Source organism: Grus americana, chromosome 8 (genome assembly GCF_028858705.1).
Source record: "Grus americana isolate bGruAme1 chromosome 8, bGruAme1.mat, whole genome shotgun sequence".
In the NCBI taxonomy this organism is placed as follows: Eukaryota; Metazoa; Chordata; class Aves; order Gruiformes; family Gruidae; genus Grus; species Grus americana.
Window position 1 is genome coordinate 17,548,085 of NC_072859.1, and position 237,097 is coordinate 17,785,181.

Consider the following 237,097-nt stretch of genomic DNA (forward strand, 5'->3'; position numbering starts at 1 on the left):
TCAGAAAAAAACATTGATATTTCTTCTCCCAGAAGTGGTCTATATAAAGGCTGCACAGAATTGCTAGGAAAAGGAGGGAGAATCTGCCTCTCCCTCTCTGCTTCACCCCTTGGAGAGCTAGATACTGTGGAGAGGCAGACACAGAAGTGTCTCTTGCCCTGCAGTGTGGCAGAGCAGGGTTTGCATGTCTTCTTGACACTGGGTACAGGGCTTGGATAGCTTGAGCTTGCCCCTGAGAAGTATAGTGTGAGTGGCTCCCCTGCACTTGTGCTTGTGAGGTCTCCAAAACGTGAGGCGATGGAAGGAATGTTGCACGCAAATTGATCTGTAGTGCAATGGTTACCGTGTCCCGTGTTGCCACTTCCAAGGGCTCAAAAATCAGGTCAGCCTTCCCTCTGCTCTCCCTCAACGGACTGGCTTAGAAATCAAGATTGTAAGTAATAACTTATGGATATTCAATTCTAGTGTTGAAATATTGAGGGTTTACGTTTTCGTCCTTTTCTTTACAGTCTGGGCTAGAAGTTGACTTTAAGAGGGAAAAAAAAAGCTACAACAAGAACAAACAAACAAAAGGAAAGCTGAGGGCCTGATGAAATCATGCAGTTTCAAGAGCTGGGGCTTTAAGACAGTTTTGAATCTTGTGATAAAATCGTGAGAGATGGCAACACTGAAAATGGTTGCAAAGACACAAGATAGATGATGTGACGCTGACCACAACTTTGCAGTCAGTGCAGAACAGGAAAAATCATGCTCAGCACCATGTCAGCTAATTTGATTTCATTGCTCTGTTCAAATGTCCCTGTTGATATGTGCGCATATATTTCCAACCAAAAGACTGCTAATTTCAATGGAAAAAAATTGAGACTGTTAACATCTGAAATTATGTAAAGGATAGGAAACAGTCAAGTCATTCAAAGCTCAATTTTCACCTCATTTCCCCCTCCCTTCTGTAACTCTTGGTGATCATTTGCCTGTCCAAATGGATAGCCTACCACATTGTGCCTTCCTTCCCTAGCCCATCCCTGGTTATCTTGGTTTACCAAAGGTTGAGAAAGCAATGGGAGCTGTGAAGCTGATGGGAATGAGGAAAAGCAAGAGAGCAATTGTGGGTGGGCAAGTTTTTGAGTAAGGGAGGTTATTCTTGGAAGCCCAAGTTGTAAGGGATGCCAGTATCTCTGTGAAGGCATCGGCACTTTTCCTTGGTTCACTAAAACATCTGTCCAGTGGAGACATTTGACTGTCCCAGTGCTGCTACCTGTTGTGATGAAGAGTGAAAGCAGAGCACCTCGGGCATTAATCAGAATCTGTGGCAGACACAGTTGGGGTCTGGTACCTCATGGTCCCTGCCCACCTGTGCTTTCCTCTATGCGAGGCTCCCTGAACATTTGTGCCTTTAGACACTGGTCTCAGAGGCTGTGTTCCTGCCATTGCATCAGACTGCTATAGGCCTTCCAAGTGTGATTCATCTTGTGGTACCCACTGCCTTGGTCGGCTGCCGTTGCCAAAGATGAGCCTGTTAGAGCCAACCGAAGCCATCTGAGCTTGTCCTGGTGGAAGATTGCTTTGATTATGACTGACAGGAAAATCTTTTTGTGTCTTCAATTTTTAACGCGGCTTACACTAATGATTTTGTGAAGCTCAATGTTTTGGGTGGATTCAGTTTCTTGGAGAAACTCAGAGCCGTCTGAAACAACCATGATTTTATTTCAGATGAGGACAGATTTTAGTTTATTTTTTTCTGAAAAAGAGAGGCATGACATTCAAGCACCTCAGAAGCTGTTCTTTATTTCAATTATGCTGTAGTATAGTTATGGACAGTTGTGGCATGAAGTTGAGAGACTAGATTTGGGCATTAAATTGTGCAACAAGCAGTTTTTAGTTTTGTCGAACAGGTAAATCTCGGCACACTTGCTCCTTCTGGCACCTCCGTAATGTCGTATTTGCTGTATGGATGTGTGGGATATAATCAGAGCTTAAACATTTGGACTGTCAGCTTTGATGCTCATCTTGGGACATAGATACACTTTTTGGAGGAGCTGCAGATAAAACCAAAGGAAGTTGTAGACTGAGTTGTTTAGTGTCTCAATAGTCAGATCAGTGTGTACATACCTGGGCACCCAGAGATGGAGGTAGACAAAATTGGTGGCTGCTTTAACTAATTTGGCTGGGGCAGCAGGTGAGTAGGTAGTACTGGATGCACTGACCCTACTGTGCAATATAAAATGCCCTCCCATTAGAGATGAAAGGGCAGCCTTAATGTGCGGTACAGTGGTCTGGCTCTGGGCACAAGTCTGAAAGCTGAGATGATTCTGCCCCATGATAGAGGCTGTATTGTGAAGCGCACTAATGTCCATGCCCTTGTGTTTCTGCAGCCTCGGAACGATCTGTGTGTCCATCCCTAGATGAAGCACCCCCCTTCTCGGTGCCCTTCAAACCGTACATGTGGAACAGCCTGGGTGGCTCCGAGCTGAGGCACCTTGTGCAAAGCTACAGGCCCTGCCCGACGCTGGAGCGAACCTCAGCCCTGGGGCTCTTCTGTGAGCGAGGCTCCGAGCCTGCCCTCTATGGTGCAGAGTGTAGCTCCTCCCTCGGACTTTATGGTGACTTCGGCTCCCCGGGCCCGGGGCTCTTTGAGCGGCCGCCGGCAGCAGCACCCAGACTGTATGCTGAGACGCAGCCTGGGTTGCAGCAAGAGAAGGGGCCAGGTGGCATCAAAGTGGAGTCAGACCTCTTGTGCCGCCCATTGCTCATCAGCACTGGCTCTTACAAGTGTGTCAAGTGCAGCAAGGTAGGAATCCCTTTCTCCCACACTGGTTATGACTCTTCCCCAGCTCCTTCTCCCTGTCAAGCTTGACCCTGTGTGCTTTCTCCCCTCAGGTCTTCTCCACGCCACATGGCCTTGAGGTACATGTGCGCCGCTCACACAGTGGCACAAGGCCCTTTGCCTGTGACATGTGTGGCAAGACCTTCGGCCATGCAGTCAGCCTGGAGCAGCACAAGGCCGTGCACTCACAGGTGAGAGTGGGGCAGACTGCCAGGATGAAGGTCCAAGGGCCAGGGCCAGCTGCTTGCTTCGGCTGGTTCTGGGGAGGCCGTGAAGGCAATCACAGGGTAGTAGGTGGGCATCTGAACTGAGGAGAGGAGGAGGACATGGTAGGGCTGCAGTGGGCAGTTGTGGGTGGGGAATATAGTGGCAGGCAGAGGAAAGGGTGGGCAGCTAGTGAGCAAAGGAGCAAATCAACAAAATAAAGAACACAGGCTTTGTTTCCATTCCCCAGAACTTGTGGGCATCTGTATTAAGCAATGGGCACTTTTGGCACTCTAGAAGTAACAGATGATAAATAATAAATTTTCAGTCTCAGAGCTCGAAATTGTAATGAGGATGTGGACTCTTCTAACAGCTAAAGCAACTTACTGCACTTTCTTTTGACGCAGCTCTCCTCATTCTTTCTCTTCCCCTCCCCCAAAGAATTGTGTCTTCCCTTATTTGTAGTCATTGTGTCTGTACAGGGAACATCTGAACGACCAGCCAGGTATAGAGCACAAGCTTCACTCGTCTCGACACTCTGAGTCACACACCAAAAGAATATTGTAGTTAATTTTGGTAGGAGGACTTGTAACATTTTCCACCTGCCGATATTGTGCCATATTTCCCCTTCACCCACCCACTTGACCTGGCAAATCTCCCTTCTTCAGATTGGCTTTTGGAGGATAGAGTTACAGCAGTGTTTTTTTTCTGTTTTATTTACAATTTCATGAGTGTGCCACAGCAGAGCACACAATGAGGGGAAATATCTCATCTCCCATTAAATAATGCTGAAAAAAGCAGCATTGCATATTGTGTCCATGGAGGGGACAACATTTCAGGGAGAGTGCATTAAAAACCAAATAAACTATGGTGATTGCATGAAAATACAGCAGGAAGAGGAAGGTGTGATGGTAGTTAAGGGATGGAAAGAAGAAATGATTTGTGGTGGAAGAAGGTGGAGAGGAGGTGTGAGGGAGAGGAGAGAGGTGGCAAGGTCTTCATGCATTTTGTTTTATATGTTAAAGTAGTAAGCCAAAAAGCTGTTTTCGCCAGGTGCTCTAGGTAGCTCTCACTTGATATAATGGAACTACAAATAAGCAGTTAGTTGCTACCCTGCCAGCAGAAGTCAGCCTGCCACAGAGATTTCCCAGGAGACCCAAGCAGACCTCAGCACCCACTTTCCTGTGTACAGTGGAGAGGTGGCCTCTGAACAGTGCTGCAGCTGCTGGGCTTCCCAGTGGAGTGATCATGTCTTGGGGCCCTGTTGAAATGTGCAGGTGGACTCTGCCCAGTCGGTCAGGGCTGCTCCCACCTGGGCATTCCTGCCAGCAGGAAGAGCTGTTCAATTAAATTTTTGTGAGGAGCGGTGCACAGCACTGTGAGAGGGTGCATTATCTTTTCTTATGATGTGCAGTGTCTCCTCAGGCCAGTCCAGCCCTCTGGAGAAGTGAAAGTGCTTGCTAAGGCAGAAGGGGCAAGACTGATGTGCTGCCAGGCAGTTTGTTGCTGGTGGGATCACTGGTGTGGTGTAACGTGTGTGTGTTTGGGCTCCTCTCTCTGCAGGAACGCAGCTTTGATTGTAAGATTTGTGGCAAGAGTTTTAAGAGATCTTCTACTCTGTCCACCCACCTGCTCATCCACTCGGACACCCGGCCCTATCCGTGCCAGTACTGTGGGAAGCGATTCCACCAGAAATCTGATATGAAGAAACACACCTTCATTCACACAGGTCAGCCCTGCAGCTGCTGGTGCTCAGCCCCAGCTGTAGGGGCAGGTCTCTGCAGAGGTGTCTCCGCAGTAGTCCATTCCTCCCCTGCTGGGATGGTACATGCACCTTCTCTTGCTTCTCACTGCCCTGCTGCTGTTCACGCTATCTGAGCTGTACTCGTGCGAAGGAGGGTGATTTGAATGTGGTTTCATGAACAGCAGCTGCAAAATAACCCAAATCCTCGCAATCCAATCAGTGTTCCCTTAATAGAATCCACAAATGTTTATTCAAAGGGCTTTTGTGTAAGATGATTTGTAGAGTATTATATTCGTGTAGCCTCGATTTACAGCTGAGGTCCCTGGAAAATTACAGGTGAATTTGATTGCAGCATTTCTTTTTGCAGGATCTACCAATTTACAATAAGAACAACAGGAGTCTCCTCCTCTAGATCAAACACTAAACTGGAGGGCCTAGGGTCCAACTCTTAGTCTAAATATTTGCTCAGATATTGTCTGCACTTCCACTTGGACTTTCTGAGAAATGGCTGCAGTTTGATACAGAATGGAAGGAGAGGTGCAGAGATCTCAAGTTTCACTGTTAGTAATAAACATGGAAACTAATAAAATGCAGGTGAATCACCAAAGGAAATTGTTTTAAAAATATCATTCAGTGAGAAGGCAGGTTTATCAGGAGTCTGTAAAAGAAAATCTTGCCTTCCAGACCTGCACCATTCACTTAACTTAGAGGGAAATGAATGATGTGTGAGATACAGAAGCATTTGTAGACACAAAATAACAGCTGTACTGGCCAAACCCAAGGTTCAGATAACGAAAATCCTGTTTCCTGATAGTGACCCCTAGCAGATATCAAGGATGACGCCTAAAAATGGCAAATGTGTAGAAAGATGGTGTTACATGTAGCATTGTTTGGTTGTGACTTTTCTAGATAACAAGCTGTGAACAATAAATGTTACTTACAAAGATTTTCACCAGGTGTTTGCGGGATGAAAAAGAGCTGTTTAGGAAGTCACACAAAAAGTATTTCCATAGTAACTTTTTCAAATGAGGCATGATTAAATAGAATTTCAGCCAAACTCTGAATCAGGGGAAAACCATTATTTTGATGTGAGATCAGAAACTGGGCTTTTAAATTGCTAATACGAAACTAGGTCCTTAACTGAATCAGGGATCCCTTTCATATGCACCATACACTTGTGAACTGAGCCTCCAAGCAGGTTTTGTATTATTTTATGTTTCTAAGAATCTGATCTTCAAACATGCAAAGAGTTTCTTGCTCCAGCTGAAGTCAGTGGGCTTTGCAGGTGCAAAGCCACTCTGAAAATCAGGCTTGGTTTTGTGGTTGGGTTCCTTTTTATTTGTTATTTGATAATAAACACTATGAAAATGCACTGAGATCCTGCTCCCATGGAGGCCAGTGGAGTTTTGCCACTGACCCCTCTGTAGGAGAAGTTCTGGAGGATGGATTTATTCCCATTTACATTATTTGCCTGCAGGAGAACTTCAGGGCTAGCTCGGGGTGACTGCTAGCATTTCAGTGTGGGGAACGGTGAGAAGAGTAGATCTCTGGATGAACCCTGCCCTTCAGGGTTCCCTTAAGGGCCCTCATACCTCCCTTGGGGACAGACCTCAACTTGCTGGGTTTGGCTCCTTCTATAGCCCACCTGCTCCCATGCTGATGCTATAATAATCGATGTCAGGCATTCAGCACAACCTGAGGGTCTTTCCTGGAGTTCCTGATGTTTCTAGGACACAAAGCCAGTTTAAATCACACAGAGCCCACGCAACCAAATGTGTTCCCAAGTTATGGCGTCCCTGGAGCACTCTGTGCTTCAGGCTGCTCCCAGGACTATACTGGGCCAATGGAACTGCAGCCAAGTCCAGGCCTGTTCAGCTGCAGTGCGGGCTCAGCTGATGCTTCAGGGCTCCCAATTGCATGTTTTTATAAGAATTACTTCTTTGGAAATCACACAGGAATCACTTTGATTAGTTCTAAGGCCCAGTGTGCATTTCCTGTTTGCTCTGGTCCTGCATGAGCTGCACAATGCCTCTTTCACACCCTCTCTATTGCCTTCTGCTTGCAGGTGAGAAGCCTCACAAGTGCCAGGTGTGTGGAAAAGCCTTTAGTCAGAGCTCCAACCTCATCACCCACAGTCGGAAGCACACAGGCTTCAAGCCCTTTGGCTGTGATCTGTGTGGCAAAGGCTTCCAACGAAAGGTGGATTTACGGAGACATCGGGAGACGCAGCACGGCCTGAAATGAGTCCCAGCTGCAATATGGAAAGCACCTACAACACTATAAGAACAGACTCCCTTGGCTTCCCCGCTTGACCCAGGCCCTGTCCAGAGCACAGACCCTGGTATTACCTTTCTGACCAGGAGCTTGGAGAGAAAAGGACAGGGCCATGCATTGATAGCTCAACCCGAATAACTGTGAAAGCGGAAATTAAAGGCTGGGGTTTCTCTCTTTCTCTCCCCCTCTCTCGTTCTGAAATAACACTGGAAAATAAGCCTTTCAGATATGAAGCCGGATACTCCAAAGACAGATAAGCTACCAAATATCTGTAAGCTGGAAAATATTTCTCCCATGGCCAAGGTGAACCCCCTGAAGTTTTCAGTAGCTTGAATCACCTTGCAGGGACACATGGGTATAACAGTGTTTACATGGTAATGGCAGAGCCATCAGCATGTGGTGTGGGGAGCGCTTGCCTTGGTTAAGTGCCGATTGGCTTCACTCCTGGTTTCCTGTCAGGAAAACCTGGTGGATCAGGACTGAACTGTGCAGTTTGACATCTTGCCGGTTTTTAAGCAAAGGTACCAGCTTGGGCCTGATCCTGCTCTCACTTGTTCTGGTGCAAATCAAGAGCTGCATTAACAGTTATAGAGAGGCCCTTTTTATCCTCCCAGAGCCACCTGTGTGCAAGGCCTGGCTGTGTGCGTGTGTGTTTGAGGCATGGGGGTGGGGGGTTGCTTCTTGCTACAGCCACTAGGGAGAAGGAAGCTTGTGAAAGACAAGTGGAAAAGCCAAAGCACAGAGTTATGCCTTAGAACTAGAAACCCATCCAAGAAGTGATCCTGACTGAGGACGGCGGGAGCACCGGGGAGGTGCAGACTTTCTGTCCAGAACCATTACTAGCTTCCGCACTCTGGGCTTGTTCTAATAACTGGAAAATAGCTACTCAATAGCATCATTTGTATATTTGTTCTTGTTTTTTAATTTTTAAGGGAAACTCAGCTGAGGTGGGCAGGAATCATTATAAAAGTATAATTGACTGAATTTGCCTTAAATCACCCTGCATGTACCTCAGTTTAAAAAAATGCTGTTTTTACTTTGTTGACAGGTTTGTAAATGTCCTTATTTAGATTTTATGGAGTGTCTTATGTTTATTGGTACATATTTATTGGAACAATGTTTTAAGTTAATAAAGTATTGAGGATTGTCCAGAGTGATTTTTAATTAATATATAACTGCAGCGCATTTGTGAATGTCAGCCGTTACAACGATACCCCACGGTGATGGTCAGGGATGTGGCATTCAAGGAGGGAATACAGGCACAGCAGAATTTGCACCAGGGCTCTGGCGATGAAAGAACACCACTGCCATATTTATTTGTCCAACTCCCACTGATTTCAGTTAAACACTTCACGCTTTTGAAGACTGGGGTATACTGTGCGTAGGACTACCACCATAAAAGGGTTTAGAGAGAAGACAAGTTTTAAATGTCTGCTTTGGAAATGTAGAGTGCCAGAAGTCCCTGCTTAGCCCAGGAGGAACTTGAATGTTCTCCCACAAGATTAAATGTCTGTGCCCGGGAGTTTGCAGGGACACCTGTGCAGCAGGTGTGTCATTTATACTTAAGCCTGTTGGGACTCACAGAATTGCCTTTTGCCTGCCTTGTCAGCCGGGCTTGCTCCATCTGACAGTTGCAGCCCATACAAAGGAAGCAGGATGATGACGGAGGGGTTCTTTGTCCTTTTCCCAGCAAAGCACAGCATGGCAGCCTGGGTTTTTACATGCACACACAACCTTGTGTGCTCACATGGGTATATACTCTTGTTTCTAGCTTTATTTGTACTTTTAATCTGGATAAAACCAGTGAGCAGAGGCCCCCTCTGCCCCATTGGCCCTGCCCTCAGGGCACCCTGCCCACCCAAGGGCTGTGGCACTCCACCTGCCACAGTGTCACTCAGGTCCCTCTGTGCTTCTGCTTTCTGCCACCTCTGAGAACTTCAGCTGCAGCCCCTTCCTCCCAGGGCTGCCCTTGCAGGCTGTGGCTGAAGCTTATCTCCATAGGGCTAATCCAGCACATGCCACTTGAGCAGGGGCCAGCTCTTCCACACACTTGCCCACACCACAGTTTCACAGATGGGGCTTTTATTAAACAGAAACACAGCACACAATCACAGCAGTCAGGGTGAGAGGCTGTGGCATGGGCACACAGGAGCCACCAGGTGTTCTGAAGACCACATTAGGTCCATTATGCTGGGTTAATTAATGCAGAAGATCAGTGTAGGAGACTAAGTGGTAACGAGGAAGGCCTGGTGATGCCCTGGGCCCTTGCCCTGCCCAGACCAGAGGAGGCTTCAAGGAGCAGCTCAGCAGTGGTACAGGTAGGCTTAGGGCTGCCCCTGGGGTGATGCCTGATACTTATTTTACAGGGAAACTGTTGTTGTGGGTGGTGCAGGTGCTGGCCAGGGGTACTGGACATGGGGTGCAGCAGCCAGCTCCAGCCCCTCTGCCCTCAGGAGGGCCTCTTCCTGTCAGGTACAGCCTCCCTCCTGCAGGCAGGCCTTACTCCAGTAGGCCTTACTGAGGAGGCTCGGTCACTGACATTTACCTTTAAAACTACAGTAGCAGTGTGTCTGCTCCCCAGAGCGTCTCATTTTCAAAAAGGACAAGCAGTGTGGCTTGAGCCTAGCGCAGACCTGCTGGCTGGGGTTGGGTGGCTGGAGGAGGCAGCTGCTGCTGAGGTGGGAGGGCCCCACAACATGGATGCAGCCTGGGTGACAGGGCTGTTCTTCAAGGGAAGAAACTTGGTGGGTGTTTTTATTAGTTTATGTGTGTCTTACTTCAGAGTGTCTTGCAACTTACTGGTATACCTCAGGGCACTGGCACTGAGCTGTTGCTCGGGCCTGAACCCCTTTGAAATGATGATATGTAGCTGCATGGGAGGGCATCCCCGCCTCACCAGCCCCGCTTGCACCAAGCGCCAGCTCAGCTGCTGATTTGGGTGAAATGTAGCTATCTCTGGGAAAATGTCATGGCTTTAAGGTGAGGAATTTGAAATGAAGAGGAGGAAAAGAAGATGTTATCTGGGGAGAATCAGAACAGGCTACTGAGAGGCTGTGGTGCAAGTCTGAAGATTGGAAATATCTCAATGTTATTACTGCATGCCATTAAAAATGCATTATGCATATTACATGACTCATTATTCATGAAGCAGGTTCCATACCTTTTGTCTGCCAGAGTAACAGTAGAAAGGGTAAGGAGAGACACTGGAGCACACCTTTGTTTCTTTCTGTAAATTTTTAATGACACCTCTAGCTAACCAGTTGGTGAAGCTCAGTTCCTGCATAAAGTGGAAAGGCAGAGCTATCTACAGGCCGACTGAGCCCTTCAAAAGCTAATTTGAGCTTGTGTTCATCCACACCAACGATGATTAAATTACCTATCAAGTGTGCAGAGCTATCAGGATTCAGAGCATTGAAAACCAAGGTGAATTTATCTGATTGATTTAACAGACATGGGTGGAACAAGTGGGTTATAAAAAGTCTATTCCTTATAGATATTATGGAAGTACTTCTCCTGGCAAGTTCATGAACTTGTTAGTTTGCCTCCAAAAGTCATTTTGCCTGCCCAGAAAACAAATTTATTAGTGGGAATCAAAATGCCTTGTCGAAATCAGTTAGCAGGCTGAATTAATTCATGAGGCAGAAACAAAGCAACTTATTAGGTTCCATCCTTATGCTGAGCAGAGATGTTTAAAATTAAAATATGCAAACATCATCTGTGTTTTCTGTATAGTCAGTTTCCAAAAGCTGATAGTAACACTCAGATTGGATATTGCAACACAAGGGAGAGAGCAGCTCTTCTGGGTCTTGCTCCTTCCTCAAGCAAAACTTTTGTTGCAGTTGATGGGGAGAGAGGAAGAGGTTTCTAGAATAAGCCCAGGGTAAAAGATTGCGAGACTCGTGCAACTGTACTTGCAAACTGTGCTGCTGTTGCACATTGATAAAGGAGTGCTCCTCAAGTTGCTGCATTTTCTTGCCTTGAGAGAAAAAACAAACAGGTTGGTTGTGTCAAATTCATCTCCAGCATAACCCTAGTTCACATCAGGAATGGATTTTGCTTTTATTTATGATTTGGGTCTTTCTCTGAACTTAATAGTGAAATATAGCTCAGCGTACAGCCCTTTGAGGGAATTCTGATTTAGAAAAAGCACTGAAATACGCATGTAAGTCAATGAAGTGCTTCTCTAGCAGGGACCTTATGAGATGCCTGCACAGAGTTAAAATTCCAGAGATTTTCCCTGCTGAACCCTAGACCTCACTCCACTGCTCAGCCACATCCTCTCTGTCTGGCATTTTTTCACCTGCAGTGGAGGTGGCTTCTGAGAATGCTAAGGGTAATTGTAACTCTTCTTTATTGTTGGTTTGTTTGTTTGTTTTAAATTGTCTATAGAATAGTGGTAATTTCCAGTATTTTTCCCGCTGAGCAATAAAGCAATCTAAATAGATTTAGGGCATGTAAACGTCTGTAATGCATTATAAGGCATGTAACATGATGGAACCAGATTTGAAAAGATTTGTGCATCTAAAACTGCAGATGAATCTGAATATGTATGGGGTATGGGTATCTAGTTGTGTCTTTAACTGCCCAATTAGTCCGGAGGGCGGGGGGGAAGCCAACACACAAGTTTCAGGAAGCTTTCTGAGTCTTTATCACACCAGTTTGTAATATACACAACATATGGACTATAAATAGAGGGAGCACATAAATCTGGAAGAAAATGTTTCATACATTATAAAAATGCCGGCCACACCTTGTTAGAATAATGTTGCCTAACGGATTAACCCGGAGCATGTGGTAAATCTTTCAAGTAAGATGAAAGCAAAGCACTTTTGTGTGCTTGTTCCAACATGATGCTTCTCATCTGGATTTTTTTTTTTTTTTAGAAGAGATGACATGACAAAAGAATACTGAATAAGACAAACCTAGAAAGAAAATAATGTGACAGCTAATTAAATTATTTCCTTCTTTTAATACCATCCAGACAACTTTCTGACGTGTATGATCTCCCAGCCAGCTGGTTACTACTGTGCATAGGGCATATCCACCTCTGGCTTGCCCAGGCCCAGCTTGTCAAGGCACCGGCAGTTGTTGCTGCGGCAATGCCAGACTCCGCTGCTCAAGCGGCCCAGAAAGCACCTCAGTTGCTGGCTTGTCCTGCCAGCTCCCTCCTTCCTTGGTGGACGGGACAGAGGTGGCTGCTCAGCCAAGGGCACTAGCAGGAGCACAGCACAGCATGTGTTTAAAATGGCCGATATATTCTATTGATTTAGTTACTGTAATGTAGCCAGCTGGCATTAAAGGGAAATTGTAATCCTCTGAGGTGTCAGACAGTTCAGTATGATATACTACTTATGTTTTACAGTTTCTTCCTTCCCCCCCCCCCCCCAATGAATAATACATTCCCAAAACTCACTGATAAACTCAATGGGCGACTTCAAAGGGGAAAAAGAGGTATCAGTGCAAGAGACAGGAAGCTGACTCCCGGAGTTCAAAAGAGTACACTCATCTGACAAGAAAAGAGGCAAAATAGATGTTTTCAGTGCTTCGTATAGGAAAGTTTAAGTATTGCAGTGAAGAGCCACAAGAAATTAATTGCATTTCATTAAATGATTAGTGAGAAGAGATTAGATGTTTACTTGGTCTAAATTGCTTGCAGTGGCTGCTTCTAGCAATTAATTTACCCTGATTTAAGGCAAGAGATCTTACGTTATCTGCTAAACCTGCTAAATTCCCAGTTTCACAAACTGTCAGCTCTGCCTCCACTGTTGCCTTTTTCCTCTCTGAAACACGTCAACATGGATAGGTGGGCAGGAGGGTGAGACCAGCTCCCCAAAAGGGAATAGGTGAAAAATGGTCTTGATCCTCTTTACACAGCTGTTCCAGCTCTTTGAGCTGCTGCAGGAGTGACAGTTGCAGGTGTAGACATCCCTTATATTGCAAACCTGGCAGTTGGATAGCTTGGACCCGCTGGACCAGGATGCTCTTGCTTGCACTGAGTGATAGGCATGAGTCAGGGCACTGGTGCCTCGAGCTCTGAGAGCAAGGAGCTGGGTCTTCCTGTGTGCTTGTAACCAGGCTTTGCGCTGCAGGGGCCTGACCTTTGCCAAGCTCTGCTGTGTGCTGTATGTATCTGCTGTCACTTGGCTTTGGAATTATTTGTGTTTTCACTAGCTTAAATTAACATTAATGGTAATTGAGAAGAGTCTCCTTCCTGTGTGATGTTTCCACCACAGCTGACATGTTTTTCTTGTGAGCTCCACTGCTCTAGGAGCCGGGTAGCCTCGCTCCCTCCCTGCCTGTTTGTCACGCTGGGCCTGGCTCTGGTGCAGCTCACTGCTGTTGTTTCCTACAGGGATTTGGCAATCTCTGGACTGATTTCTGTGGCCAGTTGAGGTGGCAAGGCCGTTTGCCACCTCTCCCTTCATTCCAGGCGAGGGGGGCGATGTTCCAGCGGGCGTTTCCGTCCCGGTTTCCCCAGCCCAAGTTGCGTCACAGACCCTTGCAGGGATGGAAAAGAGCGGTTGCATTTATGGGAGGAAGGGGTTTTATGCAAGTGAGGTGAACTCTGTCCTCTCTTACTCTTCCCTAAATTCTAAATACCTCTGCCTGAAACCGTTCATGCTGCTCACAGTGGGACTCCATCCAGACATGGGGCCATGGAGGACCACGTGCCTGCTTAAGTGTGAAGTGCCTCAAACTGCTAGGCACCAAATAATTTCAGAGGGGGAGATTTTTGACTGTTACTTCTCCCTTTTATGACTGCTGTGGTTTGGTTTTAACTGTGACTCTTTCCACTTGCCATTTGGATGTCTGTTTTGTTCCTCTGCATGTTCAGTTGCTGAAATCTCACGTTTGAGCAATTTTTTTCTGTGGGCCTCTGCGTGATGGAGAAGACTGCCACAGCCTTTGTACTGATGGTCTGGCAATGTTAAGGACCTCATTCTCTTTGCTGGTATTTTAGATCTCAGTAGTGGCCAGAGACCCAAGGAGCTCTCTGCAAAATGCAGGCATAAGGAGACGTGGTTCTTAACCCAGAAAGTTGATCCTAAGGATCCTGTACAGTAAAGAGCAACACAAAAGGACAACTGCACTGACTGGGTTGTGTTGTCACTGCTCATCCAGATCAAGGGAAATGCTACAATTAAGCAGGGTCAGACATGTAGCATGTGTTACAGTGAGGGCGTCTGTTGATGCTGGTAGTGAGAGTCTCCTAGGTAAATGTTATTGCTCTCTGACCGATCCCTAGTTAGCTGTGTGGTGGGAATTCAGCTGGTAATCAGTGAAGCTCCCTGAGGGCATGAGTATTGGTCGGTGGTGAATCAAGTCTCCGATGGTGGTACCACTGCCTCTTGACCAGAGTGGCATGGCAATGCTGGAGGTCTGGTGGGCTTTGTTTTGCAATGGGGGTAAGAAAGGTAAAAATCTCCAGGAACAAAACCCCCCTTGTTTTCCTGCACTTTATTTTCCTGAATGCTGTAGAAGCCAACAAATACTGGGCCTCATTTCCTATCTGAAAAACTGTTTCTTATCTTTCTTCTAGCTAGGCTGCAGGTGCTGCTGTGCCTGTTCTCTGCTGCTGCTGTGGGATGATTCAGTGCCATGCGTTTTCCCTGACCCCCCACGGAGTGAGAGATGGGGGGTCATATCTATGTGAGAGCTGGTGGTGCATGCCCTTGCTAAGAGCTGGCTCTCACATGTGGGGTCCCAGGCAGGCCGTGCATGGCAGGGAGAGGCTTGTGGCCACCCTGCTCCTGGTCTGCCGTGCATCTGGCCTGTGTTTTGGGTGCTCTGTTTCCCATTATTTCAGTCCTTTTACTCCAAAGGGGTGCTCTTATGTTTATTGTGAATAAAGGGTGGTGACTGAAACCAGGTATATGGGTTAAAGGAGCTGAAGTACCCCTTTAGCATGGCCCCTAGTAGCCAGGGGACATGGCATAATCTCTGATCACATTGACACTGCCACTGCTCTGGCCATGCTTCTGGGAGGTTTCATGTTCTTCACAGCATAACAAAGTATTTTGTCAACTTAAACAAGTGTGAAATGGGCCTAACTCCTCATCTGGCAGTACAACAGCTTTTCAAAGACCCTTTTCGTTGCTAGCTTCATACAAAGCCATCTTTGTGTGACTGAGAATCTGACTTAACAGCTTTATATGATGCCCTGAAAACTGAAAATCACTTCTGTAGGACAAAAACAAAGTAAAATGCCCCTTCGTGTAAAGGCTGGTCAGGGTTGAGGAGCAGAGGGATGAGTAGGGAAGATGCTATCAGTATGAGAAAGCTGTGGGCCAGGGGAGATCATGTTTAACTCGACCCGTCCACAGCAACAGAGACCTACTAGGGATTCCTTGTGCATTTGCAGTCCTATAAACTTGAAAGAGAAATTTCAAATAGTGTAATTGCACATCTTGCTAACGGTGGTGCTCGGTTGTATGTTGTAACAGTGGTTGACAAAGAGGTGGAGGAAACTCCACCACAATACTTGAGAGAAAATGTGTGTGCAGCAAGTGCCTCGGGCACATCCAGGCTCTGGGCAGCTGTAGCCAGAAAGGTCAGGCTAAAGATTTGTGAGGTGGTGCTGGAGCGATTTGATTCCTCCACAGGAATGCCTCAAACACCTTGAAAGGGGAATATGACCCGAATATGACTTGGGAGATGGAATACTCAAATATATGCTGCGATCCTGAGGAAGGAAAACCTAGGCTGAACTCACTTGGACACACAGAGCTAAGAGCATGCTGGACCGTCAATAATTCACTGGGGAGGGGGGGTGTGGAAAGCATTGCTGATGGGGATGATGGCTCAGAAACCTCCAGGTATGAGGCATATTGACTGTAACATATCTAAAGAGTTTCCTTGGCAGAGGAAATTCTCAAAATGGCCTTTCTGGATTTACAGCTGTGTTAGGAGGCTCTACAGGCTACTGTGACGCTGTGGCCTGAGCTTAACTACCTTACCATGAGTACAGAACAGTGTCTTTCTAGGGGCTCCTCTAAAATAACCTTAGTTCCTGAACCCATGGTATGTTACTGTGAAGTGTCTTGGCCTCTGGTAGTGAACTTGTGGCACAAGGGACTATTTTCAAGGAAACACATAGCCAACGTTTCAATCTCTCTTCTAGTCCTGGTTTAACTGATCATCATGTCGAAACCAATCTGTAACTCCCCTTTTGGGGGGTGTGATGTTCCTGCAGCTCCCAAGTGTTATCAGAGTGATTTCAACGGAGGTTTAGTGTCTGCAGGAAACTAAACTGGAAAACTTTACTCAGGGATTCACAGTGAGCCTGCAGGTAAGCTGTCTGGAGGGATAGGTTGGCTGCTGTGGTGGTCTTTCATGACCAGGAAAGTTCTAACACCCCTGAACTTCCAGCGGGGTTGGGAGGCAGTCCATTAGAGGTAGGTGTACATGCAGATCAGTGTGTGGCTTGCACATTTTTGTTGTTCTGGGCAATATCTGTTGACTGTTCAGAGGGCACGAGGGCCCCAGGTGTCAGGTGTTGTTGTATATCTGATGAAGAGATTCACTTGTGGAAAAAGACTCAGCAAAATGTTACTCTTGTACTTCTCAAGTGCTGCCTGGGATGTGTTGCAGACTGAAAGAGGATTATTTTAAGAGAGGTGGTCAAAAAGCCTTGCTATAAATTTACAGTCTAACAGTCCCAAACAATAATTCTGTTCTGTACAAACTTCTGCCCTAAGTTTGGCCCTAAGTTGTCCAGAAAACAAATATTGCAGTAGGATTCTTCCTGTGAATATACTAAACACAAATCTAGGCTTTTTTTCTTCTATGGTTATTTGGTAAATATGGAAAAGAACCTCTTTTCACGCTCCTGTTCGTTCTGAGAGGGCCCTAAAATAATGCCTATTGACTCCCAGAATGAAACTATTGGACAAAAGGAATATCCATAGGTTACTGCATGGTGCTGAAGAGCTCTTGCTCTAGTTCCCATGTTGCTTTTGTTCCCTCCCCTGGTTCCCATAACGCAAGGTCTGCAACTGCCCAAGCCACTCCTGGCTGATGATTTTTAGCAGGAGAGAGTAGACACACATGGGGAATTCACACTTGGGGTAGGGAAGGACCTAAGAATTGAAAACTGGAGCAACTTAAACCACTGAAAATTACCTCTCTGTTGCTTTCAACCTTCTACCAAAAGCTGTTTCTCTGCTTAGATATGTGCTTTTTACTAGAACTCTTTCTAATAAGCTGGGGCAAGAGAAATGGCAGAGGAGTGGGCAGTTACCTTGTCTTCCCTTAGAACACTGTCAGAATTTCCAAAAGCTGCTGTCAGCTGGGAGCCAGGGGTGATGGGCTGACCCTGGCTGGAGGCCAGGTGCCCACCAAAGCTGCTCTATCACTGTCAATCCTCAGCTGGACAGGGGAGAGAAAATATAACTAAAGGCTCGTGGGTTGAGATAAGGACAGCTAGAGATCACTTACCCATTACTGTCACGGGCAAAACAGACTCAACTTGGGGAAATTAGTTTAATTTATTACCGATCAAATCAGAGTAGCATAATCAGAAATAAACCCAAATCTTAAAAACACCTCCCCCACACACCCCTCCCTTCTTCCTGGGCTTATCTCTACTGCTGATTTTCTCTACCTCCTCCCCCCCAGTGGCACAGGGGGATGGGGAATGGGGGTTGTGGTCAGTTCATCACACATTGTCTCTGCCGCTCCTTCCTCCTCAGGGAGAGGACTCCTCACACTCCTCCACTGCTCCAGCGTGGGGTCCCTCCCATGGGAGACAGTCCTCCACCAACTTCTCCAACATGAGTCCTTCCTATGGGCTGCAGTTCTTCACAAACTGCTCCAGCGTGGGTCCCTTCCACAGAGTGCAGTCCTTCAGGAACAGACTGCTCCAGCATGGGTCCCCCACAGGGTCACAAGTCCTGCCAGCAAACCTGCTCCAGCATGGGCTCCTCTCTCCACGAGGCCACAGGTCCTGCCAGGAGCCTGCTCCAGCACAAGCTTCCCACAGGGTCACAGCAACCTTCAGGCATCCACCTGCTCTGACGTGGGGTCCTCCACAGGCTGCAGGTGGATATCTGCTCCACCATGGACCTCCAAGGGCTGCAGAGGCACAGCTTGCCTCACAATGGGCTTCTCCATGGGCTGCAGGGCAAATCTCTGCTCTGGCTCCTGGAGCACCTCCTCCCCTTCCTTCTTCACTGGCCTTGGTGTCTGCAGAGCTGTTTCTCTCACATATCCTCACTCCTCTCTCTGGCTGCAGTTGCTGTTGTGTAGGTTTTTTTCCCCCCTTAACTATGTTATCCCAGAGGTGCTACCACCATTGCTGATGGGCTCAGCCTTGGCCAGCAGCGGGTCCATCTTGGAGCTGGCTAGCATTGGCCCTCCCAGATATAGGGGAAGCTTCTAGCAGCTTCTCACAGAAAGCTTACTGTGTGCCCCCTGCGCCCGCTACCAAAACCTTGCCACGCAAACCCAATACACCAGGGAAATGATGCCCAAGTCCTTGGAAAAAGCAGGTCCAACATTAGATGCCAAGTACTTTGGGAGGACCTGTCCTGAAGCAATAAGCTCAGTAATTTCTTCTTCACCTGACAGACCTTTTCAGGTCTTCTCAGGGCAGGAACGTATGGACTCATTAACGTACTCACCAGTGATCCTCAGCCCTTCAACCCAACATGTGGGTGAGTTGCAGATGCAGGAAGGCACGTGTGTGCACACAGTTTTACTGTGCGTTGTGGCACTTAGAGCTAGCTTTCTTCCTGTGGTTAAAACCTTCACGCATACTTCTTGGGATCTGAGTACAATGTGAACAACCTTGCAAAGTAAACACATCCACCTAGAATTTTTATTTTCCCAAATCACTCCTTTAGCTAATGTTTCAAAGGTATATACGCACCACATCTGGTGCAAACCAAATATTTTCAGTCTGTTGGATCTGAGTCAATATTTGCCCAAGGTATTACAAAGATGGTCATGACGTTCTGACTAAAGGGAAAAGTGCCCTCAGTGAGGATTGGTCTTGTACTTATGTGCGGGCAAAGGGACCCAGAGCTTTACAATAGGGTATCTGACACCGCTGGGAATGTGCTGCTGCTAGTGATAGTTTCAGATGGCCCCCTCGATAGCTGGCCCCTGTGTGGTTGTGCAGACAGGGCCTGACTCATCGCTGGTGCTGCTGGGGGATGAGCCCTGCTCACGGGGTGTTCCCCTGGGGCAGCCAGACATGATGGAGACATTTGCAGCAGAGGCTCCTTGCTGGAGCGAAGGCAGTGAATAAATCAGTGCAATCTGCTGTGCTGGTTGTGCTCCTGTTCCAGATTTTGCCACCAAGCTGTTTATTTTGTGTGACTTGTGGGTTCCTGGTGCCACTGCAGTCTCTGCGTAGGCTTCCTGCTGACAGACATGCTGCACTTGCAGTTGAGTTGTGGAAGTTGGCCTAATTCAGAGCTGAATCAATCCTGGAAATGATATTAAAATCTGACTTGCCTTTTGGTCAACTGAGACTCACTTGGGTAAACAAAGGTCAAATCTTTAGTTTCTTTTTTGGTATTTACATAGTTCTGTACATAGGCAGACTCATGTTGCCCCCAGAGCATTTAGGAGCTGACTCACATGTGACAGATTTGTCTTACTCTAACTGAAATCAAAGAGCAAGAACCTGACTGAAGGATGACCTACATCTAATCTGTCATATGTAGAGTAAAACGAGTGGTCGGTGCTCTAAACTGAACTGAACCTGTTTGTAGCTCCATAACCCAGCCAATAATACGTGGACTGCATCTGACAGCCATAGCAAGAATCTCACTGGTGCTGGCAAGGTGTTTCTGCTGGCTAAACTCAGCAACAATGGGTCTGCTAGGGGAAAACGGTTGTTTCCTGGTCACTGCTGACTATTGGAAATGACAGGTCAGTAGGCGTTACTCTTATCTCCAGTGCTTCCGCTGCAATTCTGTGTGGCTCAGCACATTTTGGGTTTGTGCTTATGGCAGCATCTGTTTTTCACTCTGCTCTTCCTCAAGGCTGGGAACTAACGTGACACTAAGGGCTACTCTTAAACCCCTCTGGAGAAAGAACTGACGCTCAGTAGCTGCACACCAGACTGCAGTCAGTCTGAAGTTCATTGCATTAAACTGGAAGTAGCATATCCAATGCTATCACAAAACAGTTAATCCTCAGAAAGCAGGGCCAAGGATGAACATATTCCCAGTCAGAAACCGACCTCAGCGGAGAGGGGAGGTTACTGTGTGACAGGAGCCTCCTGGCAGTGGGATTACACTCTGCCTAAATGCTCTGTGGCTTGGAGTGCGGGTTGGTCCAGTTAGCACAATGCATACGGCAGGGTTTGACAAGTCCTCTCCTCTTTTGTAGCTTGCATTAATTTCAAATGCCTTTCTTGGATCTCATTGTTGCATTTAAAAAGCAGAATTGTTCAGTGCTGGTTTTTTTCCTCTTGCGGGTGACTTAGCAGTCATTACATGCTAAGAGAAGTTACTCCTGGTGATTGCTGTATGTTATAGGAAACACTGCGTGTTTAAAAGTTGCCTAACAGTTGGTGTTATAGTCCCCATTCTCATTTGCCTATAACTGTCAGACTAACAAAGTAGGTTGAACTCTCTTATGTCAGTGCTTGAACTTTTATGTTGCTGTTTGCTTGGGTTACAGGCAGTCACTGTGGTTCAGCAATCTCTGAGAACAAGGTCTTGGGGAAATGTCACTCTGTCACTGTGCTCTTCTCTTTACGAAGCTGCAGTTCCCTCTCGTGGCACGTTGGGTGGGATATCTTCCCTTCTCCCCACGCTCTCATTTGAACTGCTGAAAGCAGAACTGCTTTGTCCTGAGGGGGCAAAAGCACCTGAAAGACTTCATCCCTCTCAAGCTGCTGTTTTGAGCTGGGCACTTTGTTTCTTTGCCTCAAGGTGTGTGACAAGGAAATGGCACCTATACCTGGGGAGACTAGAGAGTATGGACTTTCCTTAATGACCAGTTACCTCTATGTCATGCTTGTACCCGCATGCCTGCAAGTGGCATCTGGATGACACCACTGAGTTTGCTGCAGTCCCTTTCTAGAGCAAAGCAGTGACTCTCGGCTGTGTACCAGGGAATCGCTGTGCAGCTGGCTTCAGCTACAGACTTGACACTGGCACACAGACCAGAGGTCTCTTGACTCCTGCTATGTTGTTGTTGGGTAACAGTTTGGTACCTCTGCTGCTCTTTCATTGCTCCAGGACATTGGGATCAACGCTGTAGCAAATATCTTGGGTTTAGTATCAGGGTTCTACCTCTGACAACCTGCAAGACCTACTGCAAGCTGTGAACCCACAATTCATGCAGGTTTGGTGGAGACTTTCAAGGTCTCTGCAGCTAAATTCCCTTAAGATGGTTCCTTACATCCAGGAGCAGAGGTGAGAGCAGGCAGGCTACTTCCAGGATCCCCCTACTCCTCCCGTGGCCTCAGGACACCGACTGCCAGGGTGAGAAAGGTGGGACAAATTGCCTAATACAGGTGGAGGACTTCAGCATAAGGGAGCAAGGGCAGATTAAAACGAGGAGACTCTGAAATCTGGGACAAGGAACCTGGAATTGGAATTGAGCAGGGACAGGACATGTGCATGACTGAGGGAGCCGCAGCCTGGAAGCTGCAGTCATGCTTTGAAAGGAGCCTCATTGCCACTGAACAGCTTTTCTACTGATGGGCTTTGGGGTTTCCCCCAATCAAAACTCAACCAACACTTAATAAATGAATATGCTTATGGTCGCAAGGCAGGTGCCTTGTGGAAATGCCAGCACTTTCAGTGCTGCTTGTGCACATCCATCACTGTATGAGCTGTGACTGCAGGACCACAGGCTGCTCTTTATCCAGACGATACGCTCTGGGCTGACCTGCTTTAGGAGGACTCGAGGCTGGGTAACAAAGAAGGTGGGTTTCTGTATGATCGCTGTCTTGTTGGTTGCAAAGGTTGATGGGTATGTAAGTGGGAAAGGCAGGAAACTTTACAGGGTACCACTTCCTTCATGTGTGCAGTGGAAAGCTTAACTAGCAGCACCAAGCTGTGGAGGCTTTGTAGCGGCTGGTGTGATGCAGAGCCTGGTCTGACTCTGGGTTTGGAGGGGCTGTGTGGTTTGTTACAGTCAGGTTGAACTTCTGCTTTGTCACAGAGTGACTGTGTCACCACTGTGAGCAATGTGCGCTCTGTGTCCCCGGCTCTGAAAACTCAGAATATCCTAACACCCAAATACGTGACATTCGCTTTGTGAGCATTAAGTGAGGACAAGAAAACTTGTAATGAAATGTGGTGGTAGCCATTTCAGAAGACACAGTTTATCCCTGAGCATACTATAACGGAGGATGTGTATCTTTTGGTGGGAGAATCGTTCAGTTGAAGGATGGCTGTTTTAGGTGTTAGGGGTGAATTATTGCCCCAGTCTTGTTAGAGCGGGAAAGTTGTGATTAAGAAGTGGTGCAAACACCTACATAATACGGTGTTTCTGTGATGGTAGTAACACTGAAAATGTTGTGCCGTATTTACCCTGTACTGCAGAAGTAACAGAGCTGCACTAAATTAGCAAAACACACAGTTAGGAATCTGTAGAACTGTGTGTTTCAGAGAGAATGCTGCTTTCTAGAAGTAAGCATCTCTGAATGAATGCCTAAATCTAAAGAGAGAAGTGATTTCTGAGTGCCGTCATGAATTTCGCTGTTGTGAACAAAGCGTTACGCCTTGTCTTAATCTGTTTCATTCTTAGAGGCATACTTTGCATAAACTAACGCAGAAGTTGCACCAGTTACAAATAAAAGAAATCCTAGCGCACTAAATGACTCCTCTTTATGTAGGACCTCATTACAACCTTACACATTGATAGAAATATAATTCTGTTAGTCCGTTAGAAGTCTGAGGACATTTTCTTGTGCCTGCACTCTCAATTGCACCTACATGTGGTTTCAGGAAGCCTAATGTAACAGATTAAGTGCTTTCTTGCCTATGGCAATTTTACTGGAAATCCTGGTAATGAAGACCTCAGAATAAGCATTTGTGTCAAAAAACCCCATGTTTTCAGTGCTTCCACCCTGGAAAGGGATGAAGTAAGGGTCTGTGTTTCTCTTATATTATTGATTATTTATTGTAACTCTCACTGGAGGATAGCTATTCAGTCTCAAAATGTCAAACCTTAACCTTTGTGCAAACTTTCTGAAGTGCAGCAAGCTATGTGAAAATGGGCCACTGTGATTGAATAACGTTAACGTGGAAATAGTTAACTCCCACACAGCACTGTATTTCACCATCTGCAACGTGGCTTGCTCTGCAATGGTTTCACAGGTCTATGACGCTTGCGCTGATTTTGTGGTTCTCCTATTTATAATTACAACTGTACTTAAAGAAACATCTGTACAGAGATAAGTAGTACATAACATTGATGCAGATGCTAAAAACATAATTACGCTTTAGTGCTGAGCATTTAGTTGTCCAGGCTGACTTCATACCCTACTATCCATCATTGCTTTCAGAGGCAGATTCTCATCCTACCACAGGAGCTTGCTTGCTTTTCTCCCAGTTGGGTTCTCTCGCATCTGGTTGTATTAAAACACATTTTGTAACCATGTGATTCAGATCACTCTGTAACACTGACCTACCCTCCTTATCACCCTGCTGCTCCACGTGCTCTACGTTCTCTGCCAATTCCACTGTTAAAGATTTCTAGCATCACAGCTTCTTCCCCGCACCCCTTTCTCCTCCTCACTGTGAGCTGATCTGCTGCTCCCTCCTTATCTACCAAACCTCTGTTGTCATCCTCCTCTTCCCTAAACCTCTGCTGATGTTTTCTGTCCTCTTATGCTTGTGGTCCTAAAGTTTCTGTAGAGCAGCTGGTGCTGGCACTTCCTTATCCCTCTCTGAACAAGTGGTAGTCAGGGGCCCTAAGCTGGCAAGTCCAAGGTCTGCTCTGCCACACACTGCATATACGTTGCCTGTTGTGCTGATGCAATTCACTGAATGAAAAATGCCTCCACACTGATGGTCTGGTTTTAACGAGAAAATAATCACCACCACCCCCCAGTAGCCCCCCCAAAATGACCCACCTACTGAGAAGAATTTTTCACCAAGAACTAATTCTTACGGTCTTTGCTCCCAGTCAGCCCCATTTACTGCTGGATTCTGCTTCATCAGCATTCCGATTCATCAGCAAGCTGGTTTTCAATACACCTAATGTGTGACCCTCTTATTTTTTTTGTCCCTAATAGAAGGGCTTAATAAGTATGCCTGATAGAAGAAACTCAAGATTTGCAATATTACTAGTTTGTGAGAACAACTTCCACCCACGCCCAACCCCCGTGCATCTATTTCTTGCTTCGTGGTCCCAAAGTAAAACAGAACTACTGTCGTGCCTCTTGGCTTAGCCTCCCTTGGACTGTCTCTCATACTCTTTTATCTTTTGCTACTGGAAACATACTGCAGTTCATCCTGCTTTCAAATGTACTTCAGTTTTGCAAGACTAACATTAGTTGGTCTCAGTCCATCCACGGTGTCACAAGAAAGGACAACACCCTCCTGGTTTCTTTCTCATGTAGCCTAGAATAGTCCACTATAGTACCAGAGTGGCCACATCATCTTCTCCCCGAGAAGTCAGTTTAAAGCCCCTGGTCTAACCCAGTGCGTTTATTGCTGGGTGGCCGCAATGAGTGGCACTAAGCCAATGGATCTCAAACTCTCCATCCCCACAGCGCTCCTGTCCAACACTCTCCAAACATCTCCCATGTAGCTCTGTCCCACCCATCTGCTCCCCTTACATCTGTAGCCTCATCTTGTCTTCTTCACTGGGCAGGAAGGTTATAAACAGACAAGAAGGTAGACGAAGTGGCCCAGATTCCTCAAAGACCTCAGCATTCACAACTGCAGCCAGAGCAAACAGCCTGCTTTTAGTCTCTTTTAATTTTAAAGTGCCCGGCCTCAACATACTCAGCCATGTTCAAAATCGAGTCTGAAGGTTGCAGTGGGTATATCTACAGATGTGACCCAAATCTGGTAGTGAATACTTATGAAAATCTGACCCAATTCAGCTCTAACATTTCTGTTTGGTGTGGAGCCAAGGTTATAGTATCAGCAACATCAAAGCAATGCAACATATACAGAAAAATACACTCAATGAACTTTTATTTTTCTTTTAGCTCTGGGTAGGGTTAGGCAAAAGAGTAAGGGAGGTATTACAGCATGTATCACCAAGAAGAAAGCAAATATATTTTGAATTTCAAATGCATGTTCTACCTGAAAGGGATTTTCCTTTGCAAAATGGTGGTATGACAGCTATCAATTTTGGCGAAAGCTGTTTTATTCCCCAGGCTGTGAATGTGGGTACCAGGAGCTCAGAGTCTATTTCTGGATCTGCGTCTGACATCGTCCACGTGCCTGAATGAGTCACTCCGCTCCCCTTTCACTTTCCTTTTCTGTGAAAAGGGGTTACCTATCTTTGGAAAATGCTTTGAAATTGATTACGAAACCACTAATTGGTAACCCTCTTAAAAGAGGCCTCAAATGGTAAAGGGCTCACCTCAACACATGTAAATGTGCCCTAAGACGACCATTAGCTCAGTCAAAAAAAGTTAGTGAGTAAAAATAAGCACGATCCTGTGTAATCACTGATCAGTTTGATCCATCTTCAGTGGTGAATTTGTAATCTTGGTCAAAGTTCTGAAACCAGACAAGTTCTTACAACAATTAGTTAAAAGTAGGAATGCATCTCTTCTTTCAGCAAGAAAATCTTCCCTGAGGTTGCATTATGAAAGATAATGGCTTTAGATAGGTAACAGCCTATAGCGATACAGGGGCTATTATTTGGGGATTCCTATATAGCAAGAAATTCTGAACAAAGCTGTTACCGTTCCTCATCACATTAGTTTTAAAAATAAATACTGTACTTCTACTAAGGAAAAAATCATTTGAGTGTTTGCATAGTCTAACCTACAACAAACAATTTGGGAAGACAAGTGAACACGTAAATTTTTGCTAACAAAAAATTAATGGTGTAAAGTGTGTTAAAATGGCTGGATACCAACTGATCATAATGAAATTTAACCCATCTTAAAATGAAAAGTGACTTCAAACTTGATTTTTTTGTCCTTTTCTGTGTGTTTAAAAATGTTGAAGTGAAACACACTGATAATTTGGACACTTTTTCAAGTTGAGAAATTAATCAAAACCAACCTTTTCCTGCAGAGGTTTCATTTTCAACCAATTAGGCCTCTTCTGATTAAAGAAGTTGCATAAAAATTCTTAATCATCTCCGCACAGGAGCGCTGCTGTAGCTGTTGGGCGATTCATATCTGTTTTAGAGGCAAGTTTCATAATAATCTATAGATGCTGTTGTAAGAATCATTCTGAGTATCTTTGTCTGTCCAGCAACAGTCATGAGGCCCTGGGGCAGAGTCCTCCCAGCTTTGGAGAGGGCACCCATGTAAACTGACAACACACGTGAGCCCCTTTCAAGGAGCAAGGGGAGAGATGCCCAGTTCACCATCCTGTGCCCAACAGCAGGTACCCTGCAGCAGCTTGGTACATGGTTGGGAGGGTGAGAGGCACGAGGCAGCCCTTGCTGGGCAGTGCCGTCCCCTCCTCTTCCCCTTGTGGGGTGCAGGGAGCCAGCGTGAGGAGTGGGAAGCCCGAGGTCTCCTGCTGTGGAAAACTGCACTGTTGGGTGGGAGCTTTACGGGAGTGGACAGGGAGCTGACAGGGGGATGAGCACAGGCTGTTGCAATTAGTGAAGGGGTGAAGTGGAAAGGAATGGCCACGCACTGGGATGAGAAGAATAGGAAAGATTTGGAAGAAGAAGGAAGAGACAGGAACAGAGCAAAAAAAGGAAGCAGGGTGGGGTGACTATAACTCTGATGGCTGTGATACCCAGCTGTGAATTTTTAGTCAAAGGCTTTCAGTAGCACTAGGTATAGAAAAAACTTGAAGTGCGTATTATCTATGAAATACCGAATTCAGTATTTTAAAAATCCTGTGGCTCTTGGAAATTGTACTTTGCTAGCTCTCAGGCTGTAAGAGCTGATACTCTTGGGCTAACCTGCAGGGAACTTCCTTCCTCCATTTGTAAAGGAAATAGGGATGTGAAGATCTGTATCTATGCTGCTGTGCTTCCCCCCCACCCCCAACACACATGCTTCTTAGTACTGGTGACTTTATCAGCTTTGCCTCAGGCATCATTTCTCTTGTAGTCAAGGTTATCAGATAGAGATGAACTAGGGAAAAAAAAAATCCAGCTTTTGACTCAAACCCTTAAAAGATAAATGATGTAATCCAGAATCCAGCATTACTCTTACACAGACCTTTACAGAAGATGAGCAGTCAAGTACCAAAACTGGAGGTCAATGTTTTACCTTTGAATTACCAGATGTAAAAAACAATGTTTCTTTCAGTGAAACCTGCACAACAGCATTATCTTACAGTTGCATATTGACAGAGAGCCTTCAAGGCAGATAAATACGTGTTTGTAGCTATGTTTTTAAATTTTAACTTTCTTTTTTTTTAATGCTATGTCAAATTTTGAACCGTAGAAATAAGGTGACAGCATGCTGCAAAGTGTGAAGTGTGCTTGATAGTTTAATTAAGAAACCAGCTATTACGTATTTTTTCAGCATGGAAATTACCCCTTCTGCTGCTTCTACATGTCATTCTTTGCAGGAGAGTATCATGAGGCCTTTTAGATAAAACATTACTGCCAAGCCAAATTATAAATATTTGGCACCTTTGCACTCGAGCATTGTGGACCAAATCTCGTCCCGCGTCAGCCCCTGCAGTGGGAGGAGGGACGGCGTGCAGACAGGGACTGCAGCTCAAAGAGCTGTGGGTCCTGCTCTAGCCTGCCCATGAAGACCAGGACAAATCACTCCTGTGCTCAAATAGCCTCCAGTAACACAGGGACCTGCTACAGCAAACCAGGAGCTGTAGGCCCGCTTGCTCACTCCTGGAGCTTTGCTCAGCTCCTGTCCAGCTCTCCAGTGCGCTCTCATTGAGCAACACATGGGGGCTCTGATGCAGAGAGGCTCTGTGGCGTGCACAAACCACACATTCGCAGTGAAGAGGCCTTGCTTACCCTAGTGTGTAACTCAACTAGCACGGGAACACTCGTGCTGTTTTTTGGCAAACAAGGAGACTCACCGTGGTCCCACAGCAAGGCTCTAGTTCAGCTCAGAGATAAAACTAATCTTAACAAGAAAATATAAAGCATTGCTCAAATTAATCTCCTCTTTCCGAGAGCAGCCTCTACTTATACAGTAAGTGAGCATAAAACCTAAAAGCATCAAATGGCATTTGGATTCTTAAGTTGAAAATGTTTTAGATTCATTCTTTGGAACAATTTGTGTGATTTCTTCTGTTTTTCTTCAAACGTGATTCTGTTTTTCTTCAGCACTGCTTGCTGCTTGGGGTGTGTGGTTTGACACTCAGCTTGTCAGTTTAGTATTTTGAGATTGTGAGTTTTTTGAAGAGGGCACATCTGTGGTTATAGAAGAAAAACAAGAAGCATCAGATGTTCAGTGTACAAAAAAGCAGAGCTTGGGAGGATCTTAGAAATGAATAGTTAGCAGAGATGACATGTGTTTGACCCAGAGCTGCTGAAGGCTAATGTAGTATCTGTAAAATCGTTTATTTTCCAAGTTTTCAAATGCCCTCTGGAGAAATTATCTTAATAAGGAAGAAACTAACTACATTTCTAGTTGTGAAATTTTATAAGCTAAGGATCTTAAGTAGCAAAAATATCTACTTTGCTTTTTTAATTTTTTTATTTAGTGAGAGCCCACAGTTCAGAAAAAAAGAATGTATTCACAAAAAAGCTTTTCAGTGAATGGCTTCTCCTCAAAATATGAGAGATTGTGATTCCTAAACAAGGTATATAATTATCAAGAGAACAATTTGCTCTTGCTTGCATCAACGGGAGCTCTGTCATGAGAGCTTTAAGCAGTGAAACTACTGCCCTTTTGAGAACAGAAGGCAGCGTTAGGACTGCAACTTCACCCCCCCACATTACTCCTTGAGACTACTCGGATACTGCAGCAAAAGCCTAGGAATAGTTAAGGCTGCTGGACACTTAATTAGTCTTTGTGCAAGAAGGACTGAAGTCAGATTGCAGAGGGGTGTAAGCTTAGGCATGTTTCTGTGTAAAAGTGAACTGGATGTAAAAGTTGCTCAAAAAGCAACAGCCAAGGGGGTTTACAGCGATGTCTGCCTTTGTTAAAATGCAGTAATTGTTTTAGCTTAACCACCTGCATTGTTATCAAAAGACCTTAATATTTTCAAACTTAGTTTTTAATCTTTCTCTCCTGGTCTGATACAAATCCACCCTCTCTTTTCTGTTATGCAGATAAATATACTACAGCAATACAACTTTGCTTGCACTGTCTCAGTGAAGTATTTTTAATGTATCGCATGGTCATTCCTGCTTGGAGACCACATCTTCAATTTGAAACACCCAGGGGTTTTTGCCTAAGAAGTGCGGTATTCTGAAGTTACCTTCTAACACAGAATCACTAAGTGATGTTTTAACATGTCAACTGCCAAAGTAACATACCCATACTTTGAACTACAGCCAGCCTTGCTGAATCAGCACTAGCCACAGATTTGTAGCCATTTATTCTATTTGTTAAATTAACAAATCAGAAGTGTCTGCAAAAGGCTTTCGCCTGACTGTGGATAGCACTTGCAATACTGAGATGTTTACGGAAAATCCTGCTCAGTGGCAAATCCTGATTCGGAAACGTTATCATTTTTTTGCATAATAGGTGAGATAGACATGCCTAACATATGGTTGCTATAAAATACCTTAGATGAGTCAGATCTTAGCTGGCAGCTGTAAGCAGGGTTGTTCTGGCTTCTTAGATAATACTACCAATTATGATCTTTTTTGTTACTTAACTACTGTACTGTTAAATTATATTAACCTGATTTGTAGACACTCCTGTTTGAGTAGAACAAAAAGGCAAGATTTATGATGTAAATCCTGATCTGAGTGTTTGCAGCTTATTAAAGCTGTATCCAAAGTCCTTCAAACTCTCTGTGGTGATGACTAATTCTAACCAAACTGCAGGACTCTCCAGGAAGCTGCTGCTGTCCCACTATGTGTTCAATTCAGCTGCATAGCCCGTGAAATTTAACAGGCTAAAAAGTGCCAGAAATGGCATTGATTTGATGTGGTTTGCAATGATGCTGGATGTACCAGTCAGTAGCCCTACTGGCTTTGCTCTCTGATCTTTGTATGCAGCTCCTGCAGGTAATCACAGCATGCAAAAATGTACTAAAGACTTTGCCTTTAAAGTATGGGCTACCAAAGCATTTGAAGGGGGGAGTTTTCATGGTGGTGAGATACAACTGCCTTATGATCACCAATGTGTCAGCTCTAGCCTGTTCCTGGAGAAGGGACTCATCAGGGAGCTGTTGTCTTGGGGTAACTGCAGGATAGCACAGTAAAACCAACAGTCAGGTAGACATCTGAAGTGTTACAGGGGCCACACTTACTGCATTATTCTGATTGATAAGCCTTCCTAAGTCTAGGACTTAAGTCTGCACATTCAACTGTGGTGGCAAAGTCGGGGGAAGATAAACCTGGCTTACAGATCTCAGAAACTCTGGTCAGACAGTTGGTGGCCTTTGTTCATGCCCTTTCCAGCCCTGCCACTACTATTAATGCACCCCAAACGTGATGCTGTACTGAGGAGACTATTTTGAGGATGATACCCAAAAGGTATCTCACAATATTGCCCATTCTCCAGGGCAAGAACAGTTTAAAAAGGCTTGTGCTTTTCTCACCTTTCTTCTTGCCAATTATTATTCTTTTTGGGTAGTCTTGCCAATGTTTTCAGAACTCCAGTTGCCTTGCTACTTGCTCTATAGCTGCAAGCAACCAAGAGGGAATGACACACACTTATCACACATGTCCAGATCAGCCACTGAGGCAGTGTATGCTTTCACTTGCTTTTTGAAACCAGAGTGCTCAAACGAGAACTACTTGAAGACCTAGGTTTCTAGCTCTCTCCCCCTGACTCACCAAATCCTGTTTAGCACCACAAATGCCAGAGTTTACATTCTACAGCATCTTTCAGGCAGCCTGTCTCCCAAAGCACTAGTCTGCAGTCTATGCAGAGAAGTGGTTCTAAGATAAAGAGTCCCAAAAAGAAAGCTCACAAGAGGAAAGGTCTCTAGCAGTATTACTTTGTCTTTGCTAATAGCAGGCACACCCACTTCCTCTGACTCTAGAGGACCACTGGCTGTCAGGGGGTAGAGATACACAGTTGAGAAACAGAGGTCTTTTTAGGTGCCCAGCCCTGGCTTGTATACCATCTGCTGCTTATGGAAACTTAAGACTTGCCAAAGAGAGGCTGATTCTGGGTTTTCAATATTTAATGCTCATTGGAAATGACAGTTCAGCATTACCGGCTACTCTGGTGAGATCGAGCTAAACCCTGCTCACAGTACTGGGTGTTCATAAGCAATTGCAGAAGTAAACAGCAAGTATGGAATGCTTAGAGCCAAATTGTAGAACTAGAGTGTAACCTCCTGGACGTACTTTCAACACACTGGCATTTTTTTTTTCCTAAAGACTGCCACTCACTTTAATTCTTTTGGTTTTAACTCTTACAGGTTAAGAAAAAATTCTGTGTGAAGTTGTAGTCATCAAAATAAGCAAACAATAGGATCAGATTGCTTAGACCTTCCCACTTTGCAGGGGCAGGTCCCCATGCAGTTTTGTGCCACACTTTATTATTAAATAAATTACTCTGAGGAGAGCCAGTCTACTATGGCCAAAGTTCTCAGCTGACTTACCTGCTTTCTTTCTGCCACCAGGAAATAGAGGCAGAGGCATTAACACCACCCACTTCATACATTGCACTAAGGTATGATTTGGGGAACCTAAATTTAAGAGCATCGGTTCTCTCTGAAGTAAATGGAGACAGGCAGGTACCTAAGGTTGGATGCCTAAATTTAGAAGCTGTGAATACCGCTTTCCCCTCTCTCTTCCTTTTTCTTCTCTCTGATGTGTTAGTCCTTTTCTCTCCAGCAGTTAAAGGTCAGCTGAGCTGCTCATCCCCTCTTGCATTTTGTAGAGTCCACATTCTCTCAAAATAGGGAGAGAAGGGTAGGACATGCAGGTTCAACATCAAGATTCACAGGACCATTATTTCCCCCAAAAAACCACACCAGATCCCTCACTTTTAAACCACTCACTGAGACTGAAGAGTGAAAATACAGGTGAGTCTTCTGTGTATTCCATGGACACAGCCTTTGAGGCCTCGGATGTCTCTCATGTATCTACCATGCTCTTTATTGCTCCCTGTATCACTCTTTAAAGACAGGGTAGATGTATCTGTCCAGTCCTGGGTTTGGAGAGTAGCACAGCCATGTCAGTTATGCTGCTCTAGATTTACTAAGGCACTTTTTTGTTTTGATGGTCTTCAATGAAATAAATCAAGCTCTCTTCTGCTTATTCTAATGTAGAATTTTGCATTACCATATATAAGCATAACATGATTTGCAACCTTTACAAAGATGCAGGGTAATCTCTTTGAATACCTGATAATTTGCAGGTTATATTATGATTTGCCCACTATCCTGAAACAGCGACTATCAAGCCAACCACTCTGAATCCCCTTCTTCCCTCCAAAACCCAAGAAAAATCAGCAAGCTTGGTCAGTGGGCACAAAGAATCAAACAGCAGCAGTGAAGGGCTCTGCACCAGGAAGTTCAGTATTACAGAATGCAGTACTTACACTGACAGGATTTACAGGACTGTGAACTGAACTTTGGTGTGAAAATAGATTTTCCTCTATCCTCTTTGGCCAGCACAAAGACTGCTTTCAATAACTTTGAACAATTTGACTTTCTCTGTATATGTGCTTTTATTAACACTGTTCTCTTCCTGAGGTTACTTCACTACATCTATAGAAAACCCAGTAAGAAATCCAAATCTGCACTATGCGGGTATACGCCACACATTGCTCCTTTCATTCTGAGAAGCTGCAACAGCATGAAGCAGGCTTTGTGTTAAGCTTTAAACTAAAGTGTTCCTCTATTCTTTACTATATCCATTACATACGTCAGAAAAAAACCCAAAAACCCTATCATAGAAGTCTGGTTTCTCCCCCACCCCCCTGCTATTTGCCCTGCTACAGGTCCACTGCCAGACAGGCTTGGATGCTTTACACTGTCATGGCAACGGATTTCTCTGACTTTATGATCTAAGCAGCTGATGGCTTTACCAAGCTCGTGCATCTTTCATAGAGCTGTTCAGAAATAAAGGCTTATGTCCCATCTACCCGAAGTCCCAGATCCATAACATCCCTACGTGCCTGCAGCTCACAAGTAAGTCACTAAAATTTAGTCTGAGATAGAGCTCAAACCCACCACTGAGCCGAGTGGAGTCAACTGTTCACATTCATTTAACTAACACAGGAAGGAAAAACGGTAAGCACAGCAGCAAGGCCACAAGGAAACAATCTGCCTGCAAACACAACCAAAACGAGAAAGGGGGAAAAAAAAGAAAGTCAGTTGAGAAAGAGTAAAGTCTGTTAAAGGACAGATAGTTATGGCAGAAATTAGCTTTAAGCTCATAAATGAGGTCTAGATTTGAACACTCCTAAGCAGTTAAGCTGTTACAAAACATGTTCGTAAAAGCCTACATAGATGAACTTAATTTTTGGTGCTTGAGTTGTGTTTTTTCGTACAACCAGTTAAGGCTGACAGTACTAAAGATCCTTTTAAGATGAGTCTGTAGCCTTTCTCCTACTCAACAGTAATGGGTATATGTATACTTCCTCCATTTATTTACATGTGTTTTACGTCTAAGGGAGATGAAATCATGAAAGGTAAGTGAAGAATATCCTGTCAGGGTATTTCCAGCACATTATAGGCATCTGTCTTCTGGACTGGTGAAGAAGGTCATGGAAGGAGAAAGGTTATTCTGTTCTCTTAGGGCAAGGAAAAGAATGAGTGAGCTTACTACCCAGCAGCCAAGGAGGAGATGCAAAAATCCTGGCAGCTTACTTTTTTGAGCTGCTAAGGCAGACAGTAAAAGCAGCTCCAGTGAACCCTGATAAAGAGGTTTTTGGGGTTGTGACCTATTCACTCTTATTACAAGATCATACGTTTCCTACACAGTAAGTGCTGAAGACCAAGCCTAAAAATAACTAACAAAAAAAATCACACCACTAAACTGACAGGAAGTGTAAAAACTTTCCAAATGAGAACCACTGAACCTGATGAAACACAGTCATATTCCTGGTATGATGTACATTTGTAATGCCTTCTAGGTGTACTCTGTATAGCATCACTGTCATGCTGTAGTTGCAATCTTTGCACCCTAAGGTAAATATACAATGGCTTGTTCAGAATCTACAGTGAAGTACTAGCTAAAACCAGAAATACATTTAACTTCCAAAATCAGAAGCAGATAGATAGAAATTCAAGGTTGAAGTTTTGCTCAGAGTATCATACATATTACTCAAGTCTTCTATAAGCTTATCTGTTGGTGAGGTCCTGTCCCTTCTTTGCATATCTATCAAGTAAAAAGTTTTCCATCATGGTACAAACCCAGTGTACCTTCTATCCGGATTACATCATGCATTCTTACGAATTTGGCATCAGACACGCTCTGATCACGATGGGTATTTTTTTCTTATTGCATACTTAGAAAAATGCGTAGCTTTAATTCTGCATTAAAGGTTTTCCTCATTCTAAATTGTTGCTTTTACAAGTTATACTGAACATAACTTCCCATTACAAGGTAAGTTAGTAAAAGTCAAGCATCACCTAAATAAACTCTACTGCACAGTGAAGCTTCCAGGGAAAAGCTGCAAAGGCTCTTTATGTCGGGGCCAATCAACATATTTATACTGATTATCATGAAGGAACTACACAACAATAAAATAATTAAGTGTGGAGTTCCCTTTTGGTGTCCAATTACAGAAATAAAACAAAGGAGTAAACTTTGGTTTTTACATGGAGTTGCTATGTAGAAGCCCTCCTAAGTCTCGCTTCAGCCCTAACCAGCGCTGGCATTTGCTGCAGACTAAGCACTGTCAGTAACAACTTTCTTCTCAAGTCTCTCAAAGGAAAGTGTCCTATGAACTGGGAACTACGCAATAAACCATATTATGGAATCCTTAAGAATTACTAGTGGGTTAGTTTTAACTTGCATTTTATAATCAGTTAATGACAGAAGCGAGTCTAAACACCACGACTCTCTTAAATGAAATGACTACTGAAAGCCCAAAATTTTTAGTTATTAAAATATATTTTAAAGTCCAAATTAGCAACAATTAGAGACTGTTTAAAACTAACTTTTACACAAGTTCAAAGACCACCCCTTTTCTTAGAAGTAGCAAGATAAACAGGGTATAGATCAGACATCTTTACTGTACTGTCATTATCATTCTTAAAGATTGCTGCTTTGGGTCAACTAGAAAATGTCAGCAGCAGTGTTCTGTTAAAGCTAATATGCTTTTTTTTCCCCTCTCGTTCCCCAATTCCTGCAGACAAATTTTAGCTGAAAATTTCCAAAGGAAAAAAAAAACCAAACCAACCCAAAATCCTTTCTACTGCTTTCAAATAGGTTTCAGATGATCCACATTTTAACAAGCCTTCATGCATACCTTGAACAACTGCTGTTATAGTCAGCTTCTCCATGAGACTTCAAAATTCTTATTCAAAGGAAGAAAATAAAAAAGCAGAAATGCAGGAAGTACAGTTAATACTAAATTTCATTTTTCATTTTAAAAATGTTCCAACAATTGAAGGTGTTCTTTTGTTCTCTGTGCCACTATTTCAGATAGCGGGAGAAGTTAAGATGATCACCTTATTCTGTGGGGAACAAAAGGAGTGACATCAGTAATGTTAATACATTAATTAATTAAATACTATAATGCCACATTCATCCAATCAGTAGAATATGATCAGCATAAATAAGGTATTTGCTCTTAAATTTTTCAGCCTACCCAAAATGCAAAATATAATCTCAGTATTATACAAAAAAAATATAGCTTTTAGCTCAATTGATATCTAAATGACATTTTTTCATAAATAAATAATAATAATAATAAAACCCCACTGAGATTTAGCCATTGCAGCCACACAGATTTTTTTTTAAAATAAATCGTAGAACTTGAGTAAAAATTCCTCCTGAAACTGCAGTAAACCAACTCTATATAAACCAACTATACATTCTCAAAAGATTAAAGTGATAAATAAGCAGCTGGCATTTACTGTAAGTGACAAAATGATGACACTCATTTCCACACCATATATATTTCTTTAAAATGTACTTTACACATTTTCTACTCTGGCTGATACAATCTGTAGTTACTGTGCATACTACAAAATGCTGAAAATTAAAACCATTGTTAACTGGCTTAGTTTTGTGACATGCAAAATAGCTTAAAATTGACTAACCATTTGAGTAGGTAGTCCTTTCTAAATATTCTTGTTAAACTTTCCAGATCTTCATTTTTGAAATGCAGTTCTTCCAGCAACGTAGTCAGGAACTGTGTGTACATTGGGCTTGTCTGAGTATGCTTGAAAAGTGGAGTAATTTGTGACAATCTAGCAAAAAACCACCCAAAATATATTTGATATAGAAATGTGACTTTTTAGTGTCAGATGTAAAAAAAACAAAGCTTTTGAGTTTGAACAATTGTATTGAAAAAAGGCAGTTTATAACATTACACTTAATTCATTACAGTACATAAGATTGTATTATATACAATATGACCTGTACCAAAAAATGAATTTTTATGAAGATGTAGTGAAACTAAAAAAAGAAATCTAATTAGAAAAAAATGGACTAGTAGTTTGTATGCCTCTAATCAGTTGTATATTCATGTTATACAATGTAGACAAACAAAATTCAGAACAAAGTGCAAAATGTTATATAATTACACATAAAAAAGGAAAGATATCAGTCATTATTTTCTTCTTTACCAAAAAGCTCCAAATTGTAAAAGCTGTATAGTTCTTCGTATGAGTAAAATATAAAAGAGCTATGAAATTCTGTCTTAAAGTAACCAAGAAGAACATTTTAACTACAAATTATTAACAGGGCTCCTTGACAGAAGTTGTACGTAACTGGTAAGTTGCACACTGCCAAACTTCATAAAAGCATTCAAGAGGGTCACTTACTTGGACGATTCTCCCCCTGTTCTGTATGCCATAAACCACACAGTATGTCAAAATAGTAAATACATTTTGCTTTAAGCCGAGATTTCTCCAAACACATAGAAGGCTCCGACAGAGGCATTTTGGATTATTATTAATTTTACTTGACTCAGATGGGCACATGAGACACCAATTAAATTCTCAAACTGAGGAGCAATTTGATTTCTTCATTTTGACAGTCTGTACCTTAAGGCAGTTTAAATTACACTTCTTACACAGTGAACTGCTTTAAAAAATAGGCTTTAAGAAGGCCAAACAAAACTAGAACAAAGCTAATTTAATCCTGAGAAGTTTTTATATGGGATACTAAACTTCAGTTTTAAAGCTGATACTATAGCAAAGATTTGCTATAGTGAAACTATTTTCTGTTTCGGTAACAAAATTAACTGCTTAAAGCCTCAAAGTGCCTGCAGTTTTAGAGTGCTTCAGAAAAATAAGAGAATCAAAGAGGGAGAGAGGGAGGAAATTATATTTCTGAATTCAGCTCATGAAGTTTAGCTTTAAAATTCAAACAATACTGGGCCTTTCAAAATTTGCTATTTAGCAACAACATTTTACAGAAAATCTTCCATTTGGGCCTGATTTTCTGAACTGCTGAGTAGCTGGAGTTCATCCTGTTTCCACCAATTTTTAAAAGTTACAAGTGGAAGCTGAAAGTAGTTACTAACTAGGAGAATAAAGTATATACGTGAGAACAGACAATGGAAATAAATAGGGCATTAGTGCACATCCCCAAAGAGAATTTTATGTCATCTGAAATCATAGAAACTGCAAGGCATGCATTACTGTATATTGCATTTAGTTCCAGGATCAACAAGAACAGCAATGGGATCTTCAAAGGATCCAAACCCAAACATGCACAGTGCTGCTGCTAAAACACATTCCTTAGTTTGGAAGGAGCTATCACCATGCAGATCATCTACCTATATAATATCTGTATGGAGAGGAGGCGAAATGTTGAGCTGTTGGTTTTCATTTGTGCTTCAATTTTATCCAAATCTCTTTTATGCTAAAGTCCTTTCTTTTTATCATAATTCTATTGCAAAACATTGCAAAGGTAGTAAGAGCTGAATCTACTTCCTAAGCACAAATATTTTTAAAAAAATCTTTAATGAACAAAATTAAGTATTAAAGCTTATGCTGAACTTTAAGTAACTTCAACACCAAACGTTACTGACAAGATCACTTAGCAAGAACTCATTTCCCAGCAACAGTTACTTTGTCTCAAATACTGTATTTGGATAAATAGTGCCATTGACACCACATAGGAAAGAGTTATTGTAGGATGTTTGTGAAATGTTGTACTTTTAATAAGAAACTCAAGCCTACTGCTTCCTAAAACCTTCACAGCTCTGAGACCCTTTAAGTGAGTAACAGCTGAGATCAATCTCCCTGCCATCATTGGTATTAAGACCATCTCCACTTGAAGAAAGCTGCATATAAAAGAAGATGCTTTTAAATTAAGCAAAAATAGTGCTAGAACACAAAGGATCTGACAAGACATAGTAAATAGAGCCCCTCAATACAAAAATATTTTTTAAAAAATATTAATAAATAGACTTTTAATAAGTTAAATTATTTTCCATTTCTTTCTAAATATTTAAACTGTCAAACTTGGTGAGGAGGACTTTAAGAGATGCTCAAGGTAAGGACACGGTGTGGAAAGAAACAGACTTAAGCACAAACTCTGCTATATAAACCCTTCCACAAAAGAGAAATATTCACAGTTGGATTTGTGATTTTAGGACTGAGGCCACTAGGTTTTGTAATGTACTTCACGACATACTGGACTGAGTTGTTTGTTTGCTGGTGAGAAGTATAGCGGTTACTGTTTAAACTGGTAAAACAGAGTGCCTCTGCCCGGGCTTGACAATCTCGAGGTTGATTTTTGCATTAAGACGCTTTGTCAGCAGGGGAGCAGAGGAAGTGCTGATAGAAGATCAGAGTGACCATTTCAGAGTGTGAGTCTGGAGACAAGGATAGTGGGAGAAAGACCTGGAGATGCATTATTACGCCTTCAATTTGCCCTTCTCAAGATTAAGTAGGTTATATATGAAAAGAGACTGGGGCATAAACAGCCATGACTTCCTGAGTGCTGGTGCCCAGGTGGCTGTAACATCGCAAAACACTCTCTTGGCAATGTTGTAGATTTACATGCATTTTTAGCTGAATTTCTTCCTCCTGCCTTGGGCTTAAGAGGACGTTATTAAGGACATTATTTTTCAAAAAGAGCACAAAACTTGTGCAGTTTTAAGTAATATTCTGAAACTAAAATCTTTATAGTATGAAGCTCACATGCTGAGCAGTCTGTTTTTTTAATATATATTAATTTTTTTTGAACTGCAGTCTGTGATATAACATAGTTTCATGAATTACAAACACATCCTATCAGACCCCATTTAAGACACTCTGTTTAAAGCGTAGCTATGACAGCCCACACTAAGAAAGAAAAACGTATTGCTATTGTCAGAGAAACTGCCAGTCATTAAATACTGAGAAACAAAGTTAAAAAAAAAGACATTTTAGTTGTGAATAATTTTTTTTTCCTTACCTGAACTTTGTTTAAAAACTAATTAAGCTACTAATTATCTGATAAGCAGGAGACTAAATCAAAAAGTAATTTCAGAGAGGCATGTGTAAGTTTCTAGCAATTAGTTAAAAATTGCATCTAGATGGGACATGTTAAACATTTCTGAATATATGTACAAACACTTTAATCTTGGAAAACTGTGTCCTTTTGGCATTTAAATGATGCTTTAACTTGTCATTTGAAAAGCAGTTATTGTCAAGTACTTTTCTACTTTTAAGTGGCTGTTGAAACAGAGCAGAAGCTTTGGTCTGCAAAAGGAGCAAGCAGAAGTTGCTAGTTTGCACTGAGTGGTAAGTTCAATGCTCTAAGTAACACTGGTACCAATTTGAAGTACTGCACAACAGAGCATTAAGGGCTGTGCTGTCATCCTTGCAGGAAACGCTAACTGAATTAAACCATAATTGTATGCAAATAAGCCAGAACAGTATTTGACATCAAGTCACTGAAAGCTGCAACAACCCTCTATCTCTGAAGAAACTATCATGACCTATTCAATTTAATGATATACAGGATTTTGGTTCAAGGATCGTGGAATTGTCTCAAAACTCTGCAGCATCTTCAAAAGAGGTAAAATATAAACAGGAAATAGGAAGCTTGGGACCACAATAATAACTGGCTACTGCAGCAATGATATAAATTCTGGTTTTGTTACTTCTTTCACATGTTGCAACATTAATGTGGAACAAAGTTTTGTGAATAAAATAAAACAAAAATAAGAAAAGCTAAAGGATTAAGTGGTTTTAAAACAATCACATACAGAAGCACACAAACATAAACGTTACTGTCCAAAGTTATACACCCATGCTTCAAAGCTTGCCTTCAGCACACCCGTTAAAAGGAAACGTTCATGCTCAGTTCATGGAAAAGTAGTACAGTACATATCAGGCTTCATGAAACACTGTCGTTTCCTGCACACCCACTTACACCATATGGTAAACAGGTCTTTGTAAAGTTTAAAAAGTGTTAAAAATGTCAAACTATATCTGATTGATAAAATTTGTATTTGCTGGCTATTCCACATATGTTACATGTTGAAGAAAAAAAAAGTGAAATTCATGTGAAGACCAAGTTATTATTAACAAGCTATTAAATGACATCTGGCTACTGCAAAATGTTTACATAGTTTCAGTGCTTCAACTCAAGACCCAAGCTTTCTATGAATTAGTTGCCTTACAAAAACATTTGACAAGTATATTTAGGAGTTTAACCTCAATTAAAATATATTTAGAAGTCACTCACATTATATGGAGTAAATGTCATTAATCAATATGGTAGTGTGCACAACTTGTTTTTAGATCTACGCATACCTTAAGCAAGACAGCTAAATACATTCAGAAAAGATGATGGTTGAGTAATATTGTTACGTAGTTAAAAGCACTAATTGGCATTTTCTATCCAAAGGTGTGAATATCCTTCCTAAAAATCCCTAATTGTACAATACCATCCTCCCCTCAGATACTAGGCCTCAGGAAAACCTTCCTGAACTTTTTGTTTAAGATGAAATCTGTGATCCCCTTTGAAAAAAGTTAAATTTTCAAAGCCACTGCTGTGATATCAGCCTGCTCTCTGGTCTGACACAGATGCCTGAAAACTGGGGTAAGAACATAAGCACCTGAGAGTTGGGTTCCTTTCCATTCCCCAAAATTTGTCAATTAAAATTACACAAAAGCATTGAGAATTTGAGTGCACATAAATTTAATGCAAAGCACTTGTATACTCATGAAGAAAAGCGGTATGCTTGTTCTCAAAAGAACAATAAGCCCCTCCTAGAAAAATGGAAATATTGCCAGTCTTCCTAACTTTTTCTAATGGCAGAAGCTTAAAAAAATAAAAGCCACTGATTGTGGCAGAAGCCACGGATCTGAACACAATTATTTCAGTCCCTTACCTTGTTTGGCATGCTTGGAACTTGAACAAGAGCAGAATTATAAAACAGAATGACAGAACAGGCAAGCACCGCCTGTCTTTCCATAGAAAGCTTTGGAAAATCGGATATAAACATTCTTGCCAGTTATAGGCATTTGAGCCGTGAATAAGACTCTTATCATCACAACATAATTTTTTTTTTTTAGTTCTCTCCGTTTCTTTCTACCTTTTGTTTCAGGCACTTAAGACTTAATTTTTTTAAGATCATCATAACCAGGATGAGTGATAATAATTCTTCTATCAGAATGACAGTTGCAGTAATGATCACAAACGTTTCTTGAACACTCATTTCAGAACGTGGAAATGAAGCAAGAGCTGGCAGCAACTACAGGCCGCACTCTTGGTTTTCCTTCCCCAGCAAAAATAGAGTCACAGACTATGCATGTGTGCAACAGGGAGGGTGCTAACAAGCTTCTGATGGAAGTGCTGCCAACGGGGTCCCTACCTGCAAGGAAGTGCAATGCGTTTTTTGTTGTCTTCGGACAGTCACAAACTGGATTGTGGCTATCTAGTCCTCTCACCCCACAAGCATTTTATCTGAAGGTCTGGAAACATGCACTATGTACACTTAACAAAGAGTAAAAGTGCTTACAAGCCTCTAACATCAGTTTGGGTGATTTAACGTAGCTATTAAAGGCTCTGAGAGATTAATCAACCATTCCAGCAATGTGCCTTTAGCACTATGTGCTAAAGCCTATTTGCTCCATTGCTATGACATAAAGACATGTTGCATTGTTAACAAGGACTGATTTAGGACAAACAATGCTAAAAAACATGAGGAAACGTAACCATGCAGGAGACACTCTGTGGAGTGCCATAGATCATTACCTGTTAACCACTACAATAAAGCATTAAAGAGAACCCTGTCTGAACAGAGAAACCCTTTATACTAAAAGTCTTCCAGGGTATTGCCATTAGTCAGACACAAATTAAAAATATTTGAATGGAAACTCTACATTGAAGTGTGTTGCTGGGATTTGGCAAGGACTGGTTAGTGATCCAGTGCTTTTTGTGTGTGGGATCAAAAGGCTCTGAAAGCAGAGCAGCTTATCAAAGTCTAAGTCTATAGTTCAAAAGCAGGGAATATCGTCATCGTGTGGCTCACAGATGATGGAAATTAATTTGGAAGTCCGTCAAATTTCCATTCAAAACTCACACCTACAAGACTATTACAAGTCAATTCCAGATTTGGAAAAACAAAGTCCTGAATGTAGGCCAGCCCATCTTTATGAATAATTAATTGGTACTTAGAAGAATTAAGTTACAAGGCCATAAACCCACAAGATTTCCAGCTTTTTCCCCTGCACATATTTTTTGTAAACATTTGGGACAGTATTACCTAAATATCAACTGCTTTTGAGATTTACAAGGAGCATTAACATACTCTTCTTCCCAGCTCTGTACCTACCATTTTCAGTTGAAATCATGAGGGAAATAATCTCCGAATGCTTCTACAAGGTATAAAGGATCGGAACAGTACTGCATGGATCAAAATGAGCCATATGCAGCAATGTTAGCTGGCAAGTGGTAGGAGAGGGATTTTGTTTTTTTTCTTTTCAAACAGATCCTGTGGAAGACTGAGGAAAAGGTGCTCCACCAAGAAGCCCAGAACAAGCCCTTCTGCACTAGACAAGTGGACGGTCAAGCTGAGCATATTGTATCACTTCTTGGGCTACAGGTGGGTTATAGGACAGAACCAAAGAAGATGCCATTACCTACACAGGAGCACCTAAAGTTGTTTCAGTAATACAAGGTACTTTAATTTCATCAACAGCCCAAGACTCCTACTGTCTACAGTAAATTTCCTACTCCTTGCATTGCAAGTAGAAGAAATAGCACAAAACCTCATCCACAGATTTAAATAAACTTTTGAGCAGATTTGTGAAAACTGAATATCGGTACGATGCTGCAGGTGTTTCTCAGTAACAGTTCATCTCATTTAGTGTTAAAAATCCTCTCAAAATACACAAAGCCATGTTGAATGAACGAATGGGGACAACCATGCCATTATGATGTGTTCTACTGAGTCAACACCCAAGGACGAGGGTGTTTTGGTTTTGTGGTTTGTTTGTTTTTTATTTTAAATACTTCAAATATATTTGCACTACTCATGTTGCAGATTTGATGGGCTTAGGAATGCAATAAAAACGTTATTAATCAGAAATGCCATTCTTTAAATATAGCAATTTATAGAATACAGTCTTAGATTCCATTTTAATTATGTTCCTATGAAGGAAGTCTCCAACACAATTGATTAAACAAGAGTAATTGTTTTGTTTAAGACAAATGGCTAGACTGAGTCAATACAACAAGTGTTACAGATCAGTAATAAACTCATTGAAATAGATGTGCATTGCAGCCCGCAGACCATCTGCCCATACATGTAACTGGAGCATTGCCAATGTATCAATCACTTAATAATAGTGCTTCAGTTGATGGGGTGAACTGAAACACTTGCTGTGTTTATCTATTTCATGAACCCCTACTGAATGGCGCTCAGACATTTTGACAGAGTAAGTCAAAGCATCACTGTAATTCTCTATGTTCTTCACTATACATATATCAACTACTTGCTTAACCCAAGGCAGAGTCTCTCACCTACCAGTATATCACTGGATACAGCACACTTGTCTAGAAACAGCAAATTAGTAAAGTATCTTAAATCAAAGCATGGATTTCCACAGACCTTAAAGCATAATGCATCCATCAGGCAAAAGTTAGTATCGGGCAGAAAGCTGATCTGAAGCACAACATGACTGTAGCGCTAAGTTACAGATGCAACACCAGCGAGCTTAAAGAAGCCATAGCTTTTGGTATAATTAAGTGGTTACACAATCATACTGTTTTAACATATACTCAGAAATTAGAAAACATTACCATCTCAACTTATGTAATTTAGCCGTTATGCTCACAGTTTCAGTTAAAAAACCCACTTGTTTCTTATAACTTTAGTTTAAGCATGATTTAAAAAGCTCAACATTTAAAAAAAAAACCTTAAAAGCAAAAGACTGTCTCTAGAGTGAACATTTTCCATTAGAACACATTAATATTTGACAGACAATCTTGAATTGGAAGCATCTAACTTACAAACAAGATGCAGAAGTATTTAAATATATCTCTGGAATTAAGTCTTCTTTTGAATTAAATGATACTAGTGCCAAAAAAAAAGGTAATTATGATCAGTGTCATTTGCAACTCTGAAATTAAAGCAACCTCTAATTTGAGGCACTTTGTTAGCATACCCTATCAAAGAGGGAAGTCAGTATTCAGGGGCAGTTTTCTTTAGTCTCCCCAAATCTAGTCCTGTATTCTATTTTCTTAATGAAAGATAAAACACTCTAAAGCCCACAGTGTGGGATGATAACAACTGACAGGAATAAACAGGTGATTTTCTTACTGAGGAAAAAAAGCTACTTCTGGTCTAGTTTTAAATATAGCCTGAAGATCTTAATCTCATCATAAAGACAAGACTTTTGTAGCTAAAGTGCAACTTATGTTTTATTTATTATTTAACTTCTTTTCATTATTGTGTACTGACTTGTCCACAGAATCCAGCACAGACACTTTAATCCTCTGATGGCAACAGAAACTAAATTATTCATAGTTTAAAATTTTTGTCCACTATGTTTAAATCAATGCTACAAACACTGATTCAAAATCAACGACTGGAATTCCTACATAATCCAAGTATACAGCAAAACTTAAGGTTCATTCAAAAGTTAACTTTGTTAATTGTTTCCACTACCTATGCAGCTTCTACAACTCTGTTCAAGAAAAATGTTCTCTTTTATACGTTTATGTATATAGTTACACACAATATATATTTTTCGTCTTTTAAAGTTCACCTTCCACACACACACTTTTCATATAGTTGGTGTCCAGACATAAGTCAACTTCCATTCCCCTTTAATGGGGCCAAAATTTCACTTGTGGTGCAGTCAGATGGATACAACTAATAGTAAAAGGAAAGCATACCTACAGTAACAAGGGTTTATCTAACCATTTGACAAAAGTGTTTACTAACAACAGAAAGAGAGAGTGGATTTGCTTTGTTCTTTCCTTTCTCTCTCTCTCTTTCTTTCTACCTCTCTCTTTTTTTCAGTTCTTCGTATCCATGCCTAGGAGGGTGGTCAGGGAGTTGGTCAGGCCCTTGGGACCAGGCTGCACAGCAGAATTCCTTTGTGTCATATCACGCTCTCCTCGCATGGCCTTTGGAGGCCAAGTGAACATTTGCAAATTGCTTTGCTGGTCCTGCTCTAACATACCATATCAAAGTTCATTTTTTGTTTTTCCATTAAGCTGCACAAGGAAATTTTTTGAAAGGCACTCCAATGTTTTAATTGTATTATGCAAGGGAGATGTGTTGAGGCAACAGGCTTATAGCCACCTTACCAGGTACAGAAACTCTTTATTTTAAATGGATTTGATAAAATGCAAATGTTCTGGATCTTTGCATTTTTTTTAACCTAACGAACAAACTATTTGCATGAAGAGCAGGATATATTGTTTATGTGAATTTTTTTCCTCTCCCCTGAAAGTTAAGGATTGCTCCATCAGCTGCCAGCTGTTATTTATAACAGCCAGCTGTATAACTTCAAAGATCCTGCAATGAAAAGATTTTATAATAATGTTGCACTGATACAACAAGATACAGAGAAGGAAAACAGTCAAGTAAATTCAGACTGTCCTCAAAATATTAACTTCTGTAAGATAGATGACCTTTGACTTTTAATGAAGTAAGCCACTTTCTTATACATAACAAAATTCTATTTACATCATTAGGTCAGTAATTAACTGAACAGGCAAAATAAAAGTCTAATGCAAAGGAACACCCAAAATAAGTCTGAAAATACATAATGTGTTCAAGGAAACTATGGTGAGACATTTCATGAAATGGTATAACAGTTTAGTATAGCCATTTAGTGCTATTTGTGTCAGTTCTGTACTTTGTACACTTGATGACAATGTGACTTAGAATGTACACTGTATATACAAATAACTGAAAAAAATCAATTAAATATGCCTCAAAAATTAGATAAACATCTGAAACTCTCAGTTCACGTAACTTAGACTATTTTGCTACAACATAATTAATTATATAACACAATTCTTCTCAGAAAGTAACTAGAAAATGGCATTTCTCACTATTCCTGTATTTCAGTTCCCTGTGAGTGACCAGTAGCACATAAACATGATAGCAACAATTTCTGTTCAGCTAAGAGAAAATTTACCAGTCTATCGCTTTGTACAATTATTTTAACCTTTGCAAAGCAAGCAGCAACACTGTTTCTTCTCACACAGTATCACGCCTATAATGTTCCTTCTGAGCAAGTTTCCTGACTTACATATACACAGATAAAATAAAATCAGTTCCCTCAGCAACTGTCCAGGAAAGGAACTACACATTTCAGAACATTCAGCAGGTGGAAAATGATGTCATGTTCTCTGCAAGCATTTGCTAGCATTATGCTGATCCTGTAATACTAAGTTGCCTTCACTAAGTACTCGGGTATCACTGTTTTTAACCCAGGCTTAGCCTGTCTAATGAGAAAGAAGATGGCCAACACTCTGGAAATACTTTGATGTTACAATGCCAGTGACTCCTTTAAATCTATAGTAATAATATGGAATGGTTCTATTTGCCTCCTGTTATAGTGACATTTAGGAACTCTGTTTTCAAACATTTATTTTAAAATGACTACCAAGACTTCCATCAACACAAATATCATATAGGTCTGGCAAAAACCAATTACTTGGGCAATCATATACAAAATAGAGTGTTCAGATTTCTTTAACCATGGATTAGAAAAACTCTAGCCAGACAAGACGACTAAGGAAGCACCAAAACCAGCTCAACAACATCTATGGTTTCTTATCCAGAGTACTCTTCATACAAAGTTTAGCTGGATCAGAGACTGTGTTGTACCAGTTTTACTAACAGGTAAGACTGCAGGATGACTTTTTAAAAACCAAATGCAGTATGGTACCCACCTCTACATTACCACACTCCAAGGTATTACTACAACATTCACTCACAGACATGAAGCATCACAACTTCTACAATACTGTGTGCCATTTAGAACACTTACATCCATACAGGCATTTGTTCCAAAAGGTTTCAATTTAGCTTACTTATCTGCATAAAGCCAAGGCAAAAAAAAGTTCACAATATAAACCCAGAAGAAATCACTATGAGCTGTTTCCCTCTAACAAATCTAAGTTTCTTAGGTACACATTTCAAGGACAGGCCTTGTTTAAAGAGCTCTGTTTATTTGAAGTCTGTTTCCTGCTAACCAGCTGACAGATCAAAGGTACTTCTCAGTCCTACCATTTGTTCCTATTTTCCCTCTTTTTCAACTCAGTCAAAATTTTAAATTTAATAAAAATTTAAAATTTATTTTAAAATTGAACCTTTCATCCTTTCCAGTCTTCTATTCCTTACTTTTTATGTTCCACAAAGTCTTCCTGTGACACCTCTCAATACTGGAATCTATGCCATTGAAGTCTTTGGGTTACTTAGCCACATGAAATTAAGCACAGGTATGAGTCTCTGTAAGATAAAAAAATGCTAACATGTAAGCTTTTGAGAGCCTGAACCTTTTCAGTAATATAAGTAATATTGTATAATATACACTGTGCACATACAGTGGGACAATTTAATATGTAAAAGATGCCTTTATATACAAATCTGGTACATTTTATGAATTAAACATTGTTTCATGTACATCCATTTTTCCAATTGCTGGACCTTTTTGCTAGCACATACTGGTAATCCATTCCTATCAATTCATTATCTCAGTGATATGCAAAAAATATTTCAATAAAGATTAAATAAAATATACTGTTTTACAGTTAGAACAGCTACAAAGCAATATGCTTAGGTAAATAATTCGTCAATACTTGACTTTATAAAATGCACTCACCTGTACTCAGTTACTATGGAAACAATGATCATAAAATTGATCATAATTTAGTTCCACAACTTTCTAAGATTATAACTTGATTATCTACCTTTCAGTCCAATATACAGATCAAACACCTGGAATAATGCAGCTGAGTAAAGAGACATGCTACGAATAGACTTGCTTCCACTACGTCCAATTTTTTTTTCCTTCAGAAGTTAAACATAAGGACCTCAATATTTTTCTACTTGCCTTTCCCAGATCTGAAAACAAATGCCAGTGTAGTTTTGGACCTCTCAAAATGAGATTCTTAAAAATCCCCAAAAGTTAAGGACTCTTAAGCACCTTTTCCCAGACATGCCAGTTCACAGTAGGTTTAAAAAAACCCAAACCAACAAAATCCCCCCAAATCCTTGTTTAGTTGTTTTATTTCAAGATCTATTACTGACTTGATAATCTCCAGAAAATCACTTTTCTACTCTTAATCTCAATGTTACCATCTCTATAATAGAACAACACTATTAACACTGATTTGTGAAAGTACACTGACCTAAATGTATACCTAAAAAAAAGCAGAATATGCGACGAGGTTTGAAATAAATATGAAGAGCCACATGAATCTGAACTACTCTTTATGCTTTTAAAAAACTGAGTATCACTGGATATCTCATCTCAGCAATACTGAGGTTCACGATGAATAAGTTAGATCTTCTTAAAACGTAACGATGAATAGAGACAGATAGAGAGGGAGGAAGAGATAGAGCAATATATGCATTTCTGTGGAACAGAGGGTATAAGCGTGGTACATAGTTATTTTCTGTTTGTTTATACAACGTTCTGGTTAACTGATGGTTGCTGTCTTATCCCAAGTATTTATTTTAATTATTTACTTTGCGTCAAAAGAGCCACCTGCACTCTGATGCTAAATCTGCTAGCTTGTGTGTAAATTGTCTTGGATTGTCTGTAAATTCTGAGCTTTATGATAGCCCATCACCTAGAGATATACTTTATACATCATCTTCTTGTCAGTGACATGTATTTCCTTCCTTCCTTCATTCCCCTAAGAGGCTGTATTTTCTGTTTTCATAAATATGAGAGGAACACATTTCAGAAAACATTGTACATATTTTGCCTTCACTGTTAACATTCCCTATCAGGATCAGAACTTAACTGCCAGACTGGATCAGACCACTGGATGTCAAAATGTTTTTATATCTCAAGAAGTAACAAACTAAGGAGAAGTACAAACTTGCTTTGCACTTGATTCCTACAGTATCAGGAAATGAAAACAAGTCTCCAGTTCATCAGGGTACTGCCCGCTATCAATTATCATGTAAAAAATAATTTGCCTCCTTTCTGAATTAATGAATTGTAATCTTCTCCTCCTCCCTCCAAATTTTTCATGCCTCTGACTAATTTTTAGTTTATCCATGGTCACTGTAGAATATTATAGGAACACCAACATTCTCCAACATAACGTTATCCATATGAAAGCTAATAAAATGCATCTCTCTTTTTCCCCCTAACTGACATAGATCTTTGACACATAGGTCTTTAAGTAGGTCTGTGGACCACTGTTCTGATCCAAGTAACTCAGTTCAATTATTCAACTAATTTTGTTTTCCAAGACATTAATTCATTCATAAAGCAAGATTTTTAAGATCTTCATGAATTTTAATCACTTTCCGGATTCTTCCTCCTTAAAAACCATTATACACTTCATAGCAAAAATATTGTCTTCCATGTCAGGTCTGACACTTTCAACAGCAATATGACAAGGGAAACTAGAATCTCTGGAATGATGTATTGTCTTTCTAGACAGCCTGTCTTAACTGTCTAGCTGTCGCAGTTTAACCCCAGCTGGTAACTGAGCACCATGCAGCCGCTCGCTCACCCCTCCCTGCCCAAGGGGACGGGGAGGAGAACAGGAAAAAAACCTCATGGGTTGAGATCAAGACAGTTTAATAGGATAACAAAGGAAGAGAACAATAATAGCAATAATAACAATAAACCAATGATGCACAAATGCAATTGGCTCACCACATGCAGAGGGAGAAAAAAACAACCCCAATGCCCAGTCTGTTTCTGAGCAGCGATCCCACCTCCCGGCTCACTTCCCCAGTTATATCTGCAGCATAATGTTACATGGCAGGGAATATCCCTTTGGCCAGTCTGGGTCAGCTGTCCTGGCTGTGCTCTCCCAGCTTCTTGTGCACCTGGCAGGGCATGAGAAGCTGAAAAGTCTTTGACTTAGTGTAGGCACTACAACTACCTAGCAACAACTAAAAACATCAGTGTGTTATCAACATTATTCTCATGCTAAATCCAAAACACAGCACTATACCGGCTACTAGAAAGAAAATTAACTCTATCTCAGCCAAAACCAGGACACTAGCATTTAAGGTTTTACATTCCATAATCTGGATCAAGCACCATAAGGCCAGCAATGATTAAATCCTCAAAACATACTGCTCTTTCAGGGATTTTCTACAAATCAAAGTTTTTCCGTTAGAGTTGTTCCAGAAGAGTTAAAGAATACAATACTTTTACTTTGGGCACAATTTATTTCAGTGCTAAAGAAGAATAGGACACACTACTTAGCCTAGCAGAGGTAGCATTATGACTCTGCACAGAACAAAACAAATTAATCCAGAACCCACGCTAAAAATTCTGCTGGTACAAAATATCTGGGGGTCACATGCTGGGAACCTGCAGTGGCCTTTCCAATGATGCGTACTTCTACTTTTTTTTTTTTTTTTTGGGGGGGGGGTGGGTGGGTGGGTCAGAAACAACAAGCCAAATCAACACCGATTTTCATCTTATGATGAAGTTTCCTGTAATTCAAAAACACTGCCTATGTGTCATGTCCCCATTAATGTAGGCTGTTCTTTAGAAAGTTTACGAAGATAAAGTTAAAACTCTGAAAATAAAAGATGCAAGTGCATGTCAAAGTCATGTTTTTCTCTTAACAGATGGGTAATGTTTCATGATAAAAAAATGTTTGCATTGAATGTATTAAGATTAATTATTAATGAGGAAGGAAGTATATTTTCATAGGGTTACAGCTTCAGGATTCAGTTGCAAAATTAACAGTTCAGTTTGCTCAGTGGATGAAGTTAAAATACATTTAGCTTAAAACTAAGTTTAGGGCAGCTGTTAACTGTGTGGATTATGTCTTACTTGCAGCATTAGTGCAGAACTGTCTATATTACCGTGTAACTGTACAAGTTATTCTGCACTATGACATGACTTCCAATAAGCAAAGCTGTATGCAGCAATTATGGAAGGAGGAAAAACATGACAGTACAAAAGAAATCTTCTAAATATATACCTTTTCAAGAAACATAAATTGAAAACAGTCCTCTCTAATAAGGCTGGGTAATTTTTCCATCTGCTTGATCAGCACATGGTTGTGGCATAGAGTTCAACAGGACATGAACTCCGCTGACCGAGTTAGCTCCCCAAAGAGTCAACATGATAAAGCAGTCTCCAAAATCTAACATGCTATCTTTCAGAGGGTTGAAACAGAAGTTGCAACAAAAATCTCTTGTTTACTCACACAAAAGGCAAAAATGAAGTGGCAAAGTACTTTCCCTACTACGGTATTCTTAATACACCAGTACATTTGGAATATAAAGTTCCCAAGGGTGACTAAAGCAGAAGCTCCAAAATTATGTTCAACATAGAAGTATTTGTAAATTCTAAAAAAAAGATTAGTCAGAACACCACTACCATGAAGGACAATTTATAACTGGTGATGCACTTTGCACACCAGCTCTGCACAGCTAAGCATGACTGCAGTCTGAATGCCTACACACACAGCTAACTGGGAACAGGTAGATTTCCATCCCCTGGAGAGATCTCCGAGACACATGGCAGAAAGCCATGACCCTGCTCTTCCCTTGCACCGGGCAGCAAAACTGGCTGGTGCAGAGAAGACAGCTTTCTGAGCCAACCCATCCATGCAACAGATGTCCAGGAGACAGTGCGTGCTCAGGCTCCATTCCTGCCGGTGAGGTCAAGGACCAGAACTGTAAAGGAGAACTAATTATCCTGGGCTCACCTCAGAGGGTTTGTGCTGCGCACATCCAAATCTCCCATTCAGAAGGCTACCCATGAAAAATACTAGAATGGAAAAAGACTGCAGCTGTGTGTGCTGCAATGAAATTCACAGTGTTGCTTTCCTGCGTAACAGCACTACAGTGGGGGTTTTTTGTACAAGGAGAAACACCTTCTTCGTAACTGCTAAGGTTTCTTCTACAGTTTTCTCCCTTATCAATGATGAAGACATTTAATTAATTTTAAAGTTGGCACTGATCAATGTCCCAATTAACAACACTGCAAATCCCTCAAAACACTGTTCTATAAATGTTTCCTAAGTAATACTGGAACATGCTAGGAGGAAGTAAAGTAATACTCATCTCTTCCACAATATGCCAAATAAGCAGATTAGAGTTTGCTTAGAAAGTGCTGATAAATAAGAGCTGCTTAACAGAAAACCTATTTGAGCTCCCACTCACCAAATGACAACCTAAAATTATTAAGAGAGAAAAAGGGAAGAATATACTTTTTAATTTTTTAATGTGTTAAGACAAACTTGTCTTTTCTCGATTTCACACAATAACGTAACTCTACAGATAGAGACCAACAACAGAGACAATACTGTGATGACATTAAAACACTTTTTATAAAAGAAAGACTTTTTGGATTTTTGGTCCTGTGAACTCTGTTTCAAAATGGGAAATAATTATATTGCTGGCTTAACGATAAATGATTTTTCTCAGCTGAAACCTGGAACCAATTTTCTATCATCAGACTTGCTAAATAAAAGATCGTCCAGCTGACCTGTATGTGGTTTCTGTAGGAGAAAGAGTCACTCTGCAAGTCTGATTCATATCCAATATGTACGTGTATATTGCAAACATTCAGATATTTTCAGACAAGAACGCAGTAGCGATAGCACGAACATCTGAATTCCTCTTAAAATGATTTAGAAATGTCAGTGTAGAGCAATAGATGTGCTCTCGTGTGCAAAGAAATAAAAATACATACTTGAACCCAAGATTCTCCAGTTCCTGAACTGTTATCTCCAAGAGATTAAACCTCTAGAGTGCATCTCCACATGACACATTTATCTAAAGTGGCTGCACACATATAATGATGGCTTTTGTTTAGTGATCATGGTCGTTTTGAGTTTGTTTAAATACTGCAGCTGAATGCTTACAAACTAATCCCCAGAACATTTTGAAATGCTTCAAAGCTTTTAGCGGGGGAACCTCTTGCACATGCTTTGTAGATGAAGCTGACCACAGTTCACTGGAACCAGCCAGCTCAGATAAGTAAGATGAAAGCAGACATTTCCTGAAAATATCTTGAAAGCTTTCCATTAGACTGTACCAGGGGTATACACTAAAATGCTTGTGCCCATGCTTGTATAGCAACCAAGCTTCCCACTGCTTTCTCCATTCTTTCCTGAACTACTGTATTTGTATCTATTTATCTGCTTCATTTGATATCTTGCAAAGGTCTTTGGGGGAAAAAGATGCAACTTCTGTTTTCTAGTATATGGTACATTATAAAGCAGCAATTACTACAGCAAAAAATTCTGCTTAACATACTAAACATTGCAACAGGAAGACAGAAATATACCACTGCCAAAATTATTACACATGAGAAATAATAAGTAATAATAAGAAATTTAATCTACAGATCATTTTAAAGAGTCACCAACTTCATGATAGGCATGAATGTAATTATTTGAACATAATTCTCTGGCTGTCAAAGTGTACTCTAAGAAGGTCGATACAGCATTACTGAATGTGCTGGTCACAAAGACAGGAATGCCTCAGGCTAGATTTTCAATAAAGGCTGAGGCTGGCTGTTCATATTTTATACAATAATTTGATTGAATAAATCCAGGTGTTCACTAGGAACAGGAAATGCTCCACTGTTGCAATCTCTAACATTCTACTTCGAGAAAGACAGTCACACTGTCTAGTTTCAGGCACTTTATTTCAGATCAAAGAATTAGAAGTCCAGGTTTCTTTAATAGTCAGGAGACTCAAGGCACTTTTAATAGCTTCTGGAGGACCAGCAGACTATAAAGGGAGTCTAGGTCTAATTTAAGCACCAAAATTAGGTGTTATGATTGTCCCACATGTTGTATCCTACAAAGAGTTAATATGCACACTCCAATGAAGGGAGGATAGCATGTTAATGATAATATCATTAACATAATACAAAATATTAAGCAGTGATAACACTTGAATTCAATACAGCTGTAATAATAGTTATTCAGCCCAGTAGTGTATCACAAAAAAGGTCAGGGCACTCTGAAAGTGCACTGTGAAGTTAAGTACACTGTCTGAGTCCTCAGCACACGCTAGCCGTGTATGAGAAGGAAGTGGTGAGCCACAATATCGATGCACAAAATGGGGTGCAAGCAAAGTCCAATAGTTGCTACTTCAAATAAAACAACCCTGCCCGCTTCCAAACAAAACAAAAAATACTTCAGGTCTTAGTAATTTCTTTTGAGGTATACCCTAAAATCCCATGCTCACTCTGCTTTCTGTAGTCTCTGTTCTTATACCTCCTGCACCCCAGGGTACCTGTAATGTGGTCTTCCTGGAAAGAGGAAGTATTATCCTCTTTCAGGGAGTTGCTTATGCTACTTCACTGTTTAGTGTTAGGAGTAAAATGGCCACCCTATGTCTGGGACCAGGTGAAGACCTGTGAATGCATATTCTGAAAAGGTTCTCCTATTTCAGTGACAGAAGGTAGTAAAGAACCACTCTGACTCAGGCCCCATACAACTCTGCGATCTAAATGACATTACACGTGCTGCAACACGCATCGTCTCCCCGTATGGCTAAGGGGGAGCAGGAGAAGACTTACTAGAGTATAACTCTTTTTATGAGCAATATTAGTAAGGTATGTCAGATTCCCTGGCAGACTGCAGAAGGTGAGAAAGGGCCACCATCTGAGGACCTGTTTGCAAGGGGTTGCCCAAGTCCTCAGTAGCCTCTCCCCGCACACTTCTGGCTTCCACTAAATATTCAAGTTTGATTAGAATTCCAAAAAAAATTAAATGTTCTGTTTTAATCTTTCCAGAAATGATGCAACATTCATCATCATCTTAGAGCAATCTTAACACTCATTCTACCCCATCTACATTCTTGCACATCCTCTCCTAAGAGCGGGCTAAGAGAAGTTGTTAAAAATCTGAAGATCATGAGCCTGCAAGAACCTTACAATAAGCTAAAGTCAACAGGAGGTTTATTCATTATTTCACTAGAATAACATTAGAAATAAAATCTACTATATTTTAGGATCAAATATAATTCATTTGTTCAGGGGTGGACCCTTAGAAAGCAAAAGTAGAGAGACCTGGCTCTCTGCTTATACTGATTGCTACCAAGAGTGCCTGCTACTTGCATAACATTTTCAAGCAATTGTAGAACAATCATTAGGTATGTAAACATTTAGAGCTCATCATATGCGGGAAGACCAGCAACATATTTTAACTTCTGATGAAAAGAGTCACCATTTCCTTAAATGTACAGAAACTACGTGAAAAATTCATAAGATCTGTTTCACAAATTACCAATTCAACCATAAGAATATATAGTAAAAATGACAAAAGATTTGTTCTTATAGTTGATAAAAAATTTATGCCAAGGCATTCAAGTAAAGTTACTTTCTGTGTTCTGATTTAATGAATCATTTGAGCGGTATCTGGCTGGGTGACACAGATGTAAGGCTCGCTGAAGCCTACTCTAATGCCTGCTGGTATGGTCTTCCTTGGGACAGTAAAGCCAGAACAATGTGTCAGACTGAAGTAATATCAAAGAAAGTAAGTGCAGTACTGGGGATCTACAAGGCTGGCGCACAACACTTCTTGACCTGTGAACATCTGTAAGTACTTCTCTGTCCTACAGGCTCCAGTGACCCAGGAAGCCCAAAAGAAGCAGCAGCAGTGCGGTAATAAACAGTCTCTGGAAGAAGATTTTTGCAGTCTTGTAAATCAAGCTGAAAGACATACAAAGATTGCTTGACGGTTTAACCCTACTAAAAGGCAGGGCCTGACACTGTGTGAAACCACCAGTGATTTCTTAGAAGATGAACTAATGTTAAATGTTTAATATGAATTTGTGAGAGAACCGTCTGTTTACAGTTTACATCTTTAACTTCAGAAATGTACATGAATTTGGAAAATACAAATTAAGGAAGTTACTTGATGCACACAGCTGATGACTACAGCTTTTATAGATCATGCCTCTGTGTAGAAGTTTACTGAAAGACACTATAATAAAATCAGGCTTCCCGTTCGGAAAAACCTTGGAAAGAACTTAAGTCTACAGTAAGTAGAACAAAGCTAAGGAGGACTGTAAGCAATGGAGTATCACAATCTTAAGTAATAAAGCTAATCCTCATAAAAATACAATACTGGGTGCCAGTATTCTTTCTCAGAAATTTGGGAGCTGCTAAGAAAACCTTCCGCTCTCAAACAAATTTGCCAGAATATTCAAACATATTTAGAAGCACATCATATCTTTATGGAAATAATTTGACTTTAATCATGAAAGTGAAATCTTTTAAGAAATGAGAAGTAAGATGAGAAATGAAAAGTGTAACAGTTACGCCAAATCAAAATAATAGAATACACGTCATTTTCTCCTACAATCAGAGGGGAAGAATGGCTGTCAGCAGCAAATGGAAGAGTGGAGTATACTCCTTCACCCCACCAACCCTCTTTAAAAACTCCTAAAGCTTAACTTTTCTTTTTCTAACATAACATTAAGTTTGTCCATTGTTAACACGTTGTTGCAAGTGGGACAATCCTGTTTTGTCAGGAGAATTTAGTTCATTTGCATGAAAAAATATTTGTGTTGATTCTCCAGTTAATTTAAAGAAATCTTTCCTTCCTTTGATCCGAAAATTAAATCTTGTCTCAATAGGCTCATTAAGAGAGTTGTGTATGAGAATATTTGACATTAAAGGGTACTTACACAGATAACAAAACAATAGCTATCAGAGTCCATTCAGGCATTTTGTGAATAATATTTCTGTTTGTTAACCTGAAAAATAATAATAAAAAAAATCAGAACATTTCAGAGTGAAAGTAAACAGATTTTAACTGCTGAATTTTGATTTAAGTCTACCATTAAAAGCCTTAATACACTGTGTTACAATGCAGCAATTACAGCTATACCTGAGTAATTCACCAGCTTTCAGGCTCCTCTCTCATCTTATCCTGTAATGGAGGAATTGCAGAATTCCCAATATGTCTCTTTTTTCTATATGAAAGTGGGATGGGGAAGACTGAACAGAAGCTCATTCTTTGAATTAGCTCCTAAATAGTCCTGGCTGCTGTGAGGGTTTGGCTCTCCCTCATACCCACTGGGAAATTCTCAGGAACTGCACATGCATTTCAGAAAAGATGGACCTTCCTACACTTACTTTCCCCCCTGTTGGCTTCAGATCCAGATTTACTGTAAAAGCTAATATTGCGGAAACAGACTGGATTTTATAAGATACTGGAGACACTCCTCTGATGATTCTTGGGTTTAAAATGGAAACCTGGAATTCTAACTTATGCAATGGGAGCCAGTGCAGATATAACAGCAAGAAAACAAAGTGTGCATCAAGAACCACGTGGGTGCTCAACAAAAGTGCTGCTGCATTTTATATCTACTGACCCATTTGGCTAAACTTCGTAATAAGACAGATCTGCTTTAAGTTAAATGTTAATCTGACTTAAAACAATTCACTTGTGAATTGCTCTGGCTGAATTTAGGCATGACCCATGGTGTTCAAGACAAGCAATTTCATGGAAAAGTCACAGCTAAAAACAAAGCTGTGTCTATGTGGGTACCCAAAAAGGCTAGCAGAATTAATTTTATTCTGACAGATGGCGCCATCCAACAGAAATACTGGGGGGTGAGTGCCTCCCTATGTTTGCTGCTTCTTGCTCTTGGCTTCCTTTCTATGCAGCCTTATATAAATTCAGATCCAGAATGAAGCCACCCTGTCATTCACTTCTACAGGCAGTGGTGAAGACGGGAGGTTGCTGAAATACCTGGCAAATAATTAAAATCCAGGATTTTCTTTCCCAGTAAGATCTTATTTTAAAATTTTAATTTCTTTGGGCAAGTATATAGTTTCCCAAAAAAAGTGTTAAAGTGGAAAAATAAGAGTATTTGTACTTGCCATTGTTAAAATTCAAAATTTTGTTAACTAATTCCCAAAACTTACATTAAAAATGGTCGTTAAAAATGCAGTTATGAAGAAGATGTGGTATAGGATCATTTTGCATTTCTCTATTTCAGAAAGATATTAAAATAAATAAAATTATTTTTACTTAAGGATTGTAATGATCAAAGCAATTTTATCCTATTTTTCTCCTCAAATCTCCAAGTCTTCTGACCAAAATAAATTTTGAAGCAATAATTACTCAAATAATGTCTCAAGAGCCTCAGTTTTGTTAAACGATGAAAGGAAAAGCAATGTTTTGTACTACATGCACAGGAATTGCCACGTCAAACTAGAACTAATAGTTCCAGCAAATACAGATTATTTTTGTTATTAAAATATTCCTGTTTACCAATTACTATTTAAAATAGTTAATGGCGTTAGGTGGCAACAAAGCTTGTACCTGGTAAACTGTTACATTTTTCTAGTATAGAACAAGAGACAAAACAAAGGCTGAATGTCTTGACTTAATACTGATGACAGTGATAAACACTACCAAGAAATGCCTGATGGAATCATCTTGACAGGCAATTCATATGTAACATTCCAGTTAATCTGCTATGATGAGACACGATGGAAGAGACAGCTTCAAGCCACCTGGGAAAACTCTGTCAAATAGAGAAAGCAGCTTTATTTCAATGCTCTACAAGGAGTTATTATTGATTAGAGCACAGGAAGGTGTCATTCTTGTACACAAACTGAGAGATGCAGTTATTTGTGTCAATTAACTCTTATTCAATGTTAGTATTGATTGGCAAGGTCTGAACACTAGTCATTGCCATCAATATGCTATTTATGAAGGAGGTAGTCAAAAGACACAGATAACCAGCAGGATACGGCAATATGGATCTGCTGATGTACTACTGTCACTGGACTGGATGAACAGCCAGGCTTCCACAACGAGTAACCTTTCAGTACAACACCTGTCCTAAAGCACTTGTGCAGCTGAAAAAAAACAAAACATTTCAGGCAGATCAGACTAAAGCTAGCAACCTACAGGTGTGAAGCCTTAAATAATAAGGAGCAGTGGAAGGGCAGGCACTTTCAAAAACAAGCCGTGTGTCAACATCAAGGCCTCTGAAGAGCAAAGCTTTCAGAAAACAGGGAAGTGCAAGTCCTTTGTAAAAATGGTTCATTAGTTCTTTGTCTTGCCTCTAGCCAAAACCATTACTTCAAAACAATCCATGAAGAAGAGGTCACTAGATTTCTGTCATAAACATAAAATGTGGAAAAGTTAAAACTACAAAACTTTGTGTACATGATTTGAGTTTCACAGTGAAATTTTTTCTGTTAGAGTTTGGATAAATCCTTCCCTTCCCAAAGAAAGAAAATGATATGCAACTTTTCAAAACAGAATGTCTCTACTTTCTTGGCCTCTGTAAGCCAAGAAAGCTGGAATGATCCCACATAGCTGTGTGGGTCACTTAGTCACTAGTCTGTGGATGTTGTGGTTCACCCCAGCAAGATGCACTGCAGCTGGACTTGACTGCTTCCACCATCCAGTAGGCAGCAGGACCCATGCAGCAGTTTTAATACTCTATGAAGGAGCTCAAACTGAGCAGATGGTTCCAAGTGGCAGAAGCTGACAAGATAAAGGACTAAAGAGTAAGATGCATAAAAATTCCATCCCTAATAACCTCCCAATAGCTGACTAGTGCCCAGCCTGCAAAGAAAGTGAAGTCCGATATGGAAGTTGTAGGAATACAATTAGGAGTCCAAGGTTAAAGTAACCAGTAAATAAAAAACAGTAAATCCAAAAATGACAGAAAAAGATCACACACAGTTGGTTCTACTTTTTTCCTTTACCTGCCTTCCCATTTAATTACTGTCAGCTACAGATTTGCTAGCAGAACTCTATTAGCAAATGATGGCCTGATTTGTAAACAGTGCCTGCTGCAGCAGTAAATTTAAGCACATCCCTACATGCCCTGTGCAAGAACTTGGATTGGGATCTCACCAAACTTGAAGTTACAGGAACGAAACTCAACAATGCAGGAGCTCATCACCCTTTCCTCAGCAGTATTACATTTCCTGGGATTTCTAGGAAACAAGTTGATAACAGGAACACTGTCCAACAGGGAATGGCAGATGGACAGCAGGATTATTATGTGAAATAGTCATCTCCTAACAGGCCCCTAGCATCAGGTATTATAAACAAGATGCAAGAAAATGTAACTGGTTAATATAAAACAATCTTTCTAAGTATATTTTTCTTTATACTTATTTATAGTCTTGAGTATTCTTTCCTTTCTAGAGAGGCTTGTTTATCCTTACAATGAGAATATACTTGTCATTTATGAATCTATGAGCTCAATTTTTAACATGTTGCTATGATTTGGCTAATAGCTTGTAGCAAATAGTTACTGGTACTAAACATACATTTGGTGAAAAAAACATTCCTTTGAACACGTCCATGCTTGCCGTCTTTCAGTTTTACCCAGTATGTCCATGTTCTTACACTGGTTGAAAGAGAAAAAAGTGTGCCCCAAATGGAGAAGATGTTCTTTCTTTTGTTTTACAATTTGTCTTTGTTGCAAAGTGAAGCCATCAGCATCTTTGCAAATGAAGCAGCCCTTTTGTTCACACATCCAGATTCCCAGGTGTAGGCTTATGTAACTTCAGGCCAAGAATCTGATCTGTTAGTTTGGCTGTTTGCCTATTCTGTAAGGCAGCAAGCTGACTTCATGGGATTAAGACATAAAGTTGTGACTTTAGGGGACCTCAGCTATCTATGATTTTTCCAAAATTTGCACTAAGATGAGTAAAGTTTAACTAACCCAGATCAGTACAGACAAATACTGAAGCATAAATTGTTCTTCTTTAGGCTTCAACTAGACCAATTTAACCATGAAAGACAGCTCTTCCACCCTGAGAAAAAGCAACATATTTACATACTGTAGTATAATTTAGTTTGATGACAATCAACAAAAATGAGCTACTCTTATAACTTTAGGCTCTCTTCAAGAGAAGCCCATTTACTTGCAAAAAGGTCATTAACGTTCTGGTACTTTCACATTTCCATATAGAACCTTGTCTATAACAAAGTATTGCTGGTTGACTCGAAACCCAGAACCTAAAATTCCACTTAACAAGGGTAACAGGTAAAATCCTATTAGTGAGTGTATACACTAGAAAACATACACTCACGATACATATTTAAAAGCTAAAATATTGTCTTGGAAACAAGATCAGACAAAGCTGTAATAAAAGGTCTTGAATACATCTTTAGGAAACAACTGTATCATATTCATTGACAGAGTTCAATATCAATGATAAGCTCCATAAAAGGAATTAAAATACTTGCAACCATAAGATTCAGACAAAATTCTATTTTCAATATGAAATATTATGCTTAAAAAACCCAAACAATCATTTAGCCTTGATTTATATATAAATAGCTAATTTTCTCCTGATCTTTTAACACAGTGCCCTTACACACTCTGGAGAATTATTTGACATCTCAGTTTTCGTAACAAAAGCTTACAGGCACGGAGGGACTTTGTTTGGGTAGAGCTCTAACCATTCTAAAATGTCTCTTGAGATCCCTCTAGTGTGTTTCCCAGCAGTGGTGACTGAATAAAACGCTGCCCAAAGGAGGCTGAACTGCAAGTGTTCCTTTAAAAACCAATGGAGCTGAAAATCGTGGTTGCTTAGTTCACCACATGCTCTTTTACCCTTCTTCAGCTAAGCTCTACTACAGCCATGTGTTTTGTCTCGTACCCTCTTTGGCAAGTTCTTCAGCCTGAAATATTTCCAGTACAAAAAGCAGGAAAGAGCACTAGCATTTGTTAGTGCTCCCTCCATAGTCATTAAGCATTTTAATCACATTAACAAAGAAAGTAATGTTTAAATTTCTATACCCTGCAAACATAAATACAGTTTAAAATTTATCCCAGGTCCTCCTGCCAAAGCATTCAACCTAAAATCAGAGACACCACTCATATTAAGTAAATTTAAACCTATGTACAGAACTGGAGATTCAAACCTATGCCTTCATCTTAATATCATGAGCTAGCTTTTGTGTATCAACAGAGTCTTCCGTATCAGAAATGCAAGAAGGAGAAAGGGCCCAAAGGTTTTTATTGCTTCCCTATTTCCTGTATTTATTATTTTAATATCAGTGACAATAAAACTCCATTTGTTTTGATGCATTATATATATAAAAGGCACTTACAAATTCTTGTGTAGTGCCCACAGTTGTCTTCAATCATCCCCCGCTCAAAATGCTGAATTTCTGAGCAATTTATCTGGAATCTTCACAGTAGGAGAGGCCCAAGAACTTGCTACCATTACCTTCTACTTACTCCCTAACACAAAAAGACTTAAAATAAATTCATGAAGTGTTTTCTCTGAGATCAGAAATAGATCAGGGAAGACTTTTAAATTATAAAATGATAAATGATTGCTACATGAGCCAGGTATTGGGATCAAAGTCCAAATTAATTAGATTTGGTTCCACTCTGTAAATCCACAGATGTCTATATATGTAATGTTTTTAGAAACCCATTTTGGCTTCAAGGCTCCTTTGCTATAAACCACTTTTGAAACTTCATATTCAGGCCACATTGTCTTTGAATAGCAAAAATGTTTTAAAATAGAAGTTCTGCTTTGGAGAACCTCCAGGACTTCTTGCATAATCAATCATATAAAAGCCTATTTGAGAGACCAAATGTAGTTTTTCCAGTCCTATGAATCCATAAACTAAAGTGACTATTAAGCATTTAGACTGCAGAGCAACAAAACTGTTTTTAGTGTTAAGATACAAAGATTTTATTCAAATAGTAGGTATATACATATATATACACACACAGTATATACAGTATATTTATATACACATATATATATACACACACACAGTATATATATACACAGTCTATACATGCTGCTCCAATATAACCAAAAATATCTTCCCTGGTTTCAGTGTTGTTGTTAAAATAAAATGTTAATCACAATTTAAAGACTGCAATTACAGAATCAAGTTCAAACACTAATGATTCTTATAGATAAAAGAGATCATGCAGAGAGTCACCAGAAAGGAAAACAGTATCTTTCAAAGTAAGAAATCCTGCATATAGAGATCTGTGTTTTAGTGGTGTCCTTCCAGACATCAGATAAATCAGAAGGAATCAGGTAAAGATGGGTTTCTATTAATCAAAGCCTAGATTTCTTGTGGCAAATGCCACATGAATGAGTTTTGGAAAATTTACATGTAAACCTCACGCAGGCTGGGATGGGGGTGAAGTTTCAACAGTGACAGCATACACAGAGTTAGCAACTGTTGTTGCTCCTTTTCCTGACAATACTTCAAGATGCAGGACATGATCTAGGTCCAAGTTATGAGAGTTGTGTCCCAAAGAAAACCTAAAAACGTTCAGAGAAGTTACCACCATTCCTTTTTCCTTCCTTCTTTATCCCAGTGTTTCCAAATATTGTCTTTAGTGCTTCTGACTGAAGCAGAAGCTTCGTCTGTGGTGGTGATAATGTCCACTAGATCTACTTCCCCTTGAAATCAGGAACAAGACAGGTCAAACTGGACCTTTCTTCTGGCTCTAGACGTTAGTGGTAACAATTATTAATCACATTAAAACCATTTAGCCTGGCTGTAGGGAGCCAGAGCAAAAAAAAAAGCGACAGATCTCAGAAACTCACGCTTAATAGGAGGTGACGAGGTAGTAGAACCTTTAAAAGACTCACCACCATCCTCCAGAGACCACTGGCCTAGTTTTTAAAAATCTACAAATACTCCTGGTGACCCAGCCACTGTCAGGAGCAGGGAAAGGGTTGACTTGTTAGTCCACAGGGAATGTGACATTACCTACATGAACACATAGCTAGAAAAGGGCAAATCTGCAATGGGGCCCTCTCTGTGCCCAAATCACAAATCATTCAACAGCATGTTTAATTAATCAACCAAGAAGAATCTCTAAATGAAGACCAATACTCACCGGAAAGTTTTGACAAGATTTTTTAGCTCTGTGTAAACATCACCTGGAGTAATCTGAAGAGGGCCCAAAACTGCAGGTAATCTAGAAGGCAAAAGACACCGGTCAATATACATTTTCCTCTCTTTCTCATTTCTTCTCAAGTAGGACTTCCACCAAAGCTCATGAAGTTTTATCACAATGAAAATTGTCTCTCTTACTTGAGTGTGACAGGACTACTGTATCACCTCATAAAATTCAAGAGAGCCAACTAAAGAAGGGGAGAGTCAAGAATAAAACCTTTGAAAAAACTAAGAAGAAAAGAATCTATCTTTCTTATCCTCTATTCATGGAGTACCAGACTTTTAAGTTCAACAGAAATTTTGCTAGAAGCTGAAAATGACTGACAAACTTGTGGAAAAAATTGAAGGAGCAGAGAAATTGCTTTCCCATACAGTAGTAGTCCTTGGAATCTTTCTTGCAGCATGGTTTGACTCCATAGTTGTGGCCCACCCACACTTGTTGCAGGTAGAGAGAAACAGATTGGAGTTTTTTTTAGAGGAGTTTTGGTTGGTTTTTTTTAAAGTTTTTTAAAAAAAAAAGCTTCTGCAAAATCTAGTTTGTCTAGCTAACACAAATTACAACCATAGAAAAGCAAAATACTCCTAACAACAAACACCACCATCATGGCCTTCAAACATTCATTTATCTGCATTGCCTGGACAATGGGAGTAATTTCGAGGTCCTCTCAACTTTGACAATTTAGTAATTTTAACAGCTACAGCAGAGATGGCTTAATCTCTCTTCTGGGACTCCAAGGTCCTTTTATGTATGTGAAAAAGGTCTGGTGTTTGGAAAGTTTTAAGATTCAACTCTGAGGGCCTTTAATGGTTGCAGCTAGAGGCATACTGATACCAGCCATCCAATCATGGACTAGAAACTCTTTTAGTAAGACCTTTGCTTAAACTATTAAGAGATTTGAAAACACCGCTTCCTTCTGTGTGGGTTTGTTTACCAGTAACAGTATGCTTAATGTACAGGACAAATATTTGCACTCCTCCCCATCAACTTCAAGTTTTTCAGTTTAGACTTAAGCAGTTAGTACATACAGCTATTTAAATATTTCATATTTTATGTCCATCAGAATCTGCTTTTAAACAACTTACAAGAATCTAAATAGTTGAGATTATTTCCAGATAATTGAGGGAAAGGAGGATGATAAATAAAAACTCTGCTGTGGAACTAGGGTTTTTTAAGCACATATTCTCATTTTAAGCTCCACGTGTTATACCAACATTTAGATCCAAAACCCATAGAAATTTTCAGTGTAATGGCACAAGTGCCCTGATTTCTGCCAACTACTGAAGAGTGAGAACACACTGTCATGCCAGCCTGGAATGCTGTCAACTGCAAGTTCCAATGCTTGTAGGAAGGGACAGGTTTCTTCTAGAAAACACCTTAGTAGTGAGATTCCAACCTCAGCAGGCTGTGCAAACTAACATCTGCAACTGTACTGCAGATGACTGTCTCAGAAATAGTAAGTTTGTTAGGGCAATAATGGGTTTAAGTTATGAGTAAGGCCACTTAGAAAAAGCCAGAATGTCCTTGCACAGCATGTTTGTTACTTAAAATAATGATGAATGAGCACCAACTTCAGCTTGATATTTACCAAAGTAAAGGATACTTACACTTTCCTCAGTTTTTCAAGGACAATTCGCTTTCTAATCTGCATTTGTGCACTTGAATCAACAAGTGGGAAGGTGAGATCTTCCTGTTGATCATCCTGTATTAGACAAAAAACTTCAACAGCTATAACCTCGTATTTAATTAAAGTCAATGCATCAAAATAGTCACATCTTATCAATAAATGTTTAAACGTAAGAAAACTCTTATCTCTGAATAGAAAAAAAATCCCAAATTTCTTAATGGGCAGAAGCTTGCTTAATCTGACTCAATATACAGTGTGCAGCTAATGTACTTTTCCCCTTCCCCATGCAAGATACTTATCCACTTATGATGACAAAAACAAAGAGCTTGTAATAATTCTTTGAAAGCAGACTTTACACAGCCTCAACACTATTGCACTGGACACTTACTTTGTCTTTGCTTGGATGTTCCTCCACTTGTGCATGTGTCACTGCCTCTTCAGCCAAGATGCACTTTCCTTTATAGAACTCTTTTACTCGGAGTTCTAGGAACTCCGTTTCTTCTTTTAGTTTTTCGTAACTAGGCACAGGGTTAGCTATTCCACCTGGGCATGTGAAAGGTAAAGAATAGTTCAAACTGTTTTCAGACTCCCCTATAACAACAGTGTTAAAATCTTCAGCTGTATCTAAGTCATCCTCATCAAGTTCTTCATTCTCCTGGTTGGCAGATGATATGTTCTCTGATGAACACAAAGCAGCATAGTTTGGGCCATAGAGAAATTTTAAAGTCTCCTCAGTTCTCCATTCCATAAGTGTTTGCTTAAGCACTTCTAATAAACTACCTTTGGAATTAACTGGATCCCTCAGTTCAGGTTTTTTATGTTCTTTTGAGTTAGCTAGTGTTCTTTTAAGATGTTCTGCCCCTCTTTTGCTCACACCTAGAAAAACTATCTGTGAACCAGAGGTATTTTCATAGTTTTCTGAAGCACTTGATTTCCCTAGAGTAGTATTTTTTGAAGGCGTTGCAGTTATTTTAGTATGACCAGAGCAAGCATGCATTTCTTCCTGAGCATCTAATTTACAATTAGATAGTTGTCTAGTGGCTTCTACCACATCTGAGTCTTCAGTTTTAGGGCTGGAATAGACTTTTTGAGCGTGCTTCTTTTTGAGGATGCTATTTCTGTGCAATTGCTGTGCAGTATCAGCTGAACTTGACTGACTTCCTGATAGGACGGAAGAAACAAATTCTTGTTCAGTATCACTACTGCTGTCACTGGCGGTGTCATGAGAACTAGATTCACATGGATTTGAAGATATCCTAGGATTTTCAATGTCAGATGTTTTAATTACTTCATCACGTAGTTTCACCTCTTCTCCAGACTGTCCACTGTAACAGAAAACACAAGCCATTAATGAAATAAGAAATGGGTGTTACCTGTAATAGCTTTTCACTTTCATGTAAGAAATACAAATATTTTCCCCTTATAGCAGAAGCGTACTTTTTTGCTTCAAGAATCACAGCTGCTTTTCTAAAGGTCTTCTTGAACTCAAAGAATTGTAATGTTCTGCAATCAAGATGACAAGTATAGATACTATTTAGAGAAGTGAGTTCTCAGTTGCTTATTGGCAGTTAGAAAATAATAGTAAATTATTAAAGACAACAGAATAATGTCAGACTTAGCATGACGAATAGTGCAATTTTAAAATGAAGATAGGCATCTTAACATAATAATATCCTAAAATCAGAGAGACAGCAGAGCTGTTTTTAGCATATGTAAGTTTGCCACCTAATGGCCATACGTTGCAAAAGAAAACAAACAAAAAGTCACAATACACAGCAAGGTACAGAGAGATGACAGACTAGCGTGATTTCATTTTAGCTGATATAGATGTTTTAGAGTAAGAAGTACAGAAGCTTTCATCACATATAATTGGTACCATTTTCTTTATAAAGAATAGATGGTATAAAATATGCAAAGTACAAACAGTGTATTTGTTTCAGATTTCAACAGGCTCAATTAAGGCATACAGGCCAAGAGCAGCTGTACACTAAATCACACAGATCAAATATGCTGTTTTAGAATCACAAAGGAAAAAACCAAACAAGACAAATAATCCTTTGTGTAGGTTCTAATAAGGTCTTGTCTATAACACAGGAAATCAAAGATTCCCCTTTCACCTGATATGATCCTAATATTTCTAACTATAAACGCATTTAACAAAAAAAAAAAAAAAAAACATACCTCTGTCCCTCCTTCAGCAGCTCTATGTCTGGTGGTCTGCAACAAGAAGACACAGAATGAATATCATCCTGCTAGAGTAATGCTCTTGAAATACACATTAAGACATAAAATAGACAGTTGAGGTTGGAAGGGACGTCTGAGGATCTTCTAGTCCAACACTCTCTGTTCAAAGCAGGGTTAGTGAGAGCAGGTTTATACATACATGTTCATAGAGCATGACTCATGCCTGCAGCATGATGCTGTTAAGTTGAACAACATTTAACAGAATCAGCAAGTTACACTAATGTTACTCAGAAAGGACCTCTGGAGGTCTCTAGTCTGACCTCCTGCTTGTAGTGCAATTCTCACCAGCACTAGATTAGGTCAGCCACAAATTCATGAAGTTTAAATCTTGAAAACCTCCAAAGATGGAGATTTCAAACCACTGCTGAGTATCCTGTTTCATTCCACCATAACCTTGGTGCAATTTATCCCCCCCATGTCCAGCCTGAACATCCATGCGATAATTTTTGGCCATCACCCCTTGTTAAGTTTTCTGCCATCAACCAAGAAAAGTTTGGCTCTGTAATCTTTATAACTTTTTTCCAAGTAGTTGTAGACTGCTTTCAGATCACCCTTTGGTCTCCTCTTGAACAAAGTAAACATGCCAAGATCCTCATAGGTCACAGAGTTCCTATAGTAAAAACAATCCCAGGCCCCTCACAGAAAAATGCTCCAAATCAATGCAAAAAAAAAAAAAAAAAAAAAAAAAAAGGAAAAGAATATTCAAGATATCTTTACTTATTTAAAGTTTTACTTTGTTAAAAATTGGGCTATCAAGCTATAGTGCTTTAAGAAAGTGGAGTTCAAAGGTTTCCAGAAACTCTAAGAACCATTACTAAACAAATTCTGACAGGTTTCTTTCCAAAGCTCTACTTGCAGTTAATCTGCTTCAATGCAGTTATGAGGCAGCATCACAATGCTATTCATTTTATCCAACATTAAATGGTGAAATCCTCACCCACCTGTCCTATGAATGAAAGAAAACCTTTTAAGCATGCCTAAATGCAAGTCAATGCACTGTCTCTCACACAGTCTCTCACACAGTACACAAAAAACCCCACAGGTTTAAAAAGATGAAAGTTGCACCACTCATATGAATGAATTTAGTTTGGAAACTAAAGCTGATAACATACGATGATTTAAATTATTAACTCCATATAGCTCTTCTTCAGAGTTTTAAGTGGAGGTTGTAGTCTTTTCTGTCAAAAGAATTTCAGATATCCTAATGTGTAAACATTTATCAGTGTGTGCACGTGTATGCAGTTGTGCAAACAGATATACCCAGCCATGAACTATCTAGGGGTTCATTTGTTTGGTTTTTTGAAAATACCACTTCCCCACCACCACACTGCATAAATAATTAACTATGTCAGGCATATCAGAACTATGCCCTTTTCACATTAAGAATAAAGGGAGGTTTTAGAAATACTTTCCTTAAAGACAGCAAAACAACAGCACAAAAATACTGGTAAACTTACTTAAACATTTAATGAAGAAACTAATTTTACCTACTAGTATCCCTCAGATCAGATCAGGCTGCCCTAAACCTCTTCTCTCATTGATCAGATATTTCATATGACTGATCTGAACTGTGAAATCAAGCTCACACATGTAATTTCAGCTAGTTTCTTTTGTTGAAAATCAGGAGACTATGAAAAGCGTCTTGGAGAATGAAAGCAGAGTAAATTCAGCTGAACATCCTCTAGGCAAGTATTTATTGTCAAACAGTGACACCCATTGGCTCAATTCATTATTTGCAAGCCTGTGTTTCGTAAGCTAGGAACATGGACTGCATCTCACTGTTCCAAAATGTGTATTACAGTAACAAGAAATGTGCAATCTGAAATTAGAGCTTTAGACAGGATAAAGAACCTCTTCATGCTATAGTCTGCTTTCAGGTGCAAGCATTCACAGTCTAACCTTAAGACCAATGCCAAGTGCTGTGCTAAAATTAGAAAATCTCTTGTACAGGATAAGATTAATTCATCCTGTACATTATACGGTTTGTAAAAATCCAATCCTAATAAGTACATTTTAAAGGTAGTAGGAGTTGACTATTATTTATGAGTAGTCTGCTCTCTAAACTAACATGATCATATCTACTGAGTATGCATGAGTAGTATCGAGTCATGTCAATTACTGTGATCAATATGGCAACAACACTATTAAAATTAACACCATGCTAAGCTAGCATGTCAACATCAGTTACCTCTGCTTCAGCTGAATCATTCTGATGCACTGCAGCTAATTACTTAGCGTTGCAGCTTGGATAGAGAAAATAATATTCTCAAAAGGAACAATGAATGTATGAGATTATACTTACTTTTCTTCTTCTCGCATCCATACCGGACTTTTGGAAATTTGAGCTTCAAAATATTTAGATGCTCTGTAGCAAAAGTTGCTGCAAAAGCACTGGAAATGAGAGAGAATGCAAGAAAATAAGACTAAAGACAATTTTAGTACTCATAGAAATGTACAAAGGTAATTGGTTTTTATGCCTGTAAAATTTAAGTACCAATTCACATTTCTTTTTAAGCCTATGACCAGGTTTTTACCTCACCTGAGAAACCAAACCTGTCAAATAGGCCTATTCTATTCCCCACAAGCTGCTTTTTTTTCCCCCACTCTTCTGCTTTTTGCACTTTTATTACATACTGAGAAGCAAACCAGTGTTGGATTCTATATAACAATAATTTAAAAAAAAAAACCAAACCAAAACTGTTCAAAGAGCAATCCCTAACCCAACAAGATGGTTGTACAATTTAAAAGACGTGATAAAGTTCAGGTGTTCAATAATGAAAATTTTGGTTAGCAACAGAACTTGGATATTTTGCAATACTCAGAACAACACCTAAAATTCTGCAGCATCTTTGAAAAATGAACTTGCACAGTTGCATTAGGGAACAAGACAAAACATCCCACTTCTCAGAGTCTTGCCTGGTAGCTTGAGAAAGCAATTCCCAGAATTTTGTGTGTCCCAGAGTTGTAACCAGAGGAATGGAATGTATACTAGCAACACTGAAGAAATTTGTTCTGGAACTAAAAACATTTATCCTACAATTTAGCGTATAAGCACCTGCAGGTGATTTGTGAGCAGGCAAAGACGACTTTTACTCAACCACACACATGAATGTGCTTAAAGAAAGAAGCAGACTTTGTGAAAAGATATGTTTTATGTTGAACAGTCCTCAGAAAGAACCCTAAAGGCAGTCACGCTAAGGAATACATAAGATGTAACTTGTATTACACTACCATGAATGAAAAGGATGTGCACTTTGACCCTACTAAAGCTCATTGACTATACTCAAGCAAAATAAAGAACACTTCTTTGCAAATATCTTTAACAGATCAGCTGCACTATAATCAAACTGCTATCCAAGTAAAACTTTCCATGTTATGTTTAAATTTAGAAAAGAAAGTAAGTGGGTTTTTTATTCTTTCCCAATAAAGCATCTAGAAACTGAAATGCACAAACCCCTTCATATTCTAACAGTTCACGAAAATGATTTTCACAAGAACCAACCATATTGGCTCTGAATCAAGCCATTATACGAATTCTGTTACAAAAATGCATTTCTGACGTTGAGATAATATTACATACATTTTAGAAACAGACTCGTTACCATACCTTTCTTTCAGTGATATCATAAACTCTGTTTGTTTTTGTTGAAATTCTGTACTTCTGTTTTGGCACCTAAAACAATATGCTTTCATCAGCAAGACTGTTATTTCCATCATGACTTTACAGAAAACTTCATTCTTATTTCACATATTTTAGTATGTGTAGTATGTTCCATTTTAACTGAATTACATACTACAATCACGTTTTCTCTCAATTCTTTTGATATTGTACCTTCTCAGATGTAAGAATGGCAATTTATCTTTATCATTTACATCTTGCTATCTGTAGAAGACAACTTCCTCTCTACCAGAAAGCCAGCACTGAACATAAAGCAATGCAGCTGCCGTGGTAGAAACTTCATGTGAAGTGTCGGGCAGTTACAGACAGGTCCTCCTTTAATCCATATCTATTTATATGCATGTGAGACTGTACTGTCAGAGACTCTCCCACTATCCAGACAAACCCAGACAGGAACTTACATAAAATATAATACAGTTTCTGAGTTAATATCTGTGGGGACATATGAAGTCCAATACAGTAAAATTTTTTGTACTTGCACAGTTTTTTTTCAGGTAATCAGGTGTATCACAACTGGTATTACATCACAGGTTATCTAACTGAACTCGTGAGTTCTGCTTAAGCTCTGACATACCATACTTTGCGTGACTATGATTCTGACAGAGGTAACATACATTTTTAGAGCAGATGTATATGCATTCACATAGTGATATCCCTGCATTGTGTTATTTTTTCACTTCAATCCTTCTCATGGAGATATGTGGTTACACTGAAGAAGGAACAAGATTAGAGTTTCTGCATGCACCAAGGAAGGCCATGAAGCCATAACTCATTCATCTTTATTACTGTCAAAGTAGATGCTAACTGATTCTGTCATACAGTAATGGTTGTCAACTGATCAAATTTTACCTTTTACTTCAGAAGGATTATACTGAAATGAAATTATATGATGCCTGGCCCATTACTTGACAGTATTTTAATCTCCGGTTAATACTGGAAGTTTAAAATTAAAAAGAAAATGCAAGAGAATAAAAATTGTGAAGAGATTGTTATGATAACAGCATTAATAAAAAGCAACTTACATTTTCCAGTTTATTTTGACATAGAGGATAACCACATAGTTTGATGATAGATCGTTCGTCAACAATGTCTTTATAGTGAGATGGAGTAATAAATTTTCCCTAAAATGACCAGAAAATAGTTCAAGAACAGATACTGGAAAATATGTAATTTTTCATACTTAAAACATCTCATAAGCAAATAAATATTTTAAATTTTGTAAGAGCTATTTAGTAAGTCTAATAAACAACATTTAGAACATATGCTGTAGAAATGGTGAAAGGACAAATAGGGAAAGAAGAAAGACATGGGCACTTCTTTTTACATATACAAGAGTCTCATAATTTTGCCTCTATTTGCACCTATTTTCACAATTTTCCTCTATTTAATGTTTTGTACACCTGTTTACCAGCTTATTTACAACCTTAACAGGAGTAATCATCACGTTGTTCCAGCAAAACTGTGCTGCCAGATAAACTGCGGCGCATTATAGACTTCTGTCTGAATTCATAGATGATGTGACCTAAATTTTTATACTGCACCTATCAGTCCAGAACAACAGACATATAAACAAAGGCTGTGGTAACAAAGTAAGGATTCATAAATATATACAGTCCTGCAAAACCAGGGCATGTTTTTACTGCAGAATCCTTGAAAGTAAGCCAATCATCATCAGAGGTGATGAGAGAGGGAATAAATGATTTGTCTACTTCAAACTGCAGCAAATTGTTCCAAGAACTTTTTTTTTTTTTTTAAAAAGTTGAACACTAAGATACAAAAGAGTATAAAAACTTGCAACACCTACAGAATTCAGAAAGAACTCCTCAGTAATATTCTCTTCCAGGAGTTGTTCAACAATATGCAATGCTTTTTTCTCAAATTCAATCTTCTTTCTCATAGCAGCTTCCAGAGCTGCTTTCCTGTAACAGAACAGACACTGAATGACACAGAGGGCAGATTTTCCATAAACAATTCTCCAATTGTACCTTTATCTTTTTTTCTGAAATATAGTAGCTTACTTTTTCTCTGCATCACACCATGCTGGCCAAACACAGCAACAAGTAACTGGATAAGTAATTCTGTAATAACCACAAAGGAGTATCCAACCTTGGTTTGCTTTATTTCCACCCCAGTCAGAAAAAGTATTGACTCTTATTGCACTGCAATACTTCCATACAAGGTTACCAAACTCTTCTTGCAAGAGAGGGAAACCCAGAACTGGCTGGACAAAGAGCACGGGACAAACAATTTATGGAGTGTTGTCAGGAGAATGGGAGCTGGATGAGACATGAAGAGCCGGAAGAAAAAAAGGACTGGGACAAGACTGAGTGTGAGAGTACAAAATAAAGGAAGAAATAAATCCAACAAATGCCATTACAGTAGATATCCTGAGTGTTCTTGAGTCTTGCCACTATTCTATTGTCAGCAAACACACAGAGAGCAACCATCTAGATGTCTCTGATCTCCATTTGGCAGTGCTTTCCACAGAGGTTGTCAACGTACAGTCATTCTGCTGTCCTAACTGACAGAGGTCTATGCCATTCACCTGGAAGTCTAGCTCTACTACAGAGTCAAATGAAGGTAATTTTCCATGGCACAAAGTGCTTTTTCCTCTCAAGTTCTGTTTTTAAAGTGAATAAAGAAAAATGGCAGACATGCAAAGAAATGAAGATGGCAAAAAGCAAGCACTACAGAGTAAGGAAATACAACTGTGGAGGTTAGATTCATAAACTTTTAGCATATTATACAACGCATATTATGTAATGTGCAGGTTGTTAGAAGTTACACAGCATCACTCCAAACAAGCCTGCATAATGTTGATGCTGGCGATCTCCTGAAGTTAGTCACGGTACTCTGAGAAAGCAAAAAAACCACGTGGCAGGGAATGTGATTTCAAAGTGAGGCAAAACAATATGATCACCGTGTATTGTTAGTTAGAAATTATACCTCTGAGCAGCATCTTCATTCTTCAGAGCAGCTGAATGCTTATTTCCTAGAAATCAAATATACAAATGCAGAAATAGAGAAATTAGTGTACTTTCTTCCTTTAACAGTGGAAAATATTGGAACCTGAAAAATATGAAAACCTCAAAACTGTAAGCACAATCCAGAAAGCTTAGAAACTTGCTTTTGGTGGCAGAGAGTGACTTCAGTAAGCTAGTAACCATTCAAGCAACTAGTTATACCCTCTTTTGGTAAGTGTGAAGATAGATAGACCCAACTCTTTTCATACTCTCATTCAGCATGTTTTGTATAGTCAGAAAGCTAAAGGAAAAATAATTCTGACAATAATTTTGTGCCAACCTCACCCTGTTTCTGCAGTGGTTCTCCAGCCCAGCTTTACCCCAGCTATTGCCCCTGTACCCCACTGCTGGCAAACTGGCCCACCACTGTATTTTCTCCAGGTAGGACGGGACAACACGGCCCTCTCACCGGAGAGACGCTTTTACCGCCCACCTTGCCTCTCGGTCACCCCCCCAGACTGCCCCGGGGCTCTGCCCGCCCTGACCCAGCTACCGACACGGAGCAGACAGCTGCTCCTGTAAGGCAAGGGCAACAGGGAGGGAAAATAATGGACTGTTATGCTTAAAACATGAGGACGCGCCTTTCTGACCAGCTGCACGATCGCTGTCAAGCCGGCGCTACAGAAGCCAAGCGCGCAGCCCCCGCACAACCTGAGGGCACCGCCCAGGGGCGCCGGGCCCAGCCGCCGCTGACAGCCGCTGCTCGCCGGTCCCGACCACACAGCCGGCGCGGCCCGGCCCGGCCCGGCCGAGGCCCACTGGGCTCGCGGCAGCGTACCTGCACCGCCGACCGCGGCCGCCCCGCTGCTCCCCCAGTATAGCGAGTTGGGCGAGCCCGCTGTGCCGGCCTGAGGGCACAGGAAGAGCCCACAGCGCCAGGCGAGGGGAGCGGCACGCGGAGCCCGGAGCCTACCTGCGCGCCGCCGGCTGGGCTTCCCCTTCGCGCCGCCCTGCAGCTTCCCGGTCGCCATCATCATGGCTGGCTGGCTGCCCGCCCGTTCCCTCCCTCCCTCTGACCTCTCACCCGGGAGGCGGAGCCGCCGTCACGGCGTGGCCCGGGCCGGGAGCGGGGAGAGGCGGTGGCGGGGTGCTGACGAGCGGCGGGGTACGGCCGATCGGGGCTGAGGAGTTGCGGCGCGGAGCCCAGGTCCACCGGCGATCCGCTGAGGTGAGAGGGGGTGGGTGGCCTTGTGAGTTTTTAGTTCAGCCGTGTGTTAAAGGGTTATGTCGGCAGCCTCTGTGTACTGGCCTCAGTGTTGTACCCCGCCTGGGGAAGCGCTGAGGTATATGTGTATGTTTATTAGAGAAGAGGGGGTTTGGTGAGTAATAGTAGTGGAAAGTTTCACATGATTCAGATGCTGTCCACTTACCGCTGAAACGTCTGAAAAGATTTAATTAGAAACTGGATTAAGTATTAAGGCCCAAGACCGACTGTGAGCTCAGCTGGTAAATCCCTGGACTAGCACGGTGGGTGCTCTGGGCATGTCTCAGGGCTGTAAGTACATTGTAAAGTTACTGAGGGCTGAAAATGCAAGAATATTAGCGTTCAAAAGTATATTTAAATTGTTTTGAGAGGATTAGTAAAATCCAGTAAAATTAAGAGCTCAAGTAGTAAAACATATGATAATGACCAAATTAAAATGACAGGCTAGATACGTCGCAGTGACATAAAAATGTTAAAATAGGCCATTGAGAATAAAAGTGAGTTGTTTATTCCTCGAATAATAAAATTCACACAGAGATGCTTTTGAAGTTTTTGTGAGTTGCCTGGTTTTGGTTTTTTTGGTTTTTTTTAAGCATCCAGGTAGCTTAGTTACCTCAGTGGTGTGTGATGCAGCAGAGGTCAAATGTAAGAGGAAAGATTAAGGATGTTACATTGAGATGTCTGTATAAATATGGAACTTGGGTATTTTGATGAATAGTTAGCCAATTATCCAGTTGTAGAGGTAATTGACACTCATAGCGATCATACAACCAAGTTTAGGCACATGGAATTACTTAAAACTATAAAGATTGTGACTGCTGCTATGATATATCACATGGGTTAACCAAGCTTGATTTTATTTGTAAGTCATGGTCCTGACTGTGTAAAACTTTGTATGTACTTAACATTACTCAAATGTTTAACTTAAAACTTCCTTGCTAAAGACAATTAACTTGTAATATCTAGAGGTAAAATGCCACTGAACTAGCCCAACCTAGACACTAGAAGGAAATAAATGATACCGCTCATGTAATCTTGATCGAACTGTTGATATAAACGGGCATGGTGGTTGGATCAGCTGTGCACATCCCAGGCATCAGGTTAGAGTGTTCTAGTCAGGGCTGAGCAGGACCTCCTCTGGTGAGAATAGTCACAGAAAATGTGTATTGGGGGCATCTGTGCTTGGTACGCAGTGAGCCCAGACTTGCTCTGTATTAGCTGCACTTTTCAACGTATGTGCTCAAGTAGTAGCTGAGGCCTCCTGACTTCTTAAGATGACCATGATACTACTTGAAAATTGGCTTTCCTATACGTAGAATGCACGTTGTTTCCTGTCTGCAATACTGTCGCCTGCAAATATAGGGAGTAGAATAATATAGTATATGTTTCTTAAAAATGCATTTTTGCTAGTTTGGGTTTTTTTAATCATGTGGTCTTCATATTATCTAAGTTGTTCTCATTCCTCTATTGGTATTTTTTTCATAATGTGATTATTTTTCAGTCTTTGTTTTTACTTCATGTGTTTTAATACTGCACTTTTAAATTTATAATAGTTTTCAATGCCAGAAGAAAAAAGTCAAACTATAATGGCAGTTGATGAACTTCAAGCCATAATACAAAGATGCGTAAGTAGTTTTCTTTCCATAAAAGGGACGTGTAAGTAGTGTACATTTCTCTTCATGTATTATAATTAAAACCAAAATGACCCCAAAACACAAGACAGTTGTTAGCAGAACTTCTCATTGGGCAGCTAAGTTCAGCCTCCATGTTTCATTGACTTCTCTGTGGTGCTTATCCCAAGATGCTTGTTAACTTCTGCTTCTTGGAGAAAGAAGTGTTCTTGTCTTCAACAGTACCTGTCTGAAGGAACAGAACCCTAGCAGGTTGTTGTAGAAAATACATCTTCCAAGCAGCATGCTGCAATCTAGACTTAGATAGTGCTGCTGAAATACTGCTTTGTCTTCTGCAGTAGCTCTTGATAGCATTTTTAATATGTGAACTATTTTATATAGGACAGGATAAGTTACAGTGACACTACATTTAATTTTGAAATGAAAGCTTAGATTTTCTTATTTTTATTTGCCTTTTATAAGTGTGGAGTTAAACATGCATATTTTCTTTCCAGCAAATTCTGGAAGAAGCTGATTTCAGGGGAGAAGATTTTAATCTCTTTCAGGTAGCAGGTCAGAAATGTTTAGAAGATGGGTATGCAGCTCAGTTATTAGAAGTAATTCAAAATGAGAAAAATAAGGTAAGTTTGCATTATACATTAATTGTGCAGTAACATACCATTAAATAGATAAACCTGCTTATTAAAAAGGGAAATCTACTTTCACTGTGGAGCAAGGCTGTACATATGAATATGAATAGTTGATAAGTTGCTATGTGTTAAGTGCACATTCTTGTGTAACTTAAGGTAGCTCACAGAAATCTTAACAAAACCATTAATAACTGTTTTTCAGTGAGTTAAGCAAAGAGAACAGAGAGGACAAAAGCATAACTAAAAGAAAATGACAGTGTCCCCCTTTTGCAGGACAGGATTTCAGATGGTGTACTAGGTCTGGCCAGCATGGAGTTGATTTTCTTCATGGCAGCTTGTATGGTGCTGTGTTTTAGATTTGTGACCAAAACAGTGTTAATAATAGACCAGTGTTTCAGTGTATTGAGTTTGTGTGGGAAGGTTTTGGTAGTGGGGGTGTGTGTGTGTGTGTGCGCTACAGGAGTGGCTTCTGCAAGAAGCTGCTAGAAGCTTCTCCCATGTCTGATAGAGCCAATGCCAGCCGGCCGAAAGACGGACCCGCTGCTGACCAAGGCTGAGCCCAGCAGCGATGGTGGTAGTGCCTCTGGGATAACATAGTCAAGAAGGGAGAAAATACCCTTGTGCAACAGCAATTGCAGCCAGAGAGAGGAGTGAGAATATGTGAGAGAAACAGCTCTACAGACACCCAAGGCCAGTGAAGAAGAAGGAGGGGGAGGAGGTGCTCCAGGAGCCGGAGCGGAGATTCCCCTGCAGCTTGTGGAGAAGCCCATGGTGAGGCAGGCTGTGCCTCTGCAGCCCTTGGAGGTCCATGGTGGAGCAGATATCCACCTGCAGCCTGTGGAGGACCCCACGTCAGAGCAGGTGGATGCCTGAAGGTTGCTGTGACCCTGTGGGAAGCTTGTGCTGGAGCAGGCTCCTGGCAGGACCTGTGGCCTCGTGGAGAGAGGAGCCCATGCTAGTAGGTGCTTAGTTGCTGTCTGAGGTCAACCCACCACAGATGAATATAATAATATTGGCCAAAACTGTAAGAGCCAACTCAGCTGATGCTAATGTCTGTAGGCACTTTGGGGAGCTGGAAGAATATACTAAATTGTACACAGATAAATAGGAAGTTCAGAAAGAAAGTGAAGGATGGAATGTTTTGGCAATGTTAAATGGGGGTCACAGTCTGGTTTTGAATTTTGTGAGTTTGCAGTAACAACGGAAGATCTTGATCGCCTCAGGTTAACATAATTTGTCTAAGTGTTGTTTCTTTCAGTGAAACTCCTCTACTCAGTCTTGTTTTCAATGTATTGTCATATAAATTCTTAGAAATAGACATTGACATGTCAGAATTAATACATTGAAGAATACTATACAGAAATATGCAGCTGTGTTTATAGGTATGGGGAGAGAATACAATGTATGCCAAGTACTTTATGGTAATAGATGCTAAATTTTCAATGACATTATGGTGTTGTTTACAACCAGGACAATGATCTATTGTCTTTTTTGGCCTTCATATATACAATCTTTCTGGGTTTAGAAGATGTCCGGTTTTGGTTTATTCTCTGAAAATCTGTTTTTTAGGTTATCGTCAGGAATATGGGTTGGAACCTCATTTCTCCTCTTGTTAGATGTATTTTCATGTATAAACAGGAAGATGATAAGCGAGAACACTGCCTGAAGATACTAGATAAGTTGGCACAGGTATGTTTTTGAAATATATGGTTATAATGCAATAATTTTAGGGAAGGGAGAGGTCCTAATTTCCCCTCTGATTTCCAGAGAAATCAAGGCATGGGTTCTTCTGTCCATTTCCTATAACTTTTAAACTCATGGGCCAGTTTCATCTGAAATAGACACAGACTTAGTGTTTTCAGCGATAATGAACCTCTCATAAATCTTGTGAAATTAGTAGCTGGGCAAAACAAAGAGACATAGCATTACCCAGAAGAAAAAGGCAGATAGAACTCATAAAGTTTTTGATAGCCAGCTGCTGCAATCACAGCAGCCACAGCAATACTGCCTCTTGTCTACTGTAGATACAGTATGACAATGAGCACCTGATGATTCTGATGGAGCAGTAGGTGAAAAAAGTTTTAATCTGTAGAAAACTAGCTCCCTTTCATTCATGTATTTAAAAAACAACTTGCAAACTCTGTATAGCTTCAGTTAAATTCACACTGAAGTTTTTCTTTTTTCTCTATTCCTAAGGATTACTTTGCTAAGGTACCGTGAGGATTTTATAGACCATAGAAATCAAGTTTAGTGTCATTATTTATTTTTATCTGCTTTCAGCTTATATGAAAGTGTACACATGTATACACTCTAAAGACGACAATAATTGTAGGGAAGTACTTACTGTTTCATATTTGTTTTCTTAAAGATTACCTTGGTTGTTCAGATCTGCTTTCTTGACGTTCAGGAACTTCTGTATTGATGTTTGCTTGTGATGAATTTTTTTGCTTATGACCGTGGTGATTAAAAAATATGCATTGTTCCTCTCCTGCAGCTATGCAATCCGAAGGAACTTTTTTTGAGTTTACTTGAGCAGATTGAGCAGACCTCTGGAGAGCAAGTGTGTCAAACTGTTATGTTATTGCTTCAGCCTTTGCAGACAGGTAAGATGCACTTTATCATGTGATTTCTGAACTAAATTATTTTCTCATTTATTTATCAAGTTAGTTTAGCTTTTGCTGGAATAGTTTCAGAATATGTCTGTCCTGACAGGCTTTACAATCTATTATATTCGGCAAAATAACAAAAGGTATAATTTTAATGCTTATATTGGTCTGTTAGAAAAAGATTTTAGATGGGATTAATAGCATCAGTTGAAAAGGCAGTATTCTGCTATTTTTCATCACTTACAAGAATGTGGTCCTGTGACAATTGTATTTAGAGGTGTAAACCATTCATACTGTTGTTACAGAAATAGAGAATTACATGGATTTGTGAAATTCTTCATCATTTAACTTTTAAATCATACAATTCCATATTTTCATAGTATAAACCTTTTATTTCAGATTGAAGCAGGTTGAAATATTTGATTGGTGGGGGGAAAGCATTCTTCTGGCTTACATATAAAATCTAAAAATGTTGGCGTTTGGGCACCCACTAAGCAGGTGGAAGTAGTAGTTTCTGGTTTGATATATGAGATGAAATCAAGTGTCTCGTATCAAGTTTAAGTCTGATTGTAGCAGTCTCTGAGATGTGTTATTGAATTATGTTAGAATTTAACAAGAGAAGCATTCTGGTAATTGGAAGTATGTGGGTTTTTGGATAGCCAGTCTGCAGTCAGCCTGCACCAAGTGCAGTTTAAGCAGAGAGTCTCTTGTGCTGCTTCCTCAGTCTGGGAGCCCCTCTCTTGGTTCTGCCGTGGAGTATAGGACAGTTCTGAGCTGCTTCAGGTAGGGTCAGATCTCAGCAGAAAGGCTGGGCTCTTGCCTCTGGTTTTGCTAAGCACAGAAGGAGTCAGGCAATAACAATAAAGCAAGAATAAATCAGTTTTCCAGATCAGATAAATGAATATTATTTTACTTAGACGAGTTCTAGAAAGACAGATTTTTTTCAGTCCTCATCATGGTGCTACAGAGAAAGGAAGAATATGTTGAAATGCATGACTGCTTTAATATTTGTCATTCTCATATACATGGTCATCTTAACTACAGCATATTAAACTAGCTGATGATGTTTAGTCTTGCTGGATGTGCTCATGTTATTTCAGGTATCAGTCCATCTCCTTCCCTGAAACTAAAGGCTTTCTTATGTAGTCACATTGTTTTTCTTCACATTTTCCTCTACTAAGTAAGTGTAACTTAATGTCTCAAAATGTTCTTTCTCTCTTTTTTTCCTTTCCCCCAGTGCTTTTGAAACTTCAGAACAAGAAGGCCTACTCAGTGGGTTTATCTTTAGCCATGATAATGAATCAGCTTACTCCCTTACCTGTACCTTACACAAAACAACAAATACAAGAAGATAAACTTGGTCTCTGTCAATGTTGTAATGCAGTGGTGGACTTTGCTAAACCTTTTGTGAATGAAGTTGTTAACATGGAAAAGTCATCAGAATGCAATGACATGGAGCTGAAAGAAGAATTATTAAAATTGTGAGCGTTTTACATCAGTATAATATATTCCTATAACTTAACAAAATGAACAGTAGGCATTCATTACATAGGCAGTAAATAAATAATCTTATTTGTGTTCTATAATGCTGCCAACTTAATAACTAATGTGGTATTTTAAAAAAGAAAAAATCCTAAATATGCCTTATATATTTATGAACTGAGAGAAGAAAGGTAAAAATTATTTGGATTTTTTTTGGTTTTGTGGGGGTTTTTTTAGTACAGGGAAGTGGTAAAGAAATACTAGTCTATGTGCTGTGAAGCTGATTTGGTATTCCTCTGCTTCTCCTCAAATTTACAACAGTGAGGATAATCATGTTCTGGAGGTGAAGTCTAAGGGATGCTTCTACAGGAGACATTATTTTTTTTTTTTTTCCTTTTTTTTCCCTTTTCCCCCCACCGTCGTCTTTTCCCCCCACCGTCGTCTTTTCCCCCCACCGTCGTCTTTTCCCTTTTTCTCCCCCCCGCCTTTTTTCCCCCCCTTTTTTTTTCCCTTTTTTTTTTTTCTTCTCCTTGAAATATCAGGAATAGCAGCAGATAATATAAGTATAGACTTTATTCTTGGTCATCAATGACACCATTATAGTCTGCATTTGTGACCTTATTGGTGATTTAGTTTCATCCCTTTTTATTTCAGCTGTATGAAAAGCCTGAAATACCCATTATTGACAGCTCAGCTTGAACAGCTTGAAGGCGTTGAAGAACATCCCTTTCGGCATTTTGCAACTGAAATTGTAGTAAGTGCAGTCAAAATTAATTACAGTGTTTGCAAAACCAGTGGTCTAGCTCAGAATTACCTATAATTTGTTCTAGAGCTCATTTTGCTTCCTTCATTGGTTAGTGGGGTAACTTACTGGGCCTTGTAAGACAATGCAGGTAGGTGAAGGTCTAGAACAGTTTCAGGTCCCATCTCTGGAAATTACAAATCTTGCAGACACAGTTTTGCTCCTTGATAAACCAGTTTGGACTGGTCTCTGAATCAGCAGCTGCTACTTTGCTGTAACTACATGGTTTGTCTTTAGCAGGTAAACATTGTGTTGCATATGGATTAGTGAGCAGAAAACAAACTACTGAGTATCTTGTGATCTGAAAAACACAGGGGTCCTGTGGCATAATGTGATCATGAAGCTATCCTTATTCATAGCATTGTGGATAAGGGAGCCAAATGAGGGGTTTGCAGGGTGACTTAATTTTTCTTTTGCTAACTTTTGAGTGCTTGACTTTGCTATCTTAGTAACGTTCTTCCAGCAGTAGTTATTTTTCCTGCAGGGTCTTTTTTCTGTATGTGTATATATCATAAATACTCATAAAATATTTATATCAACCTATACATATGCTATGTAATAGAATTTACTGTAAATAGAGTTAAAGCTTAATCGGTGTACAGGTATTTTAAAGGCAACTATGTGCATCTATCATTCTTTTCTAGGACATTTTGTGGGATATAAGAGAATTGATACCATTAATGTTTTTGCATCGTAAAGGCAAAAGTCCACACTGGGAGAATCAGGAGTTTGCGGACATAGAGCAAAAAAATTCTGCAGATTCTTTAGCGTGTCTGTCATATCTGATGTTTGTTCAGCATTTTGGTATTGATTGCTTTCCAGTGGTATTTAGGTGAGAACTATTCTTCCTCACTTGTAATTAGTCTGTACTTTGAAGATTCTTTTTGAGCAGAAGAAAACTTTCTATTTGTGAATAGTTATGAAGGAAAACTGTGCATTTCACTAGTATTTGTTTTATTGCAACCTTTATGCATTTATATTTTACGTAGCTTCTATTATGTACATAAGTACATACTCCAGTTCTGCAGATTACTCTCTTATGGCTTAATTTTAGATGAGCTATCCTTTTAAAGAAACTGGTAGGATTAGTCACATGCTGAAAATTAGTATGTATTATATTTTCAATTGCATGTTTAGAGACCGTTTCCACATAAGAGTTATTAACAGCACTTTGACATACTATTTTGTGTCTATTTCAAAAATCTTTAGTTTCATAAAGATTTTTTTATCATTTTTTCAAAAAGGACTAATCCTGTCAAATATAGTAACTGTGCAAATGTATATGGCTTATGCATTTTAATGAAACCTAATTTTTCTCTTTTAGTCCATCATACCTTCTGCAGTGCAATATGATGCATATTGAAGTGCTACTGAAAAGGTAGGGTGCTTGGTTTTTGGAGTTCTAGATAGTGGGTGTGATCTTTTGTAGTAATTCATAGAATCAGATTTCAAATGTACCAGGTAAGTTCAGAGGACGTTTTTAAACCCGAGAGGTAAAATGGCAAGCTCCACAACAAGATAGCTTCTTTTAGTAAGAAGTATAAAAAGTTGTTGAAAATATTTATTGATTGTTTTAAGCTTGTATTGTGATAGCATTCTTAGAAACTTTATTCTGAAAATGCAAAATTAAGGTCTTTTAAACACATGCAGAATAATTAGAGTGTATATTTATTTGTACTTCTGTAACAATTAGTTTAATACTAGAGAAGACTATTGCGATAGTATTTATTTGAATGTATTCTGATATGATATGCAATCTGATTAAAGGTCAGGCTTTCTAAAGGAAAACCTTTTCTATAGACTTTTCTATATATTGTGATTGTTTCACCTTCCATAAGCAGCAGTGTTGACCAAATAGTTTCTAGAACTGTGATAGAAGGGCAGTTTCCCATTATAACTGCTTATCATTTCTTGGTAAAATTTAAACAAAGCTTCCTGGTCTCTGCAGTTTAGGATCTTCTGTGTTTTTCTTGGGCTTGCAGAACTACGAGAATGGAATCATCTGGGAAAAGTTTCATTTTCTTTGTTAATCAGTGTCTTGATACCTGCAAGATCTGAGGTGCTGCTTTTGAGCATTTATAAATATTGAGGGGAAAAAAAAAAAGTCATTTTTGACTCAGAGGAGTCTAATTTTCAACTTTCCATCAGCCAGTTTATTCTAAAAATCTTCAAGAAGAATAGTGAAGATACTATATTTAGAAAATAGAGCGAAAATTGTTGAGGGACAAGTTATTTTTGATCTCTGTTCTAGTATTTCTTCTGAAATATCAAGAATGTATTTTTAATTAACAAATTTGATAATGTTTCTTTTTTTTCTAGAACAGAAGAATCTATGTTATCTAAGGGACTTGTAAGTTTTCTTTTAATCAAATTTTCAATGTTATAATGTTTATTTTTTTCCAATTTAAGTAATGGTAAAACTTTAGTTTCCCTTTCTAAGAAAGGTACAAATTATAGTTCAGATAATAGCTTCAGGAATATTTCGAGGCTTAATTAGGTATTCTTCAGTCTTACCAACACTTATATTTATTGAATTTTACACACACATGCATAAACGTTAAAGTGCCATTATCACTTACATTCGTAGCTCCTAGGAACTTTGGATATGTGAATGAGCTTTTATAGTGAAGGCAGTTTTAGCCATGAAATGTTAAGCATATAGATTAATGTCATATATGTGCAAAATGTTGGCAGTTTGCTTTTGGTTTTTTTTTTTTCCCCACCTGCAGGATCTGTTTGAGAGCTGTTTATTGAGAATGGAAGATAATAGCCTTCTCCATCAGTATTTAGAATTCAGAGATTTTATTAACGTACCTCAGGTAATAAGAAGTAATGTACAGAAGTCTTTAAAGTTTGATTATAAATAATAGCTAGTTGTCGTCTAGGTGTTTGAGAGAGGACATACTACTGAACCTTTATACACTGTGTTGCTAAATTGAAACCTTCTGTGTCTCGCTATGCAGAATTGATTGTCTTTTCTACCTGCTACAGCATGAAGCTTCAGTGACAATAAAATATACTAGTGTATGTACAGGCCACTGAGGCAGGTGTGCACTGATCTTAGCTGAAGGATGATGCTTGCTCATTTTTGCATCTTCCTTGCAAATCTGCTGCTTGACTACATTCTTATTTGGACCCAACAGTACGAGAGTAGTATTCTTGTGTCAGCCCTGGGAGTTCAACCACTGAAACTAATGTGAATTTCTCTGATGAGAATCTTCTTATAGGCATGGTTTTGTGAGTTGTGGGGGTTTGATTTTGGTTTGGGTTGGGGTTTTTTGTTCGTTGGTTGGTTTTTTAATGTCTTGTGTAGATTTTAATCAGTGTAATGTAATAATTGTATGTAATTAGAAATTGTATTTTCTTTGTCCATCTGCAGGATTTGGTGAAAGTTATGACCCTTTGTCCCACAGAGCATCTGGTATGTAATGTGACCTACAGAAATCAGTTAAGGCCTGAAATTATTTAATTAGAATTAATCTGATAACATCTTTTTTTTTTTCCTTTAGAGAAAGAAGAGTTTAAATATTTTGCAGTTGTTCATAGACAAGTTTGATGCAGAGGGGAAATACACATTATTCAGGTATGCATCCAAAATACTGTAGATTGTGTAACATCAGCTTTATTGCAGCTTAATTGCATAGGTACAATGATTTCTGACAGTTCTTATCTGGTAAACCACATTAATTTTACTATGTTAATTTTTGGATAAATAATGAATTTCAGTTGCCTCACACAAAATCAGCTGTCTTATGTAAGCTAGTGTTTAAAGGTTACACAGTCATCTTATTTTTCTGTAGTAAAACCCCCGCTTAGCTGACATTATGGCCTTATTCACTGAGTTTTGAGCTAACTATATAGGCAGCTTTGAAGAGATAATATCTTTCTTTTTTTGTTTGTTTCAAGGTGTTTACTGCAGACAAGCAACCATGCTGGTGTGGAAGGATACATTATTAAAAATATAAAAGATCAAGTTCACTTATCGTTAACGGTGAGGCTATTAACACTAAAAAAAAAAAAGTTGCCATCTCAAAATTCTATCAGCATTGTGTTGAGAAAATGGGTACAGCTTAACCTTTGAGTGATGCATTTTTCTTTGAAAAGAAATTGGGAAATTAAATAATTAAAGATATTAATTTGGCTTTTTCCTGCATATGTATTTTTACATTATAATTTTACAAAGGTATGTTTTAATTGCACAATTTTATTGTATTTTTCTAAGAAGTTATTACCTTTTCTGTGCTTCAAAATACATGTTTCTTTCTTAAAGAGGAACTACTCAGTATTTTGTTTTATCCTCATAGTTCCTCATTTCTTGAATCTAATTCAAATGCTACAGTCCAGACAGAATTACTAATTTTTTTCTTGGTTTTTTTATGATAGCATTATATTACGAGTGCTTCATGAACGTTAAATTCATCAGAAAGGGTTGAGCTAGATCAAAGCCATTTAAATCTCATATTTTATTATAATTTATACCAGGAAGTTGGAAAAATTAATTAAAATAAATTAACTTTTTTATTCTTTTTTTTTAAGCTGCTTAGGGCCTTTTCCGAACCAAATTTGATTCTCAAGGATACTGTCTTTTGTCGAATAGGACAATATAGTAGATTCATGCATATTTTATGCTAGCATAATTATGTTAGAAAACCATGAATTACTATTTATTAGATCACAGTCTGTCCTGTATATTGAATCAGCAGGGGTGAAGAAGATGATAATATGAAAGCTGTTCCAAAAGGGGCTTGCACTAAAATTGAATAGGTAAAAGTTTATTCTGAAATTTCCTTACCAATTAATTTTTTGACTGTGCAGCTTCAGAATTCTCTTAATACATTTCTTCTGTGTAGAGTACCCTGGCTGTCAAAAAGAGAAATAATTTTAAAATTTCATCATATGAATTTGAATATCCTAGGTTTGTTGCAAAAAAAATCTGCTATAGACGTAACGATAACAATTTCCTACTGCTATCCATTTATTTCATCTTAGTTTTTGTGCCTAGCTGGTCTTAGTCTTTCCAGGTCCCTCATCTGATCTGATTTAAGAGACAGTTACCCTTCTCATCTCCTTATCTAGTCTCAGTTTTGCTTCCAATCCATTTCTGGCTTTTTCTCAGTTTCCTCTCTTTTGCCTTTTGTATGATATCTCTTCCCCCAACCTTCCCCACCTTTACCTGAGATAAGGACTTTGCCAACACAGGATCTTCGCAACAACTCCGTGCTCTCAGCTTTGTTGTACTGATGTGAAATAGCCTTTTGAAGAGGCTGCGGAACTTTGAGAGACGTGTGCTCACTTGCTGTTTGGGAATGATGTGAACACCCTTGAGTTGGCACCAGTGCAGGGAGGCTTAACCATCCTCACTGAGGAGGGAATTTTCAGGGGTCTTAGCTGCAAGGCTTCAAAAAAACTTCTGCTAAGCAAGTGAAAGAGGTGGGGTTTTGTTGTTTTGCCCTTCCTTGCTTCATAATTAGTTGTAATTTAGGGGAATTTTTGTGAAAATTGCAAGTGGTCTGTCTGTGATGCAGAGGGCATCAGAATAATTATGTTCTGCCACTTCAAAACCTAGTACTCTCCATCTTATGCTGAAATGATTCTCTCTTCTGTCCTCTCCCTCTTTAAAAAGAAAGTAACTGAATGTCCTTCCTCCATCAAAGAACCACAGAGGTGAAGGTGTACTTTACTTGCAAACATTGCTAGGAATTGTGGGTTTAGAAATATGCAGAGAAAACTTAAAAAACACCTGATCATCTTTAAAAAAAATAATTGTGACACTACTATTATGAAATGAATAGAGTCTCTGGTAAAGATAGCTAATTGTTCCATACCTCAGTATAAAAAAGGAGAGCGCCTAGTACAATTTGCTAAGTTTACGTAAACAAATATTAACTATATTGATGGTGGTATGGTGAAGAGGTGGAGAATCTATTTGATGAAACTGAAAAGAACAGCTTGGCTTGGAGAGACAAAGTAGGGAGGATTATGAAAAGACTAGTTTGTACACTTCAATCACATGTAGTAATTAGAAAAGATTTCTTCCAGTGTTTGATTTTTTTTCTTTTCTGTTTTCCCAAAATTGTCGTTAAATTATTTAAGATTTATTTAAGATATCGTTAAGATTTAAATTTTGCACTCAGCTAAACTTTTTGTATCGTTTTTTCAGAAGGCATGTGACATTTGGTTTACAGGACATCACCTGATCTCCCTTCTAGATTTAGTACTTTTGCTTCCAGAAGGTGCTGAGACAGATCTTCTGCAAAACTCAGATAGGTGAGTTGTAATCACAGTTAGAGGCTTTTCTCCTTTTTAAATAATTTAAAAATACTTCAAACTACCTTACTACAGTGGGAGGTATGCTGTCATATAATTAATGAGGTGACAGCATCCATGTATGTTAAATTATTGGAACTAGAAATGGAAATGATCACTTATTTCAACTATCCTTTCAATTAACTCTGTACAGAAGAATGTCACAATGCTATTACAGTGATTTTTAACAATAAGAAAGGAATTCCTCCTCCATTCCCTGAGGATATAAGGCCTCAGATGTTAAATTACAGAACTAATTGGTAGAGTGTTATTTCTTCAGGACTGTATGGTTTGTCAGCTTTTTGCAGAAGCAATTGGAGGAACAAAAGAAATGTGGTATGTTGTGTTATGTGACACAGGGGAATAACAATCATCAGGTACAACTTAGAGCACACAGCCTTTTTGAGGCTGTTCACAGATTGCTGCTCGGAATCCAGTATCTCATGAGTAGGAATAGAGAGTCACCTAAACAGCAAATACTTGGCATTAAGTAATATAAACATAACTGGAAATGTCTCTGAAAATCTCCTGTATAGGATGAGTCTCTTTCTGTATGATGAGTAAAGGTTGGGCTAGTAAGTCAGTAGGGTGATAGTGACCAGATGGACACATAACTACTTAAAAACCCAGATGAGTGATCTGTAATTGTACTGTTTATCTCGAAAAAGCAATAAATAGTTTCTGCTAAAAAGTATGGTAAAACAAAAGCAAAAAGCATATTTTTCAAAAGCACTCAAAAGTAAAAATTCAATACAGTAATAAAGAAAACTCTCAACTTTGGATCATCAGTGATACACATTACAAATTCTGTAATAAGGTCTTATCTCTTCAGAGAACTCTTTCCTTCACAATCAACAGCTGTCTCCAATCAGCTGACAGTTTTAATCTTACTTGCAAAGTATCAGCTGTTGTAGCGTGGACGTTACCGCTGGTGCTCCAGACTAAGCTGTATTACTCAACAGGTGAATGGTTGCATTTTCTATAAATGGATATTTTAGGATATCTGGCTAACGGACAATTTAAATTATTATTCCTGTAATATAAATCTGTGTTCTAAATAATAGTGTATTTTTAATTCACAGGATTATGGCATCACTAAATCTACTGAGATACTTGGTCATTAAGGATTGTGAAAGTGATAATCAAGTGAGTACTAACTGATTTGAAAATGATTGATTAGCTAAGGGCTGAGAGCTGGATTCATGTGAACACTGTTATCCTTGATTCAAAAACATGTTTTTTGCATTTTTCTTTGCAATGGTCAGTAATCCAGAAGTGATGTTTTTATTAACTGCATTAGGAGATATGTGATGTGTTATTTTATTCTGATAAAATTTGGTTGTATTTGTACTAAACAAGCTAATCCTTTTAGTCTGCCTGATAAACTGTGGTCTATGTCCATAATTTCAGAGTATGTCACCATAAAATAACATCTCTATCAAGTCTTCCCATGAGAAAAAATATTTGTTACTCTTGCTTATTTATTCGGCGGTATCCTTCAAGCTTCCAAGTGGATTTCCTTATAATACCAATACAAACCTTTGCAGTTCAAGATTCATTTTATTCATCTTTAGGCAAAATACTTTTTGTGCGATATACTAAAAGTTAATAGTATTATGATTTCCCAGAAAGTATTTAATAATCATATTTAAATAGTTTTAGTTGTGGAAAACAGTATTCTATATTTACAGGAACTGTGCAGCTGCATGATAGGTGCATGTTAAAAGCTTCTCTAGGTATTAGTGTCAGAAAAATTCTTGTCTGTAAGATTGATCTGCTGAAGTAACAAAAAGAATGGCCAGACCTATCCAGTTTTCTGCTATATTACTTTACTGGATACAATCTAGAATGTTTTATGCACAGAGGTAACTTGCCAGCCTAAACTGCCCACCACTGTAGTTTACCTGTGTTTCTATTATACATGTACCTCTTTACCTTCATTTCTCCAGTGTATGGATGTTTGTAGACGTTTCAGAAATACTCTACATATTTAAACTTTGCAGTATATTTAAAAAATTGAAACTGCCCTTATGTGTTTTAACCATATAATATTATGGTACCGCAGTATAAAGCAGGATTTTGCAGCTTTAGTTGTAATCCCCACCTCTTCTCTGTTTTGTTTAGCGCTCTTCTGTCTGAAGCAGTCAGCAACATTTGTTACTGGTAGATCAGTGCAAATTATTTGTTATTCAACTGCTGCATGGCTTTTCAATGTAGGATATTATAATGGATCTGCTGGTTTTGTGTACAGTCAGTCCTATCCACTTGCAGTTGATGGAAATGTGTTCTTGGATACTCTAGAGGAAACTTGTGTGAATTTCACAACTGGGTCAATATATGGATTCCATATGCTAGCAGCTGATTTAGAAGTGCTCTGACTTGGATTGTGTCGCTACAGCATTAAAGAGCCAATGGAATTATTTGTGTTTAGTTTTCCAGTTACATCCCACTACCAAATGTCTACTTCTTCCAGTAGTAAATGCAACTTCTGCTAACTCTTTCAAATCTTTGTTTCACCATTCCTCTAATTTTTGCAATTCAGGAGCTTTTTATCCACTATATCATGTAGCGAATGAGTATCACCTATCTCTTTAGTACTAAATGTTTTGATTTTTGCATTAAAATATTTGTTTAAATTAGTGACAGTTTAAAGAAAAATTGCTTTCCAGTTTTAAAGTACAGTGAAGCCTTTCCTGACTTGAATGAGCAATAAATATCATGGTCAGATGAATATTCTAACCAGCAGATATGTATCCTAAGGTGTTTTGTTACTCTTCTGTAGTTCCTTGACTTTCTTTATGATTTGGAGTATTGGATTTCAGCATGTCATTTTCTGTTTTCTAAAATACAGAAGAAATTCTGATTTACTTTTAGAGCACTTTGAGATCGAGGAGTACAGGTTTTATAAGTGCCTAATGATGTTATTAGTCTAAGTAGAATAGTAATAATATAGCTTGCACTGATTACCAAAACCGTAATGAAAATGAATAGTAAAAATAACTTTCCATTGGTGCATTTCTAATTTACTATTTATGAAATTAGTTAGTATTGATAGACTGTATCCATTTCTCGGAATTAAGGTGTGATTACTATTTAAGTGCTCATTATGGTCCACTCAGTTTCATGTAAATGCATAGCTTTGTAAGAAAAGTGATAATTCCTCTTTTATTATGATTAAAAATTGATACATAGTAGCACACAATTGCTGTAACAGCCCTGTCTAGTACCTGGCATAAAGAACGTGTCTACAGTTTGAAGCGAAAATAGCACCCTCTCTTCTGAAGTTTTCCCTGAAATTTAAGCCCTGCCAGTTCTTGCCTTCCTCCCCATCTCCCTCCATATAGTGCAGAGAGAAAATGCCTCCTTTCATGTCAGTTCAGATGTTTTGATTGCTGTGTAACAAACACTTTCATTAATCAAGCTTAAAAATCAGTATTTTTCTGGAAAATTATGTCTTCATTTTTAGCCCCATTCTGGTGGAAGTAATTACCAGTTTTCTTATTTGACCAGTTAACTTTGTGCCATTTAGCATTAAAATTTGGTGATTTTGTTCCACTGTAATCAACAATACTGGTTAACATTGAGAATTTTTATTTTTGTCGTCCTTACTCTGCCCTTTGAGGATACTGCCTGAAGAAAGGCATCTCATAAATGGCTCCTATATCTAAAGACACAAAGACTGCTCTGTATTTGTATCCTTCTACAGCAGTTTTTTTTAACTACAAGCTTACAAGGTGCAAGGCAGAGAAGTTTTCCTCTTGTGCTGTGTAACCTTGAACAGCCTTGCTTTTCAGCATCTTTTCCTTGTATCTCCTGCTTCCTGAGCACCATTGTTGTAAACTCCTTTCACCCATGCCAAATTGGGGAGAAGTTCACTGCCACTGTGGCTACTGTGCCTAAGGATGGGGTAGTAGTGTATCCAGTAACATTCCTATGATGCTTTTTAAACTGAATGCAATATAGACAAGATCCTTATATTTTGGGGAGCATGACATCTATCAGAGCTTTCACTTGGCATTGCGATACAGTGTTAATTCAGAAACATGAATTTAAACATTTGTGCCATTTTGCTGCTGAATTATCTCTGAGGAATCTATAACTGCTGTTCACTAGCCTGAGAAAGTGGCTAGTACCCCTCTCCAACATATCAAGATCCTTTTAGCTTTGCTTACAAGAACAAGTTGAAAAATGTGTGTTTCCATTGCTGTAGTTACCAGCCTACATACTAAGTTTGCTTCCCCTCCCTGCTTTTTTGGTTTTTTTGACTGCTTCATCCAATTTTCAACAAATAATGTAAGAGAGAGGGAGAAGAACTTCAATATCCATCATGCTGCTATTCGTGCTTACAAAGATGAGTCTACATTCTTTTTTTTTTTTTCTTTTTTCCTCTCAGCACAGAAGCGTAAGTTAGAAAGACTAGTCCAAAAACTTGTGCTCAAAAACTTAACATTGCAATGCTTCATTAAAACTAATTTGTAACCTTCTCTGTTCTGTTTGAATAGACTGGCGTATGGACAGCACTTGCCAAGATTGAGCAAAATTTCTTAAAACCACTGCATGTAGGACTCAATATGTCAAAAGCGCACTATGAAGCAGAAATAAAGAGTAAGAAAGAAAACAGAAGAGGTTAGTTGTTTTCTTTTTTTCTTAGCTTTGTTCGTATTTAGAAACTTTGGAAATTCTTTGGAAACAAAGAATTGGTGAGTGCTGTATAGATCATGTTTTATTTAACTGTTGAGACTATTCCAAATTTCAAATAATAATTCAGTAGTTGCTATATCTGATATTAATAGTTTTCATAATTGGTCAGAAAAATCTGAACTTGTTTATCTCTCATCACATTTGTAAACCTTATGGAAAACTGATAGAAATGTCACATGAAGACCTTCAAAGCTTGTTCTCCATTTATAGTTTTGATTTTAAGGTTGGACAGGAGCATCTTGGTCTCTCTGAATATATAGCCCTTAGGTTTCATACCAGGTGTGAGGCGGTTAACAAGAGAAGAAATAATTCATACAGCAAATAGGTGCTGTCTTAAAGCCTGAAGGATTACATTCTGGATTTTCTTTTTTTTTTTTTTTTAAATCTGACACACAGAATCAGATTCTGCTCTGGGTTAAGCAGACACATTCTACAGGGCATAAGAGTTGTAGCTGCTTTAGGCAATCTCTGTGTGTGTCAGATCCTCTGTTACTTTGTGGTCTCCAGTATAATTAAGACAGCCCAAGGAACTTGCTTCTGCTACCAAAAATGTCAGACCAGCTTTTTGCCCCTAGTCTTGCCCTCTTCTGTTGTTGTAAACTATATAAGGATGAGGCAGAGAAGGTTTGGTTTTTTTTTTTTTGTGAAGGCAACCTGTGGATATCTTTGTAAAGGGAATCCTTTAAAATTAATCAGGAAGCTTTTTCTTTAAGTCCATCTTACATGTCTCTAGCCTTTTTGTCAAAGCATGAAGAGACTCAAGTTTGGGAGAGAACATCTAACTGGTAACTGTAAATGGTTTAGCCTTTTTCCCCAACATATAATCTTTGTGAGTGTTATGTTGAATTTCAAATATGTGGTCTGAACGTAAGAGGTTTTCTCCTTAGTTTTCAGACTTGTCTTTGTAGTTTTGCCTGCTGCAAGTAATCTGTCTGAAACAGAGAAGCCTGCAGCCTTTTAATAAAATAAGTATTTCATGTCTGGATTCATTAAGTCAAGCTAAAGAACCTCCTACTATCTCTCTAGATGTGGGAATATTAAAAATATATCTAAAAATGACCAGATTTAAATTTTCTTTTTTCCTTTTATATAGCTAAAATACTGCTTATACAGTTGTTTTGCCTGTTTAGTAATGTAGTCATATGTGTTAAAGAAAGTGTCAAGATAGCATCTAGCTCAAACTATCTCCCTCTTAAGGTCCAGTGCCTTCTGTCCTGTGTTTAGTCAATCCCTAGGTCTGTGTCTTTTAACAATTACTGTCTAGAAATGCTAATATATTAAATATCCTTTTCATTCTAAGTTGTGTGAAGCAGCCTGATCTCTGGTTGGTTATTTTCTTCTACAGAGGCACACAGTTCTAACACAGTTTGTTCAGTAACTGTTAGTGGGGAAAAGATGCCTGCCATGACCACTGAAATGCAGCTTCAGGTGAGTTTGCATTTCCTTCAGAAAGTATTGAAGTTTTCTTTTCAATCTGGAGACAAATGTACATGTGCAGTGGGGGAAAAAAAATCTTCTACTGAAAATAACATTAATCTCTTTTGTCATTTCAGGTTTTACACTCGGCTCTCTTCACATTTGATTTAATAGAAAGTGTTCTAGCTCGAGTAGAAGAACTCATTGAAGTGAAAATAAAAGCTGTAATGGATGAAAATAGTTAGGTCAGCTGAAGTATTTGAATTCATATACTTCTTACAAGATCATTTTGACTATGAGACTTTAGTTGAAAAGGAGGCTACCAACCTTTAAGGAGCAATTTAGAGTGGCCTCTAAAAGAATTGCAAATGCTGCTTTCCATAAGTCTTGTTGCTGTTCTTTTTATTTTCTTCTTTTGTTGTTGTATGCGATTCACAGAGATGGCCTATTTACTAAAGTACTCCTCTTCAGAATTTGATGGGGTTTTTAGTTTCTAAACTAAAAACAAGGGGATTTCTTTGTTCTTATGCTGTGACAAGGAGCTAGGGTTGTACATTTATTTTTCTGTTAATTTTCAGAATTTGTTAGAAAATAGTTGCTGACTGGTGTTGTGAATCACAAAGATTTTTATAAAGTGACTGGAGAACCATTAATTAAAAGGCACTGTTTAAGCACAAGGTTTTTTTATTACCACTCTTTAATATTGACAAACAAGCTCCTATATTTACAAACAGGACTGTGAAGTATATATAGATAATAGTAGAAACACTGTGGCAAAGGAAACACTATGTTTAAAGAAAAACACATCAACTTTGAGCCAAATATGTTAAAACTTAGTAACACAACAGATAACATTTGTGTTTAAAAAACACACTGTATGAGATTTCATACATATATCTGTTTATGCATAGGAAACCTATATTTTGGACTTATCTTGATCATCCTTATCTTTAAGGATAAAGTTTTCCTTAAGATATATTAAATATTTTGGGAAATTATTGTAAACAGATGAGCTCATAAGTTCAGAATCAAGTTAAAAATAAGGATGGCTTTTCTATAGTGCACTTAAACCACTTCTTTGTTTTTCTTAGAATGCAGATTTGCTATAATGTATGCTATTTTTCAGTGTACAGTTTTTTAATATAAATTTTCATTCCAAATGCACAAGTTGTATATACAGTCTTTTGAAATGTAACTATGTTTAAGAACATTCTATATTTTGTTTAAAATGTAGCCACTCTATTTATGAATAAAAACCCCAAATACTAAATTAATTACAATGCAACTGGTGCTCGTGAAGCATCTTCCAAACTGGACTGTTTTCTATTATTTGTGCTTTTGTCATTGCCATTTTGTAACGAATATCATCTGCTCCTGGCTTGGAAGTTATCTTAGAGGAAAGAAAAATTTTATGAGTAGGACACAGTAACTCTTAGGTAATAGAATATTCAACGTCTTCTTTTTCAAATAGTACAAATGTAAAATTACTCAGCAGTGAAATTTGAATCACATTTTCTGAAGTAGATATTCAGGAATGAGGTACACAGAGGTGACTGGTGTATCCCTTTAGGTGCAAGACCGGTCCTAAAATAACCAGCATTGCATCTGATTATCTGGATAGTATTTCAACAGGAGTCAGGTATGGGAGCTCGGGATTAGTTGGATAGTATTGCTCCCTTAGCCCTGTCTGTTAGCCTGGGGCAAAAAAGTTTGGTTTTTAGGCCTTATAGCAGTTTGTGATTCTCTGGCAAGAGATGAGCTCATTAAACAGGCTTTGCAATGCATCAGTAAGAAAAAACGTCATGGCAACCAACAGAGTTTTGGTATATACTATCATCACTTCTTATGAGGCCTTCCTGTTGAGGTTCAGTGTAAATCTTCTGAACAAGTAGAAAAGCAAATTTAAGTTTATAGGATCAGCAGTAATCTTAAAAGCCTTTAGGTTAATGCTGTATTAAGAGACTGGGCCAGTCATCAGTACATTCCATAAAAAGTTTAAGTACAATGTTAAACATTGTAATAAGTATTTAACAACTTTTGCCATGTAATAAGAGAGATGTAGCTTACACATTTTAAAAAATGATGAATACTCTGAATAGGTTAATACTTATTATTTTGAGATGCCCACTTCAGGAAAGGATGAAATGTAAATTCATACTTGATTCCTAACATGTCATTCAACCTGCTTTTTTTACTTTTGGTACATGGGATGCTGCTAGTACTGTTACAGTTAGTATCTGAGTTAGAATTTTCATGGAAAAATGTTCTTTAAAGAGCATTGAAGTAAATAGGTTTAATTAATAATGTGTTGATGCATACAGGATACAGTGCAGATACACAATAGATAAATCACACTCATTAAGCTGTCGAAATAATATGCATCGTTATGTATGTGCATCATTAAAACTCCACAAGTAACTAGAGTTTTCAGCATTTTTACTTTAAGTTGAAGTCATTACACGTTTAGATTTCATGCTGGTTCTGTACTAGTAAATAAAGTGAAGATACCCTAACTTAACAGTAGTCAATAAGAGCTGAATTAGCTCTTAACTGTCTACTTTGTCTTCATAGATGCTATTAAGAGCTTTTAAAGTTACCTTTAACTTTTAGTTTAAAGACTCAGCTAAAGCATCAGAGTAACAGTCCTATCTCACTGTTTTACATGGGTTGTGGTCAATATTACCCAAAAAGTTCCATTAAGGAAAAATACGTATTTTATAGTTCTTGGCTTTTCCTGACTAACACACATCTGAAGAACTAATGTTTTCAAGTATATGCAACCAGACTTACCTTAGCTATAGTTAGCATTAACTTAACCGTTTCAGCAGTATTATGAACTGGTATTATACGTAAATTACTACCCAGGAATCTGCACAGCAAAATAAATTAAGGTTAAGGTTACTTTTAGAATGCACATTCCATTTGTTATGCCATAAAACTCAGAAAGCGTTCCCACATGATGTAAACAACTTCTTACTGTGCCTTCACGAGTACATGCTTTTATCTTTAAAGGCAACTGGAGAGTTCATGCTGTTGGTACAGCCATCTGTCCCATTTCTGTACCACTTGTTCGGGTGGGATCTGGAAGGGCTCATTTCTGTTTCTAGGGCTCCTTGACAATCAATCAGCTCTTAAGCATGTATACATTTACAGAGAACTAAACCCTCTTCTGCTATATTGTTGAAGACTGTCCGTTCTCAGCACCAGTAGAAAAATGTTGGGGTTTTTTTTTAATGGCTTTGAAAGAACACAGGAGACACTGTGCTAAAAATACTTCAGAATTTGAACTAAATCTTTGTAGTGTACTATCTAAATATAGCAATCTGTATGTCAGATGCAATTAAGATAATGGGATAATTCTGCTAAGAATTTCATGTGAAGACTTATTCATTCAAATAATTTAACCTAAAATTAATTCTCTTTCTATAAATAGTGTTATTCATATGCATTCATTCTTGTAAATAGAATCTGAAGATGTAAAATACTAGCATCAGTTGTCATTCAGAGCAGTCAGGGAAGAGCAAGAGATCAAAGCCTGGGCAAGCACAGAGCCTCTCCTTGAGACTTGGCTCTTACTTGTGCTGTAACAATGACGACAGTTAGCATTGCTGTCCTTTTCTGTTGTAGAGCTAAAACATGATAGGGACTTAACAACAAAGGATGAGGAATTTTCAGTAATCAAAAATTTAATCCAAAGTGCCCAGCTGCTCAATCGTATACTCCCCTCTGACCTCCCCTTGTGACTACCACCTGTTCTGCCTCTCAATCTGTTTGATGACTTGGACTCATTCACATTAAGACCCATGCTGCTTAGATACCTGATCTGAACTTGGCTGCCCATTCTTCTAATTAGCAAATTTAAATGTTATAGGCAGCATCCTTCCCTAAGAGTAGGCGCTCAAGTCACTGTTGAGTTTTGCTAAAATCTGATGCAGAAACTATGGTTTGATTTACACGTAGGGAAATAGATGCAACTTTGCTAATACTAGCAATGGGCTAAGCAAAGCATGAATGAATAAAGCGCAACAAAGAAACAATTATGTGTACTTACCTAAATCCACAAAAATCCATTTCTATCAGTAGTTTTGCTTCCAATTACAGCAGGTCTAAATTTAGTTTGTATCCTATTAATTTGATCAATGGGCAGAATCCTGGCCATTAGAACACCAGGCTGGTCTTTGCCCCAAGTTGTTTAAAAATTAACATATGGATTTACTGAGGATATTAGTGGAATGCTCACTTGAGCTGCGACGATAAAGATTGCTTTTCTCCCCCTTGCCCCATGATATACACAACCCTACATAAAGCGTTCATGGTGTTGAACAACAATCCTATAATGTTTTTATTAATAACAAAAAAAATAATCCTCTCCAATTGCAACAAAACTGCAGAATGGCAGAAAGAAACAGTAATACAGGAAGACGTGAAAATATCAGGGGACTGTTTTTTAACAAATCCAACAGGTGACTTGTAGTTTGAGAGAATATGACACGAGTTTCAACCCCAACAATGCAAAAGCTCAGTCAGTGATTTACATATGATAGCAGAACTCTAAGCTGTCAGGTAATATCAAAGCACATGCATCTGCAATATAATTGTGCCTTGTCAACATCAATTTGGTATGGCCTGCAATGACAAAACTATTATTTTAATAAAATTACTGCCTTGCCAAATGGAATATAGTTTCAACACATCACATTTGTTTGTGATCAGCACGTGCACAAAATCTGTTGTACATAAGCATAAAGTAGATTGAGAATTAGCATTGCCATCAGCTGAATAATGTGTTCTTGCTGAATGGTGGCAGAGCTTTCAAGACCTCTCATGAAAATTTATGGAATTTTCACAAAGGGGTAATAGATTTCCTACATTTCATCCCATACACTCTGCTACTCATCAGCATCTGGCAGTGTGCCTAGGATTTAACGAAACTGGTGCTAGTTTCAAGGAGGTAAAGATCAAAGACCCCATTAGAATAGTCACTTCTTTGATGTCAAGAGTGAAAATCAACTGCTGTTAGGACCACCATACCTACCAGAAAATAGTTTTGACTACAAGTATAGAGCACAATCTGATAACTGTTGCCAGCAGGTGTGTACTGAAACATGCAAGTTTTCAGGCTTCATTAGAAATCACAAATAAAGTTTTAACCAAACTGGTTTTAATGTCCAGTTTTATACTTCTGGTGTAAAATAACATTGATTATTTCAGTTGTTCTAGCTCTGTATAATAGACACTGTTCCAAGTAAACAGATTTGAAAGGCTGATAAAGAATCTGCACTTTACAATACAGCCTTTTCTCATGAAGGAAACTTGCCTGGTCTGTTTTGAAGATAACCATGAAAAGATACTGACAGAGCTTGAAAATTGCCTAATTTCCCAGTTCAAGAGAAAACTTTAAAAAGAATTATATTACATAGCCCTAAAGTGATTGAAAGGCATATTATTTGCTATGTTTTGAGGAATGTCCCCTTTTGTTACCTATGACACGTCAGATTGATTCACTTAGTATTTTTAATCTGCCATTAATAAACATATGCTTTAAATAATTTTCCAGTTCATTAGCAAATTAAAATTCATATTCTTGAAAATAATTCCTAAAATAACATTCCTGAATCTAGGACTGCTACTTCATTTCCTCCTAGCAATAAAATTTTTGTTTTTATGTGGAAATCATACCTTCTCTGAATCCTGAAGATGACATTCCATTCTTCTGGTCCATGAAGAGCAGCTGACAAAACCAAAAAACTGTTCCGATGAATGCTTATGAACTTCTGAATTCTTTTGAAAAACTGTTCTTCCCCTGTCATAAGCAAATCTTGAGTGTCTGCCAGTATAAATGCAATACCTATTGAAGAAATTGATATAAATGTATATGTCACAGCAGTAACATGATTAAGTTCTCACCACAAACCAGGAAGCAGAATTCTTAATTCGAACATTTAAAAGGTGATGGAACAAAACACATGAATGAATTTACACATCTTGACAGTGAAATGCAATCACAAGGTTTGGCCAGTGATGACTAGTTTTTTTTAGATAAAAGTACAAAAAACTCAGAGGTTATTTTCAACCATAACATCAAAAACCCCCGACTGTTCAATCCACTCAAAGTAGAGACATGTGAATGCCTTTGAAAGCACATGCTTGAGGAACAAGCAACTGCTATGATGAAATGAATTTAGGGCAAATGCAAAGACTGATTGAAGAGCTCAGTAAGTCCTGTTTCTAAATCAGATAAACACTCCTGTAACATCTTAAAGTAAGCTAAACTGTCGACCATGAAAAATGAAATTATAATGCCTTCAACTAAGTTATTCTGAAAGGGAAGGTTAAGAAGGCTGAAGTTCAGGAGGCCTAACAACCGAGGATACAAAAGACTAGACCAATGTGTGCCTTGTTAATCCTTATAGTTCACGGAAGTTTCAGCTTAAGGATCTACCCTACCTGTCTAAAGCATCTTCTGCTCTAAAAAGGAAGGCTAGATAATTCATGTTTGCAGTTTCAGTGACTTCCTAATCAAAGCTGCTCAAAGAATCCTTTCCCTAACTCCTCTGCTATCACTAGGTCTGCAAACTCAACTTGGAAGATGAAAGCCAAGGGTCTCTGTTTCACTCTTGTGTTTACAGCCATGAACACTGAAAAAAATCTTAATGGCTGTCTTACATGTTAGTGGCACTCAACGTGTTTGCTCAGTTATAACAAGAATTTACTAAACAGTTCAGCTGATGATCACCAAATCTAAAGTAGCTGTTCTACAATACATCCAAACCCAGTAAAAACCAATGGAAGTGGTACATCCTCAAAGTTCTCTGCTGCATTCTCTGATTTATAAGCAATCACAGCATAGCTCCTTCCACTGTTGCACAACCTTCCCACAAGGCAGCTTTTATTCAGTTTAGTGTAGCCTACAACAGGGCCTGATCTTGTACCTCCTTAGAGCTTGACTTTAAAAACATAAATTTCAAAGTACTGTACCAGAAAGAGAAAAAATCACGGATCCAGTTTCCACCGATTCTGAATATCGAACTCTGTGTTGTTGCCTCTGTAGAACTGTAGAAATTTCATGATTCTAAATAAATTTTAAAAAGTTATTTTAAAAATATGTTTTCAGCCAAGAAGTTAGATAGAAATATTCTTAAAGCATTGTCTGAACCATTTTAGATAGACCTTTAGCATCATTGTTTGAAAAAATGTTTTTATTCCAATTACAATAAAAAAGTAGTAAAATGTTAATTAAACTTTTTCAGTTAATGAAATTTTGAAATATTTACATTGGAAGTTACCAAATATTGAATGACAATTTTGTATGCATACATTCAGTTTGCCACAGGAAACTTTTGCATAATACATAAAGAAGCCCAGACATTTTACAGTCTGTTTTTGTAAGATGTGCTAAAGGAAGATTTGCAGAAGTGAAGAACATACAGTAGTGTGTTTCTATGACTCCAGTTAATTAGACTGCATTATTTTCACAGATGTCAGCATTTCATTTGGAAGATAGTTCAGAAAATCTGTATGGGACATGATATTCTTTAAAGCTTTTTGACAGAATGCAATCCTCTCAGGAAAACTAGACCATAGCACTATGCAATATATCATCTACAGAATGGAGTGGGTTTGGATATATGTTTCAGCCAGCAAAAAGCAATTCTGCAGTATGTTCCACAGAAGCTGCTCAAACACACACATTTTAAAGATTAAAATCACTGAATCCTTTTTAGCTAATAACACGTTCTTTAACCTACACATTTAAAACGTAGGCAGCTTGCCTATATAGGCAAGTGTCATGATCTAGTGGAAAAGTACAAAATAAAGTCAGGATAGAAAGTGAACCCTGAAGGAGACAGTAACCAGAAATGTTACGCTTTCAATTGGTCTGGAAAGGGAACACCCAATGACTGCTGCTTATGAGGTACAACTACAGTTTTGGAAAGCCACTGCTGACAGTGAATTATTTCATACACAAATATAAATAATATCTATAAGAAAAGGATAGCTGCACAGGGAAAAGAGAAAGCTCATAACCAAAACTGATACAAAGCAACGCCTTTGTAAAAGAAAAGCCATCTTAGATTTGTATTCAGCTATTTCCCAACCTTTGCTCACTGGGAGCCCTTACCAACAGCAGTAGTTTTGAGTAGAGCTGGGGTTTTTATTAATAGGAGTTATGCTGGTATAGCTGATGGATCCTTGCCCTCTGATACCTCTCACCATATAATGGATTAAGTTATTCTTGAAGCAGTTCCCAAACTGGAACAGCTTACAGGCTGTCATTTGCAGGCAAATAAGAACAGGCTTTAAACTGAGGTGATTCAGGAATCACTTCAACACTGTTCACCCATTTATACAGCAGAGATGGGGTGATAACCTTGTCAGCCAAGCTAGCATAAGATATCCTTGCTTGTGAATCAAAGCCCTCCTGCCTCTGAATTCTCTCCAGTTGGCATGAAATTGGTCTCAGCTGCAGGAACTCATTACCAGCTCCTTGACATACCCTTTCACTTTACTGAGGCACACAGTCCAGGCTTCTGATATTAACAAATATAAATATACATCAATATCTGTAAGACTTACTATTTTAAACCAAATTGCATACTTACTGAGTAATAAACTACCCCAATGTTGATACTGTATAGTAGAAAATAAAATGTTTAGGGAGAAATGCAGAATATTAAAAACATTTCTGATGGAATTATTCATAGTGCTAACTGAAAGCAGCACCAGTGCAGTGCAAAAATCATGAGTCAGGAGGACAATCCTAAAGCAGTATAACTCAGAATAGCAAGTGGCAAGAATACTAAATAGGTACAGAAGTAGCTAGGAGAAAAAACACACACACACACAAAAAGAACCAGTACTATAGTAGAAACAACTTCAGAATAATGCCACTGTTTTATCCTCAAAAAACCAATATTCATTGACATTGCATAAAATATTCCCACATATAGAATATAGAAAACGCTTCTTTCAGTGTTTCTTAGTGAGTCATATGCTGCTCTTGACAAGTGGTATTGTACCTGCAGAGCTGTACTCATAATAACTGTTGTTATCCATCTTGACTGTTCCTGCCCTCCACTTTCTGTCATTTTTTTCAAGGGTTTAATGGTTCTGCAGTGAAATCTCAGCTACCACCTTCTGAAAAGCCTGGAAAAAGAAATATAACAAATATTACCTACCAATTAAAGATGTGACATGTTTAAGGCATATGGATCCATTAAAGATCTGATTAAAAACCAGGGCACTACCCAATTCTCCAAAACGCTTGCAGAGGCCCACTACCACTGAACTAATTTAAGATGGCAATTAGATACCTAAATGGCTTTAAAAAGCTTCATCTGAGAGAGCTTCCTCTGTAAGGCATAACAAGGAAAGCAGCATGAGTAAATGGCTTCAGAAAAACATTCCTAAAAGCACTTTTAAAAAACTGCTAAGGAACATTTGCCCTATTTTCAAAAGGCACGTTTGTCACCATACACCATTTACACTGAGGTACTTTTGGGAAGACTGCCCTGGGCCTCCTGCCCAGCCTGGAGTAGCCCACCATGCTGCAGGCCTGCGCACCAGCTCTTTTCACGTACGTTTGCATTTCACTCTTCTGAAAATATTCCTGGATATCCAGCTTGGCAGGCGTTTCTATTTCAGTAAGGCTCGTGTGGTGCAGCTGGGGACACTGAAGGTCCCTGCCAAGAGCAGCCTGGAGGCCGGGCCGGGCCGGGCCTCACATCCCTGGGGCACCTGCCTGGGGCCCGGTAGCACTGCGTGCCGGGTCGGGGAAGCCGCTTTCCACGAAACCTTTGTGCCAGTCGGTTCCCAATGTACGTTTTAATCGGGCCTCGCCTCATTTTAAAAACCCGGTAAGGCGCTAAAAGGAAACTCCCGTGGCCCTGCGGGGCCGGCCGCAAGGTGGGGCAGCGGGAGCCCTTGGCGGAGGGCGGAAAGCAGAGACACCTTTCCCCCCCCCCCCCCCCCCGCGCTTACACGGCCTCGGGCAGATCGTGCCGTGCCACCTCACCTCGCTGCCGGTGCCGCGGTGTCTCTCAGACTGGCAGCTGGGCGCGGAGCCCTCTGGTATCAAGTGGTCTCCCAGAGCATGGAGCGGGTCCGTCCTCGGCAGGGCCTGTGGCCGGGCCTCTCCGGGGGCCCTGTCTCCTCCCGCGACCCTCAGGAGGAACCGCGGCTGCTCCTGACCGGGGATGTGTGGCGGCTGAGACCAACCTTGCCTCACAGGTCTGAGGAATTAAGAGATGACAAACAAAATCTCCTAACAGCCAAATGAAGAGTATATAACTTAGTGCTCAGAAAGTAACCCAGGCCTTGGTGGGAGGTGAGGAAGCACCAAAGCTGGTTGCTATTCCTCCGGCCCGCTTGGCTCCTCTCTGCCGCTCTGCAGCGTACAGGGACTGGCTTCTGCTGGGGCGCTGTTAAAAGCCCTGCCATCTTGTTAGTGTGCCCATAAACCTCTTCCAGAACCTTGGTGTTGGCCTGAGGAGACTGCTGCTGTACAAGTATAGTTTGTGTGACATTTTTAGATAATAAAAAACGACTGAAAGGATAAAAATGCGGAAGGACACCAGGCAGAATAAGTGGGTGTAATAAACAATGATAGTAATAAGTCTACTTTTGCACAGGAAAAAATCCTGAGGGAATGTTTAAAATGAACAGCTAATTCTGCAGCTGTTTCTGGGGCAGAATATTCCAAATTATTTTCTATGATACTCTAAATATAGAAGTTACACAGTACAAAAATGTGAAAGCAAGAAGCAGCACCACTTTCAGTAAAAGAGAAATAATTGAGAATGTTGGAGCTTTTTTCATCATATAAGAGGAAACAGTGCTTCTTTTATATGATAAAGAAGAGCTGGAGTGCAGGGTCATTAAAAATACTGAAAAAGAGCATTGATTTCCTGCTCTGCTCTTCACCCAGTATGTGAATGTAGACTCATGCCTATCTACTGAAACGGGTATTTTGACTGAAAATCTGAGATTGTAGTAAAAGTTTTTCCTTTTTAAACTCTTTTTAGAGCATTTTAAAAATAGAAGAAAGTGACCTCATTTATGTGTTAAAAATGATACATTTAAATAGCAAATTGTCTGGCTTGCTTAGAAAGAATTAGACATCTTAGTGATTTAAAAATGACTCTTCTTTTTGTTTCAGATAAAAAAGAAGTGGATTCATATCTGATTTCCTACTTCTGTTGGTCAAATGCACCCAAGTTACAGTTACCCCCTCACTGCAAGGGTGTGGAAATGTCATGCTACTTTTGATGGTAAGTCAAATATTTCTAATACTGATTTTTTCAGTTTCTGTGGAGTGTAAATGTGAAAGCAAATGAAAAGAAAATAACAGATGTATGACGTATCCTGACTGCTGTGTGCTGGAGATCTGAGGCAGGACCAACAAACTGTGAAGCTGTTTCCTGTAACACAGTGGAGCCATGTGCTCTGACTGCATACAAAAACCAGGGAGTTAAGAACATCAGGAATTACTTAAAAATACAATTATAAAATAATAAGGCAGTTTTATGATGAGGATTGATGATCCTGCTGACATGAAGTTTGAATTCATGCACACTATGAATGAATTTGTTTTTCAGTACTAGAGAAATCCCAGGGGTGAAGATACAACTAGTTTGTTGTAGTGGTTATACTTGATTTATAACACTATAGTATCTCTGAATTAATATTTTGGAATATGTCTAATATGTATATGCATTAATTGAATTAAAACAATTCAGATGGAGAAAAAGTAATAGAAGAGAATAGAATGAAATAAAAAACCAATTCAGTATAAATATCTTTAACAGGTGAGTAGATTTTTGTTTCCTTCAGTGTAATACTGTAAGAAATGTACGGTACATAAAAGGATAAATTATTATATAACAAAAATTACAGAGAAATTTAAACACTGGACTTAGGCTGCTGGGATACCAGCAAATGCCTTTTTCCCCTATAGCCATTTATCGTACATGAAATTGGACATCCCCACCTCAAAATAGCCACTCGAGAGGCGTCAAAGTACGATGATGGATAAGTGCGGGACAATGAGAAACCCCAAAACCTTAACAGAAACTGCTTACTGTCAGTATTTTGACTCCAGTTGTTATATTTTAACTTGTGTAAAATCTGTGCATCTTAATTTCAGTTGGCAAAAAGTTATACTGGAAACTTAACAGAATATATTTTTGCCTGTCATTACATTTGACAATAGTTCACGTTTAAAATAAAAATAAGACTCTTTCTGAGTTAGAAAGTTCTGAGGGGAATGGACCCCACTGCCTCCTGTGTGAGAGCCACCCCGGCCTAACACTCAAGTTCTGGTAGTAGGTTGTTTTGCAATGCCAGCTGAGTCTGAATCTCAATATATGACTTGGCTTTCTCTTTTTATGAGCCTGATGTCAGAAGGGTAATTAAATAGAGCTTGGACTTGAAAATAGTTTTTCTAGACTGCATATTCTTCAGGGCATTCTTCTCCCCAGTAGTTTCCCTTCCAAAAAGTGACTTTGAGGGATCCTATGCTACCTGATATTATGAGCTAAATTTATTTTACTTAAATAGTAAGCAGTTATCTCTGCTGTGGCAGTTGCTGACATTTTGCCTAGTCTTAGCTTTCAGCTTGAGCTCAAAAGCATTCCTTTTCCACATACCTACATGGTGCATTTCACATGCAGGTGAAGCTGCAAGAGAAAGAATAGGGCCGTGTCTGGCAGCACATCATATAACTCCTGGGAGCAGAGCAGAGAACCCCTTTTAGGCAGGAATAGAAGAATCTTGGGATTAGAGTTCCCATATGAAGAAGATAATGACTTAAGCCTTTGGATGAGTAACTAATTTATGACAAGGCAGCTTTCATCAAGTTAGCATTTCTCTGTGCTGTCCTGGGCCATATCCCTCATGTTCTAAATCAGCACCATTTTTTGCTTTTATAGAGCAGTTGCACAGATACTCATCTTCCTTCTCTATAGAGAAGGAATATATTTATATGAGAACTGTCTCGTTCTCTGATGACATAATCCAAGAAAAAGTATTTTTTCCTATTAGAGAAGAAAAGGGAGTGAAGGTCCACTAAACAGATAGAAGAGGAAAGTAACACATTTTTTCCAGTGTACAGATCACAAATAAAAATAGATTGCAACAGTGCACAAGTTCAATGAATTACAATGACTCAGCATTTAAGTTACACATAGGATTTATTATTTTCTGTCATACAGAAATCAACTAAGAATCTTGAATATGTAGCATGGGGAAGAAAGGTTGTGGGACTATGCAACCATACAGAGATTCTGGAAACAGAAGACCATGTTCACAAGGAGTCTTTTGGAAATATGGTTACTTAGGCCCCAGCTAGTTATCTAGGTTTGAAAAGCAAGCAGGTGGAAAACATGCAAGCATTCAGTTTGAGGGCTTAACACACCCCTTCACCCTCCCAAAGACTCAGTGTCAAAATATTCTAGGACCACAAAGCCATGAACTACAGGTAGTGACTCAAACATTTCTCCAAATGCATCCCATTATACATATATAGGATTAATCTTGATTATTAGAACATGATAATCCAGAAAATAAGGATTGACGTTTCCTTCTCTACCACAAAGATACAGGAGGACATTTTGTTACAGGTAGGAAGTTTGACTTACAGGTGGGTCTCATGTTCATGGACATGAAAATTACCTCGTTCTATGAAGGTAACAAGTTTTTACACTACACTGAATCTGGCATGTACATATGGTTTGTCCTGTTTATACTGATCTTAAGCACATTGATATAATCCTACTGAGAGGCAGGATGCCGTGCCACACTAAAAGAGGGTTATAAAAAAAAAGAAGTGAAGAACTAAAATTATTTAATTAAACACAAGTGTAAGAAAATCACACAAATGACTAAACAAGGATTGCATAAATGAGGCTGCTGTAGATTTAAGTCATTTGGGGAGATCAGTCTCAAAACTGGCTTATACAGTTAGAAAGTTACATGAGCCAAAATTTTTACTTGGGTTACCAATCTTTCTGTTCAGACACTTAAAAAATATCCCTATTTTTATAAACGTGGATCTGATACCACTCATGCTAATTTCAGTGGGAGCTGAGAAGAAGTCAGAGTCAGTTGCATGCAGAAATATAAAACCTGATAGACTAGCTGGGTAATTGGGGTCAGTCCCCAAATTTGTACATGTGAGCATCTGTTCAGGTTCACCAGAATATGCACTCACTCTAATCCAATTAATAGTCATCTTCCGTTAACGTACAAAACCTATTTTGACCATCAATGTCCTTGTTAAATATATCTGGCTACTGAGATACCATCAACCCCCCCCCCCAAATACTGAGGCTTCAGTTATTGAAGATCTGATCAGTATTCGTATTTTACAGTGCAATAGCAAAAGATCTTCTGTTGCATGTAATGCAAAAATTTTTATTTCTTAGGACTTTGATTTCTCTAATGGAACAGTCTTCTGAGCTGGGAACTTCAGCAATAAATCAAGGAGAGCAGGGAAGCAACTTAATGGAATTCCATTATTAATTATTTCATACTTTAACCACGTCCAGATGGTTCATCAAGATTAGAACCTCATTAAGTTGAGTACCATATAAAAACACAAGTATGCACAGCGCCTGCCCCCAGTGCCAGCTCCATTACCCTTTCTGAAAAGTGAGTGTTAACCTGAAAGCCAATCTGCAAATGTTTAAGTGGATTCGCTCCCATGTTTGCAGAACTATGCCCTAACTGACTAAACAGTATAGACTCGAAAGCAAAGTATAAAAGGAAGGTCAAATGCAAGAAATAAACAGATGTGTCTGCATGCATGCACTGTAGAGCTTCTGCAGTTATTAGTTACCAAAGGTGAAGAAAAAAAAAAACACAAAAAAAATCAAACCCAGTATTTTTCACCAATTGATATCCACTTTTTATATAAATCACTTTGTTACAGGTTGTTTCCTTAAATCTATGTAGTAGTTGTCAATAGGAAGCTTGGTTTTAAATTAGCCAAAGAATAGGTTGGAGCTGCAATTTGTCCAAAATTGAATGCATTAGAGCTTCATGTTCAAAAATAGTATATATAACCTATGTTCAAGAGGGAAAGCTTTAAACCAGTAGGGATTTTCTGCACGAGATGAAAGCTTCCAATTATATTACATTTCAAATCTAAAAGCCCATTTCCATGGAATCATCAGTTGTAACAAAGCTGCTACTTCTCATTCTATCTTTTGTCCTCAGTTCCTGTCTAGTCCTGGCAAGAATGTCATCTCTCAATGTACAAATGTTAAATCACCCTAGTCATGAAATATTAACAGAATGCATACAATTATGACTCCTAAATTGAAGTCTTTCTAGCTGCAATTTGTCACATATACAATTGTACAATGTTATTAGTAGAGTAAAACTAGAAAACTATGAAATAGATATATTGGAAAAATAGCATTTCTAGTACATGCATTTAATATAGGTAAGCCCTGAACCTGCTTCAGCTGAGGTCAACAGGAGTTTTTCCTTTGACGTTAGTGGAAGCAAAATAATGACTTCTTAAATGTCTTGGTTCTGAGCAAAAGATCAACAACATAATAGCATTTCTTAATTCCTTCATGCAAAAGTTTAGATTTTCTGGAGCAAAGTAGAATGAGCATGCTACTAATTCTTTTCCAGATGGCAATAATATATATTCAAAGTTTTAAAACAGTCTCCTACAATCTGTACCTAGAACAGGCACGTTAATTTTTTTTTTTTTTTTTTTTTTTTTTTTTACATATTCGCTGAAGGAAACTGAGATAGACAATACTAGGGGAACAGGTCCTATGGATAGTCTTTGTGTGAGAAACATGGGAAGTTGTCTTGCCCACTAGTTCCTCCAAAATAATAATAAAATTTGCAGACTCAAAAATTCAGTATAATTTTGAAATAATTTAAAGCCTTAAAAAGTCAAGTGTGGAATAAGATTATTAAACATGTAGAGTTCAGTCACATATCATCCAGAACTTAAATATATTGCAAGCAAGTTGTATTTCTTGTACTTCATTACTAATCTTTTCCAACAATACCCAAAGTAGTTTTAATACAATGAAAATATTTTTATCTCAAATAACTATTTCCTGTGAGCACCATGTTCCTGTCTGCTGACTTTACTACCATTTTACATGCTATGAACCTTGATATGGCCCTAGCAACCTGATCTAACTTTGAAGTTACCCCTGCTTTGAGCAGGAGGTTGGACTAGAGATCTTTGGAGGTCCCTTCAAGCCTGTGGGTTTTTGTAGTTCTATGATTTTTCTGCAATTTTTCTGTAATTCTATGATTCTACAGCAAGTTTTTCTAAGAGAAAAAATGATGACTATATGGAATGTCATTTCCACTACCCCTACTACAAAAGCAGACGTTTGTTTTATGCTCTTATCTGGTCATTTGTGATAGCAGCCCAGACTGCCTGCTGATCTCGTTGCATGCATACTTACCACTCCTGATACTCATTTAGGTCCCAGTCTCATTTCTTTTGCTATGCTATATAAATATGGTATAATCTCATACCTTTAAAAAATAAAATATACTATACTATTAACTGATGTTCTTTTCTAACTGTTGCCTTTCTCTTAATGGTTAAGCTCAGTTTCCTTCCTGCAATTCTGCCATACTGTACCAAACTGGCATCTGCCTGCCTTTCATTCTGAGGAAGCCGATATCTCATTTTGATCACAGTCCCTAAGAACATGTTCTTAACCAGCCTCAAAACTGCTATTTTTTACTCATCTGTCTTGTGGGACATCTTCAGTGAAGCCAACGTGCAGTTTTCTTTATATCCTGTCATCCTTATTTGACTCCTGTCACCATCTTTGCTTATTTCCTTTGCTTCCATACTTTTTTTTTTGAGCAGATCATTTGGAAGAACCTCCACTTTCCTCAGTTTTCTGTAGAGTTCTAAGTGTTTGGGCCTCCATTTCCTTCTGCAGTATGTCTGTTGGTCATTTATTCCACAAATACTATTTTAGCTAGTGTCTATATGTGAAAAACCGGCAGAGCTGCTTCTCCAGTCCAGACTAGACTAATTTTCCAAGCAAACCCAGTAATTATGCCTATTGACATCATCTTTTGGAGGTCTACCCTATTTTAAATTTAATATATCCATACACGTAAAACATTCTTCCTTATTTTTCACTTTCATAACATGTCATTCAAGGTAGGCAAAACCAGGGTCATTATCTTAAACTCTGATTTCCAAGTCCTCTCCTCTAAATTTCACTGACATTTCACTAAATTTCTTGTTACTGCCTGTAGGATACAGGTAGTATGCCTTTATCCATTCACATAACAATCTCACTTAGGCTGTCAGTATCACCTGTTGACTGCAACACTGTTCTCAGGCTTTGACAAAGCGATTTCACTGCTCTTACTCATTTAAAATACTAGTGCAAAGGTACATTCTTATTATTTTGACTATGATATCTCTTTCTTTACTTTCTTCACTGATGCCCTTTCACCGTTTCATCAGATGTACATACCTTGTCTTTACTTCAGAGGTCATTCAGGACCTCCTAATCACTATTCACTTGGAGCCCACGACACTAGCTTTGTTTGTATATGAAGTTTTCAAACAAACCTCCATCCATTCTCTCATGTTTTGGCGAAGAGGACAATGCAGTGGAAAAAATCACTGTCAGGAGGCACAAGCAGGACTCTGGAGAACTCAAGTGACCGATACTATTAAACAGATAGCTAGCTACCTATTCCTACTTAAAGCTTGAACATCCTCCTGAATAAGGAGGGGCTACTAAACAAGGTCAAACAGGAACAGAGTTTATTCCTGACCAGCCCTGCGTGCCATCTATAGATCCTTACAGCTCCCTCATTATCGAGCCTCCAAATCTCACCCTCTGATTTTCCCTTTTCAGAATGCATACAGAAGGAAAAAAATGACTATTTAAACTGATAGCATGCTGAAACCATTGCTAATCAGCTAGACAAATGTTGATGGATGCTCTCATTGTACTTTTCCATCCATGGTTTTTTTTTTTTTTGTCTTTTGTCTTAACTTGGATTATAACCACTCTGTGGGGAGTCCTTTTTTTTGTTCTGTGTTTGTACAATGTCTAGCCAGTGGGATGCTGGCCTGATTAAGCCTCACACGCACTCTGGTAATGTGAATTAAAAGTGATACTGCTTTCTATTCCTGCTACTTCGACAGAGACCATTTAGCTGTGGGAAGCTGAATTCTATGGCTGTATATGTACCAACTGAACAATACACCAAATCCTAATCACTGGTCTACTGCAAAACTATTAAAGGAATTGCAACAACATTACTGGGGACTTGAAGAGAGAAGCTAATTTAATTTTTATACAACTGGAAAATTAAATGCAAAGAAAAAAGAAGCAAATAATAAAACCCCCTGTACATGATTGTATTTCATATGACAAACATGGAACTTGAGTGCTACTTTTCAGTGTTAGTTTTTCAATACAGTAAGAAGTTAAAAATAAAGCAAAAAAATAGACAAAAGGGACCCTTCTTACACTTTCCGTCACTTGTCCTAATCTTTATCTTCTCCTTTCTATCATTTAGCTTTGCTTAACATGTGAATGCCCACTACCAGAATGTCATCAGTATTTTAAAATAAAGTTTAATCAACTTTAAACAACTTTTAGTCTTTTACACAGAAATTGAGAAGACACCATTCCTCAGACTTCTGTTAGAGCTTCTCCAGAGTTTCATCTTTTACTATGGCTAATACTATAGTTCTTTCATTTATCCAAAATATTATCCACTATTGATAACCTTGTAAACTTGAAGGTAAAAAATAAGTTTTCTTGATGATTTGCACTTCTAAAGGTTCTTCTAACACCCTCAATACGAAGACTGGGGTAAACATGGCATATTACATTTAAAATATTTTGAATTATAATATCCCAGAGTAATTATGCTGCTAAAAGAGCGGGGGTAAGATTTTTATTACGAGACTGAACATCTCCCTTCCATGAGTTTCAAGTCCTTCATTGACATAAAGAAAAAGGAATGCTTTTTTTTTTTTTTTTACTGCCTTGATGTTAAAGAATGAGAGAAAATTTTTCCTCCATATATTTTGGGGAAAATAAAACATCACTTTTACTTCTGTATCAGAATTTCAACAAAGTGCCTTTCTAGATACACTATTTTGCCTCAGAGTTCTTTATTATATCAAGTCCAAAGATAAGACAACTCATAACTTCTTTAGTCATATGCTGGGGCAACTTCGTATTTCCACAGAACTGAGAGTTTCTGACTAAAAACAAAGGAATTAAGTTTCTAAAGATAATTCAAGTGCACTGTTGGAATTGTGCAAAAGCTTGCAAAACTGATCATATTATCAGTGGTTACAGCTAGATTAAGTTGTGCACTTATCTTAAATAGTTTTAACAAAAAAATGTTAGTAGCCTTTTACTGCCATATGGCACTCACTTCTGAAGGCACTTTTGTTAATGACTAAGAGGAGGTAGAATACTTCCTGATTAGACTTTAAGCTGTGTGAAAGACAAGCCCAACTATTTCCGTAATGCGGGTATCTTAGAGGCCCTAACGTTTGCAGGGAAAAACCCCTGTATGTTTCAGGAGGAGTTCTGACTTGATAAGAATTATGAGTAGTTTCTCCCTTCCTCCCCCATCAAATCAGAAGAGACAATAAACAGTCCTATCCATACCCAAATTAATAGCCAAAAGCAGCAGAATGAGCAGTATGGAGAAGTATATCCTATTTCAGTCTTAGTCAGAAGAATGGTTATTATTGACATTTAGTTGCAATGTAAAAGCTACACCAGAGGTATAAATGAAGATGCAAGGATTCCATTACCCCTCCAAAAATGTAGCATCTATGAGAACAAAACCAAATTCCTGAGAATCTTCCTGTGCCTCAGACAGCATCAGAAGGGTGCAAATGTAATGAACTGAAGCCTAAAGGTAATTTTAGTAGACATCAGACTTCTGACGTAACACTGACCAGGAGTGCAGAGTGAGATACACTTTTGGAGACAGCAGACGTACTGTTTCTTAGAACAGACATACTGTTTTTAGAACAGGAGCAGCATTCTATGAACTCCTCTGAATTCATGCACTACGCCATTAAAAACAGTTACTTAAATATGTGCATTTCCAAGAAAGAAACAGTGCTCTTCCTATAGCACAGACCCTCTCAAGTCTTATATTTAAAGGAAAGACAATTTAAAAAATTTATTGGAAACTTCTAAACAAACCAAACCAAAGATACAAAAATCATACCTGGAAGAAACAGATGAAACAAGCCGCTCATATTATAAGGCCCAAGGCAGATTCATATTGAAATGTTTTCTTTGAACATAAGTATATGTTTCCGTTATTTAAAGCAGTGTTGGCACACATCACCTTTTGACACAACCATTCTGAATCTTTATTGTAAAATGAAGTCACCATATAGAGAGCGGAAAAAAAAGGAGGGAAATAGCTCTACGAATTGTGTAGTCATCTTTAAATTCTTGCTCAATGAGAATATTAAATGGCAGAAAGGAAGATAAAAGGGAGGGTGGAAACCAAGATTTTTCTTTCATGTCATCTAATTTTTCTAACAATTCTAGAAAATACATGCTCAAAGTTCATTTTTAGAAAAGACATACATTTAAGTCTTGAAAAATTATTGTACTTGTGATTAAATCTAGATTATAAATTAACATATTTACCTCATTATATCAGAAAGATTGCCTCAAGTATCAAGAATTGCTCGTTCTTGACTGATGCAGTATTTCATTATTGTATGGAAACAACTCATCAAAAATAGATTTGGGGAATGGGTTGGAGTTCAGTTGCAAACATTTGATCACCTTAATGATGGGTTTCCAGTTCAAGAATTGTCCATTCCCCTTGAGGGGACGAACAGTCTTCAGATGAAAAGCTTGCCACTGTAATGCTTGCTGAAGAATCATCAAGTGGAGACATTAGTTCAGTCCACCTACTGAATGTGTCAACTTGTGATGTACCCTGAGGATTCGAACCATCTCGTGCCAGAAACAGTGTCTGATTGATAAGACATTGTGCTAAGTTAAGGTCTTCAGGAACAGAGTTTTTGAAACCTATGTTTGAGTCCTGCTCAGATAACAATTGCCTGAGAAGAGTCCAGTCCTGTTCTGCAAACTGCTGATCTTCAAAATCCACATCTAGAACTGCTGTTTCTGAATCCATCCTCTGCTCAATTGCTTCTCCAACATCCATCTCATATATTGGAGAAAGGGTTTTTGAAGGCCGGTGCTCATACATGCAGGTTTGTCCCATTGTGTCATAATCATCTATGTCTCCTGAAATAATTCACAATACTGTACAATGTAAAAATTGCAGATGATCCTCCCCTCAGGGCTGTGTAGAGCAAAATTTAACTCATTCAAGAAGGACAATCCAACCAGGTTAAAAAAGGGGGGATGGAGGGTTATACAAAATTGACAAAATTTGAGGCATTTATTTCCTATATAAAAAACAAAGTATGATTTATAAATTAAGTTAAAGCAGCAATCACCACTGGTAATTAACAGTAACCTCCATAATTAAGTTTCTGATACAGAAAATGACAATGTAAATATACACTTAATGCACATGAAATTTCTCATTTACTACATAAATTAAATTTAGACCAGGACGTGCATGGAGGGAATTAATAGAGAATGATTACTGAATGGTGACTTAAGCTATGTCAGCTTAGAAGAGAATTAAAAACAAAATAGTATTTCCACAGGCTTTTTTCTACACTGCACATGCAAGGGCAGCTGCAGGCAAGGGCAAGCGAACTTAAAAAAAAAAAAAGTACAACTTTTAACGTCTTCTTGTTTTGTGGTCTGGCTGAACACAGATCATCATCATCATTTCATTACTCTTGAATACACAATAGCTGTAATCAACACTATTGTATATTTTTGATGGTATAAACAGACTGAATTATTGGTATAAAGAAGACAAAACACCAAACAACTAGACAAGTGTTCATCTAGCTACGTGAAACAAGTTAGAACGTCTCTGTATATAAGCATCAGTTCTAAGTATAATCTCTCTTTCAGGAAATAAGCTTTTACTGGTAAAATTTAGAATTTTAGACATCTCATAAGCTCTAAATCAGAGTTCAAACCTGCTCCCACTGATGTATATGGCAAATATTCAGTTATATTCAGTGGGAGAAGGATCCAAATTTGTGTATAATATATAAATAAATAAATTACAACAATAATGCATATAGCTGTTAAGGTAAACAGTTCAGTGCGCTGTAGTTAAGGTTATTACTGTAGTTATTGCACATCCCATTCAGACATACTATATGTTGTCGAGCAGACAAAACAAATACTAAGATTCCATCAAAAGCTGATGCTGTCAATGTTAGATTGGATTAAAAAAGTAACTGAAGTACAGACACTGCATCCAATCTTTCCTTTAGCATTACATAAAATCTTTTTTTCCTTTAGTCAAGTTTCTCATTGAACAGCAGGGTATTGGCAGATATTTCAAACAGACACGCATTCTCTACCCAAATGAAATACTTAAAAATACTTAAATTTAATGTAGTTTCAGCCAAAATTACTTCAGGATTCAATCCCGGACAAATTGCCAAAGCTTTCCCTATTAATTTGTTTTTGAATGACTGAATGTTTCTATTTCTGTACATTACCTGGAAGTATATCAGTATTAGCGTATTCAGTAGTTGCTGGTTGACTGTCTCTTGCTTGACCTTCCTGAGTCAGTATCTGATTCTTACTGGCTTCTACAGGTTTTGCAGAGGTGCTCTTTTGCACATCAGAATTAGTTTCTCTCTGATGAAGATTCAAATGACATGGTCTTTCTTGAGATTTTGCATCATTGTCTAAGTATTTATTGCACTGGTGAAATTCACTAGCCACCTCATTCTTCATGTTTACTTTTTGTTTTTCTCCTGGACACGGACTAGCTGCTGAATGTACTTTCTCTGGGCAATTTTGTTCAGTCATTGAAGCATCTTGACTCTCCGTCTGTAGGATTTCAGTGCCATGGAGATGTAGAAGAGAACTTTCACTTTTATCCGGTCTATTGTCTCTACACTTATGCTGCTTGCAATCCAGGATTCCATCTTTAATTTCCAGTGAGTATCTTGAATAAAAAGTCTTTCCATGGTGCTCTTGAGAAACACTGTCAAATACTTCTGAAGGAGTAAGAGAATCATTTGAATGCTGACATGAAGTATGAGTTTCCACTCTATCATCAGATCCCAATTCTTCACATTCGTCTACTGAAAGTAAAACAGATCGTTTGAAATTTTTAGTTTTAGAAAATTCTTGACTTGCAGTATCATTTTCTGTTGCATCTTCAAAAGCTAAATTATCGATCCCTTGGAATTGTTGAGTAGGAACATTTGATGGAGGAAAGTTTTCTGCAACATTCTCTGCTTCAGATCTATCATCTTCTGTTTCATCTGCAGAAGAAGAAACTTGGTCTGCTTCCTGAGTAAACTGTGCATTGCCAAAAGTAGAACTTTTGCTTTCTCTAGTATTGGTCCTTGCACTTTCTTGATGGGACCAAATTTCAGGTCTTTTTCTTGGTATTTCATCATCACTCGTTGAATTAACACGGAAGAGATCAGAACCCTCTTTTTTCATTTTCACTTCTATTCTTAGGCTGCTGTCATAAATTTTTAATTCCTCAGGTGTACTTGTGTCACTGCTGCTTCTTCCAAGAAAATCATGGCATAACATAGTGCTGCATTTAGAAATCCCTCTTTCATTGGATCCTTCATCATCCTGAGAGCCTCCAGCATCATAATCCTCTGATCTCGGTTTTATATCATCAGAGGATGTGGTTGCGCTGCCAGTATCTGATTCAGGACTCTCTTTTGGATCTAGTGCACCAGTACTCCAGTGGTCCACAAAGGGAATTTCTGCATTTTCATGGTTTTCTGGCATTTCTGTAGGATCTATAGGCTCTGTGTAACTAGGTGAACATTTTTCTGTTATTTGTTCTGTGGAACATTCGGAAAGATCATCTAAATCCGCTGTAACTGATTTGTATTCAGTCAAGGCTGATGTATCACACAGCTCATCAGCTGTAAGAAATCCCTCCGTGTGAATCTGAGGAGATGATGTTCCACCCTCTTTATTGGTTATCGTTCTGGAAAAGCTTGGTAGAGCATTTTCACCGTAGTTAAGACCTGTTTCAGCGTTCAATTTGTCACTTTGTTCAGTACAGACTTTTGTTGCTTTTGAATATTTCACCAGTTCTCCTGAAACAGTAGTCTTTTGATTGGTTTCCTTGGAAAAGTCTGAGCATCCATCACTGGAAGACTCTGCTTGACAGTGAATTTCAGCTTTATTATCATTTTTCTCTGTATCTTTAATCTGTTTAATTCCAGTCTGTTCTCCACAGACTTGTCTTGCTTCTGTTTCATTTTGCAGTGAAACATGCAGTTTAGAAACAGTTTCTTCTGCAATGACAGGAGAAGAAGATTCAGATTGTGTTTTGTATTCCCCATTTTCAGAAGGATCTGATAATTTTTGTTTATTGGGTTGACAGGATGCCAGCAGTTTATCTTTGCTGCCACCTTCCATCACAGATTTTGAAGATTCACTTTGCTTTACAGAATAGCATTCATTATTGTCATGAAGCTGACCTGCCACAGCGTCAGCTGTGGTTTTTTCAAGTTTCTGTCCTGAGCTTCTGTGCTCAGAGGTGTGACCATTCTTCTGGACAACAGGAGATTCACACCTTGAATGTTTTTGGGCAGAGGACTGAGATTTCAATACGGATTGCCCAGTTGTTTTTGGTTTTGGGTCTTTATTATTCATAATCTCAGTATGCTTTGATGGAACCTGAGTTTTAGGTGTTATTTTTGCAGTGGCTTTTGCTACAGATGTTTGCGACTGCTTAACACTCTTCTTCTTGGCTGAAGGATGTTTTTCTGGGAGTGCTGTCTGAACCAGATGTTGTAACACATTTTTTTCTTCGTTATGTTTTGGAGACATTCCTGATTTCAGTGAATTTGGTGATTCACCCTGAGGTCCTAGCAAACGGTAAAAAAAGGCTGTAAAGATAGTATATGTCAAAGTATATTCACCGAATTTATGTTAGCGTTTGTGTTGAGAAGCAAGTTACTCAACTTTTTGTGTAACTAAAGGATTTAAGGCTTGTTAAAGAATTACAGATTCAGATTTTAAACAAATAGTAGACAAAAATACCATCTTGCATTTACATGCCATCTTTAAAACTAAAGCACTTCAGACTCTACATAAAGAAATTACTTCAACCTATAAGTGAAGTAGCAGCTACCTAATAGTGCATAGAAACACTGCACAGCAGCTTTCCACAGGAAGTGATGAGTACTGTATTCAATTTATATTGTAGAGGAAATTAAAGTAGGCAGAAAATAATTACATTATTTATAATGTGATTAGAATACCAGAATTAATGTCCCTGCTTAGTCAGAAAATACTGCAAGATCTTTAACGACCACAAATTGACAGGACCTGTGTTTTCTATATCATAATGCATTTAAGATAATATAAGTTGAATGTTCTCCCCCCCGCTCCCCAGTAAGTGCCAAGTCCAAATGGGATTAACAAGAGCTCCATCCTTAACGCTTTGTATATTTTATAAAGCAGGGCTTCCTCTCTGTGGTCTACGATATCGTTTCCCATACTTGATATAAATAGCTGTCGAAATACAGTATTTCTTTGTGTGGTAGGTCATTATCAGTAGTGCTGCCCCTAATAGGGATCACCAAAAAAGGGAGGCATAAACTAACAGTTCATAAAAAAGTTTGTAGTGCAAATCTTTGATGCATGTTGTAAATGCTTGACCTACAGAATTTCTGTTCAACTCGGTCATGGTTCTAAGTGCAGAAGTGCAGGAGATCAGCAAATAAAAGACTCTGTAAAGCAGATTAAACAAGCAGAACAAAACACCAAATAGCAGTGAAGATCATCTTTTAAATATTTTGAAGTTGACAAACATTCATTTGCATTTTAGAGTTTGGGATTGTCACCAAAAGTGAAATATAGAAAATAAACAGAATTGTTCAGAAGATTTTGCCAAATGCTTGCGCTAAAAAAAAGGACAAAGCTTTGCATAACAATGGCAGACCATTTCATTGCTGTATGAAACTTTACCTTGGTTCTTGGGAGAATTCGTAGGTGTGTTTTGAGTCCTTTGCTGTGTTGCAGAGTTGCTACTCACATTCCCTTTTTTCTTTAAAACAGCTTGTACATTTTGTTCATTACACCCTTTTCCAGTTGATTTTTTAGTCAGGCTGCAAAGGAATTATTATATCCATTATTTCCAAGCTTAAAATCTAGCAATGTTTAATTATATTTAAACAAGCAATATACATGTTTTAATATGCACACACATATAAACATTGAAAGTGCAACCTAAAAGGTATACTTTTTGAAACTAAAACCTGTATGTGTGTATATATATTCTTTTCATATATATACACACACACATACATATAAATGACCCATTTCACAATTTCAGTTTCAGCTGTTTTCCTGCCCAGTTTAATCTAAGCTATCCCAGAAACGCTACGTTTACAACACCTTGTGTAGTCATTAGCTGTTCCAGTATGCAGAATTCTGAGTGACCTATAACAATTTTAAAAATGATTAGCATGAAACAATCCAACACAAAAGCCAAACCAATTTTATCTTTACGTTTCAAATAGCTAACTCATTGTTTTGCTAATTACATGCACTAGATAACCATTCTCTTTAGAAATAACATGTTGACTTAAAAGTAAGTTTAATAGTTCACCTGAAACTTTTTTCACAAACATATACACACACATATAGACATGTAAAGCAGCATATTAATTTGTAACATACCTGCTTGTTGTGGCATTAGCCTCAAGCTCAGTCTTTTTTTTTTTGTTGGTGACTCCATTTGATGTCTTCACACATGACTTTGTTTTCACTATTGTAAAGTAAATTCAAAGTTAATTATGGGGGAAATGCATTGCATATAAGTACTAAAAAAATCTAATATGTGAAGATCAGCTATTGAAAACAGCATAGATGCTAAACTTGTAAAACTTACCATTTTATATGGCTATCAGTTGATCATAAAGTCAATTAATAGAGGAGAAATTTAATATTCTTATCTCAAGTTAATATTCATTTACAGGGGAAGGTGGTGACCCATATCAATCTATAGCAGTTGTTTTTTTTTTTTAAACCTTCCCAGGCTGGTTTTCAGTGTATGACCAGCCCAGGACAAATCAGAAGGGGACTTTAAGAAAAAAAAAAAAATTACCAGTCTGTTTTTTTCCTTCATCTACCAATTTATCCTCTTTGAGTTCTTCTGTCTGTTCACTGGCAGTCTGGATATCTATGTTTGAGTTTGGTGACTTGCTGGAAGTTCCTGCCATAGTCACTAAGGAGGGAGATTCCTTCCCTGTGGTTTTTTTCAATAGTTTTGTTTTGATCTGCACGCTTGAGGTTACTGTCAGCACTTTAGGTCTGGCACCTGCAATTTTTCCTTCGTGGCTCTTTAGTCCTTTGCCACTTCCTGAATTTTTTTGTCCGCTTGCAGATGCTGTCTTTTCTGTATCTTGCTTGGTAAGCATGCTTTCAGCCTTCACATTTCCATTATTTTCAATTTTTGTCTTTATAACAGCTCTAGCCTTTGGTGAAGCAGCTTTTTCCCCAGGTTTTGAATCCTTTGTAATTTTGGAAACTATTTTTTTGCCATCTTTCCCTTTTACATCTTCATGCTTTGAAGCCTTATTAACAGTGTTTCTATTGGTGCTTGATGTATGTCCAGATGCTCCTAATCCATCAGATTTCATTTTATCCTGATTAGTGGAAGAATCTCCCCAGCAATCTTTCTGGCTGTGTTCTGTCCAGGAAGTATTCTTTATACCAACAGATTCAGTAATAGGTTTGTTTAGCTAGGAAAAAGAAGCATCAGGGGAAAAAAAACCCCAATTAAAAAACCCAAACAGAAGACATTTATAACACTAAACTATCCATAGTCTTTCATTTCTGAAATGCAGCTACTTTTTAAGTAGTACATGAATCTAAAGCAGCAAGATTCAGCATAGAAATATTTTTTAAAAAAATTATATTTTATCTTGGATTGCTGGCTTTCAAAGATATAAAAGTACACAAGAAATAACTAGAGGGCTTAGTAAATCTCATGTGAAATACTGCTGTATATAGAGGATATAGAAATACCTAAGTAGAGTTTCACTTTTATTTTGGACAAATTACTCTAATATTTACTAGTGTCTGCTGAAATAAGAATACTTTTTTTGACTTAGATGTGCATAGTTTCCAAAGAGGACTATGAATTACTGCAAACATAAACCACAAATTAATTTATAGTACATGTGATGTTTTTAACCATTACCAACAGTGTATCAACCAGGTAAGTAACAATATTCATTCTCTCTCTCAGGTAAAGATATATACTGAAGCATGGAGAATTAAGTGCATGAAATGGAATCTTTGTGATACCAGTGTCATTGCAATGTATCCAAGACCATCAAATCATATAAAACCCTACTTTTTTCTACTGAATAGTAATGCAGTTTTGAATGTGAGTTTCAATAGAAGCGTTGTCGAGGGCACTAAAAAATATTTTTTCAGGGCAGGGAGTGTAACAGACTCGGTGCCGCGGTGGCCTGTGATAATAGCAGAGCTTCATTAGCTCAGTAGCAAACCATTTGCTTTGGGAAACAGATCAGTTTCATTACGTAGCAACAGGGGAATGTGAGATTCTGAACACAAATTCCTGTCTTTTATTTGAGCTTATCTGTTTGAAAATGTAGCAGAGCATAGGCTGAGTCCTAAGATGTTTCCAGTAATGGACATTACTGATTCTGCAGGAGTAACAGTTCACCAAAACATTACAAATTTTTCAAAAGCAAGTTCCATTAAATAATATGACAAATTAATACTGAATTTAAAACACATGATGAAAATAGTTTTGTTTGCAATCTTCTGAGTATTTTTAATGTTTGGATATAAATGTTTACCTGAGAACTAGTGAATACAGGTTTTTTGCCAAGTCTTCGGTCATCACCCTTGTCAAATGCAGCTGTAAAAGGAACAAACAGTTTCTTTACTATTTAGCAGGAAAGAAGGGAGACAGAAAACAATCCAGCCTACTCAATTAACATCATCTGAAATCAGAAAGCAATTCTTTGAATCCTGTAATTATTCTAGGAAGGCTAATTTCAGTGACATGGCAAATGTTAAGTGGAAGTACATGGCTTTATGTTCAGAACAAAAAATGTGGTATCTGTAATGAGGTCACATGGCCATAAGCAAGTCATTTAACTCTTCTGTTTCCCCATTTCCATAGTAAGACACATTTTTGTTTATCCAAGCTTAGCTCACTTGGAGCTTGCAGTGCACTGAGACCTTTGAAAGTGTACACAATTTACAAAAAAAGACAAACCTTCAAATTTAAAGTACTAATGACTTTTAAGTGATGTACTGGAACTTACAGAATATTTATTTAAAGAAGAGATTAATTACATTGAAGTAAATTGTATAAGTTTTCAAAAGTGGTAAAGCCAAAATATCTAAATGTACACAGTAAGATCATAGTGCCTTTTTAGATAGCATGCAGCATAATGTCATGAGAGTTACCCCTGTGATTGTCATGTGGAATTTTCAGGCAGCAAATGCCTTTTTTTTTTTGACTGGTCTACTCTGGGAGGGAAGCATTTTTCAATAAAGCCTTTAAATCAGTTGCGCTCATAGAATACGAAAAGGATATTTATAGATACTGTACAGACCCAGAATCAATAAGATTTCATTTTTGTTTGTATTAACGTTTCAGCTGAAAAAAGATTTTGTAAAAAATGTATTAAAAAATTTAAGCATTCAGCGCCTCATGTTGCGACATACTATTTATACATACAAAAATGTATCCGTGTATAACACAAACAAAAAATCTGCTGAATTCTTATTGAAGATACAAAAAACAATTTTTATATAGGTCTGTAAAAATCACACAAAAGGTATGCTGAAAATGGCACCCCAGGGATCTAATCCTTTTTCTAGCAATGACTCTGCACATTAATACATACCAATATATTAAGACAAAATCCATATAAACTTGTGCCTAAGAAAACACAAGATATGAATGAATGAAAAAGCCCACAATATCATCTGTCGTCTTTTGGCATTTTTCCTCCCTTATTACACCCTTCTAATTCTATATAGGTTAAATTTCTAGAAGATAAACCAACGCCAGAAATCTTTAAGATGAAAGTTGATTTAAGTTATCCTAGACATATTTCACCTGAAGATTAAAATTTATCTACCAGTATTGTGTGATCGCTTTGCCTCTAATTAAAACCAGATAATTTATGCAAACATTTCAGCCTGTTTACTTACAAAATGTATGCTAGCTCTGAGTAATAATTTAATCTAAAAGAAAACAAAACAATTGCTGGAGTTTGGACAACTAAGGTACACCTCGGTCTTAAATATTTTTTGTATTGAAAGCACTAGTGCAAAGCAGCCTAAATAGTATTTACAATAAGGACAAGATCATCCTAAAAATAAACCACCCAAAACAAAAAAAATCACCCTTGTCTCTAAAGCCAGCTGCTCAGCTTTTGAAGGATTTCATAATCCAGAAAGAAATCATAAACCTGTTTTGTACAGTAGCAGTGAGATGTTATTTGACTATATCCCTAAATCATGCTTAGAAAGACTCACTGCATCTTTCTCTCAGCATGTAATTGTAGAATAAAATTTTGATCTATCTATAGGCATGAACAGTTTTATAACTATCATATCCTAGCTACTAATGTCTTTAACAAAAAGGACACCAAAATGTTTATTTCTCCTTTGAATCAAAAGTGATTTTAGAGAAGTCTTCAACACATTCTTTCCTTTTATAACACTATACTGTCAAAGCTAATATTCATCTATAACCTGAACTCCATCAGCAGTTCCGCACCCTCAGAAGACTTGTGTACTTCAAAACAAAGAAACGTTCAGAACAAAAACTCCTTTTTGTTGGAAGTGCTGCCTGTTAAAATTTTGAGCAAACACTATGCAGCTCCTTAGGGGCTCTCTGCAGTAGCACACACAATATCACAATACCAATCAACTGTGAAGTCAAGCTCTCTGCATTTACTCACAGTGCACGAGACAGACATTATGCAAGAGACAAGCAATATTTATACAATATGTAAAAAACCGATAAAGGATAGAAACTGGATTCACAGAATGGATAATCTGCTTTGTGCAAATTTAATTCATCCACAGTGCCTATCTCCTTAAAAATGAGACAGATAAGGTTTCTAATCCTACTGCAGTATTTTCAATAATTTAGAGTAGCTGTAAATAAGAACAAAATCAATCTACATGGTTTTGGTTCCTATTATATACAGTCTTAAAAAGAAAAGCAGGGGAGACTTTTCACAGAAAAGGACTTACTGATTTCCATGTTTGAAACTAGCTAAGCATGCTATTATGCTTCTATTCTAAAATACCACTTCAAAAAACCTACAGCATCACAAATTTTGCTGTAATTTGTATCTGGCTCTAGAATACCACCTACATTCTATCTACTAAACAGATTGCTAAAAAATTCTAATGCCATTTGATGCCAGACATACCTGCTTGTATTTTCTGTTGATGGTCTGGCCTCATCAGCTTCCAGCTTTCTGTGTGACGAACAGCATAAAAAGACTGAACCAGGAAGACCCAGAGCTTATCACGCAGAGCCTGGATCTTGCACGTAAAACCCTGTGTTCAAGTAACAAATCAGCAGCTGGCGAGGGGCATATTGTCATAGCAACCAGTCATTATTCCTTTCAGAATCTACTTACTCCCTAAGCTAGATCAATGATGTCATCACTTATATTTTATAATGGCCTGGTAGATGGAGATGCTGTTTTTGAAGGATTATTGCCCACCACAGTAATTTTTACAATACTTTAAAACCAAGTCACTCCAAGGCACACTACAGCACTAGAAAATACCATATTGCTCTTTTTCTCCTTCCCTTTTTTTTTTTTTTTAAATGAACCCTGTAATAGCTCTTTACTGTCAGCTGTGTCACAACAAGGTCAAATACTCTAGGGAAAAATAATGTATCTGATTAAATTTTCATTGCTTTTACCAAGAAGATCTACAATAGCACCAGATTGCTGTAATTCATTTTGCATTTATTTATCATTCTTTGCTTGTAGCATCATTCTGGGTTTTAATCAGTATGGCATTTTATTCATGAATTATCCCCAGCATTGCAGTCAACCACAGCTTAAATATCATTATTTAGATTGCGTGTAATAAGCCATGTACATTTGCACATGGAGACTGACACCTCCCCCCAATCCAAAAAACAAACACCAGATTAAGAGGCAGTCCTTGCTTCAGAGGACAGTCTTAAACAAAAACAAATGTAACTGTGACTTTTACAAAAAGTGGGAGGAAGATACATAGAGAGAGAAAAGAATAAGCTCTCTTCACCTGTAAGTTTAAGATCAGGCAACATTTTGGTAAGTTTTTCTTATCATAAATTTAAAGTGATAGTAAAGAACAACAGAGAAGTGGTGCCCATGGGACTTAAATTCTCAGTAACACACAATGACTTTTTTATTGCCGTAGATAGGGTTTCTCTTTAAAAGCAAAAAGTGTTAACTTCCAGTAAACAAATGCGAACATTTTCTGTGCTTCCAACAGGACCTTGGATTTATGCAGATGCTTTGCTGTGTGACCCCAATTGCAGGACTGAGCCACCTGAGCTCAAACCACATCGTCTGATTTGAACCATTACATGACACAATACCAGAATACTTTTTTCTACAAACAACACACATTGAAAAACCTACCATCTCCTTCACATTTGTGGAGTCCAACAACGTATCCACAGCTACAAGAAGAAAGCAGCTATTTTCATTATTAATACTTTTTTCAATTGCATTAAAAATTAGCTCTAGAAGGTCAGGTTTGCTGCTCATTGCCTGTGCCTGAGGAAACAATAAAAGGCAGCCATTTAAAATAGAAAAGTGTACTTCATATGCAAAAGCATTACTGAGCAGAGAGGATCTGCTGTCACACTGTGCAGGAGGTATTCCAAAGCTGAGCATCTTCCTTTGTATCCATTCCATAACCCCACCCCTCTCCAGGCCTCATCCTGAGGCCTCTCACTAACCCAAATTTTGGAAACAAACACACTGTGATGAATTTACAGCCAGATGCAACTCGAGATTCAAAGACAAAATGTTTTAACATCTCCATATTTATTTATTTTTAATCCTCTATACATACAAAAAAAAAACCAAACACCTTTCATGGGAGAAATGAACCAGCTAGATGACTAGATATGTTCTCACCAGGACCTGCAGCATCACCACATTCTTGCAATTTGCAACAAAAATCAGTAGAAGTTTGAGTATACTACGAATAGTCATATATTTCTTATAAGTACATGCTCTTGTTCTAGGGGTCCGAAAGCTTTTTTGAGATTATGTATATTCTTACCTCTTCCCAACACAGAAACTGTCCCACTGAATTCATTGGAACTTTTGCTTAATGGAGGCACAAAACCTGAACGCACTATCAACCCTGCGTATCAAAGTATTAATGTGCTTTAAAACAACACTAAAAAACCCTAACCCCGTCCCAAAAAACCCCTTAGCGCTGCTTAAATTTTTTTTTTTTTTCAATTTTCCATAGAATTGTACAACTTTACCTGCAACAAAATAGAGAAGCCTTCACTTTGTACTATGTGTAGGAAATTTGCCACAATAAATGTTACACATTCTTCTTGTAGCCTAGATGCCAAGGCCAGAGCTGCCTCTGTCCATTTCACTTGGGGAAGACTATTGATCAGCCGGTCACTCTCCATCAGAAGGAAAGCAGCATTCTTGTGGTTCTTAAAATAGAAACAGAAATTAGCCTGTTGCCAAGTAATCACCTAAAGAATTAATGCTCATAAAATAGCTTCTGTTCAGTTACTGAATGCTTACACAAGGATCCAATTGTATTCATTTCCATTCTTTAAATAAATTTGGATTTTGATAATTCTGAACATTATACCTACCTTTGAAACTAAAGCAGAAAAAGAAACATCTACTGCTTCTGTTTTGCCTGCTGAAGTTAGGCAGTAAAATTTTCAGTAGCTTTTACTGTATTTTTTTCAACTGTGTATCATTACAAACTGCAGTCCTCAACAAAATAAGGCAAATGTTAACTGGAGAAATTGAATAGAGATAAAGCTTTTAGGTCACTGAAAGATGTTATAAATTCTCAAAGAAAATGGGTAAGTGAAAGTTTTAGGTGAACATGGATGGCCTAGCATTTGGGATACATAAATACCCAGGTGTTTTCATAGTTATGAATCCTTTTGTTTTATTTAAAGGAGTCAGACATCAAATATTTGTCTTCCCACATGGAGTTTTAGCTGAACTTACCTTTTTTGTTTAACGTTTCTCTAAGAGACATAACTGTTCTGTTTATAGTTACATTTAAAACAAGAAAATAGATTTCCTGGTCTGTGCCTTTGGTTCTTTCATACTTGTCTAGGTATTTGCATTGCCTCATCAGCACAGTACCTGAGGGCAACTTCTACTGGCTAACACATCACTTAGAAAGAACTTGCAATTTATTGATACTCACATTAGGATGGATTGAAAGCTCTATTCAACATGACCTAGCAGGTCACTGATAAATTATGCAGTAAGATCAGTAACACTGCAGAAAGCAACAATTCAGATAAATATTTGACACAAAAAACTCTACTGTAAATTCAGATTATAATCCTGTTTGTCCCATGCAAAGTAGAAAGCAGGGAGAATTTTCTTCATGCATATTGTTAAAACAAAATCTGGCCAGCCATTGTTCAACTATATTTTTTTATTATTTTACTCATCTGTAACCAGTTTGCTTCTATGCATATAAGGTGAATGAAGGATTGAGTATATAGAAGCTTTTTGAATTGTCCAGAATTCAGCCCCTGCTCACAAGGCAGTAAGTGTTTACTCCCATTAGACACTTCCAGTGAAAAAGAAAATGCCTTCATTGACTTCTAATTAAATCAGCACTTTGTAGGACTGGCTCTAACTGAATTTTACTTCTCTTGTTATATTTTTTCCTAACCATTCTAAAGTGGAGTCTACTTCTCTAAAAAACCAGTGATTTTCTTGCATGTAGTTGAGACAGCAGGGATAAGTACCTGAATGGTGTTTTAAACTGCACTCCCATTTTAATGTTCCTGTGTTCATCATTGTGGCTTCCCAGAGATTTTCCAATCAGCAATCTCCTTTTCTTTGCACCTTTTCTTCCTCTAAAAGGAAGAAAACCTAACTAGGTTTTACATTTCCAAGACTGGTAAATGAAAGGATCAGTAGAGTCACACTTTAACTGGGTGTAACTGTTAAAAAGTTTTACAGCAGAGAACCGTAGCAAAGAGGATTGTAAAACACAGTAGCCCCTGCAAAATTATAGAGCTTTTCTTCTTTCTCCCTTGAGCAGCCTTAAGCATTTTTGCAGATTGTGAAAAACTCCACTGGGAATTCCACAAGTTTTTGGACTGGGTGTCTTAAGAACACAGAGTCAAATGATCACTCATCAGAACCGTTCTGTGGGCAGAAGAGGCTTACGCTTTATTTTTAATTTTGCAATTCTAAAAGCTCTCTAGGCTTCAGTCCATAAAATACCAGTGAATCTTGCAAAGATCCACCAACAAAAGTTTTAAATCAGTAAAATGGGAACCAAAACACACTTTAGTCCAGACTGCAATAATCTTCCAGATAAGCTGGGTCTGCAGCTGTACCACAGTACCATGACTGTTCTGCAAATGCTGGTAGCTTAAAGATGTATTTCAACACAAACTAACCACAGCATCTTGATATAATAGGCACAGAGGGGAAGGCAGGCCTGAAGTGGCTTAGGTTTACCTTTAAGCTGTCCTGATAATGTCGAACAGGGGTGCCTGGAGGGGAGCCTAGAACTGTGTCTACATTACACACCTGAGATAGTTTGGAGAGGGGTGGTGGTGTAACTATTAACACCTGTAGATCAGAATGAACTGATCTATAATCCTGAAAAGCTTACTTAAAATTTCTCAAATATTTATACAATAAATGACATACAAAGCTATGTATATATTCTAGGAACAACCAAGTATACTGATCTAATATAATGGCAGAACACCTCTTATTTTAAGAGCTATAGCTACTATCTTTATTCTGTTAGAAATTATGCATTCTGGTAGAAGGACTGATCGGGTTTTTTAACTGTGGATACTCTCAAGCTTCTCTGGGAACAGCCACATAGCTCTGAAATCTCTTGTTTTTCAGGCTTTCACTGGAATATGCAGCAACAGCCGCCACTCACAGCTGACCTGCTGGCCACAGCACTTGATGGGGTAAGTACTTCAAAGATGTCCCGAGAAAAAAAACAGTCCCAAGAAGCCTTCACAGCCCTTTCAGTGAGGGGCAGTTCTTGGCCAGAACCATTTAAGAGTACATCTCTTGAACTAGGAGTATGTTTGGCAGTGTGAGTAGCCATACCTGAGCTATTTAGATTGGATAATGGCAGTAACAGAGACATGAGGGACAAGGACTTCAGCATGGGATACATGAGACATCACATGCATAGCTGTCTGGTGTGTGCTAGAACCAAAATCACGCTGTGAATGTTACCTGAGCTAGCTAGATGAAACTTGGTATATGCCAGTCCTCATTACAGTCACATACATATACAGTCATGATTGGCAGCAGCTGTACAGATTTACCTTTGGCTCCTCTACCTACTTTTCATCTCTATCTTACAATTCTATGTATTTACAGGCTAATTACTGGACCAAATTCCTGTTAACAGGTCTAGTTCAAAGCAGCTACTTTTAAGTCAGCTCTGAGGGTAGTTTTATACAGAAACAATTAGAAAGTGTTTAAGTTTAAGCAGATCTAAATTGGAACAGTGTAAATATATCCCACAAAAAATGAATGCTGAGCTTTGAGGGGACCAATTCAGTACTGTTATCTGAGAAACAGAAGATGTGTATACTATACTGTTATTTTATTTTTGAAAAGTCAGCTTGCCTGTAGAAAAACTGGCTTGTGATCACCTGAAGTCTGAAAAAAAAAAAAATAGTAGTACATTTTTTCCAAATTAGAATATAGCTAAAAACGAAGAGGTCATCACAAACAATGTATGCCACCACCTAACAGAAACTGATAGAGCAGTTTGCTGTTCCTCGCTGTCTGAGTACATAATGCTGCACTATGATGTCACAGCTTTGTTTCATAAATTTATTTTGTATTATTTTGCTGGACTTGGATGTGATTATCACTAGGCTGTGCGCCATGAAGCGTAACAATGACATCTGCACATCAAAATCTGTTTTTAAATTGTTATTTTAATGGTAACTTTTACATAGCGTAAGTCTACTACAGATTTAAAATACTGTATTTATTATCTCTTAAATTGCATTGCACAGCTAAATAAACAAAAAAATTACATTGCTCTATTTTTATATAAAGCACACTATCTACTACTTACCAGAGAGTTAATCAACATAACAAGACAGTTGTTCTGAAGTTCAGTAGGTAAACTGGCAAAGCTTCTCTCTGACAAACATTTTGCAAAATGTTTTCCTACCCATCTGTTGAAAAACAAGACTGTCTTAGGTAAGGAAGATGAAAAACGTTCTATCTTCACTTGTTAGCATCAGTGATACTTCTAAAGTATTGTGAAGAAAAAAAAAAAGTTTAAAATCTGAACATGTTATATGCCAAAATAAACCAAATCTTGTGAAGTAAAATAATTTTAACAGAAAGCAGAGAAATGAAAAACATAAACCATAGTTTACTTTATTATACTTACTTCATGCAAGCAGCATATAGGTTTTCCACTCCCAATGAATGAGCAATAGCCATGCATTCTAGTACAGGTTGCTGTTTTCCGGGAACTGGCTAGATTTGTTAGCAAATTATCACAATTATTGTACATTCGGACTTACAGAAACTGCATAGATTTACAAAATCTTCAGTTCAAACAGAAGTGCTGTTAGCTACCATGGTATTTAAGTTTGTTTGCCTTTATGCAGCATAGGGAAGTCATCTGCTTCCACACATGTCAATAAAGTAGTATTCAGCCTAGTGAGCCTAATGCATGAAAATGCTTGACTCTAAGCAGATGTTTGTTTTTAAACAAATTTGAATTGAACAGAAATATTTTCCAATACATGCCCATGGAATCTGATATGCAAATATACAGTATTTCCATATTCCTATTAAGAACAATTACATATACAGTGGAATGTATTAAGTTATACTCCATGTATATATTGATCATGTGGAATACATTGATCAGTTGTGGTTTACAAGATTCTGTAAATAGGTGGATGATACTAGAAGCCTTACTCCCATCATTAATCCCAGTGATTTTAGCAGATTTACACATCATAATAGGGTCTGATGACTTAAGCTAACACCTTGACCACACAGTTGTTAAGTATCTTGTCACTATGATGTGCAAGTAATAGAATAAAAATTCTTCTTAGGCTTTACAGTTCACAAAGTAGCATAAGAACTGACATACCTTTTGGAAAAAATTGCAGTAATCTCTTTTCAAAATGTAGATAGCTACTTCTTTCAGCCCATCTAGCCCATACATATCTGCAATGCCCAACATGCGACTAAAGAGAGAGCAGTAGCAACAGGAATCAAAAATCATGTTCATATATGCATTTTGCTTACAAGACAATTTACATGCTAATTTCACCTCTTTGTTCAGTCAGAATTTGCTGCAGAAAGAGACTGATAACCAAATATGAAACTTGCCAGAGAATAATCTTCAAACAGGAACATGTATTGACCTAATAATAATCTCCCAACCACTGAGTCCAGTCTATATAAAAATAAGCTTCAGCCACTGGCTGAGAAACTGTTTAGAAGACTCTCAGTTTCTCTATTTTAAGGGTAGCAAGTGAGAGAGATATTTGTGGCAGCGGGGTTTTGGCATTTTGTACGTTTTTTCCAAGGATTACATAAAATGTCATTGATGACATCATATCTGAGAATTATGTCCCTTCCAAATACTAAAAAGCACAGTGAGTAAACTATGAATTATTTTATATAAACAATCCCATAGTTTTATTTTCTGTATCAATTCATTATCTAAACATTGACATTGGGGCATATTATAAACAATTCCATATTTTTATTTTAGGTAAACTTTGAACAACAATTCCTAACACTAAGAAATTGTAGTGTTTTAATATTTAGTGGCAGAGTTCAACAGCTAATATATAAATGGTTTCAGGGAGTAGTTCACACGTTTCAGCACTTACTTCACTAATTCAGGATTATGTATAAAACTGATTAAAAACTACCCCAGAAGAAAATACCAACATTTACATTGGTTGCTATACATCTAAGACTTACTACTTAGCCTTCACATCAAGTCAAATGATGATTTAAAAATAAAGTATTAGCTATTATATATTACCACACATTGTACATATTATTCTAAAAATTAAAAGGAAGGGTACAGGCAAATTGGGAATTATTTTGGTAAAACATCCTCCTGTTTTTCACTTTCCTTATAAAATATTCCAAAAATGTCTGGCCCACCTTTTCCAGTAGCTGCCAAATAAACAAGATTTCTTCAACAGCTTTTTTTTGGAATTTCCTCAAGTGTGTTTAGGTGTAATGATCATTATATTTGACATCTTTTCCTTAACTATACTACATGAAGAATTTTCCTTTTGACTTTCAACTGAGAAAATACAGAACAAGCACAAACTACAATTAAAAATAATAAAAGTTGACATATACCCAACATCAACTTTGTCTGGAAAGTCCAGAATACCTCCATATATAAAATGCAAGATGACACTCATTTCTACATGGGTTATGCTGCAAAAAAGAAAAAAAAATACAAATAAAGACATGTCCAGAATAAAACCCACAACATTTCTTAGCCAAAGAAAGTTGGTCAAAAGGCTGATATGTCATTCAGCCACTCTGTGATTGGAAGGTAAATGGTCTGATAAAATTAAAGGTATTTTCAAAATTACTGCAATATAAAAAGAACTAAATGGACTATATTTTGGGAGAATTTTGCTACTCAGTAGTCTTGCTGAAACTTTGAAATTAAGTCATAAGCAGACTAATACTAGTATCTAGATTATTCATCCTGATAATATGCAGAAAGGATTGTTTTCATAATCTTCAAGCTCTTATTACTAGTAATAAGTCAATTATTAAGAACTATATATTGAAAAATTGCTTTATAATAATTATTTTTAATTACTGATTTTAGGAATATATTTAAGCTTTCCCACAATAAAAATACATTTAATAGTTTCACTACAGTGCTAAGTAGGAATGTTGTATCTCAAAATATTTAGAACAAGTGTTTATGTCTAGATTCAGATTAAGAAATGTGGAATTTCTACACACAGTTGTGTTTGCATCCTTGCATCATCCCAGCACCGTAACAGGGAAAGGCACAGAATATCTGTTTTAAATGGCGGACACAACCTCCTGAACAGTATGTTATTGTATGTATGTACGTACACCTCAGTGTGCAATCTTCAGAACCCACAAGTACTGTGTATGTTAGTATAAATGGAATATAGTAATGCAGATTGAGCTAAGACCCTTTAAAACATTAGACGTTTAAGCAACAGACACTGATGACTAAAAACAAAAGGAAAAAAAAAGGTTGCAACACGCTAAGAAGCAAAATCAACACAGTTGTGTCTCTGTGTATTAGTACACATGATAGCCATAAAATCAGCAAGAAACAGTCTCCCCACAGTCTTGACAGCTGTTATCTTAGGCAGAATTTTCATTATTTCAGAATAAGCCATATGTACTTTATTTATAAGTTTTTAAAAAGACAGCATGGAAGTCTGTACCAAGCAGAAAACTGAACTAGAAAAGGTAAAATAAATGGACACGATTGTTAATAACAGAAATTATGAGACATTGGCATGAGGATATACCCATGTAAAGATTAAGTACTTCTCAGGAAAAAGCCTCTACTGAAAAATAGGGATGAAAATTTCTTAGACATATAGAAATCACTTACAGGGAGAGAAGTGTAAATACCAGAGTAACTGTTGACTATCAGCCTCTTAAACACACTATGTATAGCATAAATGCTAAGGAATGAAAAGTCTATTGTTTTATAAGGATTAGGAAGTTATAACCAAATCAACAGATAACCTTCCTGATTTTGCAGCAATATTATTACACTGACAGAAAACTAAAATTATGAAAATATGAGAAAGTATCACTTGGCCAAGCAATTTTATATTAACACAAAGCAATTATACTTTGCAACACTAAGGTACACAGTTCTTTCTGAAGGAAGCTGTGTCCGCCAACATCATGCCTGAACTAAAAAAGCTAATGTGTACAAGTATCAGTATTAGTTTGCTTTTAAAGAAAATTTAATGTATTTCAATTGATTTTTCTGATACTGAAAAGAACTAAACCTGGCAGTCCCCAGTTTATCTACAAAGGCTTAAGTATTTATTCATCCTACACTGACAGCTCCATTATTTTCAGCTCGTGCAGAAAGCCATTACAAATAAGCACACTAGTCAAAATTGGTTTAGTATATGATGCTGAAATATCATTATTAAACACTATTTAAGGAATGTAATTGTTTGTCTTTACATTGTAAATATACTCTTATTGTACAAATAGGTATGAAAATGAGTTATGCTGTTCAGACATCCATAATACTTTTCATGACATGTACAACATGAAATGAGAGAAAAGAATTGTAAAATACACTGTGAATACTAAAACATACTCTGCAAAAAAGGATTAGTACTCTTCTGCTGATGTAAAAGACTTCTTCCCTGAACCATCTGACAATATTAACAAATACACTACACACGCTGTTTCATACTGAAGTCAAAACAGTACTCAGGAAATGTATCAGGTTGAAGAAAAGTGTCAAGGCAGATTAATCTTCAGTGCTCTATACACAGCACAGTTGTTACATATTTGCAGTGATTTTAAATTGCCTACCTTTGCTCCCACATGACTTGCAAAGACAACACTTACCCTTGAAGAGTGATGTGCTCTTGGGAGCTTTCAGCCCAACTTCCACTCAGCATAGCAGCAAAGTAACTAGATCTGGCACATAAAATGGCCCTGAGAGAGAAAAAGTAAACATTATTCCACTAGATACAAATATTTATTACAAAACTCTTTGATAACATTGACTTAAATCTTTGCCCTTTATGCATTAAGGTGCCATCTGTATACTGCATGCCTTTTTTTCCAGTATGTTTGGAATTTCAAAATATGCTAAAGAAAAAAACCGAACACTATACTAAATTTCTCAGTTAAAGCTTGTTTCTAGTATGACTTTGACATTCACAGAGAGGAAATTATTACCACAAGCATTTTACTTTAACATAATACAAAACTGCAAATTTTATTTCTTCCATTTTATTTCATAGAGTCATAGAATCATAGAATGGTTTGGCTTGGAAGGGACCTTAAAGATCATCTAGTTCCAACCCCCCTGCCATGGGCAGGGACACCCTCCACTAGACCAGGTTTCTCAAAGCCTCATCCAACCTGGCTTGAACACTTCCAGGGAGGGGGCATCCACAGCTTCTCTGGGCAACCTGTTCCAGTACCTCACCACCCTCACAGTAAAGAATTTCTTCCTAATATCTAATCTAAATCTACCCTTTTTCAACTTAAGGTCATTATCCGTCATCCTATCACTCCATGCCATTGTAAACAGTCCCTCTCCAGCTTTCTTGTAGGCCCCTTTAGGTACTGGAAGGCTGCTCTAAGGTCTTCCCGGACCCTTAAGGTTCTTCAGGCTGAACAATCCCAACTCTCCCAGCCTGTCCTCATCGGAGAGGTGCTCCAGCCCTCTGATCATCCCTGTGGCCCTCCGCTCCAACAGCTCAATGTCTCTCCTGTACTGGGGCCCCCAGAGCTGGAGGCAGTACTCCAGGTGGGGTCTCACAAGAGCAGAGTAGAGGGGGAGAATCCCCTCCCTTGACCTGCTGGTCACACTTCTTTTGATGCAGCCCAGGACATGGTTGGCTTTCTGGGATGCAAGTGCACATTGCCAAGTTACGTTGAGCTTCTCATCAACCAACACCCCCAAGTCCTTCTCAGGGCTGCTCTCAATCTATTCCCCACCCAGCCTGTAGTCGTGCTTGGGATTGCACCGACCCACGTGCAGGACCTTGCACTTGGCCTTGTTGAACTTCATGCGGTTCACACGTGCCCACCTCTCCAGCCTGTCAAGGTCCCTCTGGATGGCATCCCTTCCCTTCAGCGTGTTGACTGCACCGCGCAGCTTGGTGTTGTCAGCAAACTTGCTGAGGGTGCACTTGATCTCACTGTCCATGTTGCCAAAGATGTTACAGTGCCAGTCCCAATACTGACCCCTGAGGAACGCCACTCGTCACTGGTCTCCACTTGGACATTGAGCCATCGGCTGCAACCCTGAGTGTGACCATCCAGCCAATTCCTTATCCACTGAGCGGTCCATCTGTCAAATCTATGTCTCTCCAATTTAGAGACAAAGAAGGTTTTGCAGGACAGTGTCAAATGCTTTGTACAAGTGCAGGTAGATGACATCACTCGCTCTTCCCTTATCCACCAACACTATGATAGAATGCCACCAAATTTGTCAGGCACAAGTTGCCCTTAGTGAAGCCGTGTTGGCTGTCACCAATCACCTCCTTACTTTCCATGTGCCTGAGCATAGTTTCTAGGAGGATCTGTGCTGTGATCTTGCCAGGCACTGAGATGAGACTGTAGTTCCCCAGGTCTTCCTTTTTTTACCTTTTTAAAAATGGGAATTATGTTTCCCCTTTTCCAGTCAGTGGGGACTTCACTAGACTGCCACAACTTCTCAAATATGATAGATAGTGGTTTACTAAGTTTGTCTGCCAGTTCCCTCAGGACCCGCAGATGTGTCTCATCAGATCCCATGCACTTGTGCACCTTCAGGTTCCTTAGTCTCAAACCTGATGATCTCCTACAGTGGGCAGTTCTTCATTCTCCCAGTCCCTGCCTTTGCCTTCTGTGACTTGGGTGGTGTGGCTAGAGCACTCGCTAGTGAAGATTGAGGCAAAAAAAGTCATTGAGTCCCTCAGCCTTCTCCATTAACAGTAAATAACCTTGTTTATACAGCCCCATTTTAGCCAAATAATTGTATCCTGAATCTCTTAAATTGTTTTTACGCTACAAAATGTGTAATTATTAAAATGAAGTATGAAACTTCTCTTACTCAAAGGATGCGCTGGTAGGTGGCCAGCCAACTAAAAGTCAAACTTGATACTAACATATATATGATACAACAATACGATGCGTGTTTCCAGCACTATTTAAGAAGAGCTATCAATTACTTCTGCTTAGACTTATTACTCTTGTATATTTGAAAGGCATAACTGGCCATAAAGGACCTAATTCGATTTACTACTGCTTCCAAAGACAATAAAGAAAGCCCAGACCAGTACTCTGTGTAGCTCAGTATCTCCACCAGTATCACAGTCTTCAAATGACAAGACCTTTGCAACAGGAACTTTTTAAGGTGGAAGTAGAAGGGCAAAGAGGAAGAGAAGACACTGGATGAAAACTGCTTTATGATTTCAGCCTTCCAGATTTACACCAGTTACACTGTTAGCCTTTATATATCTTTCTCATATATACTTTTTTTTTCCTGACACTTACAAAGCTTCCTGTTATTTATAGAATTCATTTATGTCATGTATTTCCTGTGGCAGAAGAAGCAAAGTGTTATATTAGGCATGAAAATCCTTTCTTTTACATTTATTTGTTGGCTCTTAAAATGTTTCAGAGCATTCATTTTGCGTAGGAAGTAAGAAGAATGCTATTTATGGTCTCTTTTCTAGTCATTACATATTCTGGAATTTCTCATCTCTCTTTCCTCCTCCTGCTTGAGAAGTCTCAGTACTTTAAATTAGGACCACCTTACACATTCCTCCTGTGATTCATCCAGCAATAATAATAATAATGATGAAACTTTTACAGAATGTTTCATACCTCAGTGAAATATGTCCACCTGTAAATGGGTATTACATCACATCTTTGAGTATGTGAAGTTCTGAATACCCACACGATCTTGTTTTTATAAGATGTAATAACACAATATCATGGAGATATGAAATACCGTATCTCCGATTTTGTCATCCTCTTCCAAATAAATTTTAGTAATGAACAGGGCTAGCTCAACTGCAAGAACATAGCTGAAATGGATATTTCAAGGACTCATTTTAAATAAGATGGCTACTCAGTAGAATATGTGCAAGTATGTATTACTTAAATAGACATTGATAAAACTTTAACTTACGAAATACATTGAGATACCAAATGAATTTGAATTAAGTTTTTCTGTGCTTTCCTACTGTCATGGTTTGTGTCACAAGTTTCTTACTGAACAAATTGACATGCTCCACTCAGAGCTCTGTAAGAATACAAACACAGCACTAGGAAGACATAACTTGGCAACTCTCAGAGCACTGCTGCTCACGTTGTGAAGTCTATTGGAAGTTCATAGGACTTCATGAGAAAGTAAGCAGTACTGAGATAAGTGGGTGGGAAAGGGTGGGGGCTTAAACTGTCTCCTGTTTGAGAACTTAAAAACCCTTAAAATAAATCATACTGGTGATTTCACCACAATTATATGCAAAGTTAGATTTCCCTTATTCCCTCCTGCTGTTCACATGATGCAGTACTAGAACAAGCAAGTCTTGTGCCTGTTTCAGAACATCCTTGTTTTCTGTATGAGTTACTGCCGTATTTTTTGATGCTGGTTAGACTAGATACATTGCTCCAGGCAGTAAGTGGCCTAAATTAAAGAAACTCTGCTGATGGAATATTTTCGTTGACTTTCTTCTTGCATTGAAGTATTTATTTCTCAAAGTTATGAACCTGAGAACATGTCATCTTATAGGGTAGACCAGAAGAAAAAACATGCCTAACTGTACTACATTCTGGAAATTTAGTATATATCCTAATTCTGCTATTTAAAAAAATAAAATAACACACACACACTATTATGACATATCTTCTATAAAGATATTTGTCATGTCAGTAATATAACACACGCCACCCCCCCCCAGTTTTGAGAAAATACTAAAAAGAGTGGAGGTTTTTTATAATCTCTGACAGTTATTTATATACTCAAAGAGAAAATACACGCTGTCTAATTTGCTTGTGCAAACAGACTCATGAAAGGTACAAGGAACAGTACTGACGCTTTAGTTTGCTTTCCCAAGCTACAGAAGTCAAATAAGCCAAAGTTCTTTACATGGCCTTGGACTGCAGATCTAATAAAGATTGCTGATAATCTTTATGTCTACCTGACTGAAGTAATGAAAGTAAAATCAGATCCTATATGCACAGATTCTGAAGAGCAGAAAAAAACCAACTTACTACTCCAGAAATTTTCTACTTGTATGGTAATTGTATTCAGCATTAATAGCCTAATAGTTTATTAATAGATTTTTCATTTTCTTCAGAGAGCGCAGATTACTTAAAAAAAGATTAGCAAAGAAAACCTACACAGTATTTATACACGAGTATGTACTCATTATATGAGTTTACAATGGCAATCTCAGAAATGCTAAAACCACAATTGTTTTCACAATAGTTGCCATTAATGAGATAAATAACTGTCATTAGTATCAAAGTATGGCCACTTCTCACATAAGACCTAAAAACTATAATGGCTCACAGCTAGGTAACAGCACCAGCAATAACTTACTATAGATATACAGTACCAGCAGCATTTTATACTAGAAGTATTTTGGTTGAAAAACTACAGTAAATACTGTAAATACCTGTGAGCTTGAAAATCTTTGCCTTCTATGCAAATATTAATATCTGGACAACAGCACTTCTTGTAGAGCATCATTAAGTCTTCTCCTAACACAGATGCAGTTTCTAGTTTGGAATTACCTGCAGACGGGGAGAAATAGCTCTTTTTCACGTTGTCTGGTGTAGACTAGACTATTGACAGCGCACAGACAACTTAAAATATTTGAAAAGAAGAATCTGACATAATGAAATTTTTAATATTCCATACGCAAGCTAGAATTTGCCTTGAAGGTTTTCCAGACCTTGCATTTTACTTCTTGATTTGACTTGAAATATTGGAAATTTGACCAATGCTTCCTATTTGATAGCTATAGAAGTGCTACAGTTACTCTTTCATAAGATTATGTAGCCAGTTCATTTTTTCTACAGAGATCTGGTACCTCTGCATGAAAGAAAAGTAGACTCTGAAGAAGTTCAGGGTCACGTAGTGCTACAGGCTTCTGCCTGAACAGATTTGTTGCTGGATCCTATCTTACCGATACAGCTGTAGCAGCCAATATCTTTGGTGTAGATGCAGTTATGCATTTCCTCATGTGACTTATTTCATTCACAGTTATAGTAGGGAAGATTCTAAAAGATTCCAAAAATCCTCATAAACCAGCAGTGGAACTAGTGTAATTTGCTAGAAAAGGAAAGGAATGGAGAGATTCTGCTCTGTGGAAGCCCCATATCATGAGGACTCAAGTTTGCTGTATTCCAGAGAAAAGACGGGACACAGTGCTGATGAACATGCCCAATGCCTGGCAAGTCCTGCCAGATTTATTATGCTACATGTTGGCTGGGAACTGCTCCTGCCAAACATCTGTAGCAATTTTTTTTCAGGTGTGAGAGAATGAGATAGACCATAGCAAAGAATATCCATGTAAGCTGTGGTAAAACAATAGCTTTAATCTTTGCCTGCATTTTTACCGCTATGTAAGTCTTTGGATAATTATTTAAAAGAAAAAAATAAACAAAACAAACAAAAGTATAACTCCAAACCTACCTGCAGTGGCTTTGCTGCTTTCTGCATCAATGACTACTTCTGGAACCTCCTCTTCAATACAAGATGAACAAGCAACTTCTTTCTGCACAGCACCACTTGGAGTATTCTGATCAACAGGTGTTCTTTTGCCAGCTCCAAGATAATTTACATTTGTTTGAGTGTTCTGAAGAGTAGCAATGTTGTTTTCTTTTATTAATTTGGGTTCCAATACTTTTTTCATCATAGCCAGCTCCTCAGCTTCTTTGAGATTTTTATCAGATGAATATACAAGCCTAGAAGATGACACTAAGTTTACCCCTGTAATTTTTTAATTGATCAAAACAAATATAAAATTACTTCTTTTTGTCTATCAAAGTTCATGACCAGAAAAAAAAGCTGGACTCTACAGTGCTTAATAAAAAAAGCCTTTTTAAACTGTGTTTCTGGAAAACTTTTCTGCAATGCTAGAAAAAGCATAAACAAGCATTACAAGCAAAATGTACTATCAGGTTAAAAGGAACAAAGGTTTCTCTTCCTCACTTTGCTTTTCTAATTAAAGAAACTTTTGGCTGCTCTTCCTAGCTCATGCGCGATAATCATCTAGTGGTAAAAGCAGAAGCAAGATGAATGACTTATGGATCTTAGTATGACCAAGAAAAGGCACTTGATTGTGCTTTAATATCATCAAATTTACAAACCCAAAAATATAAAAGCCTTCTAACATCAAGGTTACAAGTACAAAACCATAAGAATGATATAGGGATATAAATGAATGGAATTAGAGACAGAGAATTTAATTTCAAAGAACATGCTTGAAAGCATGAAAATTTGCAGTTAAGATTACCCAAGAGCTTTTACTTTGCCCATATAGTAATTCCAGCTTCCCACTTTCCCATCTGTTTCACCAGCTTATTTTTTGCTCAAGATCTGGAAAGGCTAATGAAGCCTGCCATCTGCGACTGCAAAGATCTCGTATTTATAGAAAGATACTGCACTCCAGCAACTTAATGGAGCCTTAAAAAGTCAATGTGAACAGATAACATGCTTTATCAGTGGTTTCATACCATAAAGATGAAGTTAGCAAAGTTTAACAGCTACAGTTACTTTAGATTTAGCAGACATGTACTTACAGATCTGCATTTAGTCACTCATTCCATGGCAAAGAGGCTTTATTGTTAGTACTGGGAACATAGTAATTTGAGTACACTATTTGAACAGTCCTCTAAAGTGGCAGAGAAAACATACGAAGAAATCATCTTCCTTCTTAAGCCCTATATTTAAAGTATTGAGTTAGGTAGAATTTTTGTGTCTGTGTAATACAGGTTCTCACAAGGAGAAAATGACAAAAAAGAGAATGTAGGAAATGGGAATTTTAATATTTTATTAGATTTTGAAAGCAAGGGCCAGGAAAACGTGTGACAGGAGTAATAAAATTTCACATGGAAAGAGTAAGATTCATATCATGTTAGGTGAAACTTGCACTGGAACTTTACTTACTCACCTTTCTGTTGCTGCGTAGCTATTGCATATTCAACATACAACAACAGTACAAATTGACTTTGAGGGAGAAAGAAAATTAGCGGCAATAGATAACACTGCTTTACCGTAAATTCATTATTTTAAGATTCTTGCTTACTTTCTGCCAGGAACTGAAAAACATAGCCACAGGGAATCTGATAAGCTAGGCAATGAAGCAACAATCTCCTAGGAATCCTCAGGGTATTTTCAGATAATTTACATAATAAACCTTAGGAATGCAATTTTATTATTACTAGGGCTTAAGTCAATAAAAATGGCACCCTTACCACAACTAGGAACTCCGAAAATAAAACAAGTGGCATGCTGTTAAACCAGAACTAAGTAACTGGTTTCTAGATCTGAAAAAGTTATTCTATTTGAGGTAAGTTTTTTCCTCAAAAAAGTCAAGGAACCTCGATAATTTCAGTTAATATTTAAAATCCAGCCACAGTCCTGGATTCATTACTTCCATAAACTCAGCAGAATTATCTTTATATTAGAGTCTGCTTAATACAGACTGTAAATTGACTACTTTGAAAGACTCATGGAGACATCCATTATTCTGCTTCACATACAGCATTAATGTTCTTAGCACATCTTTTAGAAATTTTCCTTTATCTCACTTAAATCCCATTATATGTTCTTTCCAGAATGGAAGATTCTGCAGTTTTTTTAAAACCTGTTATAGAAAACTTTGCTTGGCAACACCCTTTATTTTATAGCCTCATTTCGAAAGGCAAAGTGAAGTTTTCTATGCTGTCTTCTACAGAGTATCAAATGGTGCGTTCCTGCATAAATAAAAGCTAGGGAAATCTTTCGTCCACAGCAAAATGCATAGCTCAGACCTTGGAGCTCAGATGTTTCGGTGATAATGGAAAACCATCTCTTTAAAACACAGTTGCTGTAAGAAACCAGGATCCTTACTGCAGAATTATGATATGAATAGTTTTACTGTTCCAAACCTCTTGAGTAGGCATCAACATGATACTTCAGTAAGTTAAAGTGCAGATTACAACCCTATGAAGTCATAGATCTCTAAATCAGATAGAGGTATCATCAAGAGGTCTTACAGCTTGACCAATTTTGAACTGAGTTAAGTATTTACAAGCAAGTAGTTTTCATCATTATCTGAACAATCTAAGAAGCTATAAAAATGTTCCAGTTCTTCCAACATCCCTAATGATGATCAGGAAAGTACTAGATTGTATTATGACCAGCTTCCTAGAACATATAAAACAAAATAACTCCATTCTGCTTATAACAACACATAGCCTACGCAGACATCTCAAAATGCCCATTGAAGAAAAGCATGTACTTTGTAGGTAGTTTGCAAAGTACTAAGAAAATGCTAAGTAACCCAACCAAACTTAACTTTTGTGCATCTAAAGATTTTATTCACAGTTTTGTTTTTAAAAGTGTCCTGAAGGTTTATCTCCTCTCATTCCAAATCATTTAGGCTACTACATTCTTTGGGAAGTTTCCCAGCCTTAGAGCTCTCTAAGGCCCACCTATTCCTATCAATTGTAGATGCATAACTCCACAGTCATTAAAACCATACAGTCTCATTAAAACAATCATGCAATTCTGTTCTCAGAACAGCCACAAAGCCAATACTGACTAGAATCAGTAAGACATTTTTATGTCACTAAAAATATGATCACAAAAAATCCTAAGATAATATGTGGGTCAAAAAAGAATTTTGAGTTACGATCCACTTCTTTGATCCTAGGAGCCAAGAGGTACATTTCCTTACTGTGGGCTGCCTGCAAGACTGACAAAATCCCAAACAGAAATGTTGGATTCTACTAATGACCATGGAGACAACACAAGAAGGGAAGTGAGAAAGGGGGCAGGTTTTATTTTAATGAAATACCATATTAAAAATCATGAGGAACCCTCTTTTGTTGTTATTTCTGAGAACACTGAAAGTCACTGGAATTAACACCTTCATCACCGAACTTTACTGAAAGCTGTTAGGACAGCCTCTCCTATTATCCCCAAGTAGTTGTTAGCCAAATAAATAAATAAAATTTCTCAACCAATTAGGCACCCACTTTTCAAATGCTCCCTACAGCAGCTTCCACTTGCACTGAGTGAGAGTTGTTCTCTGAAAGCCCATCTGGAGAAGACATTTACCTGCCATCTTCTCCTTACCCACATTCTCCTTAAAGCTATACATACATGTACACATGTCATTGATGTCACTAGAGAAATGCTTTTGAGTTCTTAGATGCCCGCTGTTTAAACAGACAGGATCTTGTCCATGTTGTAATGGATGTTGTGTATATGCCCAGATTTGCAGAGCATTAGTAAAGAGCTTACAAACCAGGCCTGAACAAAAGCCATTAATGCCAGGGGAGAGGATTTTTTTTTTCCTATTTTGATGGTTTTTTTCTATCAGCTAGCAACACTGATTGATTGTTAATGCTAAAGTCTATCAGAATATCAGAAACTTCTCCATCATAAATAGTATGGATAGCACGGAGCTGTCAGCACAGAAGTCCAACACATGAAAAGGGGAAATTCTGCTGTTTGACAGTGCACCAGTTTATTTGTCCTGAAAAAAAGATACTATGGTAGCTTTAGAATAGAGAGACAAGTACAGATGCCCAAACCAGGATACTCACTTGGTAGTGTAGTGAATAACACAATTAATGAAAACAGACAAAACAAATGATGTTTTTCTTTTATTTGCAAGTTGTACAGATGCTGTGTGTTGTTTTCAATAGGAACTTGGTATCGCACATACCAGAATTTCACATAGTAACTAATTAGCACTGAAATATCTGCTGTACATGTGTAAAATACCATATTATACAGTTTTACTTAGAGCTATGCATTATCACAATTAAATGCCAAAATGAAAACAAGATCTATTAACTTTTGTTAATAAAAATAACACTGAGAATGTGTAACACTGAACTACTCCCTGCTCACTGTTTTAATGTATTGATGTCCTTAACAAACCCAACTGCAGCAGATATTCTCATACACTGCATTTAATCTTGGTGGACTTGCAAAAAATATTTCCACAATGCACTTACAGCAGTGAATCTTTGTTAGTGCAAGTTAGGCATGTCATACACACAACGTAAACCTACCTTAATCACTTAGAAGTCTTTCATTTCCCTTTAGATTAGCTAAGAGAACTGTCAGCTTGATTTTTGCAGCTAAGATGGTTATTTTAGCTTAATTGATTTCTTGAGACAAGTATTTCAGTAAATTTCTTCTCCTGAGATGCAATATCAACTGCTTCACTTCCTCACACAGATGCTAGTTAAATTTTCTGATTTCTTGTTAAAGCTAAGCATTTCAGCAGAAGAAGAATCTGGCCCTTAAGCAATCATGGTCCCAGTGAAAGGTTTCTACCCATTTCTCACATAATTTTATTTTATTGAGGCATAAATCCATGGTGTTAAGATACTATGTTTTCAAAAGGAAGATGTTAATATCACACATGTAGCAAATATACTGTGACTTAAAAGTTTAGTTTCTCAGCTTCCTCAGAGAAATTGAGATTAGATATAAACATGCATCAAAAAAAATCCAATTAGAAAAAAAGACAAACTCATTGTTTCTATATATGTGGAAAGAAGATAAGGTTGCATTTGTTTGGCATGTGTTTAAAGCCTGTTTTCATCAAAAGAAACAAGTCATCACAGTGAAGGCTTTCTTCCCCCAACAGGATATAGCACAAAATGTAAACTACAAGCTGCATGTAGTATCTAACTTATTTCCCTCCCTTGCTTAGCAAAGTGTAATTATTCTCAATGACTAGCTTAGCTCATATTTTTAACCACAACAAACTAACTTGGTGGTGTAGTAACAAACTCAGACCAGAGAATATGGTTGTGTGAACAAAAGCCATTAAGTTAGAACAGCTTAGATACTCAGAGGAGCAAATTCCTTAATCCTTTAACTTGGGAAATAAACACTTTTGTTCTTAATAATTTGTTTGCAACTTTCTCAGTTTTCACTGTTCACTGGCAATAAGCCTTTACAAAGCATTTTAACTTCCACAATTCAGGATTTATCATTTCACAAAGTTTAAGACAGTCACATTGAACTTCCTATGTTGCCCATATTTATGGATAGGACAGGGCCTGTTAATTCAGTTTGTTTTGGGAGGGATGATTTTTTTCAGCTGTATTGCTGATTCCCTCACATCTTAATGCAAGGGAAGGAATAGTTGTTGAGCCATAAAACGCACCCACAAGTGCCACAGAAAACCCTTTTTGCAGTTCGCTTGTTTTCAAGTTACACGAATCAGTCAGAGAAGATACTCCTTGCATGGTAGGGTACACCACCACATCAACAGGCATGAGCATTAAGAGGATAAAAGGGAAGGATCATATCAGAGTAAACTGGATAACCCACAAAATTTCAAGAACATGGCAGGCATGCTATTCTTCTGAAATAGAGTGGTCTGCAATCATAACCCACTAGAGGTGGAATACAGAAGCCTAGATATCAAGAGTATGATTGCTGAGGCATAAGCATAAAGGAATTCAGTGTACATGAACAGAAGGCACATTTGTTTCTGCCAAAATAGCCAGTATCTAATGGGGACTATGATAATCTAGCAATCAGTAAGAATAATCTTACTCACAAGTTGTTTCCCTTTTTCACTACTTTGTAATCTAATGTTATAGAGCTATAACTAGGAATTGTATTTAAAGAACAAATATTCACAAACAAGTTGTTTGTGCAACTGCTTTATGAAAATCTCACATGCAAGAGAAGGTCAAGCTGAAAATAGAGCTAAGCCATCATCTTCTGTAGTGTGAGGCTGATGTCACGTAATTTTAACAGGTACCCCACCTTCTGACTTGTTCTTTTTTTCCCCCTGCACACAGGGAAGATTCTGACAGACATGAGCAACAATGAGATTGCAAGAGGTGTGACTAAGTGACAGATGAAACTGGAACAATGCTATCGGGTATCTGTTGTATTAATAGCAGTTGTTACAGCCTAAAATTTATTCTACAAAGGAAAGGTGTGCATTGAGTCTACAGAAAGACGTTACTGTCATCATGCTGTCTAGTAGTTTTTACCTTCAAGAATGTTTTTGTCTGCACTTAAGCTAGATGTAGCATCCTTCTACTGCCTGATAGAGAACAATACAAACATAACACGGTCGAAGCCTTGGCTGGTCTACTTTGAATCAACTGCTGATGCTGCAAATTAACCCCCCGTGGCAGTAAACATAACAATGACAATTGTATTCCTTTGTATTTGATCTGTATTTATTGCTTTTTAACCAGATCTGTCATTAGGTCCTTCTGTGTCCTTCCCTACATCAGATCCCTTTAATACAAGTATTAGAGGACAATGAGAATAACAACTAGATTTTTATTTCTAAACCTATGTTTTTCCGACTGAAAGGGTAAAAGCAGTTTGCCTCTCAAAAGGCAAGATATTAATGATCTAATGATCTGTGACAGCCTATTGTCCTCCAGGGATGCTAAGTTGCTCGCTTCTCAAGGTGGACTGCAGAACCCTGCTTGAGCAGTCATCTCCTGCCATTGACATACTTGCAAATTGTTGACCCTTTTCTAGTTGTGTTATGAAGAGTGACAGAAGACTATTACATTAGCTTCACTGGACAAAAACATAGGGTGAATAGTTCCTACAATATGGATACTGCGCTTCCTGGAGTCCCGCAGTTTCTTGCTGGTGTCCTTGGACAGTGCAAGCATAGGGAGGGAAAGCAGTGCTCAGTTGCTGAGCTATTTCATGCAGAGGCTATGCAGAAAGATCAACGTGAAGTTCATCATGTCCTCCATCCTGCTCAAAAATGCTCAGAAGTTTGGCAAGAGGAGCTGCACAGCCTTCAGCTCACAAGTGACACGTAGCCTATGTGTCTCCTGATTGAGAGAGACAGAGGCCCAAAGGAAGTATGTCTCACTGAGATGCACGCCAGATATAGTTTGTGAGAAAAAAAAAAAAAAATCCCTAAATCCCCAAGGAGAGATCATTTTTACTTGGGAAACTAAAATAAAAGCTGAACACAAACAGGAAAAGGAATGAGATTTTGTTAGAGCTTTGATGAACTCTTCAATACTACACTAGTATTCCACTTCTACAGAGAAACAGTAGTTATAAGCAGAAAACTTAGAATTTCTGTAGAAGACTACAACTTCTCTCAGGAGCTCAACTGCAGCTACAGGTCTTTGTTACAACTCATCAGGGCAATTCATGTGCTCCAAGAACTAGGCTAGCTTTTGGGCAATGTCAAGCTGTAATTTAAGGCACTGTTTTGGATTTGCAAATATGTAATTCATTTACATCTTAACAGTAAGAAACCACTGAGATTCAACAGGCACTGATAACAGCAGAAATCATCAGTCTAACAATGAAATTAGGCTCCTTTCAACCAAAGCTGCTTCCTTTCCTTGGTCCAAAGCAGTTCACTATGGTCAAACATTTTCACAAGACACACTGGCTTAGAGGATTCAAAAGCTGAAGTATTAAACAGCACTGAAGACTAAGTTAAGAAAAACCAACCATCTTGCAAAATGCACTTCATGCATAGCTTAGAATATATGGGGAGGTTCATTTGAAGAATCTAAACTCACACTGAAAAAAGATTTATAATTAGATAAGCTGGTTTGACTGTAAAGGTGTTTTTCAGTACCATGCTTTTTAGAGAATATGCAGGACTCTACGGATCCTTACTTGCCTTCCAGCAAACAGACAACATTGAAAGCAAGTATCAATGAACTGTAGACATTGTAAGTGCTTACATTAGGGAAACAAAGGAACAATATAACAGTATATAAATAATTAAGATAATTATATCAAATAATTATTTTCCAATTTCCAAATTAAAATAATTTGAAATTTTAAAAATTTGCATTGTCATGCTTCTGCATGAAAGTCTTCTGTACCACAAATGTGAAGCAAATTAATGAAATTGCAGTAATAATGGAGTTAAGAAAAACAGGAGACAAACCCCATACTGTTTTGTTTCTTACCACTTGCTTTGCTAATGCACCTGCCAGACTTTGCAGTAATCTAACAAATGCCAGTTTATCAGCCTGTTCCACTACAATGATTCTGTGTTTTTGATACTACTCTCAGTTCAAAAAGTTTATTAAGTTTATTTCATACTTATTATAAATTTAGTACCCTGAATACATATTTTTAGTCATCTGCTGCCTTATTTACAAATTTAAGGAGAGAATGAGTGAAACCCATAGTGAAAGGTCAGGCTAGGTTGTATTGTAGGCACTAAACTTTAAAACGACACCACCTTCCCCCTTCTCTTGCCAATGATCTCAAGAGCCTGCAAGCGCATGCATTTTCTAGGCACATCCTGAATTCATCTGAAAAGCCAGAATGCCTACCACTCTGCTCCCGTGCATGCCCCAAAGCGCAGATCAGCTCTAACATCAACCCTGTTTTATAGAAGGTAGGTGGCACCACCACAGCTTCGCTAGAGAAAAGCAAGTGCTGCCCAGTCCTTTGAAAGAAGGATTAGAAGCGCTTTCAAGCAAGGAGGATTGCAGGGTCTGGCAGTGGTGCCAGCCAACACCCCTTGGTATACTCACTGAAGGTCTGGAGCAAAAGGAGCAAGATGTCAGATACATGCTAATAGTTGGCAATGGGAAACCACACTGGCCCTTGCACCAGTCCCAGCCCACACACTGCACCCACGGTGTGACACACCACACACCTTGCTCTGGGGGCCCAGTTCTGTGCTGTTTGGCCTAGCCCGTGGATCACTAGGACTTCAGCAATGACCACACAGTCTCTCACTTGATGAAATCCTCCTAGGTTTCCAAATCCATAACTTTTTTTTTTTAACATGACACTAAAATGGTTTTTCTTCGTTGTTTTTCATTAGGTAATCTTGCTAACAGGGGTATTTGTAGGCAGAGACAATTTTAAAGGACACATTCAAGACTTTTGCTGCTTTTTCTCTTGTTCTATTACAAAGCCTTTACATACCATAAAAAACATGCTATGGTGAAGATTTTACCCATGCGTTGTCAGCGGTAGGACGAAGGCAGAGGAAAATAAGTAAGTTAGAGGAAAGTCCTCTGCAAACGCTGCAGGAAGGCTATGAAGATGCTGCTTTGAATGGGAAAGCTTTAAAACAGGTGTTAATAGTGGCAAAAAGGAAGAGGAAGGACGCGGGGAGGGGCAGCGCCGAGGCCAGCCGATCAGCCCCAGGGCCGCGGCCAGTGCCCGCTGCTCCGGTGCCCCCGCCCGCCGCGGCCGCGCACTCACCGCAGGAAGCGCCGGAACTCCGCGGGCCCCACGCCGTCCAGCCGCAGCACCTCGCGGGGCGGCCGCCCCCCGCCCAGCCCGGCGAAGAGCCGCGGCGCCCGCGCCAGCAGCACCGCCCGGTGTGCCCGCAGCGCCGCGTCGCCCACGCGGATGGTCACGTCGGAGAGCGTCCCCTCCGCCAGCAGCCTGCGGGAGCGCACCGTTACCGCCGTCTCCCCGCCCGGCTCGACCCGCCGCCCCGCTGGAGCCACCCCCCCGGAGCCACCCCCCCGGCCTGGCCGCCGCTTACCTGCCGAGGTCCTGCCGAAGCTGCCCGGCTAGCATCTCCTTCAGCCGCTGCCGCTCCACCGCCGCCGGGCCGGGGCCCTTCGGCGCGCCGCCGCCGCAGCGCGCCATGTGCCAGCAGCCGCTCCGCGGCCGGTGCGGCGGCAGGGACACGGGGCGAGGATTAACAGACGGTCCCTTAGTGACACCGCCGAAGGGGCGGCCCGCCGTATTCACAAAAACAACCTGGACTGCGCTCGTCACCGCGGGTGGCGCTTTCCTTCCCGCCGGCAGCCGAGGGACCGGCTCACATCGAGACGCGAGAGCCCCCCGGTCCCGGCTGCGGCGCCTAACCCGCTCCCTCGCAGGGGGGCGTAGCCAACAGTGGCCTCCGCCAATGAGGGCTAGCGGCGCTCCGCCCGGCTCCGTCCTTCCCCGCAGGCCCCCTGTCGGGGGGTGGGAGGGGCCGGCGCTCCCCGCCTCCCTCCCCTGCGGCCGGGGCGGGGCCTCACTGCAGGGGGCGAGGCGGGGCCGGCAGGAGGGGCCTTCCGGCCCCGGCGAGCCCCGGCTGCCGCAGTGAGGACGCCCTCTGTCGGCCGTCGCCCCGGCCCTCGTAAAGGCCCGTCTGTCCCTGCGGCTCTTCGCCAACAGAAGAGTAACGGGATCGTAGGTAATCGCCGGTTGTTTTACAAGCAGAGCCTGGCTTTTTATTACTGCCCGTTACACGTCCACCTGCTGCACTTCCACAGAGAACAGGAGCACCAGCCCACAGGCCGGAGCTCCGGTGAGCAGCGCTTCGCAGCAGAGTTGGCACCCAGCAGGCCCCTGAGAGCAGCTGCTCCTCAGGGAAAACCCCAGCAACTGCCTTTCTTGCCGAGAAATTAAACTACTGTGTAGGCGATAAAAGTTGCTCTACAGCACCCTTCTGAGACAAGGAACAGCCTTTCCAACTTTAAGTAAAAGCAGCATATAACCATTTCAGGCAATAAATGCTGAAAATATTCAGGGGAAAAATACCCTTGAAAGGCAGGTACCAGCCACAGATGGAAAAAGTGAGATTGATACCATTATCACAATACCGAAGGGACTCTGCCTCAGATATTGCAAACTGCATGAAAGGAAGCCACCTGCCAGCCAGGAGCTAGTACTTGGGTGACAGCACCCCTCAGTCCCCTCTCTTGTGAGGGTTACAGCAAGGGCTGCGCCAAGTACCTGTGGAGGAGACTGTGGCTCAAGAGAACACATGTAGCAGTGTGGGACTTGTTCAGACTCCCCAGGAACTGTCAGCTCTCTTCTGCTTTGGTGTGGACAGTTGGTTTAGGCTCGGCTCCTGTGTCTCCTCTGATGGATCCCTGTTCATCCTTGCCTATTCCCAGGGCACTGCACTTCCTCTGCAGGTGGAGAGGGAGCCTTTGGAAACCCTGGAGGCAGGTAACTCACCCCTTCTGGGGACTCATGCTTCATGCTTCTTTTTTCTTTGTAGTTAGCATTCAGTTTTCTTCTCCCCTGACATCATATGCAAGTTAATTCTACCCTCTGTTTCCATAATCACTGTGTCTCTTCCTCCTGTAAACACAGGAACGTGGCAGCAGTTCTTGGAGACGAGAACAGTAGTTGCTAACATAGGAAGGATAATGCCAACAATGAGGCATTATTTCCAAGAAACTACAACAATCATAGCATGAGGAAGGCTGCACAGCGGACAGACATTTCAGCTATTCAAACCCAGTTCTTAGCTTCAGTAGGAAATCTGTCCATAGGAAATCAGATAAAGGGAGTAGTTTAAGTTGCATTTTATTAGACAGAGGTGGATTTGATACATGTTATATCTTAATTTTCCATTCTTCTTGTTCAAACATGTTGAGTGTACAGGTTTCCCATTTTTTAGTCAACAAAGAAAAACACATTGCACAAAGCAGCTGCATTCAACAATACAACAAGATCTGTATCATTATTTACTTGAAGACTAGAAATGTGCCCAGAAATTTTTCAATCATTCAGTATGCTAAAATATAGATAATAAAAAGAGTTACTGTTTAATGGTAAAATACATTAAAAAAATTTGGGCAAATCTAGAATGAAAACTCATGACTTCCTTCAGTATGGCACCACTCTTGTTTCATTATAAATTTGTAAAAGGCACCACACATTAAAACTGTAAAGCAAGGGAGAAAACAAAACCAAGCAACTTTCCATGATATTCTTTCTGTACAAATACATATACATCTTAAGGCAGGTGTTTTTATGTGCAAAATACAAGTATACAGGTAAAACCAATGTTGGTATTATATATTCTCATACTCACTTCTTTTAGCAGTAACATTGGTGTCCAAATGTACAGTACATTGAAAACACTTTTCTCTAACAGAGCTCAAAATAGAAGGCAGGCTGGAAATATGGCCCTGATAACAATTAGTTTTTAAATCTGAAGAGCTTTTATGTAGACCCCTTTAAACATGTACAAACAGTCATTCTCTTTTTCTTGTTGTCTCTTCCTTTAGAAAGGTCCATATCAACTTGTTCACTATGTCAGGTTGATCCTGCTGAAGCCAATGACTGGCTTCAGACAAAATAGTTAATCTGAAATGATTTTTAACGTAAATCCGTGTTGTTTCTGCCATCTCAACTTCCATAAATGCATCTCTTTCTCCCCATAACAGCAGGGTTGGCATGACGACTTCATGGTGCTGCAGAGGTAGGCAGCTTTAAAAATAAAACACACTTAGTTAGGTCTTTTTTTTTTTTTTACAAAAATCACCAAGACAAATTTCAGTCAACTTAGCTTTTGAAATCAACACAGTGAATCTCACTGCAAGCTTTCTAGGTTCCAAGATATCTTCTACAATGCCAAGAAAATACTCCCTTGACTCAAAGTCATTGTTTTTAAGGATGGTAAAATTGTTAGAAGATACATTTACTGTTACATGTCTGTAATCAGCAGTTGATTGCAACAGAGGTCTTATTTTTGGAACATGAATGATGCTTCAGCATGTTGCACAGCTCAGGAGCCCCATCATCTCTCTGGAACAACAATGTCAGAATTTTGTAGGTCAGTGGCTTTCCCTTGGTTGATGAATGCTATGACAAATTTCTCAATCTGCATTATTTACTGCAAATAGGTTTTAATGAAATATGATGCTCTGAATCACATTTAGACTATAGTTCAAGGCATCCAGCTACCTGAGTAGCCAAACTGCTTTATCAAAAAATGGCTGTGTAGGAAATGGCAAGCTGCCACTTCTGGACAATACAGAAAATACCAGCTACAGTGTTTCAGATCTACTCAAAATTGAGTATCATGTAATACAGCTAAAAATAAAAATATCTGTAGAAAAAGATATTCTATAGAACACCGATGTCCGAAATGCTGAACAGAAGTCAGGTACCTTCACTCATCTATGAAATTCATGCAACAATCAAAGTGCATCAGAGTTCCCTTTACAAAGCACTACAGTACGTTTTTGAAGGCCTTGGATTTACATACCTACAGCTGTATGCAGTGAAAGAAAATTGTTCCTTAAAAATTTGCCTTTCATGGAGTCATAATCTCTTTAAAACTGCAACATCACAACCCAGAGCTTTAGCAGACTAGAAAGCATTTAAAGATAAATATAAGACATTTTATCAATACTTTGAAGAAAAGCCCATAAAAAGTAAAATGTTAATAAAAATTATACCACAATGACCTATTTAACCTTTCAGTAAAAACTTCTTTTTCCATAATACAATTATTTGAAATGGTATATTTGATAAATATTTCCTCACATTAATGGTAGACATTAGGAAAGATACAAGTAGCTAGAAATGAAAGACTATTTCAACATAGACAATATTAACCCACCAGAATTTATTCCAGCTCATCTATTTCAGAGATGCTGAAAAATTTGTCTAATTTATGCTTGAATTGCTTAATCTTAGCCACATATTGTAACAGACTACCTGTGACAATTCAAAACAGATTCCATCTGATCACATACAAATTTTTATCATCTTAATGCTGAAACATGATTTTTTAAAACCAGTAATGTATAAAAAAGATTTTCTGAATAAACTTTTATGACAAACAAGTGCTAGGCTGAAACTTAGGAGTTAGTTAAGACTATGTAAAAAGGGAAGGACAAAGATGATGGCATGTGTTAGTTTAAGAGAAAGAAATGGAGGCTTTGAAGACATTCTTCCTTTCTCCTTATACAGGTCAAGAAATATTAATAAAAGGTCACTTGAAATAATTTAATTTCATTTTGATTGATGAATTAGGAAAATTCTTAAAATGGCTTTTGTAGCAGTGGATTTAAAATCTCTTTCTAAAACAAACTGACTACACCCACTGAACCATACCTTATTCATAGTATCAGTTTTAAAAACTGATAATCTGATTCAGTGCATTTAGACTAATCTCTTTACCTGTTAAATCCAGTATCCTGGATCTCTTCACTATTTATATGTGTGTTTTTTTATGTGTATTACTATTTTTCTTTTGTGTCTAAGCGCTTTGCAAGATTTGTAGCCTCACTTAGGAAAACTCTACTGGGCTTTTTACACACACTGCATAGATAAACAACCTGTCATTTTTCATTGCCTATGAGCTACACTATTTCTTTTCAGTTTGGAATATGGGACATTATATCATGCCTGAAGTTTCTAGAAATCTCCTTTAACAACGATTAACAGGCAGATTTCACATTTAGAAAGGGAAGTTCCACTCATGAGGTTTAAGTCTTTGAAAAACAGACTCAAACCTTCATAGAGCACTGTTCTACAGTTTTTCTGTAGTAGTACTGAAGAACTTAAGTGTTATCAGAGAAGTAATCAATTTCTAAGAAAAGACATATCAGAAGAAATTCAAGTTTCAACTGCTTACCTATTTCTCTTAACCAAGCATGATAGGAAAGGTTTATGATTTTTATTCCAAAAGTGTTTGTATCTAAAGTATAGTGAAGGGAATGCCTGCTGTGCTATTTATACAAGGATGTGTTGGTGATGGATGGAAGTAAGTGTTTTCAATCATCTCTTTGGATATAACCTTCCGGAAAAATTAAGCTCCAAAGAACGAAACTCCTGGTGGATAGTAATGAGTTGGAAACCTTTAACATGTAGCTCACTGGGAGTTATGGTGAATACAAGTCGTTAGCATCAAGTGCTGCTCAATGGCTTATATGAGACAAGTGAAAATTTAAATCCAGTTTTAATATTTAATGATTCACATGCCATAACGTGTGACCATCAGAATTGGCAAGAACTGAATGAGTTGAAGACCAATCTTTTCCTTCCAGTCCAAAGCCTGCTATGTTGTGGCTGGTATCACCTAAAATAATATTCTCTGGATTCAGTACAGGTATACTTTCATTAGAAAAATAAAGCAAACAATGCACAAAGATACACAGACACAGAGGAAATAATAGCTGTGAAGCTACTTTCTGATTAGTAACTGATACTAGGCTCTCTTTGAGCCTGAAAAGGCCTGAAACAATAGTTTAAACATACACAACTCTTACATTTGTCTCATCTGAATCCCAGAGCAATTCAGCTATTAGCTATCACAGATATTTCACTGTTACTGTCAGAGAAGCATCTAGTTAATGTGTACACTCACTGATACAAGGTGCTGTGGCAAACGTAATGAACAAGGCTCAGGGCGCTCATGCCTCTCCAGCTCCTCATTAGCCCTACCCTGGGGGCTCCTGCAGTGCAGTTGCAGGGCCAGGGAGCCACTGTGCAGCCGCACAGCTCCCCATCGCCCTTGGACATCCCAGCTGATGTCATCAACCACTCTCTGCATAGCATTAAATAAGGATACTGCTACCAGCGCAGCCATCTCATTTTTTCCCCATCAGTGTCTGTGCTTGGTGTTATCTTGTTTAGAAGAAAATATACCATCTCTCTACTTTCTCGTTCAAGTTTTGTCTCTCAGCCTGTACCAGGCAGCATCTAGCTCAGATCACTGTTTTCCTCCCGGTATGTCCCTGGTGTCAGCTTTCCTCACAGTGACAGCATGGAAGGCACAGAAAGAGCAGCAAAGGCAGTGCTAAATTTGGACCAGGGAAAATGAAAAGTTATTCTACTTCGAACATCTACTGTCTGATTTTAAGGAAGGAAGAGAATTATAATTTTTAAAGAATATTGGGAAGCTGGTCCTGTGTTAGAAAAGCATTCAGGAGATTTAGCACTGTTGAAGACTGGAGGCAGTAAGGGGAAAATGAGTTTGATCCCACTCTTCTTGGTATAGTCCTCCAAGTTAGGGCTCAAGTCATAAGTAGTGTATATGCAGAGTTAAAGACCACCTGGTAAGTTTTTGGTAGATAAAAAAGGGGCATCAGTCTCTAAGGTCAAGCCAACTCCTTCCAGGAAAGATAAAATCATTAGAAAACTGCTTGAGAAAATAAAATAAATATTAAGCTTGCAAAAATATCTCCTGCTATGATACTATCAGTTTTAGTCTATGCATGCTCCCTGCTATATGTGCTTACTGCTGCCAGTGAGTCTGATGAGACCAATGCAGGAACAAAAAAAAAAAAAAAAAAAGGAGTTAGGGTTAGTTTTTAGGCTTAGTAACAAAAAAACCTACCCCACCTTTTTATAAAAAACAGCCCAAAGACAATAGAATTAGGTTTTGTAAAGTTACAAGGAAAAGTGAGGGTTACTTGGATGCTGTATTATGTAGAAGGATTACCTAATAATAATAGGTAGAGAGCTCTAACTCTATGAAGAGCTTATTATTAGATAATATGAACTGTAATATAAACAATTAATTGATGTTAGTTTTATAAAGTATTATTTAGAGATGGATTTTTGTGATTGCCATGGGTTCTGTGAATGAGGAAAGGTCTTTGCTTTATTAAATCTCGAAACAAAGATTTTCCTTATCTCCACTCTGATTGTGTCACTGTTTTGTGTGGGTATCTCATACAATTTGCTTTGCATCACGCTGCTTGACAGTGAGTGCATTTGTCACTTGTTGAGACCAGAAGCAGATTTGTGTTTTTAGATTTTCCTTTAGCGGCAGAAGATACAATAACATTTTTGGCCTCCAGGTGTCTCTAGAATATTTTACCTTGTTTCAGAATGTTCTACTAACCTGAAAATATTTCTGTAATGGTTAATGGGTCCAGTTAGTGCTCCAGGTTGTGAAAAGAAATAGAGATAAGCTTCAATGTCCTCTGTTGTTAATCTGCAGCCTTTCCTTCCAATTCCAGTAGCCTGGCTGGTAAATAAACTTTTCAGAACCTACAGAAGGAAAAATAAAAAGCCACCACATAAGATAGCTTGAAAGTGTGATTTCTCTCTTTCAACAGGACACATCTTTCTAAAATATATTTATACATTATTTAGAGTATAATGAATGGTTTAAATGTGGGGGTTTTTTTAGAGAGCTGTGTGTAAAGCACACAGTAAACTTCTTTCTGGTATAACTTACTTCAGAATAATCAAGTACAGGCAAATAGCTGTACTACCAAGTTACTCAGTTCTGCACCCTGACCTGCCACCTGTGACAGGCAAAGGCAAGCGCAGGCACATGCTTTTCTTTGGGATGGACCCAGCAGCTGAAAGGGCCGGAGGGAGAATGATTCAGGACCTCCCCAGCTTGCTGTCCCCTGTGTGCACGCAGCACTGGGGGCTCTGCACTGGACTGTATACATGTAGGAGGATGCATGCCTGCAGGTGCTTTTCCCCTTTCCATATGCTTATACTTATTTTGTAAGGTAAGACAAGATGTGACCTTGTTGGTTCCTCAGGCAGAATTAATCACCTGGCTGAATGTGATGCCCAGACTCCCAGGCTGCCTGTAGCAGGCTCTGATGGATAAGAGGATCTCCCACTGTACACAGGAGCTTCAGATAAGTCAGCAGGAGCTTCCCAGGCACCAAATGTGTCCCGCTGGCACAGGCACAAGTAAAACCAGCTGACCACGTAGGGGGAATAATGCACTGTAGTGCCAGAGGTTAAAAGTATGTACCTGAATGCCTCCCAGAAATGCAAAAGCAAGAGTTCACCTCAGAGGCTCTATGTCCTTATATCTTACTTTATATAAATATATAATGCTGAAGAAGAAAAATCAGAAAGCTCTGTATTTTTCCTAGTAATTACAACTACATCAGGAGGGATCAACGTAGGTGGCAATTCTTCCATCACTCACAGTTTAAATATATAAACACGAGCACTCATTTTGCTCACCTTGAAATCATTTACTGTAAACATGAATTCAGGAAACCATGGCATTTGGAAAAAGAAGTAGTAACCAGATTTAATCAATTGTGATGGATGTCGTAGAATGTATTCTGAAACAAAAATGCCCATGAATTAAAAATGAAAACTGATGACTCAAAATTACTGTTAATATTAATTATTTTTAAACTTAAAGGAATGTTTTAAAAATATTACATTAGCACACGCTCTGTGACAAAAGATGATTATTGTTTCAGGAGTAAGTATATGATGTGGCCATTAGAACATACTTCTTTTATATGTGTTAATAGAAACAGCAAACCGGAAGCCTGCCAAAGTTAGGTGAGGGCAGTGACACTGGAGAGTTTAATCGCATGGCAGGTTTTCACTTAGAGATCTATTTGTGTAGCTAGTCCAAAGCATTTTTTTCAGCTGTGGAATAAGAGGCGTAAATACAAATCTTTAAGTATTTCTCTCGTCAAAGATGTGATGCACAGAAATTTGTAGATGATAATCCACTTACATTCTAAAGACAGCATCAATCCTCTTCACAAAAGTACAGAATGCTTTTAACAGTTGTCATCTTGGCAATTTCAAGAACCATAATCAAGACTACATAGTGTCACTTTTTAAAGACATTGGAGCGTATATAACAAGAAAATGATATAGCTAAATTTGCATTAAGTCTTTTTCTTTTTAATTGTAATTTTGTGTCTCCAATGCAAGAGCCAACACTGACACGCAAACGTCTAACTTCCTCGAAGCAACGACAGAATGTGCATAGGTACTAGGAAGTCTAGAACCTATCCTTTACAGATGCAAGTTCAGGAAGGCGAAATTGCACTCCCAACATAGGAGATATCTCTGAAATATTAATTCTGACAATGAATAAAAAGAGGTTATAAAACAAAGTAAATTGAAGTGTCAGCTATCTTCTAAGCTTATACAATCTTAGATTGCATCACCCATTGTATTCTTCCTTGATGGACCATGATCAACACTGCTCACTTTACTGTTCTGCGCAATTTATAAACTGGATAGTTTCATTTAATCCACAATAGAACCAATTTGATCCAGGGAGACTTCATCAAGCTACAGAACAGATTTTGTACTTCAACAAATATGCAGACAAATACTATAATAAAATGTATTTGTCTTCTATACAGCCTGGCTCCTGCTCTCAGTGCTCAGTGAAAATACTGCAAAAAGCTCCTGCTCTCAGTGAAAATACTGCAAAAAGCTCCTGCTTGCTCAGGTGGTGGTGACCAGACCTTTCCTTAGGTAAGTGAGATTTAACGTGGCAAAATGTTCTTTAACGTCTTAGAAAGGTGCCCAAGAAGACTGTGAGAACAACATGTGAAATGCTTCTGATTCCACAGTCAACTGAAATGAAAATTAAAGCTGCACTGAATATTCTTAACTATTTCTGGGGAAATGAGGTGACTTTTTAAATGGAAATAGGGTAAGGTCCGCAGTTGAAGAAATTAAGATTAGTGAGATACTACTTTCATTTTAATTACTGAATGTTGATCTAATCCCTATGAAATGTTTTGTAATTCTTGATAGTAGACCAACTCAAAGCCTGCCACACAACAAATTTTGCTAGTGCACCTAAATCCTTGTTTCAGCTCACTACTAGTACATTCCTGAGCCTCTACTAAGTAGCCTGGAAAGGCTGTCTTGTTCCACTGAATATTGTACAAGATCATAAATTGTCACTTGTCATCTAGATCAAGATTAAATTCTAATGTCTGTTTCTCATTTATACAAAGGCTGTTTTATGCAGATTTCATAATGCAGTGAGGCCTTAACTTATGTTTAATGCAATATACACCCCTGCTCAGGGAATTTTATCCAGCCAAAGGGGTACAAAACAGATTCATGTATATGAAAATTATGTTTGTGGACCTTCAAGGATTAAGAAAAACATCAATAAGTTTGGCTGCAAGCACTCCCACTTGCTGCAATAAATTATTTCCAGAAGTCAAATACTTGATAGCTTACTGCTTCATAAAATACTGTCTAGATTGTGAGAGTCACTGAATACTGGCAACTTATTTACTGAACATCTAAAGGGGCAAGTAGCTGGTTCTTCTTTAGCAATCTCAAAGCAAACACAGTATTAATGAAAATGCAGATACTCTGGATTAATGACGACTACTATAAAACTCACCTGTAAACACAGAAGGATGAGGGAAGTTAACCACAATCAGCTTGGTCACCATTTCAGGGTAACATATAGCCACTAACCAAGCGATCATTCCTCCCCAGTCATGGCCAATCAGGACACACTTGTTGTACCCTACCACATAAACACAAATTTGTGCTTTTATTTCAGTGGAATTTGTATCCATACAAATGATCACATGCAATGAAATAATTATTGGGCAAAATAGGTGATCCAGCACACTTATTAACACACTGTGCTCCTTCCATTAATGGCAAGAAAATAGTGCACTATTATAGTTAAAAAATTATTTAATTGGACTTCAATTACACTTTAACTATACTACCTCAATGTCAGACTAAAGTCAGTGGGTATCCAAATGGCCACCCTGTTCACATCTTGGCCAACGTTGGGTCAGATATACAATTCAACTTGCAGTCATTATAACGCACACACATTTGTCACGTTTAGGGAGTTCAGAGGTTCAAAGTGCAGACAGACTGAGCAATCTCCTGAGCCCTTCCTGAACAAAACTAATCTTTATGAATTTCTCTGAATATGGGAGGTTATCTAAGCAGTGACCATCATCATTATGCAAAAAGTGGGTGTTCTACTTAATAGCCATATTTATATAGCATATATACACACACATAAATACATACATTTATATATTTAGTAGGCCTGTCTCCATAGGCTGTTTTGATGGCAGTTTTTAAAGTTCTCAGCATTCATGTACTTATTCTTCCATCAATAAAAATAGTAATTTAACAGCAATAAAAGGCAGGAGAAAAATCATGACTGTTTTTGAAAGCCTAACCTTCCTCCTTTAACCACTGCTGACATACATACTGTAGTGTCAGATACCATCATACTCCTCATTGAGGACTGTAATACTGAGCACATACACTACAAATGAAATGTATAAAAGCCAAACTGTTTAGAATTCTGACAAATTTGGACACACTGGCAAAGCACCTTATAACCCCTCTTGAATAGAAATCTTTTGGACCACTTTTGATATAATCATGTTCTCCAAAAGTATTGAACTTGGGGTTAGAACAAAGATAACAAGCCTCAGAAATAGTCTTTCCAGAAAATTTTAAATCCCTATGAAATTGAATTATGATGAGAGCACTTCACAAGTAAAACCATGGCATTACCATGGAGATTAACACAACCAGCAAAGGTTGGAAAATGTAAACACAGTGTGGGGACTGCCTGTCCAATCTTCTGACAATATTCAAACATCACAAGCAAAGCAAATCCTAAATTCAAACCTTAGAATTGGAATCACTGCTTTACTATTTCTTCATGTGAAATGCAGTAAGTTCTTTCACTATCTCTGGAGTATCCAGGGAATTAAAATGATTCAGAGAATGACAGTCTAATCCCTTGTCTTGCTATTGGTACGGAAGGGAAATAACCCTTCACTAGGTGTTACAATTTATTGCCAGAACAGCTACACTTCAGGCTGAACTGGATGGGCAAATTTTGCAGACTTGCTTCAGCTCTAGACTGTTACAACGTGTATTTCCCACAGGGAGCAATGTGTCCCTTGCTCTCCCTTCTGTTGTTCTCGCCGTTGTGTAAGACAGCGATTCAGCTCTTGAGAACTGACTACTGTGCAGGAGTAGTATTTTGGGATTTTTTTAAAAATGCAGCAGATGTACTGTCATCATCTTTATAAAGCCCACAATATTTATTCTGTCTTGTTTGTGCAAGAAAAATGTCACCTAATTTAAATTCTTTGCTGTGCAAGTGCTATTAGACTCCAATTCATAACATTATCCATTAAGTGCAATGATTAGGAGTAAGCGAAGACCTTAAGGAAAAAGACCACAGGTTTGTACTGCTGGATCTCACAGCACATAGAGAAAAATTTTTTTTAAACACATGATGGAAAGTCATCTTTACATATTGTTTATACTGACATACACATCACAATTAGAAAACAAAGCTTTTTCATTAATATTTATAATAGTCCATAAAATATGAGTATCCTTAGCTTTGTATCTACACATATCTGTAATGTGTATATATTAGAGAATGCAGGCTTTTAAAAAAAACAGTGCTAGATCTTAATGGGTTTTTTTGCCAAGAAAATCAAGTCATCTATGAGCCGAGTAGTGTGTCTTCTAACGCACCTAGAGATTCCAAAATATCCTTTATATCTGTTATCAGGCAATCTAACTTGTAATTTTCTTTGTGAGAAGGAGCATCTGTTTCTCCATAACCTCTCAAATCCAGAGCCACCACTCGATATTCACTTTTAAATTCCCGCAATTGATGGCGCCAAGAATACCTAACAAAGGGGAAAAAAAAGTTGGAGTTACAAGGTCAAGCAGCATGATAGCAAAACGAACTCAATGCTTTTGCTCCCAAATAGTTGATGGGTTTGTTTACAACGAGATTCTTTTTTGTTTCTGTGGTACACTGACAGCCCTTTGTGACTACAGTAGTTTTGTGCTCCCTTCTTGAATTCCCCAGTAAGGCAGTGCAGCTGCCAGAAAGGGGCATGGCCAGAGCCTGGGATTTTCAACAGTTCCTGGAGTCTGGCATGGTCCCTTTGCTGCAAAGGAAACAGGCATAAACCAGAGCACACGGAGGACTATTCTGTTTTATCCTTGGAGCTGTAGGATGATCAAAAAAGTAAGGTCTGAAAAGCCTTCTCTTCTCTCTGGCTTGCTCACACACGTTTTGATGGAGCAGGGGAACACACCTCAAGGCGTGGGTTTTTTTTCTTTTCAGAAAAGGCATGTCAGATAATTCATACACTAAATAAACCAAAGAAAGAAATACAATGAATAACAAATGAACTTGCTGAAGTTTATATGATTTCTATTATGTACACTTTCATCTCTGTCTATACTACCAGAATTGTTCTAGAACAGTCTCTCTATGTATTGGTACTACACGAAGTATTTCATTGCTTGTGTTTCTGTGGAAGAGAGCAACACATTACACACATTAAAAGACATACAAAATTAAGAACTCATGCAAAGCCTGGGCTATTCCTCATGCTGTAATAGTATGTAGTGACCATATGTGTGTTATGAAGCAAAAACAACAAGAAAATGGTGGGCCTTATTCTGCAAGATCTACCTGTCCTTCAACTACTACTGAACCAAATAAATTTCAGAATAGCCAGTACCATGACAGACATGGCCTTATCTTACACTGTAATAGAAAAATGTATGAAAAACATGATCCTTCTAGGCATATATAATAATGGCTGCATCCCTCTGTGCTAGGATCTAGCTTTTACTTCTGCTCGTTTCAACAATCTCAGATAAATTATATATAACATTTGGATCATCAGCAATTGTAAGAGTGATGCGCAGAATTCTACCTTAATTCAAATAGTGTCTATATCAGACCATTGGCTCTTCCACTTTAGCTTTGCCTCCAGCCTATTAGGGATTTTGAACATAAGTAATATTACAGTAACACTCACTGATTATAGAAATTTGTATTCATATAAACAGAACAGTCAGAACCTTTTCATTTCAGTGCCATATAATGCAAAAACAAGATTTAGCTGAGATCTCCAGAAATGACATTTTTAAAGGCATTATACAATGACTTGGAAGCTGAATTTGCCATGGTAACCGTTGTAGCTACCCTATATTCTTCAGTAAAAAGAAACGATGAGGCCCGTAAATAAATAAATAAACTATTTTTGTTTTCAGAAAATGTCTACTTGCTATCCTCATCTTCTGTTTTCCAAACAGTCCATCAAACACCAAATGTCTGACCTACCAAATGGGTATGTTTTATATTCAAAGAAATCCTTTTACCACATATGAAATGAAACTATTGGGCAACTGCTTTGTAAGCAGAATTTGGAAATGTTGGTGAATGCTTTCATGTTCATAAGCTTGACTAATGAAAAATATTTTGTGACTTTCTGATCACATTACTTCTGAAAGGCAGCTCGTACAAAATTTAGCAGCTTGCACGTGTCTTACAGATACCCAGCTGTTTCACTACATTCTGCCCAATTTATACTACTTTATTATTGTCTTTGTACAACATTGGTACTGACTTTCAAGTTCTTATGCATCTAAAGCACTTAATGGCTCTGGTGAATTACATTCTTAAGTGATCTTTCATCTTCAGACATTCTCAATCACTCACTAAGGTTAGTATTGTCTGGCTATAGTTGTCCTACTTAGAACCTTGAGACATTTGAAGGCAGAGATTTGTTGCAATTAAGATTTCTAACTGTGAATGATACCTGTTTGGGGTGGTTTTTTTGCTAGCCAAATGATACAAATTCAATGTGGCTTTAAATATCTCTTAAATTGTGATTACTTTATCTCATGCTCTCAGAACAATCTCTATTCTTGCATAAAAAATTCCTGATTGAATTAACAAATGAACATCAGTATTGGTAGTGTGACTACTTTATAGAATATTGGGATCTATTCTTCTTTTTGAAAACAGTTACGTAAACTATGCTATTGGTAGTCCTAGTGACCTATATAACAGTTTCTTACTAATTGCTTTTGAACGGTCAGATAATATAATATATTAACTGTCACTTAAAGCATGACTCATTATTCTAAACTGTAAGAATGGTTTTCTGCTTTTCAAAAATAATATACCAGATGTCAGTAAAATATGTATATAAAATGGTAAATTTTGCAGTATTATCATCACTGTAGGTGAAACTAGCTGTAGCATTAGCTGTCTTATTGTGTAGGAATATGCATTATGCAAGGTATGCATAACGTTCGCATAGAATATGCAACCCCCCCAATCTAACCGTATTTTTAATCAAAGTTTACAGTTTTGATCCTTTTGGATAGCAATTTATTATTAGAACAATCTACATCTTTGAAAAGTTATTTTAAAATAAATACGACTTTCTACCATCATTCTCAAGACCATTTAGTATCTATAGGAAATTGCTAAGGGAAAAGAACTGATCTCTGGTTAACCTGGGTCAATTTATCACGGCATGACCTGAGTCCAGCTTGAAAGATCACAGTTCCAACAGTGGAGCCTAGCTCCATATCTGAGTTTAGAAACAAAAAGGACTGTTTAACTTGCTGAATTACTGGCATCTCCACTTCCCCTATTCCCTTATTATTTTTTCGGTGCAAGTTCTGTAAGTCATGCTTCACTAGTAAAGCTGGCAATGACAGCCTGAGCAATTTGGTTAAGTCATTAGACACATGACTGCTTCTCATTGTTATAAACAAACATTTAGGATTGAGTTTGATTCATCACTCATCTTATGATGAACTAATAATAGAACCTTTTTCCCTGAGTAGCATTCTGAAATTAGGCTGCACAATAGCCTGTAGAACTCATAGTTCTTCTTCCCCTCCCCCAGTTAAAAATTAACGTATAGTATTTTTAACAAATGCAGCAATCCATATTGCACTTAACATATAATGGATCCTCATTTTAACAGCTTCTGCTAGAAGTCATAAGTTTAGCCATATTAATAAAAATGTTATCCAAACAGGAAATTCATTAAAAATGAACAGTTCCTCCCCAAAGTTTGAAGAACAGTGTACATACTTGGGGAAAAATGGGTTGACAAGGCAAAAAAGATGGCTGGCTTGTGTCGACCTGCAGGAATTTTTTGTGGATGCTGCAGTTAAAGTTTCGGTTTGTTCCCTACTAACACTTCATGCCCTTAGTTAGTACTCACAGATACATAAAATGGATCTTATTGGGTATACTTAAGCTGAGATGATCACTCAGGTATCTTAAGCAGCCTCTTTTATAGAAGAAAAGCGTGTGGGGAGTTTTACCAGAATTCTGGAAAGCCATGAAGCAGCAGCATGAGTGGTTTACCCCTTTCTCCGGCAGCCACATAGTGGAATCTTAACCCTGAATCCTAAAACGAGAGAAAAAGAAGTGTGTTTTCATTGCTCCATAGAACTGCTATACTGGGATTTCAGAATGAATATGGTTTCAGACAGTATTCTAAGAAGCAACGTATTGCCCCTGAAAAGAAAAATCAACTTGTCAGTTCTTGAAGCTGAAGTCGTCTGTGATTCTGAGATCAGGTATCTGCTGCACCCTGGCAGTGCAGAGTATCCCACACCCCGGCTCCCACAGCTTCTTCCAGGGAGAACCATCTTTAACCCACGTCACACTACACTGACTACGTGCCAGTTCATCCATGAGCATGCTAACCTTTCTGAAAAAGAGCACTGCCTGGCACGGTGACTAGGAAATGCAGATCATTGTTGGAGCTAACACCTTGCTTTCACATGGACGCCAGTCATGTGCTTTTCAGAAAGACTGTAAGACATAATATGCTTTAAGTGCACTTTCAATCTTTCAGTTAGTTTGTAAGATTATGCAAGTATTTTAAACCATGACATTGCATTCTGGCACAATAAAGGACTCCGTGGATTCTTAAAAACCAAAAGCAATCAAAATTAAGTAACTAGAAAGCAAGTGGGTTTTCCTTGGTTTTATTGTTCAAGGTTTCAGACTTACTTCAGAAAACAAAGTCTTCGTGTAATCACCTTCTTTCTACCCTAATTATAGTCACTATTTCTGATGCAACTTCGAAGAAAATGAGAATTACCAGCAGGCAAGTTAGTTACTGTTAGCAGTGCAGAGGCTGAACATTGAAATGCCATTGCAATGAACGGATGTACACAAGCTTACACTAACTCAAGGTCAAATCCAGTAGAATTTAAATAAGCTGAAATTACAACCTAGAGCATTTACTGAATTCTGCCACAGAAGTTGGGAAAGAGTTAGCTCACAAAATACAATGTGCTGTTTAGAAGTCATGTGAAGGAAACTGCAGGAAGAAAGCTTGTACAGCTCCCAAACAAATGTCAAAGCCTGCACTCTCTGCTATTTTAAGAAGGGAAGAACCCCCCATGCCTGCGCTGTACATCGAGAGTTTATACCATGCCAAGGATCACAAATACATAGAAAAAGCTTTTCTTGCCAGAGATGCTTCGAATTCTCTGAGCTACCTTGGCATTGCTAAGTCACTAACCAACTACAAAACCATTAACTTACATCTTGATTCTTGAAAGGTCCCTGAAAAGGGAACATCTGGGGGTTTTATACTCACTGGTATTTCTTCTCTAGGATGCCAATTAAGTTCCTAGAGATAAAAGTATCTATACATTTCTAAGTACTTAATGATTTCTTCCTAGTAAATTTTAGGGCTGCTACATCATTTTTACCATTGTCTGTATCACCCTGCCTTTGATCTTTTTATAGTTTCCTTCCACAGTTTCTCTTCTCAATTTAGTGAGTAGTGGGTAAGCCCTCCTCCATCCTGCTTCTTTCAGTTAGTGTCCTCTAGGGATTTACCTTCAATGTTTTTATTTTAATCTATTTATTGCTTTTAAGGACATCCCCTTTATTCATACAAATTCAATCACCACAGCAGTGGTACGGCAGCAGTTTAAATGTCACATGCCCCAAACTAAGCCCCGTCCTCTGCCTTTCCAGTTGCTCCTGTCCCCTTATTTCTGCCCCCCAAAACAGACATAGGCTATTGCCATCTTTTCTGAAACACACTTTTTTCTTTGTTATGTTGAAATCTGTACAGATCTGTAGGATACGCGTGTTTGGAAAGTAACACGTTAGCCTGCTGTTATCCAACAGCAAGAGGGCTTCATATTTCCTGAAATGTGCAATAGATTATCATATTGACAGCAATTCGATTTGCCCCCAAATGCTCTTTTATTACTGTCACGCCCCTCACTTCCCCAGCAATCTATTCATTTACTGCTTGGTGCTACAGGAAAAAAGAATGGGGCATTTAAGTAAAAAAGCATGCACACGCTTCCCAATGATAGCAAAAAACCCCCAAGCAAATCATGAGAAACAGGAAGGCTCAGTAATTTATATTAGTGTTGCTTGGCACAAACCCATCTGCACAGATCCCTCAGAATTAAGATCATTCTGCTCATTTTATTAAAAATAACACGACAAAAATTGCAGCACGTTATTTGCTCACCTAGAACAACAAAAGAAAACAAGCCAATGCAACTTCATTTAGAGCATTTGGTGGAAGAGCAAATCCCAGGTAGAGATCCAAGACAAGCATAAAAATTGACTGGTGGCTTCAACTGTACAACCTCAGAGACAGGGATTATCTTTTTACTCTCCGTTTTCCCTCTGACCCTGATGCACGAAACGGGTTCTCAGGTCCAACTCGGCAAACCGCGTATAACGGGGAGGGCACGGCCGAGGGGAGCGACGGGGCACGTACCCGCACACGGGTTGCGAGAGACCCGGGGCCGCCGAGCGCCTCTCCCGCCCACCGAGTCCCTCGCCGAGGGCCCTGCACCGCGGCCGCCCGGGCACCGCTCCCCCCCACGGCAGCCGAGTCGAGCCGGGGCTCCGGCCCCTCCCGACGGCCCCCCCAGCGAGCCCGGCCGGGCACGGCACCGCTTCCCAGGGGCAGCAGAGGCAGGCGCATGCAGGCGCAGATATGCGCGCAAGGTGTGCGAGCGTGCATAGGAGAGCATGCACGGGTGCCCGTGCACACGCGTGCCCAGGAGGGCCGCGCACGGGAGGGACGGGCGCAGGGTACGTGTGCGCACAGCGGGGCCCGCTCCCTCACCCTCACCTTGATCCGGACGTAGCAGTGGGTGCCCAGGGAGGGGTCGCTGAGGCAGGCGGGGGGGTTCTCCCGCACCACCCAGCGGAAGGTCTCGCCCGGCCGCCGGCCAATGCTCCAGAGCAGCCGCAGCCCCGCGATGCAGGCGCACACCCCGCAGTAGCTGTACACCAGCGCCCAGAAGAGCAGTGCCCGGGCGGCCACCATCACCCGGCGGGCGGGCGGCGGGCACGCAGCGCCGGGTCTCGCCATCGGGCCCCGCCGCCGCCGCCGTCCCCGCCGGCCGGGAGGGGCTCGGAGCGCCGCCGCCGCCAGGAGCCGCCCGAGCGGAGGCACCGGGAGCAACAGCGGCGGCGGCGGCGCGCCCGCCCGCCCCGCGGCCCCCCGCGGCCCTCGCCGCCGCCGGGCACAGCGCCGCGCCGCCCGCCCCGCCCGGCTGCCGCGGCCCCGGCGGCGGGTGTGCCCGAGCTGCGGGGCCCAGGCTCGCTAGGCCCCGAGCAGCACCTGGGGGCGGCGGCGCTGTGGCCGGGGGTGCCCCAGCAGCGGGGCCGCGGAGGGCTCTTCCCCCCAAATATTTCCCAGTGAAATAAGGAGAAACCGTCCCCGGAGCAACGCAGCGGGGCTGTTAGCTGCGCGCTCTGACAAAATGCCGAACACACCAAAACTCACGCAAAATGTCATTGCGAAAAGCGCGTCTGGGGTACGCGGGACAGCCTCCCCACTGGTACCTGCCAGGGGTCCTTGCAGGCCCTTGCTTTGCCCACTCTGATCACGTACTCGATGGCACGCACCTCACGTACGTGTGGAAGGAAGCGTGTAGGTATGTGCCTGTGTGGGTGCAAGTTAGGATTTTTCAGGACTGTACGTTCATTCACTGTTGCTTCACTGTTACCTATTTAAAGGTGATTCTGTAAATGTATTACAATTTTAGTTATTACATAGTAAAAACATAGAAGTTTTGAACTCCAGCACCAAAATTTATAACTTTTAAAATTTAGCTTATAGAGAAACTAGCTAGAAGAGGAAGTTGGATTATCATTACTGTGTTCCAACTGAGTTAATTTAGTACTGAGATCTCAGCCACCCAAGTCTGACTTCAGTAGCTGAACAATCTTATGCCTGTCCACTAGTTGTAAATTACTACGTGCACAAGCCAAGGAGTCAGTCACATCTGAGGCCACAGATGCTGGTATAAGAAAGGCTCCAGTCAGCACCTATCTGGTATTAACCTACTGATAGGCAGGGTAAAGGGTAATTTAGAATCAGAATGGCTCATGTAATCCAAAACTGTAAGAAAAACCATAACTATATTAAGCAATTGATTTTACATGTTATAAAAATGCAAGTTATGAAAAATTACAGTTTATTAGTTCTAAGAAATAAAATGTGGACAGAGTAGTTGCTGACTGCAAGAAAAGTAGAACTGAGCTTGTATGTCAAATCCTGACCAGTCCTAAATCCAACTCACTGCAGAGCTGCTCACCTTTACTCCTTGATCTAAACCCCATCCTTCTCAGACTAGAGGGCACAGGCAGATTCGAGACTTGTAGAGGCTGCATGAGAGTCGCAGATAACAACACAGGCCTGTATGCAACTGCCTGCCTCTTTTTTTTTTTTTTTTTTTTTTTGAAGGGGAGGATTTTGCCAAATTTTGCTTAAATTTGATGCAGACCAGAATTTCTTCTTGGTCCAGGTGAGTTTGGAGGATGGGAACTTAACTTCCAAGAATTTTTTTTTTTGCTCTGTCCAGCAGAGCAAGTAGAAGCTGGTATAAAGACGCCATGCATCTGTTAACTCTGAGATATGTAATTTAATGAGCTACTTAAAAAAAAACCCCAGACAACAAATTGGATAAGCATGTATACAGACAGAATATATATCATTTTTCACTATGCATGGAACACAGCTTGCAGACAATTTTTGTCTGTAACATACCAAATGCTTTCTCCTACTTGTTCTAAATTCAGATTTACAAATATAGACACTGATATTGAATCCTAGTCCTGTTAAAGGCAGTGACAGAATTAATGCTGGTTTCAACAGTTCAAAATTTTTCTTTTTTTAAAATTCAGATAAAAAATGTAAGCATCAGAAAGAAATGTTATAAAGAATTGCCCGTTACTGCATTTTCATGCATTTTAAAGTTTAAATAAGACACAAAACCATTACCTGAATTTATTTTTTACTACTAAAGATAACATCTTCAAGTAGCTGTAAAAAGCTGCCTAGCTTCCTCTTACCATATAACACAAATGAAGTATCAGCAACCCACATCAGCTGACAGCACTGAATCATGCCGTTCATGATCCCTGCTCATTGTCTCAATGTGAGCCCTACAAACTTAAGGTCAGGAGCTTTATCAGGCTGCTAGGGAAGAAGGTGCTGGGCTCTTTAAGGCTCCTTCTCCTGGGCAAGGAGAAAAGGAACATCAGAAGCTGATGATTCAGTTAAGACACTAACCTCTGCAGACTCCAGTAGGATTATATGAATCATGCCTACCAAGCCTGAGCCTTCTGTTCATACTCAGATTACTCATACTGCCATCCCTAAGATTAGCATATAGCTAATTTTTTATGCTTTGAACTGTGTGCTAATAACCTTTTTTGTAGGGAAGAAACCTTCACAGCTTCTCACTATCAGACTAGCTGCAACAGGATTTTCCCTGAAGTGCACCTCAGTAAATCAGTGACCCACTTATCTAAGTCAGAAAGTTTGGCAGGAGCAATGCAACCAATGTTGTTGTTTATATCACAGTATTCAAATTCCTTAATAAACCGGTAATAAGAATGAACAGGTAGAAAATATCCCCTAAGAAAAATTGGAAAACCAGGGTTGAAAATCCTGGAGTTGACGGCAAGCTTCCATTTACCTCTAAAGAAAGGATGACGGAACCCAGCAATAGGTTAGGCACAGCATTCACAAAATGATAGTAGCCATCTAGAATATAAGAAAGATTAAGGATGGAACAGTGATGTGCCTTATTTAAAGCAGGTATTTGGCCAAGCTATGCTATATTTCTTGTACAAACTGTAGAGCTTAATTTTTTCCACAAGACTAGAACTAAGTCTATTTGTAGTGGTGACTACACCTAGGTAGCATTAAGTCAAACGTCTAAATCATACAAACCTTTTGCAATAGCTGTCTTGCAATAGCCAGTTTAGCTATGCCATCTTCTGATGTTAGATACAGATCCAGTATCAAAGCTGAGAAGAAGATAGTGCTGGGGACCTAGCAGTTCTGAGTGGCTTTTGCAAGATGAAGTTGCTGCACACCCTGGCTCAGTGTTTCTGGGCATCTCCAGCTGCACTACCTTAGCTGTCCTGTTTGCCAAGGAAGCAGTAGAATCCCTCTTTTATTAAGGAGTGCTTTCTTTCTACTCCAGGACCACGCTCTCTACGTATGCGTGGCAAATCTGTCTGTACGGGGCAAATACCTTCTACACATTTTCCAGAATTTTGCAGAAGAAAGCTTAGAATCTTCTATATATCTCATACCAACTAGTAGCAAATATAAATAAGAAAAATTGAGAACCCCAACAATTATTTTTCTTCCATCCTTATATTTTGATTTTCTTATCTTCTGCTCTAAATTACTGTTTTAATGGGTGCCAAGCCAAACCATCCCGAGGGCAGATTGTCTTACGTGCTTTGACAGTGTGCTTTGCCCTCCATGATGTGCCATCTGCTTGCTTGTCTTCTGTCAGTTCAACTAATGCCATTTCTCCGAGAGACAAAAGAGGACAACTTTGCATGTCACTGAGTCTGCTGCCAGCCTGACCAACTCATAGTTGATAGTAAAAAAATTAACATATTCCATTTATTAGTGTCAGAGGAACTTTTTAAAGCTTTTAACTGTTACTTTTCATTTATGTGTAGATACAATCTACTAGTGTAGACACAAGTATAAAAATGACACATTAGTGCAGCTGTTTTTACAAATCATGAAGGTAACTTAACAGCATAAGAGAACTTAATACATGTTTTAACTGTTAGGTAACTATCAATACTTAGTCTGGTTAAGCAGCTTTTTGTTTGCAGGCCATATCTGCACAAGCGGCATTCCTGCTTGCTTGAGCATGGTGACAGCTTTGGGCAAGCACAATCGTTACAGTCTTGCTACTGACGTGTGGAGGTCATCTCCCTTTCCTCTGAACTCAGCCTTCTGTCTGGAGGTAGGAACTGATTATCCTCTTTAGCTGGCTTGTAGGTTGCAAATAAAGGGTTTATCAGATTAGCGTTAGCAGCACTGACATTGTGACACTAAGTCATTGTGACAATAGAGAGTGATGGAAGGTGGAATTAGTTTTTGAAGGGGCAAGAGTACCAGTTCATACTGTTAGCAATGCACATATGGTTACATAGAATGGATGAAATGCAGAGAATAAATTCTTGCCCTTCCCTCTGTCACCACCTATTTCCAAAGCAAGAGATCTTCAGCTTACATTAACACAGGCAGAAAGTATGTCCAGATGATGGCAAAGTAGTCCTGAATGCAAACTGTACTATTTTACTGCAGGACAAATAGCTATATTTAACGTATAAACTACAAATTAAGGCATGTCTAAATCACTTTTGATGTGGATGTGAAACAAGACATCCTAACAGCACTACTTTACATTACAACCCATCTTTCACCCCAAATACCCCTTCCTAGCCAAGTACTCAAATTTCCCAAACGGTGCACACTTGAGCATGCATCCAGGCAAGGCTCACGTAAGGTACTTCCCCTAGGTATTTCAGGGGGTGATACCGCAGTCTGAGCATTTGCCAATGTATGACCTTTCTGCTTTCGAATGAAATACTACCATTCCATTCCTTTATCTGAAAATTCAGTTATTTGTAAAAAGCCTTGTCCACTTAGTTGACTTAGTCGGGCGGTCTGTTGCAGACCCTCACCTCAACACCGGCAGTGTTACCTTCGCTTCCAACTTGGATCCAGGAGGTTTACAGACCAGAGGCCTCCGTAGGGAGAGAGGGTTCTGAGGGAAAGGTTCACCTAGATCAGTGGTCTCCAAGGGGGAGTGTGGGAAGAAAATATTCAGTACAAAATATTTCTTTAAAATTACAAAGTAAAACAAAATAGAAATAACTAAGCAAAAATTAAATAAATGCTATTTAAAATATTTTTAATTTCCCTTTTTGTATATTTTTTTATAATGTACGTAATAGTACAGTAGAACCTGTATATAACTTATAAATTAATATACATGTCTCGGGGTGCTTAAAATTTTTTAATGATGGGGTGCATGATGAAAAAGGTTTGGAGACCACTGAACTAGATTATCTCAAGGGACCCCCTTCCACCCAACATTTCTGTAATACACATTGTGTTTTGGTATTAATTCTGTAAAACAATGTTTTATTAGTCCTGTACTTAATTTGAGATAACTATACGTAATCAACAAGAATGTAGGATCTTTACACTCTAGTTTCTACTTCAGACAAGTATCCCAACATTCATAAAATCTTGCATTAATCAGAAAGCCTTTCACACTGGAGCCAGAAGTGGGATGTTTTAGATAATTTCTTTCTGTGAAGAACCAGAACCATCTGGCAAACATGCTTGCACCATTTTCCAAATGTTATGTTAACATAAAATACATTAAACAGAAGATCAACATGTCTGGGCCTTGAAAGACATGCAAATATACAGGATTTGCTGCTGAAATTACAGAGTTCCAGGAAACACTACTTTTTTTTTTTTTTACGATTACAAATAATGTTACGCACCTTTCAGAAATTATCACTATTATAGAGGTCTTTTGTCACAGTCCAGATACTGTGCAAATGTGTCATAGTAAAGGCACATAATTGACACAGTAAAGGCACATAATTGACAAAACCTTGTCTGGATTTTCTATAGCAGTTTCTATAGGTGCATAGTTAGTATACTATGACTTAATACAGTCAAACAAGAATTTGGCAATGCTCAGTATAACATTCTCAAGTGTTTCTGAAAAAAATTTTAAAAAAGAGAAAAAATCAAGAAGCTGATATTTTCTCATATATATACACAACATATAAAACTGTAATCAAAAGAACAGCTATGTTCCACTGTGCAGCAGACTGAATTACATATATTATAAACAAGCAGCAAAAGGATCTTGTGATGCTGCAAGTGTCAATGAACAAGCTTTTAATATAAGGCATTTTAGAGGAGCTTACATGCTCTTTAAAGTGGTCTTAACACTTAAGCTTGTAACTAGCACATTTTCAAAGTTGTACAGTTTGTAGTAGTGTTGAAGTTAAGTTCTATATTAACTACAGCTTTCACTCAAGATATTCTTCAAAAGATGCCATAATATCACTCTGCAGATTCATATCAATTGTACAAGCCATCTGCAAGAAAGCAAATTAGTGTATTTTCAGAACAGTCAGACATTAATGAATACTATGCAGGTCAAATATTTAATAAAGATTTAAGAAAAAAAACCCTACAAAGCTTCTTCCAAAAAAAAGTGTATGTTTTCTCTATTATTAGAAGTTTGAGCATGCATTTTGTTTAAGCCCTCTCTGAAAAGAGCTGAACAGGACAAAAGCCTCAGTAGACCTTGTCTGAATCTATCATGATCTCACACTGCAGTTCTTACATTCCATTGTACAATATTATGAATTTTTAAAAAATGTTTAATCTAAAAAAAAGGTAGCAGTTAAAAAACATTAATTAGCTACACCAATAAAACGAGTAAGTTAGTTTTAAAAAAACTCAGTTTTGATATTTCAGACCAGAACAGTATGACTAGCACTTTAGTTGGCATGGAATACATTAAAGGGGATAGACAGCTTGCAAGACTTGAGGCTTGAAATTATTCAGAGGGCAGGGACTCCTCTTTAAAATTTGATTTTACCATGCAATTATTCTGAGCTTATGGGAGTAATAGGATCAAGCAGATAGCTTTTCATATTATGTCACTTGAAGACCTACTTTGAGTTTCCTATTTCATTTTCTGCACTAACTCTTCAGGTAGCATAGCTCTGTTGTTTTCAATCATTCAGGTCCTTTAAAATAAGGCCCTGAGCTAATGTTTTTTATTCTCTACTAAAGTTGAAACAAAATCAGCTGGCAAGAGTCAGCAACTCACTGCTTCTCTCCTCCTGCGTTCTTGTTCCATTTTTCTAGCCAAGTTGCGGTCTTGAACAAGAGTACATTGTTGAGCTTCGGGGAGTTGTTTGCTCTTACATTCTTCTTTTTGGAGCTTACAGTCTGTTGCTGCCATGGCATCCAATCCTGTGCCTTTGTGGCCCCTTTAAAGACAGGAGAATAGATCAGTATAGGATAAGAGTAATTTCTTCTTTTTCCTCATAACAAGCCTTTGCACCCGAACAGAATTCTGCAAGTAATTTAAATCAGTGCATGGCACTCAAACTGTCGTTCTGTTTATGCGTTGATTCATAGTAATTTCCCTTCACAAGAGATAACATGCATGCAATTGTTGGGCTGTAGTAGGTTAAGGTTTCCTGTGTTCCATTTCCAATCTTTATGCATGCAGGATTTATGTAAATGCTACACAAAAAACTTACATGTGCTTTCTTTGAAAGACATACACACTTAATTTTCTGTTACTTTCTTGGCTTGTGATGTTTTGCTTCTATCTTCTTCCTCTTCAACTAGTTGTTTGAGGTAGATTTCACTAACTTCAGGCAAGCATCTGTAATGTCTTACTCCATAGAGCTACATGCCTGATTTCCTCCTCAGGGAAACCTGGAGGAGCAGAAGGTGTCTGGACTGTTCGCTATAAGTTCTGAACAAGGAGTGTACTCTTAAGTCTCTCAAATGCTCTGTTTATTAAAATAATATACTCCAAATAAGTGACCTATTCTAATACAGCCAGCGACGAGCAGGAGAATTTAGAAACTAGCTCACACTTATCTTTCACAGGGTCAAAGATACAAGAAAAAACCCACCAAGAATACTGAAGAGGGAAATATTACAGAAAACAGAGTTTCAAAAAGGTGGCAAACAGCAATCTAAGATATTACTGCGATGCAGTAATTAGTAGGCAGTCACTTATCCCACTCAGCATAATAATAGACCTCAGACTGGGATGCACATGTGGGCACTCGCTAAAACAGTGGCTGCAAACAACTAGGGAAGAATACTGCAGCAGTAGCTTATTGAATATGTTTCTCCACAGCAATGCAAAGAATTCTGCTGTCTGAAGTGGTGCACGCTGGAACTCCTTTAGTTGTGTTAATACCAAGTTCTTGAAGACTAGATTGTCCTGCTTCCCCTTAGGATAGCACTAAGATAAGGTGAGGATTTTCCTGGTTATAGATACAGTAAAGATGCCAAGGACAGGTGTGAATTCTGGTCATGACCAGAGGAATTGAGTGCCCCAGGGGACAAAAGAGTACCTGAGAAGTTTCGTTGACTGCTGAAACGATACTGATTTGCAAGGGAAAAAGCCACTTTGTGCACTTTGGATGCGCAGTCGTGCTTGGAGTGGTACAGCCCCTTCATGTGACACAAGGCAATTACCTAATCCAAACCACTTGTCCCTGAATAACTCAGCCACCCAGAACCACATTTTTGGAGCATAGGCAATGAATGCTTAAGGTCTTTGCTAATTCAAAAGCTCCTGATTTTCCTTTCTCTTTGACTAATCAAATAGTACTCAGGTATACAGCAGATTCCGCAAAGTTTCTAGCCAATCATTACTGACTTGCAGATCTGCATTGGTAAATTTATTTTCTTACAGGATATCCTGAGTACAAACATGGAGCATCATGCCAATACTCCAGTACAGTTACCGTCACTAGCCAGATATGTTTCTTCAACTGTAACAGCACCTATTCCAACCATATTTATTATACAACTTTAAAAGACAGCTTTATAAAGCTGGCAATACTATTATTCTTCAACACTTTTGTGTCTTTACCCATGATGGGAGGCATGTATCACATCAATTAAGCAGCCTGAAGCTGAAATTTTTTTCTTAAAAACAGAAGACCACAGAATTATTTAACTATCCAGATTGTAGGCCCTGCACATAAATGAAGCATACAAGTAAAAAAACCTCCAAACCAATAATATTTAAACATACGTGCTTACAAACCTCTCTTTTTCTTGAGGAAGGTTTTGCTGTTCCCTCTTGGCTTGCACCAGAGGCCTTTTTAACTCCTGTGCTTGCCCATTCCTCCTCTTTAATGCTACTTTCCTAAACTGTTTGAAGCTCTCAGCAGATGTTTTTATCGGAGCTGGAAGCATCATCGTTTTACATAAGTTTACCCAGGAATCTATATTCTTAAATCCTGTATCCTGAAGTTAATAGAAAAAGGAAAACATAGAAGAGGCAAAAATACAACTACGAATCATCCATTATCTGCTTAGTTCTTACATTAGCAGTGTTGCTTTGACTGGACCTATTCAGGAATATCTACAACAAAGTATCCTTACTTTGGCAGAACACTAGTGCAAATGCAGCAATCTAAGCAGACTTCAAATGTTTTCTCATCAACTTTAACGATTTTTAGCATATTGCTAAAGAATCCCAGCATTTGTAGCTGTTCTTACCCAATCCTTTACGTCCACCTCTCCATTTTTTAATTCCAGAAAATGTGAATTCACGAGACTGAGCTTATGGAAGACCCATTGATGACATTTTAATACAGAGAACATCTGTCTCATTCTATATATAATCCTTACATAACAATAGTTTTGTATTAGGTTTGTGGGTTTTGTTTGTTCTAAATATCTGTAAGCCACACTTACCTTTCTTGGAAGAATTTTGGATTTTGGCTCTAGCATGTTTTTGCCATTAGGTTTATTGTTAGGTGTATAGTGACCTGATGGAAGAATAAAAAACATTTTGATGTTGATTTTATGGACTATGTTTCTTCAAATTTAAGTGATAAAAATTTAGTCATTCTAGAAATTGACTTAATAATTTACATTGCAGTTTTTTCTTCTTATTATTATTTGGTTCAGAATGACAGAAATGCTCCCAAACATCTCCTAAGCTTAAGCTGAACTGGGCCACTGGTCTCCAGTTTGGGGCAGGGAAAGGAATGGTTAAGATCAACTATAGATGAGAAATTAACTCCTGATTAGTTCTAGGAGAGGTCCCAGCAGAATACCCAAAAGGTTTGGTCAGAAAGTTTTGACACAGCACCTTGTCAGTTGCTCACCTCCTATCCCCTCCCCACCCAGCCCTCTTCCATTTTGATACCTGCATTATTTAAGAATACCTTATTCATCATATAAACTCATTTTGCCTAAAGTTCTCCAGCCTATGTCCTTTTTTTTAAAGAAAAAAGAAAAAGCAAATAAGTCAGCTAGTAAGAGCTAATCATCACATTTCCAGTAGCCTACAGGTTGTATGAATACTCCATGCTGTTACCTCTTTGTTACTTGTGAGGGAAAAAAACCCAGCACTTAGGCAAAGTAGAAGTGCTGTTTTGACAAAACTAATTTCAGATTAACAGTTCTGATATGCTGCATTACTATAGAAGATCCATACTATTTTGTGTGAAATACACTTTCCCCAAACATTTTAGGAGTTAAAAAAACTTTTAAAATGCAAAACCAGACAATTTCCTACAGTGATTATGGTAAGACTGAAAATAGACTTTTGTAATACTAGGCACCAGCCAGAATACCACACAGTTAACAAAAGCCACGTATTGTAGGGTAGGGGTTTTTTTAATCTTATGTATTATTTTGTTATATTCTCTTTCTAAAGAGCTTCTAGGATGAAAATCTAGGTGTACTCTGAAAAAGCCACTATTTTAGAACCAGATATAAACAACACATATTTTATGTCATTCAGCAATGATCCTCCACTGCATTTTGAGATATTTCAGTATGTATTTTTAAGTAAATGTTTAATAAGAAACTTAACTTTTATTTTATGGAAAGGATAAAGTTTTTGGATGTTTGCATCTAGAATGCTGAAGGAAGAGTATCAAACCCTCAGGCAGTTTGTCATAAAATGGGTTTTCAGAAAAACCTCATAGCCTCCAAAAGTCAAGACGAGTGCCTGGCCTTTCCCCTCTGCCCCTGTCCATTACCTCTGAGATAGTATAATTGCAAGTGAGCAGGAGAGCAGAGGAATAAAACAGATCAAAGACCACTGAAGTCTCTCACATCCTATTGAAGAGGGTTCCAAATCCTGATATGACCATTCTCATGGATTCCAGGTCTAGTTAAGCAAAGTCTACCTTGATCAAATGCTGTTATCAGAGACTTGTTCTCCTCTAGAGTAGAGAACCAGTGTATTAAGGTATCTCTCAATACAATAGGCATCTTTCTTTCACCGTTTATCCTCATACAGGCAGCTTGAATCTTCATTATAAGAAACTTGACAGTCTTGAGCACAGAATACTCCAAAATAAAACAAGAGCTTCACAGACCCCAAAAACGTCTAACCCTCTTGTTAAGATCAATTTGATCAACTTGTTATACCCGCCAAGAAGATCTACCTGAAGCAAGCTTAAGATGAATTTAAATTTATAGTCATGTCTGTCTTAAAGCTCCAGATGTAACACAGGAATATGAGCCATCTCGAAAGTATTTGCAGCCATGTGCTTTAAAACATACATTTTAGAGCTACTTACAGCAAAGCCAGCCTTCACAGAAGGTCTCATTGAGAGATGTTGCTTTTTAATCTGAAGGGAAGCTTGTTGTTACTGGTTTCATAAGTTAAGCTTCTTAACAAGCCACCACTAAATTCAGCAATACACCAAGCCTGCACCCATACCATCAGAGGCATCACAAGTCTAAAATCAAGAACTCTTGTTTCAAAGATGAAGGTAACCTCACAGAAATGCCTGAGACAGTGGGATTCTCTACAAAAGTCAACAAGTTGCTTTAAGTATCCAGTTCTAAAATATATTTCTCTGGTTTGATCTAAGTAGATGCATATAGCACTAAGTACTCTCTACACCTTCTATCAATAAATTACAGGCCCTACAACAGTTCCAGATTAACAAAGTTCTTGTTGTTGTTTAAAAAAACAAACCCAAAAGCCCAAATCCTGTCCCTCCCCCCAGCCCAGTTTTCTACAGGAGTTAATAGTGGAAAGGCTAAGATAACACTGAGCACAGTTGGGGCATGTATCATTGCAGGAACACCACTGTATTATGGAAGGGGGCAGATAACTATGCTCCATAACAGTCTTAAAAGCTCTATGTGACATAATGCTGAAGTGTACTCAAAGGCAGAGCCTCATTACTGGATAGTTCCCATATTAAACACAGGAGGTCCTCTACAACTGTTCCTTGAAAAAAGAGAAGAAACAGTACAAATTAAGTAGGATTAGGAATAGAAAGTTAAGAGGAATAAAGACTAAGCAGTAAACAATTAAATACAGGAACAAGCTTTCCCAGTAGTTCTGGCTATGTTTTTTTTCTATGAATATTATAATAGTGAGCTTGATTTATTCCTACTTGTTTTCCCAGCTGTTTAACATATTAAGATCTTGGTAGTTACAGTAATGCAGCATACAGGACAGGAATTCAAGTTTTAGGCAACCTCAAAACTTTGTAAGTGAAGATCATCAGCTGAATCCATGTACCAGCTCCAGCTGCTACAAGACTAAACAAAGAGGGTTGAGTATGTTTATGGATAGGTGTGTTAATACCATGAAAATACTGAATAGAACAACTTGGAAAATTGAATCTCCATTTTTAGAGTTGCTTTAATACAATTCAAGTACCCAGCATTAGTCTTTGACATCAATTAAAGAGTTCAGTGAGAAGGCTGTACCTTTTAATTTCATCAAATTTTCAGAAGCTTGTTCCCTCCTCTGTTCAAGCCTATAGAGGTAGTCTAGGGAGGAGAGAATAAAGGAGGAACCAAAACAATCATGTCTGGTAACACTAGGGTCTCAGCATGGATGTTCAGTGTTCAGCTCAGAATTCTTTAGTTTGAAACATGTATGAGGTCTGATACATCTCTATATGGAATGCAGCTTTCAGGGAATCTATGTTCTTGTAATAACTGCAAATTTGTTCCACGGTGAAAGCCTGTTTGACACAGCTTTACTGTCAGATCTTTGTCACCAGGAGCTGGAGCTGGTAACTCAAAATACACACAAGGTGGCCTGAGAAAGAGCTCCATGAAGCTTTGGCAGAAGACAGCTGAAAGGCCAGCAAAGTTTGACAGATTGAAGCATCAGTTGTCTCAGACTTCCTGGAAGATTGCGTTACTTATCCCTAGTACTAAATTCAGAAGGCTAAGATCTTAAATCAAAGAGTTATTTACTTTATATTTTAACACAGAACAAGAACCAAGCGTCCACTTAACTTTTTTTTTGGGGGGGGGGGGGGGGGGGGGGAGGGGGGGGGAGCAGCAGCAAATCAAAAAGAAAAACAAACAAGGGAGAACTGCACTCCCTCCATTATTCTGCAAACTGATTAATGTACAAGTGTTCAGCATTTTATTTCTTTAAACCAGGTTTATATACATTTAACTTTGCACCCCTGATATCAGTTACAGTTTTTATTATGACAATACATACTTTGTTCTTGACTTATGGATATTGAATCAGCAGTTCTCTCACTGGCCTTGTTTTGAAGTTTATTTGGTTTGTCTAGATGTATTGTTTTCTCAACTTGTTTACTCCAATCAGCACCGTCAACCTGGGAAGTTGTGTTGGATACCTAGAAGAGAAGTTAAACTTCAAAATATGTTCTGAAGTGCTAAACACATGGATTATACAGCAGCAGGATTAAAGATTTAGAAGCTTAGAGCCATAAATTGTCGCAGCTCTTGCTTCTGTAAAGACCAGGGAAAAATTAGATTTCAGTCATATTATGGTAGTCAAAACAAGTTTACATTAACAGTTTAGATTTAGAACATGAACTGCTCAGAGATCCCAAGTGATGGAGTGGGTAGAATATGAGACAGATATAAGCTCTTTAACCCTTAACATGGTACAACATAATAGAAGTTGGCTTTTACTGTTGTAAAGCCAGTTGCTTCACTCTAGCTTATGGATCAGGGTGAAGGGTAGCTATATTACTTCAGTTCAGTGGTAGTTCTTCTCTGTGCACAATTGTGTAGTAATCCCCTTGAACTGGGGAAGGTGTTGCACAAATCACAGAACCATTTGGGTTAGAAGGGACCTCCAAGATCACCTAGTTCCAACCCCCCTGCTGCAGGCAGGGACACCCTCTACTAGACCAGGTTGCCCAAAGCCCCGTCCAACCTGGCCTTGAACACTTCCAGGGATGGGGCATCCACAGCTTCTCTGGGCAACCTGTTCCAGTGCCTCACCACCCTCACAGTAAAGAATTTCTTTCTAACATCTCATCTAAATCGACCCTCCTTCAGCTTAAACCCATTACCCCTTGTCCTGTCACTACACTCCCTGATAAACAGTCCCTCTCCATCTTTCCTGTAGGGCCCCTACAGGAAAGGGGGCCTACTAATACTATTTGCTGCCTTTAATAGTAGACACAACTGGGAAAGGGCAAATTGCTTTTGTCTGTCTGTCTTGCAGGACTCATTCTTGTGCTGATAGACTCAAGCAGTAGTTTCTATCCATGTCAGAAAATAAAAGCTATTAAAACCTGGCTAAAGCAGCTATGTTTGAAACAGTGTTGAGAAAGATTGTTAAACATCCTACGATGGAAGAGAACATGCTGCTGTGATAACATCAATAACTTCCTTTGTAATGCAGAGACCCTTCTAACCAGGATACTCTCCAAGAATATATTAAGACAGAAATTATCAGTGACTATGTATTTTAGAACCTCATCTATGACCCTGAAAGCCTTAGTTTCTATGGCTTTAGGAACAGGAAAAGCAACACACTTTTCCAGAATAGCCTCTAGAGTCTTCAGAGTATTACTGAACTTATCAGATTGATATTTCCAGAAAACAGGAACATACATTATTAGCTGCCCATCTCATTTGTGAAATTGTAGGTTTACAGGGCAGGCTTTTAACCTGCAAGTGTGAAGGGTTGCTGAAGTTTAAGCTATAGCACTGAAGAGAAATAAATTAAGGTTTATATTATACTATAAACTTGATATATTGATCAACCAAACTCTTTCCTTTTGTGTTGCAGCTAACAAGCAATGAATTAATGCCCTATTAAAGGATAAGAATCCTTTTGTTGGTGGGGTTTTAGATAACTTTTGTTACAAACCTTAAGTGGTCTTCATTGCATCAAATTCAAGTCTAGAATATTATATTAGATCTTACTTAAAGGAATAAGAACATGCTTTAAAGAAGTTATTTGAAATGAACGCATTGGAGGGAAGCATGTATTCACCTCTGGAAGAGCATGTGTGCACTGGATGACAGAAGACTGATTTGTCCTTGGAGTACTCCGAGGAGTCTGCTGGTCTGGAGCATCATGCAGAGCAGATACAGCTGAGATGATACCTGAGAAATAAGTAGTGTATGATTTCCCCTAACATGCAAAGTGCTGTCCTACATCTCAAAATTAGGTCACTGTTTAGAACTCTGGATTAACTAGATAGGAAGATATGTATCCTAGCTGCATAGTTATTTAATTGGTTTTTAATTGATTTCTGAGTTAATCCACTACTAACTCAAGCTGTCTTTTACTAAAAACTTCAGAAGTGTCTCAAGTTGTTAGTCCTTTTGAAGCGAGGGAGGGAAAATAATAGCTCCGTGGATCAAGTTTCTAAGCAACTTAACATCTGATATGTCTAGACAACAGCAATCAATTCAGAGGACCTATGGCACCAAGCCTTAGATTCAGTTAACAGGGATTTTGGACGTGAACTGAGTGGTGGTGATGGATTTAAGCATCTAATTCCTGCCTTAAGGTGTTCAGCACTTCCTGTAACCCTAGGTTCATTAAGGTGTCATTTTCTATCTGAGAGGGAGGCATGAACAACGTCCCCCTGTTTTAATACTAATCTGCTCTGCCACAAGACCCCTAGTAATCTGAAACCCTAGCCAGTCCTCAGTGCTGCCATACTTTTATTTACATCATGCTCTTTACAATCCATACCCTGCAAGAACTTTTCCTATTACCCACTTGATAACCTCCAAAACCCCAAGATAAGCTTAATAGTCAGTACAAACATTAGTTCTGCCATCCTTTCTTTCCTCAGCAGTCAGATATAGCCATGATTCTTGCCATAAAGACATTACCTGAGGGAGACTGGGCATTTTGTTCTGATGGTTTAAGTGATCTATTCTGTAAAGGCTGAAGCCTCTGCAGCACATTGGGAGGTGGCTGCTGCTGTTCAGATGATCCACGATTTTGCAAGCTACTAGTAAGAGATGAGGGCTGCACTTGCAGAACAGCGTTGCAGGATGTCCTTTGTAAACACAGGGGTATTCTCTAGAAAGAGATTGCAGTAGGTTAATGCAGTCAAATCTTAACTTCTATAGCATTTGATCCCCTTTCCCCACCACTGCCTCATTTCCACAGTTTATAGGATTCAGTAGTCCTTGTATTGTGATACTAATCTGGCATTTTCTAAGAGTTTAGATGACAAAAACCCATGAGGCAAAGTGCACTGCCTTGGTCTGACAGATACAGAAAATCATGAGGCTTGGAAGAGCATTCGTTGTTACTCAAAGTCAGTTAAGGGCTCCCATAACTGACCAAGCTGAAGCTTAATTCCTGTATTCTGTTTTCTCAAGTTTGTTGCTGTCATTCTGTCACTGCAGAGGCTGTACTTTTTAAACAACAAAGGTGCTGCATAATTCCTTCTCTCAGTCTTTGCTTATGAAAATACAGAAGCAATAGCTGAATAATAAATTTGCAGCCTAGGTTTCTGTATCCGGCTAAGCACTTTAAGTGAAAGCAAGTCTGTTTTAAGAAGAATGAAGTCTTTGCTGTGATCTTGCTTTGAACTCTGATGTCCCTATCTCTGGTAGCTTCAAGGGAAATTGTGAAAGGCAGCTAACCCTGACAAGAATTAACACCCACTGTATATACAATATTAGAGCAATTCAACCTTAGAGGCATTAAAAATTATTTCTAGATAAAACTGTTGTTGCTCATAATACCATAGTAATAAGTAATATAAAGTATCCTGCAAATGACTAGCATATTGTACAATTTATTTCAGGTGTAGAAGTGAGGTTATTCATAGATAAAGAAAAAAATTTAAGTGGGGTTTGCAGTGTTTATTAGGTCAATTCTCTGCTCAAAAGATCAAGTTGAAGAGGAGTTTTCTTTTTTGGGGGTGGGTGGGGTAGGTGTGTGGAACATTGTCCCCCTCTTTTCCCTTCTTCACCCAACATGGAATTACCACAATGATTGTAAGAGGTAAAGCCTCAGGAGTTCTCCCAGTACATTAGTTTCTATACAGATACATAAGCTACTTTTAACAAACAGCAGATTTTACATCTCTGTGTAAATCGGTGCTACAGAACAAGTAGCATTCAGCCATATTAATTATTTTTTGATAAAGTTGTGTCATTTCCAGTACCATTGTATGTAACACATAACTTTGGGGCAAAGATATTATACCCATTCCAATCAGTTTACCTTAGGCTTTTCTGTAGAAGTTGGACAGTTCTGCCTGCTTCCAGTCTGTTTTGAGCAGGTTTCTGTAACTGTAAATACAGCAAGGTGGGCAGAAAGAGGGGGGATAGAAAAAAGTCAGTCATTCACATGTTTCATTATTCACACATACAAGATGTGAGTTGCAGTTGTACCTAGAGCGCCAAACCTCATAGTGAAAGGAACATTCTTATGTTGAATACTCTGACTTCAGCTTGATGTGTTTAGAGAACTTCTCCCAGATATAAAAACAGACCACAAAGATTCCTGCAGGATCAAGGTCTTTGCTGCCATCAATGACTTCAGTGTGTTTGCTTCCCCGCACTGCAAAGGGTTGAACGTTCATTTCACCTTACACCGTTACCACATACAGATGTCTACATTGTAGACATCCAGTTTGGCAGATCTATTCTGTCCTGGAAAACTAAAGAGACTTGTGTGTACAGAGAGAAACATCATTCTGATGTCCTGATGCTGCAGCACTGTGATGTCCCTTGAACGAGCTGGAGACAGCTGAAGCACCAGGATAGACTTTGGCTCTATAGTCAACGCTGTTGGCATTTTTGTCCTGCAGCTTAAGGACAAAGCCTCACCTGCAAGGTAAGGTGCCCTTCATGCTGCAGACCAGAAGATAAAAATAAAGTAAATCACACTGTGAGAAACGAGTTAAAACCACAAAGGCAAGCTATAGCTTAAATAGTCAAATCTCCAGGTTAGATACACAGACCTCTTGCTAGCTGATTTTGGTCCCTAAAGTTTTTCACTAATAAGTTGAGTGGATGTTGTGGTATGTGTATTGGTTTTTAGCCTACAAACTCAGTATTAAGACACTCATTTAATAGCACTGGAATTGAGCCTTCAACATGGAACAAAACTACAAGGGTAACTGAAATCCTTGGTAAGCATGTGGAACAGTAGGATGCTAACTGAGAAGGCAAATGTTTTGCCTACACAAACACAAAAGGAAGGTTTCTGACCCGATTCAGAGTCACTGCTATCTGAGGAGCTAGAACCACTGCTAGTGCTGCTGCCGGAGTCTGAGGAGCTGCTGCTGTTGCTGCTGTCGCTCAGTCTACTTGGTCCAATATCAGACTCAGTGGTGTTTTCAACTGCAGGAGAAAAAGAAAGCATTTAGAACAGTCTTTATATAGAAGACTAGGATCAGCCTTGTTAGGTCTATTCTTCCATATAAAAGTTCATCTTCTGCCATTTCCTTGTCCACTGTCTGTTTAGCAGTGGCTTCGAGATCTTTATAGAGGAGGGAGATTTACCAGCAGCAAGCTAGTTGAATGAATGAAATAGCCAAGGAAGAGCTGTAATCACACGACTTACAATCCTAAAGTAGGTTATAAACCTGTGCTGTCTTAAGACACAATTCAAGCAATTTTCCCCCATAAGTTTTCCTGCTAAGAACCTGTTCCTGTGCTTGTTGCTGCTGCCAGACTTGCATGCTGAGGTCTTTATCTATAGCCAACTCATCTTTCCCAAGCCATATGTACTCCAGAATTGTCATCTTTTGCCACCTCCCCACCATCTGACTATTTTGCATCTGCAGGGTTGATTTAACTCAGTTTATAGTGATTTTGCAGTCAAAAAGCTTTTTCAAAGCGTGTTTCTCTGATGGAAGCTTTGAGAAATGAGAAGCTACATGGATACCCATGTCCTTGGACACAAGTTTTTTGTGAAGTGTCAGCTTAAGCTCTTCCTTGTCAACAAGTTAGGTTGTAAAGGTTCCCTACCTCCTGCTTCTCCCCACAACATATCCTTTGCAATTTATTTCAGCTGCTTCTTTAAGCTTTTCTTTCTAGGATGTTTTCAAGCCATCATGTATACCAGACAGGAAGACTGTTGCCTGAGCTAGTGCTGGGTGCAAACCTGTGTCTTGTAGGGCTGCTTCTATTATTTCAGCTAGCTGGCTTTACATAGGAACTTATGTGGTATCCAGTGGAGGACAATAATAGCACTCACTAGTGTGAGGAACAACTTGACCTATAATAATACTACTACCTTCAATAGCTGCATTGATCTGTTCTCAGTTCCTGACGAGAACCACTAGTAAGCCTAGATATGCTCAAGTATGTACTGAATTTCTGGCTTTGTTATTGAAATGCATTATTACCCAAGAAACTGATTTGACTCTCCTAGGGCACTTCCTTAAGACTAAGGCAATACAGCATACCTGTTGCTGATGCAGAGGTTTTGTGCTAGCATGACAGCATTTGTGAGGCTGCAATCTAATAAGTATGACTAGATTTTGTTATTCTTGAATTTAAGTTACAGAAATTGAATTGCAAACAAATACATAGACTGTGGGGCACTCCTCTGTCCCCCTCCCCCATGTTTTCATATGTCAGTATAAAGGAAGGTGTTCAGTGTCCCTTAAGCTATTATCTTTACCTGTAATAAAGGATTAGGTGCAAGAATAAGGAATGCGTTTTAGACAGGACAAGGAACTGACCAAATTTGATGCTGTGACTCCAGCTAACTCAACATAGGAAGAATCTTAAGACTAGCAATGGGAAGCTTAAGACCTCAACTGTTTTAAGGAGAAAGTCCCCAGCTGCATAACAGTACATAAGCCCAAAGAGAGAATCCTACTAAGCTATTTCTGTTGCAAATGAATAAGAGTCACATTACACTTGAAGTTCTCCTTCTTTGGATTTAGTTGACCATTGACATCCAGTAGTCTCTTCTCTAGCTCTTGTTTCCTCTCGGAATTAAGTTGTTCTTTTGACTTCGTTGTTTTTTTAGCTGCATGTGAAACAGAAGTTAACACTGGAACAAAAAACAGAAGACAAATCTAGGTTGTGGTTTTGGGGGTTTTTTTAAACATCATTTATGATACATACCCCGCTGCTTTCTTGGTCTGTTCCTCAAACAGGTTGCCACATATTTCTCTAGTTCTCTGAGCGTTGAAGTCTTTAAAGTTTCAAAGTCTATTTCTATCTCATCAGGGTTAGAGTTCCTCAACGAAGGTTCTCTTGACTGTATTATATGGACTACTTTCCCAAGCTTATCTCCAGGGAGTTTATTTATGTCCAAACTCAACTGTCGTTTTTCATCATAATTCATAGGCTTGGCACCATCTTCATCTTCTGACTTATGTGCCAACAAGATCTGCTGCATGGTTTTCTTTGATTGACTGCAAGAAAAAAGTGTACTGCAGTAACAGCAGTTTAAAATAATTTGACACCCACACAAGTCCCCCCACACTTACATGTTTAAAGACAGCTTTGTCTTAGATTTCTTCTTGTGTTTTAGATTTTTCTTCTTTTGAATCGGGCTTTTAATTTTAGCTTTTTCCTTGTTCTTACTTTTCTCCCTTTTAGCCTTCCCTTTTTTCTTTTTCAGTCTAGGTAAGTATGCTCTGGTCAAAGCCTGCAACTGCTGGTGAACAGCTTTAAGCTATCAAAGCAAAAAAATAATGCTGATAAGATTAGGCATTGTAGGAGGAACAATAAACTAGTCCTAAATATCACAGGAGATTTGTGGCAGCTGAGTGGATATTAATAGGATGTTTGCTTTCCAAATGAGATTTTCCAAGCATCTTACTATATTATAGATTAGTCACAGGCTATAGATATAGAAGATGTAAGGCTACATATTTTATGCAGACATTTCTAACAGCATATGTCTTCTAGCAAAAAAGTCACCGTAGGAATATCCAGCAGCATCTCTTAAGTGCCTCCCAAATGCTTGAAACTCAAGTGCCTTGTTAGGTTAGACCTCTGCAGTGTTACTGAATTAGGGTAGTGGGACTGGGCTCATGCATCTTCAACCTATAAACCCCAAATATTTTGCAATATAAAATGGCTAGCTGGGGCATACTAACAGCTTCAGAGAAAAACCTAACAGAAGTTTGTTTAAACTCAGAAGAATTAGAAGGAAGATGGGCATATGGTGAGAATTAGAATTCAGACACACTGAAGTACTTCACTATTGCAGTCTTGGAGACTTTTGGTTGTCCTCATGCCTATGTTCATAAATTGATGATGTATGCGCTTCTGACAAATACTGAAAGCTAAACTGTCACTCATTTGACTAGCAGAACAAATGTTAATTTTCCCCACAGTTTATAGATACACCAGCAGCAGGTTAAAGTATTATGTTCAAGCAAGAGCAAGACTCCTTCCACTCTTAGCCAGTGAAGCAAAGCCGTGCTTCACATTAGCATGAGACTCCTTCCATTTTACACCATGCTGAGCTTTCTGAAGTAGAAGTTAATGACTTGCTTGTGTGGCTCAAGAGAGACTGAGCTTAAGAACAGAGCTCTTCAATGCCATTGTTAGAAGAATATGCTACTAAGCTATGTGTGGAGTATCTGGATGCTCTCATCATACCACAAACACCACAGGTTTTTTTTTTTTTTTTTTTTTAAGTTTGAGAGTCATCAGAAGAAATGGTAGGCAAGAGTAATAGAGCAATGGTTCACTAGAACCAGTTTGTATTTGCTGAGGCACTATTCACTTAACATTTGGAAGTGCTTCCACACAGGAATAAAATTCTGTATTAAAAAACCCAAATGACTATAGAATCTTTTACATACTGATTCTCAGTGCTAAGCCTTAGTGTGGACAATTGCAAGTGGCACTAGCAGAGAGATTCTAAGTCATGCACATTGACTACTAATGCTTACTTGCTCCTGAAGCTTTGCAAGGTGCACTGTTCTCTCCTGTTCAGAGTCTTCAGATGATTTTTCTTCTGAAGAGTCATGGTTACTGTTCTCACTGGAATAAGCTTCTGTCATTTCTCTTGTAGGCTGTGGCAGAGGAACACTTGCAACAGGTTCATCAGGAATCTTGGCAAAATGAGTCTCGAAAACATCCTAAAGAGTTAGGTTTGGGAACAGCAGAGAGGTTGGATTTCTGAAAGCATTATGAAGTCACCGCTTGTTTTCTAGAACTACACAGCAACATAGTAGTTGGTAACTAGTAAATGCTACATCAGGGCATGAGATGACCACAAAGGAATCTTATAGTTCTTCTCTTTTTAGAGTTTGACTTAAGTGATAACTCACCTGAAGTTTTCTTGCCATAACAACTACTTCATGGTCTGGAGAATTATGCTTGTAGCAGCTCATGAACATTAATCTAACATCTGTAGCAAATTCTTGTATATCACTATATTCAAAATTATCCATTTTCTTCTAGAGGAAAAGAAAATTAATGCACATTTAGGGCTTAAAAGTAGAGAGTGTCACCATGAACTGGCAGAAAAAGAGGAAGAACAAGAACTTGAGCATCCAGTATCAGGTTCAGCTTGTGTCAAGAAATTAAATATTGTAAGAACCGTTGTGGAAAGATCTGCTTCTCATTTCAACATGTCACTTTAAAAGAGGATATTCTCTTATTTTGTTAAAGAGATTTGCTAACTGTAATTGCTGTAAGGACTTTGTAGTACTAGTTTCAGCACTAGGTCAAGACAACATTCAGGTGATTTTATTTAGTCATGTACTCAGCACTTGTTTTTAAGCATGATATTTATACAAAGCCTATTCCACAATTGTTGGAGTGAAAGTTATGGGCCAGAAATTGGGAAATAACCTTTGTATTGTGCAAGCCATTTTTTAAGATAATTTAGTATTAGCTTGTTCAACAGGTAAGTAGATTAGCCACCATGCATATAGTCACAATGAGACTTAGAAGACTTTCTTCAGTGAGCTGTGGCTTAGTTTGTTGAGACATAAGTGTATATGGTTTCTGTGCCCATTATTTCTTTCAAAAGGAGAAGCAGCTTTCATGACTTCTTTTCAGCTAGCACTATTAAAATCCAGTCATTACACAAGTTATTCAAGCAAGCACACAAGTAGTCCAATTCCCTGTGAAACATACTTACTTTAATTGTTCCCAGGTCTGTAGGACATTTGGTGATCCCTTGGTTCTTACCAAGTGAGAAAGATGCAAGATCTACAGGTTTTAAGAAAGGCCATGCATATGCTGCATGTTTCTTTGAAAACATTTCTTGAAGTATTTCATTACAATGTTTTAGTTTTTCTGACACTTGAATCTTTTTAAGAATTTCAGGTGACTGTTGAGAATCTGGCAAGTATCTCTTCAGAAGCTTATTTGGTATCATACATTCATTTTCACCTCTGCATGCTTTAACAGCTTTTCTTTCATTAAATGTTGCAGAAGATTCACCACTTGCTGTGAATATTGAAGTAGTAGGAGTTGTAGTGTCAGCCTTCCTTTTCACACCTTTTTTTGCCTAGGAAAAGAATTTTACAGTCTCAAATATAGGTGTCTAAAACAGCAAGAGAATGGTCAGGTTTCAGACTACACAAATCTAAAAAGTGTCAGAAGTTTTACAGCTATTGAAGTCAGAGGAGAGTGTGGCACTTCCACAAGTTTAGACTGAAAACCTACAAGGCATTACAAGATCAGCACACCAAGCTCAATCTTGACAGAAAGGAAGGAACAGGGGGTACTGCAGGTCAGGTTGCGGTCAGTTTTTAGCCATTTGAGAAGACTCCAAGAAGCTGGTAGATTATGAAGTTACCACAAGATGACTGCCACAGGAAGGGGAAAAAATACTGCAATTCATTTTAAGCCTGGTTGAGGGCTTTATGTACAAGGTTTATCTCTATTTTAATTTAACCTGGGCAGTATTTGGTTTGGAAGCAATACAATGTGTGCTTTGTCATCAGTGTTCAGATTCTTTGGTAAAGTGTAAATATACACTGTAGGAGAGCCTGGCACATGTGCCTATTCCTCACTGGAAGACGAAAACCAAAACTAAGTCAATACAAGAGTGTTTATCTGATGAAAATGTCAGATGTTCACATACAATTCAGATTGCAATTAACAAGAATTTGCTTTTGTGAGCTACAAACATCTTCCAGGCAAGTTACAGTGTTTAAGCAAACGTGCTATTTTTGGAAAATCAAGCATTTGATTCACAAACCATTATCTACACCTGAAAAATACAACAGTTTCTACATCAAGGTGAAGCCTGCAGAAGTATAGTAGTACACTTCAAGAATGATCATCTTAAAGTTCACTTTGTTTCTTTGAGAACAACACTTAACCACATTTATAAGAAAAGATGTACCAAGCAGTCACCCCAATTTCTGCTTAGTTTCTAGAATTAGTACTGGCCCAGTTATTTGGCAGAGACCTAGAAGATTTAATAGAGATCTCTCAGCATCTTCTATCACAATAGAAGTTTTGAAAAGATATTGCAATAAGCACGGCTCCTATGGTTTTGCTGTTAGTGCCTAAAGGAGCAATTTCAATACCTTTCTTTCTGAAAGTTACTTGAGGAAACTTACTTTTGTTATAGGGACTGCAGCTGGCATTAGACCAGTCAGCTGCGCTGCAGACAATGGAGGTAGTGTAACCTGCTGTAGCTCTTGAGTCATCCCTGGAGGCTGCTCACTGCTTTCAGCTTGTTTCTGCATCAGGCAGTGTTCATTTGAAGTCCCAGGGTTGGGCTGCTGTGTTTCTGGTTATTTTAAAACAGAAAGTTTTAAGTTGGGTCTTAAATGGTACAGTTAATTTCCTTCACAATCAAACTGAACAGTTGTCAACAGAACCACTCTTCCACACCTAAACTATACAAATAAATACAAACAAGAGCATTGATACATATAGCAACATTGGTATCCTCCTCTACTCACCACCTTTAGTACCTCAGCTAAAATATCGTACCAAGTTATGCATATCAGGCTTCAAGGAAGCTGTGAATTATCCTCAGAGGGAAGATTAGAGACACTAAAACCTGTACATTGTAAAAATGTTCTTGCCAAGAAGAGAATCAAGTTGTTTTCTACATACACATAATGACCAGCAGCAAAGCTTACATCAAACTGCATCATGACGGTTCAAGTTTCCTAAGCATAGTTAAGACCTGCATATATTGCTTAGCAATATTACAAATATCCATCACTGATTTGATGATGGTTTAGATGAATGTTTTTCTGTATTTAATTTGGCTGGTTAGATTACTAATGTCTTTTCCAGCTCTGTGATTCTGTTTAGTTCCCATGGATGTTCACACCTATTAGTTTATATAGCAAAACGCTGAGCAACACCATGATATTCTCTGAAATGCACCTCAGTTATTTTTTTATTTTAAGGGGAAATAAGCTGCATGTATCAACCTGCCTCTAAAGCCAAAGTCTTCAAAAGATAGGACAGAAATATTTCCTTGATCATAGCAACTTGATCTACTCTCTAACTCAAACAGAAGTGCTTAGAACATTTCAAAATTGCTACAAGCTGTAAAGGGAATGAGGGGACTTAAACAGCATTAATACCAGCAAGACAGTGTTACAACAGCATCTCAACAAATTGTTACAATCATTTGAGAACCAAAAAGCTAACTCAGCTTCCAACACTTTTCTCAACAGAAATTTCTTCTGGGAGTCGCTTCTACCTGTTCAACATATTCTGCCAAGGCAACGAATTGCTTGAGATTTTACTCAAATAAGCTAAGTAAGAGCAGGAAGCCAGCTAAGTATCCTCCTCTTCCTCCTAACCCTCTAAAAATTCTTGTGGAAGGATCAAGAAATCCACTGCTTTTCCATATCCATCTACCAGATTACAGAAAGGTAGTATTGCTCCTCAAATATACTTTGAGGAGAAAGCTACAAAAGATCTATCAAACTGTAATACTATTTTGAAGAAACATTTGTTTCAGATACTACCAGAACAAGGACCACCACACCACAAACAACAGTAAGAGGAAGCAAATGAAGTTGTCAAGAGACCCTAAAAAGCTGTATAGTCACATAGCTAAATAATAAGAGTATCTGTTAAGTGACCCTGTAAGAACTGAGCTAGCCAAGATCACTGCTGCATGGCTGTCAGAAGGCAATTAAGAGGTATCAGGCTGAAGTGTTGCAGCTCTTTCAAGACATAACTAACATTTCCCCAACAACTGACAGCAGTATCTCCAGGCTAATGTGTAGGACTACCTTGAAGGTCTCCTAATTAACCCACTGAGATGCACATATGATTCCAGACACTGCATAGTCTTCCTTCTATCAATCAATATAAATATTTTTTCTTTGGTAATGTTGAGAGCTTAGATGTAGAAATAAGCACTTTACAAGTGAAACAGGTCATAAAAGCAATTAAAAAGACATAGGAAGTCAGTGATGAGTAATAAGTTGCAGCTGATCACCTGGTCCCTTGCAATTAGGCTTCCCAATGTTGCTTCAAGCACTTACTAATGTAATTTCCTCATAAGTTTGAGATGTCTTGACCTAACTATCCTTTTTGTGGGCAAGAACACTGCATTTCACCAGAAGTTTGCAATGCTATGCTATTACACTACTGATGAAGATGTTAATTCTGGTTTTTTTCCCCCCCTCTTAAACACATTTCATTAGTAGAAAACAGGAAATTTAGCCAGTACCTATAAAAATACTATGGCTGCACTGAATCTGCTGAAGCCTTACAGAAGCATTACTTGTCTGATATGTTCTGGGAAGAGCAGAGAACACCTCAACTGCGCCAGGGTTGAGTTGTGACAAACTGTGGAAGATTCCATGTTTCCAGCTTTTGCTTAATATGTTAATAATTCAACATATGATACAGGCCTTACCTTCTGGCTTCTTTCCTTTTCTCTTTCCTTTGTTGAGAATCACTAGTCTTTCTTCTGGTGGCATTTGGGCTATTTTCCGCATAAACACTTTTTCTAGTTCTTGGGCCATAAACACAATGTCATCACCTGGCTGGAAAATAGTCAGCAACATTCAGAGTAAAGGAGAGGCTGCAGTAATGGAAGGCTACTTTGTTAAATAAAGTCTACAGAATCCTGCTCCAACAGATTGAAAGAAGCCACCAGTACTAGAGAGGTCTATTGGTCCTTGCCATCCTCTACTCACTTTAATACAAATTGCTTCATTATTGAAATACTTTCTCCCACTGTCCCATTGCACAGTCCTACTTTAAAACCACACACTTCCCACAGCAAAGGGAAAAGGGGCAGATCTGTAACTTCATAATTCATTCCCATGTTCTGAAGAAAGCTGTTGAATCTTAAAGATACTAAGACACAGCCAACAAGCATCCAAGCATAGGGAGATGCTCATACTTCAAGTTAGGTTAAACTTGTTGGAGGAGTGGAACATGGCTCAGGGTTGCAAGTGTTAAACCTGGATAGCAGTTACACAGTGCTTGCTGTTCTAAGCTCTATGACTAAACTCCAGAGATTTTGCAGGCAGAATCCTTGTGCAGAAAAGACTATGCACTCAGTTGTTGCAACAGCAGGCTAGACTTTACTTATGTGCCCTCAGTCAATCCAAACCTCCCCACACTGCCCTTTCAGAGAAAATAGTTTCAAAAAAAGTCGTGAAGATACTGACTGACTTACTGCAGGCTCTAATAATCATTTGCTTGTTTTAGACTTGTTTATTGTTCCATAGAATTGGTTACTGGTAAGAAGTTGTTTTGCATACCTTGTTATATATGTAGCAGTTCAAGAACATAGTTTTAAAGTCTTCAATGCATTCTGCAGCTTTTGTGTAGTAATTGTGTTCCAGACGCTTTTTAATGGTGCTCAAGTCCATAGGTTTCTTTATAATACTGTAATAGTCCTGTGGTTTTGGAAGAGTTAGTCACAACCGATATCTTTAATATTAGCACATGAAGATTCTTACACAGTTATGAAAGTTAAATGGCAAGAGAGAATTGTATTATGTTGGAAAGAATATTTTCTTTAAATGAAAAAACTTTCCCCTATATGGAAAGTCATAGGTACCACAGAAGTAAGTGTTCAGGAACACTTCACCTCATGTTTTCTCCTTGCTCTTTCATATAAGATCTCCACTGTTCAAAGCCCCAAAGGATATTTATTTCAATAGGATTCAGAGCTACACTGGTAGTAGTACTTAGGAAAAGTATATGTACTTCTCATTTGTTATCTCGAAGTCATTCACCTGAAGTAACACACCAGTTTACAGAACAGGGGGAAAAAGACAAAGACAGACTCTGACAAAGACTCAATCACTGACAAAAAGAAGCTGCCGAGTTTCCACAGTTGCTGATCAAATACTTCATCCCCTGGGTTATATTGGCTCTCCTCTCAGGGTTAGTCTAGAGAAGATGTGGCAATATGTCTGAAAGGCAGCTGAAATGTGAACTATTGTGATTATTTTAGTAGCATGGGTAAAAGCTTGTGATTAAGAGCACGAGGCTAATTCCCTGCTGGTGCATTTAAGAAATCAGAACAGGACTATCCCTGCTAAGTTCACATACACATTGTAATCGTGTGAAGTTACTACTACTTCAAGAGTCTTCTAAAGCTCTCCTAAAAATCTGTTTTAGTGAAATAAAAAAGGCTAAATACATCAGTGCCAACCATTGAATTTGTCAAAACAAAACCAAGAAAGCTTTTAAATAATGCAGCTAATAAGTATTGTCCATTCTGCATCTTCTAACACCTGGAGGAGAGCAGCAAAGGAGGCAAATACCTTCATTGTCCTTGTCATGGAGCCAGAGGTTTGCTTGTTATTGTGCAACGGTTGAACTGCCACATACTTTTAGAAGTCAAGTGGCTGCCTTAGAAATCCAGAGAGGCAGAACTGGCCTGAGGCCAGCTGCAAGTGTTGCTACAAGTCTGATTGAATGACCCTTAATATCAACCTTAAGTGACAGTTCCTTCCAAGAAGGGAAAAGGGTAAGAAAAGACACAGAAAGATAGTCACTTTGACTGTGCTTTTAGACAAACAGACCAAGTGAGTTTGTCAGGAGAAACAGCTACGGATAAAGGCTTTTGTCTGCTCTAAACAGAGCCAATAATTTTGTAGCGTTAGTCTTGGAAATTTGAGAGAACTAGATATGATTGCTTAAGCTGGGGGAGAAAAAAAAAGAATCAAAGGAAATGTACCATGATTTTATTTAACACCTTTCTACTTATTTACCAAAAGCAGTATCTTCCAGGTCATTTGAAATACCATTGTGCTAATAATTAATGTTTTCATTTGACTGAAAAAGCTGGGGTGATCCAAAACTGGAGTCTAAAAATACCTGAATTGAGACAATTTGTCACAAGACATTATATTCATTCACTTCATTGCAATTAAATTCTAACATAAATAAAACCCACAAGGCAATACAGAACAAGAATTTAAGTATCAGATCTTCTGTTTCCTAAAGGAATGTTCTACCACTGTGGTATGATGGGAACACCATATCTCTTTCTTCCCTATTTTTGCAGGGACATTTAATTCCTCTAGAAACTTCAGAGCAAGATGCTGAAGTTTATTTGAAATTAAGAAGTACTACAAGCGTAATTACTTCTGTGCATCAAAGTGGATCCAGATTTGCATATTTACTTTAGGGTCAATCAGATCTGCTTTTCCATCATAAAGTAGTTGATATTAAAGAGGTTGACCATCTCCTATTAAAAATAAAAAACTCAAAGGCAAAAGAAAACACTCATCATATGCAGTATAAGAAATATGGCTAAACCAGCAGGGGGGTAGAAAGAAGACAAGACAGAATACCAGCATCCAGAAACTCCCAGAGTCCTGTCTAAGCATTCTTATTATCCCTTAGAAATATTGATTTACTACAGTCTCAGATCAGAAAGCAAATGAACAAAGATGCAGCATTTAGTATGAACCAGATGGAAAACAAAGTTTTCGTGCAGACTTGGATTAATGAAAGCAGTTCATATACAAAAGTAGTCTTCCATGATCTGTTGCGTCAGAAAAAAAAAACGTTTATACTAACATTAATTCACAAGTCCTGTAAGACTTTACATACTAATACTTCAATTCCAAAATTGTTCTTACAGGAAGATTCAGTGCTGCTGCATCTACAGGCTGATGAAACGGCCAGGAAAAGTTGTGTCTCCACATGGCTTTCATGACCACCCTCTGTAAGTACTGAAGCTGGTTTGTTTGACAACCACTATTTTTGTTATTTATATATTCTGGTGGAGGAGGGTTAATAATAATAGAACGGCGTTGGCTTGGAACAGACATCTTTAGTAAGCTTGTATATATGCTTGTTCAGAGATCTTCATTATACATCTAACCTGAGGAAAAAAATAAACAGCATTCAGTGAAAATAATCTAGATTTAATGCTGTTTACATGTTCACTTCTGTTTGTAGAGTGTCAATACAGTAGTCACAGGTATACCTTCATGGTTTAACCAAGACAGATTTGTTTTGAAGTGTATAATTGAATGTGCTGGACCACTAGAGGTCAGTTCTTCAGGTTATAAACAGCTATATTTGTCAGGCTTAAAGAGGAAGCATGTCAAGATCTGTAAGCTTTCCCTAGAAATAAGCTTCCTCACTAAGGTTCATCTATCAAAGTCTAGGAATACATCCTCTGCCTCCCCCCATCTTCCTGTAGAAGAGGTATAACCAAGAAGCGGCTTCACAGCACACACTGCAAGTCTCACTTAGCACACAGCGACAGCTAGGCATTACCTTCCTCATGCATCTCAGCCAAGTCACCACACAAGTCCTACAACTGCCAATAAAATGTTTTAGCATAAGTGAATTTGAAAGAGCGCTTTTCAAGTTTGCGTATATTCACAACAGCATTTTCTGCCACTGTACATCAGCTTTGTTATGTACCAGAGGACTACAAAAGGTTAATTCCCCTCACCAAACAGTTTTGGATCATTGGAAGAACACTGCAAGGAGCAACCATGGTAATTTGTCTTTAGCCAGCGCAGTGTTGCTGTGCTGGAGCAGAACATGCAGGTACTTAAGAATGGCAGAGGCACTGTTTTGGGGTGCCTAAGACCAGCACTAAGCTAAGCAAGACCTTTGTCAAGCACAATTACAGAAGTTCCAGTCCTTGCCCACCTTATTAGCTCATCATGGAGTTACAAACACTCAAGTCAAAGTCTCACTTTCTTCTTCCATTAAGACGAAAAAGCATCATATTGCCTCATTCTAATATTAGTTCCTTTGTTTAACAATGTAACATGGTGTGTGTTTGTGCATTCATTCAATCAAGCATTACTTATTCCATTCTCAATTTATCCTGCTTTCTGCTAAAAAAAGTCTGATAGCCTGCTTTTCATCATGGTATAAAGTATTTAGTGAGTTTCAGAAAAGGTCATAATAAGCTAGATAGCTACTATTACCAGCACATTACTAGGGTAGTATTTATGCCCCATTCTTAGAACAATTGTAACATCCCATCAGACACTACATATCACACATCTTACATTTTCATCTTTGTTCTTTATTTCAGCATTCAAAAGCAGGCCTCTTAAGCAGCTCGTGAAGCTAAAGAGCTGTTCTGATTTCTCCCCCATGCGTTCAGTCTAGTTATTTACAGACTGCAGATGTCTTTCATTAACCACTACTGCCATCAAGGTAAAAGTTTTCTTTTTTCTTAAAAGAGGAAAACATATCAAACCTGAGTTGTTAATACCAGGAACAGTTCTAGGCTATGAACCAGCATACTTATGTAGACACTACATCAGTAATAGATTTAGTACAAGATCAGATTGTTTTGAGGTCCACAGTAAAGCAGGTATCAAAACTACTGTTATTTTTCATAATACTAATTTCACTTGAGAGGACAATTTTAATAGCTTGAAATTTTAGTTTCAAGTCATATAAATAACAAGCTGTGTTAATTTTAAATTGGAGAATAATCATCCTCTATCACCTGTGTCTTCTGATGAGAAGAAATCTAGCAAATTTAAAAAACCCAGAGGGAACTAGTTCTCCTGGAGTAAGACATTCAACTTCCAGGGTGCAGCATCTGCAAAACAGCTTGCACTCTACAGGGAAGATAGAGTTTGCCTCGTGCTTCACAGTGTGCTAACTATGAAGTTAAGCATTTTCTCTCCTGCCTGCTTTTGTAAAGCTAGCTGGTACAGCAGTAGGTACTGGAGTGGGCTGCAGTAAGGAACTTGGTTTCTTTTTTTAATTCTGAAGTGACTTCACAATCTATTCCACACACCCCACCCCCCATTCCCACTCTTCTTCCAGAGGGACTTAGAAACACCATAACTTACAATACCTCCTTTTAAAATACTGAAGTCTCAGCTACCTCCTTACAGAAAAATCAACAGCTTTAAACAGCTATATATCATTTTCATGCCAGGTGCTGAGGCGCTAACAATATAACACAAGATGTGTTGCATTTTTTTTTGTGGTTGTCAGTCTTGTGGCAACTTATTTTCTCCTAGGGAGAGGCTGGTATGAGACTAACCTGCTCTTTTTGACCACTCAGTCTGTACTTTCAGTTGGAGATGCCCGTAGCTACCCAGAGGGAACCCAGACAGGTGGGGTAGTGAGAACAACCTGACTGGCATCATCCTTCCAGTCAGCACAGAGCCCTGCCTACCTCCTGGCACAAGCTAGTGGCAAGCTCACCAGACACCTTCTGTTGATGCAGTGCCACAGTTAAGGCACCCATATCGCTCTCCCTCTGTGCAAGAAACATCCAGTTGTTTTCTAGAGTTTGCTGCACACATTTAGAGTTTGCATGCCTTGGAAAACAGCAACACCTGTGCAACATGAAAAGTGAATGCAAATATAGTTTTTATCACCAAGTATGCAATCTCAGGCTTTGCACGTCTTTTATTCAGATGCAGACATACAAGCAGGTAGCAGTATCCACGATGAGAAAAAAACAGAACTTAATAGAAAGTTTTATGCTGAACTTGAAGTCTGGAAGGCCAAGTAAATTCCAAATATTGAGTTATCTTGTGTACTCTAGCAAAAGGGGGAGGAAAGGAAGAACACAAAGATGAAGGGAATAACAGCTGCAGAAGCTGCAATTGTCTTATCCTTCCCAGCACTACAGACATACAAACACTTTATAATAACATGCACAAACAAGTAAATGGTATCCTCCATTCTCTCTACCCCAACATATGTTTCATATTTAACAAAATATACACTCCCATCCCCAAACAACATATAGCTGCATCCAGTCCCAAGAGCAGCTGCTTTGAGTAGAAATTATTTATACTGCTGTATGCTATTTCTTGCACCAGCAGGAGCTTACAATAGAAGTTAAAACAAGCCAAAAAAGCTGAAAAACTTAAACTGAACTCCATATCTATTACACCTTAGATAAGAAGAGTGCATAGAGTTTGCACCATCACACATCATGCTAAATGCTAACCTTTTCACCAATGTATATATCACAGAATGGAAAAATCCAGACAAACACAGAATCTGCCTCTCTTATAACTAATTCGTATTAGAAAAGTTCTGAGGCAGTTTTGAGAACCTCACAATCCAGCCAAGTCCATCATCCACTGTTTTCATCTGTTAGGCCACGCTATCATTTTTCCCTGATTCCTTCTGCCAAAAAACACATTTTGTGATATAAAAGTGCAAGTAGTTCACCTTCCCCATCTGAAGCACAGAGCCAAGAAATTGAAGACAGAAAGGGAAAGTCTACAGATTGAACTTAAAAAGATCCCATCATAAAAAGCAAACAAATAATATTTAATATTGAAAGATCATAAAATAACATCTAATTTCTCAAACATTTTATAAATTAGCACAGTAGAGTCTTGAAGAAAGCTCAAACTTGGCATCAAGAGTGCCCAAGGAAACCAGGAGGATGAAGTTTTATGTACTTAACACAGTGTCTTGGGCCTAGATGCCTAGCTTTTAAAACCTTAATTTATGCTGTGGAAACTAACTTCCATGCCAGCAGCTAAGACTGCATCTTCTAAAGGACAGACAAGGGTTTATGTTTTAGTCAATCCTTCCTTTACTACCCTTTCCTCCCCTTTTCCCAAGTCACATAACACTCTTCCCTAGCTTAAAATAAAACCCAAGTTTGTATACTGAAGCAAAAGTGCGATCAGATTCCAGCCAGCTAGATTGTTTGATATTTTTCAAAGCACCCCTTCCCAGCCCCATGTGTCCTTGAGCTGCTGAGGCAGGACCCAAAGGTCAAGCAGTCTCAAAAGAGAAGGCTTCAATGTTTCCTTAAGGTCCAGTTTGAAGTTTTTAGCTAACCTGATAGAAGTATGTTTTTCAGTTTAAAAGTAAAAAGCAAACAGCTCACATGAATTACATCACTACAAGAGTCAAGACTTTTGGCAAGATATCACATCTTGTGAGAATCAAACTTTTTTTTTTTTTAAAGAAAAGAGTATTTGCGATCTCCGATAGCTCTCTACAAGTAGGCATTAGCTAGCCTACTGAAAAAGTGACTGTTTCCCCTTGTTTTAGCTCAGCATTACAACTATCAACATAGAACCTACATATATCATCCTACTAGTTGGGAACAGAAACTCAGAGACATATTAGCATACCACATACAGAATAGAAGCATACTGTCTACTAGACTCTACACACTACAAACAGCTCATCCCTCAAGGCCTTTTTAGCAGTTTTGTGTAGCTGATAGTCAATTATCACACAGAAATTTTATAAACAATATTTAACACCTCCAGGTTGATATATTAAGACCACCCAGAACAGAGCACAGCTTTCTTACTTCAAGTAGCACAATCTCTTCTTTCAGAAAGACAGCTATCCCTTTACAAATACCCATGAAACAGCATTTCATCATTTTTAGGACCTTTCCTAGGATACATCAACCAAACATTAATTGTAGAGACAAGGCATATAAATATTAGATCCTGAGAAACCACTGACTTAACAGCTACTACCATAACCAGCCAGCCTTACTAGCCTTAGGCAATTCAAAACTTAACTACCCTCCTCAGAGCAGACCAGACATCTTTTTACCTTAGTCTTAGGGAAAACCACAACTCATTTCCTCCCCACCCGAGTAACAAAGGAAGAACAGAGCTTTAGAAGAAAGCCAGAAAAGTCTTTATAATCTACTCACTCCGTTGTTTTGCTCTCTAGCACACACCTGCGACCCTAACTAAAACCTGCCCTAACAACAGTTCTCATTGGAAGTTATCAGTATAAAGTAGGAACAGCTGCTAAGGGCAAGACACACCGGTTTGTTATTTATGCCAGACCTACTCACTAGTTAATAAAACAAGGTGGAGGGATGTAAAAAGATGACTGATTCTACTTAGATCAATTTTGGTTTGATTTTCTTATCTTAGCTTTAAAGTCTTAAGCTTAAAGATAGTTGAAATACTTATGTTTTATCAATTATTCTGAGTCATACTGTGTTATGGTATAAGAGGGGTGCATAAATAGTGTATCTGGTTAAGGGCTCTACAGGGTTCACACCTTCCTTTGCTCTCCAGATTCATTATTTAAATTAAAACCCAAATATATTTAGTAAATGTGACTGTAGCGTTAAAGTGAGGACCAGGTTGTTTCCTAATAAATTTGATAGGTTGTTATTAAAGCTACAAAGACTTAAAGTTTAGCTAGCTTGTTTTGAATTTTGGCTATTGACTAAGCTTTTGTTTCTCTCAGTACACCTAAAAATTTAATCCTTGGCATGCTGTAGTACAAACATCAGATTTGTATTTACTATGTTGTTTCATTCAGGTGTGTGTGTCCATTTGGGACCAAAACCTGCTTGGATTCTTATCATGCAAGTGATTAATCTGCATGCTTTTTTTTTTTTCTTCACCCCCTCTCCCCCTTTTTTTTCCCCTAGCAAGATGATTACTGGGCCAACTTTACCTGGACTTCTTTGTTTTCCTGGCAAAAGCATGAAGCACTGATATAGGATCTAAAATATCCAGGTAGATCCAGCATGTATTCTGACTTAAACAGACCAATCTGTTAGGAGCATGTGGATGAAGTTGTTGGGGGAAACAGCAAACAGCTGCTTCCTCTGTCACCTTTACTGAGCTGGGACTAGGTAATGCAAAGTTTATTCTTTACAGGTGATAGGAAGGGGATATTTTTACTGAAATGGAAATGATTCCTGTATTTGAAGCAGAGCAAGTAATAGAAACTGTACTCAATGAAGTGAAGCAAGGAAAAAGAGGGGAATCCTTTGCAGGTAGGTCTCAAGGTTTGTTGAACTGACTGATCTTCTTGCTAGAAGACTGTTATTGGGGAGTGTGGGGGTTTGCTACTATTGATGGGGTTGGGCAGTAAGATGGGAAGGGTACTGGTAAAAGAAAAGAGTAGCTGTTGTCCGTTCAGTGTACTTGCTTGCTGTCTTATTCTGCTTGATGCCTGTAACTTCTGGCTTGTGACTGCTTAATCCTCCTTTGAATCTGTTTCTGTCTTGTAAAAATTTAAGTTAGCTGGGTATGTTAGGCTATGTTGTGAACAGGGAAACAATGTGTTTGAAAACTATACTGGTTTGGTTTGTAATCACTTAGAAAACTGAGTTTTAAATCACTACCTTTGTGTATCTGATGTTAAAATAAGCTGAAAGAGAGTGTATTACAATAATTTTTGTTTAATTTAAATATTGTTTTGAAAAAAAGACTTGAAAATATTGTAGTATTCCATGCTGGCTCTGCAGTCTCAGCGCTTGCTACAAGTTCTGACTCTGGCCGTCTGTGACCTGTAGGCAGGTAGTCGCTAACAATGCTTTTGGCAGTTCTCCCAAAAGTGGTAACTGGGTAGAGAGGAGAGGGGGACAACAAAAGAGCGGAAAGAGGTGGTCACCTCTAGCTTTTGTCCTCACCCAGTATTTGCTATTTCCAAAACCATCCTAGTGCCATCCTCTTATGTGAGAGATTAAAATAATATTCCTGATACGCTCCAGAAATTAATTTTTTTATAAGTCTGATAGAATGGCTGAAATAGAGTGGTATTTCAGTGGCAGACTTCTTGGCAGTTTTCTCTTCCTGCAGTGGGTTAGATTGCATCTTTCTGAAGATATCTTATTCAACAAAGACTTTCAATCACTTACCTCTGGGAGACTGTAAGACAATGTCCAAGCTAGTAGCCTGAGACTCCATAAATGTGATGAGTATCATGGAAATAGATTGATGACTCTGCATTGGGTATTATATTTGACATGATTCATCTGTTTAGAATGTTAAAGCAAGTATCACTGATCATTCTGCAATGTCTACAAAGGTAGAAAATCAGTTATAAGTGGGAGCTGACCTACTGAAAAAAGACATTTGAAGGTCCTGTGGGTAGAAGGTGAATTTTTAAATGCTTGCTAAGGAGATGTGAAATAGTGAACTATATTTCTTGTCATCTTTAAATAAAAAATGTATCTTACTACAGGGTATGTTTTTCAGTTGCTATAGATCATGTTAGGTGAGGTTTGTAAGTTTTATATGTTGTGGTGAAAATTTCTATTACAGGTAGCCATTTATCCCTGAGAATCATGATGAGGCATTCCTGATTATGAACATCAATGTAAAAATTGTCTAGGGGTGATAAACAATGGCAATTGCACACTGGGTCATTATATATTGACAACTGAGGTCCAGAAATTAAAAACCAGTAATATCAAAAAGAAATTTGGGCACCCAGTTTGAGCTAACAAGGAGGTTGGTTTTTTTGGTTGGTTGTTTTTGTTTGTGGTGGTGTTTTTTTTTAAACTGTGACTGGAAGGACCTCTTGGCTTACTGACTTTAACGTCGTCTTGTTACCAGCAACCATTTCCTATATCCCTTATAAAATGTTTAAGCTATGTCTTAAGTATAGCTGGATTCTCAGCCCCTATTCCTTCACATTTGGAACCCTATAATTGTTTCATTGACTAACCCTTTTATCTTTCATATGAGATCATATTCCATATATAGTTTCTAGAGTTGTCATATTATGTGTCATCTGGTAGAAATTCTCCTTTATGAAAACCTTTGCCTGCCACTGATATGCCTTTACCATATATCACTTTGAAGTGATAAATGCAATCTTGTCTTTGGAAATGGCCACATTTCCTTTTTGTTATTCCTAGACCAGTAGCAAGAGGCTAAGCAAAACTACAAATGTGTTATATATGTGATGCAGCTTTAATACTGAATGGTGCAGCCAGTGTGAAACTGGGAAGAAAAGGACACCTTCCTGTTCCTTTCTCCTGCAACCAGGGACAAGAAATCAGTCTTTGTGGACAAAGGATAGTGATTATAGTCATATCTGGATAAAATTTTCATATAAAGAGTTAGTTTGATTTAGAAGCATGGAGGTTATCATGCTTTGGAAACATGAAACAACAATTTATAAAGCTGTAGCTTTTGTGATAAGGAAGGTAATACGTTTAGGTCAGACTTAAGTTCTTAAAAATCAACCTTATTCTTTCTAGTAACATTAAAATAGTAAATGGAAAAAGAAAAAGGAAACAGGAAGCTGTATTTTCATAGATGTCTCTACTAAAAGAACCCTCTGTTATCCCTTGCTTTAATGTAAGGATAAGTAAGTGGTTAAGATACCAGCAGCTGTCTATAGTCTTCCTATCTATTGTACTTTTTCTAAAATGCTCAGGTACTTCCCTGGAGACAGTGCACTGGCGAGAGTGCTGGCATAGTCATTCCCATGGCAGTTCTCCGAATTGTGCCCACCTAGATCTGTTCTGAATAGGATTTCATGACATGGTGTCTGAGCTACTGTAACGTTACTCACTATTACTAGTTTAAAAACAACCCTTGAGGTGCTGCTGCACTTATTACTGCATTTCAGCAATACTGTCTTTGGAATAGAACATTGAACAAAGGCAAATGCTTTGCAGAATTGTACGGGCTATGTTTTGCAAAGAAGATCTGAGGGAGAAATGCAGATAAGTGAGACAAGATAATGTATAAATCAGATTCCTGACACTTTTTTTTTTTTACTTTCCCCCTCCCCCTTTTCTTTTAGCACTTTCTAGGTTTAATCATGTATGGAGAGCACTATCCTACGTAGTAGCGTTAATTTGATGCGTATGTTAATAATTCACATTGATATATGCTTACTTTGTGGTTTTGGCTGTTGCTCTGAGACTGCTGAATCAACCTCATAACACGTGAAATGCAAACAAAATTGAAACCTTGTGAATGAAGCCTTTGATTTGTTTTAATTTATTACAGTTGAATGGTATTTCCCAAAAGTATTCACTTACAGCATGTTAATTTTGTTCTCCTGGTGAGCATTTAAAGCACTGCTTCACGCTGTGAATGTTGTGTGACAGCACACATAACTATGCAAGTAACAAATAGTTCAAAAAAACCATGGGAAACAGAGTAATGGGAAGCTCCCCACAAACAAAATGTGATTACAAAAGTCAGCTCTGCATCACAGCAAGACATAGAAATTGAAATTGATGACTACTGCTTTAATTTATAGGCCAAATTTGGCTCTCAGATACCACTGTAAATTTGGAATAACTCTACTAACTTCAACAGACTTGCCTTCCATTTCCTTCAGGGTAAATGATAGCAAAGTGTCATTGCCCTATGCTATTCATTTAACGCATTGTATCATTTTCCCAGTTATTTATAAAGCTATGTTCATCTGAGATTCTATGGCAGAGTACCCATGGAAGCTGTACAGGCAGGTCTTTGGCATGTACAGGAAATGACAGTGAAAAAATTAATCCATCCCAGAAAGCAGCCCTGTTCCTGCTTACTACTGCCTTTCTCACCCATTAGAGCAGTCTCACTTGGTAGAGAAATCTCACACTTCATTCACTCAGCCTTCAACTAGTGTCCAACCAAGGGACTATTGCAGAATGAGCCCTGATTGGGGCCATGTTATATCGTCAGCTGATGGAGCTGGCAACTACCTATTTCTCTCCTTGAAAATTAAATTAATTTCTAAATGCTTTCATTACAATTGAGTTAATTATTTCTGACATTCAGCCAATGAGATGTTCCCTGTATCCCTCCTGCTGCTTTCCTGGTCTCCACCAGCCTGTGGTTGAGCAGTCTCCTCTGCCTTGCTCACCCTTCTGGCACTTCATCTTCTCACCCAAAACAAAAGTTTCCCTACAGCCGCTTTGCTCCTGCCTGGCCTTATTGTTCATTGGGTCAGTAAGGGATGTCTGCTGACTCCTTGAATCTTCTAAGTTTGTTCTTTACGCATGTTCCTTTCACTAATTACCTCCTCAAAATAGTTTCTGTCTTGTCAGGCCTTCACTTGTGATGGCCACCTTGCTTCTGTGCTTCCAGAGACCACAACCTGAATGCGGATGTGGGGGCTGCTCCACTTTGAAAAGCGGGGTACCTTGTGGAAGTGCCCATTCCTCATGAAAAGAAGCCCTCAGTTACTAAAAGACTGATTCTTTTCCTTCATGGAATGCCCTCTTTGAATATGTTAGGAAGGGACCTGTTCTTTTCTAGGAGGTCCTCTAACCTAAAACAACAGTACATGATAAAATTCTATGTGTTTAGGGATCTAATTTCTGTTATGAAAAATATGTTAAATCACATAATTTATAGTAGTTTGGACAGAATCTATGGCAGCAATTTTCAAGTGCAGCTATGGTGCGGCAGTGCTGCCATCATACGAGAATTTGAGTGCCACTTTCATGTGTATTGAAGATTTTGGATGCTCCCAATGCTGCCAATCTCTTCACAAGGCTATGTGAGAAACTGAGGGTGGAAAAGATGCATCCACAGCCTTACCTGCATACCTGATTTTGTTGAAGTAGTGTTCTTACACTAGTTGAAGTCCCTGAGAAAACAATCTTTTTCTGATTTAGTAATGGTTTGTTTCAGCATAATTTGAATTTTTAAACCCTCTTCAATGGTGGCTTTATGCAAGCTGGATTGACTCTACATTGCAGCTGGCTAGGAGGTTGTGCATGTTATTAATTACTGTGCCTCAGCTGAGACCTAAGAACTTCTTGAACTGCTCTAACACAGTTGCAAGCTATTATGTGTTCATACGCTTCATGATCTAATCTAACACAAAGCAGATCTGATGAAAATGAATTTCAGCACAATCGTTTGCATTAATAAAATTGTCTCAAAGTTATGCTTGAAATGCAAAACTTGAGGTGATGATTGAGGAGTTATGTCCCCCAGCTATGTGCCTGATCCCTCTGCAAGAGATTACTACCCTTGCAGCAGAATTGCATGAAATTCATACTGTTATGAGCTCTCATCCTTTCCAATCCCCAATCATTCCGAAGGTACCACTTGGAGATCCTTAACGAAGTATCTTGCTGTGTGTTTCCTGATTGTGTCCAGTGTCCCACACTGTTGCAATCTTTTACCAGTAGATGTCAGCTTGGAACTGGTGAAAGTTTATTCTGTTTGTTTCAAGGTAATTAAAATTAGTGGTTCTGTGGCTTTGGCCTTGACTTTTGATATCGGATTGCTTGTTCAGAACATCAGAAAGCACGATGTCACCGTTCAGACATTAAACGTATGACCATTGTGTCATTTGCACACTCTGTGACATTTGTAAGGACAGAGAGAATTCAGACTGAATGTGTGATCCAAAAAGAAAGCCAGTTATTCTGTTCATTATTAAACTTTAAGAAAAATGTTTTCAAGATCAGAATCTAGTTCCAAGTCGATATACTTCTAGATTAAGCTAATAAGCCAGGGCAAAGGAACCGCTGTGGCGCAGAGGGAGGTAGTAATTTGTGGCCCCCTCTATGCTGCCAGGAACAGAATTACTGGAGCATTCGGAGGAGTCTCTGCTCCAGTGAAGTGGTTACCCCTGTGAGACAATCTGAGGGGGGATATGCTTGGTCTGTGCTGCTCTGCTGGGATTTTTTTCTTTTTTCTTTTCTTAAAATTATAGGGCTGTCTGCAGCTTGTAAATGTTGCTGGAACATAATCCGAGAGGCAAAAATCTGACCATCAAGTAGCGTGGCACTGTAGGTAGGACCACAAGCTGGAACAGGAAGAAGTGTGTTTCTCTATGTGCTGTGGAGACGGGTGCCATAGCGCTGTCTCTGCTTGATCTATGGCATCTGCTCTCTGGGCAGACAAAAAGACACAGTGCCATGCTCTTGGGACATGTTCTTGCTTCAGTGTGTTCCTGTGGTTTGTGAGCAAGGATGTACGGGACAGTCAGTCTTATGCTCAAATTCCTGCTTTGGGGATAGAAGCGTGCTATTAGTATATTCCCACGTTTTCCATACTGCTGTAGCTATTTCTCCTGAGCACTTCTGGAGGCCTACCTACCCCAGAGATCTTAGTGTGTCAGCCATGGAGCTATGCTGAGCTGGTCTGTAGTACACTGGGAGAGCTTGCTGTGCCCTGTGGGGCACTGACTTGAGCCCAGTGTCATGTTTAACTGAGGCTCTTCCTGTTCTGTGTGTTCCTGAGCCTTGCCTGCTCAAATCCACATTTTAGAAGTGGATTGATTGCTCCTGCTTACAGGTGAGTTGTTTTTATGTTGTGAAGTACGTTTGGTGAAATCACTGGCATTCAGAAATGTTTTTTCCCCTTAAAATGTAGAAGGCACGGTGCATGGAGATGAGGACACTGGCTCGCAGGTGTGTGGATGCTGCAGTTACTGTGCATTTCTGTGAAGGGACTGGGGCTTTGGGATGGGCTGAAGCCACACTGCTGTACGCATCTGGGAAAACCAACACCGGGGCATCGAGGAACTAGACCATGGGGCTGAAAAAGGAGCTTCCTCCCAACTGTCAGGACCCTGAGTGCACCAACAGGCTGTGCAGCCCCTTCTCCTCTCCTGGGAGTGGGTTTGGCTGCCTGCGTTTGAGGCCAACCCTGACAGTGCAGTTGTGGAGCCTTGGACAAGACTGCTACAAAAAGAGCAGTGTGAGAAGGGGCTGTGAGGGGCCTCCTCGGGATCTTCCCCTTTTGCCTGAGCTATGTGGTACTTGTACCCGTGCCTGGCCATATCGCTGCTAGTCCTGACCCCCAGCTGGCTTCCTGGCTCGGCCTAGGACCTGCCTCGTCACCACAAACTTGTCCTACGATCACCAGACTATCGGCTGACCCTGGTTACTGTTGTCAGACTTGCTCTGCTTGCCTTGCTTGGGGGCTGTGGGATGGGGACCTTGCTGGTGAGGACACTGTCACCATTGGCTCCATGCTCACCTTCCCTGGTGGAGCAGCCATCTTCCTGCTGCTCCCTGACGCTAACCTGCTGCTGCCAATGGGTAGGTATCATGGGCTGATTTGTTATTTATGTTACAAATGATAATTTATAAATGCACATATAAGTTTAATTTTAACTTGTGTTGGCAGTTCAGTTCTCTGTACTAGTACCATGGAGTCTGTAAAGTGATTAATGATGTGTCTCCTCAAAATTCATGAAGATAAGAAATAATAGATGATTTTCAGAGATTAGGCCTTTTGAACTGCTAAGTGTCCTATAGGTGGCATACCTGCTCCCACTTGGTCCTCTAAAAAGAGAAAACGAATACATCAGTTCCAAAGGAACATTATTCCATATTTTTGCAGACTGTGGCCTAGCTCAAGGCACAATTGTGAATACTGATATATTAAATGCAGCAAAGTCAAGTTGCACAGTTCCAATGTCTTTAGGAGATTAACTGCCTGTTTGCTTAAAAACTTGATTCTAATGACATTGCTGCTTATCATGTGTCGTTACCTTTTTGGGGGGAGTCTTCCTCACTATCACCATTGCTCAACAAATGGCACTTCTGTAACCTCAGAGGGCCAGGCACAGTAGAACTGGCTGTAAATGTTTGACAGTGGCAAGAGAGTGACTTTGAGATGAGTGAAGGTTGATGCTGGTGACAAAAATCCATGTGGATGCTAGTGTGGTCAGGGCCATCAATTAGATCGAGCTAACAAACCCTGTGCCTCTGGACACAAAGGTATTTTCATATGGGGTGTTTCCAGGAGCCTGCTTGTTTACAGAGCTGATACAGGCAACCAGAGAGACACCCTTTGTTCCCTGGGTTAGATCAAGGCAGGTGGGGAATTAAGACACATCCTGGGTACCTACATCCAAGTGACATAGGATGAGAGTTTCTGAGAGGGGCTATAATGGTTTGAACAATATTAATTAATTTGTAATTAGATTTTACTATACCACCATCAGTTAATTTGTTGCAGGCTTTATGGGATTACATGTTTAGTTTACGTGTTTTACAGGCTTTTAGGCGATTGTGGTATTTTGCAACTTTTTTAAAGCTTAGTAATCTGTTCCTTGGCTCTCTTGCATGTGCAGAACCCATGTAACAATATATTTTAAAACCAAACCAAATTATTAACTATTCAATTAAAGCCAAGCCATTTTAAGCCTACTAGCTGCATGTTCATATACAGGGAGAATAAGTAATGTCCAGTGTGAATTTGAATTACCTGTATGTTTATGTGCTCAAAACATCTAAAATAGTTGTAGCGAAATTATGAGAGTCACAAATAAGATTATTAAAGGTCAGTCTCTATCCAAAGAACTCTTCCACTTCTTGGCCATCCCCAGACTTTAGCAGCTCCTATAACCACTTGTATGAAGCGGCTTGAAGCTGAGCATATGGATGCTGGTGCTTCAGAACAGTGGCACTAATATTGGAGCTGGTAGAGAAGCTGCTACAAACCCACGTATGCAAGCTCTAGGCCCCAGACTCATGAGTGATTTCATGAGCCTGACATCCTGCTCCAAGCCTTTGTCCTTCTGCAGGGAACCTGCCCTGTCGTTTCTGCCTGCACAGCACTACATTCTGCATCCACTTCTGTGGAAAACTCATCCAAGGCCTGCGTGCCTCTCCTCCATCATTAAACACTCCTCCCTCCGTGCGTGTCAACAGCAGCTCTTGCTATTAGTGTCCACAGGCACGTTATGTTAAGAACAGTTTAATAACGTTAGAATTTGGCCTAGGACAGCATCTGTTACCAGTGCTGGTTCTCACTTAGTTTCAGGCCAGAGAAGTCCTGGAGAGCGTAATAGTTTTTAAAATACCACAATGGAAAAAAGAACTAATATTTGAGGCCAGTGGGAATATTCCACCCCTCTGTGCCAAGGAGGCTGTGAAGGGAGCAGTGTATCAGCAAGTGGAGAGGCTTAGTAAGTGACCAGCGTGGTCCTTGGGAGTTTGCCCTGTCTAGAAATCTGATAGACTGTTACTGCTCTTGCTCTGATAAAATAATGCTGGCCAGCATTATGCATTAGGGAGGAGAAATGATAATACAGTGCTGCACTAGGATGCAGATGCTTGCTATCGGAAGAATGGCTTCTCCCCCTTTGCCCTTTAACCTCAGCTATGCTCTGCAAATAAATGAGGAAGGATAAGCAGTGTGGATGTACAGCTTTATACAGTTCTGTTCTTGCAATAGTAACACTCCTTCACTAGTCAGAAATGTTTATCACCGTATCAGTGTGGCAATATGTGACTTTTGCACGGGGTGAGGTGTGTTAACTAAAACTATAGTCCATAGCAAGAGAATGAGGAACCTCACATGGGAGGTGATGAGAGGTCCTCGCTGAGTCCCACTCTTGCAGCTAGGACTGTCCCGACTTCTGCATGTCCTTGGCCGCTGCCTGAAGCTGAGCAATTTATACAGGGGCAGCTTTGACGGTGGCAAAGGAGAACAGACTACTCGGGTTGAGGCTGCAGCCTGTGTGCTGATACTTCTGACCCAGCTCCGAGAGCTGGAATGGGCAGGGGAGTGTGGGCATGTTTCTAGGGGTGGGATGTGGCTAAATTCTGGACTCTGGTACTCATGGGCAATGACTAATGAGCAGAGAGAAGGGAAGAGGGTTTTGGTACAACCTTTCTTTTAACTGATGCTAAACTGAATGTTTGTTCAGTAACATGATATAATTTGAATAAATGTGGAGGGCTAACCTCTCCACAGGGTGTGTGCAAAAGCTTCCGTATCTGACTCTCTGAATCCTGCACTTGGTCCTCCAGCACAGAATTGCATATCTGGTTTTCTTTATGGGAGGGTCAAAATATGTTAAAATAGTCTTTTAAAACAAAAAATACAACGTTGGGGCTTTGTGGGGGAGAAAGAAGCTGAAGGCAAGTTGTAGATGGGAAAACTGTCTTTTTTTTGAGCTAGAAGGCTGGCTGGAGTCTGTGTTTTAGCTTAAGCAAGGGTAATATGATTTGTGTAAGACTGCAACAGCAGAGCATATTTATCTAACTTTTGTTTATTATTATCTAGTTTTCTGAATTTCTAAACCTCTGTTTCAACATATTTAGAATTCCTATTTCATTTGCACAAGACACTACATTTTGTTATGCATTCAGCTGTATTGCATGTGCAAGAATTACAAAAAAGGCACTATATGTGCATTACTGCTGTACCTTTATATTTATCTACATGCCAAGATTAATCCAAGATGCGGTAATGTTTTGCCTTAGAGCAATTGTACCAATGAACCTTAACCCTGATCTTAAGAGACTTATTCTCTGTTCCTGTGACAGTTTGTTTATTCTTCACTTCGGGGCCTCTTTTGAGCTAAAACAGCCATTAAGAGCAAATTGTTCTGGACAGCTTTTCTGCCTCTGAGTAACAAAAACTGTGCAACTTATTTTCATTTCTTCCTATACCTTTTCCAGGTGATTCCTGCAAACATAAATCCACTGTAGTATCCATCTAGCACTGGAATATTCTAAATGTGGAGAAATGATGTGACTCATTAACAATATGACCTTTCAGCATTCTGTATTTGTAAAAATTGGTGCATGCAGAGGACAAATCCCACTGTAATTTGTGTACTTATCATTGTGAATACAATGTGTACAATGTCCATAATGGAGGAAAAAATATGTTCAGGTACTTCATATATTTTCAGTTATTTGTGTAGGTTCTTGTGCTGTGTGAGTGGCAGATAAAATTATAGCTGCATCATAAAAGAATGTTACGTGTTGAGGGTTTAGTCCTAATACAGATGTAAACTCATCTGATTCAGTGGAAGGTGTAAGTGCTCTGTATTTCTTCAAGTATTTGATTAATCCTATTAACTTAAAAATTATTAAAAAGAATAAATAATCTCAAAAAGTGAAAATATATCCCTATATTAAGCAGGAAATAATTTTTTTTACTTCATTATAAACAAATATATTATCTATGAAAGGTAAAAGAGCACAAATGGAAAAGGATGGTTTGCCTGTAGTACAGTGGAGATATCAAGGGAAAAATGGAGCCCACTTCAGTTGCTGTTAAAGTTAATAAGAGCTGGATCAAACCTAGGATTTCTTAGAGCTCTCATGAGGTACTACAGCTCTCGACTTCACTAATCAAGAATTAAAACTGAATAATTATGAACTATATCTTTCTACTCACTAAAGAAGAAATAACTCCTGGGTAGATTTAACATGGTAAAACTTGCTTTATTAAACCTTTTTAAATTAACCAAATACCTTACATTATTTCAGGTCCTTCTATACTGTTTCTTCTTATAGGAGAACTACTGAAACAGAGACAAAGGTCCATTTAGGAATATAAAACTATTTATTTTAGAATTGTATCTAAAATGAAAAGAAGTTAATCAGAGATGAAGATTTCAATCTTTGTCAATCTAAAATCTCAGGCTGATAGTTCAAATAGGTTTATAGTAGAATAATAAATAATTTACTGCCCTTTTAAAAACATTTTTTTAATTGTAGTTCAACATAATTTACAAATTGCTAGAAAGGAGATAGAAATTTTTTTTTTTTTCATTTTCACAGAGATTTTTCTTTGCTGCCACAGAACGGAGACAGCAGTTATTTCTGTAGTATGGCAAGTATTCTTCCTTTCTGTTTGCTTAATCCTAACGTAACTGAGACATTGCACTGCTTAGAATGAAGAAAAAATACTCTATGTGTATAGATCCATATGTATAATATTTATGCAATTTTTGATTTTTTTAATACAAGTATTTGTATTGTTAACTGTAATTGAGGTTTCTCTATTTCTATTTATTAGAAACTATCATCTAGGAAAATATGAACAAGTGAAAATCCGATTTAGTATTTCATATTGCATCTCATTAATTTTAAAGCTGCATAATTGTAAACTCTACAGTAATCTGAACAAATTTATTTATAGGCAGTTGAATAGATAGATTGAGGAGCTGAAGTGGAGCCTTACAAGATACTTAAGATATTCTGTGAACACTTTGTACTACATGCATTAATGGTAAATTTTGAGAAGTGTTAAGTGTTGATGGATGCGGTGAACAGAGCTGGGAACGAGTTTCATTACAGCTGCAGCAGTTTGCGAATATGAGGGATACGACAGCTTAGAGAAGCCGAAACCAAGGAATTCTTGCAGAATAAGCACCTGCTCATCAGCTATGCTACCAAGAAAAATGAAACACTGAGAGAAATCTCAGACTGGTTTTTTTCTGTGCAAAATCTAATGTTCAGGCATTATTGTCTGGTAGTGAGGATCTGAGGACTTAAGCAGATTTTACAACATGAAGAAGTCTTGTCTGTATGATTTTACACAGAATATGTAAATTTCACAGGTGGTGCTCCATTAGCTGTAGTTTTCAGCAAAATTATGTAGGAACATAAATAATTCTAATATTTCATGAAATATGAATAAAGGTCTATTCGATACTTTCGGGTTTTGAGGCTCATGGGAAACCTAAATTGAATGGTGTTGCTGAAGCTCTTTTGAAGAGATACTCTTTAAAATTTTTAACATGCCATGTACCTTTCCATTAAGTTGAAATAGTTTTCACTTCTTTCAGCATTCCCTTATGATTAAAAACTTTGTCAAATGGCAGTCCTCAGCTGTGCAAAGTTTCCAAAAAGGGCTATTGGACTTGTCCTAAAATGATTAACCTCAGTGCTGGAAACATTTCACTTCTCTGCATTGCTGCTGCTTTTTACTACAGAAGGGAACAATCCTCTGTAACTGTTGGGCAAAATGCCTTGCCCCTAAGTAAAATTACAAAGATACTGTTACTTGTATATTTGACATCTACAAACACAGAAAGCCCAGAGTTGCTGCTTGCAAGGCATCCTCAATTCCCTATGTGTCCACTCGTGCAAGTGGCTTTCCCTGCAGCACATCGTTGTGTGTTGTGAGTGTAACAGGAGCAGAGAAGACAGAGTATGTTGCATATGTTGATAAGACTCCTGCTGCCGCGAAATCTTTCTCGCCCAAAATTACAGCAGGCCACAGCAAGATTAGTTTGGTCAAAAAAAGTGATAAAACCACAGAAAAGCTTTCAAACAGAGAGGTGAAAAACCTCCAATTAAGATAATTATATGGCTTAGGTTAATAAGCTGTGCCATGATGCATCTAGTCTTTTGCAAAGTAAGAGCTAGAGCAGGAATGGCTATTCACTTTATCTTACAAAACACAGTGAATAAGATACTCATGAGACTCAAATGTTTTGCCTTCAAAATTGAAAGGAAGCTTTTTTCATACAATGTGTATTTTCCTTGCAGAATTCATTATTTCAGAATACTGTTTGATATCTAGAATTTAATGGGATCTAGAAAAGGAGTTGGCAATGAAAAACACCCCAACAAAACCAAACCCCAAGCTTACTCTGATTTGACATACCTTAAGTAAAGAATAAAGCATTTTAGAAAAGAGATAAATTCTTATGCTTCTGACTATTGGGGTCTAGAAGAATCTTTACCTGAGCCAGATGTGACCTAACTACCTCTTGCAAAACTCCTTAAGTTTTATGAATCGGCTGTGGCCGAGAACAAAGCTCTGCACCAGCTGAACCATGGGCCTGGTCCAGCACAGCTGTTGTTACTCCTGCACTTTGATGGCAGTAATTCCCCTCAATATAGAATGAGATCCTCACGGTGCCTTGGCACCTGCTAGTTTTAGGAGGAATCTGTGTATGTGCAAAGAGGGCAGTTTCTTAGGTCATACCAGGTAAGAGAAGTCCAGCTCAACCTCCTACACTGCACTAGCTTGTAGAAGCACCAAGTGCTTAAAACTACTACTGCAGTTTTAGGAACTTCAGGTACCTCAGGTTTACAGGCTCTGCTGACTCCCATGTAGCTGGTGAGGAGCAGGAGCTTCCATTCTTGCTGCCAGAAGGTCTGTGCTGCTGGGGCTGGGTACCTCTTGGCACAATCTGCGTAGGACTGGGGAAAGGAAGTATTGGGCCACCTTCTGCTAACCTTCCCCACGGGGCTCTGAGGCCCCAGGTGTGCCTTTTCTTTCCTTATCTGCTCCCCCTCAGCAAATCTTGGTGACAGACACAGTTGATGCTTCCAGGCACACTTCAGTGTCTTTTTGCTGGTAAAAAAGCTGATTGGCATCCTAATGAAAATCTAATTGATGCAATCAAATTGTCTCTTGCTGATCCTGAAGTACATGTGGTGACAAATCTCTTCTGTGGTGACACATGCTGTAAACAGTTTATTTTCATGTGTAAAGGAAATATGTCACCTTCAGTGTGTCCTTGCTTTACATCAAAGATACGCTGTTAAGAGTTTTATCTGATAATTAAGAACCAGCATGAAGATCCAATGTTGATTTTAATTTATACAAATAATTTCTATTAAACAGCTTTTACAAATGAGACTCTGAAATTGAAGCCTTTTATAGCATGTGAGGCATTCAGCATCTTGGTATTTACTGCTGACATATGATTAATTATATATTATGCTATTTACTGTGAAAGCTGGATGCACTTAAACATAAAGTCTCCTAGATATATATGAGCTGGCCAACTTGGATGCTTTTTCATTGTCTTTTTGGCAGTGGATTTCATATATTCTAAGTGAAAACTCCAATCTTCTCATTACAGTTGCATGTCTAAATTCAAATCTCTCTCTTATAATGCCGGGTGTGGTTTTACTTTATCATTGGCATTTCCAATAGTTTTGTGGTGATGATTTGGAACCTAAATAGTAGAGTCATCCCATCTCTGAAGAATTCATAAAATCATAAGAAATCTGAGTGTGATACCACAAAATTAGGCCCCTTTTACCCCCTTTGCCCCTCTCTGCCCCCAGGGCTGAAGTTGGCTGAGCCACAACTAGTTTAGTCGAGAAATTTGTTTACAGTCTTATGCAAGGGGCTTTTATTCCACATACGTTATAAGTAATAACTTTGGACTAATAGGAAGATCCTAGAATGTTACTCTGACATCTGTGAGTCGTTACTGAAAGTTACATTCCTGGTCTAAGGATCTCTCCAACTCTCCCCTCCTCCTCTTCTCCCAGATCCCTGCTGGAGAAAAAGCCAGCCTTTGTATGTTTGAAGAAACTGGTTCTGATATCTCTTATAGTAGCTATGCAGATAATCCTTCTGGTACAAGTCCGATCTCTCTCCTACGTATCAACAATGGCTTAACTACTTGACAATTGCTGCAATAATAGAAAAAACCCTAACTTTTGGGAGAGCAAATTATCTGGTGAGCATATGTCTAAATGCTAAAGTTCACAGGCTCTTTAATCTGAAGTGGCCTGATTCAGTCACTCTTGTGTCAAATAATGTGTGAATTCTCCCAATGAGCAGACCTAGCAGGACTGGGACCTCAGCTGAGTAATGCAGTGTTCTACAAGGAACAAAATGCAGCATCCTGCAAAATAATATGTACTTTTTTCTTTGCTTATTTTGGCCTGAGTCTCATCTTTGAGTCTTGGTCTCTGGCTAGTACCACCAGGAGTTCTGAACTCATGTAACCTGAAATAGTGAGGGGTTCCAACTTGCATCTCTCTGGGCAGATGACCTCATTACGGCTTTAGCCAACACAACTTAGACAGTCAAGCAATTTCACTAACTCTGAGGGGAACAACTTATTAACTTATTGGTAAACACATCAGTAATTGGTTGAACTGTGGCTTGATGAAGATGTGCATTATGGATGAAGTTCCCTAAAAACTTCACTGACAAAGATGGATAAGATGATACCTTAAATAATCAGAATACCAGAATAGTCTATGCACTGTTCTGGCATGCAGAACAAGCATAAGTTAATACTAAAAGTAGTAAAGCAAAACAACTTTGTAAGTTTAGGGTTTTCATTTGGTTGGTTGGGGTTTTTTTAATGTATTATACAGAAAAGGGAGAAAGCAATGTATTTAGTTATTATAATGAAAATGTTTTGTGAAATTTCTCAAATGAGCTGACAATATTTTTAAGCTCTTTTGTCAGATCCATACATCAGATTAAATTTATTTTTGCTTTTTTTTTTTTTTTACATTGAAAGGAAAAATATTTAAGTTTAATCTGACTGGTTTTAGTGTATGCAGAAAATGTGTGGTAGGTAAGTGGGAAAGACCTGCAGACAAATGGTATGTGAAATTGATTGCTTCTCTTTTCATACATGTTAACTTTAAAATCAAAGTGATAGCATATTTCTACAGTATATAGATGGTCAAAATGTAATTTTAAAAATTACAAATAATTTAAAAAGTTTTCAAAATAATGCTTATTCTTTTGAACATGTTGTTACAAGGACTGTAGGAATGCAGAAAAAGGCGGAAACTAAAAAAAGATTGCTCACATTTACATAGCTAAATTAACAGTGGGCTTGTATAACGCTTTCCTTTCTAGTGTGTGATAAGCCCCATGTGCAGTATCTGTATTTGTTGGCAGATGGAAGATGGGAGCAGAGGGAGGTGTTTCTCATTTAAATGGATCTGCTTTCTTTTTTTAAAAAAAATACCCAAGAAATAACATATCATTTTATTGTGCTTGACTATATGTACTTTGTTGCTTAAAATTACCTTTAGCATATTAATAGGATAGCACAACATTCAAATAATATCATTTGTGGGGGGTGTGGGAGTGAAGGCCTCATAGTTGGGTTTGGGAATATCTACCATGGGAAATCTCTTATGAAATAACTGTTACTTCGCGCAGTGTGGTCCATTCCAAATGCTAACCATTTACTCTTCAGATATTTTTCATGAGCCTTGCAGATAAGATATCTCTGTGGGGATTGATTTAGCTGTGTTCAGAAAACTAAGCTCTCACCAGAGATGGGGAAATCACCCCACCTTTCTTTCAATTTGGTGGTACAATATTAACGAGGGGAGTGTTAGTCCCTGGAGTTTCCCCCCACCCTTTAACACATCAGATTCATATTAGCAATATTTATTATCTAGAAGGGTGACTCAGTGTCAGCTGTTTTCAATTTTTGCTTATAGCACCCTGGAGAAAAATGTATATCTAAGTAACAATTTACATTTTCATTTCTATATTTTATTGCAGTGGAGCTGGTCACAATACCATAGTAACAGTTGCTTTGCAGATTCACTTTTGACAGCATTTGATAATTTGCCATAGTGGAGGTGGTTAAAAGGCTTGCTCATGGGAAGAACGGGTAAACCTGCAATTCTGGATAATTAAGGGCTATTATTTTGTTGAAAGAATTTAAGCAGCAAACATTTGTCTTTGTAAATATTTGGTTTTCTTTACATAAAAATAAGTAAAAAGAAATAAGTGCATTATTTTGCTTCAGGACTTGCTTCATACATAATGTGTATGCATATTATATTCAACAGCATGTGCAGTGTGTAAAGACAATTTTACAACTTCTACAGCTGTTCACCACATGTGTGGCTGCATGGGGAAAACAAGTATGAGCTAAGAATGCTCCCCAGCTTATGCCCCTGTGAGAGATATATGTGGTTACAGTAAAAAATGTACATATAGGCGTTGTTAATAAAATGCTAATAGTTACCAAGGACTAAGTTTTGAGTAGTACAACAAACCCGTATTTCAAAAACTACATGTAGACCAAGAAAATTCAACTAAACTGCTGAATGTGTAGGTTTGGACTTTTTTTTTTTTTTTTTTTTACCCACAGAAATTCAACAAATACACAAAACTCATGGGCTTTAGTTTTACTACTTAGGATAGGAATTACTCTCAAACATTAACTGCATTTCTTGTAATTAGGTAAGAGAGCAGCAGCCCAGTCATATGTTTTGCCTGTCTTTTGCTAACTTAACCTAACAGATGCTAACTTAGCCTTTCTGCTGGATGGGTGGTTTCATTTGTTGCCATCACACTTTTTTACAAAAAAGGTAGAAGAAAGTATGTTGCATCAGCAAAGTCTCTCTTGGTTTTGGTTTAAAAAAAAAAAAAAAGGTGTTCTTATACCTATGCTGGATAAGTCTGGTTTATTCTGAATGTATGTGGGATTTGTTAGGCAGCTGTTAAGAAATTACCTTTGTAATCCCTTCTGCATTAAAGAGAATTTGCTACCTTTTATGTTTCTAACACTGAAACTTTGGCCCCAAAGAATTGAGCTGCTTTCTCTTCAGGGATCTGATTTCCATTCCATACAATGAAATAGGCCTGTAAGTTGAATATTTTTACCTTGAAGTAAAAGCATTTAAGAAATAAAGGTAAGCACAAGACAGTGTCTCCTCTCGTATATCTGCCTCATGCGTACACGTATGGATATGTAAGGTTCCAAGTGTAATGGAAGAGTTGTTTGTGTTTTGTTTGAGAGGAGAAAGGACTGGGGAGAAGGATTCTACAGCCCTTCACGGACAGTCAGTGAAGTTCTCCCTAGCAGAGGCCCAGTACAAAGCCTGGACATCACATGGAGTCAAAATAGGAATAAAGAAGGGCAGGACAGTACATGAATGCTGTTTCTCTGCATTGGTATAGATTTCCACCCTTAGAAGCAGAGATCTAAAAATGTTTTGTGATTTGAATTCACTTTGAGTGTGAACACCTTAGAATAATACTAGATGCATGTATCTGGTAGGCAGCAAATGTTAGTGCTGTCAGTGCCCTGCAGTATCTTGTCTGTAAATTTCTCTGGCCCATGTGGGTTCCTATAAAGCAGTTAGACTAAAGCTGTGTCCTGCGAGGTATTTGGGATATGCCTGCTTCGGCATTTTAGGTTGGATTGGGAGCGGGCTTTGGAAATTAACCTCCTGGTCATTCCCCACATGTGGGGTTTTGGTTTGCAAGATGGTTTGCAGTCTGGGGGTACACAACTGGGATACCTCCTGGGTGAAATTAAACTCTGACCCACGACCTAACATACTCTAACAACTAATGGATGTGCAGTCCACACTGGAATTGGTTGGAAATAACTCCCCAGAAGCTGTATGTAGTGTAGACATCACACCCTCAGCACATACGGTTTTGTTCTGTAGACCCCTTCCTGTTGTACTGTGCTAGCTGTTAATAGAGAGATACCCACAGTCTCGTCATTAACACGTCTTACTCTTTTTTAAAATGATGATGATGGGAATCTGTTCTATCTCTTATTTCTTCTGGAATTAGTTACTGTTCATTAACAAAGTGGTTGGTCTATCTCATGGGAGAAACAGGATGAGACAGATGGAGGCCGGCCAATGTTCTTCAGCATGAGGCCTTTCTCACCCTCATAGTTTTGTGGCTCACACATTAGGAACAATTTTCAATGTAGTTAACCATTCTTCTTCTGTTGCCTCTCGATATCAAAATATCTTGACATCTAAATATATATAGCTATGTAAGTAACATGAAAAAATGTGTTCTTTTCATCTGTGAGATAACAAAGAGCTCTCTGGCTTATAGATTTTCCTATCTGTGTATACTTGGATGTATCAGTATATTTTCTAGAGTAGGTAAATATTACCCTTCCATGTTTCATAGAGCATGTCGCATAGAAATAGCTTGTGTGGGGTTTTCGTGGGTTTTTTTTGCCCCCCCCCAAAGAGCAACTGAATGAAACAAGTATCGAAGAGAAAATGTAAGTGCATAATGTTTCTTTCTTAGTAATTTTGGTCTCTTACACCCTATGCAAGCTGAAATTTTTAGGTACATTTTGGCTAGTTCAGAAAAGCATGAATTTTTCAGTATGAGCTTTGTAACTTCCTGCAGATCTATATTGCTATGGTGGACACCTACCATGCTGGCCTGTAAATACCTCAGAAAAAGATTTTGGTGCAGATGGAACTCTCAGTCCTCAAGATAAAATGAATCCTTAAGGCAACAGCAAAATTGAAAGACCTGGATAGCAAATTTACTGGATACATAAATTTATGATCTCTGCTAAAAGTATAACTTACCTTTGATTATTTCTTTTTGTCCATGGTTTTCAACAGCACTGAGCATGGAATTTTGTTGTCTGTCTGATAAACTTTAGATGGTTCAACAGATGCACAGCTCACGCGTGGTGATTGTGAGCAACCCGGTTTGTACAAAAGGTTCTTGGCCCAGTGATATAGCAGGGCCTGGATTGTCCCTGCTTTTAAGCAATTTCCATGTGGTAACACTGGGGCACGGGCTCTGACGTACTTAGCTTGCTGATGTTCTTCAGCTCATTATCACCTTCGTTTTTGGTGTTGCCAGTTCTGTGGAATAAATAATTCAGAAATACATAAAATTCTTGTTAAACTGTGCAAGGCAGGGAATGTCGGTGGGTTACAAGCAGCAGCTGTGAGAATTACCAAGGCTTGTGTTTGGCCCTTAAGTGAGGAATATTAACGAAAATACAGCTAGCTGAATATACTCTGGACTAGTTGTGAACTGGTATTTCACATTTTTTTTTGTCTTTAGATCTGCACTACAATTGGTGGTGTCGGTCAGTTTGTTTCAAGGAGCTTTCAGCTACTTTCAAATTATCTGCATGGACTTCTATGTTGAAAGATTGCCTTTCTCCACGAGCCCCATTCTCACTGGTGCAATCAAGAGACCCAAGCGTTGGAAAGACCAATCTTTTCTCTCAAGGGCTGGTAAAGGAGCAAGTAGGAGGTTGGGTTGTTTTTCCTCCTCTCTCTCTTTTCTCAAGACCTCTCTTGATCTTTTGTGTATATGTGAAGGAAAAAAACTTGCATTTGCCTGTTTTAATGCGTGAATGGCAACAAAGAAAGGATTTTGATAGCAATTCACACATATCTACACTAAATAATTGATACTTTATGAACCCATGTATGACATGAAAGTCTTCCAGCAGCAAATTATGTGTCAAATTTAAGTGTAAACCCTTCAAATATTATATGTATGCACTTGTCTTACATCTCCACTCAGACTCAATAAAGGATAGTTAAGATTGATAGGTCACACTCCCTGGCACATGTGTTATTGTAATTCCAAGGATGATGAATTAACACATGGGAAAAACAAACAAATATCCAACATAAGGCATTAATTGGTAGCAGTCTAGAGCAAAATAAGGAATGTAACATATTACAGATCACTCAGAGGGATGAAATTGAGATCCAACGCTTGCAAAAATACTCTATTATACATATACACAAAGACAAAAGAATATATCCTCTGAAATAGTTAGCACTGCACAGTATATGTGAAGGAAAAACTTTTACATTAGATCTAGCTGGAATTATTAATTAAACAGCAAGTCACATAGGAAAGTATAAAATTAAGCACTTCTACCATTTCTTTTGTAGTAGTATTGGTAATTTCCCTTGCAAAAGAAAAATAAAGGTATGTTCTCCAGGTGCAGTTCTAAACCGAGCACAGAGCAGCAGTGCAGGATTCCTTCCTTGAACTTTTGAAGTTCAAACAAGAAACCAGTTGGAGCCTGGGCAAGAGGTTACTCAGTGATTCCCAGATCCAGAAATTTTTGCTACAAGTCGGTATTTAAGTTCATAGGCTAGTAGGTTTAAATGGGTGACTTTTCCTTGTGGAGGAGCAATTTTGGAAACAAACTGTATACCAAAGAGACTAATTTTATGGGTCTGCTTTAAAATTGGGCTCCAAAAATATCATACTTTATCACCTTATAAATATCTCATGACCTCCTCATCCTCAAGCCCCTTTGCAAACAGACTGATAACAAAACAGTAGTTTCATTTAATAAAATAAGGACTTGCAACTTCTGGATTTTTAGTTGGTTGGTTTGGGGGGGAGGGGTTAGTGGTTGGGGGTTTGTTTGCTTGTTTGTTTTGGTTTTTTTTTTTACTTCACAGGAAATTTTCTGATTTCACTGGAATTTACAGCTAGATTCTGAACATCTAGCCAATTTATTTTGGGACAGAAATATAGCTTAAGCAGTCTTATTTCAGGCATTTTTACTGTGCTGGATGAAATTTACTTTATGAAAGACGATGACTGTGTATCTAGCTGCTTGATTTTTGGCTCTGCCTCATCTGTGAGGCAGGCTGTACTCAAATCTCCTTCCATTTCTATGTCATGACTCAGTGGATTGTGTCCTTGCAATCAAATCAGATTGGTAAGGGAAGAAAAAAAGAAATCAACAAAAGTTCAAAAGCGCTAAAAGTAAATATCCAAGCCACATAACTAATACAGTGTGTCAAACTTCAGTGCTCAATTACTTTGTCTTGCATTCCTTTCTTTCACTTACCTTTGCTAGTTGAAGCTGCAGCAGCTTTGTCTGGATGTTTTTCAGTAAAACATTTGGCACCCTGTGGATGTTATATAAATAAAAAATAATAAAGTAATTAGGCCGTTGTATACATGAGAAGATTTTAGCCTGTAATATTTACATCTTGGCTGCAAAGAATTTCACCTATAATATGGTCTTGAAACCACAAGCATGCAGTATGAAGTTCAAAACAGAATCCAGCAGTTTGGGACCTGATCCTGCAAACCACATGTGCAATTTTAGTCATATGTATAATTCCATATTTTAAGTATCAACAGGGGTGAATGTGAGTTATTTAATATGTAGGCTTGAATCTGAAAGTATGTGTAAATGTTATTTATTAAATGATTTTTTATGTGACTCAGTTCTAGGTGTGTTATGATCAACTGTAAAGAGAACTGTCCAGAACTGAAGAGTTTACCTACTGACTTCTACCTATTTGATTAGATTTTGGATTGGGCTCTAGACAACATGCAATATGAGGAATGGGATCCAGACAGAACGAAGTGATTGAGCAGTGAAGGTATGCTAGTTTCACATTTTTCTTGTTTGATCTTTTGTTGATTTTTCCCTTCTCTCATGCAATCTCTCTTTCTTTCCTCCCTCTTCTAGTCTGTGGTGTTTGCACTTGTTAGGTTGAGGGCTTATAAACATCAGAAAAATGTTGGAAGGGGGGTAAGGGGCATATCAGAGTCAGTAAAAGAGGAGTGCTGGGTATAGGGTAACCTGTGCAAGGCATGCAGGTAAGAATGGGAGGCACAAAGGGGATGGTTACTCATGCTGGAGGGTATTGGTCTTTTTCCTTCCTCTCTTTAATCTGAAATCTTTAAGAATGTGTTATTTGAATTGGTATGTAGCATCAGTTTTGAGCTGAAAACCCATGGTACCTTCCAGGATTGGGTCATGTGTGATTTGTCTGTGTTTGGAATTCTTCCAGATTTGCTGCTGCACTTGAAATTCATTCCCTGCCTTAATCCAAAGTAACTTTCAAGTGTAGACAAGCCTAACAGTTCAACGCTAACACTTACTTACCTTTGGCAAAAGTTTTAGGTGTTCAAGGAATGCAGAATCATTCAGTAAGGAATGTAGAATTTTACCTCATTAGTTTGTATTAATGAGTTATTTCCTAAGAAGCTTTTAATGGCTTAATTTTATTAACTGAACCTGCATATTAAAAGTTGTATGGGTAGAGTCATATAGCTGTAATGATAGAGTTACTGCAGCATAACAACCCATAGCCGCTTACGGTTAAGGCTTTTAGACCTTTCCTTTCCCTGCCTCCAGCTGCACAATAAAACACTTCAGCTTAAATCACAAAGTTAATTTGAAATAATGGCATTTTACCTCAGAGAGGGACAGAATGGGTGACCTGGGCAATAACTGCACTCATCTGAACATACTTCTTGTGCTTGGTCCCAATTCCAAACCAGTCTTACGTACAAGATATCCTTGCAGGATGCCTATTCATACCTTCCTTTTTTGAAATTTAGTGAATTAGGATATTTACTTTTTTCTGGATTTTTAAAACCACCAATACTACTTTAGAATTTCAAAAGCATGGCTGCTGGCCTGTTTTCTGGATCCAGGGTTACAGAACCTGTGTTGACTTAACATAGAACACGATCTATAAATTCAACAGCAAACAATCAAACAGTTCTTAGAACTGTGTGGTCCTTCCTATCTTTGATTTTTTTATTGGTGTTTAATTTTTTTTAAATGCTATACTGGCTGGAACAATCTTTTAGCCTTGAAAAGACTCTAGACACTGTAGGAAGTAAGACAGTTTTGTGAGAATTAGTCCTTACTAATGTCTGAGAATAATTTCTGTGATCTTGAAATATATTATGGCAAGAAAACATTTTCATACTAAGTTGCGCATTTATGGAAGTCTGTGCTTTCAGGATTAGACTCTCCAAGTCAATTTGAGAATAAACATTTTGTAGCGCTATTGTACCCTCCATTTCATTTGGTGGGTGAAGTACTTTTAAATAGTGCTATAAATAGGCAAGTGATCATCAGATGCCTACATCCTGCAGCAACTATTTAAAGCCCACTTGTACTTGTAGCAGTGGATTCATCATAAGAATACATTCATTAGTAGGAAGTATATTCAACACCATACTAACCACAGCACGTAGTCCCTAGCTCCATGTTTAGTCCCAAGGCCCCAGTCTAGTGTCATTACAGAAGGTGGAGAGGATTCTGTGTTTCTTAGAATTGTGGAAATTACTCAGGCAATGATGTTTTTAGTATGGTAAGGTTTTGAGAACAATGAACTCTAATTCTGTTGTTAAATTCAACATATTAAAAAATGTTAGTTTGTGAAATTTGATTTCACAAGAAGTTGGTTCAGTAACTCAGCACTGGTTAACTATAAATAACACTGCATGATCTTCAGTAGTGTCTGCTTAAAATTATGTGCTTGAAGTTATTTGTTCAATCAGCAGTAAATGTGCTCAGCTGAGCTCCTTGCTGGATATCCGGTATGTTGGGCACTCGAGAACCTGGCTGATGCCAAGGCTGTTGGGCTTATGTAAACCCGGGGTAACATATGATGTGTCTATACCTCACAACAGAGGTGAAGACCTTTGGCTTAGGGCTGATGGAGGCTGGTATATGTATGCCTCTTATTACTGTAAAGATCTAAACCAATATGAAGAGAAGCTGAGAGAGCTGGAGTTGTTCAGCCTGGAGGAGAAGGCTCTGGGGAGACCTTATAGCAGCCTTCCAGTACCTGAAGGGGGCTTATAAGAAAGGTGGAGACAAACTTTTTAGCAGGGCCTGTTGTGATAGGACAAGGGGTAATGGGTTTAAACTAAAAGAGGGTAGATGTAGATTAGATATGAAACACTGAAACCTGTTGCCCAGAGAGGTGGTAGATGCCCCCTCCCTGGAAGTGTTCAAGGCCAGGTTGTATGGGGCTCTGAGCAACCTGATCTAGTGGAAGATGTCCCTGCTCATTGCAGGGAGGGCTGGACTAGATGAACTTTAAAGGTCCCTTCCAACCCAAACTATTCTATGAACACAGAATGGTATCAAAAATCAGAAGTCCTGTCCCTGAGAAGGATTAGTTAGTTCAGGTTGGATGCCATTTTAATGGATTGATACTGCTTCTAGCTTGGGTGATGTGAACTCACCTGACTCTTCAGTGCAGGTTAGAGCTTTATCACCATAATGGGAAGTTAGTTATTGAAGCTGGCCCTTAATTTTGTGTGAGTAGTAAATGAGTAGTTGTTATCCACAGAAGTATCTCTACTGAATTTTATGGTCCTGTGTAAAGAAAAGCATTGGTGCTAATGACTCAGAATTTATGCTGTCTTAAAAAAAAAAGAAAGAGAAAAAGGAAAGGAGAAAAAAAAAAGAAATTAAAACTGCCAACTGATGTTAATAGTTTTAACTTGGTGCATAGTTTTTAAGAATTTAATTTACTAGGCTTAATTCTGTAGTACTCCAAAAACCTCTAAACCTCTTGCAAAAGTGAACTGTCACAGCTTTCATAAATCTCAGTGAGGATAATACATTACATTGCTGGACTGGGCCAATGCCTGCTAAGTGAAATAATCCTGCCCTGGACAAGAAGTTAATCACTAGATCAGCAAATACTTAAAAAGTAAGTAAAAATGTAAATTGTGTATATAATTATGTTCCACAGCTGCAAACATTGGACACTACAGCTAAGATTACAGGAATTTTCCTTAGTTTTAATAGGAAATCAGGTGTTTTCTGTTTATTCTACCATGAAATGTAAAAAAGAAAATAAAAAAAATTGCCAAAGCCAACTATGTATCATTATGTTCCTGAGTGAGCCAACCCATGCACCTAATTGTACTTTGATGTGGCAATTTTTCACATCTTCACTCCTTGAACTTCATATACATCATATCTCATCTGAGTTACATTATTAGTTTATAACTAAAAATCAGCATTGAGCAGATCTTGGAAAGTCTGGAACTTTTTCAGACACCAGGGGAAGCAGTATGAAGTCTGAACTATGGTGAAGGATGCCCTGTACCTAACAGAGCTCCAAGGACAAGAATCAGTTCTTAACCTATATCAGTGAAAACAGTGAAAGTAATTTGGCTGGGGTCAGACCTCTGTACAAAGAATGTGATTTTGCCAAGACTTGTGCACACTTTTGACTTCACACACTTGAACAGCACTCATGGCTGCTCATTTGAGTGAACCTAATCTGTTTAATCTTTGTGGGATTGGGACCTAAATGAGTATTTGCAATAAAATAATTGCTTTGCTGAAGTTTCAATCCCATTTTTAATCAGCACTCTGGAATTTCAGCTAGCGGAAATACAGTAGACACACAATATGCATTGAAATACATAGGTTGCATTTAGTGCTGTAGAATATTAATTTTCTTCTTTGTTGAAGGGACTTCCCCCACCTCCACATCTCTTTTGCAAAGATTTTGCATCCTACATATAGACTGAGTGATAAGAGAGGAGTATGTCATGCTCCAACATGCCCAACTTTTCAAACAGTAAAAATAAATCAAAAATTGTGTAAGTGGCTTCAGCTGCCAACAAGCAGTCTGAACTTGTATTTTACTTGTTTCTGCAGGTTTTCTAAGCCTGTTCACTGAAACATTTAACGTAGACTAAAGGCTTATTATAGCAACCTTTGATTTACTTGCTAGAGGTCTCTCATATATACAGATAATGTAGAAGTTTTGAGGCCTTGTCTTTGGGAATGCTCAGCACGTCCCAAGGCCCAGCCACTTAGCGATGTATGGTACGTGCAGGTGAACTGTATGAGTGAGACTCCTCCAATAGGTAGAGATTGAAATTAAGTGTAAGTGGCAATGGATTAGTCTAGGGTGCAAATTGGCATTTCAAGAGTAGCTAAATTGTGTCTCAAGTCTCTTGACACGCCTCTTGGGCAGAGGTCGGAACTTGGCACTCACGATTCAGGGACAAACGGCCTGGTCGTTAATGAAGTCAAACAGCGCTATTAACAAAAACTGACTTACACTCCCCCCTCCAGTAAGAAAGCACATTAAACTAGTAAAATGTTGTTGAAACATTCTGAAACTCCTCTGCATTCCTCTGTATCTCTCCATGCCTATACAGGAATATTTGCTTATGTGGATAATAGGATTAGGGCTCAATTTTGTGATGGGAATTTTGCTGTATTAACGTTTGCAAGGTGCCAGTAGTGCTAAGCATTACCATGACTTTTAAAGGATATATAGGTAATGGGAACAGTATAGCAGCACAAACCTGGCCTTGTAGCCTTAAGAGACCGTGTTAGAAACTACTTCTCTGCTCATCCTTATTGTCGAGCTGGGTGGAAGGGCCTCACCCATGATGCAGCTCCCTTAGTGATAGCTCACTCCAAAATTCAGCAGTCTGGACACTGTTGAAATTGGAGTTTGACAAACTTAAAAGTGTATTGTGTGCTGAATGACATTTTCTGTTATTTTCAATCATAAAGTAATAAACCCTGAATGATCATACAATGTCACCTGGGTGGTGGTGACTGCACCTCATTTTGACATAGGCTGTTGGATGGCATTAGCGCGCTTCCTAAGGAAGCACGCCGGGGTGCCCGGGCCGAGGGGACGGCCCCGGCCTCGCTCTGTCCCCGCACCGGCCGCCGCGGGAGCAGAACCGGGCTCGGGAGGTCTGTAACGTCCGCTCAGGGGACTCTGCCTTAGTGTTACGTAGGTGCTGAGGTTATAGTTCATACCGCATCTCGTATTTAGCATCCGATATTATGTACGGGTCCAAACCAACATGATTGACACGGTATGCCAAGGCTTAACGTATTTTTTCACGCCGATAACTTAAGGCCGTTTTTACTTAAGGCCAGGGGGAGAGTGCCGCTGTCCGGAGTTGCCGCGTGCGGGGTCTGTCGCCGTCGTGCCCCCTCGCCCCTATTCCCAGC

General features: G+C 38.8%; 7 protein-coding genes across 23 annotated transcripts in view; 2 read left to right on the forward strand and 5 right to left on the reverse strand.

Annotated features, from left to right (window-relative positions):
• The window catches only part of GFI1 (growth factor independent 1 transcriptional repressor), a 13,968-nt gene extending 5,778 nt beyond the window's left edge, over window positions 1–8,190 (forward strand). The window contains exons 4-7 of one of the 2 annotated variants that reach the window (XM_054834344.1): window positions 2,373–2,788; window positions 2,878–3,015; window positions 4,592–4,757; window positions 6,838–8,190. In XM_054834344.1, coding sequence (XP_054690319.1) covers window positions 2,373–2,788; window positions 2,878–3,015; window positions 4,592–4,757; window positions 6,838–7,016 — 899 coding nt within the window. In that variant the 3' untranslated portion in view covers window positions 7,017–8,190. The remainder of the gene's footprint in view (window positions 1–2,372; window positions 2,789–2,877; window positions 3,016–4,591; window positions 4,758–6,837) is intronic. The other variant, XM_054834345.1, reaches the window with a different exon arrangement.
• A 4,298-nt stretch (window positions 8,191–12,488) lies between these two features.
• RPAP2 (RNA polymerase II associated protein 2) lies at window positions 12,489–76,454 on the reverse strand. 6 transcript variants are annotated; one of them, XR_008578131.1, is made up of 14 exons: window positions 76,365–76,454; window positions 75,375–75,420; window positions 74,233–74,347; window positions 73,451–73,549; window positions 72,357–72,422; window positions 71,052–71,140; window positions 68,687–68,722; window positions 66,894–67,830; window positions 66,486–66,580; window positions 64,822–64,902; window positions 57,634–57,702; window positions 36,446–36,595; window positions 35,650–35,857; window positions 12,489–12,552 (listed from the first exon to the last, which is right to left on the reverse strand). XR_008578131.1 is itself a non-coding variant. In XM_054834374.1 (13 exons), coding segments are annotated over exons 1-13 (1,848 nt in total). In that variant the 5' UTR covers window positions 76,429–76,454; the 3' UTR covers window positions 28,472–35,856. The 6 variants fall into 6 exon arrangements, 3 of the variants coding, with proteins under 3 accessions (XP_054690349.1, XP_054690350.1, XP_054690351.1); XR_008578130.1 differs by lacking the exon at window positions 12,489–12,552 and adding an exon at window positions 25,161–26,331; XR_008578129.1 differs by lacking the exon at window positions 12,489–12,552 and adding an exon at window positions 28,472–28,505.
• Window positions 76,455–76,471: 17 nt separating this feature from the next.
• On the forward strand, window positions 76,472–97,499 carry GLMN (glomulin, FKBP associated protein). 4 transcript variants are annotated; one of them, XM_054834377.1, is made up of 19 exons: window positions 76,472–76,619; window positions 78,209–78,280; window positions 78,781–78,906; window positions 80,485–80,604; window positions 81,410–81,518; window positions 82,759–83,002; window positions 83,658–83,757; window positions 84,450–84,637; window positions 85,130–85,183; window positions 86,125–86,155; window positions 86,535–86,624; window positions 87,185–87,226; window positions 87,315–87,388; window positions 87,712–87,796; window positions 89,966–90,072; window positions 91,194–91,257; window positions 94,614–94,737; window positions 96,158–96,240; window positions 96,366–97,499. In XM_054834377.1, exons 2-19 carry the CDS (start codon window positions 78,215–78,217, stop codon window positions 96,471–96,473), a joined length of 1,815 nt encoding a protein of 604 aa, XP_054690352.1. In that variant the 5' UTR covers window positions 76,472–76,619; window positions 78,209–78,214; the 3' UTR covers window positions 96,474–97,499. The 4 variants fall into 4 exon arrangements, with proteins under 4 accessions (XP_054690352.1, XP_054690353.1, XP_054690354.1 ...); XM_054834378.1 differs by having other exon boundaries at window positions 76,505–76,619; window positions 89,969–90,072; XM_054834379.1 differs by having other exon boundaries at window positions 76,505–76,619; window positions 83,658–83,754.
• Window positions 97,365–106,359, reverse strand: C8H1orf146 (chromosome 8 C1orf146 homolog). The gene is made up of 6 exons (XM_054834382.1): window positions 106,244–106,359; window positions 105,249–105,375; window positions 103,207–103,300; window positions 101,908–102,076; window positions 99,019–99,097; window positions 97,365–97,618 (listed from the first exon to the last, which is right to left on the reverse strand). The coding sequence occupies exons 2-6, from the start codon at window positions 105,315–105,317 to the stop codon at window positions 97,499–97,501; spliced, it is 531 nt and encodes a 176-aa protein (XP_054690357.1). The 5' UTR covers window positions 105,318–105,375; window positions 106,244–106,359; the 3' UTR covers window positions 97,365–97,498.
• A 3,040-nt stretch (window positions 106,360–109,399) lies between these two features.
• Window positions 109,400–154,444, reverse strand: BTBD8 (BTB domain containing 8). Of its 7 annotated transcripts, XM_054834367.1 has the most exons (20): window positions 154,039–154,444; window positions 153,750–153,935; window positions 144,018–144,289; window positions 142,996–143,113; window positions 138,218–138,307; window positions 135,968–136,048; window positions 134,730–134,826; window positions 134,013–134,101; window positions 133,689–133,791; window positions 133,229–133,261; window positions 129,877–130,059; window positions 129,014–129,151; window positions 127,796–127,925; window positions 125,189–125,250; window positions 123,463–124,099; window positions 123,036–123,123; window positions 122,751–122,795; window positions 122,322–122,461; window positions 118,859–121,216; window positions 109,400–117,506 (listed from the first exon to the last, which is right to left on the reverse strand). In XM_054834367.1, exons 1-20 carry the CDS (start codon window positions 154,143–154,145, stop codon window positions 117,037–117,039), a joined length of 5,427 nt encoding a protein of 1,808 aa, XP_054690342.1. In that variant the 5' UTR covers window positions 154,146–154,444; the 3' UTR covers window positions 109,400–117,036. The 7 variants fall into 7 exon arrangements, with proteins under 7 accessions (XP_054690342.1, XP_054690343.1, XP_054690344.1 ...); XM_054834368.1 differs by lacking the exon at window positions 133,229–133,261; XM_054834369.1 differs by lacking the exon at window positions 122,751–122,795.
• A 1,349-nt stretch (window positions 154,445–155,793) lies between these two features.
• On the reverse strand, window positions 155,794–173,661 carry EPHX4 (epoxide hydrolase 4). 2 transcript variants are annotated; one of them, XM_054834425.1, is made up of 7 exons: window positions 172,916–173,661; window positions 170,112–170,197; window positions 166,488–166,645; window positions 164,350–164,478; window positions 162,186–162,289; window positions 161,089–161,237; window positions 155,794–156,716 (listed from the first exon to the last, which is right to left on the reverse strand). In XM_054834425.1, the coding sequence occupies exons 1-7, from the start codon at window positions 173,156–173,158 to the stop codon at window positions 156,482–156,484; spliced, it is 1,104 nt and encodes a 367-aa protein (XP_054690400.1). In that variant the 5' UTR covers window positions 173,159–173,661; the 3' UTR covers window positions 155,794–156,481. The 2 variants fall into 2 exon arrangements, with proteins under 2 accessions (XP_054690400.1, XP_054690401.1); XM_054834426.1 differs by lacking the exon at window positions 155,794–156,716 and adding an exon at window positions 156,745–157,032.
• Window positions 173,662–179,175: 5,514 nt separating this feature from the next.
• BRDT (bromodomain testis associated) lies at window positions 179,176–203,283 on the reverse strand. The gene is made up of 19 exons (XM_054833713.1): window positions 203,092–203,283; window positions 200,752–200,889; window positions 199,896–200,025; window positions 197,617–197,789; window positions 196,182–196,553; window positions 195,364–195,492; window positions 194,983–195,171; window positions 193,564–193,751; window positions 193,196–193,488; window positions 192,984–193,097; window positions 191,324–191,455; window positions 190,332–190,393; window positions 188,981–189,173; window positions 188,127–188,239; window positions 186,366–186,507; window positions 182,618–182,691; window positions 181,962–182,164; window positions 179,988–180,150; window positions 179,176–179,244 (listed from the first exon to the last, which is right to left on the reverse strand). Exons 1-19 carry the CDS (start codon window positions 203,281–203,283, stop codon window positions 179,176–179,178), a joined length of 3,069 nt encoding a protein of 1,022 aa, XP_054689688.1.
• Between the last annotated feature and the right edge of the window lie 33,814 nt (window positions 203,284–237,097).

Excerpts from the sequence above, each read along its gene's own strand:
- GLMN (XM_054834377.1), top strand. The coding sequence starts at position 78,215 with ATGCCAGAAGAAAAAAGTCAAACTATAATGGCAGTTGATGAACTTCAA. Across the intron at positions 87,389-87,711 it reads GGGAAATACACATTATTCAG|GTGTTTACTGCAGACAAGCA; the intron begins GTATGCATCCAA and ends GTTTGTTTCAAG. Across the intron at positions 90,073-91,193 it reads CTTCTGCAAAACTCAGATAG|GATTATGGCATCACTAAATC; the intron begins GTGAGTTGTAAT and ends TTTAATTCACAG.
- EPHX4 (XM_054834425.1), bottom strand. The coding sequence starts at position 173,158 with ATGGCGAGACCCGGCGCTGCGTGCCCGCCGCCCGCCCGCCGGGTGATG. Across the intron at positions 166,646-170,111 it reads CATGGCTTTCCAGAATTCTG|GTATTCTTGGCGCCATCAAT; the intron begins GTAAAACTCCCC and ends CCCCTTTGTTAG. Across the intron at positions 162,290-164,349 it reads TCATCCTTCTGTGTTTACAG|AATACATTCTACGACATCCA; the intron begins GTGAGTTTTATA and ends TTTTTGTTTCAG.
- C8H1orf146 (XM_054834382.1), bottom strand. The coding sequence starts at position 105,317 with ATGACAGAAAGTGGAGGGCAGGAACAGTCAAGATGGATAACAACAGTT. Across the intron at positions 103,301-105,248 it reads TTATGAGTACAGCTCTGCAG|AATCATGAAATTTCTACAGT; the intron begins GTACAATACCAC and ends AAATTTATTTAG. Across the intron at positions 102,077-103,206 it reads CGTGATTTTTTCTCTTTCTG|GTATTGCATTTATACTGGCA; the intron begins GTACAGTACTTT and ends TTTCTTCAATAG.
- RPAP2 (XM_054834374.1), bottom strand. The coding sequence starts at position 76,428 with ATGATGATGGCGACCGGGAAGCTGCAGGGCGGCGCGAAGGGGAAGCCC. Across the intron at positions 73,550-74,232 it reads AGGAGTTCTTTCTGAATTCT|GGAAAATTTATTACTCCATC; the intron begins GTAGGTGTTGCA and ends TGGTCATTTTAG. Across the intron at positions 57,703-64,821 it reads AATCTTGTCAAAACTTTCCG|GTTAACAAACAGAAATATTA; the intron begins GTGAGTATTGGT and ends ATTATTTTTCAG.
- BRDT (XM_054833713.1), bottom strand. The coding sequence starts at position 203,283 with ATGTCTGTTCCAAGCCAACGCCGTTCTATTATTATTAACCCTCCTCCA. Across the intron at positions 200,890-203,091 it reads CAGCAGCACTGAATCTTCCT|GACTATTACAGTATTATAAA; the intron begins GTAAGAACAATT and ends CCAAAACCACAG. Across the intron at positions 195,172-195,363 it reads TTATGGCAAGAAAACTTCAG|GATGTTTTCGAGACTCATTT; the intron begins GTGAGTTATCAC and ends CTAACTCTTTAG.
- BTBD8 (XM_054834367.1), bottom strand. The coding sequence starts at position 154,145 with ATGGCGCGCTGCGGCGGCGGCGCGCCGAAGGGCCCCGGCCCGGCGGCG. Across the intron at positions 125,251-127,795 it reads TCAACAGAAAATACAAGCAG|CTGCATTTGACAAGGGTGAT; the intron begins GTATGTCTGGCA and ends TTCCTTTTACAG. Across the intron at positions 124,100-125,188 it reads CTGTATTCACTAGTTCTCAG|CTAAACAAACCTATTACTGA; the intron begins GTAAACATTTAT and ends TCTTTTTCCTAG.